The sequence below is a fragment of the Lineus longissimus genome, chromosome 1 (assembly GCF_910592395.1).
Source record: "Lineus longissimus chromosome 1, tnLinLong1.2, whole genome shotgun sequence".
In the NCBI taxonomy this organism is placed as follows: domain Eukaryota; kingdom Metazoa; phylum Nemertea; class Pilidiophora; order Heteronemertea; family Lineidae; genus Lineus; species Lineus longissimus.
The window spans coordinates 25,829,379-26,039,673 of record NC_088308.1 but is presented as its reverse complement, the minus strand read 5'-3'; the positions used below and the strand labels follow the sequence as shown (position 1 = coordinate 26,039,673).

The 210,295-nt window shown below is 41.3% G+C and overlaps 25 protein-coding genes and 1 long non-coding RNA gene across 54 annotated transcripts; 15 read left to right on the top strand and 11 right to left on the bottom strand.

The window, feature by feature from the left end:
* Nucleotides 1–22,046: 22,046 nt before the first annotated feature.
* On the bottom strand, nucleotides 22,047–24,158 carry LOC135489899 (uncharacterized). Its single transcript, XR_010447255.1, has 3 exons — nucleotides 24,063–24,158; nucleotides 23,756–23,800; nucleotides 22,047–22,090 (listed from the first exon to the last, which is right to left on the bottom strand). It is a non-coding gene; the product is annotated as an uncharacterized LOC135489899 (long non-coding RNA).
* A 4,180-nt stretch (nucleotides 24,159–28,338) lies between these two features.
* On the top strand, nucleotides 28,339–31,990 carry LOC135502870 (galactokinase-like). The gene is made up of 7 exons (XM_064796071.1): nucleotides 28,339–28,524; nucleotides 28,898–29,081; nucleotides 29,321–29,582; nucleotides 29,772–29,953; nucleotides 30,157–30,307; nucleotides 30,524–30,686; nucleotides 30,959–31,990. Exons 1-7 carry the CDS (start codon nucleotides 28,372–28,374, stop codon nucleotides 31,043–31,045), a joined length of 1,182 nt encoding a protein of 393 aa, XP_064652141.1. The 5' UTR covers nucleotides 28,339–28,371; the 3' UTR covers nucleotides 31,046–31,990.
* Nucleotides 31,991–33,196: 1,206 nt separating this feature from the next.
* On the bottom strand, nucleotides 33,197–34,862 carry LOC135502797 (uncharacterized). The gene is made up of 4 exons (XM_064795935.1): nucleotides 34,627–34,862; nucleotides 34,387–34,448; nucleotides 33,855–33,954; nucleotides 33,197–33,593 (listed from the first exon to the last, which is right to left on the bottom strand). Exons 1-4 carry the CDS (start codon nucleotides 34,776–34,778, stop codon nucleotides 33,539–33,541), a joined length of 369 nt encoding a protein of 122 aa, XP_064652005.1. The 5' UTR covers nucleotides 34,779–34,862; the 3' UTR covers nucleotides 33,197–33,538.
* Nucleotides 34,863–35,204: 342 nt separating this feature from the next.
* Nucleotides 35,205–49,030, bottom strand: LOC135494447 (prolyl 4-hydroxylase subunit alpha-1-like). 6 transcript variants are annotated; one of them, XM_064782448.1, is made up of 16 exons: nucleotides 48,985–49,030; nucleotides 45,117–45,404; nucleotides 44,025–44,179; nucleotides 43,565–43,738; nucleotides 42,811–42,977; nucleotides 42,025–42,076; nucleotides 41,626–41,816; nucleotides 41,135–41,302; nucleotides 40,791–40,861; nucleotides 40,481–40,580; nucleotides 40,190–40,243; nucleotides 39,714–39,776; nucleotides 39,050–39,121; nucleotides 37,883–37,951; nucleotides 37,527–37,623; nucleotides 35,205–37,083 (listed from the first exon to the last, which is right to left on the bottom strand). In XM_064782448.1, the coding sequence occupies exons 2-16, from the start codon at nucleotides 45,332–45,334 to the stop codon at nucleotides 37,013–37,015; spliced, it is 1,722 nt and encodes a 573-aa protein (XP_064638518.1). In that variant the 5' UTR covers nucleotides 45,335–45,404; nucleotides 48,985–49,030; the 3' UTR covers nucleotides 35,205–37,012. The 6 variants fall into 6 exon arrangements, with proteins under 6 accessions (XP_064638518.1, XP_064638508.1, XP_064638499.1 ...); XM_064782438.1 differs by having other exon boundaries at nucleotides 48,946–49,027; XM_064782429.1 differs by having other exon boundaries at nucleotides 48,912–49,011.
* Nucleotides 49,031–49,991: 961 nt separating this feature from the next.
* On the top strand, nucleotides 49,992–56,394 carry LOC135494429 (uncharacterized). The gene is made up of 7 exons (XM_064782383.1): nucleotides 49,992–50,213; nucleotides 52,031–52,136; nucleotides 52,360–52,540; nucleotides 52,856–53,040; nucleotides 53,496–53,532; nucleotides 53,858–53,918; nucleotides 54,194–56,394. Exons 1-7 carry the CDS (start codon nucleotides 50,144–50,146, stop codon nucleotides 55,696–55,698), a joined length of 2,145 nt encoding a protein of 714 aa, XP_064638453.1. The 5' UTR covers nucleotides 49,992–50,143; the 3' UTR covers nucleotides 55,699–56,394.
* A 430-nt stretch (nucleotides 56,395–56,824) lies between these two features.
* Nucleotides 56,825–60,007, top strand: LOC135494437 (transmembrane protein 26-like). 3 transcript variants are annotated; one of them, XM_064782397.1, is made up of 4 exons: nucleotides 56,825–56,912; nucleotides 57,815–58,378; nucleotides 58,742–58,892; nucleotides 59,096–60,007. In XM_064782397.1, exons 2-4 carry the CDS (start codon nucleotides 58,125–58,127, stop codon nucleotides 59,855–59,857), a joined length of 1,167 nt encoding a protein of 388 aa, XP_064638467.1. In that variant the 5' UTR covers nucleotides 56,825–56,912; nucleotides 57,815–58,124; the 3' UTR covers nucleotides 59,858–60,007. The 3 variants fall into 3 exon arrangements, with proteins under 3 accessions (XP_064638467.1, XP_064638487.1, XP_064638476.1); XM_064782417.1 differs by lacking the exon at nucleotides 56,825–56,912 and adding an exon at nucleotides 57,301–57,497; XM_064782406.1 differs by lacking the exon at nucleotides 56,825–56,912 and adding an exon at nucleotides 57,301–57,586.
* A 976-nt stretch (nucleotides 60,008–60,983) lies between these two features.
* LOC135488280 (uncharacterized) lies at nucleotides 60,984–65,449 on the top strand. The gene is made up of 3 exons (XM_064772862.1): nucleotides 60,984–61,174; nucleotides 63,045–63,237; nucleotides 63,578–65,449. The coding sequence occupies exons 1-3, from the start codon at nucleotides 60,984–60,986 to the stop codon at nucleotides 65,390–65,392; spliced, it is 2,199 nt and encodes a 732-aa protein (XP_064628932.1). The 3' UTR covers nucleotides 65,393–65,449.
* Nucleotides 65,450–66,679: 1,230 nt separating this feature from the next.
* LOC135494413 (juvenile hormone acid O-methyltransferase-like) lies at nucleotides 66,680–69,040 on the top strand. The gene is made up of 5 exons (XM_064782366.1): nucleotides 66,680–66,770; nucleotides 67,192–67,487; nucleotides 67,652–67,951; nucleotides 68,365–68,533; nucleotides 68,847–69,040. Exons 2-5 carry the CDS (start codon nucleotides 67,293–67,295, stop codon nucleotides 69,038–69,040), a joined length of 858 nt encoding a protein of 285 aa, XP_064638436.1. The 5' UTR covers nucleotides 66,680–66,770; nucleotides 67,192–67,292.
* Nucleotides 68,164–71,342, bottom strand: LOC135494424 (uncharacterized). The gene is made up of 3 exons (XM_064782377.1): nucleotides 71,224–71,342; nucleotides 70,158–70,378; nucleotides 68,164–69,665 (listed from the first exon to the last, which is right to left on the bottom strand). The coding sequence occupies exons 1-3, from the start codon at nucleotides 71,315–71,317 to the stop codon at nucleotides 69,252–69,254; spliced, it is 729 nt and encodes a 242-aa protein (XP_064638447.1). The 5' UTR covers nucleotides 71,318–71,342; the 3' UTR covers nucleotides 68,164–69,251.
* A 1,255-nt stretch (nucleotides 71,343–72,597) lies between these two features.
* On the top strand, nucleotides 72,598–75,871 carry LOC135502743 (kelch-like protein diablo). The gene is made up of 2 exons (XM_064795813.1): nucleotides 72,598–72,810; nucleotides 73,074–75,871. Exon 2 carries the CDS (start codon nucleotides 73,074–73,076, stop codon nucleotides 74,946–74,948), a length of 1,875 nt encoding a protein of 624 aa, XP_064651883.1. The 5' UTR covers nucleotides 72,598–72,810; the 3' UTR covers nucleotides 74,949–75,871.
* Nucleotides 75,872–78,113: 2,242 nt separating this feature from the next.
* On the bottom strand, nucleotides 78,114–86,714 carry LOC135494402 (AN1-type zinc finger protein 4-like). The gene is made up of 7 exons (XM_064782337.1): nucleotides 86,242–86,714; nucleotides 85,809–85,952; nucleotides 84,916–85,105; nucleotides 83,899–84,040; nucleotides 81,540–82,421; nucleotides 80,851–81,002; nucleotides 78,114–80,528 (listed from the first exon to the last, which is right to left on the bottom strand). Exons 1-7 carry the CDS (start codon nucleotides 86,345–86,347, stop codon nucleotides 80,393–80,395), a joined length of 1,752 nt encoding a protein of 583 aa, XP_064638407.1. The 5' UTR covers nucleotides 86,348–86,714; the 3' UTR covers nucleotides 78,114–80,392.
* Nucleotides 86,715–89,859: 3,145 nt separating this feature from the next.
* On the top strand, nucleotides 89,860–93,714 carry LOC135494410 (actin-1). Its single transcript, XM_064782351.1, has 2 exons — nucleotides 89,860–90,067; nucleotides 92,125–93,714. The coding sequence occupies exons 1-2, from the start codon at nucleotides 89,942–89,944 to the stop codon at nucleotides 93,127–93,129; spliced, it is 1,131 nt and encodes a 376-aa protein (XP_064638421.1). The 5' UTR covers nucleotides 89,860–89,941; the 3' UTR covers nucleotides 93,130–93,714.
* A 1,350-nt stretch (nucleotides 93,715–95,064) lies between these two features.
* On the bottom strand, nucleotides 95,065–102,082 carry LOC135488205 (uncharacterized). The gene is made up of 19 exons (XM_064772739.1): nucleotides 101,813–102,082; nucleotides 101,165–101,185; nucleotides 100,910–100,930; nucleotides 100,636–100,683; nucleotides 100,039–100,077; nucleotides 99,783–99,821; nucleotides 99,527–99,547; nucleotides 99,017–99,055; nucleotides 98,761–98,799; nucleotides 98,505–98,525; nucleotides 97,996–98,034; nucleotides 97,740–97,778; nucleotides 97,484–97,504; nucleotides 96,974–97,012; nucleotides 96,715–96,753; nucleotides 96,459–96,479; nucleotides 96,185–96,232; nucleotides 95,793–95,992; nucleotides 95,065–95,550 (listed from the first exon to the last, which is right to left on the bottom strand). Exons 1-19 carry the CDS (start codon nucleotides 101,877–101,879, stop codon nucleotides 95,065–95,067), a joined length of 1,287 nt encoding a protein of 428 aa, XP_064628809.1. The 5' UTR covers nucleotides 101,880–102,082.
* Nucleotides 102,083–104,081: 1,999 nt separating this feature from the next.
* On the bottom strand, nucleotides 104,082–111,457 carry LOC135494378 (transmembrane protein 104-like). 4 transcript variants are annotated; one of them, XM_064782301.1, is made up of 11 exons: nucleotides 111,280–111,457; nucleotides 110,716–110,837; nucleotides 110,291–110,375; nucleotides 109,868–109,982; nucleotides 108,712–108,762; nucleotides 107,818–107,876; nucleotides 107,369–107,399; nucleotides 106,884–106,983; nucleotides 106,462–106,579; nucleotides 106,164–106,257; nucleotides 104,082–105,969 (listed from the first exon to the last, which is right to left on the bottom strand). In XM_064782301.1, exons 1-11 carry the CDS (start codon nucleotides 111,322–111,324, stop codon nucleotides 105,200–105,202), a joined length of 1,590 nt encoding a protein of 529 aa, XP_064638371.1. In that variant the 5' UTR covers nucleotides 111,325–111,457; the 3' UTR covers nucleotides 104,082–105,199. The 4 variants fall into 4 exon arrangements, with proteins under 4 accessions (XP_064638371.1, XP_064638385.1, XP_064638379.1 ...); XM_064782315.1 differs by lacking the exon at nucleotides 109,868–109,982 and adding an exon at nucleotides 109,547–109,607; XM_064782309.1 differs by lacking the exon at nucleotides 108,712–108,762.
* Nucleotides 111,458–111,604: 147 nt separating this feature from the next.
* On the top strand, nucleotides 111,605–113,662 carry LOC135502632 (N-acetyltransferase 9-like protein). 2 transcript variants are annotated; one of them, XM_064795612.1, is made up of 6 exons: nucleotides 111,617–111,795; nucleotides 112,170–112,279; nucleotides 112,411–112,470; nucleotides 112,794–112,934; nucleotides 113,050–113,144; nucleotides 113,453–113,662. In XM_064795612.1, the coding sequence occupies exons 1-6, from the start codon at nucleotides 111,719–111,721 to the stop codon at nucleotides 113,588–113,590; spliced, it is 621 nt and encodes a 206-aa protein (XP_064651682.1). In that variant the 5' UTR covers nucleotides 111,617–111,718; the 3' UTR covers nucleotides 113,591–113,662. The 2 variants fall into 2 exon arrangements, with proteins under 2 accessions (XP_064651748.1, XP_064651682.1); XM_064795678.1 differs by lacking the exon at nucleotides 113,050–113,144 and having other exon boundaries at nucleotides 111,605–111,795; nucleotides 113,453–113,563.
* Nucleotides 113,663–114,501: 839 nt separating this feature from the next.
* On the bottom strand, nucleotides 114,502–122,722 carry LOC135494359 (arf-GAP with dual PH domain-containing protein 1-like). 3 transcript variants are annotated; one of them, XM_064782285.1, is made up of 11 exons: nucleotides 122,629–122,722; nucleotides 121,467–121,600; nucleotides 121,228–121,319; nucleotides 120,798–120,990; nucleotides 120,358–120,504; nucleotides 119,967–120,050; nucleotides 119,518–119,652; nucleotides 118,997–119,219; nucleotides 118,321–118,370; nucleotides 117,381–117,414; nucleotides 114,502–115,675 (listed from the first exon to the last, which is right to left on the bottom strand). In XM_064782285.1, the coding sequence occupies exons 1-10, from the start codon at nucleotides 122,696–122,698 to the stop codon at nucleotides 117,397–117,399; spliced, it is 1,146 nt and encodes a 381-aa protein (XP_064638355.1). In that variant the 5' UTR covers nucleotides 122,699–122,722; the 3' UTR covers nucleotides 114,502–115,675; nucleotides 117,381–117,396. The 3 variants fall into 3 exon arrangements, with proteins under 3 accessions (XP_064638355.1, XP_064638361.1, XP_064638348.1); XM_064782291.1 differs by lacking the exon at nucleotides 118,321–118,370; XM_064782278.1 differs by lacking the exons at nucleotides 117,381–117,414; nucleotides 118,321–118,370.
* Nucleotides 122,723–122,969: 247 nt separating this feature from the next.
* LOC135494346 (nuclear exosome regulator NRDE2-like) lies at nucleotides 122,970–129,514 on the top strand. Of its 2 annotated transcripts, none has more exons than XM_064782264.1 (10): nucleotides 122,970–123,145; nucleotides 123,392–123,506; nucleotides 123,689–123,759; nucleotides 124,250–124,634; nucleotides 124,938–125,983; nucleotides 126,236–126,493; nucleotides 126,779–128,305; nucleotides 128,514–128,635; nucleotides 128,859–128,930; nucleotides 129,038–129,514. In XM_064782264.1, the coding sequence occupies exons 1-10, from the start codon at nucleotides 123,052–123,054 to the stop codon at nucleotides 129,203–129,205; spliced, it is 3,858 nt and encodes a 1,285-aa protein (XP_064638334.1). In that variant the 5' UTR covers nucleotides 122,970–123,051; the 3' UTR covers nucleotides 129,206–129,514. The 2 variants fall into 2 exon arrangements, with proteins under 2 accessions (XP_064638334.1, XP_064638340.1); XM_064782270.1 differs by having other exon boundaries at nucleotides 128,866–128,930; nucleotides 129,038–129,184.
* A 15,564-nt stretch (nucleotides 129,515–145,078) lies between these two features.
* LOC135502543 (decapping and exoribonuclease protein-like) lies at nucleotides 145,079–148,309 on the top strand. The gene is made up of 7 exons (XM_064795523.1): nucleotides 145,079–145,567; nucleotides 145,870–146,093; nucleotides 146,304–146,402; nucleotides 146,704–146,812; nucleotides 147,100–147,235; nucleotides 147,625–147,722; nucleotides 147,984–148,309. The coding sequence occupies exons 1-7, from the start codon at nucleotides 145,164–145,166 to the stop codon at nucleotides 148,123–148,125; spliced, it is 1,212 nt and encodes a 403-aa protein (XP_064651593.1). The 5' UTR covers nucleotides 145,079–145,163; the 3' UTR covers nucleotides 148,126–148,309.
* Nucleotides 148,310–149,372: 1,063 nt separating this feature from the next.
* LOC135494336 (zinc finger CCCH domain-containing protein 13-like) lies at nucleotides 149,373–157,311 on the top strand. The gene is made up of 2 exons (XM_064782255.1): nucleotides 149,373–149,808; nucleotides 152,388–157,311. Exon 2 carries the CDS (start codon nucleotides 152,630–152,632, stop codon nucleotides 156,116–156,118), a length of 3,489 nt encoding a protein of 1,162 aa, XP_064638325.1. The 5' UTR covers nucleotides 149,373–149,808; nucleotides 152,388–152,629; the 3' UTR covers nucleotides 156,119–157,311.
* Nucleotides 157,312–157,730: 419 nt separating this feature from the next.
* Nucleotides 157,731–160,849, top strand: LOC135502443 (uncharacterized). Of its 2 annotated transcripts, none has more exons than XM_064795313.1 (2): nucleotides 157,731–157,813; nucleotides 158,754–160,849. In XM_064795313.1, the coding sequence occupies exon 2, from the start codon at nucleotides 158,949–158,951 to the stop codon at nucleotides 159,849–159,851; it is 903 nt and encodes a 300-aa protein (XP_064651383.1). In that variant the 5' UTR covers nucleotides 157,731–157,813; nucleotides 158,754–158,948; the 3' UTR covers nucleotides 159,852–160,849. The 2 variants fall into 2 exon arrangements, with proteins under 2 accessions (XP_064651383.1, XP_064651476.1); XM_064795406.1 differs by lacking the exon at nucleotides 157,731–157,813 and adding an exon at nucleotides 158,518–158,534.
* Nucleotides 160,850–161,410: 561 nt separating this feature from the next.
* On the bottom strand, nucleotides 161,411–163,610 carry LOC135494304 (small ribosomal subunit protein uS2-like). Its single transcript, XM_064782219.1, has 5 exons — nucleotides 163,526–163,610; nucleotides 162,922–163,088; nucleotides 162,314–162,678; nucleotides 162,060–162,188; nucleotides 161,411–161,816 (listed from the first exon to the last, which is right to left on the bottom strand). Exons 2-5 carry the CDS (start codon nucleotides 163,052–163,054, stop codon nucleotides 161,484–161,486), a joined length of 960 nt encoding a protein of 319 aa, XP_064638289.1. The 5' UTR covers nucleotides 163,055–163,088; nucleotides 163,526–163,610; the 3' UTR covers nucleotides 161,411–161,483.
* Nucleotides 163,611–163,619: 9 nt separating this feature from the next.
* LOC135494311 (protein N-terminal asparagine amidohydrolase-like) lies at nucleotides 163,620–166,838 on the top strand. 4 transcript variants are annotated; one of them, XM_064782231.1, is made up of 10 exons: nucleotides 163,620–163,647; nucleotides 164,001–164,142; nucleotides 164,357–164,459; nucleotides 164,745–164,916; nucleotides 165,181–165,254; nucleotides 165,594–165,647; nucleotides 165,811–165,864; nucleotides 166,112–166,212; nucleotides 166,398–166,511; nucleotides 166,671–166,838. In XM_064782231.1, exons 2-10 carry the CDS (start codon nucleotides 164,062–164,064, stop codon nucleotides 166,836–166,838), a joined length of 921 nt encoding a protein of 306 aa, XP_064638301.1. In that variant the 5' UTR covers nucleotides 163,620–163,647; nucleotides 164,001–164,061. The 4 variants fall into 4 exon arrangements, with proteins under 4 accessions (XP_064638301.1, XP_064638309.1, XP_064638316.1 ...); XM_064782239.1 differs by having other exon boundaries at nucleotides 163,641–163,685; XM_064782246.1 differs by lacking the exon at nucleotides 163,620–163,647 and adding an exon at nucleotides 163,692–163,709.
* A 314-nt stretch (nucleotides 166,839–167,152) lies between these two features.
* On the bottom strand, nucleotides 167,153–171,703 carry LOC135494287 (ethanolamine-phosphate phospho-lyase-like). Of its 2 annotated transcripts, XM_064782202.1 has the most exons (11): nucleotides 171,512–171,703; nucleotides 170,872–170,996; nucleotides 170,296–170,455; nucleotides 169,793–169,867; nucleotides 169,420–169,507; nucleotides 168,901–169,109; nucleotides 168,602–168,702; nucleotides 168,314–168,435; nucleotides 167,944–168,098; nucleotides 167,631–167,720; nucleotides 167,153–167,481 (listed from the first exon to the last, which is right to left on the bottom strand). In XM_064782202.1, the coding sequence occupies exons 1-11, from the start codon at nucleotides 171,562–171,564 to the stop codon at nucleotides 167,325–167,327; spliced, it is 1,335 nt and encodes a 444-aa protein (XP_064638272.1). In that variant the 5' UTR covers nucleotides 171,565–171,703; the 3' UTR covers nucleotides 167,153–167,324. The 2 variants fall into 2 exon arrangements, with proteins under 2 accessions (XP_064638272.1, XP_064638280.1); XM_064782210.1 differs by lacking the exons at nucleotides 170,296–170,455; nucleotides 170,872–170,996.
* A 919-nt stretch (nucleotides 171,704–172,622) lies between these two features.
* On the top strand, nucleotides 172,623–183,993 carry LOC135494274 (monocyte to macrophage differentiation factor 2-like). Of its 2 annotated transcripts, none has more exons than XM_064782189.1 (8): nucleotides 172,623–172,970; nucleotides 177,137–177,218; nucleotides 177,573–177,730; nucleotides 178,006–178,080; nucleotides 178,345–178,446; nucleotides 178,661–178,730; nucleotides 179,022–179,202; nucleotides 181,832–183,993. In XM_064782189.1, exons 1-8 carry the CDS (start codon nucleotides 172,819–172,821, stop codon nucleotides 181,879–181,881), a joined length of 870 nt encoding a protein of 289 aa, XP_064638259.1. In that variant the 5' UTR covers nucleotides 172,623–172,818; the 3' UTR covers nucleotides 181,882–183,993. The 2 variants fall into 2 exon arrangements, with proteins under 2 accessions (XP_064638259.1, XP_064638264.1); XM_064782194.1 differs by lacking the exon at nucleotides 172,623–172,970 and adding an exon at nucleotides 176,535–176,657.
* Nucleotides 183,994–184,477: 484 nt separating this feature from the next.
* On the bottom strand, nucleotides 184,478–196,058 carry LOC135494264 (meiosis-specific with OB domain-containing protein-like). 2 transcript variants are annotated; one of them, XM_064782168.1, is made up of 14 exons: nucleotides 195,929–196,057; nucleotides 188,840–189,098; nucleotides 188,557–188,614; nucleotides 188,216–188,347; nucleotides 187,722–187,797; nucleotides 187,121–187,313; nucleotides 186,860–186,960; nucleotides 186,581–186,633; nucleotides 186,329–186,424; nucleotides 186,027–186,122; nucleotides 185,722–185,875; nucleotides 185,279–185,486; nucleotides 185,106–185,192; nucleotides 184,478–184,964 (listed from the first exon to the last, which is right to left on the bottom strand). In XM_064782168.1, exons 2-14 carry the CDS (start codon nucleotides 189,023–189,025, stop codon nucleotides 184,857–184,859), a joined length of 1,548 nt encoding a protein of 515 aa, XP_064638238.1. In that variant the 5' UTR covers nucleotides 189,026–189,098; nucleotides 195,929–196,057; the 3' UTR covers nucleotides 184,478–184,856. The 2 variants fall into 2 exon arrangements, with proteins under 2 accessions (XP_064638238.1, XP_064638247.1); XM_064782177.1 differs by lacking the exon at nucleotides 186,329–186,424 and having other exon boundaries at nucleotides 195,929–196,058.
* LOC135494249 (uncharacterized) lies at nucleotides 189,813–209,968 on the top strand. 8 transcript variants are annotated; one of them, XM_064782124.1, is made up of 11 exons: nucleotides 189,819–189,890; nucleotides 191,790–191,819; nucleotides 197,151–199,390; nucleotides 201,503–201,683; nucleotides 202,289–202,336; nucleotides 203,028–203,201; nucleotides 203,455–203,544; nucleotides 203,889–203,954; nucleotides 204,241–204,317; nucleotides 206,471–206,519; nucleotides 206,732–209,968. In XM_064782124.1, the coding sequence occupies exons 3-11, from the start codon at nucleotides 197,187–197,189 to the stop codon at nucleotides 206,849–206,851; spliced, it is 3,009 nt and encodes a 1,002-aa protein (XP_064638194.1). In that variant the 5' UTR covers nucleotides 189,819–189,890; nucleotides 191,790–191,819; nucleotides 197,151–197,186; the 3' UTR covers nucleotides 206,852–209,968. The 8 variants fall into 8 exon arrangements, 4 of the variants coding, with proteins under 4 accessions (XP_064638206.1, XP_064638194.1, XP_064638174.1 ...); XR_010448367.1 differs by lacking the exons at nucleotides 189,819–189,890; nucleotides 191,790–191,819 and adding exons at nucleotides 196,113–196,445; nucleotides 205,214–205,258 and having other exon boundaries at nucleotides 206,732–206,810; XR_010448368.1 differs by lacking the exons at nucleotides 189,819–189,890; nucleotides 191,790–191,819 and adding exons at nucleotides 196,113–196,445; nucleotides 204,657–204,711 and having other exon boundaries at nucleotides 206,732–206,810.
* Nucleotides 209,969–210,295: the final 327 nt, after the last annotated feature.

Genomic DNA, 210,295 nt, shown 5'->3' with positions numbered 1-210,295 from the left:
ATGAGAAAAATTTAATCTGTTTTTCATGCAACATCACCAAAATGTGCAGAGAATCTAACACTCTTCTTATAGCGTTATTTACTTTTCATTTCGTGACGATGCTGCGACGAAATTACTGGCAAATATTATCCATCTGCAAGAAATTGAATTCTTCAATTAACTACGGTAATTCCTCGGCAAATCGTCAGACCACGTCGACACCTGAGAATGATATCAAATATTGTGTATGGATTCCCAAAACTGAGTCAGGATAAGTATATTTCTTGGCTGAAATAACTCATTTACAGAAGAGCACGTAGATTTTGAGGTAGCATATTTCTGTTTACCACAGATGACAGGTGACCTTTTCTTATCGCCCCCAGCGAAAATTATCTCCAACGAGAAAGTAACGCGGCTTGATGAGTGTTGACGCTTGATCATGACACCAAATATGTAATTTGAATTGATCCGCCTGCTCATCATGTTGAAACAACCTAAATGCTCATCACTTGGTTTAAGAGGGCTGGCGGATCCAGGAACTGGCACAAGAGGGAGCGTGCACTGCATTTCTCATCAAAATCCCTGGACAGGAGTATTCCAAAAGGTAATGGTCAATTTCAAAGATTCTACATGTATATCAATTAGGGGGCGTGCATCTAGAGCACACCCTTGGATCCGCGCCTGATAAACGTTCATTGGATGAAAAATGGAAACCATTTTCTTAAAAAACGAAAAAATAGATTCGCTAAGGGTTCGAATCTAATTCGAATCAGCGCCTGATTAACGCTCATGGATGCAAAATGGAAAGAAAACTTTTTAAAAAACGAAAAAAATAGATTCGCCGGGGTTCGAACTCGTGACCACCGACCAATCAATAGCGCAACGCTCTAACCGCTGAGCCACCAGGGCTTTACTGTTAGAACGGAGATTTTCTGCATTCTGAAGGCGAGCCCTCACTGGCCTTTAGGCTACGCGCCATGATTGTGACTAGGACACGCTGGCGGAAGAGTAATTGGGTGCAAATAGTTCCAGATAATCGTATAATTCAATATTTCTACAGGTTTTTCTCAATATATCGTATTTATATAGCTCGGTGATATAATAGAACACGTTCGCAGTTGATTTCAATGTTTGAATGGCTTTCTTAAAAATTTTTTTAGAAGCGAGGTCAACAGGTCAAAAGAAATAGTTTTTGGCGACAATGACGTCAGCATTGGCAGATTTGAATTGAGATTCGAGTCGATTCTCTTGGAATCGAGTTAAAGTCGGAAGTGCACATGCACAGGCAATCGCGATCGTATTTAGAAAGCTCAGTGCACGTGATTTAAAGGGACAATTTGAGTGTGGGATTTAGGTGACCTTGGAGGAAGATGATATGTAATTTGAATTGATCCGCCTGCTCATCACGTTGAAACAACCTAAATGCTCATCACTTGGTTTAAGAGGGCTGGCGGATCCAGGAACTGGCACAAGAGGGAGCGTGCACTGCATTTCTCATCAAAATTCCTGGACAGGAGTATTCCAAAAGGTAATGGTCAATTTCAAAGATTCTATATAAATTAGGGGGCGTGCATCATGTGAACAACCTTGGATCCGCGCCTGATAGACGTTCATGGATGAAAAATGGAAAGAAACCTTTTTTTTAAAACGAAAAAATAGATTCGCCAGGGTTCGAATCTAATTCGAATCAGCGCCTGATAAACGCTCATGGATGAAAAATGGAAAGAAAACTTTTTAAAAAACGAAAAAATAGATTCGCCGGGTTCGAACTCGTGACCACCGTCCGAATCAAAAGCGGAACGCTCTAACCGCTGAGCCACCAGGGCTTTACTGTTAGAACGGAGATTTTCTGCATTCTGAAGGCGAGCCCTCACTGGCCTTTAGGCTACGCGCCATGATTGTGACTAGGACACGCTGGCGGAAGAGTAATTGGTTGCAAATAGTTCCAGATAATCGTATAATTCAATATTTCTACAGGTTTTTCTCAATATATCGTATTTATATAGCTCGGTGATATAATAGAACACGTTCGCAGTTGATTTCAATGTTTGAATGGCTTTCTTAAAAATGTTTTTAGAAGCGAGGTCAACAGGTCAAAAGAAATAGTTTTTGGCGCCAATGACGTCAGCATTGGCAGATTTGAATTGAGATTCGAGTTGATTCTCTTGGAATCGAGTTAAAGTCGGAAGTGCACATGCACAGGCAATCGCGATCGTATTTAGAAAGCTCAGTGCACGTGATTTAAAGGGACAATTTGAGTGTGGGATTTAGGTGACCTTGGAGGAAGATGATATGTAATTTGAATTGATCCGCCTGCTCATCACGTTGAAACAACCTAAATGCTCATCACTTGGTTTAAGAGGGCTGGCGGATCCAGGAACTGGCACAAGAGGGAGCGTGCACTGCATTTCTCATCAAAATTCCTGGACAGGAGTATTCCAAAAGGTAATGGTCAATTTCAAAGATTCTATATAAATTAGGGGGCGTGCATCATGTGCACACCCTTGGATCCGCGCCTGATAGACGTTCATGGATGAAAAATGGAAAGAAACCTTTTTTTTTAAAACGAAAAAATAGATTCGCCAGGGTTCGAATCTAATTCGAATCAGCGCCTGATAAACGCTCATGGATGAAAAATGGAAAGAAAACTTTTTAAAAAACGAAAAAATAGATTCGCCGGGGTTCGAACTCGTGACCACCGTCCGAATCAAAAGCGGAACGCTCTAACCGCTGAGCCACCAGGGCTTTACTGTTAGAACGGAGATTTTCTGCATTCTGAAGGCGAGCCCTCACTGGCCTTTAGGCTACGCGCCATGATTGTGACTAGGACACGCTGGCGGAAGAGTAATTGGGTGCAAATAGTTCCAGATAATCGTATAATTCAATATTTCTACAGGTTTTTCTCAATATATCGTATTTATATAGGTCGGTGATATAATAGAACACGTTCGCAGTTGATTTCAATGTTTGAATGGCTTTCTTAAAAATGTTTTTAGAAGCGAGGTCAACAGGTCAAAAGAAATAGTTTTTGGCGCCAATGACGTCAGCATTGGCAGATTTGAATTGAGATTCGAGTCGATTCTCTTGGAATCGAGTTAAAGTCGGAAGTGCACATGCACAGGCAATCGCGATCGTATTTAGAAAGCTCAGTGCACGTGATTTAAAGGGACAATTTGAGTGTGGGATTTAGGTGACCTTGGAGGAAGATGATATGTAATTTGAATTGATCCGCCTGCTCATCACGTTGAAACAACCTAAATGCTCATCACTTGGTTTAAGAGGGCTGGCGGATCCAGGAACTGGCACAAGAGGGAGCGTGCACTGCATTTCTCATCAAAATTCCTGGACAGGAGTATTCCAAAAGGTAATGGTCAATTTCAAAGATTCTATATAAATTAGGGGGCGTGTATCTGGTGCACACCCTTGGATCCGCGCCTGATAGACGTTCATGGATGAAAAATGGAAAGAAACCTTTTTTTTTAAAACGAAAAAATAGATTCGCCAGGGTTCGAATCTAATTCGAATCAGCGCCTGATAAACGCTCATGGATGAAAAATGGAAAGAAAACTTTTTAAAAAACGAAAAAATAGATTAGCCGGGGTTCGAACTCGTGACCACCGTCCGAATCAAAAGCGAAACGCTCTAACCGCTGAGCCACCAGGGCTTTACTGTTAGCACGGAGATTTTCTGCATTCTGAAGGCGAGCCCTCACTGGCCTTTAGGCTACGCGCCATGATTGTGACTAGGACACGCTGGCGGAAGAGTAATTGGGTGCAAATAGTTCCAGATAATCGTATAATTCAATATTTCTACAGGTTTTTCTCAATATATCGTATTTATATAGCTCGGTGATATAATAGAACACGTTCGCAGTTGATTTCAATGTTTGAATGGCTTTCTTAAAAATGTTTTTAGAAGCGAGGTCAACAGGTCAAAAGAAATAGTTTTTGGCGCCAATGACGTCAGCATTGGCAGATTTGAATTGAGATTCGAGTCGATTCTCTTGGAATCGAGTTAAAGTCGGAAGTGCACATGCACAGGCAATCGCGATCGTATTTAGAAAGCTCAGTGCACGTGATTTAAAGGGACAATTTGAGTGTGGGATTTAGGTGACCTTGGAGGAAGATGATATGTAATTTGAATTGATCCGCCTGCTCATCACGTTGAAACAACCTAAATGCTCATCACTTGGTTTAAGAGGGCTGGCGGATCCAGGAACTGGCACAAGAGGGAGCGTGCACTGCATTTCTCATCAAAATTCCTGGACAGGAGTATTCCAAAAGGTAATGGTCAATTTCAAAGATTCTATATAAATTAGGGGGCGTGCATCTGGTGCACACCCTTGGATCCGCGCCTGATAGACGTTCATGGATGAAAAATGGAAAGAAACCTTTTTTTTTAAAACGAAAAAATAGATTCGCCAGGGTTCGAATCTAATTCGAATCAGCGCCTGATAAACGCTCATGGATGAAAAATGGAAAGAAAACTTTTTAAAAAACGAAAAAATAGATTCGCCGGGGTTCGAACTCGTGACCACCGTCCGAATCAAAAGCGAAACGCTCTAACCGCTGAGCCACCAGGGCTTTACTGTTAGCACGGAGATTTTCTGCATTCTGAAGGCGAGCCCTCACTGGCCTTTAGGCTACGCGCCATGATTGTGACTAGGACACGCTGGCGGAAGAGTAATTGGGTGCAAATAGTTCCAGATAATCGTATAATTCAATATTTCTACAGGTTTTTCTCAATATATCGTATTCATATAGCTCGGTGATATAATAGAACACGTTCGCAGTTGATTTCAATGTTTGAATGGCTTTCTTAAAAATGTTTTTAGAAGCGAGGTCAACAGGTCAAAAGAAATAGTTTTTGGCGCCAATGACGTCAGCATTGGCAGATTTGAATTGAGATTCGAGTCGATTCTCTTGGAATCGAGTTAAAGTCGGAAGTGCACATGCACAGGCAATCGCGATCGTATTTAGAAAGCTCAGTGCACGTGATTTAAAGGGACAATTTGAGTGTGGGATTTAGGTGACCTTGGAGGAAGATGATATGTAATTTGAATTGATCCGCCTGCTCATCACGTTGAAACAACCTAAATGCTCATCACTTGGTTTAAGAGGGCTGGCGGATCCAGGAACTGGCACAAGAGGGAGCGTGCACTGCATTTCTCATCAAAATTCCTGGACAGGAGTATTCCAAAAGGTAATGGTCAATTTCAAAGATTCTATATAAATTAGGGGGCGTGCATCATGTGAACAACCTTGGATCCGCGCCTGATAGACGTTCATGGATGAAAAATGGAAAGAAACCTTTTTTTTTAAAACGAAAAAATAGATTCGCCAGGGTTCGAATCTAATTCGAATCAGCGCCTGATAAACGCTCATGGGTGAAAAATGGAAAGAAAACTTTTTAAAAAACGAAAAAATAGATTCGCCGGGGTTCGAACTCGTGACCACCGTCCGAATCAAAAGCGGAACGCTCTAACCGCTGAGCCACCAGGGCTTTACTGTTAGAACGGAGATTTTCTGCATTCTGAAGGCGAGCCCTCACTGGCCTTTAGGCTACGCGCCATGATTGTGACTAGGACACGCTGGCGGAAGAGTAATTGGGTGCAAATAGTTCCAGATAATCGTATAATTCAATATTTCTACAGGTTTTTCTCAATATATCGTATTTATATAGCTCGGTGATATAATAGAACACGTTCGCAGTTGATTTCAATGTTTGAATGGCTTTCTTAAAAATGTTTTTAGAAGCGAGGTCAACAGGTCAAAAGAAATAGTTTTTGGCGCCAATGACGTCAGCATTGGCAGATTTGAATTGAGATTCGAGTCGATTCTCTTGGAATCGAGTTAAAGTCGGAAGTGCACATGCACAGGCAATCGCGATCGTATTTAGAAAGCTCAGTGCACGTGATTTAAAGGGACAATTTGAGTGTGGGATTTAGGTGACCTTGGAGGAAGATGATATGTAATTTGAATTGATCCGCCTGCTCATCACGTTGAAACAACCTAAATGCTCATCACTTGGTTTAAGAGGGCTGGCGGATCCAGGAACTGGCACAAGAGGGAGCGTGCACTGCATTTCTCATCAAAATTCCTGGACAGGAGTATTCCAAAAGGTAATGGTCAATTTCAAAGATTCTATATAAATTAGGGGGCGTGCATCTGGTGCACACCCTTGGATCCGCGCCTGATAGACGTTCATGGATGAAAAATGGAAAGAAACCTTTTTTTTTAAAACGAAAAAATAGATTCGCCAGGGTTCGAATCTAATTCGAATCAGCGCCTGATAAACGCTCATGGATGAAAAATGGAAAGAAAACTTTTTAAAAAACGAAAAAATAGATTCGCCGGGGTTCGAACTCGTGACCACCGTCCGAATCAAAAGCGGAACGCTCTAACCGCTGAGCCACCAGGGCTTTACTGTTAGAACGGAGATTTTCTGCATTCTGAAGGCGAGCCCTCACTGGCCTTTAGGCTACGCGCCATGATTGTGACTAGGACACGCTGGCGGAAGAGTAATTGGGTGCAAATAGTTCCAGATAATCGTATAATTCAATATTTCTACAGGTTTTTCTCAATATATCGTATTTATATAGCTCGGTGATATAATAGAACACGTTCGCAGTTGATTTCAATGTTTGAATGGCTTTCTTAAAAATGTTTTTAGAAGCGAGGTCAACAGGTCAAAAGAAATAGTTTTTGGCGCCAATGACGTCAGCATTGGCAGATTTGAATTGAGATTCGAGTCGATTCTCTTGGAATCGAGTTAAAGTCGGAAGTGCACATGCACAGGCAATCGCGATCGTATTTAGAAAGCTCAGTGCACGTGATTTAAAGGGACAATTTGAGTGTGGGATTTAGGTGACCTTGGAGGAAGATGATATGTAATTTGAATTGATCCGCCTGCTCATCACGTTGAAACAACCTAAATGCTCATCACTTGGTTTAAGAGGGCTGGCGGATCCAGGAACTGGCACAAGAGGGAGCGTGCACTGCATTTCTCATCAAAATTCCTGGACAGGAGTATTCCAAAAGGTAATGGTCAATTTCAAAGATTCTATATAAATTAGGGGGCGTGCATCTGGTGCACACCCTTGGATCCGCGCCTGATAGACGTTCATGGATGAAAAATGGAAAGAAACCTTTTTTTTAAAACGAAAAAATAGATTCGCCAGGGTTCGAATCTAATTCGAATCAGCGCCTGATAAACGCTCATGGATGAAAAATGGAAAGAAAACTTTTTAAAAAACGAAAAAATAGATTCGCCGGGGTTCGAACTCGTGACCACCGTCCGAATCAAAAGCGGAACGCTCTAACCGCTGAGCCACCAGGGCTTTACTGTTAGCACGGAGATTTTCTGCATTCTGAAGGCGAGCCCTCACTGGCCTTTAGGCTACGCGCCATGATTGTGACTAGGACACGCTGGCGGAAGAGTAATTGGGTGCAAATAGTTCCAGATAATCGTATAATTCAATATTTCTACAGGTTTTTCTCAATATATCGTATTTATATAGCTCGGTGATATAATAGAACACGTTCGCAGTTGATTTCAATGTTTGAATGGCTTTCTTAAAAATGTTTTTAGAAGCGAGGTCAACAGGTCAAAAGAAATAGTTTTTGGCGCCAATGACGTCAGCATTGGCAGATTTGAATTGAGATTCGAGTCGATTCTCTTGGAATCGAGTTAAAGTCGGAAGTGCACATGCACAGGCAATCGCGATCGTATTTAGAAAGCTCAGTGCACGTGATTTAAAGGGACAATTTGAGTGTGGGATTTAGGTGACCTTGGAGGAAGATGATATGTAATTTGAATTGATCCGCCTGCTCATCACGTTGAAACAACCTAAATGCTCATCACTTGGTTTAAGAGGGCTGGCGGATCCAGGAACTGGCACAAGAGGGAGCGTGCACTGCATTTCTCATCAAAATTCCTGGACAGGAGTATTCCAAAAGGTAATGGTCAATTTCAAAGATTCTATATAAATTAGGGGGCGTGTATCATGTGAACAACCTTGGATCCGCGCCTGATAGACGTTCATTGATGAAAAATGGAAAGAAACCTTTTTTTTAAAACGAAAAAATAGATTCGCCAGGGTTCGAATCTAATTCGAATCAGCGCCTGATAAACGCTCATGGGTGAAAAATGGAAAGAAAACTTTTTAAAAAACGAAAAAATAGATTCGCCGGGGTTCGAACTCGTGACCACCGTCCGAATCAAAAGCGGAACGCTCTAACCGCTGAGCCACCAGGGCTTTACTGTTAGAACGGAGATTTTCTGCATTCTGAAGGCAATCCCTCACTGGCCTTTAGGCTACGCGCCATGATTGTGACTAGGACACGCTGGCGGAAGAGTAATTGGGTGCAAATAGTTCCAGATAATCGTATAATTCAATATTTCTACAGGTTTTTCTCAATATATCGTATTTATATAGCTCGGTGATATAATAGAACACGTTCGCAGTTGATTTCAATGTTTGAATGGCTTTCTTAAAAATGTTTTTAGAAGCGAGGTCAACAGGTCAAAAGAAATAGTTTTTGGCGCCAATGACGTCAGCATTGGCAGATTTGAATTGAGATTCGAGTTGATTCTTTTGGAATCGAGTTAAAGTCGGAAGTGCACATGCACAGGCAATCGCGATCGTATTTAGAAAGCTCAGTGCACGTGATTTAAAGGGACAATTTGAGTGTGGGATTTAGGTGACCTTGGAGGAAGATGATATGTAATTTGAATTGATCCGCCTGCTCATCACGTTGAAACAACCTAAATGCTCATCACTTGGTTTAAGAGGGCTGGCGGATCCAGGAACTGGCACAAGAGGGAGCGTGCACTGCATTTCTCATCAAAATTCCTGGACAGGAGTATTCCAAAAGGTAATGGTCAATTTCAAAGATTCTATATAAATTAGGGGGCGTGCATCATGTGAACAACCTTGGATCCGCGCCTGATAGACGTTCATGGATGAAAAATGGAAAGAAACCTTTTTTTTTAAAACGAAAAAATAGATTCGCCAGGGTTCGAATCTAATTCGAATCAGCGCCTGATAAACGCTCATGGATGAAAAATGGAAAGAAAACTTTTTAAAAAACGAAAAAATAGATTCGCCGGGGTTCGAACTCGTGACCACCGTCCGAATCAAAAGCGGAACGCTCTAACCGCTGAGCCACCAGGGCTTTACTGTTAGAACGGAGATTTTCTGCATTCTGAAGGCGAGCCCTCACTGGCCTTTAGGCTACGCGCCATGATTGTGACTAGGACACGCTGGCGGAAGAGTAATTGGGTGCAAATAGTTCCAGATAATCGTATAATTCAATATTTCTACAGGTTTTTCTCAATATATCGTATTTATATAGCTCGGTGATATAATAGAACACGTTCGCAGTTGATTTCAATGTTTGAATGGCTTTCTTAAAAATGTTTTTAGAAGCGAGGTCAACAGGTCAAAAGAAATAGTTTTTGGCGCCAATGACGTCAGCATTGGCAGATTTGAATTGAGATTCGAGTCGATTCTCTTGGAATCGAGTTAAAGTCGGAAGTGCACATGCACAGGCAATCGCGATCGTATTTAGAAAGCTCAGTGCACGTGATTTAAAGGGACAATTTGAGTGTGGGATTTAGGTGACCTTGGAGGAAGATGATATGTAATTTGAATTGATCCGCCTGCTCATCACGTTGAAACAACCTAAATGCTCATCACTTGGTTTAAGAGGGCTGGCGGATCCAGGAACTGGCACAAGAGGGAGCGTGCACTGCATTTCTCATCAAAATTCCTGGACAGGAGTATTCCAAAAGGTAATGGTCAATTTCAAAGATTCTATATAAATTAGGGGGCGTGCATCTGGTGCACACCCTTGGATCCGCGCCTGATAGACGTTCATGGATGAAAAATGGAAAGAAACCTTTTTTTAAAAACGAAAAAATAGATTCGCCAGGGTTCGAATCTAATTCGAATCAGCGCCTGATAAACGCTCATGGATGAAAAATGGAAAGAAAACTTTTTAAAAAACGAAAAAATAGATTCGCCGGGGTTCGAACTCGTGACCACCGTCCGAATCAAAAGCGGAACGCTCTAACCGCTGAGCCACCAGGGCTTTACTGTTAGAACGGAGATTTTCTGCATTCTGAAGGCGAGCCCTCACTGGCCTTTAGGCTACGCGCCATGATTGTGACTAGGACACGCTGGCGGAAGAGTAATTGGGTGCAAATAGTTCCAGATAATCGTATAATTCAATATTTCTACAGGTTTTTCTCAATATATCGTATTTATATAGCTCGGTGATATAATAGAACACGTTCGCAGTTGATTTCAATGTTTGAATGGCTTTCTTAAAAATGTTTTTAGAAGCGAGGTCAACAGGTCAAAAGAAATAGTTTTTGGCGCCAATGACGTCAGCATTGGCAGATTTGAATTGAGATTCGAGTCGATTCTCTTGGAATCGAGTTAAAGTCGGAAGTGCACATGCACAGGCAATCGCGATCGTATTTAGAAAGCTCAGTGCACGTGATTTAAAGGGACAATTTGAGTGTGGGATTTAGGTGACCTTGGAGGAAGATGATATGTAATTTGAATTGATCCGCCTGCTCATCACGTTGAAACAACCTAAATGCTCATCACTTGGTTTAAGAGGGCTGGCGGATCCAGGAACTGGCACAAGAGGGAGCGTGCACTGCATTTCTCATCAAAATTCCTGGACAGGAGTATTCCAAAAGGTAATGGTCAATTTCAAAGATTCTATATAAATTAGGGGGCGTGCATCATGTGAACAACCTTGGATCCGCGCCTGATAGACGTTCATGGATGAAAAATGGAAAGAAACCTTTTTTTTTAAAACGAAAAAATAGATTCGCCAGGGTTCGAATCTAATTCGAATCAGCGCCTGATAAACGCTCATGGATGAAAAATGGAAAGAAAACTTTTTAAAAAACGAAAAAATAGATTCGCCGGGGTTCGAACTCGTGACCACCGTCCGAATCAAAAGCGGAACGCTCTAACCGCTGAGCCACCAGGGCTTTACTGTTAGAACGGAGATTTTCTGCATTCTGAAGGCGAGCCCTCACTGGCCTTTAGGCTACGCGCCATGATTGTGACTAGGACACGCTGGCGGAAGAGTAATTGGGTGCAAATAGTTCCAGATAATCGTATAATTCAATATTTCTACAGGTTTTTCTCAATATATCGTATTTATATAGCTCGGTGATATAATAGAACACGTTCGCAGTTGATTTCAATGTTTGAATGGCTTTCTTAAAAATGTTTTTAGAAGCGAGGTCAACAGGTCAAAAGAAATAGTTTTTGGCGCCAATGACGTCAGCATTGGCAGATTTGAATTGAGATTCGAGTCGATTCTCTTGGAATCGAGTTAAAGTCGGAAGTGCACATGCACAGGCAATCGCGATCGTATTTAGAAAGCTCAGTGCACGTGATTTAAAGGGACAATTTGAGTGTGGGATTTAGGTGACCTTGGAGGAAGATGATATGTAATTTGAATTGATCCGCCTGCTCATCACGTTGAAACAACCTAAATGCTCATCACTTGGTTTAAGAGGGCTGGCGGATCCAGGAACTGGCACAAGAGGGAGCGTGCACTGCATTTCTCATCAAAATTCCTGGACAGGAGTATTCCAAAAGGTAATGGTCAATTTCAAAGATTCTATATAAATTAGGGGGCGTGCATCTGGTGCACACCCTTGGATCCGCGCCTGATAGACGTTCATGGATGAAAAATGGAAAGAAACCTTTTTTTTTAAAACGAAAAAATAGATTCGCCAGGGTTCGAATCTAATTCGAATCAGCGCCTGATAAACGCTCATGGATGAAAAATGGAAAGAAAACTTTTTAAAAAACGAAAAAATAGATTCGCCGGGGTTCGAACTCGTGACCACCGTCCGAATCAAAAGCGGAACGCTCTAACCGCTGAGCCACCAGGGCTTTACTGTTAGCACGGAGATTTTCTGCATTCTGAAGGCGAGCCCTCACTGGCCTTTAGGCTACGCGCCATGATTGTGACTAGGACACGCTGGCGGAAGAGTAATTGGGTGCAAATAGTTCCAGATAATCGTATAATTCAATATTTCTACAGGTTTTTCTCAATATATCGTATTTATATAGCTCGGTGATATAATAGAACACGTTCGCAGTTGATTTCAATGTTTGAATGGCTTTCTTAAAAATGTTTTTAGAAGCGAGGTCAACAGGTCAAAAGAAATAGTTTTTGGCGCCAATGACGTCAGCATTGGCAGATTTGAATTGAGATTCGAGTCGATTCTCTTGGAATCGAGTTAAAGTCGGAAGTGCACATGCACAGGCAATCGCGATCGTATTTAGAAAGCTCAGTGCACGTGATTTAAAGGGACAATTTGAGTGTGGGATTTAGGTGACCTTGGAGGAAGATGATATGTAATTTGAATTGATCCGCCTGCTCATCACGTTGAAACAACCTAAATGCTCATCACTTGGTTTAAGAGGGCTGGCGGATCCAGGAACTGGCACAAGAGGGAGCGTGCACTGCATTTCTCATCAAAATTCCTGGACAGGAGTATTCCAAAAGGTAATGGTCAATTTCAAAGATTCTATATAAATTAGGGGGCGTGCATCATGTGAACAACCTTGGATCCGCGCCTGATAGACGTTCATTGATGAAAAATGGAAAGAAACCTTTTTTTTAAAACGAAAAAATAGATTCGCCAGGGTTCGAATCTAATTCGAATCAGCGCCTGATAAACGCTCACGGGTGAAAAATGGAAAGAAAACTTTTTAAAAAACGAAAAAATAGATTCGCCGGGGTTCGAACTCGTGACCACCGTCCGAATCAAAAGCGGAACGCTCTAACCGCTGAGCCACCAGGGCTTTACTGTTAGAACGGAGATTTTCTGCATTCTGAAGGCAATCCCTCACTGGCCTTTAGGCTACGCGCCATGATTGTGACTAGGACACGCTGGCGGAAGAGTAATTGGGTGCAAATAGTTCCAGATAATCGTATAATTCAATATTTCTACAGGTTTTTCTCAATATATCGTATTTATATAGCTCGGTGATATAATAGAACACGTTCGCAGTTGATTTCAATGTTTGAATGGCTTTCTTAAAAATGTTTTTAGAAGCGAGGTCAACAGGTCAAAAGAAATAGTTTTTGGCGCCAATGACGTCAGCATTGGCAGATTTGAATTGAGATTCGAGTCGATTCTCTTGGAATCGAGTTAAAGTCGGAAGTGCACATGCACAGGCAATCGCGATCGTATTTAGAAAGCTCAGTGCACGTGATTTAAAGGGACAATTTGAGTGTGGGATTTAGGTGACCTTGGAGGAAGATGATATGTAATTTGAATTGATCCGCCTGCTCATCACGTTGAAACAACCTAAATGCTCATCACTTGGTTTAAGAGGGCTGGCGGATCCAGGAACTGGCACAAGAGGGAGCGTGCACTGCATTTCTCATCAAAATTCCTGGACAGGAGTATTCCAAAAGGTAATGGTCAATTTCAAAGATTCTATATAAATTAGGGGGCGTGTATCATGTGAACAACCTTGGATCCGCGCCTGATAGACGTTCATTGATGAAAAATGGAAAGAAACCTTTTTTTTAAAACGAAAAAATAGATTCGCCAGGGTTCGAATCTAATTCGAATCAGCGCCTGATAAACGCTCATGGGTGAAAAATGGAAAGAAAACTTTTTAAAAAACGAAAAAATAGATTCGCCGGGGTTCGAACTCGTGACCACCGTCCGAATCAAAAGCGGAACGCTCTAACCGCTGAGCCACCAGGGCTTTACTGTTAGAACGGAGATTTTCTGCATTCTGAAGGCAATCCCTCACTGGCCTTTAGGCTACGCGCCATGATTGTGACTAGGACACGCTGGCGGAAGAGTAATTGGGTGCAAATAGTTCCAGATAATCGTATAATTCAATATTTCTACAGGTTTTTCTCAATATATCGTATTTATATAGCTCGGTGATATAATAGAACACGTTCGCAGTTGATTTCAATGTTTGAATGGCTTTCTTAAAAATGTTTTTAGAAGCGAGGTCAACAGGTCAAAAGAAATAGTTTTTGGCGCCAATGACGTCAGCATTGGCAGATTTGAATTGAGATTCGAGTTGATTCTTTTGGAATCGAGTTAAAGTCGGAAGTGCACATGCACAGGCAATCGCGATCGTATTTAGAAAGCTCAGTGCACGTGATTTAAAGGGACAATTTGAGTGTGGGATTTAGGTGACCTTGGAGGAAGATGATATGTAATTTGAATTGATCCGCCTGCTCATCACGTTGAAACAACCTAAATGCTCATCACTTGGTTTAAGAGGGCTGGCGGATCCAGGAACTGGCACAAGAGGGAGCGTGCACTGCATTTCTCATCAAAATTCCTGGACAGGAGTATTCCAAAAGGTAATGGTCAATTTCAAAGATTCTATATAAATTAGGGGGCGTGCATCTGGTGCACACCCTTGGATCCGCGCCTGATAGACGTTCATGGATGAAAAATGGAAAGAAACCTTTTTTTTAAAAACGAAAAAATAGATTCGCCAGGGTTCGAATCTAATTCGAATCAGCGCCTGATAAACGCTCATGGATGAAAAATGGAAAGAAAACTTTTTAAAAAACGAAAAAATAGATTCGCCGGGGTTCGAACTCGTGACCACCGTCCGAATCAAAAGCGGAACGCTCTAACCGCTGAGCCACCAGGGGTTTACTGTTAGAACGGAGATTTTCTGCATTCTGAAGGCGAGCCCTCACTGGCCTTTAGGCTACGCGCCATGATTGTGACTAGGACACGCTGGCGGAAGAGTAATTGGGTGCAAATAGTTCCAGATAATCGTATAATTCAATATTTCTACAGGTTTTTCTCAATATATCGTATTTATATAGCTCGGTGATATAATAGAACACGTTCGCAGTTGATTTCAATGTTTGAATGGCTTTCTTAAAAATGTTTTTAGAAGCGAGGTCAACAGGTCAAAAGAAATAGTTTTTGGCGCCAATGACGTCAGCATTGGCAGATTTGAATTGAGATTCGAGTCGATTCTCTTGGAATCGAGTTAAAGTCGGAAGTGCACATGCACAGGCAATCGCGATCGTATTTAGAAAGCTCAGTGCACGTGATTTAAAGGGACAATTTGAGTGTGGGATTTAGGTGACCTTGGAGGAAGATGATATGTAATTTGAATTGATCCGCCTGCTCATCACGTTGAAACAACCTAAATGCTCATCACTTGGTTTAAGAGGGCTGGCGGATCCAGGAACTGGCACAAGAGGGAGCGTGCACTGCATTTCTCATCAAAATTCCTGGACAGGAGTATTCCAAAAGGTAATGGTCAATTTCAAAGATTCTATATAAATTAGGGGGCGTGCATCATGTGAACAACCTTGGATCCGCGCCTGATAGACGTTCATGGATGAAAAATGGAAAGAAACCTTTTTTTTTAAAACGAAAAAATAGATTCGCCAGGGTTCGAATCTAATTCGAATCAGCGCCTGATAAACGCTCATGGATGAAAAATGGAAAGAAAACTTTTTAAAAAACGAAAAAATAGATTCGCCGGGGTTCGAACTCGTGACCACCGTCCGAATCAAAAGCGGAACGCTCTAACCGCTGAGCCACCAGGGCTTTACTGTTAGAACGGAGATTTTCTGCATTCTGAAGGCGAGCCCTCACTGGCCTTTAGGCTACGCGCCATGATTGTGACTAGGACACGCTGGCGGAAGAGTAATTGGGTGCAAATAGTTCCAGATAATCGTATAATTCAATATTTCTACAGGTTTTTCTCAATATATCGTATTTATATAGCTCGGTGATATAATAGAACACGTTCGCAGTTGATTTCAATGTTTGAATGGCTTTCTTAAAAATGTTTTTAGAAGCGAGGTCAACAGGTCAAAAGAAATAGTTTTTGGCGCCAATGACGTCAGCATTGGCAGATTTGAATTGAGATTCGAGTCGATTCTCTTGGAATCGAGTTAAAGTCGGAAGTGCACATGCACAGGCAATCGCGATCGTATTTAGAAAGCTCAGTGCACGTGATTTAAAGGGACAATTTGAGTGTGGGATTTAGGTGACCTTGGAGGAAGATGATATGTAATTTGAATTGATCCGCCTGCTCATCACGTTGAAACAACCTAAATGCTCATCACTTGGTTTAAGAGGGCTGGCGGATCCAGGAACTGGCACAAGAGGGAGCGTGCACTGCATTTCTCATCAAAATTCCTGGACAGGAGTATTCCAAAAGGTAATGGTCAATTTCAAAGATTCTATATAAATTAGGGGGCGTGCATCTGGTGCACACCCTTGGATCCGCGCCTGATAGACGTTCATGGATGAAAAATGGAAAGAAACCTTTTTTTTAAAAACGAAAAAATAGATTCGCCAGGGTTCGAATCTAATTCGAATCAGCGCCTGATAAACGCTCATGGATGAAAAATGGAAAGAAAACTTTTTAAAAAACGAAAAAATAGATTCGCCGGGGTTCGAACTCGTGACCACCGTCCGAATCAAAAGCGGAACGCTCTAACCGCTGAGCCACCAGGGCTTTACTGTTAGAACGGAGATTTTCTGCATTCTGAAGGCGAGCCCTCACTGGCCTTTAGGCTACGCGCCATGATTGTGACTAGGACACGCTGGCGGAAGAGTAATTGGGTGCAAATAGTTCCAGATAATCGTATAATTCAATATTTCTACAGGTTTTTCTCAATATATCGTATTTATATAGCTCGGTGATATAATAGAACACGTTCGCAGTTGATTTCAATGTTTGAATGGCTTTCTTAAAAATGTTTTTAGAAGCGAGGTCAACAGGTCAAAAGAAATAGTTTTTGGCGCCAATGACGTCAGCATTGGCAGATTTGAATTGAGATTCGAGTCGATTCTCTTGGAATCGAGTTAAAGTCGGAAGTGCACATGCACAGGCAATCGCGATCGTATTTAGAAAGCTCAGTGCACGTGATTTAAAGGGACAATTTGAGTGTGGGATTTAGGTGACCTTGGAGGAAGATGATATGTAATTTGAATTGATCCGCCTGCTCATCACGTTGAAACAACCTAAATGCTCATCACTTGGTTTAAGAGGGCTGGCGGATCCAGGAACTGGCACAAGAGGGAGCGTGCACTGCATTTCTCATCAAAATTCCTGGACAGGAGTATTCCAAAAGGTAATGGTCAATTTCAAAGATTCTATATAAATTAGGGGGCGTGCATCATGTGAACAACCTTGGATCCGCGCCTGATAGACGTTCATGGATGAAAAATGGAAAGAAACCTTTTTTTTTAAAACGAAAAAATAGATTCGCCAGGGTTCGAATCTAATTCGAATCAGCGCCTGATAAACGCTCATGGATGAAAAATGGAAAGAAAACTTTTTAAAAAACGAAAAAATAGATTCGCCGGGGTTCGAACTCGTGACCACCGTCCGAATCAAAAGCGGAACGCTCTAACCGCTGAGCCACCAGGGCTTTACTGTTAGAACGGAGATTTTCTGCATTCTGAAGGCGAGCCCTCACTGGCCTTTAGGCTACGCGCCATGATTGTGACTAGGACACGCTGGCGGAAGAGTAATTGGGTGCAAATAGTTCCAGATAATCGTATAATTCAATATTTCTACAGGTTTTTCTCAATATATCGTATTTATATAGCTCGGTGATATAATAGAACACGTTCGCAGTTGATTTCAATGTTTGAATGGCTTTCTTAAAAATGTTTTTAGAAGCGAGGTCAACAGGTCAAAAGAAATAGTTTTTGGCGCCAATGACGTCAGCATTGGCAGATTTGAATTGAGATTCGAGTCGATTCTCTTGGAATCGAGTTAAAGTCGGAAGTGCACATGCACAGGCAATCGCGATCGTATTTAGAAAGCTCAGTGCACGTGATTTAAAGGGACAATTTGAGTGTGGGATTTAGGTGACCTTGGAGGAAGATGATATGTAATTTGAATTGATCCGCCTGCTCATCACGTTGAAACAACCTAAATGCTCATCACTTGGTTTAAGAGGGCTGGCGGATCCAGGAACTGGCACAAGAGGGAGCGTGCACTGCATTTCTCATCAAAATTCCTGGACAGGAGTATTCCAAAAGGTAATGGTCAATTTCAAAGATTCTATATAAATTAGGGGGCGTGCATCTGGTGCACACCCTTGGATCCGCGCCTGATAGACGTTCATGGATGAAAAATGGAAAGAAACCTTTTTTTTTAAAACGAAAAAATAGATTCGCCAGGGTTCGAATCTAATTCGAATCAGCGCCTGATAAACGCTCATGGATGAAAAATGGAAAGAAAACTTTTTAAAAAACGAAAAAATAGATTCGCCGGGGTTCGAACTCGTGACCACCGTCCGAATCAAAAGCGGAACGCTCTAACCGCTGAGCCACCAGGGCTTTACTGTTAGCACGGAGATTTTCTGCATTCTGAAGGCGAGCCCTCACTGGCCTTTAGGCTACGCGCCATGATTGTGACTTGGACACGCTGGCGGAAGAGTAATTGGGTGCAAATAGTTCCAGATAATCGTATAATTCAATATTTCTACAGGTTTTTCTCAATATATCGTATTTATATAGCTCGGTGATATAATAGAACACGTTCGCAGTTGATTTCAATGTTTGAATGGCTTTCTTAAAAATGTTTTTAGAAGCGAGGTCAACAGGTCAAAAGAAATAGTTTTTGGCGCCAATGACGTCAGCATTGGCAGATTTGAATTGAGATTCGAGTCGATTCTCTTGGAATCGAGTTAAAGTCGGAAGTGCACATGCACAGGCAATCGCGATCGTATTTAGAAAGCTCAGTGCACGTGATTTAAAGGGACAATTTGAGTGTGGGATTTAGGTGACCTTGGAGGAAGATGATATGTAATTTGAATTGATCCGCCTGCTCATCACGTTGAAACAACCTAAATGCTCATCACTTGGTTTAAGAGGGCTGGCGGATCCAGGAACTGGCACAAGAGGGAGCGTGCACTGCATTTCTCATCAAAATTCCTGGACAGGAGTATTCCAAAAGGTAATGGTCAATTTCAAAGATTCTATATAAATTAGGGGGCGTGCATCATGTGAACAACCTTGGATCCGCGCCTGATAGACGTTCATGGATGAAAAATGGAAAGAAACCTTTTTTTTTAAAACGAAAAAATAGATTCGCCAGGGTTCGAATCTAATTCGAATCAGCGCCTGATAAACGCTCATGGGTGAAAAATGGAAAGAAAACTTTTTAAAAAACGAAAAAATAGATTCGCCGGGGTTCGAACTCGTGACCACCGTCCGAATCAAAAGCGGAACGCTCTAACCGCTGAGCCACCAGGGCTTTACTGTTAGAACGGAGATTTTCTGCATTCTGAAGGCGAGCCCTCACTGGCCTTTAGGCTACGCGCCATGATTGTGACTAGGACACGCTGGCGGAAGAGTAATTGGGTGCAAATAGTTCCAGATAATCGTATAATTCAATATTTCTACAGGTTTTTCTCAATATATCGTATTTATATAGCTCGGTGATATAATAGAACACGTTCGCAGTTGATTTCAATGTTTGAATGGCTTTCTTAAAAATGTTTTTAGAAGCGAGGTCAACAGGTCAAAAGAAATAGTTTTTGGCGCCAATGACGTCAGCATTGGCAGATTTGAATTGAGATTCGAGTCGATTCTCTTGGAATCGAGTTAAAGTCGGAAGTGCACATGCACAGGCAATCGCGATCGTATTTAGAAAGCTCAGTGCACGTGATTTAAAGGGACAATTTGAGTGTGGGATTTAGGTGACCTTGGAGGAAGATGATATGTAATTTGAATTGATCCGCCTGCTCATCACGTTGAAACAACCTAAATGCTCATCACTTGGTTTAAGAGGGCTGGCGGATCCAGGAACTGGCACAAGAGGGAGCGTGCACTGCATTTCTCATCAAAATTCCTGGACAGGAGTATTCCAAAAGGTAATGGTCAATTTCAAAGATTCTATATAAATTAGGGGGCGTGCATCTGGTGCACACCCTTGGATCCGCGCCTGATAGACGTTCATGGATGAAAAATGGAAAGAAACCTTTTTTTTAAAACGAAAAAATAGATTCGCCAGGGTTCGAATCTAATTCGAATCAGCGCCTGATAAACGCTCATGGATGAAAAATGGAAAGAAAACTTTTTAAAAAACGAAAAAATAGATTCGCCGGGGTTCGAACTCGTGACCACCGTCCGAATCAAAAGCGGAACGCTCTAACCGCTGAGCCACCAGGGCTTTACTGTTAGCACGGAGATTTTCTGCATTCTGAAGGCGAGCCCTCACTGGCCTTTAGGCTACGCGCCATGATTGTGACTAGGACACGCTGGCGGAAGAGTAATTGGGTGCAAATAGTTCCAGATAATCGTATAATTCAATATTTCTACAGGTTTTTCTCAATATATCGTATTTATATAGCTCGGTGATATAATAGAACACGTTCGCAGTTGATTTCAATGTTTGAATGGCTTTCTTAAAAATGTTTTTAGAAGCGAGGTCAACAGGTCAAAAGAAATAGTTTTTGGCGCCAATGACGTCAGCATTGGCAGATTTGAATTGAGATTCGAGTCGATTCTCTTGGAATCGAGTTAAAGTCGGAAGTGCACATGCACAGGCAATCGCGATCGTATTTAGAAAGCTCAGTGCACGTGATTTAAAGGGACAATTTGAGTGTGGGATTTAGGTGACCTTGGAGGAAGATGATATGTAATTTGAATTGATCCGCCTGCTCATCACGTTGAAACAACCTAAATGCTCATCACTTGGTTTAAGAGGGCTGGCGGATCCAGGAACTGGCACAAGAGGGAGCGTGCACTGCATTTCTCATCAAAATTCCTGGACAGGAGTATTCCAAAAGGTAATGGTCAATTTCAAAGATTCTATATAAATTAGGGGGCGTGTATCATGTGAACAACCTTGGATCCGCGCCTGATAGACGTTCATTGATGAAAAATGGAAAGAAACCTTTTTTTTAAAACGAAAAAATAGATTCGCCAGGGTTCGAATCTAATTCGAATCAGCGCCTGATAAACGCTCATGGGTGAAAAATGGAAAGAAAACTTTTTAAAAAACGAAAAAATAGATTCGCCGGGGTTCGAACTCGTGACCACCGTCCGAATCAAAAGCGGAACGCTCTAACCGCTGAGCCACCAGGGCTTTACTGTTAGAACGGAGATTTTCTGCATTCTGAAGGCAATCCCTCACTGGCCTTTAGGCTACGCGCCATGATTGTGACTAGGACACGCTGGCGGAAGAGTAATTGGGTGCAAATAGTTCCAGATAATCGTATAATTCAATATTTCTACAGGTTTTTCTCAATATATCGTATTTATATAGCTCGGTGATATAATAGAACACGTTCGCAGTTGATTTCAATGTTTGAATGGCTTTCTTAAAAATGTTTTTAGAAGCGAGGTCAACAGGTCAAAAGAAATAGTTTTTGGCGCCAATGACGTCAGCATTGGCAGATTTGAATTGAGATTCGAGTTGATTCTTTTGGAATCGAGTTAAAGTCGGAAGTGCACATGCACAGGCAATCGCGATCGTATTTAGAAAGCTCAGTGCACGTGATTTAAAGGGACAATTTGAGTGTGGGATTTAGGTGACCTTGGAGGAAGATGATATGTAATTTGAATTGATCCGCCTGCTCATCACGTTGAAACAACCTAAATGCTCATCACTTGGTTTAAGAGGGCTGGCGGATCCAGGAACTGGCACAAGAGGGAGCGTGCACTGCATTTCTCATCAAAATTCCTGGACAGGAGTATAACATGCTCATCTCTTTTTACAACCAACTCTTTTTACATGTGTCATGTGACAGGATTCATGTAATGGTCGGTGCGGGCCGAGCCATGAGCTTTGATATTGGAATGGGTTATGTCGCGGAGTATAAGGTGTTTAATCTCTCTAGAGAGAATGCTCGATCTGGTAACCCGGCTATACAACTCTCCAGCAGACGGCCAAGATGCATAATCCATCACAGACGGACACATATCGGATATCACCAACTATTCCGTGGTGAAATACCGACACTACTCACCTGTTGATCAAGCCGAAGTCTGGCACCCACACATCCACTGAGGGTACAACCAGGACGTGGATGCCGTCATAGTCAACTGGGTTCCAGTGGATGTTCTCATCTCGCCAGAACTGAAAAACAAGGGAAAGTAAAGTTTATAAGCGATCTGCCTCAAACAGATCGAGAAAATGCGAAGCATCTGTTCAGTCGACGAACCATATTTCTTTGTAGGTCTACCCATAACCTACAAGAACAAGGTTCATTCTGCTGGGGCATAAGCTGAAATATTGACAAGGAAGAAAATCACTTCAAAATCAGTGCCTTGCTGGTTTAATATCTTTTTTGTCCAGTTAGCCAATGTCAACGACGGAATACTTTCAGCAATATAGAAACCAAGAGATCAATACGTCATTACCGATGGATATCTGTTTACCTAATCCATCCGGATAAACAGGATACCGCAGAGATGATATAATATACATGTACATTTAAATGTGATCCTTATACGATATCATTTGAAACAGGATTACAGTAATTGGATCGTAAAGTGTTACAGACAGTGAAAAAGTTGCTCTTGTCGAGCCAATTTCTAACGTCTTGTATAGGGGTGGCCGGGTATAACAGAAGAATGCAAATCTCCAAAAGTCTTTTGGTTTTCCTATTCAGAAACTTTGATTATATTTTTGGTATTGCGGTTAGAAGTGTCACCCGTTTTCGCCAATCAGCATAGTTTTACGCCCTGGTCTTGGTTTGATTTATGGTAGAATCAATACCTCACAGAGTTGCTGTCCCAATATGTCAACATCAATAAACACCACATCAAGGTGACTCGCTTGACAGATCTCCTGGTGTCCCCTTCCAGTCGGATAACCATGCCAATATCACCATGTCACCCCCTCATCATATACCCCTCATTGCTCAGCATTAGATTAGACGCTGACAACAGAGGTATAGTCGATACCTGATAGCCGGGTGAGCCTGACCTCGGCGCTTATCTATGGTCAGTGTTAAATGATTCTGTAGCAAGAAGACAAAATTATACCCGGGATGTTGTTTAGAAGGTTGTTAGCTTACTGTTGACAGACAGGAAATCAGGGTTTGGTGTACAGCATATCGACATATAAGGACTAAATGCCTAAATCCAGGTATGCGGAGCGTTGACCAAAGCACCCGTATAAGGTCGACTTGTTTTGTCCTCCGTCAGTCTTATATCGGTGGTGAATATACGTGACATTTGATTGAAACATTGACGGGTGTCCTCCCTCGAGGGCTCCTGAAGGGCGGGTCTCAAGATCACCTTTGATCGATGAGATCATATGATCAAGGGCGACACGGGTGAGGTCACTTATTGAACGTATTGTCAACTATGAGAGTTATACTTTGCCTTAGGGTAAAACTAAGTTATACTGGACCAGCTTTGGCCAAATCCGATTTTAGGCCCGGGCGTTCCAATTCTCGTCTCATTTTCCAATATCATATTTCAACTTATGATCTGATCGACGTTCTTTTGCGTTGAGGAACACATAATTTCCAACTTGTAACAATGGCTTTCGATTCCCATGGGAAGTAACGACCGTGAAACAGACACTTGACGTAATATGAGACGGTGGTCGATAGCTTTTAGATGGTAGGTACCTAAGTAACTAATCGCGAGGGTGACACCACCTCTGGAGAGAAGGTGTATGACCTCCCTTCATTAGAGGCACTTATTCGCCTAATTGATGGAAGAACCAGATCTTAGTTAGTAAGGTGTCAACCCCTCGGGCAGCGCGGCGATAAAGGCATAAGAGACTTACCACATCAAGATAAGCTGCGACTGTCACTGTTTGATGACGATCATCCTGAAAATACGAATTTTATTTCATTTGGCGTTCTTTAATTTGCCCCTGAGCTAGCGGCGTCAAAAGCCATATTTACTCCATTAGTGGCTAAGATAAAAAAAACGAACGAAGAAGGTTCTTCATTCAGCCGCTGCCTCGAATTCTTTCCAGTAATTGAGCGCTTTTTGGCGATCGTTTACCAAGAGAGCGTGGCGATGTCAATCCTGATGGAGGGTGATGGTTGGGGAGACATGTCACCAAACTGTACTCTCATCTCACTTACCACGTCGATGATTTGGAACAGACTAAACGATACGTTGAGATCCAACGGTTTGGAAGCATTGCGAACTGGACGGGAGCGGTTCTCATAGTGGTTCTTACTCAGCAGTTTCTTGATGAGGCGACCCTCTGTCGATAACCTGCCTGCAACGATAAGAAAACTTACAGTGGAACCCCGGTCAGCGATCACCCCGGTAACGCGACCACCCCGCTATGACGACCAAGAATCGCCGTTCCCGAATGGTTTCCTCTCTAATTACCATTACAAGGCCCCCGGTAACACGACCACCCCGGTACCCAGACCACGACCACTGGATTGGGCGGTCCCAATGACCAAATTCACCCCTCTAACCGGACCAAAGGGCTTAACTGCCGTGAAAAGACGAATGCTGCCATGATTTCTGTTAAGAAATTGATTACGGCCAATTTATCATACTACAGATGAAAAAAACCTGTCTTGGTGATAAAAATTTGGAATGGGACATCTATCAATAGTTATTCTGTCATAACCAGCGGGTTTATTGCCAGTCTCAGCGCTTAGGGACGGAATTTCATGAAAATACAGCTTCTTAATGGCAAACAAAGAAAGAAAAAAACCATGTAATGCTAAAAAATGAAAAACCACGGACTTCTCTCGAACAGTTCGAAAAATCGCTTTCTATACATGACTATATCAGTTTCTGATCGGATTGACCCGTCAGAAGGTAAATCAGCCAGTGATTCTAACTGCCTGGACTGATTGATGGTAACGACTTTCGTTTTGAGGGAATTACACCATCAATCCATCAATCCATCCATCCATCCATCCATCCATCCATCCATCCATCTATATCACAAAAGCTGATGGTCACCCTTAATTCTCAGGATGGGACGGTGCCTTTTGTAACTCGACCCAGCAAACCATGATTAAAAGTTGCTTTTGGTGATGATGATCAATTGCTTTAAACGCAAGTACGCAGAGGTTGAAAGATATGACCAGAAGTTAATATTTTAGGGAAGACTTGCATTTTGAACGCAGTCAAGGCTTCAGCAAATAAAAGGACTGGTGCTGGTATGTATGACTTTTCCTCATGACTTCGAGTGTCTTGCAAGGCAGAACTTTCTGGGCATAAGTAGTCAACAGCGCGTATGTTTCGTACTCTTCAGAGTATATAAGGAGGACACGGCATTCGAGGGGTTCAACTCCCCTTTTGTCATTTTGGTAATGACGTTTTCTTGTCAGCAAGAAGGGCAACACTTCCGCTTCCATAGAGATAACAAGCCAAATGTATTTATCTTTCAGACTTTGTGATGAAGAGGATCATGTTAGTTAATCAAGTTAATTTGTCTCCCTGGGGAGGGATGTTCCCTCAAATGACGGCTGACACTCCATCACCATTGACCTTTGGAAATTTTGGCCAGATAATGACCGTTCTCAATGTTGCTCATGGCATCAGCTAAATGTTGAAGAGAAAAATTACTTGTATATAGATTGGGACGATGCTTTGTATATTTGTACCGGTACCGTATGTACTTATACATGGTACATACCATGGTTAGATCATCAGTATTCTCAAGAAGTCATTCAGCGAGTGGTAGGTTCTGACTTCTATACACCTGGCACGATGTGAGACAGATCCCGACCTCATGAATAATTTGATTGGCGAAACTGCAGGCCAAAAGATGTTGACTGCCAAATGGAATGGGCTACGTTAATAATGAAATTGCAGAGATTCTCAACCTGTAAGCCTCTTATGTATGGCATCTCTTCATCTTTGTTTGATTCATATGTTGTGACAATCTGACCACAGTTCATAGTAGGATCATAATAATTCGAATACTTTTAAGGTTTCATGTTGGTACGTGACTGTCACATTATGGCCGTCTCTACAGTCAACTTACCATCAGTACGCCCACAAACAGAAAATGGCGCATATCTATAAGTTCGTTCTCACCAGTAGTTCGATTTCTCCTTCGGTTTTATATAAAACAAAAAATAACCTTTAGTTGAGAATTAAAACGATTGTTAACAGTCGAATAGCTGCAAAAAAACTAATATCCTGATAAGCATAAATAACCCAAATTTTTACCGCAGAGCGAATACTGCTGGTTGTTCAGAATTGATTCAGTTAGTGTAGAATTGACTTTTAAAAGTCTATAATGCGGGTAAAATGATTGACAACGTAAGTTCAATAACCTATATATATTGATTCCTTATGGTGCAAGTGGCTGCGAAGATGTCGATTAACATTGGATTTTCAATCAACAGGTTGAATGTAATCACTTCATAAAGTCATCATTGATTTCTTCCAACCAAACACCTTCAATTTGTTTCTTCATTAATCCCTTTTGCTCGTCTCCCATATTCATGAACCAACTCAAGATTAAATCATCAATTGAATTAGCTATACCTACAAAGCACTTGAATTGTGTTTGTTCAATATGTCAGGAAGTTTCACTACTCGGGTAATTAAAGATCTAAGATAACTGCAAACCTTATTAAGAGTTCGATTAAGGTTCGTCAGCCAACTCTCAGATCGAGTGCTCGCGCAAAATGAAGGCAAAAACCTGGCTTTACAACTGTTTAACTGTTCAACTGTACAGCCAACTGTAAAAAAATGTTTCAAAAAATATATTTGGACACAAATGGACACCATGACCTGACCGGGAAGGTGTCTTGGCGTAGTTATCGATTTCAATTCAGGCTTGGAGCCATTTTTGAACACATTGAACCATTTCTCCACCCTTATACAAAAGGCGCAATCACGAAAGCTTGTGGTCGACTGGAGCTGACAAGTCGGTTTCGTCTCATTGATTATAACGTCTCGTAATTGCCACTGATGCTGATACTGCTATTGATATTGACTTATAGGGACATTGGAAGTAATGTGTTGATCGCACGGGTGATGCGGAATTCGGATAGATAAGGATTTGATTGGGGGTGTTATCTGTTTCTATTGGTAACCTTCGTACACGTAGTCATAGTGGGATGTTTGTGAGAGATTCGATAAGGCAGCGTTCGTGGATAACCAATTGGTGACAACGGAAGCACTTGAAGCCAGATAGCCATGCGGATGGATATCAAATTGATTAGTGTGTTATTGGAGGAGCATGGGCGCTAACCTGAAGGTACAAATGGAAGGTACTTGGCTAGTCAAGCCATCCTTTAGGCACTTTACACCTCATCATTATGCTACAGATGAAGTGTAGGCCCACACTCGAACATTTTGAATCGAATAAAATGGCGGGACCAATGGTTCCCTAAGGATAATGCAGCACCACTTGAGTAGCCTTATGAGCGCGGTTGCTCAATCGGTGGGAGCAACGATTTGGGTTAAGTCCTAACGTAAGTTACTTTATTATAAACGAAATTGACTTGAAGATATGGTATTATTTGAAAGACTCGTGTCGAACTAACGCTGGCTAGGCCTAATGCCGCGTATCGCGCAAAAGACCGTCTTTGTTTTTTTACACTGCATTGTCTCTGTGTGCAAGTTACGCGCGACGTTGAATGTGGAGGAAGGCCCTTAATTTGAAGGTTCTCAATGTTTGGGAAAGCCTACCTTGTTTTTCGTCTGAACTACCTGCGCGGAAAATCCTCGACAATAGTAATAAATGGATGAAAACAATCTCACAAGTAATCCAGGCATTCATTGCAGATAATAATACAATCCTTCGAGAAACGATCAAGAAGTAAGACTGAAAGAAGAATTATCTAAATCCGACCGTAACACCATCCCCTGCTCTTATGGACCTTTTTAGATCAACTGGCCGAAGTTCAACTGAGCGAATGCGGCGGATTGAACAGACTCTGTCTGACTCTGGCGTCATCTAGATGGAACCTCTTGAATCAAGTTGAGGTTGAATCGATAAGTTTAAATATTCCCTCCCAGCGCTCCTCAGTAATGAAACTGTTAAAGCGCTGTGGGATATCACATTATTACCCCGGTTTCCACAGATATCAATAAGGGGTTTCAAGGAGCAACCACAAGGCGCTCACTTGAACTCGACCAGTAGGGGAACTAAGAAGTGACTCGGCCGGGAGTCGAACCCACGCCCTCCTGATCATGAGGCCGACTCTCTTCCACTGCGCTACAGCTGCCAAAAAATGAGTTTTTGACCATTATTTTGGCCGAAAAATGTCCCTCCCGAACAGCAGAGAGCCTTTTGCCCCCTCCCCAGATAAAAAAGCTAGCTACGGGCCATGCAGTAAATTTAAATTTACCGCCATGAGGTTGCCACGCCTCTCTTCCTTAGTACTGGTGCACTACGAGTACAGTACGATTTAAAGTGCTGGAATTTACAGTGCAACTTCTGTAGCTGAGCAGACAATCATGAGCGGTTATCCGACAGAACTCGTCCAAAAGGCATCAAAGGCCTTCGAAGACCGTTTTAAAACTAAACCGGATCTTGCTGCTTTTGCCCCGGGACGCGTCAACCTTATTGGTGAACATACCGACTACAACGATGGCTTCGTTTTTCCAATGGTATGACAAGGTTGTGAAAGTCCTTGGGCATGGCACTTTACTCTATAGTCTATGCGGGACGTGGCAATTATAGGCACCAGTTCATGAGTTGGTAATGTTAATGTGCCAGTGGTATTGTTTTGTAACAGTTACTATGATACTCATTTTCATGACTATCAATTGTCATTGAGTCCTCGGGCAAGTCTCTGGTGTATGACCTTGGGCAAGTGACTTATACCATTTCTCCATTTAGTTAGGGATGGGCACACACAGTTGACAGTGGGCATGTCACTGTACTCTATTTTCTGTGGGTATGTGGCCGTTCATGGGCCCCAGTTCAGGAGTTGGTAGTGTGTCTGTGTTTATTATATCTCTCCTTCCATTCTATCTTCAGGCTTTGCCACTTGTGACAGTGCTTGTTGGCCGCAAGACGGACACCGGAATTTGTCGCATCGAGACTCTTTCCTTTGAGAAAGATTCCTACTCTGAATTCCCTGTGCCTACTGCAGAGAAGCCACTTCAAAAGGGACAACCTTTCTGGGCCAATTATGTCAAAGGGGTTGTGGCAAATTTCAAAGGTAAGACCAGCTTGGAGACTCCAGGAGAAGTTATGGGAGTAATATAAACCTTATATTTGTATGCATAGTGAGGTGAACGCAATAAGATGAGTTGTAAATGAAAACAAATTGATGGTTGGTTGACATTCTTTACCATTGAAATACCTGCGTGTGTTACCTTAAAATTTCATGCTTCTACCATGAAATTACATGCTAAACTGTCACATACAAAACGAAATGAAAATTTGTTCTTTTTTCAGTATCGGGTACCTTGTCATCATTTGATGCTGTCATAGCAAGCTCTGTACCCCTTGGTTCAGGCTTGTCAAGTTCTGCTGCACTTGAGGTGGCCACCTTTACATTCCTTGAGCAAGTACACCCAGAGGTTAAAATCAGCCTGAAGGACAAGGCACTGGCCTGTCAAAAGGCTGAACATGACTTCGCAGATATGCCATGCGGTATTATGGACCAGTTTATATCGGTCATGGGGCAAGCAAATCACGCTCTTTTGATTGATTGTAGGTGAGTAGGCAACTTTCTTGATGCTCATAGGTTTGTCTCTGTTACACTTTGGTGTTCACACTCAAGTAAGAGGCACTCTGACAGAATTATATCTCACAACTAACCTAATCTCGGTTGTGATGATTGCGACTTTGTTTCCAGAATTTCAAAGTAAACGGCCCTTACTCATGATCGTTCTTTGCCTTTCAGGTCGATGGAATCCAAACTTGTTCGAGCTAGTGATCCAGATGTGGCGATTCTAATCACCAACTCAAATGTAAAACATGAGCTGACAGGCAGTGAATACCCCACAAGGAAGAAACAGTGTATGGAGGCGGCTAAGATCTTAGGAAAACCAAGTTTGAGGACAGCATCAATGGAAGATCTTGATGGTAAAGTCATTTTACTTGTATTGGTTTCTACAGTATAACCAGTGAGGCAAGGATCCTTGTATGCCGAGGTGTTGCTACTTCTGACTATCATTGCTACTTTTCCCCTCCACCACTCATGTCCCAGTCATGTCTGCTGAAAAAAAGCTAGATTCTTGCGTTTCCCTTTGATATACCTCTTCCTCTAACTACTTCTTCCTTTGCAGGATCTAAGGATAAGATGGATGATGTAGTCTACCGCCGAGCCCGCCATGTGATTGGTGAAATCCAAAGAACGGAGGATTCAGTGCCGGCCCTAGAGAACAAGGACTATGTTTCATTTGGAAAGCTAATGACACAAAGTCATGACTCCCTCAGGTAATATTTCTGTTACATGTAGATGTAGAACTATTGTGAAAAAAGCTGTCTTGAAGTTACAGTCTTAGTTCTGTTACACTGCGCTGGTGACCTGGCATTCATTTTAAGTCCCAAAGGTGTCCTGAAGAGGTTCTTCTTTATGGTTCTGACAGCATGTTGTATCCTGTTAGACTGGAACCTTTAACTCTGCCTAATAACCATATCCTGTCCTTCCAGGGATGATTACGAAGTGTCCTGTAAGGAGCTAGACGTACTTGTGGAGGCTGCCATGGAGGTTGATGATGTGTATGGGTCCAGAATGACCGGCGGAGGCTTTGGAGGATGCACCGTCACCTTGGTCAAGAGAAAGAAGGTACAGCAATGCATGGACCATATTAAGGTGAGGAGAATAGACCAGATATTCATTTCAATATGTCTACTATGTCATGTTCTTCTGAGAGAAGTTTAAATAAGCCCAGCTGATGAGGAGAGCCCAATTAGTGGTGATCACGGGGTTGAAAACGTGACAAAATAGCCATCAACAAGGTATCAAACCCCGAAGATGAATAACTGATCCTGTTACAGTGTTAGAGATCCTCATCAACCAATTGTGAGCTGCGAAACAATATCTCATGAAACGATTCTTGAAATCATGCAATTGTTTTGTTTCAGGAGAAGTACACTCGTGTAACTAAGACTGACCCATGGTTCTTGGTTGTGGATGCAGCATTTTCTGGAGCAACTGGCATTTCCCTTTGAAGATCAACAGGCAGACTAGACGTATGTGCATTCCAAGTCTTTACAGATTTATTCTGCACAGATATGCGCTCAATGACTGTAACCAAGTCTTCCAAATGTAAACTAGGAAATTTTGTGGCCTTTGATCAAAGCACAGGCATAAACTGTGAAAATCAGCTTGTCTTATCAAGTTAAGATGTTGCCATAAGACAATGTTAGAAAGTCCAATCATTTGCAAAATTGTATTGAGGAGACTGTCCTACAATGTTCTGTTTGCAGATGAGACCTTTCTGGAATCGTTACAAAAATATTACTACATGTACTTAAAGGGTTCCCTGTCTCAATTTTGTACAGTTTCTACTAAAAATTGCTCAAATGGACAACTCTGTTTCTAACCTAGCAAGTTGAAACCAACCAAGTGAGGACTGAGTGTGTCTGTCTTGTGGTCAGTCAGTGGCTGAGAACACAGTGTCTGTCTAACAAACATTGCTAGCTGTTCAAACCTCACTGCATAACACGAAATTGTACTTCATAACTTATGAATGGATGATTTGCTAGGGTAGCTGTATCATTATCGTTCTTTGTATGTGTACAATGTAGGCCTACTTAAAAGTCAGAAACCTTGTCAAACTTCTTTCTATCAAATGTCTTTTGGATAATTGCGGGATGCTTCCTAATTTGAGCGTGTTGTATTATCTCTCCACATGATTATTTGTTATATTTGTACTTAGAAACCCGGTTAGTGCAACAGTAATACAACATTAATCAAATAGGAAGTGTCTGAGGGTAGTTTAGTTTTCAAAATGGCTTAAAAACTTACTGGCAGCTCAATGATAGTTCTCTTTTGAGTGCTTTCAGGACAAAAACCGTCCTTTCTCTGGATGTACATTTTTAATATGAAACATATACATCTATTCAATGGATCTGGAAGAATTGTATATGTGCACTGGTGGTGTAGGAAATACATTCATGTTATAACTATAAGCATTTGTTGTTATTGTTATATCTGCCTCTGGTGGTACCAGATGCCGCCCTCCTGAAGGACAGACCAAATACCATACTTGGACCCAAGTATACATACTTTGGACCCAAGTACTCCATACTTGAGGAGAGAGTCTTAAAAAACGCATCTAGACTTCTAGCTTGTCCTAGCTTCTGTACAAAGAACTCCAATTGGATTCATGCGCGGTAGTAAGTACCATACTCATCAGACCAAAGAACTTGTATGGTATGCTTATTTGTGTTGGTCTTCACGAGCACATTGAGACTCCAGCTCTATCCGTTGCGACGAGTTAGGTGCTGTCCTCCAGTGCTCGGTATCCTACTCAGAGAAGTGAACATCTGTCACAACCAGGCGGACCGATTGTGACAGCTTTTCTTGCCAGCAATGTGAAAGACATCACTCCTTGATGGTGGTCTATTGTTATATATAGTTTAGACCCTTCCATGAGGAGCCTCAGCGTTAGGACCCTCCGTCACGTGACCACGTGGAAGGAGGCCGATCTCCAGGTATAAACTGGGTCAAGCGATCAGAAGTGCGCGGACCTCCGTCTCTATAGGTCACGCGTTGCCCTATCTGTTGTCTATTGCTGGTCATCCGACTCTTGCCCTGATGTGGCTTCTTGTCTAGGACATTATAGTGAATAAACTTATAACATGATAAGAGGATATTCTTAGTCCATTCGAATTCTGTGGACGATCCCAACATGACACTATGCACAGCGACTTGAGAACTAACCATATTTTAAAAACATTCTGCTACTGATACATGTAGTGCTGCAGATTTTAGGAATGGTCCTGAACATCATGTTTGTCCATGATACATGTATGCACGCACACTGTGAGCAGTTTTCTGGGCATGGTCAAATCTCTCTAAACATTACTACGCAATCCAGTGTCTTCATCTACATAGGTTGATGTGACTCAAACAGTCCAAGGAAAACAGTTTCTCAGAGCACATGACCGAAGATTTTCTTTCTGATGAACAAAATAAGCACAGTAGAGGATATGTCTTGGAAAGTACGTTTATTCAAAGACCAAGCAGAATGCATGCGTAAACAAATGTCATCTATAAGATGAAAATACTAATAAGACCATCAGATCATGATCTTAGAAAATACAAATCAATAGCATCTGCTTTTTTTAGAGTGGAAATAGAAGTACTGGGACCGTATTCACAAAGCCCTCGCAACTTTACGCAGTGCGCAGTTTATTGTTAACTTGCGGTTGCCCTATTGTGTACTGTCTGTCAAACAAAAGGTTAGCGTCCTCGCAAAGTTACGAATGCTTCATGAATAAGCCCCCTGGATACTAGTAGTTTATGACTGGAACCTAACAAAAACCTACTTATTTTCACAAGCCTCATATTTTTGAATCCAATGGTACATTGGGATGGTCGTTCCTCCAGTAGCCTGAATAAGTAACAGTCTGACCTATAAGAGTTCTTGATGGTAAAGTATCCTGACAAACCGTTGTTCAGATTATGTATTTGTTGATACAGATGACATGATTTCTTTACTCTGCCGAGAGGACCTCAATTTCAAACTTCAGGGTTGCATTTGGAGTGATCGTGAATGGAGTTAAGGAAAACGAAGTTTGTTTTGCTGAAAGGGAAGGATATTCTTAACAGCTTAAAAAATGAGTGGATGTTCCCAATGGCAAGTACTTTATAAGGGAGACTATACAGGCAGTAGCCAGGTTGGTCAGACTAACGATCAAAAGTTGGCCAATAGGGGTCCCTCTCATGAAACAATTTGACCAAACATGACCAAACTTACAGAACTAAATACAAGTAAGATTATCATTGATGATGAAATCTAAAAAAGGATATCCCCAAGCTGGAAAGCCACTTTTCCCATAGCCTTTGTCTCCACGGACAGTGAGTACAGCTTTTTCACCAACTTTCATCGTCAAACATCCCACATCCCAGCCTGAAATTATAAAGCATAGCAACCCATGAATTAACTTCCCTTTTAGTTCAGCTGCTGCTGCGGAGCCGACTTGTTCACCCTCCTTGCGCCGGACTGGAACCTTATTTATTGATGGCGTTGTTCCGTCCCTGCTTGAAATTGGCGCCATTGTTGCTTCCAAATGGCCTTAACTGGGCCATTTCATCATAATGAAAACACTAGAACTTGTTTTAATGTTGGCACTGCTGGTACAGGCAGTTACTGCTGGTAGGCAAAAAGGAATGAGTTTACAATCCCCGATCACACCCCAAAAAAAGGTCATCGGTTGACTAACGAAGCACCACTGTTCAATGGATTTATAGTTGAATGCGATCAAACTACGTCATTTCCGATCGGGGATTGTAAATTTTAACCGGCAAAAAGTTGAAGCACTTGCACTTGTTTGGCACTTACCTCTGATGACCTTTCCTATTCCAACTTCAAATGTAAATGCTTTCTGTCCTGGATCTTTGGTACTGAAATAGAACAGTTTATTTATTGAAAGGGACATTGTAATGAATTTTAGTTTTTACCATGCAATTTTTGTAGAGAACGGATTTTGCCAAAATTCTGAGTGAGTAATGTCAGGCGGCTCTAAGGGAAGAACTTTTTTCGAGGGACACTGATTACTGTTACACCGGCATTATGCACTACCTCCAAAACTTCTTGTCTCCTGCTCCGTCTGCTCCTGCTAAAGACCCCGTGCAATGGACCGTGATAGTTTGTCCAATCTTAAGTTGGGCTGCACCTGCGCCGGCTTCTTGTATTATTTGTTTCGAAACACCATCTTCAACTTTAATCGACATTTTGGGAGATGTTATTCGATTGAAAAGGCAGGCGAATCCCGGTAGTGAATTACAATGTATGGACTGGATGCGATAAAATACCGTACGCTCAGCGACCTCATTATAATATTCGATTCTGCATACAGCGCCACTCTGAACATCAAGACAAACTACAAGTGCTTCAGGAAAACACTATGCCAATGCCATGAAGGCTGAATTGGGAGGCCTTAGCTGATCCATGTTATCTTTGAACTCCCCAGAAAGAAGCCCAGGTCAAGGGAAATGTGACTGTGAGCTTTGATAATTGAAGTCTTAGCATAAGATCCAAAGATTGATCCTCCCTGCCTTTCCTGCACAGACCATATTTTCTAAAGCTCCTCCTTTTGTGTGGTTGGGAGACCATTACCCATTTCAAACTTTTAATACAGGATGCTAAAGTCAAACATCTAAAACTATGATCTCACTTTATTTCAATACTAAAAAATTGGCTGTATACAATGTGATTTCAAATGATAAAGCATACTGGATAATAACAATGGTTGGAGGGAACTGCAGATCTCTAAAAAACTAATGAAACCAGTTTTGATTTCATATAAGCTGAATTCATTTTGTTCGTCTTGCAAAAAACCACTGAATTAGGTTAAAATTTAAAATTGAATCAAAATACAATCAGCATAAATTGACCAGAATGTTTACAATCTACATGTATTAGCCTACCAGTGATATGGTATATGGGTCTATTGGCATTGAAAAAGCTCTAACTATACAAAATGACATTGAGGTCTATTTCTGAATCCTGCGTTTTATTTTTTACCTTGCAACAGATAGCCCAGGCAGAAAACAACTTGTACAACGTCTGAGTCCTTCAAAGACAAAAATGTAGTCTTTCACATAGTCTTGAGTAACTAGAAGTAATAAAACCAAACGACCACAATCGACGAGTATTTTCAGGTTAGATTCTTTTTTGATCACTCGCCATCACAAAAAGACAATACTAAATGCAAAGGTTGTGTATCAAAATATCATAAAAGCAATATCCCAATGTATCTAATGAGTTTCGAGAAACCTACAAAATCAACTGCTAAACTTTTACATGTTTGACTAAAAACTTGTGACCGTTTAATAATCATTTCTATTGTCAAGCATGTCAAAGTCCTGAATGAAATTACAGGTCCTCTAACAAAGATGAAATGAAACTGTGATATACATTGCTCCCCCCATCATCCAATCTACAGTTCTGGCAAACCTCAAAGACATGCACTACTCACAGTACAGGGTTTCGTTGCAGGATATGTGTCATATTTCATTGGCAATGACAATAACAGGCACTTTATTTACAATGGAACCCACAATGGAATTGAAAGCTCTGAGAATACCGCATCTAAACTGGATAAAATTGGAGTTTCCAAAAGATGGACAGCTTAAAGGCAATTCCTATGCAAGGCATACAAAAAGACAACTGATGTTAAACACCAAGCACCAATATAATATAGAGAGTGTCACAAAAAGAACTTATCATAAGTTTTACCGAAAACATCAGTGATGGGGCCAAGGGGGCCTTACTTTGGCCATAAAATGTGCTAGTTCTTCTTGGGACACCCTGTATGTATTGTATAGTACACATATAAGCTTTACATTAAACTGAATCTGTCTAGCACCAACACTAATTTCACATGAAGGAAGGGGAGGAGTCCAGATGCCCTGGAGTACGAGGTTCTTTACAAGAATGCATTAAACAAGTACTGATTACAAATTTCTAAAGTAACAAAGTTTGCCTCACCCCAATCAAAATCAAACTGCTTCATGTTCTAGTATTATGCTACATACATGTATTCCTTGAAAGGGAAACGTGATCTTTGATGGCAACTTCTTGTGAAGATTTTAGACCATGATCTACAGCCCTCATCACAGAAATACACTGAATATCCTTTTCAAATTGATCAAATTTCAGTGGATTAAAAGCATATCGACTATTATACTGCCGCATGCAACTCAGGTTGAACAGCATACATGAATGCATGTTAAAGAATGGGAATAAAGTAGAGAAGAGAGTGCGATATCTTAAGTTAGCTGATCATATAACACATCCAGAATAACATTGATTATCAAACACACTTCCACCAAAACTAAACAAAGTAAAGGGGATTTTTCCCATTATTCGGAAGATGAATCTACTGTACATGAACTAATATGAGGTACGAAAACATGAACGCCATGGATGGATGTAAGCAGTCGATACGACCAAGACACCATTCTCATAGGTCTTTATTCGTGCTACATGGCCGACGGAATTCTTGTCCACGCTCATGAATCCATTTATTGGAAACTGAAAATAATCAAGAAAAAAGATTACATGTCGACAGTAGTTTGCTTTGGAGGATCACAGCTGTTACATTATCCTGTCCTTGAGCAGTAACTTCACCCTACTTGCTTCTTTTTACTGAGGAGTAAATGGGTACCGAGGTGGAAGAGATGGCAATATGAAAGTGTCCTGAGCATTGTGTAGCTGCAGCTCAAACCTGTAGTACTCTCAGAGTGTGGAGCTTGAGTCATGAATGTACAGACCAAAAGCTACATAGACACGGGGATTTGACACACGGGTCTATTTAGACACGGCAATTCATAGGTGTAAGCGCAAAAGACACGGGGATTTGATAGGTGGAAGTACGACTATAGTAGTATGTATGAGCGCTCTGAGTGACCGAAACCAGTTGGATTTAGAGCTATATAGATCTCATAATAACTATCATGCCTAGTTACTATTCTCACCCCATTTTATTCCAGCTAACACAGGACAGGCTGCATGTCTTGTCAGGAGATCACCCTCTCCACTTTTGTGCAGGTTATACCAGAACACACCCTTCCCCTGAAAACATAATAGATTACATGTGAAAGGCATGCAAAAGTCATCAATATAATGTACTTTTCTGACAAATGTATGACTGGAGAAGAAAAGATGTTTATGTACATGAAGTTGGCATGTTTCATAAATTCCCACAAGAGGTGTAGCTTGGAATTTGATCAACCAAATCTTCTAATGCAGAAAATATCCTGCGACACAAGACAGATTAAGCTACTCTTCCTTTCCATGAACTATAAACACCAATTCAACTGTGGATTATTACCTTCTCGGGGAAAACCTTTGCTCCAATATGTGGGAACACGGTTGCACCACCAGCTTCTACATCACTCATCTGAATTAGAAAATTTATTTGGCTTAGTTGTTGTATATTTATAGACAGGCATTGCCAGAATATTCACAACCAATTTGGAATATCTAAGATTATTTCATGGCAGTCGAATCTCATCATATCCAGAATTAGATTGGCCGAAACAAACTGACTGATGTTAGATTGGTCAGTGGAGAAAGTCGATATTTGAAACTTAAGTCAGTGCCCATCTCATGGTCGTGGGTTCGATCCCCAGTCAGACTGGAACATCTTGTGATCATGGTGATAGTAAAGATCACCATTGATAGCGAAGGTGACCTCTGCCATCTCCTGTACTACATACTTTTACAAAATGATTCATAGAGCTAATAATGTTCCGACTGCCACTCACCTCTCACCTCAATATTCAAACTAAGTAGACAAGGAATGGGAATATTAAGGATGGGCACACGTAGGAGGAAGATATGTCAACAACTTCAAGTTATCTGTACAATCAACACAATTGTTAATAATGAATAAGTATGGAGACGGTGAGGTCTATAACTTTACATGCTAGGGACGGTTTGGTAGTAGGATTAAAACCAAATGCCGACAGAAAGAACTGAATCATATCTTATTGTACTTTACCATGAACCAAACAAAGAGTACAAAGAGGTCAGTGCAAAATGAAACAAATCCATTTTGGGAAGAATGGGTTTGGAATTGGTTTCTAAAAATGGAATGTTTTTGACTTTTTTTGTCCTGTTTATGGCCTAATTGCTCCGAAATTTGAAGGACAAAGGCTACATATTAGCATTGCTATGGTGTGGTGGATTTTGCGAGTATTTTATTTTGTGATGAGACTCTTCAATCACAGATATCTACTTACTGTGACCCTAACAACATATTCATCAAGCGTAAAATAAATGAAAATGTACCTCATCATCAAAGAATGTAAAGTGAAGTGAAGTAAAGATGAAACCAAATATCAAAACAACCCATGTGTGCCAAACTGTGAAAGCAATGCGTCTAATTTTTAAGTGTAAAACAAAAATGTGTCTAGACTCAAACCTAGACTACCATTTTACACAAAACCAATACATTGGAATGACACCGATGCCAGTCGTCACAAACTTGACTTACATAGAACATCAAAGTGGCTATCCGGTTGCCTGTTCCGAGGCGTTTAAAAGGCTCTTTTCTGTACTCAGTTTTCTGAAGCAATAAGGTTGGAAAATAGGCTCTAGATGATTAGAGACAGAACATAAAAGAAAGATATTGAAAGCTTAACCAATTTAGACCTGAGCTCTTCGAGACCAAAGTTCAAAGTCAATATTGGACTATAAACCCACAACTCCTTTTTACCTTTGCTTTGTGTCTTTGTGAAAGGCCGCACATCTATGTAAAATATATAATCCAATTGGAAAGACAGCACCAAATAGTATGTAATAGTCTGATTTTCACAGGCAGTCTGTTCTTTCAGTGCTTTCTTCCACCAACCCGGTAAGAGCAAGAATAATTTGTGTTTCACAAGGAGCTCAAGAATAAAATGGCAAGCTTAACTTGGGTTAACCACATCTCAAATCACAGACAGTAAAGAGAAACAGTATTCCGCAAGCATGAACACAAGGTTTGAGTGACTGAAAGGACCAGGAAACAAGTGATTATTTTCAGTGCCATTTGATGAAAATAACTTGTCTAGCATTGATGATGCATTTAGCGTACCGTCACTCTTTCTACCCATGACCTGAGATGTCGTTTAGCACACAACTACAGTATATTCACACCTATAATCTCCTTGACTTACATAAAATAACATAGTTGCAACTCGATTTCCTATTTCTGGTTCAAAGGCACTTTTTTCCTCTTTCTGAAAAAGACTGAACGGTAGAAACCAAGACGCAACATACCGTACCACACTTAGCCATGGCAGGCCAATTGAAAGTGTCGAGTGGCATTAGACGAGCCTCGAACCCATGACCATCCAATCACAAGTCGGATGCTCTTGCACTGTGTCACAGAACTTCCAGGTTGCCATTAATAACAACAGCCCCAAGTTCAATTGCATTTGCTCAAGTGACCCCCCCCCCCCCTGGGCACCTTGAAACCAATCCTTGAAGCAGGTCAAAGAAAGGTGAGGGATTATACATTTATGTGCCCTGAAGTATTACTAAAGCTTCACACATGCATGCTATCCTGGAAGACAATCACGACAGGAGTCCCATCAGCTAATAGCAAAGCATTGCATGCACTTAGAAGATCTAAATTGACATGAAAACATACCCTCGCAAAGTCAAAATGGGGTTCATAATGGCCTCCAATTCCATAATTTGCCACCTGAAAAAGATTTAAGATAAAATTTTTTACTGGACAAGCAGGGATGCAGTAATGCTTGCATGGTGCACCACATGAGAGCAGTCTTAAAATTGTTAAAATCTACAGCACCCAAATGCCACAGTGTATCAAAACCCCCAGCAAAGTAAGATATCAATTCATAGAATTTGGCATATCAAGCCAATTGAAGTTTCTCTTCAAAATTCCTTGTAAGCATTTTGAAAGTTGTGAGGGCCATACCTGTAGTTCCTCAGCTGTAGACATGTCTAACCCAGTCAGGGCTTCAATTCTCTCACTGATGCGTCTGACCACTTTGTGCTCATGATTCTTCAACCATGCACTGCAATAAAGAAGATGAACTAAAAGTAAAACATGCTCCCAAAAAATCGTGACTCTTTTATTTTAATAGTCTTCTGAATCTTCCCTTTGAAATACGATTCACTACAACCAAGGCCATAAATCAACCAGATGACATGAACCCAGCTTTTCCGATGTTCAAAGACACCATTTTAGTTTCTCAAAGGATCAAAAAGAATTTTCACTAGATTACCTCTTGCTGATTCTATAGCTGGCTGTTTCCAGTACACCAGTTTGTGAATTCTGTACAGTAGCCCTGCCAAGCTGTAAGAAAATCAAAATGAACAATTGAGCCAATATCAATTGATAATGAAATTTCTTTTCGATTTTGTCAGATCCAATAGAAGACTTCATTGTTAATGATCAGAGTTTTTGGCAGGGAATTTGTGATTTGGTTTTAAGATGTATAATAGCTGAAGGAGGCTCCCATTGCGGTTCATGACTTGCCAGTGAGTTCAAATGACGAAAGCTTCCCAACATTTTTGTTGCCTCTCATTATGATGCCGAACTGCAATGTCTAAGTCCCATCACACTTACCCTTGGTCTGGCCAGCCTTTTCACCACCTCAATTTCACGATCGGACAGCATACCGTGATAGACGTCTATCCTCGGTTTGTCATGCATAGTTTCCTCCTTGAGCGGACTCAACCACAGCAGCGGATTCTTACGATGGACATAACGACATTTCAGTTTTTTGGGCGCAGGCTGAAAGAAGATACACAGTTTCTAAGTATGCTCAGAGCACACGGCCGCTCAAAGCAGCTAACTACAGCTGAGAACAAGATAGCACTTCCTGAAAATCCAGACTCTAAACTGGGCTTTGTGGAAATGATAAATGGGATCAGCACTCAGTTTCCATTTTGCAGGTGTGTGAGGTGGGGGGAGGGGGGGGGTGCTTCAGTGTGTTCGTATCTAGATCTACAGAGCCTGACCCCATAACTTGGCCAAATTTGGCCACTCCACTGTAAGAGGTGCTCATCAGGAAGGAGGCAAATTCCGATGACGAGTTTTCATAATCATCTACTTACGTGCGTGACCTCTCCCCTACACAGTTTTTCATAACCCAAGAACTCTTCCGTGTTTCTGAATTCATCTAAATACCGTGTATTGATAACACCATGAGATTCATCGGCCTCTCTCCCAGGATTTTTAGCTGCCTCTTGAGCTAAGAGCTTGTCATAGTATATTTTGTTGTTTTGTGCTCGTATATGACCTGGATCTGAAAAAAACATATCAATGGTTATCCCTGCATTCCTGTCGTGACTTTGTCTTTAACAGATCAATTTGGGAGAAATGTAAAATATCAATAAACACCACAGAATCCCTTTCCTTATACGACTTTCCATCTCAACAAAATTGTGCTCAGCTCTGCCTATTGTTGAAGGAACATTTCATATTGAAACCAATAAAATGTCACATTTTCCTACCTTCTTCTATCAATTCGTTGGTGAGCTTGAGGGCATACTTAATATTCCCTTGCTGAAAGAATAGCAAACAAAGAATGTAATTCATTTCAAAAGTATTACCCCAGAACAGTAAACAAACGTCATGACTTCGAAAGGGAGCTGTCAACATCACATTTCCACAGTCAAGATGGATCCCGTTATCTGATAAGACACTGTCCACGTTAAGCCAGGTCGGATCAAGTAGGACATCATCAGTAATTGACCAGGCATATCAAAATGCATAGTTCTTTGTTCCAAATTGACAGAAGACAATCGTTCATAATTTCCATTTTGATACACACACCATTTGTGAACCAAACTGTTGTGTCTGAGGGGGCTGGAGAGGGTCTAAAATTGAACCTAAAGCCACAGCTTCATGCACGAATGGCACTTACTTGGGCTGCAGTATATGATAGATAGTCCAAAACCTCCACAAGGCTGCTCGTCTTATTGACCTCATGGTGCCAACGGTCATATGCCTCTTGCATCCACATCAACGTATGGTAGTAGTCACTATCATAATAGGCCTGTTTGCCGATTTCAAAGCAATGTTGGGCTATGAACCAAAGAAGCCAGCACTTAGAATTTGATACTTGAGGATTAATTCAATAGAATATGTACACCATGCACAGATTTGTTGATGGGTACACAACATGCTTGAGTGAGTTTTCTCATGCTTCATGCTTGGATGTATGCATATTGGAATACATTTTTAAGGGATGTTGCTATTGCTGATGTAAGGAAAACATCTACTCTGGTTTAACAAACCTTAAAGGCAGCAAAAGCCAAATAATCGATGATTGAGACTTTTGATACACTTGAAGATTCATCATTTCCTAATCTGATTCTATCAAGCGCTTCCTCCATCCAGAGTATGGTGTGGTACCAATCATCATCATTGTAGGCTGTCTGGCCAAAGATGAAGCAGTCGCTGGCTGGAAAGAAACAAGGTTATCATGCAGCATGCAAGGGCAAGCAGAAAGCTTCAGTGAGATAGTGGGAGTTGGAAAAGGTTTGGATTCATTGGCACTTGACGTCCAGGCAGGCAAGGTCCTCCAGAAATCAAGCACTTCCTCAAAGCAAAATTGTCCAGTCTTTTTACAAAGTTAGGGAAGCATTAGATCATTACATCATTGCTAAAAATGCATAGTATTGCAGTATCAGTAGCTAGTATACAATGTACAATATGGATTATTACCATGCACAAGGAAAAAGTAAGTACATGTATATAATTTGCTGATGACAACTTAAAGTTCTAGCATCAACACAGCATTTTATTTTATCAGACACTGATCTCATCAAGCATGGATCAAACCATGCTACATGGCATGCATATTACTATATATGAGACTCATTTCTTGTGGATCTGTTGTAGACTACTTTTTAAGTCAGAGGTTAGGAACGTGACTCAGCTTAAAAAGTTGAAGAGGAAGTGGGAGGACGTAGCATCCTGTCTGATTACTGAAGATTCACTATCCTGAGTGTAAAGCCTGAACAACATGCAGTGTTATTTGGAACTAACCTGTTAATTCTGGTGAGATAAGTGTTGAGGCACTGTCGAGGAATTTACCACTTGCCATCTTGGCAGAAGGGATTTGATATGTGTCTTGGATACGAAGCAGAGCATTGATGGCACCACTGAGGTCATCACCACTTGGGAAACTTTTCTGCTTCCCTGCAAGTCGATCGAGAAAAGCTGGAAGCGACAAGGAGAAGAAATCATTATAATGACAAAGAATCCACCAAAGATCATTGTCTATAGATATTCAATCAGATTATCAATATCTACTGTTGGTTGTGTGATTCCAACTACATTCACATCATTTTTTGTTTCAATGACAAACCATGTTCGCTGTTTTAGAACTTGTGCAATTCACAAATAACAACAAGGCTTACTGGGTACACAAACAGTTTTGCCGAAACTCATCTTACATCAGGAATGGCAGAGAGTCAGCATGAATCATGTTACGAACTAAAATTACCTTTTGTGGTATCATTTGTGATGAATTTTGAGAGCACATCATCAAACTCCATCGTGAATCTTTTCACAAGCAGATAAAGATTGACTGGATTCCCAAGATATTTTTCTTTGTCCCTCAAGGCGTCGCTGCTGTGAGATTCGTAATCACTTACCACGCTGAAAAAATTAATCATAGAAATTTTTAAAAGTCTGTCGAAAATATCAGCAATAGCTCCATTTAGACTTGTTTTTAAAAACATTGATTTAGGTCGCTGCTTTTGGACTGCTCCACTCCAGCCAACTATGCCACAATGTAGAATTCATGCACATTCCAACCACTGAAAGAGTACCTTTATAAAATAAAAGTGTTAACAGTCATGACAGAGGATGCATGTAAGCCCATATAGAAGGTATAAAACTATCTCTGTATATGGCCTACATACAGGCTCCAGAAAGAAAGAGCAGTAAATTTAGTCTGGAATCCAGCCCACATGCTGCTTGATGCTTTATAAAGATAATAGACACACATCATTAGACTAGACAAGGCCATTTTAAACGTCTTTGAGCTTCAATCTAACACAAGGCAGAATGGGCTTAAAACATACATGTACTGAAGAAACTGGGTCCCAACACTGAGATTATTTGTTCTGGTTAGATTGGTTCCCAATCTCTAATAGAACCACTCATCACCACTTAAGACAATCCGCAAATTATCCGAGCAGGGATCACCACAGAATGAAGAGTGTACCAATATCAAATTATACTTAGATCAACGTACAGGCAAAATATATTTTTGTTTTAAGGAGAAAAGACCAGCAATGATAAAAATTTAGATGTGCCGTGGTTTTGTATGGGCGTCATTTTATGTACAACACAACGGGTCAAAGGATGTAGTGAAAGGGTTAAAAGTCCTCTGGAAAATCGATCGCTTACAGTAGTTGGAACAGTGAACTCGGGACCCCTGAAAATGCCAAGTCCATTTTTTTTTAAATTATGAAGATTCACATTATGAATGAAGCACCAAGTTTAATTCTGAATATAGTCAAATTTTGACTAAGGAACACCTTGTTTCATACTGTTCAAGTATAAAGAACGATGACAAAAAAACACTTACGCTCTTAATTTTTCGATCCGCTTTTCTTCTAATCTTATATAATCTCGGAGGTCAACAGCAATGTCTCTTTCTGCATATAATAGACGTTCCAGATCTGTCATTGCAGTGAACATTTCGCAATTCACCAAATAAATTGGCAAGTTGAGGACAGTCACCATACACAGGAGAGAAAATGTTCTGGAGGCCATGGACATCTTAGATGTGGATCCTGAAGACATCTTGGAGAGATTCTTTCAATAGCGGGACATCAGCTCAAATTACCAAATATTGATTATCACTCACAGTCCCCTGGAAGAAGAGATGCATTAAAAGCTTAAATTTAGAATTTCCAGAAAGTTTCTGTACTGGTAGGCCTACTGTTAAATGAATCTGCAGAAGGTCAGCTCAAGAACAGTTCTGGATAAACACAATGAAATAGGCCAGCTGTACATGTGGCAGTCTGAGTGAGAGAGAGGCTTTTTATGTCCTCCATCAACCTCGGTCCAATCAAAACAGGTAACCTAAATAACTGTAAAATAAAGACAATAGAAGAAAGGAGTATACTGAAGAAATGGGTCATTTGTCTTGCACTTCATGAGCGAGGTTAACTTGAAACAATAACAAGATATACACCTAAAGAAGTATTATTGCATCTTATACTTGTCTTATCAGTACACTAAAACACAAAAGTGTCTGCACTGTAGTTCAGGCCTACTAGTAGATAATATTGGTAAAGCCCTTTTAATCATAAAAGAAACAAGGATTTGATTAAAAGAAATGGTAAACAGTGTTTGATATGGTACAATACAATGATCTGTGTGCAGTAGATGAAAGATACTGATAAAAAGTAGCTGATTACAACAAAACTTTGAACACATGACATTTATTCATGTCTTGTTATACCATGGAGGTCTTATTTATACCTCCATGGTTATACTAGCTAAGTGTTGATGTAGAAACATCTTACATGATGAAGCCCCTCTTCAGCCGTGTCAGGGTCCCAAACAGCCAAAGAGAAGAGGGAGCATAGCTAGCAAGAAGTCTAACAGGACCACTGTGGATTCCTTCTCCTTCTTCTACCTTAACCCTTCATGGACACTTTTACAATATTTTAACCCCTTGCTAACCCTTGAGATTAGACGGCTATACAGTATACTATACTACGGTATCAGGCTGTTTCGCTGCATTGCCAGTTCGCTACCAGTCGTTTCGCTACATGTGGCGGTCGTTTCGTTACATGGTAGGTCGTTTCGCTACATGGGTGGAGTCGTTTCGCTACATGATGGGTACGGTCGTTTCGTTACATGGAGGGCGTTTCGCTACATGGGTGGAGTCGTTTCGCGACATGGATGTAGGTCATATCGCTACATCGTAGGTCGTTTCGCTATATGGGTGGAGTCATTATTTTTACTCTATTTTACCCTACTATAATTCCCGGTGGTGACTACAAATTTATTATCACCAATTTAGCATCACCTCTGACCTCCTGAGGGCAGCAGCAAGACGTGAGCAAATTCTCCTGCGCCGAAATGTCGGCCCGATTGCCGTACCGCCCCAAGGCTTTACTCCTATGTACCAAGAAAACGTACACGCTATCGACACAAACGCACAGCGTATCTTGGAGAAGAGTGGGGGAGTGCGAAACAGGCTACCTGTCAGCATTCCTGGTGATGGGGATTGTCTCTATCACGCGGTATCAGTAGCGCTCTGCGGAGATACGAGTCTCTCTAAAACCCCCGAGCTGCGCGTAAGAACGGCCATTGAGTTAATTCTTCACCGCGATTTCTACATCAAACAGAATTTTGATCCGGTATGGGACGCGCTCACCCAAAGTTTTGATGACGCCTGTTCTGACTGCCTCCGACGCAACGAATCTTCCGCGTGGTGTTTTCACGCTCTCGCCTCAGTGGTCGGCCGCTCGATTGTATCCATGTTTCCGCCAATGAATGGTCATATGGACCCTGCTGTACGCCGCCTCAGCACGACGTTTGTTCCGCGAACTTCAAAGAACAGGGGAACGAATGCTGCCATTCACATCCTCTGGTCCTCTGGAAGTGCTGCGTTTAATCGCGGAACATGGACTCCCAGCCATTTTGTGCCTCTCCTAAAAGTTGACAACAAGCGAAAAGGAACCTTGGTCCACGACGAACAGCCCAACAAGCGCAAGCGCAAAGTGATGACATCAAGTCCGACTACTGCTGACCCACCGGCACCGCCAACGATTGACATCTCCGCCGTCTCTGACCCCACCGCCGACGTCGTCACTAATCCTCTTCGCCAAAGTCCACCACCCATGATAGACGACTCACCTGACTCCACTGGCACCGCGGACGTCACTACGCCACGCGAAAATCCACCACCAATGATGGACATGGACGTCTCTACTACACTATGCGAAAGTCCATCGCCACCTATGCGGGAGATTTCCGCCGCCGCCTCACCTGACCCCACCGCCAACGTCAGTATGTACCTATTCCGGGACATAACTCCACCATCGCCTACGCATGCCTCCACACTGCTCGAAGACGAGACTTTACCACGCGGGGATCAGACATACAATTTTCGACCTGACGTACGAATTCCGGAGATAAATGAATCATCCATTGAGGAACCTAGTTCAATTTCGCCGGCCGCGGAAGACTTCGAATTGACGTTTCAAATCGTTGACGTCGGGACTAAACGGTCAAGAAACAAATTGATTGACAGCCACGGTTACACGTACAACGTTATGCGCCGTCGTAATAACAATATTACAACTGATTGGCAATGCACGATCCGGCCGAAGCATAATCCGTGTCGCGCTATGGTGACACAGAAGGGGGACCAATTTATTGTCGGGAGAAATGCGCATAACCATCAAGCACAACCAGGTGCAGCAGTCGTCTCCAAGATAACCGCGTCCATGAAAGAAAAAGCCGCCGAAAACGTGTACAAGTCAGCATCCGCTATTGTGACTGAAGTCCTTCTTGAGCACGTGAACTCAGGCCCATGTCCTTCGCTACCGAAAATGAGCTGCTTAACCAGAGCAACTAATCGCTTTCGCCAGAAGAATCGCCCGCAAGATCCCACAGACTTGGAATTTGAGCTCCAAGAGGACCGCGTCGCTGAAAATTTTTTTAAAGCTGACATCAATGTCCGAGATCGCCGGCATTTCATCTTCGCAACAGATGAACAAATCCACCTCCTGAGTAAAGCAAAGACCTGGTACGCTGATGCCACGTTTAAACTTTGCCGGTCGCCCTTCAAACAGCTTCAAACGGCAAAAATCAAATTTGGTTACTACGCCGTGAATAATGATGATGATAATGATGATGATGATGATGATGATGATGATAATGATGATTACCCGAAGACGAATCTGTAATTGTACTATACTCGAGCATTTTTTCCCTAAATTCACAACAGATATTTAGCCCGGAGTTTAGCACAAACTTAGGGAGTAATAGGGGAATAATGTAGCGAAACGACCTACATCCATGTCGCGAAATGACCTACATCCATGTCGCGAAACGACTCCACCCATGTAGCGAAACGCCCTCCATGTAACGAAACGACCGTACCCATCATGTAGCGAAACGACTCCACCCATGTAGCGAAACGACCTACCATGTAACGAAACGACCGCCACATGTAGCGAAACGACTGGTAGCGAACTGGCAATGTAGCGAAACGACAGTAAACCCTATACTACATAGGCCTTATACTATACTAGTACTAGGCTACGCAGATATTAAAACTACTCTCACAAAAAACCCGCAAATGACAGCAATTCAAAAAGAGGGCTACAAAGAATGTGGTGTGCAAATCGACCCTTACATTAAATACTTCAACAAGTGTAAACAAAACTAACCTTTGGGCAAAGTCAAGGGCTTAAAATAAGTATTTAAACCTCATTTCCCTGGGAAACTTCCCGATATTTTCATCTAATGGCCTTGCACACACACGAAATCGTATTCCATTACCGTGTACACTTACTTCGTTTCCTTTCCTGCGCACGACTACATAGCGATCACATTGCCATCTCCAGTTAGTATATAGAACTGAAAAACCTCTGAATGGGAGACATTGGAGCGAATGTCGTCATATGATGATTGTGATATGGCAGCAAGTCCTGTGATCAAGACCTGATTGTGACATTGCACTAAGTTCTCTGATAACTGGTCGAGGCAAGTCCACTGATAAATGATTGAGGCAATGCAAGTAAGTCCTCGGATGTACTCTTCGATAGCAAGCCCGGTCCTCGGGACGTTTTGCACTTTTGGAGTAAGACAAGAGGCAAATTTCGCAAACCCAACGAACGCCGACGAACAGTTACGATGTCAATTTTCAAAAGAGTTTAAAGCACAATGGGTGATATGAATAAAGAGTAGTAAATGCTTTTATCTAAAACTCCATGTACATTTACACTTGGCCTTTCTGTACAAAATTGAAGTAAAAGCGTTTGCTAGCCTTTATTCATATCACCCAATGTGTTATTTGTGACTACTTTGATGAGGACAGCTGCAAAATGTGGTCATATGATTCTTATCAATGACAATTTTCTTAAATGTCTTCCCAACTTTTTGAAAGCGGGTAGGCCTATATAATCAACCAATAGTGCTCCAAACCCTCGGATATAGTATAGGGACAAACATGACAAGACGCTTCCTCCTCATATCTCAATAGGCTAGTTCTATTTTATGATTGATGACCATGCAATGTCAATTCGGCAGCACTTTTATGTTGATATTTTAATGCTATGTCCCAGCTCCTTGGGCCGAGACGGACGGGCTTGGCCCTATTATTATCATCATTGAAAGTTCTGTTTGATATTATAATTTTATATGCCATCGGCTTTCTATATAATTTATATGCATAAAGGCAGTGCGAAACATATTTTTATTGTGGTGTTCACAAATCCATATTGATGCGAGGATAGAAAAGAAGCCTTGGGCTTTCAGAGGTACTAAGATATTCGCGGTTGGGTGTAACGCGACAAGCCTTGTATTTGTGTGAGAGATGAATAGTTGCCTTTTCAAGATGGAGTAGCGATATATGTCACATTCAACATGGAAGTGAGGGACGTTTTAAGAAATATTCAGTGGACTTGGCTGGTCTTGGTACCACTTTTTGGACAAGGTAAGAGTTATCTTCCAAGTGTTGCTGTAGTAGGCCTAAGGTTCCAGACCTTATGGCTACGTGTAAGACTCTCAAACAAATTTATGGGTTTCCAAATGTCCACTGCAGAATTTCGACGCAGTGTCGCCAAGACGGTTCAACTTCCGGGATAAAGGTGTTCGTTCTTGAAGCGTTAGTGGCCGTGGAGTGTTATAGGTTGTTGCTTAGTATTTTGCAACTTTCCTAGGTATCTTGGCCCTCAGCGTTCCTCACTGACATTGGAAAGGTATAGGAGTATAACACGCGGCGATTGGAAGACCATGATATGAACCTATATGAACATGAATGGTGCCGCGATACTGAACAACATTTAGATGGAGACAGCTTGAATATCAATATATCATTAAATAAAAGGCTCCGGATAATCATAAGAAAACACCAGCTCGTAAGGTTGTTGTAATCTAAGACCGCTTCATTGATAACTACAAAATCGAAACAAAGGCCAGGGTGACATGATGTCATGATGTGTCGCCTTCCCATTAGGGCCGTTCAGACCATACGGAGCTAGACCATACCAGACCACATCACATCACATCGCTCACGACACCATGAGTGACGTTAGTGTCGTTATATAACGTTCGTACATCGAACCAGACCGGACCAGTTGATCACACATTGGCGCGCATTTACACGGCAGACCAATATGGACCGATCTGTTTATCCAAATTGAAATCCTTTTTGATAAGCATCAAACGGGTTTGTACATAAAATCCCGCGAGAAACGGTCTTAGATAGGAGAAACTGGCGTACATATCATTTACAGGAAAAATGACTATGGTGGTATAAGTCTTTCATGATCAATAAACTGTCTTTGGACGACAGCTGTTGAGTCGGTTCAAAAAGAAAGCAAACGAAAAGGCCCCTGTTATCTTTGTACATATATATGTTATTAATTACAAATCGATACCAAGACCAATGATTGAATAATCAATCATCAGGTAGGAATAAGATGCGCACGGGTAATGTAAATGTATCTCAACTGGACATTCCTTATCCTGAGATAGGTTTTTGATACTCCTACCTCGTATTATTACACGAGAGGCGGAGTATATTGAAAATCGCTGGTTATGTCAGGATTGACATTCCTCAGGCCTGACCAGTCTCAAAGAAGGACAATTTGCCTGTTCTCTTAATCGAACTTCAATATGTCTTCCGGATTCAAACCGCGGTTTACGCCCTATATAGTTAATACCCCCCCCCCCCCCGGACAGTTTCTAGGCAGGCCTATGGGGATTTCTCTGACTCGAGTCTATATGTAATTCCATATCTGCAATTCAGAAATCATTTCGAAATTGGCACTCTATCCTATACCATGCAGGTCACCCATGAAGGGAACAGTTTTTCTTTGGAATGAAATATCTTGTTCATATATACTTGTACACTTTATTATGTTTTCATGAGTAAGGATGAGTGATAATAGTTTGTATTCAACATTAAGCTCAGGAATGTCGACATGGAGGCCTTTTGAAAACAACAAGGCACACTTTAATATCATAAAGGAATGAACACAGTCCGCCCACCACACCAAATAAGCCACCAGAAATGGTCCGGACATGGGGATAAAAAGCGTGCTATGTGCATTAATCCTTTTTTCACTTCAAATTCAATGCTCAAATTCTGAGTCAATTCAACTTGAAGATTTGTGTATATATGCTAAACGATTAACGTCATCACTTCGGAATATGTAGGAATTCCGAACTGAGTTGCACTATTTTTATGCTTATCCTTATCCTTTGCACAGGGAAAGTGTGCTGAAAGAAGTTCCCCTTTCTTTCCAGCAATGGCGTTGAGTAACACCGACCAGACTGCCCTCCTCGCTACTCTCATCCCAATCACCATAATCCTGTTAGTAGTGGCCACTATATTCATCATCAGATACTACAAGTAAGTCGAGAGGCTGCGTCCTTATATTAGGTAATAGCGTCCGAAAACCCATCTATAGCTGCAACGTAAATTATTTATCATACATGTACATCTAGACTTGGACAGAATCATTGATATTGCCGCTGTCTTCACCTTAATCATTCTCGTGTGTAAAAAAACAAGGCGTGGGCAATTTATCAGATTTGTATTATCAACGTCTGACATATAATCAACGTCTCTGCAGAAAACTAAAGGAAGTTCGAAAGAACAAAAAACGCAAAGATGCCAAGGAAATGATGATGATGAGGGACAATTATGCACACCGGTCACCCCACAGTGTCATTTCCTCTGCAACTGGTACGAGGATTCCAGACATCATGGTGAACGGTCAGCCCAAACCAGGGATGCAGCCAAAGCAAGGAAAGGTAAGACCCAGGCTTGATGAATAGGTAGCTCAAGCGAGAGATGCAGCCAAAGCAAGGAAAGGTAAGACCAGGCGTGAGGAATAGTCAGCCCAAGTCAGAGATGAAGCCAAAGCAAGGAAAGGTAAGACCCAGGATTGATGAATAGTTTATAGCTCAAGCGAGAGATGCAGCCAAGGCTTTTATGGTCCAGCTGTACTGGTGAACGGTCAGCCCACTCCAGAGATGTAGCCATGCTACGTGTGCGAAAGATGTCCAGACACGCCCCTGTGGAGGTAATGGCCTGTAAACCCATACATGTCCCATTTTTTTCTTCAGTCGGACTGGACGTGGACTCCAGAGAACGGCCAGGTCAAGCGCCCCACTCCAGCACTGCCAGGCGTCGTCCCTCAGAAACCATCGACAGGCGTGGCCAAGAAGGTCAGCAAGAAAAAGGGCGCCAAACAGCCAGAGAATGCCACACCACCGCTGCCTTACCCGCCGTTCAAACAGCAATTGTACGCGTAAGTAAACTTCCAATATTTTGATATTAAACGTGCAACAATTTTGGAAAATGTTGTAATTATTCTTGTGTAAACATAAAAATAACCGTTTGAGGATAAACTGAGTACTCTCGGGTGAATTCAGAGCGTTGTTCTCTTTGAGTTGTGACTGCGTCCCTGCAGGTTAGATAAGGCTATCAGATGGTGCTTACCCATGGTCTCTCCATTCCTCGGATGTTGCCTGCTCAAGGGATAGAGTTCCTGTCATTGTCACAGTAATTGTCATGTAACCTCGTGTTTGATGAACATCTGGCGCAACATGAAAGATAGACACGCTTTTCTAAGTGTCAAGACGCTGATAATTTTATGAAGCCAGTTGTATCCAAGTTTAGGAAAACGACCAGCTGCAACATTCAAACCAGTATTTTCTTTCAGGAAGAGCAACATAAGTGAACAAATTTCATTCTCCTTTTCAGAAAAAATACTTCACCGCCTCTGCCTTTCGAAGAGCAGGTGAGACTTTCGTTTAAAAACACGTACGATTCCAAGCAATTTTTGCGATCATCATTTCGAGGAGTCGGGCTAACCTTCTCCTCAGGGCTTTTCTGTTCAATGATATTAATGTCACAAGGAGCGTCCACTTCAACAACAAGAACATCAATGAGCGACTGCCACGCCCATGCAGTGCGGAGACAATGCAACATCGCAGTCTGCGGGCGAGTCTACAGGCCTGCTATAGTTGAGGTTGAGGTGTGCATGTATGTGTGAGACTATGCGTGTAAAACTGTAACCACCTCCAGCGTTCCTGATGCATCAACGACACTTTTCTGTTCTTCAGGTCATGTCCCTGGATATGGTCTCCGAGCTTGGTGACGTTGATGATCGAGGTTATGATAATGGTGAGTTTTCAACCTCCAGAGCCTTTGCTTCATCACTCCGGAGCATTTATTTCGATATTTTGGCTTCCTAAAGTGATAAACTTGCTGCTAAGGTGTCCGGCTGTCGATCTACAGGTCGTAGGTTCGAACCCAGTTCAGCCGCATCTTTGTCCTTCACAAGTCGAGCTAACACCCGGATTAGATCTTCCATGTCACATTCGATAAAAAAAACGTCCGAAGTTCTGAAAAGTACAAATAAAAGACACCTCCTCACCTGTTAAAGCGTTCACTTTCAGAGGTCTTCGAAGATGATGAAAAACCTGCGAGTCCCACCTGTGATAGAGAAGCCTTCATGATGCAACGAATAACTGACGAACTGAACTTACAAGATGTAAATGAAACGTCAAAGAGAGACAGCTTGAATCCTCATGTCAAGGTCGAGGTCGAGGACTTCGTAGGCCAGGTCAACGAGGATGATATCTATGCCGAGGTTTACCCAACGAAGACTATTCCGTCTGAAGTTTACTTCAGCGAGCGTTTGTATAATTCCGTCGAGAAACCGAAGCCAGAACCTAGTGCGCTGGCGTTGCCCGAAGCTGAGATTATCCTGGAGTTAGTTGAGATGATTGACTTCAGTTCTCTTGTGTATGCTAAGGACATTGAAGACGAGTACGTCCGGTTAGAGGAGGAGGAGAAGATGAAAACACCTAAATTAGTAAAGGCGGAGTCTGTCGGCGCCCTGTTCGAGACGCAGCAGAGTAAGGTGGTGCAGCAAGTGAACATACCACCTCCGCCCCTTGCTGCCAAAGAGGGGCAGCCATTCCTGGCACCACAGATGATGCAGCAACCCCAGCCAATGTATCCTATTCCAGCTCCAGTTGGCTTACCGATGGGAGGCCCACCTCCTCAACACTTTCAGGAGGTACAGAGAGAGCGACCGAAGAGCACCAAGAGTAACAAGAGCTGGAAATCCAACAAATCCAGCAAATCGAACAAATCGAACAAATCAAATAAATCTAAAATATCGAAGAAAATGGTCCCGAAACGCCAGGCCCAGAAATCTGATTTTGCTGGGCAGTGTCAACAGGACCATATCGCCCGAGAAACAGGGTTCGCGAGGAACCCGGATAATGATGATTACGCTGTAGTACAAAGACCTAAACAACCAGTGGTCCCACCCAAAAACTTCAAAGAGTCACCACAGGTAACACAGGCCAAAATGCAAAACCGGCAAGATGAGGACGAAGAGGAACTCTTGATTCCAGACATGGGTTTGTTCGACTTAGACGAAGGTGCCATGCGCAACCATCATGTTCGCTTGAAGAAACCTGCCGATAACCCACCTTACCGTGAGCGAAAGGACTCCGGCGACTCACTGAGTGATGACAATCGCCTCTCAGCCGACGCAGAAGTTAACGCTATCTTCGCTTCGATATTTCAAGATCATTCCCGCGGTGACACCAGCGAGGACGAGTTAGAGGGACCACGCACACCTCGCACACACGCACCACAGAGGGCACCGTCTCCGGCACCACCTGTGGCAGCGCCCATCACTCAGGAGCAGTTAATAAATGAACAGTTAGACAAGCAGGAATGCAGCAAAACACCCGAACCAGTTCCATCGACAAGCAAGATTGGCCCAAATATTGAGCCAGATAGGTTGCGTCACGACGAAGCCCATGATGTAGAGTCTGTAGAATCGAATCCAAAAAACGGTTCAGGAGGCCGCCCCATGGAGACTGACTATGAAAACAACTGGGGTAAACTGACGGATGATACCCTTCCGCGCCAGGATTACTAACTTGTACGGAGCTTCAAACTGAAGTACCAATTAAACAAATTGACATTAAGGTTGGACTGAAAGTGGCTTCAATTCTGAATGGGATTTGGCAGTGAGCTGTCGGCGAAGTCGTCAACACGGTTGCTAAAGGTATCGGTTTGCCCAGAGTCTTTCAAATATATTTGAAGGACTCTGGTTTGCTCTACTCTAAGGTTTGCCTAAGAAAAAGACGTGGTTACCTGGAGAGGAAATGACGACACAAAAGAAACATACAAAAGAGTAGTTCATTTTGAGGGGCGAGGCCCGCATTTCTTATTTTTATCCGATTGTACCCCTCCTCCAACACTGTGATGGAAGGGCCTTGTTTCTATTGATTTGCAAAGGTAAACCGATACCTTTACCACCGTGGTCAACTGGGAAGACAATATCATTGTTGGCATTCATGAATCTCCGGCATGGCCAGGCAACCATTTCAATGCAAGGGGTGCTGGTGGACCTCTCGACGATCCAGCGGTGGTTTCCATCGCCCAGAAAGGAACATGAGAGCCGTAAATCTTTTTAGAAGATAACGGATGCATGTATGCCGATTGTCACCTCGTTTTGTATCAGTGTGTACCAAAATGATATACTTATACATATGTATTATAGTTGTACGGCTAGATTCTGTGATTCAAAAAGTAAGAGATATCAATAAAATATGTAGTTTAGCAGTTTTCTTATACGTGAGTTGGTTTCGTTTTTGGGCGGCCGGCAAAATAATATATGACACTGATAGAATGATAATACTAGTATATACGTCTCGAAGTAACAGCGTGTCTGTAACTCTGTGCACCTGAATGTGTCGGGTGAAGTTGTATATCTGGTAATATTCATGACTGGTAAACTTCCTCTCTAGAGTTGTCAAGTTCATATAAATGTTGTTCCCAATTGTGAATATATTGTAGACCAGGCGGATTAGTATAGGGGATTATAATTGTAACACAAAGAATGTTAGGTCCATGGTCCCTGCATGCGTCATATGTCAGCAGGAGTTATTTGAGACTCAATAATAATACATAAGAAGAGGGGCTATTTTTATACTCACAAGAACATGTAACATTGAATGGCAATACCCAAGAATGGTATAAGTAAACTGTACTATGATTAGAGAGGTTGGTTAATGTTGTGATCTTTTGGAGTCGTGGCCAAAATGCGACGGACAAAGGACACATCAACCCTCATCAGTGACTAAATGGGTGAGTTTCCAAGTCTTTATTCTCGGTATATATCTTAATAAAAAGTCTGAGATCATGGAAGAAACTAACGATCAGCCGGTGAATTCGAGCTGTTTTTTACACTGCAGGGGGCATGAATTCTGACGGCAATTCTGAGGGCCTATAGAGTACTACTGCAATCTTTACACATTTAGCTGTCCAACCCAACTTCCTAGTTCAAAGTATAGACTTCATTGATCCCATTCATGAGGAGAAAGAAAATCCACTTTGGATAAATACACTTCATTCATATTGAATCCTTTCATGTGTATATCAGTATTGAGTGAGTGAATGAAGTTTATCATCACACACTACATTGTAAGAGACGAAATTCGAACCTTTCGACCTAGAATATCATTTACGTTGGGAACACTTTCACCATGCATTATAATATTCATTCGGGATTATAGTCCATGTAACGTAAGAAATAATATTCGACATTGACAAGAATCCAGATTTGATATTACAATATAACTACAGACAGGACCGAGACGAAGTTTGGTTAAGGATTTAGGTTTGATATTCGTCGACTTCAAATCAAGGGAAGAAGTCAATTCAAGGATTTAGGTTTGATATACTCTGTGACTCCAACCCTAAAAATAAGTTTAGTCAAGGATCTAAGTTTTATATTCTTTGACTGCAACTTCAGGGAATAAGTAAGTCTCGGATCTGGATTTGAAATTCTTTGGCATCAACTCCGGAGTAGAAGTATTCTCTATTTATAAATAGAGAGTCAAGTTTATAGGTTTGATATTCTCTGACTCCAACTACAGCGAAGAACTTAAATCAATCAATTGGTAGACTTTGCCTTTAACTCAACGGAATAGACTCAGTTCACTAAATTTGATAAGAATGTCCTTTTAACATATCTAATATTCTTTCAGCGACAAAGAAGAGTTTACTTAAACTTTGTTGAAGACCAAGCTTCTGTGACTCCAAAACTCCAGAGAAGGAACCTGTAATTACTTTGAAATGGACTAAGCTGCACTTTTCTGTGACTCCAACTTTGCTTCAGTCCAACTACCAACTTCAGTCCAACCAACTCCAACCAAAACTCCAACCAAAACTCTTGTGTCTCCAAGACTCCAGAGAAGAAGCCTGTAATTACTTTGACATTGACTAAGCTGCACTTTTCTGTGACTCCAACTTTGCTTCAGTCCAACCACCAACTATTACTAGCTGCAATCAGACAGAATGGTTTGTTGCCAACCCTGCGATGATTCCTACCAGAAGAAGCATATGGTTGCGTGTGACATCTTCTCGTCTCTTATCACGAGATTTCTATTCTTCCTCCAATGTTTCATTTCCATCTGGAGAGTCGTAGACGCCAAGGAGAGAAATGGTGACCCGAAATACAACATGTATTGGCTGCTGTGTGGCCTGATGATAGGTTTGGTTGTGGACTCGATCTACACCATTGGACATCGGAAGGGAAAGGAATACAAATGGTGAGTTTCCTCGGCGACATTGTCATCATCGTCGTCGTCGTCATCGCCTTCGTCATCGTCATTAGTTTGACGTCCTGACTGCATGGTGACCCTATGTTATGTTGTCACCAACAGCCACTTTCACAACAGTAGATAGAGGGCGGCCATGCTACCTAGATCGATTGGCTTCTGTTAAGCGAGAGCAATAAATCTTACATTGGCCGGGGGGAGGGGGGGGCAAAGTAGTTTTTTGGTGGGTTGGGGGGGGGGGGGGGGAATTGTGAGCATATTCCGATGCGGCCTTTTGGACAAGTTCAAATTGCTTCATGACTTAAGTTTGTGAGGATATTTCACTGATGGCCAGATGATCCTATATCATTTCAGGGCATCTTCCAGTTTTTTCTTCTTCCTTGTTGCCGCTGTTCCTCCCATTTGGATGTTGGAACTGGATCGCTGGGACCGCTACGAAGCAGCATCGAAAAATCTCAATGTCACATTGAAACAGGAAGCCGAGAAGCTGTCCGATTTTGCTGGGGTAAGTAAAGGGCGGCTGAGGAACGAAGTATCAAACATTGTATAGATTCCACATCTTGTGAACTCCGACAAATCACCTAACCGCAATTGAAACGCTTTCGGCTTGACGCGAAAGAGGAGGAAGTACTGTAACAGCGATGCTGAAACCTTACGGGTGGGATTTTCTGACTCTGCTTCTTCTCACCATGCGCGTTTATCTTGCAGATTGAGATCCCGCTGTACCTTCAACCAGACACCTGGGTGCAAGTCCTTGAACAGAGCCTCATCTTGCTTCTTGTCCCCACCAGGTGGATCCTACCAAGAGGAGCTATCACCAGGGAAAGACTCTCCCAAATTCTCTTGGTCTATGTCGCACTTGGCGCTGACATCATTGAACTTTTTGATCTTTTCGAATTAAAGGTAGTGATGCAGGACTTCAATATATTCCTTGCCATTCTTGGAGTCTGGTCCCTCAGTTTGCTTCAATTTACTTTACTGTTGGCCTCCTCCGGAGGTGGTCGAAAAGAAAGATTTGCTTTTATCAGCGAGTATTCGGACCCTAACCTTGAATCAAGAAAGGGCAGCAAGGGACGCAAATATGACCCGATAGAGGTCGCAGCATTATGTATGACCTTGGCTTTCCAGGATATTCCATTTCTTTGTGTTCGGTTGTATATCATGGTGAAATATCAGTTGATAACTAACACGCTGTTATTCTTCGCCTGCAAGAATATCTACGTCATCCTGCTGCAGATTTATCGCATTTTTGTAATCACGTGCCTACCACCTGAAGACAGTGTTTCGAAAGGTCGACGTAAGAGTAATCAAGATGTTCAGTCTGATGCAGAAACTGACCGGTTCGATAACATTGCAGAGGGTGTGGACGTAGACCCATCAGCGACACCTGCTGGCATTAACGGAAAGAATGGAATTCCACTGGATAAATCAGCTCACGATGGTGATTTGAGTTCGGCTCAGCTATACTAGATGAATCCCACTGGGTGCGCTGACTGTTAAATAGCCCATTACTGTCAAAACGACATCTAAACAAAAACGCGTATATATTCACTTTTTCGGATCCTATTAAGACGACCTATTGCTAGTTTCTACTCACAGCCGACTGGGTATGATGTTGCAGTCGACATTTAAAAGCATTTAACTACATGTATATATGTTATTTTTTTACTTTTTCAAATCTTATTCATTTAATCATCCACATCATATTTGCTGAGAATAAAAACGCTCAACAATTATCCCATATTTCCTTTTCTATCTGTTAAACTGAACAGTTGGCGCCACTGTGATGACTTTCCCACGCAATGGGATAGGCATACATCCAAGTTGGTCGTAACTTGTGCAGAGAGAAAGTATTCTTCCTCCAAATATAAAGATTGATTGGCTCTGCCTAGAATAGAAGGGTGTTGTAATTAACTATTTTGATAATCAACGCCGTCACAGTCATGAGCCAGAAAATTGGCCATCTGGTTATTTTTGGCTCCAATTTGCCTTTTTAGTACAAAAACGAAGACTGTCGTTGTGACGTTTCTCGTCTAGGCCTGAGGATGCCATTGGCGAAATCCGAATGTAAATTTTTACATCGGGTAGTCACTCATACCGCATACTTATCCCATTGCGGGGGGCAATTCTTCGTCGACGGTCTGCGATGTGATGGACGATGGTCGAGAAGAGGCTATTCATTATTTGGTCACATTGATTTTGAGGTTACATCTTTGGAGCCAGAGAATCTCGCCACGGGTATTCCACGGGTATTCAGATCAAACGCAGGATTAAAAGTCAATTACTGAAACTTTCTCTCCTCATTCTTATTTGCGGGAGACCACTTGGAGACAAAGCAGCCGCAGTGACGTTCCTCGTACAGATATCAAGGGAAGTGCAGGGACGAACATTTTATAAGTGGAACAGACGCTTTGGAGAAGGTTGTCCCGTTAAAGCACGGATTTTAATAATTTCGGATTACTCAATGACTGCTGTGAGACAATCTCGGGTTGAAACAATAAATAAGGCACTTAATACAGCAAATTTTGAGGGATGAAAGCACATTTAAATAATACTTGACAAAGAAGAAATCGAGTAGATTTTAGATATAATCAAAATGGGATGCATAACGATTATCAAAGCACTTCTCACGAGGATTCTGTTTGCTGGTCATAGCTTTATAACGATTTGGAGAGTGGTGGGACTATTGGACAATCCCTACTACTGGGGTTTGAGCGGTGGGCTGCTGCTTCTCATTATAGAGACCTTCTATACTTTGATCAAGAGAAAGGGCTATGACTATAAATGGTAAGTATATACTAGATGAACATCCCATAGCGGACACCTCTCTGTTAAGGACACCCTTTCTATTCAGACACTATGGTCCCAAATTGGTTCATTCTCATTTAGTTAGCATAACCTCTCTATTCAGTAGACCTCTCTTTTAAGGACAACAGTTGTCAGTCCCGAGGATATCTTTAACAAAAGGTTCTACTGATGAACGCTGATCATGCAGATGCAGTTCCTTTTTTATGATCCGGTCATCTCTGAATGTGGTGCCTGTGATAAGATTTAGAGCAGTGCTTCCATTTCGTATCTTCGCCAGCTTGGAGCAAAGGGTGTGTGTGTGGGGGGGGGGGGGGATGTCCCCAGATTTTTTAATGACATAATAGACATCAAAATCAATGTTAAACTGAATACATCACTCAGAGAAAGTTATATCTACGTAAAGTGACTTAACCGAAAATAACCCAGTTTTTTTAGATCGCGTCACCAAAACGATCAATTACTAGTTAAATGAATACAAATGAAGAATGTACGGACAAAAACTTAATAAATCTTCCCTAATATTTGAGCGATGGCTTGAAATTCTCTGAGTGATCTGATTGTTAGTTCTGTTGTCTGCGGGTTGTCTAGGCAACTTCAAAACATCCTCGAGAATGAGTACACTGGGCTATTAAATGCAATATTACCCCTAATTACTCTACTTTCGTTTATAGACCAAGCCCAGAATGGTTACTCATTGGCGCAAATAACACATTTTTTTTCCTACAGTCGCATAATGAACCCTTACTACTAAAGTACGACTCGGTTGACCAATACCGCAATTCCAAAACTAAATCCAGTTCCCTCTATGTCCTGCGTTTACTTGACGATTATTTATTTTTCTAATTCTCCATCAAAATAATAAATGCAATTTCATCACAGGCAGTAACATGTAGCGGCATTCGGTAAAATACGTAGCGACCTTTTAAAAAGATTGGAAGTGACTATTTGGCAAGCCCGGCTTACCAAACAGCGACTTTTTCTTGTCCTGAATGGAAAGCCGAACTCATTAATATTAAAGTAAAGTCTCCAGCTCGCCAAACAGGGTAGATTTTTACCTGTTTGGCAAGCCCGGCTCGCCGAACAGGGTGGCTTTTTAGTGCTGTTTGGCAAGCGGCTCTCCAAACAGGACAAAAAAAGATGCCTGTTCGGCGAGCGGCTTGCCAAATATACCCGGCCTTAAAGATGTTGGTTGTTCTTGCTGCGGAACAGTATTGTCCTCGTGAGGTCGATGATAACATGCGTTTAACCCACATTATTATGTATTCCGAATGAAGCGCTAGCTGTATAATTCAAAAGACTTAGCCCCGATTTATTGAAATCTGGAAAATAATTCATCATCAAAGTACAAAGTTACAACAGATGCATAAAGAATATTTTCTGCACATTGAATGTTAAAATATCACTTGCCGCATATGTCTACCATACTCACACTATTACCATGAATATCCTTGGGCAGAAGGAATTGGCAATATATTGAAATTTATTCAAAACCTATTTGCTAAAGTCGTGATTTATTTGTGGTTGTACTTATAACAATTCAATTTGCAGAGGAAATCAACTTTAGGATGCATCGTGCCATTTCTTTATAGACCATTACATATTTTGCCGAGAACATGCTTGCCCCAGTGACCTCATCCTGAGATCAGGTCAAAGTAAGGTCGAAAAGTAAGTCAAATTAAGAGGTCAAAGTGAGGTCGAATCGTCAGTCATTGATCGAGCCTGGCGGCGACACAGTTCACTATAAAGTGATGCAAGGGAGACTTACCCTCTCCCCAACCTAACAACTCTTAAGATATGACCTTCCTCAATACCGATGTTCATATAAGATGAACCCATTCTTTGATTTCAGGGTTAGTCCCGCCTTTTTCTTCTACTTGTGTTCGTCCGTGCCAGGGATCTGGTTCCTTGAGTTAGATCGGCTGACGAGGTACCAAAACGAAGTGAGCAACTTCACACCTTCAACATCAGCCCCGAGAGGAGGAAAAACGAATGGTACAGAAGATACGGGCAATCAGAATGTTGGTCTTGCATCACTTAATGGGGTAAGTGTATCTGTAGTTACTTACAGTACCCCCCCCCCCCAATGTTTTGACAAATCACAAAGCCTAACATCAGGAAAAAGGAGCAAATACAAAAGTCTCGTAGTCAGGCCGGGGATGTTGTCGATGATCCTTTAACCATCTGGATAACGCCGAGACCGTTATACGTTTATTACGCCACCGTCGAGGGTAGACATGCCAAACCAGGGCAGGTAGTTTTCCTGTCTGACCGAAGATCTTTAAAGCGATGATCATGATCATGCAGTCCAAAGCTTAAGGCCTCAGTTTTTTAACTACATTTTACATGTACTTCTAATTAATCGAATTTGTTTCCTCATTTCAGGCGACCATTCCCATCGAATTCAGTCCTGACATGTGGGTGCTCGTCATAGAACAATCATTGATGTTCTTGCTCGTGATTGGACGATGGCTGCTTCCGAAAGGTGACATAACACGTGACCAACTCTCACAACTCCTATTCGTCTACATCGGTTTGGCGTCGGATATCATGGAACTATTTGTTTTGTTCGACGAAAAGCAAGTACTGCTTCACCCCTTTCTTTCGTATATAATTCTAAGCATCTGGACAATTAGTTTGATGCAATTTGTACTGGTGTTGACTGCTACGAAAGCTAGGCGAAAGAAGATTGCGCTGATTCGCCCAACGGCGAATGAAGATGGAGATGGGGATGATGGAGAGTGCTCCGGCTGCTGTGGAGGTAAATGCTGCGAAAATGAGGTCTGGAGTATCCTTATCACAGTTCTCCTCCAAGATGCCCCATTCCTCTCCCTGAGGTTGTACGTAATGGTCACCTTCAATCTTTTCAATTACACCATCCTGTTTTTTACGGTCAAAAACGCGTTGGTGATTGTCCTGCAGTTTTACCGTTTGGTCGTAGTCACGTGTCTTAAGGAAGAAAATGTCAGCGATGATGACGAGGAAAGCGGAAGTGACGGCTTTGATAACAAGGCTTTTGATGATGATGGCGCTGAACTCATTGATGAAAAATCCTGGTCAAGGCAACCACCTCCCACTGGTGAATTAAAGCGAAGGTCACCAGTAGGAGCCGCAGCAGGAGTCAGTGCAGGGCATGATGGCACTGCTTGTGGAGAACGATTCCGCCAGGTTGATTCTCCAGCATTGTCCAAGGCTTCGAAGCAAAGCAGTAGTTTGTCGTCAATTTGTAGTCAACCATCTTTCCTTGGTTTGACGGATTCTGGGACGGCTACAGTCACAGCGGCTTCAGTGAAGGCAGGGCAACCTAATACACCTGGGTCAGTTCGACTGGTTAGGGTTGCATCTGCAAGGTCTAACGTCGTTGGACCGCAGGCTACACCTGCACCAGAAGGAGGAGAAAAAGACCACGTGGATATTTCAGGTGTGGCCAAAGCAAGTTTGCCACCGATACAGACACAACCTACACCAGCAAAAAGAAACGGCCGCGTGGGGAATCAAGTGGAGGGCAAACTAGAATTGTCACCGATGCAGACGCAGCCTCTGACCCTTGTCAAAGTGCAGCCTACTCCAAATGTGCCGCCTCGAGTTAAGAAACATGCTAGGTCTCCACCATCGTCGGCAAAGATTCAACCTTCTTCAACGATTATTTCACTAACGGGCGATCGTGGGACCACTGCTTCGCCGGACATCATCACAGGTGTATCAAATACGCCACCTCCAATCGATACGTCAAGCACTAAATTGAAGAAGACAAGTGCTCTTAAGCCGAATGCTGAAAATGACATGAGGTTATTAGATTACGAAGACACAGCTCTGGAAATAGAAGAAATTGAAGACATCATGAATACGATTGGCGCAGACGTGGCCCCACAGGAACCGGAAGTGAAGGCAACTAGCGGAAGTGATGTCGTGAAGTCTACAGGAAGTGGTGTAGTTGCGGAACACGACCAATCGCAGGCTTGTTTCATTGCGGATGTTGAACAATCAGAAACAGTCGGAGATGGTCATGAAGACGTAGTTGACAAAGAATTGGAAGAGTTGTTCGAGACGACGAAGGATGGAGAAGAAAACGAAATAGATAGCGATGGTGACGTAGATGTTGTCGAGGCAAGCGCCTCAGTTGTAGACGATAGGAAGGTTCAGACAGTGATTGAGTTAGATGCTGATGAGGGTATAGTTACTAAAGAGTCAGACACTTAGAAGTGAGTTTCCTCGGACTCTCGGCTTGCAATAAAGAGGCCCCTGGTTCGGATAATATGTGTTTTCACCAGCAACCCCTGGGCGAGATGAGTTGGGCACTCACCTCTCGGCGGGGTGTAAGGGGTAAACATCTGGAGTGAGCCTTAATGTTTCCATTGGCAAACCACCACCAGCAAATTGCGAAAGATTTTAGGATCTGATGTTTCTGTGATGTTTTATGCCCATGGTTTGCATTCTGAAACACTTGAATTCATTTTGAGTCTAGTATTCAGAATCAGTCAATTAACTTACACTTCCTTCGCACTTGTTTGGTTAATATTACCATTATCTTTATTTTCATTAATTGATTTTGAGCATAATGATTACAACGTAATTAATATACATGTAACATATAGTTGATCTGAACAATCAGCCCAGGTTGCCCAGGTTGCCCGGGCATGACATCCCATGTGATTGTGGGGCCCACATGCATGTGACACATGACAGTGAGCCCACGTCTGCCCACTTGGTCCCAATATGAAACCCATGCAAAATGTGCCTATATCTGCCTATACGTAACCCACATTGGACCCAAACATGGGACCTGTATTGCCCACACAAATACCCATAAGGCGCCAACATTCTTTGCTATCTGGGGAGGTTCTACACTGACGTCACATGATGACGTTTTGCACTGCCATATTGCCGTCACACGTGGTCACGACGTAAAGGAAATGCATTGGCAGGTGGCCGTCAAAACGTCACGTCGTGATGTCACGTGAGGAACCTCTATAGACTGTCCTCTGTAATGGACTGGTCTATTCTTTATAGAGAGGTATCCTTTGGACAGCCGTCTTTGTAGAGTTGTCCATTAAACACTCCCGTCTCCTGGGTAAAACCTTGGTGAGAAAAATGAGTGATCCTTAATCCAATCTTGCCAGAGTGAGCAGTCCTTCTCGATGGTTTAGGAAGCATCATGATAAACACACGTCATTTTATTCGATTTTTGCTTATCAACTGTACGGCGCCTGTTTTCTTGGCAAAATGATAACTTTCGCATTGCGGTAGACAATACAGACTGACGAATCGGATCGGAAAAACCCTCAACGATAACATAGAAAACGTGCATTGGAACGAGAATGAATAGGCAAAATGAGGTCACACATAACTCCGGAATAAATCGAGAACACAATTATAGATAACTATGCGAGATATCACGTGAAGTATGGTATACTTGATATTACAGAACGGTTTTCCCCAACGTGTTTTATTTTCGGCAGTGACGACATAGGAAACTTTATCTCTCCCTCGAAACATGTTGATTAGGCAATCCTTAAGAGTATTTAGTCTGGTTACTCTAAGAGCAATCTTACTGCTCGACGCCAAAAAGTGTGTTAAGGTAAGTAGCAAGGGCTGTGGCACGCTACGGGAAGTGACAGGTATATCCGAATGGTCTGGCCATGGATACATGTAGGCCTTTGCATTCGACTCGCCATGACTGCAAACATAGGCCCATGTGTAGTCAAGGAAGGATTGGACGGGTAAGGGGGTTATGTCCTGTAATCAGGAGGTCTACATGTTTTGCGAAGATGTGGTTGTTGCTGCTATGGAGACCGGCAGTTCGGCCGGCAATTCTCGTGACCCAGGCTGTCCTTTCAATTGTGAATATTGCATGTATTATCTCATGATTGTCGGATGATGCCAATTATGACAATGCTTCACCACCAATAGTAAATGTGAGATTTCATTAAATTGGTCCCAGGGCTATAATCAAGCTCATGCATTTATTTCTCGTTATTTCGTGTCTCGCTTTGTCGCAGATCTAGGAGCACCACCATACGAATTCCTTCTATTTCATCCTCTTGATAGGCAGGCAGTGACAATCGTTTGATAACTATAGTCTTTATCCTCATAAGCAAGGATGAATCCAGACCCTGCCCTGTACTCGCTCAACTGTGGGGCTCAAAAAAGTTGGGCCCACGAAATACTTGGAAAGACGTCTCTACTCCAAGAGTGCTACCCGAATGTGGTGGATATTGGATGCGGCACGGGAGAAGTGACCAACATCATAAGCGAAAAACTTCCTGGAGTCAAGAATATCATTGCATACGATAAGGTAAGAGCTATAGCCTACATTTTTAGAACCAAAAGGATATAATTAGAACCAAAAGGATATAAAGTGTCATCATATAGCTTTGATAAGGTCGAGCCCTTAAGGATGATTCAGTGTATACCTAATGTTTTTGGCTCACACTATTTCAAAATTTTGTCAAATTATAGGTTCCAGGTATGGTGGAATTTGCTCAAGCTCACAACCCAAATGAGCGCATTCACTACACAGTCGCAGACGCGGAAAAACCTGAGACAATGAAAGAGGAATGGACCGGACTTTTCAATATGGCCACATCATTCATAGTTCTTCACTGGATCAAGGACCAAACGATAGCTCTTGCTGAAATTCATAAAATTCTTGCGCCTGGTGGAGAATTTCTTCTAGTCCTCGGCCAAAGAGCACCGCCTGCCTTCGTGGAGATCGGACCGAAAATAACAGAGTATCCTCGATGGAATAAGTATCTCAAGGTCAGTACCATATAAAGAGAGTGGATCCACAGCCATCTAAAAAGGTGTCGTGGCGTACTGGGAATTTCGACTATGCCTATACATGTATTGGCCTACCAGAGTTATTATGGAGTCCGAAAAAATGACAGAAAACATTTGAACTGATGATATGACACGTGCATCCACTTTAAGTTTCCAGTTCATTCTGATTTCAAAAGACGCATTAACGCCGATTCTCAAATAACCATTTTCTTTCTTCAAAAGTACATGATGTGTATGATAATTGAAGAGACTTAACGAAGCTAGCTATCCCGGCCGGCTGGTCTCATATATACTTCTTCAATCTGTGGCTTTGGCTGTGGAAGTTGAAGCCATTCTTACGTATCATTCTTGTATCACAATTCTATTTAACAACTGCTTCCAACCTGTTTCAGGATTTCGTGCCGCCATGGAGACACACGCCAGGCTGGGAGAAACACAACAAATGGAGGAAACACCCGGTAGACGGTTACACCGACCTTGCCCTTCAAGCTGACCTTAAGGTCAAGGTGGTGAAATTAGTTGATTTGGACTACGTCTTTCCGAGTGATGAACGTTGTAGTGGTAGGTAATCCTTTCCCAATATTTTGTTACCGGTTATGAATACAAGACCCGGGGAATAGGACACTGTCTATCGTGGCTGAATATACTTAGGACAGCCACAGCAAAGCCACATCTGACGCCTGCCGACTTACCGGCGGTGAACATCAATCCTAAACAAAGTAAAATCTCCTCTTGTACGTTGATGGATGGATACGCACGCTAACTGTAGATCGGCATGCATCTGAGCTAACGTCAACTGCGCATTTTACACTGCACCATCGTTTTCCACGGCAGCTTAGCTAAATCACTCATATCTATATACTCACTATTTCAGGAATGATTGAGACATTGTTGCCGCACACCATGGCTATCCCAAAAGAACTCATGGCGGATTTCATGAAAGACGCACTGGCGATCTTCAAAGAGCATTGCCCCAAATCCTCAAATGGAAGGCCAATATGGTCAGCGGGCTTTTTATGGATTCACGGATGGAAACCCAAGAAAACATCATGGTGTCAGATAGTTTAGGTCTTGGGATACAGCACGTGTTTAGGTATCGGCCAAGTTATGTGGAACATTCAGCCCTTTGCTGTTTTTCTCTACAGCAGTGCGACATCTTTCTTTATCTATGGGTACAGACACTTTATCCGGGAAGATACGGATTCCCTTTGTGCCAGCTCAAAAGCGCCGAAAGGAAGGTCGGGTCTGTTGCGTGGCATCAATGAAGACCCCGCTTGGTCTAGACTCGAAATTTTCTCATGTTCAGATTGACGAGGTAGCGCCACAACACTTTCTCCGTATTCCGCTTTAGCTTCCTGACAGTTCCAGCTTCCTTCAACCCCCGCACAAACTTTCGGTCGGCGCCTCTGCCAACGTGGATGAAGAATAGCTTACTTCGAGAAGACTTCATGTCTTTGATAGCCATGCGTAAATCATCATCACCTTGGCTACTCCTCCCGCTACCAACAAACACAACGACCCGATCTGGTTGCGCGCCATCTTGATTTTTGGAAGGTTCAGGGAACTTCGACGCGAATCTTATCGCCCGGGCGGTGAGTGGGTGCTCTCTTTTGACTCGGACACGCCTCAGTTGGTTCAGGGCATCCTTCACAGACACACCTTTCTTTGGGTTGGGCCAAAATACCCCGAAGTCCTGAAATCATTAAAAAATGTTAGTCATGGAAGCTCGTTTTCGGGAATTGTAATAATGTCGAAGTTCCATGTACACATAATCTTTGCTTGCTGTTTGGACTTATAAGTGTCCCTGATGACTTTTAGAGGTGGTCATAGCCGATATATGATTAATTTTGACCACTGCAGGCGAAATATATCCGTTCCGATTTGAGAAAAAACGAGCAACGAGACAAGAGCGTGTATGGAAAAGGAGGCTCTTCAAATGTAGCTGCGCAGACTCTACACTGCATATGCGACTGTAGCGTCGTACGTATCTTGCTCACTGTAATTCCCAAAAAAGGTAATACTACTCGAAGGCACCACGGCGTAATAAACTAACAAAGGCCGGCGTTCGGCATCAAACGCTTTCGAAATCGCCCTTTTGGATATACATGTAGACCAATACTGGTTATCGTTTTGATAGTATATGCGTCTCTAACAAGGACACCATTACGTTCACGACGACACTTACCTTATCTCCATATGTAAATACCGCCAATCTAACGGTACTGTTGGCATGTGGCCTGGCAGCAACGTGGCGAATAATGTTGAGAGCAAAATTTCTTGCCAGGTTGAATCTCGCTTGGTCCATCCTTTCCACCATCACAATTACATCGAGGTCCATCTTCGAAAGACAATTTTCTGCCCATGGCGTTCTTTGGCAGTTATTGGTCTTCTTCCTGTTCGTGAAACCTGGAAGTATACACAGGTTTATTCGGCTCGTTCGATAACTGGGCGATTGTTGTAATGGGGAATGACAAAAAACTTATTGCAACGAGTCTGCCAGTCTCTGAGTGGAACCGTAGGACACGTCAAAGAATATATCTACGAGTAAAAACTCTGATGTAATGAGTTTTTGCTACTAGGATATGCCTTTTTAGTCTTGATGTACATGTACATGTAGAAACAGAAAATTGTACTTTTAGCAATAAATTCTAAAGTTGCTTAGAGCCAATTAATAGTGCATGTTCGGCGTCGAGAGAGGCTGGTGGTATAGTGTAATCATGCAGAAGTGCAGAGGAGCGCACTTAAGGATAATTATGTAACTGCATCGACCACGCATGGTTTCTGGCATTCCCAAGAGGCAACAATGTGCTCGATATCATATAAATACATGTAATGTCATACCATTGCGGAACTACCGGCCTAAATAGGATATTTAGTGAACCAGCAGCATGAGCTATTAACGTATAAATATTCATGACCTTCCGCGTATCATCAATCACAGAAATTCGATTAGTGTGACCTTAGCTGGTGTGTCATTAATCAAGGGCAATTCGATCAGCAGAAGTCTCTCTCTCCATGAGCTCATTATGCAACTGGTAATAACAAAGAACTGCAGAGCCTTCACTGAGCCATCCATCATTCATTCCCTGGTGAACCGATCTTCCGAATACTTTAAACCCGGAAATATTCACGCGCCTCTTGATTTTCGTGTTTTCGCGCGTTTACATACAATCACCAAAATGAAATCTTACAGAAATGACATTTGATTGTCAAGAAGCTAAATTAAGGAAGGTGGTGATCGTCGTACTTACAATGTCTGCTCTTGCCTCTTCGCCGGTTCGGTTTCGGCGCAACGACTGTTGCCAAGAGCGCAACCAATGCTATAACGAACACTATCTTTTTCATCGTTCTCTTATTTGTCGCCCGCCAATTTCAAGTCTTCTTACACAGTTATTGTATTATCCGCAAGATCAAAATAAAAAGATATCCGTCCAAAATGAAATTATGTACAAAAGAATGGTCCCTCATTAAACATTAATTGGTCCCTACTGCAATTTGTTATAAGGTCTCATCTATATCTGCTTTGCTTGGAAACCAAAATCCAAATGGCCCAGTCATGGATTGCGGTGATTTTTATCATGACGATACAACGGGCGAAAACACGTCATCTTACGCCGAATTCCGCTCCGCTTATGGTCTTCCTCTACTCGAACACGAAGTATCCCAAAGCAGATGAAAAATTGATGTAAAAAGAGAAGTTTATGAAAGTGGGAAGAGAAGAGAAGACGAACTACTCCAATGAAACGTATAAATCACTGTCTTGCTTTCCCACGATGAACCCTATACCAACTGAGCATGATTTTTCATTTCTGGCTACAGGCCCAGCAGGTTCTCCAAAGTAATTTCGCTCACAGTGATTGTCGTATATCCTGCTCGTTTTGACAATTAAGATGTAATAATGGTGGTATTATCGAAAATATTGTGTGCGGCCTCACGGCGTTCGTGTGTAGAGGCACAATAATTCACATCTCTATGCAGTTCTTATTACCACTCTGTGAGAATATCAAAACATTCAGATTGCCAAATTACCGCGAAGTTCGGCACATAACAGGTTCATTACAATTGCCATTCTTTATTATTAACGATAAAAGGAGGTCAAAGAGACACTTGTGTTGGCCAAATTTCAGATTCAACAAAAGATGGGGCGTTCATTGAGGACCATTCTCTGATGTGTATACGGTCACAACTACCCTTTTAGAATGCCCACGCGGCTTCCTGTTACAATTTGAACAGATACAGATGACGTACGGTCACGGCCCGGGTCCAACGCGAACAAACACATGGTAGCCTATTAAACAACGCTGACACGTTTAGAGAGTTGGGACGGCTCCTGGCCCGGTTTACAATTTGCAGCAATGGTGCTTCCTTTTCTGAGTGTTTCCTCAGTGTTCTCTGCTTAACCGACTTGAAAAGTCATGGTCAGTTCGCTCTATCTGCATATGGAAACACTGACAAATAGGGACAACCACCAAATGTAACGTTGGTGTGAATCAGGAAATCAGGTAACATTCTATTCTAGCGTGAAAGGGTGTCGTCGATGCTCGTCGATTGTCTTTGATGCCCGTGCCACGGCTGATGGGGAGAACAAGAAAAAAAATTCAGCGCTCCTGTGGTGATAATTAGAACTAGATTTACGACTTGTTTACTATTTTTCCTGTGTAAACACGGACGTTTTCTCGATGTCTTAAACGTTTAATGATACAAGACAAGTAGTTTCTTGTACGGTAGATGTACAGCGACTGACATATGGCGAGTGTTCGTTGATCGACTGTCAAGTTTGATCGAGAGCTGAATGAGTGAATTTGTCCGGATTTAGGAACTATCTGAAGGGAATTCAGGTACACATTCTTAAAATCGTTTGTCGGATTCGCCTCTTCCAGAAACTGTGCGGGTACACTGAACGTAATAGCTGTTTTGTTGTGGTCTTTAGGTTTAGTGAGTACCGACGTCACTTGCCAGTTCGTGCAATGTCAAGTCCAGTGCAGTTACCGAATGGGCTGAGGGCCGAGAGCCTCACAGCCTGAGTCCAGTAGTTCATCTGTCATCATCTCAACTTACTCAAGATTAGATTATCATATGTTTTCTTCCTTTGTATCTTCAGATGACGGATATGGCGGAGTTCCGAGGTGTTGGTAGAAGCCCTGAGGAGGAGCAACACTTCGGGGCAAAGGTAATGGAATCGCAAAACTACGCTGCGGCTATGTTATCAGGGCTTGAACGGCTTCATCAAGATGACCTCCTCTGTGACTTGACCCTCAAAGCGCAGGAAACTTCAGTGAGGGTGCATAAAGTTGTCCTCGTATCCAATAGCGACTACTTCTACACAATGCTCACAGGAAGTTTTCTAGAAACAGGCAAAGATGTGATCGAGTTGAAGGGTGTGAGTGGACGCAGCCTTGAAACTATTGTCAGTTTCTTGTACACAGGGAAGCTTAAACTCAGCAAGGAGAATATCATTGAGATCATTGCGGGTGCCAATCATATGCAGATATTAGAAGCACTGGATCTGTGTATGAGGTTCATTATGGAGAATCTTCGTCGGTCTAGTTACATCAGGGATCTGGAAATAGCAGACTTTTATTCTCTGGAAAAACTTCAGGACTACATCTGTGATGTTATGGCAAAGGAATTCAGGTTTTATATGACAGAATGTGTTACAGAATATCTCGAGCTTCCTGTGAAATACTTGCTAAAAATCATCGCACATGACAATTTATGGATTGAATCTGAATATAATCTGTTCATGCATGTTACCAAGTGGATTTGTCATGATTTCAAAACGCGTTCCCAATGGCTACCTCAATTGATGGAGAAAGTGCGCTTTCCGATCATGTCCCTGAAGGAAATTCATCATGCGTCTAAGAATGGCATCATACAGAAACACTCAAGATGCAAAGAGTTGATTGAAGAGGGTAAACACTATCATAAACCTTCTGAAGTCATCCGGCGACCTCTTCTTGCAAATGAGCGAACTAAAATTCGAAATCCTGAACTCAGTTTTATATTATATTCTCATGATACAGTAGAAGGCTATGAAATGCATCCATGTTTTACAAAAGGAAAGGTGACTTTGTTGGACGGGTTTGATGACTGGGGTTCAGCTATGCTGTGTGCACGTTCATTTCTTTACACATGTGGAGTAAAATTTGAACCAGATCCATCAGAAGAACCAGGACCAGTCCATGACAATTATATCCCATATTTCCTCAGGTATGACCCTTCCACAAAACAATGGGTGAATTTGGAACCAATGTCCCAAGTCAGATACTGGTGTGAGCTAGTGGAATTAAATCATTGTATCTATGCCATTGGTGGACAGGAGCATGGTCATCTACATGAAGGGATATGTCCAAGAGCTGTTGAGGTGTACTCAGTAGCTCAGAACATGTGGTCTGCAGTCAAGTGCTTGCCACCGCCAGCAGTCAGGGCAAAAGGACTGTGTGCGGCAGCTTGTGACAGCAAAATATTTGTTGCATTCTGGGAAAGAATGCCTGATACACATCCTAAAAATCGTATGTACAGTTACGATATACTGAAAGATGATTGGTTGGAGGTCACTGGTATTCCTCCTCATCATTTCGCCCGTGGGATGGTGGGAATTGGTAGTTTCATTTACAGGATTGCCAAGAATAAGGTCTACATGTATAATCCGAGGACAAACCTCTGGACCTCATGTACACCTGTCAGAGAGTTGAAAGACTACAATGCTGATCTCCAGCTATGCTCCCACCAAGGTCAGATGTACATCATTGCAAAAGAAACAATATCCGATCGTACTAATATGCATGACGTTTACGATGATTTTGATCGCAGTGATCGTACTGAGCGCGGTGTTGTTTGCCATATTGTTGCATATGACATTCACGAGAACAAAACAAAAACGATTCGTAAACTTGGCATCAATAAGCACCGCATAAAGAATCTCAATCATAGCTTGATGATGGACCTTCCGAGGTCCCTCTTTACCTTTCACTGAGTGTTTGTTAGGGACTTGGGTAAAAAATGTTAAGTTTAATTTGAAATAACTTCAGGATAAAGTCGGGATGATTTGATAAATGTTGGTAAAATCGTCATTTCAACGACCAGGACCAGGAGGGCACACAATGGTTCTGGACAACACTGATCCAAAGAGACATGGGGAGCAACACCGTCCTGCGTCGTTACTGTGAAATTTTACTTTGTGGGTCACTAATCAATTATCAATCATGTCAATAGAAAATTGAGTTTACAGGAGTGCTGGGCCTCTATTGAGTTGAAAAAATACTGAAGCCAACATTATAGAGAAGTAATATTTTTATATCAATAGATACATTCATATATATACATGCACTATTACTATTCTAAAATTTGTTAATTGTCTTTATTGACTACTTTCAATTGTCATGCCTGTATTACTATTATGTAGGTCAAGGTGCTTTGAGCAGAATGATAAGAAGGTTTTGGTGGAGAAAACCCATATGACAAATGACTGTCCTTGGACATGTTTTAGGACAGGTCAACAAGGTCAAATTGACTGAAACTGACGGATTTAGGTAGGACCAAAGTCAGTGTCCTTATTAGACTTGGTGTCCAATTTAAAGAGGCTATTGAGGGACGTTTAACTGTATGCTAGCAACTTTTAGCCCCGAAGACTATTTTGAATTATACAAAAGACCACACAATATTTTTTTCATTTTGAACTGCATTTAATCTGTCTAAGACCTTCATGTAATATACATGTACTAGTCATTGCAGATACATGTACATGCCTGTCTATCAGCGTCTGACAGACACGGCTGATGCATGTAAATCACATGTTGCAGATAATACTTGCTCAATACATCTGTACGTCTGTAATCATGTATAATTTGTCTCTTAAATGTAGATTATTTAGGTTAAAATAAAAAACAGAATACTTGATATCCTAACATCTTTAGCATGCCTTTCTTTAGATTCACCAAGGGAAGTTCCAAGCTAAGGCATTCCATGGAGAATGTCACACAGCCTATTGAGGCTTTAAAAAAACTTGTCTCCACTGTCTTCAGTATGGCCTGAGTAAATGTGGCCATCCATGGTTGATTGTGACATTCCTTGGGGAATACGCCTGGTACTTACATGTGCATGTTACTTGTTACTTCAAAAGTATGTGACATTCTCTATGGAATTCCTTTGGCTTTAGAACTTCTATGGCTGAATGTTACTCTCTCAACGGACTGCTTTAGTGGCTGAATGTGACCCTCTCAACGGACTGCCTAAGCTTGTTAATTGCGACGTTCTCACTGAAAAGCTAAAGCTTTGAACTTCTATGGCTAATTCTGATGTCCTCCATGGAAAACTCAAGCTCGGAACCTCGAACACTGCAGTGACTTTTCGTCATTGGAGCAAATGCCTGAGTTTAAAACAATCTTACTGTCAATGTCTTCAGCAAATGCATGCATGGCTGATTGAGACATTTTCCAAGGGTCTTACAAACTTACTCGTTGGAGCAGGTACTCTGAGGTGGGGAATATTGCCCTCCAACACACAGCACACATGGCACTAATCTGTCATCAAGATTGGTTGTTCCCCAAATACATGATCGCCCAGAGCTAGCACTGATCTGTCTCCAAGATGTGTTGCTCTTGGGACAAACCCTGTATAGATTGTGACTGAGGCTCCAGCATGATAACAAGACGTCAATCAATGCAAGCATCTTGATCTCCATGCTGCCCCATTAGAATTGTGCCCAGCAGAGCCCTTGAACTGATCTGTCTTCAAGATTGGTTGTTCCCCAAATACACAATCGCCCAGAACTAGCACTGATGCTTGTCTTCAAGATGGGTTGCTCTTGGGACAAACCCTGTATCCCATCTCTGGAGATACCCGATAAAGATGTTTCTGATTCTCCAGCATTACATCAAGACGTACACATTGCTCATGGAAACTGTCCTATGCTGACTGTCTTGAGTCTCCAAGCACTAACAAGCAGCCATTGATCACTGTAAGTGTCCTACACTGTCTATGATTGTCCCCCGGTACACCCTGTATAGATTGTGACTAAGTCTCCAGCATGACTCCAGCTTTATATCAAGCATCCAAGTGGACATAGTCATTGGAGGTCTCCCGTGGGACACCCTGTAAAGATTGTGACTGAGTCTCCAGCATGCCTCTAGCTTTATATCAAGCATCCAAGTGGACATAGTCATTGGAGGTCTCCCGTGGGACACCCTGTAAAGATTTTGACTGAGTCTCCAGCATGACTCTAGCTTTATATCAAGCATCCAAGTGGACATAGTCATTGGAGGTCTCCCGTGGGACACCCTGTAAAGATTTTGACTGAGTCTTCAGCATGACTCTAGCTTTATATCAAGCATCCAAGTGGACATAGTCATGGGAGGTCTCCCGTGGGACACCCTGTAAAGATTGTGACTGAGTCTCCAGCATGACTCTAGCTTTATATCAAGCATCCAAGTGGACATAGTCACTGGAGGTCTCCCGTGGGACACCCTGTAAAGATTGTGACTGAGTCTCCAGCATGACTTTAGCTTTATATCAAGCATCCAAGTGGACATAGTCACTGGAGGTCTCCCGTGGGACACCCTGTAAAGATTGTGACTGAGTCTCCAGCATGACTCTAGCTTTATATCAAGCATCCAAGTGGACATAGTCATTGGAGGTCTCCCGTGGGACACCCTGTAAAGATTGTGACTGAGTCTCCAGCATGACTTTAGCTTTATATCAAGCATCCAAGTGGACATAATCACTGGAGGTCTCTTGTGGGACACCCTGTATAGATTGTGACCGAGTCTCTTTCGTGACTCTTGCTGTGGGGCAATTTTGGTACTGGACGAGATCGAGCACAATAACCCTGTCGGAGACAACTTGAGACATGTCACATCGATACAGGATGTTCCTGGTCAAACACGTCCTCCCGGGATGTCACAGACATCCCGTTAGAGGCGAGGTTTCGAGGACTCCAGGAATCGAGAGTAGCAATCTGGAACAAGATACCAAAACCATGTAAAGCTGGGAACCCCATCTGAAGGAAGGAACTGTAACGAAGCAGTCTTCCAAGACCTTTGAAGCGGTCTTCAGTGACCAGAGTACATGTAGTTGTCCACTAAGCCTCTCTGGAGCTTGTGACAGTTTAAAACCAATATACAAATTACCAAACAACATGAAGTCATTTTTCAATTATTTTATTCAGTGTCACGGGTCGGCCATACTCGATGCCCCCTGAAAGCAGTTACAGTGATATACTTATTACACAAATGTACTCAATTTACAGAAATGATATCCAGATATGCAAGACATATGCAATCAGAGTGATGATTTAAAGGTTCAAATCGAGCAAAGTGACAAGGTCTTTTCGCCAATAAGGACCATAAGAAACCAAAGAAACTGCAAAGCTAGTATATCCTTATTTGTGTATCAAATCAAAGGGGTTGCTGTACAAAAGGCCTATTTTACATGTAACAGGCCTATGTCAACTGCCAGAGCAATTTACTAAGTGTTTGAAAAAAATTATCGATATAAGAACAGTGCCATAAGAATATCAGATCACAGACAAACAGGAAATGAATTTGTCATGAACAATATGATACACTTGGTTCTTTATTGTAGCTACAAGTCTGACACAATTAGCTACTGACTCAGAAGAACACCAAGTCACTATGTCATGTAATACTTAACATGTTCTTTGTGCGGTCTACACAGTATATCATGACTCAGCGTTATGAAATCACTTGTATGAACAGATTTATATGCTGTATTTCATACCCAACACCATAAGACTATTATGGGTTTTTTTATAACATGTATGCAGAAGTAAATTAAGTCGTGTATGTTGAAAAAAGTCTTAAACCAAACTTATGACTGTGCTAAGACTTATTTTTACAAAACACTCTAAAGCTATTTGTTTTTTAACCTGGGACTGACACTGTGTATCACAAATGGTCATGACAAAAACATGCTCGTTGCAAAACAGAAGTCATCAACAGTTATAAACAAGTTCATTCAGTAAACATCTAACATGTACAGGTTAATCTCCAGTATACTGTCGTTACATGTGCTTTACATACACAGTTTTTCAGAGCAGTGGAGGTACAGAAAGAGTTTATTGTGACATTTATCAGTTTTTTCGTTTAACATGTTAAAAGTGAGAGGAGCAACTTTACCTTATATTCAAAGGCATTACTGCTCCGCATATTTCTCTATGACAAACGTACAAATTATTTACAATCAAGCTAATCTGTGCAAGATGTATCACTTTACACACTACTATTTACAATCTATACAGACTCTGACCAAAGCATAAATGGTCAGTGTACAGTTTACATGTATTCTAAATGAGTCAGGCTGAAAGTGCTTCAGCAAAAACAGCAGTTATCTTGTGAATGGCCTGATTTTAGGGCCAATGGTAATGTACGGTTGTTGATATTATGCCCTGAATAACTTCTCATTATATTTTATAGCTTTTGGTAAAGGCACACTCAGTCAACAATACATTCATTCACCTAACTATATCTCCCATAAGTTGAAGTGACTATATTAGTGCCATTGGTTTGGTTTTTCTTCATTTTTTTTCTAACAAATCCACAACAGCAACAAAATTCATGAAACATCAAGCAAATCTTGTGTTAAAAACAAAGCAAAATTATCACATTCTCAAAAGAGTCATAAGAAAACAATACTCTTTTAAAAAGCCCACAGAATTTACTGTCTTCTCAAAATAAACTTCACAATGTAAGTTCCTTACACAACCAAGCAGTTAAAATCATGCATGAAGTCATTTAGAAACATACATACCAATTTTTGCTTTAGAGAAGGTTTGATACCAGAGGCACTGAAATCTTTATGTCCTCATAACAGATTGAAATCATGATTAACTACTAATGAAGAAAGTAACTTTGAATAGAAATTCTAATGGTAGTACCAATGATTCTACATTTTGAAATGTGACCAAGATTATAGTGAAAATGAAAACAGAATGAAGTGTTTAGATACTTTTAAAGTCATGCATGATTAGAGGGGAATAGCTATTTGAATACTTCGTGATCAGCAAATCAGCAAATACATCGGTATTTTAAAAGCAGAGATTTAAAAATTTGCAAGATACATTTTCATATTTCATCGTCAAAGTAAATGAGTCAACAGCAATAGGCACCAGAATAAATGTAAATAAACAGTGAAATAACAGGAATTACTTGTATTTTCTTACCCAAACAGGGCAGTCGTTGATTAAAAGAACAAGTGATCCACATTGAAAGACAGACTGTGCAGTTGCTCTTTCATAAGAACTATTCAACTCTCAGGTAATAGGAATGATGTTTTTTTCTGATGTTCAGGCGGGCACAGTGTTTGCAACATCTTTTCAAGTGAACATTCATATATCACTCTCAGCACATATTTTGATACAAGACAAATCACAACAGTACACGTTTAACTCTGGATGGATTCGACTTATATTTTAGGCAACTTTGGTGCACTAACAACTGGGTTACTCTGCTCAATGATCTTGCGTCCCTCTGTCTTGTAGTCAAATGTACAATTGTGCGCCTCAGCATAGCGGTGGGTAACACAGAAATTGTTGCCACATCTGAAAAAAGTTCAAGAAGAAAGATAGTTGTAATCAAAACAAACTAGACATGTCACCTTTGTTTATAACTTTTCACCAGTCAAAGCACACACTGGTAATGCTATTCAATGAAGTCCTTTGACAATGGCAATATGACTCTTCGAGATTTTCAGCCCAGATATTTAACGCTCACCTACAGTGTACATTGGTAACAAAGCTATTACCTAGTTCGATAAGATTTCTAGAGGCCAGAACATACCCAATGCTAGCACATCTATGATGGCAATATACAATAGATGGCAGTATTGCTTGTACTGCCTCAGGTACCAGATCCAACTCTTACCTGCACTGGTAACTTGTAGCTAAACCTGTTTTTTTTGCACAAAAGAAGCACCTCTTGTGTGGCTTCTTCTTTGTTTTAACTGGAGGTAGACGATGAGATGGCGACATAATACGACCGTCGCGACTCGCTGACAATCTTTGGAGTCTGGCAGACTGAAAATAATCAATGGAATATTGAGAACAGAAACTACAGAAGCCTAGTCCCTCACATGCTTAATGTGGTATCAAGCACGATGTCTTCTGAAGGTTTTGTTATGATAATAATTTCTCATGCCAATCAATAATTCTAATTCGAATCTCATCTCGAGGAAGAGAAAGTGTTAATGCCTATGTTTACATTGGAATTTATGCCATAAGGGATCCATGTCCAAGTGATTTTCATACAATAGTCGAGACGCGTGTGTTCATATCGATACATGCACAAATAGCTTATGATCAATGAAAATAAATGGGAGAGAGTGACGCCCGAGGACATGTGGACATTCACTCACATGACAACCAATGTAAATATGAGATATCAAGTTCAGGCATAAGTACATGTACACACTTTTGTGAATCCATTTTCGCCAAAATTCCTCCCAACTAGAGACCAATGCACCTGGCATTTATGAGAGAATAATCACATATGTAGCTTCGAGCTGATAAGAAAAAACTCCAGATTTCCTATTTCGAAATACATGCTTTACTTACCATTAATCTCCCCTCAGGTGTAGGTACCCGTCCTTCTTTAATTCCAGCACCACCAATAGGGTAACCCCCTAAACGAGACTTGCTAGCACTACCGCTGACAAAATTTCCTATCTTAGATGAGCCAAGTCGTTCTATGCTTGCCTGCCGTAGGAGACCTGACATGGCACGTGCCTCCTCCGAGCTGAGACTCTCAATCATGAACTCTTTCTTCCGTTCCTTATTTGCATATTTACTAGAGGTCGTAGGTCGTCCGAACGACTCCTTTAAACTTTCTAAAGTCACCTCTTTACGACTTGAGGAAGTTGTTGGGCCAATTGGATCGTAACCGAAGTCTTTTTTACGTTCAAATTTAGTGGATGGTGGCGGCTTCAGTGTTTCTTTCAAGGTTTCTAACGTCACATCTTTCTTCCGTGCGGACCCCGACCTAGGAATGTCTTTCTCACTCTTCAAACTGTCTCTTCTTTTAATAGAAGCAGCAGAGTCTTTCTTAGATAGCAATTTAGCAGTTTCAGATTCCTTGGTTTTTCTAGTGCCTGAGACCGGCCGGGAATTTGAAGCGAGATCCTCTTTTACACTAGACAAAGACCTTTTCAAAGTAGCACTATCAAGGGGACTAATTCTATCATGTTTACTCCGCCGACTGGCAGAATCCGTCAATGGAAGTTCTTTCTTCAAGTTCAAATCACTTTTCGGATCCTCTATGATTCTATTATAGCTAGTCTCTGTCGTATGAGAAGGAATGCTGTCTTTCACTAATGAATGTGAGTGACCAACTGGGGGTAGACATAGATTCTTGTTGAGGGACGACTTTGGAATGTGGCGAACACGTGACTTGTGACTCCCTGGTCTCCCTGCAGATGGTGGCCGTGGCTTTTTCTTCGGCTGAAATATTATAATGAAACCATGAACCAAAAAGTTTGCTGTTTTTTAACATCAACCAAGTTTTCCACAGACGGAAAAAACTTTGCTAAAAAAACCCAACTCAGATCCCTTCAACACATTGTTATGTACACATAGGTCTTAAGGAGCTCAAATTAAGCAGAGTAGAAATATTTTGCAAGGTGTAATTCAACAACAGTATGAGTTTGTGTATCATGTATGTTGGTAAATTGTAGACTATATTTCAATTTGATCTGCTTAATCAGACTTCCTGAATAAAGCGATCAGACAATACTCAAATAAGCCCGTAACATTCTAACAAAGGCCCTGGTCAGCAGAGCCGTCATAATAATAGCAATGACCTGGTCATATTACATTCATAGTGTATACACATTACAAAAGTTAGTAGGCCTAAAAAGGATTTTGTTTGAAATGTTTTTAAGAACTTTATCTTAACCACCTAATTATATGAATTCTGTCACTTGGACCTCCCAAGGTATTTTCTTTGATAACAAAAACCAGCAAAAATAAGTAGGATCAGCGAAAAATAACCAAACAATAACACAGGATACATCTTAAGAGGGAAAAGTGTCGTATTTGTTACTTTAAGTCAATAACCCCCCACCCCCCCCCGCCAGAACCATAGTCACCATCTCTACAAATGATCTGCAGTGTTTCATACAAGTCCTATCATTGCCTAGCTGCTTGTCAGTAAGACTGGCCCTCCAGGCTCCAGACAGATTCATTCAGATCTTACACTTACAGAGTTGGAGGTGCGTTACTGTTTCTTCACCTGTCTGAAGCAGGTACGATTTAAAGGGGAAGTATGGAACCAACTGCCTGACTGGCACTAACATAAAGTTAAGTTTTTGTACAGGATGTGTCAGAAAATTGATACACAAAAATTCTAAAACCTCTCGACGAATTTTAAATACATATCTGTTGTACTTTCTAGAGAGGTTCTCTCTCACAAATTTGCATTATTGTTTATAATAGCACTGGCCCTGGCTGCTGAAAGCCTTACTCCCACCAGCCCTACTCACATACATATAGTCGTAGGAGTATGAAATTTATTCTGAAGGAGCACCTCTTGGGAATAAGACCACAAATAGTAATCAGGCTACCTAATCACACATGCACTGAATGCTGTTCAGGTATGTTGCTAAACTTAGAGGTAGCATCTTCCAGCGATGAAGCGTGCCTTAGCCTCAGCAGCAATGCACATATAATGGCCAGGTGGAATGCGTGCATGGAGGGCAAATAAAGTATTCAATATAGCACGTCTAGTGGCTCATGCAGGATGCCCTATTAGTATAACAATCTTTCCCGAAGAACATTTGACCTCAAATATCACAGAATATGCAAAAGTTGCAAGACAAGATCAAAATAATGAAACTATTAGAACCCCTCTAAGAGGACAACCTCGAGACTGACAACTGCTCTTCTAGCAACTACATCTATGTGAAGAATAAAAGTCTACCTTCTTGGTAATGGTCATTGAGTCCATTTTATTCCTGAGCGAGACCAACTTTTCTTTCATTTTATCATTTTCTTCCAACTTCTCTTTTGTAGGAATCTCTTCTTCGTCTTCTTCATCATAGAGATTATACATAGAAGCACCACTGAAATCGACAGAGAAAACATGTCATGATATTTCATGCCAGTTATGATAGAATAGAACTAGCAGCCTAAAGCTGTTTGATGCATGACTACACTGAGTCTGACAGAAGAACTTTCAACATGTAAAATTTGGGGGCCATTTTGAGATTAGAGCTGAAGTTTTGAAATACTTCTCAAGCAAATTTAAGATAAAGAGAAGAGTTCTTTTCAATTTTCAAGAAAGACACTTCTTTGATGAAAGGGATATTTATCACAAGTGGTTATGTCTGCGTGACATAATCATAACAATATTCACACACAGTTTACAATTGAATGGTTCAAGTCACTCACTGGGTCATTAACACAGGTTCAACAGTGCCCCACTGGGAAATGATATTTCTTATTGAATATTCTAATATGCACCAAGCCAATAAACCACTTCGTTTTTTTCAGTGTTATCAATAGTCCCCTATGGAGAACTAGATTTTGGAAGTGGGGGCTGACTGGTCTGGGACCGGTAACTGTAAGGTTTGATTGAAATCCCGGTTTAGAACATAGAGTATTGATCAGCATTTTGTGTAACCAACTGTATAACAAGGTGCCTTTTAAGATCATAAACTTTGTGTTTTGTATTTGAGTTTAGAATAAAACACCCAAAATATGATGAAAATAATACAGCTTACAAAACTTAATATTTTGATCCTAGGATTTTCCAGGCACGTTGAGCTACAAAAGACACAAATATTTCCCAAGATTTCAATCAAGTTACTTTCTTCACAAACTAGTACAATACACCTTTCTTTTAAATTTTTAATGAACAAAAATTCAATCAGAAATATTTTTTTGAATGAACCAGGAAATTGTCAGTGATGGCTTTTTGAAAATAATTCTTACGTACCTTAGTGACTCAGATAGAGGGGTCAGCGTTCCATCACCCTTATCGACCACCCTGAAGAAATTTAGCTGGTCACCCTCGCGGAAGACTAGAAGAGTCACTTGACGATTCCCTGGCAATTTATCAAACAGCGAGTCCCTGTTTGCCTCCATGTACTCCGCCATTTCACGGAGCGCTGGGTCCTCCATTGGGACTGAAATGGGGAAAGGTGACATTTGTCATGTTTGTTACAAGACACAGAGATGGGGTCCATTCGATTTTTTAGAACCAGGATTTTTCACAACAATGTTCTTCTTAAATGCTCAAAATTTGTATTTTAAAAGTAAAATTGCGACTAGTAGTAGTAGCATATGGCAAGTTACAAGCAACTTTTTTACTTTCAGTTCACGACTCACCAAAAAAATACATGAACATGCAACAACAGTGTAGCTAAAAGTGTAGCTATTGCAACAATTTTCTTACAAGGATGGCAGTGAATCACAATCAAAGGCCTACTTCTGGGCACTGTAAATGTAGGGTATTGAGGGATTACCCCTCATGAAGTCAAACTATGTTATGAACTGTGCGTACCATTTGTGAACTGAGGTGTTAACGCAGATAATTTTTAGTGTTTTTCACAACAGAAATGTCATGTCACCAAAGTAAACTTGGGTCATCACACCCGAACAGCAAGTGCAAAACAGGGCCTCTATCTATGATGTCAAAGAAAAATTTCACTTTAGTTTTAAAGTAAGACTAAACCGTACAAGTAAGAGTGTTATGACCAGCAATCATTTTCAACACTGGAGGATGCAGTTTTCTCTGGATCTGAACATGGGTGAGCTGCGTTTCGTACCATCAATTAAATGCACATGCCAATTAACTACCTTGATCTAAATGTACATGCAAAGACTTACTCCGCCTCGTGTTGATTGGCCCTCCACGCATGGCTGTCACAAGTTTGAGTGTAGCACCATCGTTGATACTGTAGTCATGAAGACAGTAATCATCTTCAAGCTCAACTGACTGCCAGATTAAGTGCTGCTGAGAGATCGGAATGCCTGCAAGAATACAATAATACATCTACATGAAAGCATTTGGTCAGCTGAGTTAGTGACCCAAATCAATAGGTTTAGAGAGCTAATCAGGTCAAGTTAAATTCAGTTAAGTCACTGTACAGCATACTAGAGTCACTCAACGACACATGAAATCTGAGAAATAACATGGTACATGGCACCAAGTCAAGAACAACGGCTCCTTCACTCAGGAGTCCAACTAGCACAACGACAACTAGGGCCTAGTCTCACTATCAGTACTACTATCAGAGCAAAACCCGACAATATAACGCACCTTCCAAACGTTGAATCTTTGCTTTCACCGACATGATGGTCTCAAAGGGCGACACTCGAAGTTCGAATGCTGTCCCAGTAAGCGTCTCTACGAATAACTCCATCATGTTTGTATTGTTCTTGAGGCCAATGACCAGATAACAACAGGGAGGCAAAGTGCAGCCTTATTGTTTGTGTGTACTTGTTGGGGTGTGTCAGTGTGTCAGTCGTGAAACTGAATACATGCAGGCTGACACTGATGATGCACTGTAACACACAAACAGTCAACACAAAAAAAATCACAGCCGGGGCTCGCCAAGAAAACTCCTTTTCCTCCAGAGAACAGCACCCATTTTACAAAACAGGCTGTCTCTGGGATGAACAATGATTAAAAACAGGGTGCAAGCTTCGCATATTCGCGATCTTGCGTTTAGTCATCTTCCTTTTTGAAATAAATTTAAGTGTCAATAACTGAAGCAAAAATCAGGAAATGGATGTTCTAAATATTCAGTGACGTCACCAGTCATAGCCAGTACCCGGATGTAGTAGTCAACAACAATCATTTTCTCATGGGCGTGTGGTCTAATAAATTAATGCTTATTGGTATTTTTGTCCAATCACCAGTTCCATTGTTTCAGTTACAGTGTGGTCCGAATGGGGTGCCGGTCCTGGAACCACTGACTGTAGACTCCTGGGCAGCCCATTGCATCATCCTAATTTGGTCTCGTTATGAGGAATGAGGCTGGTCCACTGCGTCCGGAGTGTAACTGAGGATATTGCTTTTACCGGGGGGGGGGGGCACTGATGAGTTTGGGGACTGTACAATGAAATATTGAGGCCAACTGTTTCAAGGGGGCGAGGGGGGGGGGTCAGGGGAGATTCGGCCAAAGTCACGAAGTTTTAGGACAAAGTCACAACCAGAATGAAGTGCACTTTTATACAGCAAAACGTCCATTTTCTTGGTTGTTCGTTGATTAGATCATAGTAAAATATCATCATGAGGAAATCGGGGTTAATGTTTGCTCCTCCGGCCCAGCACAACCCTGATTTCCTCTGACAGGATGATAAAATATATGCTGCAGCTCATTAATTACATTGGTTCAGTCCCTGGTTGTTTCGCGACTGGACAACTGCAATATAGTCTGCTTGCTGGCGCAGATGCTAAACTCATCGACAAGCTGCAGATGGTCCAGAACCGAGCAGCCAGGTTGATTACAAGAACCCCTCGCCGAGAGCACATCACACCAGTCCTCAAATGTCTTCATTGGCTTCCGGTCAAGTACCGTATTGATTTTAAGGTCCTGGTACTGGCGTACAAATGTAGACATGGTACAGCACCAAGCTACCTGGTGGATCTCCTGCCGGCATATGTCCCTAGTCGAAGTCTGAGATCAGGGTGCCTTGGTCTCCTGCAAACTCCCAGTTTCCGGCTGGACACCTATGGCGGCAGGACTTTCACCGTCAGAGCATCCAGTTTGTGGAATGCTCTGTCCCTCGAGGTAAGGGAGGCGAAATCTCCCCATTTTTAGGAGACAACTGAAGACTGTGCTTTTCACCCGGGCATATGGGTCAATGATGTAAAGCGCATGTGAGCAGATCATTACGACCTGGAACGTGCGCTATATAAATGCATATTTACATTACATTACATTACATTACATTACATTACATTACATTCTCATTCAATTGCTCTTTCATTGGGAGACAGTGTCAGCAGTGCAAAAATGCATTTTCTTCATTCCTCTCATCCCATGGGAGTAATTAACGACCTTTGGCTTTATTCTTTCGACCTTAAATGGTGAGTTTCGTCCATTCATGCCCCCGATTCGAGCAAATTTTCCGCATATTTCTTTGGCGGCAATCAACGGTACAGGAGCTTATTTGCTGCCTTTGTTAGCAAGTGCAGTCTGCCTATAGCCAGTCGATACCTTGCGTTGAAGCGATGTTTTGACAGCCTTGTAGATAGTTGAGGAAAAGCGAAGTTAAGTTTCGTTTATCAGTTCGGAAGTATGACTAAGAACGTGGATGGGTGGATTTGCTTGCTTTAACACAGAAATGAAATCTCTTACAAATCTCAAATATTTTTGTCCGCATCTGAATAGGCTTTGTGGGCACAGCCCTGGACTGAATCTCAACGTGGGGGGGGGGGGGGGGGGAGCCTACAAGGTCCATGTATTTGTGACACATTATTTCCGGCATCTTTTGGACTAGACCAGTTTAAATGATATCCTAGGACAGGATGACGTCATCCAGCCAAAGTTGTCGGTTAATTACCGTTATAAGTAGGCTGTACTGAAAAGCTAGGGTTCCAAGCAAAATTAAAGTTTTCCTATAAGTTCATGCCCAGTTCCGGTACAAAATACGAAGCTGGTCAATTTCACCACCAGCAAATGGTTGAATTACAAAATATACTTATAGCAATGGTAGAAAGGATGACATTCATACGTGTGTCACGACTCAAGCGTCGCCGATGACGTCACATTTATGTGAGCCAGTCAGGTTCACTTGCCGAATCTTTTGGGTTTATCATTAGTTTCCTTAGTGATGTTCATGGTCTGTGGATTTATGTGTTTCGTTACTAGGAAGATTTGGAAATCAAATGGAACATTTTTTATATTGATTGACACTGCCTTTTTGCTGACTGTGACAGTAATCAAAGCATCTCTTGGTTTTGAAACTCCTATGTCTTTCGTGAGAGCAGTACTTTTGAATGGCCTATCTTGCTAACTTTTAGCGGGATTTTACAATGCAACGTTTATGCACCACGCGTTATACGCTGAAAGCAGTTCCATACAAGGCCGGATGATGAGCGCGCTGCCGCCGACTTCCCTGGTGAAGGCTTGGCAGCTATTTTGAACCAGCTATTCTGATTAGCCAGAATCTCAAAAAGAGAAATGTGTTGAGAGTTAACTTAGTCTGATAAGTATGCATGTCGTCAAGTAGATATTAGAAAAGAATGAATAACTCACAATAACCCCCAAATACGTGTCTTTTAAACCACTCTGTTGAGTGCGACCCTCCTAAGGCCATTTCCAAGGGCATGACTCTGTCACCAGTCTCTTCAATTCAATCATTGCCAACTTTGCGATCGAGGGTTGCTCTTGAAGTCAAGACCAACACGAACAGAATTTATCAAATTTGATCACATATATGAATGTAATAAAACGCCTTGTGCATATTACTGGTAAATCAGTTTTTACTCCAGTCCCCTTTGACTGATCTCCATGCAGTTAGTTACTCATTAGTCTTTGGTAGCATTTTACTGTCCACACAAAGGAGCCATGACGTTTAAACGGCGCAAACTCTTAGCAACCATTATGAATATTTTGTATCGCAAATAGTGCTTTTGGGGAAAAGTTTTCATTTTCAAAACGTTTTCGTGTTTGTGAATCACAGAAACGAAGCTGCCTTGGCCTCAGAAAGAGTGCACAGGTAGAATACCTGTGTAGCTTACAACAAACAAAACTTTTAGCCATCGTCTGCCTCATCGTCAGGCGCAGGCGCACGTCCGACACGCGCGGGCCCAGGGTCGGGACGCCAAATATGGCACCCTGGGCCCCATATATGGCTGCTTGTATAGGCCTTTGCTGTGGAGCGAGGAACTGGTGGCGCTGGCGAATGATAAAAGCGGTCTGCAGCTTCATTCCGCCGTCAGTTTTCTGAGCACTATCGGAACAGCAAGTCCCCTGTAATCCCGTGTTTAACGCTCATCATCCGACAACATGTGTGACGAGGATAATCCAGCTTTGGTAGTAGACAATGGCTCCGGCATGTGCAAGGCCGGTTTCGCCGGAGATGATGCTCCAAGAGCTGTCTTCCCATCCATCGTTGGTAGACCCCGTCACCAGGTAAGGACATTTCAAATTACTTATTTTGCCTCTTTTTTGTGGTTTTACAAAATTTGATCAACAGAATTGCCATTGCATACAAGGAGTTATATACGCACCCGTGCTGATGGTCCCGGGCCGTATCCGAGTCTTGGTATCTCTCAAACGTCCCCAAATGGCCCACAGATTCTCAATCGGCGTATTAGTCTGTTTATAACTGAATTTGACGACAATTCTCAACAGATATATTCCTTTTCGACTGTGTGCATCTGAGCCCAGGTTTTTTACTTTTTATGCAGTTTATTGATGAAGTTGCGGTTTTATGGGGACATAAAAATAAGTGGGCACCACTTAACCGGTGGACATTTTCTGTGGTATTTCGTACCCGTTAAATGAATCATTCAAATCTTGCTAAGACAAATCGGTCTCAATTATAAATGTCTCAATCCATTTTGCGGTCCTCTTACCTTTTGGCAATAGCATGAATTAAAGCTCCCTCCAAAATTGATGCTCAACTCAGCAATTTCTCAAACATTGCCTTGATTTTTCTTGCTGAATCGACATGGCCAAAACCAGCTAAATATTTCACTTAAAGAAGATGCTTTAGTTCATAACCTGAACTATTACCTGCAATTTAGACTAAAAAACAGAAATAAGGTACATGTACTCCGCATAGTTTATATATACAGAATAATTTTCAAGGTTTTTCCTCAGAAGTCGGACTTATGATGCAAGTGATCGACTCTCGTCAACTTGTTAATTGAGAGGGTCTGTTGCGAATGTTCGTGATATTGTGATAACGCGTCTTTAATAACGACGAGCGATGTTACTCTATAACTCTGAACATCGCAACACTTCAAACCTCTCTTTTGACGGGAACATGACGGGAGTCGGCTCGACGAAATTCCCAACTAAACTCCTTTGAACATTCCATTGGCAAGCAAAATCCAATCCAATCCTATGTGCATTTTCGAACTGACACCAATCGTTTACGTATTGCTGTTTTCGCTAATCAAGGCCATTGCTTAGACCATGTAAAAAGAGCGAAAAACCATTCTACCTCACCTACCATGGTCATTACGTATTTTTTTGAATATATTGATTTCAAATAAAATAATTAACAACAAGAAATTATACTTTTGTTAAAAATATGCAGTGGTATGAGAATTGCTCTGAATCCCCGCCTTGTTAGCCAATATCTTGAGCTGCGTTTGAACACCGAAAGTACAAGTATTCGGACAGTCGGCACCTGGCAGGGCTGGTGCCGCCTTAACTAAGCACTTCCATGAAGAATGCTAGCCAAGGTACATTACATTATGTATTGAATTCAATAATAGCCAAGCGCACTTATATATAAGTCGCAGACGCATAGTTCACCTGGGTAAAAATCATCACTACACCCACATATCTGGCCTAGATTTACCTGGCATGTTATTTTAGCTAGTTAAGATGGTACCACCACAACCGTGCAAGAATCATCCATCCATGATTGTACTTACGTTTCCATGATAACCGTCAGTTTAGCTTGAAACAAAAACTTGGCTGCGTCCCCTTCCTAAAATGGAGTGTGCGCGTGTACTGAGGCAGATCCGAGAAGTTCTAGGCAACATTCCATCGCCATGAAGCAAAAGCCATTACCTCCTTACCTGAGCTTACCATCAGCAACATCTGGTAAAACATCATGCAGATGTTAAACTTGAAAGAAGATGAAAGCAGTTGAAAAAAGCTTACACTCGCATGGATTGGACGGTCAATGTCCCACATCCATTGGCCTTAATCACTTAGCGTAACAGCAAAGGAATTAATCTTAAATGTACCACAAATTATTTAGCGATACCTTTATGGTTATTTTTTTATGATACATGGGTACCAGCTTCATTTCCTTTAAAAACTATGGTCAACCTTCAGTGAAATTTTCAGCATTTGTTAATGGAAGCAGATACAACAAAAGGCGAAATTCACTAGTAGTCTTACATTTTCTCTTCAATTCTTACCTTTCAGCAGTCTGTTTCATTACATACGTACATAGTCATGGTGAAAACACAATCTCATGGTCTTTTAACTTTATGTCTTTTTAGGGTGTCATGGTCGGTATGGGACAAAAAGACGCATACGTCGGAGATGAGGCCCAGAGCAAGAGAGGTATCCTGACCCTGAAGTACCCCATTGAGCACGGTATCGTCACAAACTGGGACGATATGGAGAAGATCTGGCATCACACCTTCTACAACGAGCTCCGTGTTGCCCCAGAGGAGCACCCAGTACTTCTGTCTGAAGCTCCCCTCAACCCCAAGGCCAACAGGGAAAAGATGACACAGATCATGTTCGAGACCTTTAACAGCCCCGCCATGTACGTCGCCATCCAGGCTGTCCTGTCTCTATACGCCTCCGGTCGTACCACTGGTATTGTGCTGGACATTGGTGATGGTGTCACCCATACCGTCCCAATCTACGAGGGTTACGCTCTCCCCCACGCCATCATCCGTATTGACTTGGCTGGTCGCGATCTTACTGATTACCTCATGAAGATCTTGACCGAGCGTGGTTACTCATTCACCACCACGGCCGAGAGAGAGATCGTTCGTGACATCAAGGAGAAGCTGTGCTACGTCGCCCTTGACTTCGAGCAGGAGATGGCCACCGCCGCTTCATCCAGCTCCCTGGAGAAGAGCTACGAGTTGCCCGACGGTCAGGTTATCACCATCGGTAACGAGAGGTTCAGGTGCCCAGAGTCTCTGTTCCAGCCCGCCTTCTTGGGTATGGAGTCTGCTGGTATCCACGAGTCAACATTCAACAGCATCATGAAGTGCGACGTCGACATCAGGAAGGACTTGTACGCCAACACCGTCATGTCTGGTGGCACCACCATGTACCCAGGTATTGCCGACCGTATGCAGAAGGAAATCACCGCCCTTGCCCCAAGCACAATGAAGATCAAGATCATTGCTCCACCAGAGAGGAAATACTCCGTATGGATCGGTGGCTCCATCCTTGCATCTCTGTCCACCTTCCAACAGATGTGGATCAGCAAGCAAGAATACGACGAATCTGGCCCATCCATCGTCCACAGGAAGTGCTTCTAAATGTTCAAACACGAACTTTGGGAAGAAGAGGAGGACCGTGTTATCGAGGACTTCGGGGTAAAACTCGGGTTTTTGGTAATTGAAGGTGCAATGACTCTGATGCCGAAGTGCTTGTATTATTTCGGGAAGTACAAGGATGATTATCCTTCGAACACTCTTTTAGGCTCTTAAAAGGCGTGGTCGTCATCTGATAATATTTTAAGTTCAATAACCTGTGATATTATGTTTCACAAAATTTCGCTTGCTCGGAAAACTCGAACCACTGTAGCAACTGACACGGGACATTAATTTGATGGTAGAGTACTAGTTTCTCGAATATTGAATTGATATAGGGGACAACGCTGTCGATTTTTTGATACTACTATCTTTTTACCATTATATAGATTATCCGAAAGTTGAACATGCTAAACGGATCAACTTACCTTTGTTTTCTCACTTCATGATGACGAAATTGTTTCATTCAGTTGGAAATAGTGATATCTTTGATAATAAAATTGATGTACCAACAGTACAAATTTGGTTGTAAATTGCATTCTTTAAGTAAAACAGGCAGAAATAATAAAATAAAGTCATCATTTTCCCAAATCTATATTCTCACTCTTTCTCCCCACATGCATGGAAGGGTCAGAGCCAATTCAAATTGTAATTCAAACTAGGGAGTTTTCGCAAAGGCCCCGATACGTCAACACGACCGCCATTCCCATTTTTCGACCTTTTACTGATCACGATGTTAAACAACGGGATGGGCGTTCGCGTTGGCGTTTCGGGGGCTTTGCGAACACTCTCTATTGACCGCGGTCGTGGTTGCGTACTCAGTAAGGACATTTCTTATGTTTTCTACACAAAACGAATTCACAAACTTTCGTATTTTCTTATACCAACTAGTTGCACCCTTTCTTGTTCTTCCAATACGAACATTGTGACAAACTTTCCTCTCTATACCAACCCGAAGACAAACTCTTTCTGATCTTAACAAATTATGTGACAGTACGTTTTTATGAAGTCTGCATCCATGTGTACGTGGATGCAGTACTATAAAAAGCTCTGACCCCTTCATTCTGATTAGTTCGTGTTTGCATGGGTCTTTTGCATGTCTTACTCTACTTAGTGGCTCTGTGGCGCCCGGAACATCTCCCTCAGCATCTGCGGACTGCCAAAAGGAAACAAGTTTTGTGACTGTTTTCTGTCGCAACATATGGCGGAAGCTAGTATCTCACAGCTGTCCGGCAGTTGCACCCTGTTTAGGCGTTCTTGGTGGTGTGCCCTGTGGGCGGCGAGCTATGGCACCCTCAGGCGAGCTTCGAAGCACACCTTGTTTTAAGAGTGTACCCTCTATCCCCAAACAAGTTAAGAAACGTTTTCCGGGCCCCTCGAACAGAACTATTTGAAGCAGCTCCAGTTGAAACATAATAAGGAATGGTTTCCTTGTCCTTTTGATTATCAAAAACGGTAAAAACGATTTAGCTTTTGCAATGAGCAGGATGCTTCAAGGGGACTAATGAAGGATGCAATGATTAATTTGTATATGATTTGCAGACGTTAGACTTTTTACATAATGTTTAAAAACAATGGGAAGAAGGAACTCATGTGGCGATATGCCTAGGTTACACATAATAACGACTGGCTTCTACACACAAAATAAAAGTTCACAATGCGTTATTTTATAGAGGGATGATTTTATTGAAAGGTGAGTAGAGATACAGGTCAAGATGTACGATACATGTACTGGTGATAGAATTCAAATTTAAACCATTGAGAGTAAGTGCTATCAACTCCTATCCTATATAGAACGGCATGTGTGTATTAAATCTCTCACGTAGCCAAATACATCCACATGGCACATTTGTAGGCCTATATGAAATAATTGTGATGTAAGAAAATCAAGAAAGTTATTTCTTCACAGCGTACGCTTGCTAAAGAAATGCTGCCCAACCATTATTTTATGTATTGTGGGAAAACAATGAAGTTTACTTTTTTCCATAGTGCCTCAACATCCTTCAGTTCGCTGGGCATAACCTTGACAACCTCTAGCCCAGGCGGGGCTCTCGTCGCTACAAGACTCATATCTTGGCCCCCTTCAACATCCCGCCGCTTGATGGGCGAAGTATTAGCCGTGCCCCCGATATCGAGATAGATAACGGTTACACCAAGACGCCTGGCCTTTTCCCTAGCTTTCACATACTCAGAAGCCTTCTCTTTCGGGTCCTGTCTACCACTTCCAATCATAAGCAGGATATGCCGACGATCTTTCTGGCCGCCAAAACGCTTCGCAATAGGGAACTCTGTGCCGAACAGGATAGCATATGCAACCCTCGGTACCTCAACGGCTGGGGGGTTTCTGGCTAGCTCGAGGAGCTCCGTGGCCACATCATCTTGGTTCTTATTGGTGCAACTGAACCATCCGCAGGGCAGCGCTTGGTCCTGGAATGTACACAGTCCTTTTGATAAAGATAAATTTTCAAAAAGATAAAAAGAACAGAAGCTATTATAAGTTTGGTATTTTGATGATTTTTTATTTTTCCTGATTGTGCAAAATAACGTTTCGATTATACGGAGAACATGCCTTAACAAATTAACATAGACTGGGACTGTTAAATCACCAGTGTATGTTTATGCAGTTCATTCAAGTTAGTTTCAAAACCTCTCAAAAATACCAAACTTACTGTCTGGCCGAAGGTAAGAAGAGAAACTGGCATTTGCTGTGATCTCGTTATTGAGAGAAAGATCCGAGCAAAACCCAGTGCCGGTTCGAAGAGTTTGGCTTCCATTCTTTCTACCATCAAGATGACTTCCATATTGTTGAGGCAGCCCAGGCTTGGGTGCAGAAGAGGGTTGGTTCTACACATCGCAAGTCGCGCCAACGCTGTAAGAATTAAGAAATCGTAGTGAATAAAAATAAAATGACGGACAATATTTTGGTCTCACGGATGGATGATTTCATCGGTGAAATCATTTGCGGAAACTCGGTAATGTTGATTACTAAACCTTATAGACCAAGAAGATTTCAGAACAATGATGCATGGAGTGATAAATGAAGGAAAATCATTTTACTTACGTGATGGACGCCTCACTGTTGACCTTTCGCTTGGAGTGGACGTTGGGCCTAGCAAAAGATAAAATAAAGTTAAACGATTTTGGTCCTTTTTCGGAATGCCAAGTCTCTTTAAATTTGCGACAATGAATGTGACATCGCAAACCTAATTAATGAGTTTCTCACTGTCAAATTAAGTCACGCACTTTGTAATACGGGGAGATTTACCTGACCGAGGTATTGGGTTTACTGTTCAAAACATTTTGTTAACAACGCAAAAGAAGGAAAGACATTTTACCGAAAAGATCCTCATAACTATCTGAAAAATGATTAATACTTAAAGATAAAAACGGAAAGGATGTAGTGTCCAGTGATAATTTCGTTAAGTAGGCTAGATGATGTTCTTATTTTGAGTATTAAGTTGATAATCCATTACTGACAACAGCAATACTTATGTACATTTAGTCTGCAGTTTTCTGTCAGTTGGGCCCTGGCTATCATAAGACAAACGATGAGTCGGAAGGTGCAGGGTGAGGCTTTATAAGGTTTCTTACCCCCGTGTGTACCGAAACCAAAAGTTGATGAAGGAGGAGCTGAAATAAGATGTCAATCGTTAGAACTCATTCACAAGGGTGCACCATCCTCGGAATCACATCGAAGCTTCAACAAAATAAGTGTTCATCATAATTCTGTCTTATTTCGATAAAACAGAGCCGCTTATCTTGCTGTGTTGGATTATAGATAATGTTGATAACTTCGCTTGATAAGCACCAAGTACCGATGTGCCATTTAGAGAATGGGTGATACACTTACGTGTCCTAAATCTAGATCTTCCCTTTGTAGAAGTAGGCCCTAGAAAGCGAAATTAAAGGTCTACGACTTTGGTGAATTTTCGAAAAGCAAAGTATCTTTAAATTGGCGATAATGAATGTGCATCAAGACCCTAATTAAGCATTACACTGTCAAATTCAGCCACACGCTTTATGGGCTGAACCCAAACTTTGAGGGGATCGGCATTTTTGCCATCGTGATCAAGTTTTAAGATATTTAAAAAAAGAATATCAGCTGAAACAGTACATTACTCAGTTCTATAATTGCCAGTGGTCTCCGTGGTGTAATGTAGTGTTAAATTACGGGAAGTTCATGATTTTAGGCAGCGTCCGTAGTCTAAAATTTATTACGGGAAGTTTTTGCTCGTAATGTTGGGCACTATGCGATTTCGTTTTTGATAATACTTGTGATCTCAGTATTACCTGACCGAGGTATTGAGTTTACCATTCAAAACATTTTGTTAACAACGCAAAAGAAGGAAAGATATTTTACCGAAAAGATCCTCATAACTATCTGAAAAAATGATTAATACTTAAAGATAAAAACGGAAAGGATGTAGTGTCCAGTGATAATTTCGTTTAGTAGTTGATGTTCTTATTTTGAGTATTAAGTTGATAATCCATTACTGACAACAGCACTATACGTATATGTACATTTAGCCTGCAGTTTTCTGTCAGTTGGGCCCTGGCTATCATAAGACGAACGATGAGTCGGAAGTTGCAGGAGGAGGCTTTGTAAGGTTTCTTACCCCCGTGTGCACCGAAACCAAAAGTTGATGAAGGAGGAGCTGAAATAAGATGTCAATCGCTAGAGCCCATTCACAAGCGTGCACCCTCGGAATCACATCGAAGCTTCAACAAAATAAGTGTTCATCACAACTCTGTCTTATTTCGGTAAAACAGAGCCGCTTATCTTGCTGTGTTGGATTATAGATAATGTTGATAACTTCGCTTGATAAGCACCAAGTACCGATGTGCCATTTAGAGAATGGGTGATACACTTACGTGTCCTAAATCTAGATCTTCCCTTTGTAGAAGTAGGCCCTAGAAAGCGAAATTAAAGGTCTACGACTTTGGTGAATTTTCGAAAAGCAAAGTATCTTTAAATTGGCGATAATGAATGTGCATCAAGACCCTAATTAAGCATTACACTGTCAAATTCAGCCACACGCTTTATGGGCTGAACCCAAACTTTGAGGGATCGGCATTTTTGCCATCGTGATCAAGTTTTAAGATATTTAAAAAAAGAATATCAGCTGAAACAGTACATTACTCAGTTCTATAATTGCCAGTGGTCTCCGTGGTGTAATGTAGTGTTAAATTACGGGAAGTTCATGATTTTAGGCAGCGTCCGTAGTCTAAAATTTATTACGGGAAGTTTTTGCTCGTAATGTTGGGCACTATGCGATTTCGTTTTTGATAGTACTTGTGATCTCAGTATTACCTGACCGAGGTATTGAGTTTACCATTCAAAACATTTTGTTAACAACGCAAAAGAAGGAAAGATATTTTACCGAAAAGATCCTCATAACTATCTGAAAAAATGATTAATACTTAAAGATAAAAACGGAAAGGATGTAGTGTCCAGTGATAATTTCGTTTAGTAGTTGATGTTCTTATTTTGAGTATTAAGTTGATAATCCATTACTGACAACAGCACTATACGTATATGTACATTTAGCCTGCAGTTTTCTGTCAGTTGGGCCCTGGCTATCATAAGACGAACGATGAGTCGGAAGTTGCAGGAGGAGGCTTTGTAAGGTTTCTTACCCCCGTGTGCACCGAAACCAAAAGTTGATGAAGGAGGAGCTGAAATAAGATGTCAATCGCTAGAGCCCATTCACAAGCGTGCACCCTCGGAATCACATCGAAGCTTCAACAAAATAAGTGTTCATCACAACTCTGTCTTATTTCGGTAAAACAGAGCCGCTTATCTTGCTGTGTTGGATTATAGATAATGTTGATAACTTCGCTTGATAAGCACCAAGTACCGATGTGCCATTTAGAGAATGGGTGATACACTTACGTGTCCTAAATCTAGATCTTCCCTTTGTAGAAGTAGGCCCTAGAAAGCGAAATTAAAGGTCTACGACTTTGGTGAATTTTCGAAAAGCAAAGTATCTTTAAATTGGCGATAATGAATGTGCATCAAGACCCTAATTAAGCATTACACTGTCAAATTCAGCCACACGCTTTATGGGCTGAACCCAAACTTTGAGGGGATCGGCATTTTTGCCATCGTGATCAAGTTTTAAGATATTTAAAAAAAGAATATCAGCTGAAACAGTACATTACTCAGTTCTATAATTGCCAGTGGTCTCCGTGGTGTAATGTAGTGTTAAATTACGGGAAGTTCATGATTTTAGGCAGCGTCCGTAGTCTAAAATTTATTACGGGAAGTTTTTGCTCGTAATGTTGGGCACTATGCGATTTCGTTTTTGATAGTACTTGTGATCTCAGTATTACCTGACCGAGGTATTGAGTTTACCATTCAAAACATTTTGTTAACAACGCAAAAGAAGGAAAGATATTTTACCGAAAAGATCCTCATAACTATCTGAAAAAATGATTAATACTTAAAGATAAAAACGGAAAGGATGTAGTGTCCAGTGATAATTTCGTTTAGTAGTTGATGTTCTTATTTTGAGTATTAAGTTGATAATCCATTACTGACAACAGCACTATACGTATATGTACATTTAGCCTGCAGTTTTCTGTCAGTTGGGCCCTGGCTATCATAAGACGAACGATGAGTCGGAAGTTGCAGGAGGAGGCTTTGTAAGGTTTCTTACCCCCGTGTGCACCGAAACCAAAAGTTGATGAAGGAGGAGCTGAAATAAGATGTCAATCGTTAGAGCCCATTCACAAGCGTGCACCCTCGGAATCACATCGAAGCTTCAACAAAATAAGTGTTCATCACAACTCTGTCTTATTTCGATAAAACAGAGCCGCTTATCTTGCTGTGTTGGATTATAGATAATGTTGATAACTTCGCTTGATAAGCACCAAGTACCGATGTGCCATTTAGAGAATGGGTGATACACTTACGTGTCCTAAATCTAGATCTTCCCTTTGTAGAAGTAGGCCCTAGAAAGCGAAATTAAAGGTCTACGACTTTGGTGAATTTTCGAAAAGCAAAGTATCTTTAAATTGGCGATAATGAATGTGCATAAAGACCCAAATTAAGCATTTCACTGTCAAATTCAGTCACACGCTTTATGGGCTGAACCCAAACTTTGAGGGATCGGCATTTTTGCCATCGTGATCAAGTTTTAAGATATTTAAAAAAAGAATATCAGCTGAAACAGTACATTACTCAGTTCTATAATTGCCAGTGGTCTCCGTGGTGTAATGTAGTATTAAACTACGGGAAGTTCATGATTTTAGGCAGCGTCCGTAGTCTAAAATTTATTACGGGAAGTTTTTGCTCGTAATGTTAGGCACTATGCGATTTCGTTTTTGATAATACTTGTGATCTCAGTATTACCTGACCGAGGTATTGAGTTTACCATTCAAAACATTTTGTTAACAACGCAAGGTGAAATCATTTGCGGAAACTCGGTAATATTGATTACTAACCTTATAGACCAAGAAGATTTCAGAACAATGATTGAGTGATAAATGAAGGAAAATCATTTTACTTACGTGATGGACGCCTCACTGTTGACCTTTCGCTTGGGGTGGACGTTGGGCCTAGCAAAAGCGAAAATAAAGTTAAACGATTTTGGTCCTTTTTCGGAATGCCAAGTCTCTTTAAATTTGCGACAATGAATGTGACATCGCAAACCTAATTAATGGGTTTCTCACTGTCAAATTAAGTCACGCACTTTGTAATACGGGGAGATTTACCTGACCGAGGTATTGGGTTTACTGTTCAAAACATTTTGTTAACAACGCAAAAGAAGGAAAGACATTTTACCGAAAAGATCCTCATAACTATCTGAAAAAATGATTAATACTTAAAGATAAAAACGGAAAGGATGTAGTGTCCAGTGATAATTTCGTTTAGTAGTTGATGTTCTTATTTTGAGTATTAAGTTGATAATCCATTACTGACAACAGCAATACGTATGTACATTTTGCCCGCAGTTTTCTGTCAGTTGGGCCCTGACTATACGCATAAGATGAACGATGAGTCGGAAGGTGCAGGAGGAGGCTCTGTAAGGTTTCTTACCAGCGTGTATACGTTGAGTTGCTGAAATAAGATGTCAATCATTGGAGCCCATCAACAATCGTGCACCATCCTCGGAATCACATCGAAGCCTCAACAAAAAAAGGGTTCATCAAAATTCTGTCTTATTTCGATAAAACAGAGCCGCTTATCTTGCTGTTTTGGATTAAGCATTACTCTGTCAAATTCAATCACACGCTTTATGGGGTGAACCCCAAACTTTGAGGCGATCATTTTTGTTATCGATATCAAGTTTTAAGATATTTATTAAAAAAAGAATATCAACCGAAACATTACATTTCTCAGTTCTATACACGTCATGACTGTTTGTTCGTCCGATGTGACTTAGAAAATCACACCCTTTTCGCTCTGGCTTTATATTGCCGTTACAAGTACATGTATAGCAATTTTTTTCGTTCAACGATAAGAATGATAATAATCGCTTGTTGCAGAGATATTTCTGTATCTAAGCAACCTTTCTAGTCGGCGACTTGTTGCCGATTTCAGGAAGCCAGATATTGTTTCTCGCGGTCTTCAACTGAGAGACAAATATCCTGTTTCATCATCAAACACTACGATTAAGAATAAGCCATAGCCCTGATGAAGCAAGTGCTTCCCCAATTCAGAAATACTGCTATAAGTTATACTCACACCTCCGACTGAAAGAGTTGGCGGCAGCCACCAGACTCAATAAAAGCAAAATACATGTGGTCTTCATCTCGGCGTTGACTTTGGGCAGCCGCACAACAACACGTCTAGATGCCGTCTGCAGCTGTGGCAATGAGTTCAAATAAAAATCCCAGCACACCCTAAAATTAAGTGGATATTACAGCAACGTTCTACTGCCCGATTTATAGTCAATACTCTAATGTTGCTTTTATAAGGTAAATCAAACACAAGAACATTCAGTAAGCTTTTAAGTTTCATTCAAAATATTGTGTTGTACTGAATTTAGTTTGATCTCCAATGATTCACATCCTTGGATCCACCTCACTGTTCCTTGTCTCCTAAGATAATACCTAAATTCCCAATGACCTTCAGCTCCTACATAACTGCCTTTAGAGTGAACCTCAGCCTGCAGAAAATTGTTTGGATAGTTTATATGAGTCATATGGTCAATGGCCACGAAAGAAAAGTACCGTCATCTGGTGAAGTGCTGCTAACATGTTGTAACCTTATGCAAACAATTTCAAGATCAATATCACCGAACAAAATGTGGAAATGTTTGATTTATAATTGAAGTTCGTTTAAATGATGGTCAATATCGTGTACTTTTAGTCTGAAATTTTTTAAAAACTATTTTTTAATGCTTCTATGAAGTTCGTTTAAATGATGGTCAATATCGTGTACATGTACTTCTAGTCTGAAATTTATAAAAAACTATTTTTTAATGCTTCTAATATTTTCTGATTATAGGGCAACCAAACGGCCCGACGTTGGCCAGAATATCCCCTGAACCTTAGCTGGAGTTTGGCAAAGAAACATATTCCTGCCGTATACTGGCATGATATTGGCCAAATGCCACCGGGCACCTTTGAGTGAAACTCTGGAGGGAAAGTGCCGAAATTGGCCCGATATCGGCCCAACATCGGCCGTTCCAGGCAGATTAGGTGTATCATCGCGCTGGGATGTACAACCCACGCTGTTCAGCCAAAGAGACTGTTCCAGGCAGACTGAACAGCACTGGGACGGTCAATCTATGGTTGTCCCAGGGAGACAGTGTTTATTAGGACTAGGATGGACAATCCAAGGTTGCCGTCCAAGTAAATGTGGAACAGGGCCGGGATGGATTATCAATTGTTGTTCCAGGCAGAGTGTGTATATCAGGACAAGGATGGATAGTCCAAGGCTGTTCCAGAGCGATTATATCAGGGCTGGGACAGACAACGAAAGGTTGTCCCAAAAGATGGGGTACGTCATAGGGCAGGACTGGGACAGACACCAAAGGTTGCTCCAACAAATGGGGTACGTCATAGGGCAGCAGGGCCGGGACGGACAATCAAAGGTTGTTCCAGGGAGACTGTGTATATCAGAACTGCCACGCACAATCTGAGGTTGTTCCAAACAGATAGTTTTTATAGAACTGGGACAGACAATCCGAGGTTGTGTCAGGCAGATTGTGTATGTCAGGACTGGGATGAACAATCCGAGGTTGTGTCAGGCAGATTGTGTATGTCACGACTGGGACGGACAATCCGAGGTTGTGTCAGGCAGATTGTGTATGTCAGGACTGGGACGGACAATCCGAGGTTGTGTCAGGCAGATTGTGTATGTCACGACTGGGATGAACAATCCGAGGTTGTGTCAGGCAGATTGTGTATGTCACGACTGGGATGGACAATCCGAGGTTGTGTCAGGCAGATTGTGTATGTCACGACTGGGATGGACAATCCGAGGTTGTGTCAAGCAGATTGTGTATGTCACGACTGGGATGGACAATCCGAGGTTGTGTCAGGCAGATTGTGTATGTCACGACTGGGATGGACAATCCGAGGTTGTGTCAGGCAGATTGTGTATGTCAGGAATGGAACGGACAATCCGAGGTTGTGTCAGGCAGATTGTGTATGTCAGGACTGGGACGGACAATCCGAGGTTGTGTCAGGCAGATTGTGTATGTCACGACTGGGATGGACAATCCAAGGTTGTGTCAGGCAGATTGTGTATGTCAGGAATGGGACGGATAATCCGAGGTTGTTCCAAACAGATGGTGTTTATAAGAACCGGGACGGACAATCCGAGGCTCTGCCAGGCCGTAACTTTGATGCCAGTTTCGAAATGAGGTAACTTTATCTTATAAGCCGTTGGATGCCCTTCAAATACATTTCACTCCTATCACTGCAGAAGAGGGCCTCGACAGTCGCCAATCAGGTTTTGAAGATGTAACACGAAGAAAATTGAATAAAACTAAAAGATGTATGACTCATTTTAAGAGAAATTTATACAACTTTGGCCGCTGCCACCATTTCATTATTACAAAATTATAAACATATAGGCTACCAAAAATTCGTAAAAACGAAGAAAATCTTCATGCATGTAGAATCAATTTAACGGAAATCACAGTAATTAGATCACAACTAGTTACATGTCAAACAGGTCAATTAGGAGACGATGTCACGAATACAACTGTAGTTTATACAAGTGTTGTTGAATGTTGAGACAAACCACCATGATCAAGGGTATCCCAAAAGGTTTTTACGATAATCTGCAACAGGACTCCTCAGTTTTCACGCCCAAAAGGCAATTCAAGGCGACTCTTTGTGATGGTTTGTCAGGATTAGCCATGGTTTAGCCCTTACCTCATGCATTATAATGTAGCCCTTACCCCAGGGAAAAACAATGTTAAATGCTCCTTTTTGTTTTTTTTTGGTAAAATCATGGAAGGTTGGGAAGCAGCCGACTCATGAGAGCAGATTTTAGGAAAGCCTATTTCACTGACCTAAATATAATGAACTCGACAGCAGTTTAATCTCGAGTTCGTACTTGTAAACTGAACTCTTCAATCAACTAGTCAATGACTGAATGACTGTTAAATCTCTATCCCCCAGTATTTGCTGATTTCTCTTCTGTATAAAGCCTTCTAGTGTTCGGTGAAATATAACTTTCTGATCAGACTCACAAAAGCACTGTAGCCAAGACATCACATGAAAACGAAAAGGTTTATGCCTACAGTACACAAGTGTTATGATACAAATCTCTTCCCTCAAGGAACATTACAGGTTTCTTGGTAATTCAGCAGCTCTTGATACATATATATCATACTGAATACAGGTATATGTAAGCGAGCCAACATTTACATATGAGATCACTTGGATTTAGGGATGACCCGGAAGTTCTGGAAACAAATGCAATGCAATACACAGACAAGCACCTCTCTTAGATAAATATCACATTATATTTTCGTTCTGCACATGCAATGAAGCCTGTACAGCAATTGAATAAACAGTACAATTCATGAGCATCACAACCTTGTTATGATATTATTCACTCCATTGAAACTGATTTCACCAACTTATGATAATATAAGTAATGACACCAGTATCAGGACTTGGTGATAATATGATTCACTGTAACCAACACCACAGCAGCAGTTGCCCATAAGAAAACGATCACCAGCCATGCAGTATGACGGAATGGTGAGGCGTGTTTATTTTTGACGCCATCAGAAAACCTAGCACTTGTGTCTTTCCTTGCACAGTACACCAAAAATAACGGAATGAAATATTGCACGCCAGCACCTGCATATGACCCTGTGATCGCAACCAGTTCGTCCAAGTCGGCTGTTGCTAGGGCAATTACAACTGGAGGTAATAGAGCAAGAAGTGGGAAGACAAATCGATCAACAGCCAAGGGGTATGGATGATCTTCCCGATAGAACAAGGTGCGAAGATTATTCCGTAATGTGACACCGATGATCGGGAAATTTGTACTGAGTGTGAAAACTGGGAATAAAGTAAGAATGTATTGTATAGGAACAACAGTAGTTATTGGGTCTATTATCGCCTCGCATCGATTGGGTTCAAAGTTCAGTGTGTATAAATCTTTTAGCTTATCAAATGCAAATATACCAGTGAAAGACAGAAGGGCATAGAAGCCAAGGATAAGGAGGTAGTCACCGCCGAAAAGAGTTGAGAGTCGTGATTTGTTTTTAATTGGTGTCACGAGTGACGGCAGTGAATGATGACACATGAAGGAGTAGATACAGATTCCAAACAAACTGGGAATGCCAGCAAAGTTTGCCACCACTGGACGACCTTGACCTTTTCCACTTGCCAATCTGATGACAGCCAAAGTGATCATTGTGATGAAGGCTGAAATACAAGCAAAGATGTTTATTAAGTGAAGTAGGAACAATAATGTCTTTACAATGTATCATGAAAATGTATTTAGAGTACTTTTTTAGATTGTCTTGCAAAACAAGTATACTATACATAGTACCATTATGTCGCTTAATGAAAATCAATTGGCATCAATCAGCATTTCTAGCACGTCCATTTCTACTCACCAAACCATCGCATCACTGTTGTGAAATATTGCAGATACTTGGTCTTCTGTACATTGAAGAAGAAAAAGGGTCCGAGCAGTAGACTAAATACAGCCTGAAAGATAGAATCATTTGATCAGTGAAAATATGCCACATGAGAACCCAGTCCCGACTACTAGCTTGGCCAACTGGCCTGGTTATGAGCATGGTGTCGCCTTTAGTTATGTCTACATGTACCCATATCATTGCCAGGGCTAATCTAACAATTCATTGGACATCTGCTTTCCCACTGAGTATTTTATTGGTGTCGTTAGCTCACCACAAATATCCTGTAGGCATTCATTCTGTCCACACTCTCCACACCTTCCCAACACAAATCACTGTCTTGCACCGTACGATTAGGATTACAGAAACTGTCATTCACTCCTTGGTAGGTACTGAAATGTTGAAATATTTATCAGAAGATCATGAAGTATATCACAGCAGAGACAAATGTTGAGATCTCTTTCATTTTCAAGTCTGGTTACCTGGTGTTGCTGTTTTTCTCAAGAAATGGATGTTACTGCGATAGACAACTTTCAGTTATAGTCCAAACAATCATGTGCTAGTTTATCAGAATTAGAATGAAAGAGTTTAGTCAAGTAATTCCCCAACAGTGACAACACTCAGCACTTTTCTTACAACTTTTTGGTACATTTAAAGAAACCATTGACAAATAAATCAATAACTTTGATAACTCACCAAACAGCATCCCTAAGCGACTTTGGCACTGCAGCAGCATAGATTGCAAGATCACCATACAGATAGATAGCCAGGCAGATGTAGAACAGATTGACACCAACTGCAAAATGTAAATTTAAACGAGATTCACTAATCATAATCATAATCACAAAAGGTCTAGATGTGGTAACTGCGTTAAAATTGACCTCTACAAGTATCTTCTATTTGAAAGTATTAAGAAAGACCATACAATGAAGGACACTGTTATCCTTGATACTGATCCTTCCACAGAGATCAAAACAGTGGTACAGCTCCGCCAAATGGACAGCCTCTACACCAAGGGACACTGATATTGGCCCCAAATTGGTCATTTCAATTTAACCTCCGTAGTAAGGTCAAATGCCTCTGAATTGAGGACCACCTCTGTCAACCAATTTCATGTCTTTTTAACAGAGAAACATGCATCGTGTAAGGGTTAATGACATGACCTAATGATGCATACATACCTTTATTGAAGAACAATGAGGCCATCTGACCCTGAAATGGTAGTGGGTTAATTAGGTCGATGTCACGCACATGCTCAAGAAGGAAAAATACAAACAGCTTGAGTAAACAATAAATATAGGCCTGGATCGAATTTATGCAGTGTTGTTTTGGGAACTGCATTTCTGCACATGTCTAGTCCACAGGCCTGGATCCAAATTATGCAGTGTTGCTTTGGGAACTGCACATCTGCACATCTCTTGTCCACAGGCATGGATCGAACTTATGCAGTATTGTTTTGGGAACTGCATTTCTGCACATGTCTAGTCTACACTAACTACCTAAAAACATACTGATTTTGGGCATGTTCCAAATTTCATTGAGTTTTTCATTATCGTGAGCGTGCCTCTTTTAAAAATGTATAGAGGCAACCCTCTTAGTCTTAGTCTCATACTCTGTTGTATGCACTCACCAACTCAACTCTGGCCGCAATGTCATAGTAATCTGTCTGGTAGACATCAGCAGCCCGAGCTAAAATAGTGAGAGAAAAAAAAAGAGAAAATGAACTTGAGAAAAGTGACGAAGCAGGTGAAACAATAATCTCCGCCTTTTTTGTCAGATTTGTTGTTACCTGTTAATGTTTGCAAAGTGCACCACCTACCACTTATAATTTCAGTACTGTATAGCCTCTACCTTTCTTCAAAATGTTATTTAAATGGCAGCCAAGTACTATACAAATCCCCTGAGGAAGGAATAATCTCTATAGTCTAAACTAGTTTGAAACTACTGTTATACTATTTTCTACTCGAAACTTTCCACCAGGGGTTATCCATAATTATCAACATTTTCAAAACAAAACAAAAAACATTGTATACCTTTTTTATGGTTGACTCCTGTAACTGTATAAAGCCATCAAAAGGAATGAATTCAGCAGAAGGGAGAATAAGATAATTTCAAAAAAAGCACACACTCTTTTCAACCAATAAACAATTACAATACAGAACACAATGAAGCTTTGTTGCTAAAGGTGATTGACAAGACTTTTTCTTTAGCACAGTTAATTTTTGTTTTTAAATTTGGTTCCGTAGTGGCCAGGAGGTCTTTGCATTTTGTCTCTATCAATTGTCGAAATTTGACACTCTGGACAACCCATAATTAATCATTTCTGTTACATCTGATAATGGAAATGCTCTGAATGAATATTGCAAAGACAGGTTTCCAAACACAGGGAATAATAATTTGAAGGAATTGTATGGCAGGGTGAAAAAGGAGTCGCAGTGGATCTGTCCCGTAAAGGAGTCCAATCAGAGGAGACCCTCAAGAGAATTTATACATACTTAACTGGATAAAATTAGATTAAACTTACTATTCACCGAAACAGGAGAGTTAAGAGTTCCTGACAGTGTGTCAATGCTATCTGTAGCAAAAATAATTAAGATTTGTCAGCATTTAGAATATTAATGGTCATCAAAAAAGCACAAACCATGGCCATATGCCCAACAAATCTGCCTCAAAAACAAAGGTTCCAATTCTAACTCAGAAAACTCATTTTTGAAGTAAAACCCTTCATGGCTTCAGCTGCATTGAGTGTGATTAGCAAACTAAAATGCAATAAGAATAGAGCAACGAGTGACAGGTTGAAAGCTTTGAATCAAAACTAAAATCTAAACGTTGACATCGACAGAAAGTATTCCACCCTGCACAAATTCCAAGGGGGCCACTCTCAATTACATGCGCAGAGCATACTTATACCATGAGTTCTGATAGACACCCGACAACAGGTACAACAATCTATAATCTCCTTCCCCTTTTGCTTGCATTTTTTTCACTTCCACCCCTATTGCTGGTACATTTGAACACACACAACCCCTTATACTAGCAATTATGTTCTCCCACCAGTCGCGTTTGGGGAGATTTGATTGGGTTAGGTACTATCTGAGGTTACAGGGAGTCATGAGTAAGGGGCCTACTACAGTTGGTAGGTACTCAATAAAGCATGATCCTGGGCTTGGTATTGTGGGGGTTGACTAAAAGATGGGGTTTGATTCGACCTGTGCGGTCATGCTTTGCCAACAACAAAAACCCTGTTACTACTTTTTTGTTACAACATGTACTTGTACAAGGATGCTCTATTCGAATCATGTCATCCGGAGTGACCCCCTGGGTGCACATAAGACGAGACTCAAGACTCGAAAGTTTACCTAACAATGGAGTCACTTCATTGCTTTGTCTGTCGGAAAAGGTATTATCTGTTGACGATTTCTGTAGAAAATAGAAATGGAGCAATCAAGCAAGGAAAGGCGTCCTAGTTTATACAGCATGCAAAAGCCAATAAAAGCATCAGATTATACCCAGTAGGTAAAACCTAATGCATGTAACCAGAAAATAAGGTCAATACATTTGACCCTTCTTGTGGTTACAATTTTTGCATAGCAAGGCCAAGGGCACAACAGGGGGTCAACATGTCACCCTTTGACTTGGGAAACCCAACACCCAAGATTCATGGAACTTCCATAACATACCATCCGATTGTATACTGCCATTACCACGGATACGGGTAGCACAAGTAAGAAGGGGCTGCCTTTCATAATCCTCAAGTGAGTCACATAAAAGACCCCCACCTTGGAGTAGTTGGTTCTGTCATGAGAGAAATTGTAGTCTGCAGACTTTCACCAGAGTTTGAATGAAGGAAGTGTGTCGATATATTGTAATTTTTAAGAGATAAGCACTTAACAAATTGTTTACTGAACAGACACACTGTTTGAAGTTGGGAGAGTTTTAAGAGCTTTCTGCAAAGGAGGCGGTTAAAAGGTGCATCAATTGCACACAAACATTGCAAAACAGCTTAGTTTTAACAACAGTGCTAGATATGTAGGAGGCCACCCTCTCAATTAAAGACACAATTTTCAGTGCCAAATCAGGGAAAATAAAAGGGCAGCACTTGCCTGCCTTATCTTTTCTGCAGCTCGATGCCTTAGAACAGCATTTGCAGCAGCCATGGTCTCTATCACAAAAGTCACAGTCATGTAACTGTAAGTAAAAGACTGACATGTCAATCAAACAAGAATACTTAAACTGTTACAAATGTAATTTCATGCAATATTCAATCAAGTGCTCATTCAAGTTGTAGCCAGTGTTGTATTTCAAAAAATTAGTCATTCATAAAAAGACTACAGCTCAATACTTTCCTATCATATTGGCTATATTGCCTCTTTGGATTAGGATAACAGCAATGTCAATGACAGCTGTCCCAGCCCATCCCATGGGTGTTCTGTGAAGAGTGATGACTACCAAAATGAATGGCTGACGCCTCAAGCTTAAAACCTGTCCTATTATATTTACAACAGTAGATCAGTATGACATTGCTTACCTCATGAAAGCTAGAGCAATCACAAATATCAAACTGAGCAACCATCCTGATTGACTGAAAGCGTACGGCATAGTCAAGGCTCCCGTGCCAACAATCAAGTTGAACACAAAGATAAGCCCAACCTGAAAAGTAAGAAAATTGAGACAAATAAATTCAATTCAGTCTAGGCCTATTATTGTTAAGAGAGTTTTAAGAGCTTTCTGCAAAGGAGGCATTTAAAAGGTGCATCAATTGCACACAAACATTGAAAGTTTCATTTAGGATATTTATTGTGATAAAGCCAAATAGAAATATGCATCCTAAATGACATGAATTGACATTATTCACATTAAATGTACATTCTGGATTCGTGTAATCAGCAGCAAATCCGGAACGAGGTATTTGGCTGATGGGTTGAGTTGCGCATTCGCGTCGCTGTAATTGGAGTGTTCTAGTCTTAAGCAAGGCTTTAAATGAGTCTATGTTTACTGTTTAATGTTCATATGTTAACATTGCAGCATTGTCAATGGACAATGTCATTCACCCAATATGATCATTATCAACACATCAAAACATGAAACTTACCCCTTGAGAATATGAAGCACCAGCCTCCGTGATATCACCTGCCATGACTTCGTCTCGTGAAGGCGATACTAAGTAATAGGAGGATTATGGATTAACTGGCACTAGGACAAATGAAACAGTCCAAAATGGGTTGATTTGAAGACATGGAAGCATTCGTACGAAAGAGTTTTTCCTCTTTTCCAATGCACGTGACGCTTAAGAAAATAACAATTTCGTCCTTTAAATATCGCAATAACTCCGTTAAATCGTATTTATCAATCTGTGTTATAACTTTTCAGAGTATAAATACCGTTTTTATTCCTGATATATCAACTAAACGCCCCAAATAGTCAACTTTTAGTTGTGTTTTATTATTGTTGTAAGCGATACCAGGAAGTGTTAAGAAGTATGCATTTTGCAAATTTGTGAACGATAAAAGATCGATTTTCTTGCAGTTGACATGAAGAAAAATAAAAACACAATAATACACGGAAGAAAAACTGTGTTAGTACCGTACAGGCGTGTCCACGTTAATAAGTATGTCAAGATTTAGCCTACTTTGAACTTTGTTTTCATCATCTGATCATCATGGTTTCTTCCCATTCCAATTTCTATTCGTCATGCATTCCCACTCGCCAGCTCACCTGATCTTCCTTGATAAATATTGACAATGAGTATTGTTGACAATGACTGCAATATACACGACAGTAGTCCTTGGCTTGTTGGCTACTGACTGTCATCACAGTAGGAGTACAGAGAAATAGCCATCATCGGTATGAGCACTGAGCAGGGTAGGATACACAAATAATTATAATAAATATTGAAAGAAACGGTAAGATCAGGAAAAAGAAATGACTTGAACTTTCAAAAAGGCAGAAAATTATGAAAACCATTATTTTCTTTCATTAAAGATACCATGGTTGGATGCAGTCTGAGGAACTACAGGAGCTGACAGCTTCTGAACCTCTCAGTTTGGAACAAGAATTTAGGATGCAGGAGTCCTGGTTAGACGATGAAGACAGTAAGTGTATTCCATTTGTTATTAAAAAAATCAACTCTGCCATCATCCAGTCAATTGCTAACCATTTTAATTTCTTAACCAATTTTAATTTGCCTAATTCTCACATCTCGAATCTACCCCATTACTTGCAGAATGTACCTTTGTAATCCTGGATAGAAATGTCTACTCACAAAGTAACAGTGATGAAATTGGTAAGACATGTTTAGTTTGATAAGCTTATAGACATTTGTTTGAAGAAATCTACAATGATGCACTTTTTTTCACCTGTCTCTGGTCTCTGAAGTGAACATGATAATTTCTAAATCAAGGCAAGCTACACTACTGACATTCTCTTCAGATAATCGAAATATAACCTCAATGAAGACATGGGGTTAGTTTGATTGATTTTCACTCTCTTTTGTTACTTAGTATAAGATGTGAGGTCATGGAATAACCCAAACTGAGCTTTGTCTTCAGATTTGATTGTTTGGGAACATCAAGTCATCTGTTATAAATAGTTGCTGCTACTTTCCAGCCTCCATGATTGGTGATGTCAATCTCTTCCTAAACGATATTGAGAATCGGCAGACAGCAGAGGTTGAAATCATGGTGGCAGAGTTGCATGCCAGAGGTCAGGGAATGGGCAAGGAGGCACTGCTTCTCATGATGAGATACGGTGAGCTGAAACTTTTTAAAGATTATTACTACATGTTTGGTTTCCAGAATGATATAAACATTTACTTACTTTACGAAATGGTGATCAAAGATGAACCCTGTGTTGTCTATTTCAGGAGTGGAGTACTTGGCATTGACTTCAATAACGGCTAAAATTGGTTTGGCCAATGAGAAAAGCTTGAATATGTTCAGGAAGATTGGATTTAAAGAGGTTAGGAGGACAACATGATACCATCACTAATGCTTTACCCTGGATACTCAGAATACACACACCCATCACTTGAAAGTTATTTGTAAATTATGATTTCCTGCTTCAACTGAGATTCTTTCAATTATACAGGAAAGACAACGGGAGAAAATGGATTGAAGAATTGCTGAATCTATCACATGTTAAAGTCAAATTCTCTTTATGCTGACCTAGTAGGCCCTAAGCTGGATGCACTTTCGCCTGGCTGCAGCACTATCAGGTTACATCAGTTGGGAATACTTGTACATATTTTTCTTCCGATTTCTTTTCAGATATCAAGGAGTGAAGTGTTCAAAGAAGTCACACTTGAATGGTTAGTGGATACAGACACAAAACAATGGTTGTGGAACGAAACAAAACATATAGACATTGTAATGGAGGAGGAATCAGAATCAGTACTATGTACATAGGATATCATGTATAGTTTTATAATAGAAGCTTTTGCTTCACGTATTGCATTTGTGAGAATAAATTCTTATTTCATCTAATAATTTTCAATTGATATTCCTATTTAACTGCCTGGAACATGGCAACAAATGATAATTGGTACATCTGTGTCTTGTGTGGGCGCTACATGCAGGGAGCTACCGCCCTCCCCAACAGGTGTCTCTGAAAAACGTGTTGGGATGAAAAGTGGTGTTCTGCCCCCTCCCCCACCAAAAAGTCAAATACAGCCCTGCAAGTGCACCTTTGGTAATGTCACAGTCGCATTCTGGCCATATATTAAGGTGTCAGGTTGATTGCAGTTTCAATGCCCAAATGCTCCTCGCGCAAAATGCATTCATGGTCACTTCGAGTGTCTGGTTGACTTGAGTTCCGAACCCCAAGCACCCTTAGGAGAGTGTCACATTCAGGATAGCGGGGGGGGGGGGGGCTACGCCGTTCTCCAGCTGTACTGTGGACTTTCCCAGAGCCCAAAGGCCAATGCTGTAATTCTGACCATATTCGATTGTGTCTGCTTGGCTGCAGTCATGAAGGCAAAATGCAGCAGGGACAATGTCATGTTCTGCCCATATCACACGGTCTACTTCTTGGAATGGAGCTTGCTGGAGTTAAGACACAGTCACTACACTCCTTAGTTAGTTGTAGCTTTAGTTTTTAAGGACATCAGAGGAACAAACCATGTCACATTGAGGTTGTTGAGGGCGACCACAGTGTAATTAGTTTACAATTCTCAAACTAATTTCTTCAAAGGTCACAATTTTTGCTTTGAGGGGTTTAATTTGCTGAGTGGATTGACGGTCTCGGAGACTGGTCTTGATAAACTCATCATTGGGTGGATCAAGACAGAAATCGACAAAAATTTAGATAACACATCATAGTCTTTTCTTTGGTTTTATTGAGTGAATATATCTCATTCTTTGCATATTACATGTAGATATTTTGTTATGGAACATAGTAAATTTCAGTTTACAAAAATATGGAATCGCTGGTTCTTGTAAGAATTGGTCTGTCTTCATTCTGGTTTCATACATACAAAAAGAGCACCTTTACATATTTCAGAATACATAAACTATTTCATATGGAAGAAGATCAGCCAGTGATGACTATAATAATATATTCATTCGACGATGAAATACAAGTGGAATGGAAGACATTCTTACAAGAAAGTATCAAAAGAACATTTAGTACAAAAGTTATATTTGTCGTAACTTATTACAGTTATCAGTTAACATAAATGGATAAAAACTGCATTTTGATTGGAAATGTCAAAAAAGAGTTCTCGCCAGGATTGAATCCAGCATAATAACAATACTTGCACCAGCACACAACACATGTTTTACCAATCTAATCGATTTCTACCTAGAATCATTGGGCATTCTAGTTATTACAGCCACAAGGGACAAGATATTTAGGTTGATTTTAGTAATCTCGCATTCCTGTAACAAAGTTCACTGTTCATTGTTTTGGTACGAACAGTCAGGATTTCAAACTACAGAGTAATGTTATGATCTATACAGTCATAATCTGATTGCCTAATTCATAAAAACACCCAAATAGACCCCTGTTATAATTCATACTGCACGGCACAGTTAAATTCTCTTAAGGACTGTTTACCAAAAAATATCATAAACTGACCTGCAATTATAATTGCTGCTGTGTGAGACCAAAATATCTCTTGTCTGTGGGTAAAACCGGTTATCGCTGGTTTGATACTGATCACAGGTCACTCCCATCACCAATTCATGTTGTGAGCGATTTTTGTCGCATGTGATCACAGTTGCTGGTTGAAGCAATCCAAATCGTTCATTTTCCAGGCGCTTGAGTGACAGTGTAGATTTAGTCAGTACACTGGGACTGCCTCACAGAAAAAGGGGCCATTTTTACTTTTGTTTTGACAGCTAGCTGCTGAAGTCAATTACTCATCCTGTTGATGTATGAAGAACACAAGAATTATTCCTCAGTAGCTGTGCCATACATAGTCTCTCACTTTATTTTCAACTGTACAAATCCTCCGAGGGAACTTGACCTCTTTTTTACCATGTTCACCGCAGCTGAAAGTAGAACAGAAACCAACTTTGAAACAACAGCAAATGATAAGTGCCAGTGTGTTCCAACACTTGGAACACCATGGAAACTCAGTTAGTCATCTTGCCAAGAAACAATGCTGAGCAGAAGAACTGTGGGACTCTGTAGGTTGGGAAGCTGATGTTTAGGCTGTACGGGGGTGTAATGAAATCAAAGATAAGTAATTCAACAACAAAGACATCCCTAATGTGAAATCTGGGTTAGAAGTAGTCTTTCACTTTAACATCTTAATCATTATCTTATCAAAGAACTTTTTTCTAGATTCAATATCAGACCCTACCAAAAAGTCAAACTTCTTCTGGAACAAGCACTTCAGAGCTCCTGGAATGGAATCTAAGTTAACTTTTGGTTGCCAATACAACGTCAAAGCACTATTTCTTGGTGTTATGGAGAAAATGTGACCGATGAAGGATAACCAGGTTAGAGTTCACCTGAAGGTTTTAACATACACCCCTAACCAACTTCACAGATTACATGGCCAAGCCAAGGGTTTAGTTACTCAAGCAATGTGACAGCAATTGTAAAACATATCTACGGTCTTCTAAAATGATGACCTTTTTGACAGTCCTTATGTTCTCTGGGAGTGCTGAACAACATAGTAAAATACTGTGGGTACTTGTTAAAGTCAGCAGACACCACTTGGCGCTGACACCACGGTTGAGATGTTCAATTAAACTAGTGTGGAGTGAATCCGAGTACAATGACAACAATGCAATAAACTTCACCTGGAGTAAATTCCAATCATAATCGTTCCTAAAGCAGCTGTCACAATCAGGAACTCCAACTCAACAACATGCAGCAGCTAGTGCAACATCCAAATTGGAAAACTTTGCAATCGGGACATTAATACAAGATGCAACAGTACTGCATCAAGAGGAGTTGTAACCATCAGGACATTGAGCAGTATTAAACTGCATCAACAATCAGAGACCATGGACAATATGCAGAAGTGAGGCATCGACAGGAGGTGTCACAATCAGTGGTTTGAGACAACATGCAGCAAAGTAGCATCCATAGAAGCCGTCACAATCAGGAGGGTAGCAAGATTTGGTCAAAAGTTCCAAATTTCCAAGCATTTCTTTTGAGATTGAACAATACAAGTGCAGAAAAGATGACTTCTCTAATTCCGGATTCTGATGCAGTGGTCATAAACTAAGGAAAGAAACAGATGCATTGAAGGATATCGACTGAAGTTAATCTGTACGACATGGAACTAATGGAGGTGAGAGGAGAGGAGGAGTGTTCTGATTGACTAGCTGTCTCACAGATGCAGAAAGGTGTCAACAAACTCAGGCATGTTTCACTTCTGAATATAAGGTTAAGAACGAAAGGCTGGGCATGATTGTTTTTAGTACTACCCAATCTGATTAAGAATAGAACTGTTAGGAGACCCTCTTTATAAAAACATAATGCCAGCAGGGTAGACTGACAAATAAATCATTTCTATTGATTACGATGACGTTTTTGTGTGGTTCAGATACGTTTAAATGCAATGACACGAGGAAAAATTTGTTGGTGAAACTGACTCTGCTCCTGCTCACAATGTACAATCGGTTATTTGTGAGGTAAAGCACTGCCTTTCTATATTATGTATACAAAATCAATCAAGCATGCACAGGTCTCGCATAGATTATGTTCCAAGCCATTCCTCTCCACCAACCCAGTACTCACCCCGCAGACTAGCGCTTCAAGTGCTGACAGTAGGCTGTATAAGTACGGAAGACAGAGGAGGAAGAGTAAATTGGGGCTCAAGTTATTTGGAGGCGAAAGAAGGAGAACATTCAGAATCAGCATGTTAATATTTCGGACTAAAATACCACATTTATTGATTTTAACTGCATTATTTTTGGAAGGGTGCAAAATCCCTTCCATAAATATGAAAATATCAGAAGGTTTCCTTGAGTGAGACTTTTTTTACAAAAAACAACTTCTTTGTTGTTTTTGATATAATCTACCTGCAAAGCCAATAATGAATGTGAGTATTGAAACATGCATTTATTAGTTAATCATTACGATTTAGGGAAACATCTTGGACAAGGTTAACGTGTCAAATAGTTAACTCATTATTATTACATGCACCCAAAGAACAAAAAGTGGTTAATTCATAGGTGCATTGGATCAAATCCTGAACCCTGAACCCAAGATATTTTCCAGTTAGGACAGCAGTTTTGAAACTGTACATTGTATCTTACAACTTCCCAAACGACTGACCGGCTGATTATATGATTTTACGCATTCCACTTGACGACTTGAGTAATTTTAACATAGGAAAGGTGTAATTCATTTGCCCAATGATATCTCTTTGAGGGAATGTTATAAATCTTTCTACATTACATGATATTAAATCACTCACGTTTCCACCAATTCAATAAGGATTATCTGCCTGTGGGATAGCTGTTTTGAACTCCAATTTCACTGGTGTTGTTATGGCCCTCTTATGCACGGTAAGTAACTCAACAATAAAAGAGCCTATTTTTACTCAAACACATGCATGTTTGAGAGATAATAAAGCCAAAGTTAGGCATGTGTCAGAAATATATGAAATGATATCCCCAGGTATGTTATTGGTTGCAATGAGTCAAGCAGAGGGGGAGGAGACCATTGTATTCACCTTAAGTATATGTCTCTTCCCCTGCCGTTTTGGCACCATGTTAACTTTATCTATGAGAAAAACAGAAAAGAAACATTGGCCGAAAGTTGTATGATTAAATTTGAGATGCTAAATGATAAGAGTTTCATGAACACATCAAGAGGCCCAGTTACTCAATTGCCGTAACAGACAAACCCCAGTGTTCGCTCAACTAAGCATCATCTCTTTCAGTAAATTTAGAATAGTAGCGTCAGGACTTAACGCTAACATTACTGCTAACACTGATTGAGCAACTGGGCAATGCTTTACAAAAGTTCATTTTGGAAGCAGATAAAGCAACAAAAGGAAGGAGAAAGCTTAGGTATGACATGTGTAATGAGGAAAAAATCGCATAGATAAGATCCAACTTACTTTATATTGTCCACCTTTTACAGCACAATACAGGGCAAAAGATTTGCCACAAATGCTTTTTTCCTTTGCAAGTGCAAAACTTTACCTTGCATTGAAAGGTCTGTAGAGTGTAACCATTTGTCCCACCCTTTATGCTCACTCTCTTTGTGTGGCCGATATTTCCGGCCAGTTGAATGGAACAAACTCCTCCAAACTGGCCATGGCTAGAATTATGCAGGGTTTTAAAAAGTGTCAATGACTAACTATAGCCGCACATCTCCAATTATAACAGCCATAAAAAACTTACCACTGCTATCCTGTGGGGACATTGGAGTATTGATAATACCCGACAATGCATTTATCCAACCCTCCTGCCCTGTCTCATTTTCAGCACTAAAGATAAAGTCTCGCTCTGGAGTTTTGAGGGTGAAGCTAAAACCAGTCACATGACGCCCAGGGGGTGTCTCACGTCGAACAGCAAACTCATTATTCTTGTAGCCAATGAAGATTTCTCCTTTTGCAAATGCATCCTGAAAGAAAGAAATCATTATCAGAGTGGTCAGATTTGTTGAGAATTAGTTAAAAGAGGCAGACACACAAAATCTAAAACTTCCTGGTTGGTTCTGTGGGCACAACAGGCACTAATTGACGATTAAATTACTCAAACTCCTCGCCCACTCAGAGATATAATTAGTCTGACCTCACATGGATTGCTCTGGCCTGGGTTTTTCTTGAAAGACACATGGAATAATTTAGAGTTTCTGGGTCCACGATCTACCTGAGACAATCGAACACCAAGCCATCTTGACTGGGATAAGTTTGACTTACTAAAGGATCTTCATAGTACATCAGCTTCCTCTTACAAAGAGTAAACCATCTACTCCTGAAGGCATCGCTGGGCCTTGGTCCCGCTTTACGTAGCCATCCTTCAATGGTGAAATCGGCGGTGAGCAGTTTCACAAGCTGTAAGAAAGATCGTCACAGCAACACAGAGGTATGGGAAATTACAATTACATTGACAAGGAGACCTATCCATTCCTCATCTGCTGCCCTGACTCCGAGTTATATCAATATCATATTTAGGTACAATATATAATTTTGATCTGCTGCAGGAACATTCTTTATTCAACTGCAAGAAAACTGACTCTGCATATACTCATGAGTTATGCGAGACCCTCAGCACATAACTCATCCTGCAGTTTCAGTCAAATACATTAGGAAGTTCTTTCCCTGGAATGCAATCATGTTAACCAGGGCTACACCACAGTTCATCTTACCTCTTCTTCTTCTCTTAAAGGAAAAGCTATTTTCAGGCGATTTAACTTTGCTGACCTGATGCTCGTGTACCATTCAATGATATCCTGAAGAAGAAAATGAGAAATACTCTATTTTGAATTCGGTTTGTGGCTTTGCACATGTGTTTTCTCCTCAAAAGGGTTAATGACAAAGAATTAGAGACAATGGCTTTTGAAGGGAGCAATAGATAATCAGCAGAAGCTCAACAGCAAGATATTTTGTCCAAACATTTTTTTGAGATTGAGCAAATTCACAAATTCTTTGAGTAAAGAATACATCATGCTGAGAGAAAATGAATTTGGTCCCTGAATGATGAATTTATATTACCTAAAGAGAGCGAACTAAAACCCCCAGTGATATGCAACTCCTCACCTTGCCTTCCTCAGTGTGAACAAATATATTTCTCGTTGAGCCATCCTTGAGGTAGGTGATCTGCATTCCGTTCATGTTGCCAATTTTATCAGGCACAAAGGTTGCATTTAGGTCATCCAAACATATTGATGCCTTTGGTAATTTTGCCTAGAACGGGAAGAGAATCAGTATCAGTCACACAGGAAACAAGCATTTTTCCACACCACTAGGGCAGTGTCACCCTAACATCATAAACACCAAGGTTGCGATGCACATGATAAAGCACAGGCACTCCTTTGACATTGCCAGTGTGGCATATATGACGATCAATGATAAACAGGTCATGGTGTACTCCTAGGTGTCGCCACAAACCACATGGACTGGAGACCAATTCAGAGAATACAGTACTAGTTTTCATGAATGATAGCTTTTGGATTAAAAGATTATGAATTAAGTCTTACATCCTCTTTCTTAAAATATTTCAAGTTGTTATCGGTTGCGGACAAGACAAACTTTCGGCTCAGATATTTGTTGTCATCCTTGCCCTTCTTCCACAGGAAGCCTTCTTTATAATTTGCTAAATATGTCTGCTTAGATTCATCCTTGAATTCTTGGCGTTCATACTTCGCTCGGATCCACTGCTCTTTCAATACCCTGAAAATTATCAAACAAGTTGAAGAAGTTTTTTACATTGATAAGACACATGTACAGAGCAAATAACATATAATTTTTCACTTGAATGTTTTTCGTAGTACATGTGAAAATCCACCCATAATTTTGGTTGCTCTGTAGAGTAAATCTCATCATAATTTCATGACATGGAATGTACTACAAGTTGAAAACTAGAAAAGTACAAATTTTATCAAAGATAGAAATAAGTGTTTCACTCACATTACATCATTTTTTGTTGGTCTCCTATAGCAAGCAGGCACACTTTGTTCATATTCAGCCTTCACTTTTAAGTTGCCATTGGTTTCCATAACCTGAAGATGAGAATGTGAAATTCAACATTTTAAGGAAAGTAAAAGCAAGCTGAAAGGCCAACTTGGAATAATTACTGGTATTTTCCATTTGTTGTTTCAACTAGTTAGGTTAGATTTGTTAATTTCCATATAATACCATGTTCATACCTCAAGTTGTTCTTGATCCCATACATCAAGATAGATCGATTTCACTTTGCTGATGTGAGTCCCCAGGCCACGATGGACTCCACAACATTCTTGACAGATGAAGATTCCAAGATTGTGAGAGGCCCATTCTGGCTCTGAAAGTGAAATGAGATATAGAATTTTTAGGACCCAAGGTACACAAACACATGTAAGTATATATATAATTATAGAGGTAATACTGGGTTTTTCACAAACACTTGACCCAAATTCATCTAGGCCGAAAGACACTTATATTTCCATTCACAGAATTAATTAGCCTTCAGTGACTCGACTTATCTCGAGGAAATTATGACCATATATGCAGTTCTTCCAAATGACTGACTCATCTATTCGGTCTATAGTAAGGATACAACCAGTAAGGCAATAATGTTTAACCTCATCCGAAGTCTGTTTCAAAGTATCATACTTTAAGTGTGGAGTCTTTGAAACAAAAACAGATGACAATAAAATGTCAGAAATATACATAGTTTCATGCATTTACATACTACACAAATTTGATACCAATGAAGCATTTTGCTGAGGAAAAAGCATGAGAAAGGACAGACACCTTACAATTCTTCAATGTTCAAAGGAAGTGCTATAATCATATAATGATGTTCGATTGTCAACAAGAAAGAGCTGGAGAAAACACTTTCCTTAATTTGCTTTTATTAAGATTCGTTTTGGCTCTAAATGCCACAGCCTCATAAGTTCAAGTGGTACAATGTCAGCTATTGTTAGATAAGACACCGCAAACAACATTCATTTCACAAGACATGAGATGAGTGACAATGACTAATGAGAGATTGTGCGAGAGAAAATGAATCGTCATCACAATCAATCACTGACCATTATCATTGAGCCGTCAAAATCTTGCGCATCTTCAACCTGACTGAAAGACTCTGCTGCACCCAAGTCAGATCTGTCAGTGAATTATGCCTGCAGTGCTGTGTATGCAGGCCATGCATACATAGATGGATGGTGTGGCTACTCTCCCCTATACTCAATACTGTATGCATGCATGTATGTATTGTAAGTAATGAGAGAAAAATTACCCGATATTATGGTATTCAACCTGAAAATTACCAATAAACCATGTAATCAATTGGTGGACAACAATATAATAAACACATATTATAATTACTTGAAGCTCCACAATCAACACAAACATCGTTCCCCGGCTTTTCGAGGAGTTTCTTCAGAAAAGCTGCCATGTTGAAAACACTTCCGGGTTGGGTTTCGGGCAAGTGTCAACCTCGAATGTAGGAGTCTGAGGATTACATGCAGATGCCTCCTGTATAAACGTTTCCGAGTTTTATATACTGATGCAAATACATAAGAGTGTGACTAAGATCATGTTCATCAACTTTGCTTGATATAAAGTTTCTGTAATACTTTAAAAGATGCGCAAAACGTGATTTAAAATAAATCTATTTTTCCTGGAAACGAGGTATTCTTCAATTGCGGAGGTTGGAAAAACCAGAGTAAAAAGATTGCAGGAAAAAATAACATATTCACAACACAAAACTTATTGGTGTCAGAAAGCCACAAATGAACTGCTGAAACTATGTCTTGTTTGTTTCCTGCCTATGTATCCACCAATAAACAGCAGCAAAAAACTGGAGATGAGTCGGTATTCGGCAGAGAACATGCGCCTTCCGGTGGGTTAATAGGTTATTACTTTTACACACTACACAGGGTCCCCCAAAAAGAAAGCTGTGATTTTGTTAGGATTGGGGTGAAAAACCTTATAATTGCGGCGAAGTGTCCTAATCTTAGACCCATACTAAAATATACTTTAATTAAGTTGATTGATCTCAATCACTGGATAATCCCAAAATAGCTGCCCCTACTTATAATGCTTTTAATGGACATAAATCAATATTCTTTTTTTCCTTTTTTTTCAGCTGTTTGTGTAACCAACGATGTTACTCCCCAGTGGTTGGAAAATCGAAGTTTCAAAAGTGATGATGCCCTTCTTTTACATCAGAGACACCTGGGCCAGAATCAAAGGAATAAAAGGTAACAGTTGAAATTATTAACTATGTCTATGCGTCTTGCAGTTTCATGAGCTTTTGTTGGAGCTTTGACTAAAATATTCTTCGGTGATATTGCCAGGACTGCTCAGGAACAGTTTTGACAGAACCTCTGTACATAGCCCTTCAGCAGCAAACCCTTTTTTGCATTTATTTATTTATTTGCAGTGAGGATTCAAATGGAGAACCAAAGCAGGAGGACACACAGACGACAGTAGTTTGTGATGTCAAAATAGAAGGTGAGTACAGTGGAACCTCCCTTAGCAGACACCTCTCTAATAAGGACAACCTCTCTGTTAAGGACACCTGTCTTGGTCCCAAATTGATTATTTCCATTCAATTTGACCTCTCTAATCAGGACACCTCTCTATTAAGGACAGCACTTGTCAGTTCCATGGGTGTCCTTAATAGAGAGGTTCTACTGTATTAACAAAAAAAGGACGATAAGACCTGAACCAAAGGTCTGTGTTCCACAATAGTCTAACCTGTTCAGTATTGTACTCTATAAAAGGTTTGGAGCTAAAGCTTGTTCATTGCAAGCTTGTTCATTGCTTACAATAATAGTAACTTACATGCAAGGATTTGCACCATGCTGATGCAGATGTGATTATGATGTGGTTATCAACCAGATAGTTAAATGCCTCTTTCATTCTGATGTTGCGCCGACTACCATCATTAGGAACCTTTTTCATTTAATTTTGTCATTTCTAATTTCATATCAAATTTTAGAAGAAGAAAAAGTAAAGGATTGTTTAGAAAGTCGTGATGGCAAGATTCACAAGAAGAAACATAAACGGCGCCACCTCTCTGAGAGTCCCAGTAGGAAGGACTATCGAAAAAAACACAAGTCACATCATTTTTCTGGTACAACTGACAGTGAAGCCAAGAAGAAACAACATAGGAGACTTCCCTCTCCAAGCCTTGGGAAAGATTATCACAAGAAAAAACAGGAAGAGGATCAGGAAAAAAAGAGCATGAAAGAGAGCAGAGAATCTGGTGATAGAAGCCAACACAAGCACAAACACAAGCATAGGCACAGACGTGACAGACGTGATGAAGATAGGACAAAAAGGAGAGAGGAAGATAAAAAGCAGGAAAAAGAATCACACAATGTGTAAGTTTGTCCGAGTGTAAAATGTCTTCTATCGTGTGATGCTTCTCTTTACCTGACTTAAAAAAGGAAAAAACCTTGGCCAACTTTTTATAAGATTTAAAACCTCTTCCCATTAGTATATTTTTTGGATTGGACTTGTTCATAGGAAAGACGCTATATTGCCACATCTATTATGCAATAAATCACTCAATAGCTTCCTGTTTCAGCCTTAATCGAAATGGAATGCTTCTGTTCAGAATCTGCAAAAACCTAACAAAGAAACTCCGGCGGTACTCAGTACTAATAGATAATTTTCCATTTCAGTAAGCCTAATGCAAAGAAGATGGTTGTTATTCCACCTGGGAAGGTTTTCATTGATGACATCAAGGACCTATCACCAGAGAATGCCTTTCGAGTGGACCGCAAACCTGACAAAGTTAATGCAGAATTCGAATCCATCTACAAAATGAATGTGGCAAAATACAGATGTCCAAAATATTGCCTTGGGCAAAGTAGTAGTCAGCTCTTCATATCCAAAGGTGATAAAAAGTCTAAATCTGACTGCGTGTTGGATCGTTATTTCTCTAAAAACAAGCTGAAACTGATTTATGATGATCAAAATGTGCTCGATTTAAACATTGATAAGAGTTCTAAAAATTCTGAGAAATTTAGAAAGCCAAAATCTGAATCCTCAGATTTCTTAGAAATTACCAAGACAAAGCCAGAGAATTCAGAATACAATCCTTTGGGTGTGTATGATCAGAAAACTGCAATGTACATTCAAGGGGTTGGTGGGGTCGCAGCGAAAGATGTTGATCCTCCTGCTGAAAGTTCAGTTGAGGGTAATTTCAAGGAGACCGTGTCAGAGAGCATGAAAAGACGAACTGAGGATTTCTCGCGTTGCTTGAGAGAGAAACCATATGATATTCAAATGTGGCTAGAATTTGTCAAGTTCCAGGACGAGGTTTTGGAGTGTGAAATGGCAGCCGAACGGGACTCTGGTGCCAAATCCAACAAAGGAAAGAAACAGGTTTTCCTTGTGGAGAAAAAACAAGCTGTGATTGATAAAGCTCTTCAGAAAAACCCTAACAATGTCAAGTTACAGTTAACTAAATTGGAGTTGCATTCTAATGTTTGGGATTCAGATACAATGATGAAGGAATGGGAAACTCTTGTCCTCAGTCATATTGGTGATGTGACATTGTGGAAGGAGTTCCTCCTGTTTGTGCAATCATCGTTCTCAAGGTTTTCAGTTTCAAAGGTCATCAAACAGTACACGATGTGTATGAGGACACTGAGAGATTTGCAGTTGAGGAAGCCAAAATACCAACATGTTGCAGTGCCAAAGGACATAGATCAACACATTTTAGGTGAGAGGTGAAATCTTCTTATCTTGACATCATAATACTAGTATCTAATAATCATTGATAGATTCACTTTGATGTATGGGATTCTTTACCTTATTCTGGGCACAGACACCAAGTTCAAAGAAGAGCTGCTGGCCTGTTGGTGTATGTTGTGGAAGATGCCAAAGTTCGTTATGTTGAGTTTCCATATTATTGGGCAAAAAACAAAGAATAATAGACAAATCTTCTCCTAAATTGTTCATCTGTTATTTTCAGGTATTTTCCTTCAGTTCTGCTATTTCCTGAAGCAAGCTGGTTTTGCTGAGAAAAGTATTGCCCTCTTCCAAGCCATGATCGAGTTCAATCATTTCATGCCTGCAGTGCTACACCAAGCTCCGAGGGAGGAACAGGTTGCATTGTTTGAACCATTCTGGGATAGCTGCGTGCCAAGGTTTGGGGATGAAGGGGCTATCGGTTGGTCAACATGGATACTGGACAAGTCAACAAATTTCCCGCCTCCATTGGTGTCTGCAGGTAGGTCATCTGGCTTCGTAGTTGAATTTGAGAAGACGAGAAGTCAGGTGACAATTATTGTCATTCCATCGAAACGGTGTCTAATAAATGTGATACGATTTGAATCAGTGAAAGTCATTTTTTCTGGCCGCAGAGAGTTTTGTCTCTCATAATCCATGCTGATTGCCTTGTATACATGTACATGTAGCTCTAGCCTTTGGCCTCTTATGTCATTTTAGAAAGCACTACATGTGCTCCCATAGGATGTTATTGCAATCTCTAATCTCTGATATTTTCTCTTTTTAGTGGATGAAGATGATGATGACATCCTTGACAAGACACTGCCCCGAAATCAAAATTGGCTAGCCGTTGAGAAGCATCGTGAAGGAACATTTTGGTTGCCATGGAGACCAGATATCACAAAAGGTCAAGGTCAACAGGACTGTGAGGATCCAGATAGACTTGTTCTCATTGATGACATCACAGATTTCCTTGTGACCTTTTCTGAAGAAGTGAAAGCAAAACTAGTGCTCAGTTTTCTCTCATTTTTGGGTGTTTCCAATCATCGGGTGAAGGATTCAGTTGGAAAAATGGCCGTTATTCACAAACCCATCCAAGATCTTCCCAATCAGATGTCCTGTCCAAAATCTTCAGAATCGTTGGACTTTTATCAGACTTTGAATTCTTTCCCATCCTCTGATGATTCAATACTCCAAAGCTTTGCAACAGAACTCTTCAAGCAAGTCTGTAAACTTCTTCCTACCGAGACAAGGCAGGATGTGACTGTAGCGTGGATGACATCTGAGATCAATAGGATGAAAAATTGTGCTGGTTCTGAAAAGAAAGTAAAGAAGCATCTTTACAAAGAAGTGAAAAAGTTTTGCAAAACAATCCTGCAGGAACAATCCAATCGGAGTTGTTTAGAATTGTGGGAGTTGTATGGCAGGTTTGAATGGTGCTACGGCAGTGTCGTGGATGCCAGTAAAGTGTTCGATATGGCCATTGGTATGCACTGCAAAGATGTTGTGAATTTGAGCGGTTCACAGCAGCTTCAAGCTGTCAAACTGTGTTTCAGTTACTGTGAGTTGATCCTAGGACTTCATGAACCCAGACTTGTCCTTTCGAAAAAGATTGGGTTGCGTGAGTCGCAGGTGGCGCATGTCCTTTACATACTAACATGTTTGATTGGTGCTGCTGAGTTTGCTGTGCCGTCTGCTGTGAAAAACACAACTCCGCCACAGATGCTCAAAGCAAAGAAACATTTCGTTGACTTTTTGAAAACGACTTTGGATAATTTCCTCAGTGCTCTTCAGCAAAATCAGGAGTTCCAAACACTTGGTGAACTTGCAATGACATGGACTGAGTGTTATGCTCTTTACCAGTATTTAGGTCTAGGAATAAAAGCTGCAGCGGTCGTGATGGAAGAAACCATTGACAAGATCAAGCCTTTCACTATTACAAAGTATACTCCACTGAGCACAAGTGGCGTTATGAAATCGGACATTTCGACGTACTTTGAGAAACTTCATGTCTCTTATATCAAGCTTCTTACATTCCACTTGAGTACGACCTATGCCCCTCTCAGCATCCTGCGCAGTCCCCTGATGAGGGGCCTGCAGCTGTTCCCTGATAATCCATGCCTACTATCCACATTCATCGAGATGGAGGCCAGCTCACATATCGCTGGTAGGGTCAGGAAGTACTTCGATCACAGTGCTAGGTCTGGGTCCATCACAAATTGGTTCTTTGCTATCCATGCTGAACTTCTGAGGAAGCAGTCGCTGTTGGAGTCATTGGCAAATGGAGATCAAGTCCTCGAAAGGAAATATTCAGGTGAGTAAAGAATTGACCCCTTCAAAATGGAAGTCATACTTGAACCATCTAAATCTACTTACTGAACCATCTGAAATCTACTTACTGAACCAGAAGACATCTCGTATGACAATGGCGGGTTGCAAAGAAAATGATCATGCTTGTATTGTTTGATAAAACAGATGTTTGTGTCATTTGGTCACACTTTTTCAAATTGTTTAACTTTCAGGAAAAGAAGCCAATCCTGACTTGGGCATTGCCAACAGGATACGGTCATTGTTTGAGAAAGCAACAGCGTCACAAGGTGGGAAAACATCTATTCTTCTGTGGAGGATGTTTGTACACTTTGAGGTAAGATAATCCAGTCCTCCACCACAGGGAGTGGGTAGCAGTTGGATAAGATATGAATGAAACTGTAATAGCTTTGAGTCCTGAGATGGCAGCTTTGGTTTTTGAATATAGCTGAGTACAACACTAGTAAACCATACCTTTGTTCTATCAACCAGAGACCAGTCCTCTTTCAAGTTGGGGGTGTTTTTAGTTCATTTCTTTTCTTAACATATGGTTTTTTTAGGTTTCAGAAGGCGACCAGTCCAGAGCAAGAGCTGTCTTCTATAGAGCCCTGCAACATTGCCCATGGGCTAAGGTAAGGTTATAATGAATATCAAACCTAGCAATTTCTGGTTTTATCTGCAGACGTGAGATCGTTTTGTGGTATTTCCTCCCTCTAAATGTGAATATTTTATCTTCCAGAGCCTGTACATGGATGGTGTGAGTTACTTCCCAGATGACTTCCAGGATGTGACTGACTTGATGACAGAGAAGGAGGTTCGAGTGCGCTGCCTGCCGGAGGAGCTGGATATTCTGCTCGAGGACGGAGAGGACCAAATAGAGGGAGAGCCCGCTGGTGATGGGTCATGATGATGCCAAACCTAATCAGAAGACATTCTTGCAACTTGGTGACTGTTCAGAGTGGGGAGCCGATTCAAAGACATTTTTTGAATCAGTTGTTGTGAATATAACTTAGACAGATAAAGATTGATGAAGCAAGGTCATAATCAAATGATGATTGAAAAGAGGGGATATATAATTGCTGGTAAATTTCAGGGCCCAGTTGTTCAAAATGGTTCTATTTGATAGACGTTTACTTGAATGATGCTCAGAAGCCATTTGACAAGATTATAAGGACCTGTGTTCATGGTTAAAAGGTAGAGCATTTCAATAAAGACTTAGGAGTAAACCTCATGTATTGTTATCTTTTTTATTGAGACAGGGCTGGACTGGTAGCCCACGTGTATCCTCTGCCAGTCTTAGATCGGCAAGCCTATCCCTCTACAGCCGATTGGAGCCTAATTCATGCAGTCTGTGAAACAAAAAAGGATACCTGATTCCTGTTAGCCAAGGAAAAGATTGTAACATTTCATCAACTGGGGCATTCTGACTATAGTGCTGCAGTTGAACCTGGTCGCAGACATCGATGTTATCTCAATCATAGATTGTGACCACTACCAATGAATTCAGGTATAATACAAGTGCATCTGTTCATGACCTATATCACCGTATCGAGACTGTACTCGTTAGGGAGAGGCCACAGCCAAATCAGGCCCGCGAACAGGCAGAGAAGAGGCATGACACCCTGTATATAGATACATTGTACTTGGCACATCCAGCTGAGACATGGAACTACCTGTGTGGAGAGAAGGCACATCCGGAGGAGACATTTTACACCCTGTAGACGCACACCCTGTAGAAACATGGTGCACTCTGTCGGGAGAAGGCACATCGAGAAGAGAAAGAGCACACCCGGCAGTATGAGAGACATGGCACATCCAGCAGAGACATGGTATACCCTGTAGAAACATAGTGTGTCCTAATGACGTATTGATAAATGTCAAATAAGCTCCAATGCATCGGATATTCTTAATCGTTGACAGTAGCAGTACACTGTTGGATACTGTCTTAGCTCAGCATCGGTCTGGCGGCAGTTAAGCAGTGAAAAACTCACAAACGGCGTATTATAGCTGGTTGTGACTGTGTCTGCAGCAGATTTAGCCCAATAAGTTATATGAGGCTGTGTCTCGCGGTACTGTCCAACAAGATCATGGCGACAATCCATAGCTTAAATTGTGACGATGCAACTGATACGGTTGATGCGACCAGGCCTCGCTATTATCATCCCCTGATAGAATGTGACATGCCGGCTGGATGATCGGAGCATAAAACACGCCGAGATCAGACTCTCGTTATGATCTGGATAAGATACCAAAACGTCCTCCCCTAAATTATCTCCACAAAGTATTTTACGAGGATATAATCTGGTGTATCATGTCACTTTCCATATTGGTCAGTAATTTTATAATGCCTCATGGGTGTGCCCCAGTGTCCTATAGTGGGGACATAATCTGGCTGTGTTGGGCTGGCAAGTGTCTTCTCTCAGTTGTACGTCATTCATACTGTCAAACCTGTCCTAGATGGTCGTTTCGTCCCCTATAGTCTTGTTCCACACAAATCTTCTCTCAGTTGTACAAACGCGTATCGAGTAAATGTTTCATTTCTGGACAACTGACCAGCGGTGAGTCGGAAAGTACCTAAGTATAACCCAAGCTAGGCGGACAACGCCCTAGCATGTCCTCGTTTGTCGATACATCGGGACCGAGGCTTGTTTACCGACTACTATATGGTATCTTGGCATCTAGGCCAACCATAATTGTTTTATTTGTCTAAATTTGAATTTGAGGTCAAATGGCCAAGTCTCTTTACTGAGCAGTCCTTTCGCTTCATTCGGTGACTCAGTACACCCACAAAGTACTTGATATACAATCGTTTCCAATTTCAAGAGGACATGTCATCAGGTTTCCTCTTGAGAAAGCAAGTTCGTACCTGCTAAATGTGTAGCTGGCTTGACGAATACTTTCATTCTTGTCAAGCCCAACAACATCCTGAGAAAATCCGGGAGACATGATTTTCTCAGGATTTTCCAACAAGTAACCGAACACAACGCGTCGACTGATCATGTTACTGACTGGTTGCTTTATATTCATGAAATACACGAAATAATGACGATTCCTACAGGTATTTGAATCGAGCCCCTCGGCTACATGCGAACTTGAAAGGAGACAGGAGGAAGTCTTAAACCGGTAATGCCCGGGCAAATGTGTCGATATCACGCAGATCACGACGGCCAATGCACGAAATCAGTACATCCTGGATTAGGGACACGACGAAACGTTATCTGTGGCCATAGTGGTCCTCGCATACCATGCGGGGTCAGTTTCATGCTCCTAGTCCCCTCACCCGCACTGGTGAAAATCCCTGAAGCTCAGGATGGACCATATCATTGTCAGCACCAACGGTTCAGTTCGAAACGTACCCTACCAAAGAGCGATGGCGACGCTCAAACGCCAGTCTTTTATCATATAGAAGTACAGTTAACTTCTGGACTTATCTTTCGACTGCTGCCAAAAATATATAAGCGAGCCTTATATATTTTTGTTGCTGCGTAGGAACCGCATGTTTTAGAACACACCATAACATCCAATAATATTGAGTTAATTGTTCGCTCTAAGTCTGATTGCTGCTTGGAAGTGATGAAAGTGCACTGTGGTATAGCATAGCTGTCTAGTACCTGAAAATTTCAATGCTGCTTTTGCCACATTCCGTTGTTTCGAAAATCTGGGTATAGCTTCATTGTCTCGGACGCGTTTATGAACGACATTACAAAAGCACAAGTATTTATTTGGAAGTTCTTGACCCTTGGAGCAAACCACTCAAACTTCGCTGTCAGTGTGGAGGCAATTGACATCAATCTTTTATCGATTTCAAAATCATATAATCACACCACTAACAATGACCAAACTGGCACCCCTACATGCGGTTAGTTAAGTACACATGCTCTACATGTTCTAGGATCTCATCAAATCTAATCGTGTTGCCATCAGACCACACCCATGTGGAACCGCCGTTACCACTAGCTTCAGACACTCCATGTTTTGCCGGTGCAGGAGTAGAAACGTTCCCCTGGACAATTTGTCCGGCCCTCAGAGTGTTGTATTCTGGTATATGGTTCAAAAGAGGTCATGACCGTCGGTAATGTCCCAGACAGCCATACATGCACTATCCCGAGAGTAATAGATTGCAAGAAACAATCTAAATAGGTCAGTAATAAACTAAAGTCAACTATGTCGGCAAAAGCTTATTGTTTTCTAAATAAGATAAGATTGACTAGAAATTGCCTCTTCTTTTATTAATGACATAAACAACATAATTGGAATACGAGGAATTGTTATGTGCTGTACACTATATGTCAACAGAAAAAGAGCTGATATATGTAGGTTTCCGTGAGTGTATACATAACACTCATAGTCATACCGGTAGCTAGATGATCCCCGACTGCTTAGGTTCAGGAAGGGCACGCCAAGAAAAGACGATTTAAAAACCATGAAAGAAAGGAGTAACCATGAAGGAAATCAATGGTGAAGGAAAGGCAAAGGAAAGAAGAGAAGGTAAGCAATAGTGGACCCGAAGGAAAGGAGTGTAACCAAAGGAAAGAAGAAAAGCAACGGTGGGACCACTGAGGAAAGCAATGGTGAAGGAAAGCAAAGGAAAGAAGAGAAGAGAAGCATGAAGGGAAGCAATGGTGGAATCATGAATGAAAGCTGGAAAGCTGCTGTACCATAGGCCTCTCGATGAGTCATCGAGAGGCGGAGTATATTGAAAAGCACTGGTGCCAGGATGCACCATAGGATGATGGCAATAGGCAGCGGAATCATGCAACGGTATGGAATAGGCAACATGGGAACCATTAGGAAGATTTATAGACGTCATTATATGGGTTGCACGATAGCTGTCTGTGGGACGGATACTGGCTGTTGGAGAAGCGATGCATTTTATATGTGTTCTTCAGGTAGAGCCTCATTCTCCAGGTGGAGACAAGGCGAAGAAAGCAAGATGGCTTCCCGTCGTTTATACAGCCATAGCGGCGCTATTTCCAGCAACCGGAGAGATGTGTGTAGACTGGAATATAGAGAGGTTCAGAACGACCTCGATACCGGTACCGTTTTTCCTGGCAGTATCTAAAACCACATACCACATACCACATACCCACATGCCAATTTTTTCCAGGTGGGGCAATCCAATGACGGTTGAAGCTTTTTCTTAACAACTATTGTTAAAGGAAAATCTGTCGATCTTTCGACCTTAGAGGGCGCCACCCTCTAAGACCCTTTGAGAGGACGGAACGCCGTCTAATAAAGTGTCATTCCATAACTTTATGATGGGCCAATCAAATTGGCGACGTCAAGGGTCACCGAGGAGAAGAGGATGACAAATATCACGAACTTGTTTTTAATATCTTTATTGAACAATAAATTATCAGAGTAGAATTTACAACTTTTTTCTGGGAGTTTCTACAGCCGGGGATAGAATGTCCGGGAACCAAGCATTCTATCACTCATTTTAATCTGGAGCTATTGGCGGTCATGGCATCTAGTACAGAACCATTTATAGCAATATCCGACAGAATACAATAAGCCCGGACACTTTTCCAGGGGAAATTTTCTGCTTTTACACCAGAGTTTTTCCCACGACTTCCTTGAAGTATTATATATATCGGCGACCTGTGACCTGATAAAGACATCATCAACGGGCTAATGCAATTTGAACGACCAGCACAGGAAGGCTTAAACTGGGCACTGCCACCTCGTCATTCTGAAGACTGGCACTCTTCATTCTCGCTTTCACACCTCATGGGCCAAGGGGTCAGTCACCTCTGAAATCATGAAACAGATCAAGTCAATGGTCAAATTCAGAAACACATGTAAAGATCAAGATTTCCTTCCAATAAAATTTCAGCAAGACTTTTGCCTTTCACTTGGACAGTCGCAACGTGAATTAAGACTATGAGACCTGCCACTTTAGTATTCCTGGCAATATGGTCCATCAGAATTGCACCAGGTAGCATACTAATGCTGTCTTAATAATACCTTTAAAGGCACAATGGCAAAATTCCATCTCCAATCACATCAAAGTATGTTGGATAAAACACCCACACAGGGTCTCCTAATTATCATGATCATATACATTATCAAATAATAACATATCGCCTTCTTTTCGGCGAAACCGAGACTGAATTATTCACATTGTGTTCAACTGCGTTCATTTCGCAGTCAATTCATTAGTTACCAACGTATGCCTTAGAGGGGGCAGAATGGCACTGTTTAGACAAGAAGCCTCTCCAACAGCCCCAGGAATATTGGATAGAACGGCACTGTACTGGGTCCCAATAATAAATATTGCCATAAAGACATATGATATTGTTTTGGGACTTATGTAAGATTAGTTCTCTCCGCCAAACCCAAGTCTGAAGGATTAAAATCTTGTGTTTATAGGCTAACAAATGCAAACAATTCCAAGTGAACCCCCTACAAGAGAAGAGTGGCTCTTCTTCTCTCCGACTTTGACACCCTACTGCGAACATATCAATAGATCAGCCAGCGGTCCTTGGTGTCGCCGCGTGGGTTACGTCCAGTGAAATTGTTTGCGAAGGTCAGGGAACCACGATCTGACATCCATAACCAGCGTATCCCTTTTCATGCCAGTTATAGTCGGGTGCTACACCACAGTCGGGATAGTGGCCGCCAAATGAATGGTGGTTGTTGAATTTAAAACTGTTAACTGTTTACGTCAATTTACATATAATTAGACAAACCTTCATGAATTCAGTGGAGATTTCCACATCACAGGATAGAACAGCAGTGATCATGGCATCTCGCAGATTTAACATGATCACTTCCATCTTCCCCATCATGACTTGGACGTGCGCCTTAAGTTTCTTTGAGCAAATGGTATTTGATTAGGGATGGCAATTAAAATTGCCGTTGAACATGTACATGAAGTACAGTGTTGTACATAATTCACACATGTCTGGCTTGAAATTTCAAACTGCGCAGTTCATTCCTGCCTTGATTGTATGACTATTTCTACAATAAAAACCCTTTGAAACCAACCCATACCTTCATCAGGAATAGATACTGTGCCTTACCTTCTGCTGCAGCCGTTTTGATTTGTTTCGAAAAATTTGAAGGCATTTTTACGTTTGAAATCGGAGAAAGTGTTCCCGCGATGTTCTCCGCACCTCACACACCAACCGACTGGCGTTCAAATCAACCGCGACCGATCATGACCAAAGACAATACATTTGACGTTAGAGCATCCGGGCACCCCCTTAAACCTCGCCGGCTAGCAGTTATCTGCTCAAGAGAGGCCTTTGTTCTGTCAATGATCAATATGACCGGCATTGTTAAAATGTGGGATTGGCTTTAGCATACATACTTGTACAGTCATGTACATTTGCTGAGCTGTGGAAATGCATTAGGCAGGTTCCGCAAAGCCAAAAGACGATGTAAATGCATTTTATCGACGATTTTTTTTTTAATCATTCCCCAATTCCTCATACAACCAAGTGTAAAAGATGGTTCAGTGTCGTGTAAATCAATTAGCAGACAGAGGACTTGATGACTCGACAGACATTCGTACTTTGTAGTTCGTCGTTCGTAGGGCGCTCAGTTTCGAAACCTGCAATTACAATCGACAACTTTGATAGCATGATATCAATTTTGATTCGGTCGGGTCACTTAATGGGTTGTCCATTAAACACTCCTGTCTCCTGGGTAAAACTTGGTGAGAAAAAGGAGTGATCAAATCTTGTCAGGCTTATTATAAACCGCGAGATGTAAAATCGCGAAATCGCGAGATGAGTAATCATTATGCCACAAGATTTTCTACTTCCCTGGACAATGACAATCACCATTTCTGATGCTGTGGTCCACTTCTCCATTCAATGATAGTAGGGCCGAAGACAATACAAAGGCTACACGCAACTGCATGTTCATCTTGACCACAAGACCGCAGGACACCCTCTCTATTGAGGACACTGATTTGGGTCCCCAACTTTTCCATATTTCCTCTTTCAATTTGACCTCTGTAATAACTCCAGGACAGCTCTGTAATATACATCATCCTTACGTTACAACAAACTGGAGCTATCACGCTATCAAATTACAATGTACATCAGACACCAGTAGTTATGACGTCTACAAAAAAATGACATAACATTATTGAAGCATGCATTTTGTTGTCCCCTCCTAGTGTTCTTGCTGCACGAAGTCAAGATGATTATAAGATCTGAATAACAGGCGGTATTTGTTTCATTGGTTACCATAAACAAGGTGTGTCTTGTGGTGATTCATCCCATGGATCAACAGTAATATCTTTTCTATAGTACGATGTCAGCTGTTGCGGCTCTGGTCTTGATGATATCCTTGGGGGAAAAGTATATGCCATATAAAGCCGACTGATTTGGGTTCCTTGTCCAGGGGTTCGCGTCAAGCTTGGGATTGATTTGTGTGGTATCGAGATTGTCATCGTGGTGGCAAGCTTCGTTGGGAAAGCAATATCATTGTTGGCGGTATGTGATGGGCCATATACAGACCATATTCACATAATTGGGCAATCGATTTGTAATTTCAAGGTCGATAAACACAATAACAGACGGGACTTTCTGATAAACGGCTGTCGAACTCATCTTCCCGTCAGTCGTGGTTCTGCCGGGAGGTGAAAATGGGGGGGACCTTTTTGCAACACATGCACGGAAGCTGCACTAGTTTCCCTGTAAACGCCTATCATATACTTGGATTGTTCTCCTATGCGCGTCGGCCATAAGTGCAGGCACCGCCAAGAGCTAAGTTGGCCATGGTTCCATACTTGAAGTGAAGTTGGAATGACATGGCGAAGAACTCTAGGGAAATAATACTGAGTCAAAGTATGCAGTGAGGGTGGGTTTTCTTGTCATCCTTGCCATACAGCGTGTATCAAAGTAATCAAATGATGGTGTCCATTTTTGTACTTGTAATATTTTGGCGTCCTCGACTCCAGTAGTTTCATCCCTATACGACCAAAATTATACATGAAGACTTTGATGCGGCCATAATCTCATATGGACGACCATCCGCTAGAGGTGGACACTCTATCTTTGCATCTTGGGATAAGGACTAAAGGCTGCAAGACAACAACTCTCATGTATAATCCCAAACATCTTGACAAAAATAACGACCTCGCAAAAATGATTCTTAAAGACATTTTTTTATTTACCTTTAGAAATAATCTTCATACATTTTATTAGAAGCATTGAAATTAAAATTAAAATTAAAATTTCATACCTCTCTCTGTATGCTTATAATTGTAAAGACATGATCCTCACTTAATAATGTCAAAAGCGCACCCGAGACCAGGATTGGAGAATCAATAAAATACGACTATTTGTAACTAAATATATTGTAGTTCTTCCGCGCAATAAACGAGCCGGGGTACCAATCCCATAGAGTATTGGATGGACTAATTCCATGTCATGTCATGTTCTCCTGGTAAAAGGCCCCGACGCGGCTCGCTTAGAGCGGCCACAATTATAATACTTATTATTGCATAATTGATGCATCAGCGTCCAATCCCCAACATACTAAACACATTCAACGACACAAAATCCGTCTTCTCAGTTCATTTACTGTGGCTGATACAGACGCTGAGCACAAATTATCTAAAAAAGCAAAAAGTCAAACTTGGCTCTTTTTCACAATTTGGTTCCCATTGATTGAAATGACTTCCCTTCGCAGCAAAGGACCAATGGCTGAAGGTCGTTAACTGGGAAAACTTTGAAGATGCTTGCTTTTGGTGATACAACACAATATACAATATCCAGTTTCCTCGATTTACAGCGATGATTTAGGACGGGAATTGCCCACATCGTGAAAAGAGCGTTGTTTGACGTTATCAGCTATAGTGTACTTATAGCAAAATACTTATCAGCAAATATTTCTTTATGATTAAAATAAAATATAAAACTACTTTCAGCCCCCGATTCATTAATCTGAAATGTAAAACCAGGAGGCTGATTTCTCCTCAGTATAGATGGTATACGCATATATTTCACGGCATCAATTATCCAAAAGACTGCCTGAGTTAAAATAGCTCACTCGGCGGCTCAAGCGAAATGGATACTACATTTATATACATGTACACGACGCAGACGACACAATCATATCTCCTGACCCCAGGATAGAAATAAATGAACAGTTTTGTATTTGCGATAGAAGCGATATTTTGATAGGAGCGTTATTTTGGACGGAGAAGTCCTCATACAGGCAAAGAAATAGTTAAAGTGGTATTAAACTCATCTCATGTTCTATCATAAAATAAGTACAACCTGATTTGCATTAATACATGTACGTATACTGAAGCTGCCGCCACAAGACGCGAAAAGTGATGAGCAAAAGACCCGTGGTAGCGAAAGTTCATGGTAAAGCGCACTGGACGTATTTGAGATAGTTTGCATAATTTGAAATATCTTTGCGTGTCATGAATAATGGACTTACAATGCAATGTGGTATCTTCAAGAACTTAAGCAAGGGTAACACTGTGGAACAGAGAAACCAAAACGCTAAGCGTGCCGTACATGGATAAAACATTTAGTTTAAAATTGTCTCTACGACAATATCCTTTATTTTTGGCCCGGCATAATTGTCGTTAGCGATAGCCACTCTATAAATAAATAGCCAGATGCTGGCCATCCTAACATAACCAGTGGTTTTAAGTATACTCCGCCTCTCGATATTTTGTATACGAGGAAGGAGTAGTATCAAAAATCTGATCTCAGGATGGATGCTGGCATACGCGGCCCATTTATATTGGGTATCCATAGCAACCGTCGAAATCCTTCCAACGTCCGCCAATCGCGTTGAGTGTTTACCTGGCCTGGATCTGGTGCCACTCTAGCATTGCCAACTTGGAGTTATGTTCCCGCCGAGGAATTCCAAGCCCTTGAGCCAGCGCAGTGCATGATTGCAGCAGAGCAAGGAGAAGCTTTAGTGCGCGATCGTTAATTGACTCGTACCCTGAATCACTTCATAGAGCGTATCATGTGCATGATGGTATGAGTAACCGATGGAATTCCTTTATAAACCTTAAAAAGCAGGCCCGTTAATGTTAACGTTAGCCGGCCTGTTGCCCTTCAAACCAAACTTCTAGTTGAATATTTTATGTGCCTATAGTTCGGTTGCTAGGCAACGCCTACTTCCTTTACACTCGAAAACGAAAATGGTGGTAGTCGTTACTCTACAACCGGACCATCCTGAGATTCAGGTTTTTGATACTCCTACCTCGCACACGAAATATCGAGAGGCGGAGTATTGAAAACCACTGGTGCCAGGATGCTCTACAGCCCATTTTATGCGAAACTATGCCCAACTTAAGGCAACAAGGCAAACGTGACGGATTTTAATTCCGGTCAGTACTATAAGATCTTTTCCGGTTTATATATACTTTATATCATATAGAATCTCGTGGGTTTTGCATAGAAATAGCTGTATTCTGATTTGAGGTGCCGTAAGCTACCGGTACGTTTTCCATTAAGTATCGGAAAGGCTTTTAGTGGTTTTTTGCTAGTGAAAAAATCACCAAAGGCGAGCTCGCCTCATACATGATTTGATTGATGATATATGAATACATAACCAAAACGTGTTTGATTAACAAGAAGATAACAATGAAAAACGCGAACCCCATCCCTGATGTATCACTCTTGGGACAAACATATACAGAGATGTTCCACAACATTGTTTAGAGTAACTTGATTAGGTATAAACAAGTCAGCAATTGTATTTCTGCTCTTCCTAAAATAATCTCCCGTCAAGCTGGCAAAGAATAATTGGAAGGATTTCCATTCCCGCAGGATGTGCTCCATTGGATTCCGGACATGAGAATCGTATAAATATATGTAGATGGATATGCAAAATCACTATTCAAATCCGTCGATTCAACAAAGTAGCTGTTGGTCAAAGACAAACATGGCCATCTGATATTGAGTCTCATTCTTTGCAAATACTGCAGGTGTACAGGATGTGTCAAAATAGCAGAGTATACACCATCTTTCAGAATTGAGAGCGTTAAATGAATGATGGCAGGTAGCATTGCTACAGAACTTGTGGCAATGTTTTTTTCACTGATGATGGTTTCAGATAGAACCAGGCTTTCCGCAAACTTTCAGGCTGCGATTTTCGACACATCCTGTTAGTGCACATTGGACATGTCCTCGTGACATGCTTGGTCATGTACTCGACGAGGACATGTCTAACAAAGATCGCCCACTATATTACAAACGCTACTCGAATGCACCTGGATGAAAAAATATGGCCTTTGAATCACGCGACTGCCAGAGGATGTGGATCTAATTCAACCTCATGTTATGTTTTTAGCATTCATTGCAGGCCCTAAAACATCCTGGCATAGGCTATAATTGCAATTACATTTTTGTATGACTTTCACATTTTTCAAACCTTCAAACAGTTTTAACATTCGGTGAGGTAGAACAAAATTATATGCATCCGCATGGCGCGAAGGCCCAGTCCGGTGTTGTCTGATGACCGAAATCAAAGTTTTAGATTTTAAGTACGATTATCGCTTTCATGGTTGTATCGAAATACATGTGATCAGATACTGGCCAAGTTTTAGGCGACACGACGGCGAATTGCACAGTGGGTACGTGACCCTGCGAGCAAACTGCACGCTGCGTTTCAAGTGCTGCCCAGAAAATAGATAAATACATGCATATATACCGACGGACTGGACCTTCAAATAGTTTGTAAAAGACGCCCAGCTACAACCATATGGAGCTACATTGGGCTGCGCGCAGATTTATGTAAATTCTTAACAGAGTCTAATGAAGTCAACATGTACAGCAGCTGAACACGATACTTCACCAACTGTGCTTTGTTTGTGATTATATTTATGAACCAGGCTTTGGAAGCAGATGGCTGAAGCAGTAGGCAACGTGTTCAAAAAATCAATGAAACGATAAGTTCCTGAAGTGCAATATCCATAGAGAATTCGAAAATACAGTCCATGATGATGAATAGTTGGTGCTAGATAAGTTGGATGGAAGCTTGGATTGTTCGACAGAGGCAAAGGTAACTTCAAAACAATGCAAAATCGTGTTGGCGACTACGAGTGTAGAGGAGAACGTTGATGAACGAGTCAAGAATGAATCCACATGTTGACATTCCCTAGTTGATACTTTGGATGGGCTGCATCTAGGTTGGCTATGATGCATGACAAGTTCCTTTTGTTTTGTCATTTGACCTTAACTTGCAAAAAATCCATCTGCGAATTACCAATGAAGAAAGCAGTAAAGTTACAGAAAGTCGCCATAACTATATCATAGATTTGCCACGGTGGATGTATGCATCTTCGAATATCCTCCTGTGCATGAATTTTAAAGCGTTAGTTAGTCCGTATTCCCCATTTATGATGTTCCATCCATTCAGACAAGGTCTTTTTCATATAAACGCAATATTTGGACCAACAAATGAAAAATACCGTTGATCCAGTACCATGATTGACTATAGGCAGTGAAATGTCGATCGATTCGGAACGCACCGTAGACTCAAGGTTGGGGCGTTTCCTCAAGGGAATTTTCCTCAGTCTGTTTTCCAAATCTACGAGGTTATGGCAATCGGGTAAGGGTAGTGCCGAGTGAAATAATCAGTTGTTAAGGATGCCTTAAGTTTATACTGAAACAGTTCAAAAGGTTGTCCAGCCCTTGGTCAGATAATTGCAACGGCTGTTCGCTGGCAACGCCGCGCCTATTCCCTCGCAATCGATTGCGGGCTCATGGTCTGTACTTCTTGTGCCTCTTGGACTAAGGCGCATATTGGACAACAACACCAGAGCAACAAGTCCTTTATAAAAGATCCCTCGATTGATTGCTTGTCCCTTATCTTACCTCGGATACTGGCAGCCAGGAAGAGATCCACGACAGGGATTAGGAAGAGGAGGCCGCAAAGAATACAGCTTTCTCCGGCAGCTTCCGCATTCTTACCGAACTGGTAACAAGGCACGAAATAGGAAATCAAACAGAGCGTGCAGTTGTCGAAGCAACCGAATAATCCGTGTTGAAATTCACCTGCCATTTTTGAAATAATTTTAGGTTTCCGCAGCGGCAAGACTTGATATCCGTTCTCGGCTGTCTCGGAGCAGAATGCGCGCGATCCATATGGTGAGCCCCGGTGTTCTTGCAGGCTGCCCCACCTGGTTTTACCGCCGCAGCCAATAGCATTCGAGGTTAAAAGTTGAATACATGTGCATATCACTGAAGTCTATTTCTGAGGCAGAATCAGGCCATCGCTCTTGATTTCTTGTTGACTCCGGTCAATTTGGTAAACAATTGACATAATTTGCATAATTTTCATATGTAGTGACCTTATACAAGTGTTGAGAGTGTACTGCATTGTATGACATGATTATGTATATGTTATGGCATCCATACTATATTCTAATATTAATAAGAATGGCGCATTGTTGAATTGATCAACTGATTTCAAATACATTGTATAGCAAGATCATTTAATTGTCAATGTGATGCACAAAAATGTAATTCCAACAATCCAACTGATGCGGTCCCTTTCCCGAAAACGACCTCCTTAAAGAGCAATCGCTTCAACAGTTCGGGCAGTCAGCATCCTGAGGAAATCAGGGGTAACATTAACCATCTCCCACCATCTGCAGGGTCTCATTGAGAGTCTTGCGGAGAAGAAAGAAAGGGTAACCTAACCGGATCATCTAAATGAAATAATGTCAGACCAAATTCCAGAGCGGCCCTGCAGTCTCCAGGCCTTGGCACAACTTGGCCGATGTCGGGCCGATAATTTCCGAGTCTAAATATTTTTTTCACTTGTTTTTTTCTGCTCAAAATGAAGAAACATCATCAGCCAAAAAATGTTAGGCTTTGAAAAATTTTCAGAATTTTGAACTTATGAATAAGTTCAACAATTTTCGCGGGAAAACCTAATCATGCATTTTGTCCCCGGATTTTCAGCTTTACTAACGCGACCACCCCGGTAACGCGACCATTCAACCTCGGTCCCATGAGTGGTCGTGTTACCGGTGTTCCACTGTAGTCCGATTTTTCATGAAAAGTTAATTAAGCCCCAGAGTTCTTCGAAGTTGAATAGAAATTGGTCGACCGCGCACATGCGGCCGAGTATTTAGATATAACTATCACTTCTGTTATACTTGCCCTTTAAAATAATATTGGCATGAAAATAGCTTTGCTAAAAATAATAATAACGTTGGGATATTCGGGGTATACAATGTATAACTCAAATAATAAGTCATTCGCCTGATATCATTAAACAAACATTGAATATGTTTGAAAAACAGTCAAACAATAAAGGGGGTGAAAGGATTTGCAATAACTAACTTGAAAAATGGCTTTCCAGCGGTTAAGACAGTTTTCTACATTGGTCTTAGTTTGTGCCGTCTTCCTCACCATTTCCTTCTTTCTATGGATGAGACAATCATTTGAGCCACACGATAGTGTTGACTTCTCTGTTTCGGACATGTTGACAGTTTCTAATAAGGTAGAACGTGGCATATTAGATATGGGGAAGGAGACGCATCGGTTCGAGAAGGAAGGTTATTGTAACGTTATCAAAGGCTCAGTCGGAAGGAAGGATGACTTTAACTGCGTTACTCTTGCTGCTATTCGTGGAATTGCCATCATTTGTGTTTACAAACCTGCAGTGGACAGAGTCTCCCTCAGCATAGTCAAACACAGCTTATGGGACCCGGAATACGTGAATGAAATCCAGCATCTTCTCTCTCGGAATAAGAACATTCAGTTTATCGACATTGGTGCTGGATTGGGAGTTTATACAATAGTGGCTTGTCTTTGGGGTAACCGTGTCCTGGCTGTGGAAGGATATCTAGGCAATGTGATCCTTCTGAAAGAATCGGCGGAGAGATCCAAATGCCCTTCGGAAGTTATCGTTCTTCACAATCTTGTCTCGGAATCCCGAGAAACTACAACCTTGTTTGTGAATCCTCGTGACGTCACAGACGGCGGGCACTTGCAATCAGACGACAGCAATCTTCTTTCAATGACGTCATCAAAGGTGGAGTCAATTCTTCTAAATGACTTGGAGCGTTTTATCACATCCTACCAACTGATCGTCCGCTGGCAATTTCCTTCAAATTCTAACATTCTTCAGACCCTTTCGAATTCTCGGGATTTCTTCACGAACAATTTTGTTTCACACGTCATCATGGATTGGATGTGGGTAAAGCATTTCTACAATAGACGACTTGTAACAGATTTCTTTAAAACTTTGAAGTACCACCCATACCGGTCGGCGAGAGAAAGGGTTCCATTGTATGGCGATGAGCTAAAGTGGCCGGAGAAAATCGTTTTGATACATCAAAGCGTATACAGCAGATGGTGACTTCCAACATATTTGACTGACACCCGTGAAGGCATACCATCGGTATAACCTTTGGACTTTTCTCGGCCAACAGAGTGCGGTGGCAACTTTCCACATAGCAAGTGGCGTTTTGAAATTTTGCCACACGCAGATCATGTTCTCTTTTTTTTGCCGTGTGATGAATAATAACGATGAAGAAAAGCCCAGTGTTGCCATTATTAGTATTTCCTTGATGAGTTTGCCGATGTGGAGACACTCCGGAGAAGTTAACCCAGGCTGATTTCCTCAGATGTGAGGAGACCAGTCGAATCAGTGGCATAATCGAGCGCTTATCGTCCGATACTATAGGAGAAACGCCCCACGTGGTTATGAATCGTCGAGGGAGCCCCCTATATGCAAACGGCCGAATTGTGTCGCCAACAGAAAAAGGGAACAACGGGCATTGTGGAATTTGTCTGCAAAGGTTATATCAAGAAACAATCCTTACGCGAAATCAAAAATTATGATGTTTTTTCATATTTTATGTCGCAAACTTTGAATGATTCTCACGATGTGCAGGCATATTTTAGTTCGAAATTATGAAAAGACGTTCCTCCCCTCCCAGGGACACCCGAAATAAGGTTCCTCGCCTCGAGGGTTTAGTGGAACCAGTTCCAAAATTCCTATCAAACAATGCCAACAATTTTAGCCAAAATTTCCCTTTCTTCAGAGAACCAAGGGAAGTGGGCTGTTTCTGCCTAGATGAGTCGAGACAATATCACAATGACAACCATCTGTTAAAGTTCTATCGCCCTCCCTCAAACACGAAAAACCTACACCTTGATCTGCGTCTTGGTTATGACACTTTTATAAAGCAAGACGATGCTGGTAAGATCAGTAGTCCAATCGATGATTTACTGCGCTGGATTCGGGATCACCCAAACAAGTTTCTCCCACCAACAATTACGGATGCTGCTTCTCCTGATGCCAGAAACCGTGGAAAGTATGTCTGCTTAAACTTAAGTCAATTTAAATATAGCTTCCAGGATCCTCTCATTCGTAGCTTAAGCCGATAAGGGCCTTTATGAAGCTTTATCCCCCCCCCCCCCCCCCCCCCCCCCCGAGTAGCTTACTGTAAACTAGTCCAATAAGCTTCCGTTTTCAGTGGTCGTGCAGACTGGTCTCTTCAGTCCTACGAATTGTCTCTTATCCCATGAATTCAATAACCATCAGTGTACTCCATTAGATTAGTAATGTGTGTCAGGGGAGGAACATGCAACTGACTCTGAACTTTTTTCTCTTCAGGATCTTCACAGATTTCATATGCTGGCGTGGCCTGTTGACCAAGTTACTTTGCACTCCATTTGAAGAAAGAGAAGGATGGATTGTGTCTGTGGTCAAGTTTCACGATACCTACTACATGTGCGAGTACGAAACACAGGAGAGAATTGACGAGCGGAATAATACGTCTCAAAGACAGGAGGAGATGTCATATTGGGGCTACAAGTTTGAGCAGTATGTAGTGGCTTGTAAGTTGTTAAAACTGTTTTAGCGCAGTGACACTTGTACCATTAAAGTGTATTTTGCTGCCATATGCCACTTGTGATGAGCCTGTTAAAATATTTTAATGACTATAGATTTAGATGGCTAACCAGTTGAAGAACTGACTAGAAGCTTATCTTGCAATCAGTAGTGAGATTTCTTGCCTTATTTTGAACCTACGGTACTCTTCTTTTCAGCCAAGCCACATGGACAGCCAGAGAATGCCAGTACTCCTGTGAATAGCAACCCAGGGTACAATGTGGTGGTGAGATCCAGACTGGAGTCTCATTCATTAGGTAGGTGAAGGGCTGTCTGAAGGAAGCAGCCTCTCAGTTTATGGATAACAATATTGAGGACCAAGGAAAGAAGGTTCCAACTGAAAACAAAGCAAATACGAGGGACAGTTACATTGCACATGAATGGAAACATTTGCTGCTGTCGAATATCTCAATACGAGTCCAATTAACAAGCTCTGCTTAGGTTGGAACGGCAGTTGCCTTCAAATATGATAAGATTGTGTTCATTTTTCAGTTTAAAAGTGATAACTGTTGTAAATGGGGTTCTGTCCTCAAATCTAGGGTTGACTCTCTGTTTCAGTTTTTGCTGGTGAAGTAGACTGTTGTGATCCAGATAATCCTAAGACTATGGTTGAACTTAAAACAAGCAGACTGCTCACTCATCCAAGACAAGAAAGTTCATTCATGAGGTAAGAATGTTAAAATTGCAAATCTCATGCCGGTGCCACAGGGTCAATATAGTTGGCACTTTTGGAAAGGTAGATTTTGCCTTCTGCTGTACATTGTTCAAGTCACCCAAGTGAAATTGTATTTGAAGATTGGCTCCTATCTACAGATTGTTTTATATGTGATTTCATGAAATCTCAGAGGTACAGAACACTTGGTGTATAAAGATACCCTTATCTTGCAAATAAAACTTTACAAAACAGCGGAAATCATTTTGATGCGTGGTATGGTTTGGCTATTCTTCTTGCAGATTCAAGCTGAAGAAGTGGTGGGCCCAGTCATTCCTGGTTGGTATCCCCAAGATCATATGTGGCTTCAGAGATGATGATGGAATTGTCAGGGAACTTAAAACGTACAGGACTATGGAGATACCAAATATGGTCAGAGTAAGTCGAAAGCTTTTAATTTGAAGTTCACCTCTTCCCTTTCTCATGGAGAGGTAAGAGAGGTAAAAGAGGCCCTTGCTCAAAGCACTTGTTGGTGGCCGATCATCTCACAGATGGCAGCACAGAGGGCAAATTAGATGATCCGCTTCATGGAATCCAATGAAGCAAGAGGTATGAAAGCGTGAGAGATCTATAACACAAGCTCGTAATCTCTGTGTTATGTCATCCAGAGTTCAATTTTTTAGGATCTCTGACAGTAATTTACACATCTTGGAGAGCATATTATAAACTCAGTTAAAGAAGAAACTTGAGAATTAAATAAAAAGATACGAACATGTATGACAGGGTCTCTTGTGGTGATTCTTTCCATTGTTCGTTTTCTTTTGCAGGACAAACCCAACATGTGGAATGCAGGAATCTGTTTCAACTTTCTCAATGCTTTCCTCTCATTTGTGAAGAAAGTCATGGTAATGGATAACAGTACCAGGTATGTGTAGAAAAAATGAGCCCGAAGTGGGGAGGTAGAACTGAAATGTCGGAGATATGTACATACGTACTTGATAATTGGCCCCATTAGAGTCACCTCTCTTGAAGATTAAAGCTAAGTTGAGTCAGCTTATATCTGCTTAACATCTCCTTCTCAGTTTAATTTCCCCTTTAACCTGCATTGTCAAGGCAGGTTAAACCCTTATTATTCAGTCCTCGTGAAATAGGTATAGCATTTTCCAAATGTATGTCTTCATTTCAGGTCTCCATATGTATTCCGCTATAAGCCAAAAGTTTCCAGAGACAAAGTGGTATGGGAGTGCCACCCTCCTGATTCGATGTATTCATTTCTACCTGATTGGTATGTGCAGGATGATGCTGAACTTGCAGATTGTTCCAAATGATGAAGGACATGATGGAATGAATAGTGGGTTCTGTACTAGAACTTGAGAATACAATGGAGATGTTGTACATTAACATGTAAGGAATGGTAATGAAATTATAGCATCTGTGTACATTATTGCGTATTGCCAGCTGTTTTCTACTCTGTACATGTAGAGGCTGTAATTGTTTTAATAAAATACTTGCTCTACAAGCTTGGGATTGTTTGTGTTATTCACAGGGAGTAGATGGAAGTTCTATTCAACATTCTGAGTGAAATTCCATAATATTTTTGGGTGGAGTTTCATAACATGATATCCCCTGCGAAAATTATTGGATGGTTCACCATTCAACATTTCTTTGGACATAATTATCTTCAATTGTTTTGGTCTAGTTCCTCTTCCATGTTCCCTGGATGGTTTATTGGGAAAAATATCAAATTAGTATGCTCAACTACTGCTGCAACTTGATAATTTACGGTTGTACATTAAAATACCATAGAGAAGAGTTGCTGAAGATGTTTTCGATAAGGCTGTCACGTTTCTAAAGAAACCCTGTCGTTTGTGGTCCAAAATAAGACCCGTGTAGGACTGACCGTGGCATAGCTGACGTTAGTGAAGCCATGAACGGAGACTATGATGGAAAGGGCCGGTGTAGAAGTTCAAAATGTCCCCCTGGAAAAAGTGTCCGGCCCGCCGGGTCCCTATTGTATATGGATGATTTATACGTTTGAATTGAAGTCCGATTTGCGACGAAAGCTACAACCAATCGGGCAACAGGTGTGTATTTTGTATTCTGACAGATTACAAGACAGATACCATTGCCGTTTGCCAACCAACAAGACCACCCGAAAACGGTAACGGGTTAAAAATCAGTTCAGTGTTGGGTGATACCAGTAGACAAGCCTACCGGCCTGTAAGCTCACAACTATCTTCAGTCGCGTCTTCGATTTGAGCGTACCAGTAAAACGCTCGCTTTATGAAAATATTTTGCGAGTAGTAAACAGGTGAAATGGTTCACTATTGACTCTTTGGGACATAATCATATATGTTTGACCCAGTGTAGTCGTTCCTTCATTGTCAATCTTGAAAAGAGTGGCTGTTATTTGTCTTTACCATCTCTAATGTATGATCTATCTAATACGAAAGTGAAAGACCTTTTTATACCCATGATAAAAGAACCAGAATAGCTGAGCGGTCGTTCGTTTGATTTCCAATATTGATTTTGTCCAGCAAAGTTTATAAAGCTGAAGTCGATTTAAAGAGGCAACAAAAGATCAAGCAACGAAAAGCAATCACGACTACACATTTCCGCGCGCGATGACCAAATGATTCACTCTCTGGAATTATTCAATTGGATTTAGCTTTACTTACACAAGGACAGCGTGCCTCTCCAAATGGCGAAGTGTATAGGCATTTAAGCTTTTTATCTCCACACGGCTATTAGTTGGATTTTAAATGCGAGATAACTTGAATCAATGATAGAATAATCCTTTTGTGCTTTAACTGAAATGACATTGTCATCGTGTGCGGATCTCCCAAAGGACAGCACAAAGCTAACATTGAACTGCCGAAGCGTTTATAGGCTAAGGCCTATACTTTGGCGGGGATTCCATGGGCTATGCCCTCGGGATGTAAATCAGTGCAAGGGGAACGAACTATAGAAAGGAATTGGAAAAAAATCATCTCAATATGGATCAAAAGAAGGTAAGAACCTACATCTACTATGTGTATCCCTGTCAAGTCCATTTGTTTTCTCCTTCCATTTCGCTATGCATTTGATAAGAGGCATATTAGATGACGACAAAGAGAAGCGGATGCTGGGATTACAAAGTCACCTTGAAAACGTATTACGGGGCAAGACATCTCAAAGACTTTGGCCAGGTGTATACAATCATGTTTCTCCAGGCTAAATTCTACGGGAAGCATAAATTAAGGTATCATTGTTTTGTCTGATGACAATGATTATATTATATATATCTCAGTGTCCTTGGAGTTTTGATATGTGAGACTGAAAAACTATGGATTGTACATATTTCTCCAAAGCTAAGGGAACCAGGCCAGGATAGTTCGTTTCCCCTGCTCGGAGATTTCAGCGCATCAGAGATTTGGCACCGAGGGGATCGGGGGCGCTTCCGACTGCATAAGGGCATTGGGTGGGGAGCAGAAGATGGATGTTATAATCGGACCAGGAACAATCTGTGATTAGTTCTAGCTGTAGGTGTACAACCAATCAATCATTGTACATCTAATCTGGCTTAAATGTTTCTATGTGTGGACTCCATCGATCGTTCATGTCTGTCATGACAAACTGACCTCGCGACTGGTGCTGCCGTACTTCCTACCACGTATTGATCAGCGATTTGCATTTCGTCCACTAACGTCCATCATTCATAATATCCGTTCAATGTCACTTCATGTCACATCTAATGGAAGGTAAAACGTTCGATACTGTTGCAATTGCAATGTTCCGCCATTGCTCCTGACCAAGCGGTGGGCTGTATATTGCTTGTCCAACTCAACGTGTGACTACATTGATGCTCACCTCCTTCTCTCGTTCGTGCAACTTTATGTGTGACTGCATTCGACCTCTCCTCCTCCTCCACCTCCTCTTGGCGTCGATTCCTCCACTTCCGTTACCATCTCTATTATTTGGTTTTCATCTCCTTTCGCGTCTCCGGACGCTGTGGACAGGCCTCGTCCCTCACCCTCACATCCATAAGGAGATCCAACTTGGATGACGCGATGGACTGCCCCGGGAGTCTAGGAAATTCCCAGGGGGTTGACAGTTCGCATTGCTAGTAATTTTCATTCAAACCCTTGACTAAATTAATCTTTCTTTAAATCTATTGCCACTCGTGCTATTGCACATGAAAATATTGACCAAAAGCCAACGGTGTAAACTTCATTGCGTGGCACACTTCATAATTTGGTGTCGACTTAAATATATAATCCAGCAATGCTATATTTCGATTGCGCTCAGGTATGTAGAGATACCATCTACAGTCGAACAGACTTGTATCCGATATGAAGCCGTTGGAAATACCGCTAAAGAAACCACGGAACTTAAATTTGCATTTGTGCTCATTTTGATTGGAAATCTGTCAACAGGAATATTTATTACTTCGGGTATGTTTTTCTGTGTCAAGTCTTGGACTTATTTAGTACTGTAACATTCCCAATCTAGTATATATTGTAAAAGCAATTGTGGATCCATTCGATTGTTGCCTATACATGTCTTTATATAGTGCTAGATGAACAACATGCTGAACTTCCAGCGGTATGGCCCATAGCTCCGCGTTGTACCAATGTCAATCGCATCGAGGGTCAAGATGGATGAGGAATAGTCTTGGCTGCACTAAACGCACGGCTTTCATGCTGCATCTTCCTTTAATTTACTTGCTCATCTTCATATTGTGCCCTTAATTGAGTTGAAGGATGGTCATTCAAATTTTTATTTCCATTTAGCAAATACTGATGAATACAACTCGGCCACCAGATCATTATGGTACACGTATGCATTGCTTTTAAATCAACGCGCTCACTCACGTCTGCCTTTTGACAACAAGGCAAACCAATGGGGTTACCGAAACCATGGTGGGAATCATAGTCATTCCATATTCATTTGAAAAACTAAGGAATGATAAACTACCCCATTTGCGTACTGATATTTTGGTTGTCTTGCACAATGGTTCAAAAGCTTTGCAGTACATTTGGACCATGTTGATATACTTTCATAGGTCAGTGATGTAGATGCTTAAATGAAGGCCAGGTCATACACTTTCACCCCGCTGTCGTCTGAGCATTAGGCCATCACAAATTCGACTTTATATCAGAATAGAAAAACGGTGTTGGCAATGCCATTCATGAACACAATGATGTTGATAAATGAGTTATATTTTCTGATACTTGTCACATACACTGCGACGAGACACATCCATAGACGTATCATGGGTCAATCAATGGTCACAGTAATGTGCACACTATAATGTACTTCCAAGTTCTCTATAAATATCAAGTTTATTGAAAGTAAAGTCAAGATCATTATGAATCGATTTGAATACTCAATGAGAATACATTGATTTGCGGCATGCTTGAAAATACGAAGCTATGCATTGTTGATGACATTCATATTGATTAGCTTAAATTTACATTTCATTGACAGCTATAGGCTCTCATGATTGACTCTCATGTCATATTTGATAAATGTGAACCGCTTAGTTACAGTGTACATGTATGTGTAACGATCTGACAACACTGCATTTCAAGTGCGTCTCTCATTTCAGACTGTCTGTTTGGCTGTGACTTGGCGGAGGAGCCCACGAACGTGCTGTGATCATCGGACAACGAGCTGTGCATCTCCAGATATAAATCAATCCTCGGATGGTATTCCGATCAGCGGCTCTGGGACGTCACTATCTATAGCTACTGACGGTCAATACATCCTGAAAGACAACGCACATGGATACAGCAAACATGACAGCGAGTTCGTTTTTCGTGCTTCTTTTTGAAGCGGTAGTGACTTGAAATGGCAGCTGCTGAGACTTTGGCACCTGTGAAATCAAAAGATCCTAAGTTTAGTAGCTCTTCCAAGGGGAGTGTGTCTTCCCTTGGACGAGAGGACACGTTTCCTGTGGACAAACCTGCAGAAAAGGAGAGCACGTTCACGGTTGATTCAACGGAGAAGACGAAGGAGAAAACTAAAGTTCTTGAAGAACGCAGACGTTCTCAGTTCAACAGTAATTTAGCAGACGACAGTAAAAATATTCAATCAAAAATGGCAAAAGGAAAGGATAAGGACAAGGGTAAGAAAGGCAAAGATGGCGACAAAAAAGGAAGTGACGCACAGAAACCTGGATCTGCTGGGAAAGATCCGCCAAAGGATAATAGCTCAAAGGATAATGGTAAAGATAAACAAGACGTTAAAAAGACAAATAGTGAAAATGAAAAACCTGACGCTTCAACCGCGGGCGATTCAGAAAAGCAAACAGACTCTAAAACAAATGACGATACTCCGCCTGAAAACAAAGGTGAGAAAGATGATCCGGCAAAGAAACCTGACGCTGGTGACGATCAAGGATCGGCAATGGGCAACACGGCCTCAACAGAAGACGATAAAAAACAAATGTCTTCATCGCAGGTATCATTGGGTAGCAAATCACGCCGGAACTCTTTTCTAAATGCCAAGCATGTTACGAGCGTTTCGTTGAAGAAGGACGCTAATGACGCAGACGGGTCGAGGCGAGGCAGTGCGGTGTCCGGCAAAGATGGTAAAGATAATCCAGATAGTCATAAAGATGATGAAGGAGAGAAACCGGCCGAAACTGATACCAAGGAGCCAGATACGGTCATAGAGTCACCAAAAGGTGGTCCGACGTTGGATGAGGATAAAGGGGAAGAAAAGGCTGCTGATGAACCAAAACCGGAGGAAAAAGAAAGAACTGATGCAGATAGCGATAGGAAAGGAAAAGCTGGCAATGGTGATAAAAATAGTGATGAAAACAAAACGAATACTGAGGATTCTGATAAGAAAGACGAAAAGGACGTAGGTGATGGTGATAAGAAAGAACCAGAGAAGAGTGCAAGTCCCGAAGTGTCCTCTGAAAAGCAGAAGGAAACAGGGGAGGAAGTGAAAGAAGAGGTGAAGGGTGATCCTAAAGCACCGGTAATAACTAAGGAGAAAGAAGAGGAGAAACCACCAACCCCAAAACCGAAGACTCCGGCACCAGAACCAAAACAAGAGCCTAAACCTGAGAAAGAGGAAACGAAAAAGAAGGACGAAAATGATGATAAGCCGAATGTCGCAAAGGAAAAGAAAGAGGAATCTGATAGAACTCGGGAGAAGGATCGGGAGGCCGAGAAATCGTCAGAGAGAGCACAAGAAAAGGAACCAGAAGCCCCATCAAAAGATACAACCAGAGAAGCAGATGGCACTAAGCCGGATAGTTTTGAAAATAATGGGAATGCTGAAGAAGATGGCAAGGACGTCGAAAAGGAACGAACGAGGACAATGGAGGATGACAATGCTGATCGAACAGATGGTGCGCCTCACGAATCAAATAGTGATGATCAGGTTGATAATGCACAGAGTAGAGAAAATACTGATATTGAAGGAGTGGAGGAGTCTGATGGTGAAGAAGAGGATCGAAGGAAAGAACTTGCAGAGGACGAGAAAGTGAGGGAGCCAACTCCACGGAAGCGACCGACGCCAACTCCAAGGACTCCGAAATCAAAAGAAAGGAATGTCCCAAATCACCCAAGTTCTCGGCCTACACAGAGAGAACCAAGCGAACCGATAATGAGAGAAAGGACTCCTGCCAGGGAACCTCCAAGGCATGGGAGGGGTAAAGACTATCCAGGCAAGCCTACTCGCGTTGAAAACCCTCCGAGGAAGGGACCAAATAAAAATACACCAAGAGAAGAAAATGAACCTCCGCCGGATAACACAAAGTATAAGCCAAATAGGAAAATAAGTGACATGTCCGACTCTGATACGAATCAGGGTAGGAGCAACCGTGGGGGTAATTGGGGAGAAAGGGGTGCCAATAAGCCGTTTGGAAGAAGTTCGCAAATGGGTCCAGCTAAGAAGCGTCAAAGCTATTCCGATGATCCCAACAGTGACTTGGAAATGCGAACACCGCGTTCAAAACCTAAGCGGGGTCCGCAACCGTATACTACTGGTAACAGCCCCAGGTACGAAGGATCTAAGGCCAGTCCAAGGTATGAGAAAAGTCCACGGTATGAAGTGCCTAAAAAAAGTCCGCGTTATAAACCGCAGTCGCCAGAACTAGAGGACAGTGATTCTAGTGATCCCTTTTTGAAATTTGATCGGAACTCTGAAAACCTGGCTGACCTTGAAAAGGACACTATGAATGTTCTGGAAGTTATTCGGAACATGCAGGATGAGAATAGGCGAGCAATGTCTGAGAATTCAAAATTGCGGGAGAAAAATATCAAACTACATCAGACTGTTGGTGAACTGAGGGGGGAAATGGATGAGTTGTACGAGGAGAAAGAGGATGCTCAGAGACGTTTAGCGGAGGAGGGTAAAAAGGAAAACTACGTCAGGAAACTTGAGAAGGATATGATGAATGCGGAACACGACAGGCAGAAGTACTTGGCTAAGATCCAGGTTTTGGAGGATGAATCGAGGAAACAACAAAGGAGAATCGCGGATAAAGATACTGAGATATCTGTTGCTATTGGTGAATTGCAGCAACTGCAGCGAGAGAATGAGAAGCTGTTGAGAGAACGGGTGGCGCTGTCCTCGCGAAGTCCTCGTCAGCAGCGGCATCGCGTTGCTGTGACTGAGGTCAGCGATGCCGGGACTCAAACATTCCACAGTGAAATGGATACTGATGGGGATGTGGGAATGGCCGATATTCTGAAGCAGGAGGTAAAGTCTTTGAAAGATTACAATTCACACTTACAAAAATCACTACGAGAGGAAATGTCAAGGCGGGAATTGGTGCAGAGTCTTCTTGATGACGTCATGACCACGAATGAGGGATTTCGGAAACACGTGGTCAAAATTGCGGATAGTAACAGTGAAGTGGATTCACTGACCACACAGTTGCGTGAGATGGAGGTATCACAGCGCAAAATGATGACGGAGAACACACAATTGAAGGCGTCCTTGACTTTGTTAGAAGCTCAGAAACAGAAGGACGACGCTATTGAGGAAATTCTCACAGGGCGTTCGTCAATGCGGGACAGGAGTTTAGAGAAACGCTTGGAGGAAATGGAACAAAAACTGCGCCTTTCTGAGCACCGTGTGGTCGACCTTGAGGGGTATTTAGATCAGATTTACAACAATGACGATGTGAAAATCGTGATAAGGTCAGATCAAAGGTCAAATGTTACAGACACCAGTCTTCCCAATGGTCTTCCTGCCCTCATGCCCAGTGTTTATCCGGACAGAAGTCAACCTTCAGCGTTCACAAAAGTAGACTTGAACGCATACAACAGCTATGCGCGCCTGGCTAAGAACAAGACTAGATTTACCAAGCGATTTTAGAAACTTGCCTATGGCTTGTGCTTTGCAAGTTGAATCTGTTAAAATACGTCACTTAGGTAATGTATGATGCGCGGTATGAGAGTCTCTGTATATAAGTATCTGTTTCTTGGATGGATTACTAAAATACCTTTTTGGCAGGCAGTATGGTATAGAGTGGGTTTTGTCCGAAATAATCTGGTGCCATAATTGGTATAGGAGAAACTATGATCAGTATCACCAGTGTCTTTGATATTTCAGTTAAATTCAAACTTGGACGCAGTTGCATGCGGGTAGCAATGCGTTTCTTTAGGGTATGCAATGGAAGTATTTCAGGCACCAGCCTGACTGGTGGTTTTTGTATTGAATGATTAACGTACAGGACCGCCGTAATCTCTGCAGTGATTGGAGTCGGGCGTTGCTTAGAAACCACCAAGCAATAATGTAAAGTATCACATTCTCAGCATTATACGGCGAAGGAAACTAAAATGACACTGAAGTATAGATTATTCAAAGCTGGTTCCGTCTCTGTTGCGGTGTCTATGACAGGAATAGCGTATTAGATGCATTAGAACATATACATGTAGGAATAGCCGTGATTTCTAGGGCCCCGGCGGGTTCTAGGGACATTAATCATGAACCGAACTGAAATATAGCATCCCCGCATCACTATAGAGGGCTGCACGGTGCGTCAACGCGGGATCTGGCAAAAATCGTGACTTTTCTCCCAGATTCCAGACAATACCACTGTCTCATCTGGTTGGTCTCAAGCTATATAGGCCTACCCGTTCTGCATATAAGAAAAGGACAGTATTCAGAGACACTGTGATAATTCTCGTAAAACTGGAGGTTCTTTGGTACTTTGCGTGCTACTGCATGGGATAAAATCTGTAGGCCGAATCAGAGTGTGCGTTATTGAAATGAATACGAATAAAATGCAATGATGCACAGATCCTGGCTATGGTGCTACGTAGCATATTACTGTGATAATAATAACCAGTCTCTGCAAGAATGATCATTATTTGGAACATAAATGTACTTGACCGCCTCGATCAGGAATGTCAGTCTTCAACTGTTTCATCAGCTTCGATTCATGATTATATAGATAAGACCAGAAATCAAGTATCAATAGTGTTACAACAATGTAGGTCATTCATTTTCATAGTAAAACAAGCGGAATTTATACGAAATAAAGTTTTATTGTTAATAATGCTCAAGTTTTTTGTTCTCGATGGCGTCTGCGAAAGCCCTATCCTTGGAAAAAGTATAGTGGCCGCGATTGTAAACGCTGATACTAAAAGACAGTGATCCAGACACGCCCCACGACAAAAATTCCTTGATCCTGCTGATTCATCTTCGGTCATGTTACACCATAAATCCTTCATCTGATCTTCGACCAGGAACCGTCCAGCCTATACTCGCCGATAAAGCTTCTCTCGTAACGTCTCCTGACCAGTTTTGCATTAAGTCAACCTAAGATGGCGGCCATTCGCTAATCCTTATCCACTAAAGCCAATGTTCATTGTGATCTCTCCGTTGCCAATGGCGCCACCACAACAAAGATAGTACTCCGTGTTGACTCATGGGGGACATTTAATTCATGATTTCCATAATAATAGAATACCAACAGCATATCAGTCACGCTTTGATTAGGAGGCCATCATGGCGGACATCGAGAATTAATCAATATAGCACTACCATCGGATATCAGTGATACAGGTAAGTTATATCAGTGAGGAAGAATGTTCCCTTTTAACTGGTCTTGTTGTGTATCAAAGACACATTGTTATGGGATAAACATGACGGACCTCTAACGATATCAGATACCCGTCGAAATGCGTCCACTGCAGGTGGAACTTCATGTGAGTATACTTTTTCCCTCGCGTAGAAAGCAAGATCGATACAATGCTTAGGCCTATACCATATATACATTTATGCCAAAACTATACAGATAATCCGTCCACAACATGCATGTAGTTATTATAAGCATAGCATGCTTAGGCCTATGTCGCATCTAAAGAGCCGCGCAAACGCGTGATGGATATACGCACAACGCCCGGCCCGGTAAATCGGCATGCCATTTTATATCCAGACCAAGACCAATTTTATACCTTGTGGAAGGTCCACGTAATTGATATTTATTTACCTCTCTTTGGTGATATCAAATTCCATTAAGTATAACGCATAACGCGCCGCAATATGAATTGTGGCTATTTGATCGATGACATTTGCAGACGAAACCGCCACAAATAACTCATTATCCTATTGCAATTTATATTACTATTGGACACCGCCGTGGTCAGTCCATTCATATGTATAGGCTGCAACCGACGGGTGGCGTATCCCCACGACAGCAGATCCTAAATGCGCGGTTGATGTGATCTCCTATCAAGAGCTTCCCGACCTGAAACCAGCTGCACTCCTACAGAGGGTTAAAAGGGTAATGTCCTTGATGTGCATGCTCGGCCTAATCATTAAAAAAACATCTCTGATGAGCAGTGCGGATCTGGTTGGTAAGTCAGTGAACGGCTGCCGCACCGCTCGTGGTTGTCTCCAGCAAACCGCGGGTCAGCTCTATCCTTATCGTAGGTTGGGTTGACAGATTTGTTTATATTGTGAACATTTTCAAAACTTATACTGACCTATCTTCTCTTTCCAGTGCAGCCGATGTACACTCCTGAGGCAGTCCGTGGTCATCCTAAACATAGCCAGTCTTCATCAGTCTTGGAAGGAACAGATCAACTTCATCCCGAGTTTAAGCTGATGCAGCATGGGGTGAAGATTGGGATTGTATAAAGATTGAGACGACAGCGCAATATGAAACCATTCACGGAAAAGTAAACAACTGAGAAAAATGTCGCCTCCCAGTGCACCTTCGGGGATTCCTGGGACGAAAATGGAGCTAGTCACGAGGCCAGTTGTTGGTGCGGGTTCGAGACCCCCTCAGTCAGAAACATTAGAGTCACCATACAACTCTGGGGGTCGTTGTGCCCATTTCTATCAGGAATCATGTCTTCTCCTTCTGGCCTTGTTTTTATTATTCATCGGTTTGTCCTTGACAGTCGTGGCCGCCTACTTTAATGTCTGGGACCTCTATATTCTAGGACCACCGATGTTGATCATAGGATTCGTCATGTTTCTTGTCGGGACAGTATATGTGGTCAAAAAGATTAAATTACGAGCTAGAGTTGCAGCAGCAAATCGTCAAGAGGAAGAGGCAAAACAGTTCACCAGTTTTCATCCACTGCCTCGAGCGCCGAAACAACCAAATATGCCCAGTATGCCAAACGGACACGTAGCGGAGCGGAAACCGACGGAGTCTGATTTGTATGGGAATAACAACACTGAGAAACTGCCTATCGATATGGACATCCAGAAAGTGATAGTGGAAGACCTAGCTCATTATGTAGCCCCCGTGGGCAGTAAGCCAGAGGACAGTGTACCAAGGGTGTGCTTTCCGAAAAGTCCGACCGATGGAACAATCGATACGAGAGACTCCATTTACACGACGCCGTTAGCCCGGCTGCATGAATCGCCGGAAAAGACATTAACGGACCCTACCTCAGATATTGTGCCAAGTTTAGAAAGTAGAGACTCTACAAAAGTTAGTTTTGCTTCCGAACCTGTTGTGATAGCTGCACCATCCCCTGAGGAACATGGACTGGTTGTCCCAGACGCAGTTAGCTACACACCCATCTCATTAACTAAGGTAGAAATAGAGGACTATGCGAAATATGGAGGTTCTGCAATAACCTAGTAGCCATCCTACAGATTCTTTGTATTTACCACTCATAATTTTAGATATCTTTATTTTTTTAAGAGGTTATTGCCTCCTTTTTTGTACATGTGTGTTTATCGAATCAGATCGTTTTACACAGTACGAACTGATACAAATGGACAAATTGTGATTTTGACAATAGTACGGGTGAAGAGGATCCTTCTATGAAGATTTGTCCGTTCTGGGGGCATAATCAGTAAGTATGCGCGCTGGTCGCGTAAGCAATATATCACTTCACACACGAGTTGAAGACCTCAATTAAGGAACTACACTACACTATGACGACGAGGATAATACGTGCGTCTTAAATTAAGTTAATCTGTTTTATTTTGTACATTACACTTATCACTGTCCATTCTTGTGAAGACTATTAGAATTGTTGTGATTGATCATCATGTCCTATCTACGTATCTGTGCCATGTAACGCGCTTGGCACATGGAGTTGGCTTCAAGCGAAAGACTGTGAGTGCGTGGCTGTCCGCATCTAGCATAAGGGACAACCGGACACGGATATTACTCTTTGATGTGTCAACATGATCATGTGATTTCGTCATCTGTCCTGACGATCACATCCAAGGCACCTTGGTTGTGAATGTTTACAAAGTCATTTGCTTTTTTGTTGGTTGACTATCGGACAAGTGCGACCAAAATAAAGGTACAGTAATTAGTAGTAAGTTCGACGTCACATCCAGTAAACCCTAACTGGAAAGATTAGAAGCTATAAGTCCAAGCCTGGGGTCACAACACGCGACACAGCGATATAATAGATCTATATAACGAAAGGTGTGTTCACTTCAAGTCCAATGTGTAAATGTTTACTTGCTCCATTAGACAAATAGTTCGAACCGAAGCCCCATGTAACAGTGTGTTAGGTTTGCGATAGCAGTACTATATTCAGACTTCACACAAAAAAAACGTGTCTGACCAAACAACTGTCATCATGGATCTCTTCCTCAATAAAGGTATAGTTAAGTTTATAGGTGACGGTTTCTTTTAACTAATTTACTGTAAACTCAACTCGAGTCCGTCCCTTGTTCAGCCCAACAAATGTGGTCCAATAAAACATGTACGAGTACCCACAAGTTGGTCCTTTGAAGACAAAGTCACAACCAGTCATAGTCACTCAAATGAACCGAGTTCCGACTTTACCAACGAAGCCACCTTAGTCCTGCCAGTACTGTGATCAGAGGGATGGCCATGAACGGGCCCAAATGCACAGCGCAAGACGGCTCCTGGCCGATTTAACAGTACATGCACAAGCCAAGAGACGTCTAGTGGGCAAACCGGCATCGGCCAGTCGCGCCCAATAAAGGGCCATTTGTTTTGGTATCAAGGAACGGTTTTCGAGTCCGACAAACTTGCAGGAAACAGCAGACGACAAGCAGAAGTTCGTCGTTTACAGCAAGTCAGGAAGGCTGGGTTTAGATTTGCCATGAAGCACCATTTTGTTTGCAGCAGTCCTCGAGTTGCTATCAAGGACAGGCAGCAGCAAGGGCTGGAGAAGTACATGCTGATGAATGACTATAACAAGATAAGAATTGGCCTGTTTTTCTTTCTTTTATTTGTTCATAACTGAACAACTTGGGCTTCAGTTACATTCTGATAAAGTGTCTATCCCCAGGTCTCACCGGCACCACCACCCCATGATTCAGTTTGAGCAGGAGGAGCCACAGGGACACTTGGAACCGCAGCGGCACCAGCGGCTGGGACAGCAGACGTGCCCCAGTCGGTTTCAGTTGCTCCCCAATCTTCAGTGGCAGATGGTGCTCCAAATGCTGATCCTCCAATAGCAACTGGGGCAACAGCTTGAGCATCGCTAGCCCAGTCACCAACTTCAGTTGGACCTGCTGTTGGGATTGGATCAGGGGCCCAGTTCTCCTGGCCGTAGTCAGCTTCCTTCACAGCCGTCTTCTCCACCTGAGCAGCTTGCTCTTCCTTTTCAGCCTGAAGAGGAAAACAAAGCTCATACAGCTCCATGTTTACATGAAAGAAAATTTAACACAGTTCATACAATCAGAGCCAGCTAGTCCAACTCTGGTTACTACAGTGTGAAAGAAACACACCAAAACTCTGAGGAACATCGGACCACCATTCCAGATGATCATAAAACCGGTTGGGAAACTATTGACAGGCACCAACATAACGAAGTTTACACAGACTGTAATATAGGTATTCTGTGAAGCATACCTCTTCAGGATCCCTGTAAAAGTATAAATCGACCATGACGTCCCATGGAACTTCTCTGCTGATGGAACCACGTAGGCGAAGAACCTCACGGGCAAGCATCCACCACATGAGACCAATGGAGTGGGGACCCTGAAAAATAGACAGGTTATATAAATCATCACTACTCATGTTCATGTGTCGCACAGGTTGTACACTAGCAGTTCAATTTTGTCTACATCAATACAACTTCTATGTCGTCACATGCGAGTGCCTACCTTGTTGTTGCATGGGATGGCGATGTCCACATACTTCAATGGCGAGTCAGTGTTGCACAGAGCAATTACAGGGATGTTGACGTAAGATGCCTCCTGTACGGGCTGGTGGTCAGTACGGGGATCGGTCACAACCAGGAGACGAGGCTCACGGAAAGCAGCCTGGATCTGATTGGTGAATGTACCAGGGGTGAATCGACCAGCAATTGGAGTGGCTCCAGTGGCAGAGGCAAACTTGAGGACAGCTCGCTGACCGTACGGCCTGGCTGAGATGACACAGACATCAGCAGGGTTCTCAATGGCTGCAATGGCACGGGCAGCTAAGAGGAGCTTCTCCCAAGTCTTGCGCAAGTTGATGATGTTAACACCTGCAATGGGAGAAAAAAGGGAAGTGCCTTGCATGAATGGCAGGTCACACCATGAAACTCTTCAAGTCACTTAGTGAGGGAGGTCTTTTACATCAGAGTTTGTCTGGCACTTCGCAAACATTTCAAGAACAATCTTCGTTTTCCTAATACCCCCCAATTCTTGATAGGGAGACCAACTGTCTTAGTACGGACTTCTTGGTTACCTATTCATCAGGTTCAAGAACAAAGGCCGTTTTCCCTTACCATCACTCTTGCACTTGTAAACGTAGGCGTCCATCTGAAAATCAGATGTGTTTGCACCCAGATGGGTTGAACAGGCTAAGAATTTGGTTACATCCTCTTCTTTGAGGGCGAGTACGTCTAAACCTCCAGACATCTTTGTGTTGATCTAGTGAGTAACGGTGATCAACCTGAAAACGACAGGAACACATAATGATGATCTTGGTTTTTAGGGTGAAGTCAATGTAAAGGAGGTGGCTATTGCCGCCATCACCAGCCTCAAGACAGGTCAAGTACAACAAACCAGCTGCCCTTGCGATGGTGGCTTTCAACGCGCAACACATCGACATAATCACACACTTCAACCAGATTATAGGCCAAGTCATCATCATCAGCATCATGATCTAAGCTTCCATCAGTTCTCATTCTTCACGCTAGGGGCGCAAAACGAAAGCATGGGACAAATTTTCTTTGATAAATGTCAGTTTTACACTATAAGGAAATCAATTCATCGTACTTTAAGTGATTCTAATGGTTCTTTTATACATATTTTTTTCTCTGAATAAAAATCATTAGATTATTTCTAAAGATAATTCGGAAAATCTGTATTTTGAATCGCAAAACTCACGATCAGGTAATGCCAACAGAGAGTGCAACGTAGAGAGGGCGCTGCAGGAGTTCGGGGTTTCCTAAATCAGTTGAACGGAGTTCCTTGCCTCTGCGCATACCCGGAAATAGTCGCCTGCTAGTGTAAAGAAATACACTGTTTATCAAATATTTTGTGATCAGTAGTTATTCATTTGGCAGCTCCTGTAACATGCCCAGATGATGCATATGAGACCTTACAGATATTTTAACCCGCACCCGCACCCCCCTCCCATGCACGCATAGGCCTACCCTAGACTCCCTAGGCAGCCCATTGCCTATTGCGTTATCCTAATAACATGAATAATGATGAACGACGAGGCCGGTCCACTGCCATGACATCGTAAGGCAGGTGAGGTTTGGCAATCTGTAGGCCTACTAATGTCGATGGCGAAGGTCTGTGCTAATTCATTTATATGTGACAATCGTTAATCGTCTTTCATACTTTAAAATTGTAGGAAAAATCGGAGCAGGCCTCACTCCAGTGGTGAACAAACCATACCACTCTTCCCACCCATCATGCCACTGCTGCACAGTGACGTGAAACTTGCCATTGCAGGATCCCTGGACCAGTTTTTCAAGGACCATGAACACTACAAGGTAAATGAAGGGGCAACTGAATTACTGCGCTATCACCTGTCTTCATTCGTCCAGTCACATCCGGCCACTTTTATTTTAAGCGCTAGATCTTAGATTGTCCCTCCTGCTAAATCTGTCTAGGGGACAAGATACGAGCAACTAAGTCAAAGTGGAAGAGAATTGTGAAAAAGAGTCAAGCTACATTGTTCCCTCATATCAATGTGTACTCTTGCAGGATTCTTCCCAAACATTGAAAGACCAGACCATCCGAAGTGTAGGACCAGAAGGTCTCCTCTATGTCAACCAGAGAGAAATTGCTGGAACAACACCAGAAGATGGTAATGTGATTGTTGGGGTCATTATCTATCATGATGTCTTTAGTTGCTTCAAGCTTAAATGTTAAAAGTAGCCCACAAGCACCTGTGCCAGAAGTGGCCAGGTTGTAGTTAGTCATCAGAAGGAAACATATGTCATATATGTAAGGAACAATTAAAGCGAGGTAGCTCTTCTTATGTTTTGAAGGCAAACTTTTTCAAGGCTTGGAATTGTTTCTTCATTCTTGGCCCTCATCCTTGAAGATGACTACTGTAGCGTCTCTTAATTTCAACTGTCAATTTCTTCAGGTGTAATAAAATATCTTGGAACGGAGGATGCGACAACTTGCCATATTCTTGTCTTGAGACACTCGGGATCTGGTGCTGTAGTTTTGAGCCACTTTGATGGGACCAATACAGAAGAGGGTGTCAAAGTTGTCATGACGTTAATCAAGGAGTTATCTCAAGGCATAGAGGGAAGGTAGGCCAATATTATGATGCCCTCTTGATGTCAATGGTTGGAAACAATAATATGAAAACTTTTATAGCAAATTGTATTTTTTGTTTTAACTTTGTCCTCAGAACAGAGGTAGCAATATGTGTTTTATCTGGATTCAAGCAATAGCTTGCTAAATATGTAAGATCATATTAGGATGAGTAAGTTGTCTTCATGATTGTGACTTTGTCCTCCGAGAAGATAATGGCATATTTTCAAAGTCTTCTGATTGATTGATGACTTTTTCAGAATGGAGCTTCATCTGGCTGGTGGTTTCTGTGATGATAGACATATGTCTGTAAAACTCTCCTTAGATATACTTAGTAAGTGCTGTATTGAATAAGCCAAAGACCTGCTTCTAGTCTAGTCTAAGATATTGGATGAATTCTTGTTAATGGCATACTTTAGAATGAATTATAACTAGTTCATCTCGTCAGACTAATATGAATTAGGTTTGGAAATCAATGTAGGCCTTATGAGCTTTAAAGTTGTTTGGGCGATGACGTACAAGCGCTATATAAGAACTTACATCTCATTTTTTGTTCCTCAATTCAGTTTCAGTATCTCTTCATCATTTGACGTCTTCTGTGAGCGGCATTGCGCTTAGCATATTTCTGACCATTGTTCTTTCTTGCACCTATAAGTCTTGTATTTGTTTTCAGATGCTTTTAGCACCTTCGAAGAAAATGTCCATCTCCTCACTGCGTGTATAACAGGTATGGTTATTTCCTCTCCCAGTTTTCTTTCATATATGGCTTCATTTTGAAAAAGTGATATCAGAAATGTACAATTTATCCGAAAGAAAGTCAGTCGGGACTAAATGGATGATTGAGCTGACTCTTAGCTGTTCTTGGCTATACTTAACTTCTTCTTTTCCAGATTTGAACAATGTCAAGAAGAATGGGGTCGACTTTCCTGTGATATATGGATTAGGTGAGTCATTTCTTCAACAATCTGAACACAAGTCATGGCCCTCTCGCCAAAGGCCAAAATGTGATCTGGAAAAAGGTAGCAGATAACTGTTTGAGAGTCATGAGCTGAACATAGGGTTTAGACGTGGGTGTTTCTACTCTTCACTTTACTTTGATTGGATTGTCTTTTGGATGAGACATTAAACTTAAATTCCTTGAGTCCAAAAAAACTGACAGGAGTTTTTTAGTTTCTTTCTTCATGATTTCAGCTGTTGATGTGAAAACAGGAGATATATTTCAGGCAAATTTTCCCGAAAAAGGACCTGACATGGACATACGGAGTGCAAGAAATTTCACTGGCGGACATGAGGTGAGCATTAGTTATTATCATGAAATAAGATTCATGACCGAGAGAATTGAGAAGGACCATGTTATGACCATAATACACCTATTGCCAAACGGTTAGGCAATACTTGTACAGGTAATCTATAAGTATTCGAAGTATAACTGAGAAAAATGAATAATACAAGACGTCCGTTTCCGTTTCCGTTTCAGCTTGTAAATATATATGACCATAAAACCAACCTGATGACAATCGGACCTTTTTCATATGAACCGTTAAGTTACCTTGACTTCTGGATGAAACAGCCTGATGACTTCCTGCTTCAGGTAAGATGTCGTCATGAATTAATGAAGAGTAGTCTTTATCTTTATGTCATGTTATTCCCTCGCCAATCAGTGAAAGTCATAGCATTGAGAACTGTTCAAAATTTTGATTACCGGTAAGTTATTTATCTTACTTCTCACTCCTAATTCTCTTCTTTCCAGAATCTCTCCACCTCCCCAGAGCAAGAACCACCTGGCTTCATTCAACATATAAAAGAAACATTAGCAGTGATGAAAAAACATCCTCGTCCGAAGCAAACTGTTTTTCCAGGAAATAAGGGACACGAGTACAAGAAAGAACAAAATGGCAGCTGGACTCTTCTCAAGTGAAAGAAGATATTACCTGTAGTTTAGTTTATTAGAGTTAAAGCTAGTGTTTTCTTGGCTCGAGGCAAGCGAGTCTCTCTTGAGTGTAATCTCTAGAGGTTTTGATACTTAAGGACACATTTCATTAATTGTGCTTAGAGTTGGGAGATATCTCATGCAGCTTGCTTCACAAACTTTTGTATAGGCAGTTGTCATGACGAAGCCCTTGGGGCCATTCCCCCTTACTTTGACAATTTTTTTTTAGAACACGGGAAAATAAAACATCATGACAATGGATGATACATTAGCCCTTAATAGAAGGTTCAAAATGTCGGTACTTATTTTGTTAAGTTTTTATTTTTAATCGCTTCGATTATGGCAGTGTCTGTGATCTCAATCTGAATAAAATATCAGATTCAACACAAATTTCTGTCTTCTTTTATCCCTCCTCTACTCTGAGTGAGACTCCAGCCTGTCAACAAGATTTTTTCAACAAGAGTTGATGCATCTCTAGTTGGTCCATGAAGATGTAATCTCGGAGAAGATCATGTCAAATTTGTTGATAATGTAGTCGATGTCTTCTTGTGTGATACACATGGGTGGTTTGAATTTCAGCACGTTCTCATGTTCTCCATCTCGGCTGAATATTATCTTCTCTTCATACAACCTGGTCAACATGAAAATAAAGGAGACGAATAAGTGACAGGACCTCCCTTAACGGACGCCTCTCTTTTAAGGACAGCACTTGTCAGTTTCGAGAGTGTCCTTGATAGAGAGGTTCTGTAGTATTCACTGTATTCCCTTTAGAATACCAACCTGTTGACTATTTGCTTGGCTTCCTCAGTGGCAGGTTCTCGTGTTGTCTGGTCCTTTACTAGGTCTACCCCAACCATGAGCCCCATACCTCTGCAATCAGATAACGTAAACATTAGATTCGGTTAGGCATCGTTCAGGGACAAGCATATGAGAGAAGACGAAATTAGTTTTTCAAATGATCTACTCTATCATTGATCCAAATAGGTTTATCTGCTTGATTCAATATAGTCCAAAGGTTCTATTATCACAAGCAAAGTTCCAAAATTACTTTTCTTTCCCTAATGTATAGGGGTAACTGGCTTTGTTCTCGTACCTTATGTCACCAATGATGGGTTGTTTCTTCTGTAGATCTTGTAGTCTACCCTTGAAATAAGCTCCAAGTGTTGTTGCATGTTCCATGAGCTTTTCTTTCTCAATGGCATCCATGACTGCAAGGCCGATAGCGCAGGACACTGGGTTGCCCCCAAACTGAAAAAGAAAGCAATTACAATGCATTAGGAATGGGGGTTCCACACACCATCATTGGGAATGGAGTTTTTCAAACCATGATTGGTAATGGAGTTCTTCACACACTACGATTGAAAATGAGATTCTTCATTCAAATGGTGTGTTTTTTTCCTGAATCTGAGTTATATGCAAAAGGAAGGGGTTGTCCCAAATGGAGATTCCACTGGCACTCTTACCGTGGTGAAGTATGCCCGTCCTTCAGACAGAGCACCTCCAATCTCCTGTGTGGTCACCAGTCCTGCCACTGGATGGCCATTACCCATTGGTTTACCCATTGTCACAATATCAGGCGTAACACCTGCAAGAATATAGATGGTATGTCACACAAAATGTTGTCTTCACCTGAATATCATCAATAATAAAAGACCTGGAATTCTTAAGTCCCTCAACAAAGGTGGGACTATTTCTCCAGAGAGGCTGAACTTTATTTCACACCAGTAATCAAATTACAGCTTTATTCTCACCTTCCCCATCAATCTGGAACGCCCACCAATGCTCCCCAATTCGACCAAAACCACTCTGTACCTCATCCGCTATGAAAAGAGCACCATATTTCTTGGTGATACTGCAATAGAATGATATGAAATAATGGCAAGGATAAGAGCTTATTCTGCTAAGGAGATAAAAATAGTGTTTTCGAACCGGTCCGCATAAGTGTTAGGTCGGCCATCGGTGCCAGCATCATGTAGCCTATATTCGCAGATCTCAAGAATACTATCTAGACGGTGGACCCTAAAATGGGCGTGTCGAGCTGGGCACTTACTTGTAAGCTTTGGTAAGGAACCCCTTTGGAGGGACCAACTGTCCGCCGACACACTGGATGGACTCGATGAGGAATCCAGCAATGTCTCTTCCCTGTTCGTGCGCACGTTTGAAAGTTTCTTCCACTTCTCCAGCATACTTCTCAGCCAATTCCTCTTCAGTGTAGTCACAATTGCGATACTTTCCCCGATAGACATCTGGACTAGGAATCTGGAAGTGACAAAACCTCCGTACGCTGTGGATTCAATCGCTCAAGGGTTGACCTACTCCTTGTCATGAGCCTTCTCCTCATCAGGCATATGGCTGCCTCATGAGCGTAAGTGGAGCTGGCTGTCTCACTAGGGAGGTTTATAACAGCAACTTCTCAATGAACCTTATACGTATTCGGATATAAGCCTAAAGCTAAAAAGTAAGAAAGAGGACGAATTTGCAATTGAGTACATTTCTATCTGTTTACGTATAAGGATCCGTCCCCATGATCTTAACCTCCCAATTCTTACCACAGTCGACCAATTCTTACCATATGAACATGAGGAATGTCCTCCTTGTTGTCTCTGCGATCTTTTGGTCTCAATTCGTTAAGTACGAAGGTTTGTCCATGGTAGGCACTGCCAAGAAAAAAATTCATGAAGAATAGCCGCTCCTTCAGTATACAAGAGAGCATCTATATGCGGTTCCTTAGTTTGTGCTTATCACTAATATTCCGTAATAGGAGCATAACTTCTAGGGAGAAAGAATTGGGAGGAGGGGGTCATTAGGTCTAATAATTAAGCTGTTATTGTTCGATTAGTCATGGAAATGAAATTATTCACACGATTCTGATGTGGTCATTACTAAAAGAGCTGATATATTCGTGATATCAGAGTAACATGATATAGTGAACCTTCCCTTACTTGTTTAATACTGCAAGGTCAAACCTCTTGGTCACCTTCCTTGCCAGTCGAATGGCCAGGTCGTTTGCTTCAGACCTGAAAGAAAGCAAATTATCAGCACAACTAGGCCCAGGGTAAAGTCCATTATGTTTACCCAGGGTGAACTCCTTATTAAGGTATAACTTCTTTTGATGTTTCCCCGTGAACTGATAGGCAAAGAACAGTACAAGAACTCAGACTGGTCTAACAGTCCTCATTAAGTGAAGTCGGTGGATCACTTCGACCTTCTCTTCAATAGCTCCACTAATAACTGCCATCATTTTGGCTTGCACCCATATAGAATAATGATAACACGCCTGCTGTAAACTTGACCAGGAGCCGTCGCATATCTGAATGTAATGCTTCCATCTTGCCACTGTCTGACAAGCTCGTCGATGTGGCTCGTAACTGATTTTGCAGTAATACCCCATGATGAACATTACCCCCAACTAGATCATGTCCACATGATGAAAACGCCATCCTACCCCGAATTTACTAGAAAGCAGGCAGTCAGTTTTTCTGGCATGGTGGCGACTAGTCTCTTTGCATACGTCGGTAGCTCGTCATAGAGAAACCTGTGATTGGTGTTCAGGACTGGCATCTGTTTTATTCCGGCTTGGACCACACCTGGGTGGCAATGACCAACTGCGGAGAATCATTCAAATATATTAAAGTTGGCAGGGGTTATGAGGGATAAACTACTGACCAGTTGCAGGAGTCTGATCTGACAATCCATTTTCTCACTATAGAGCCAGTTTGTCGTTTTCAATGTTCGTCGTGCTGCTGTAAGTACTCGGTAACCACTTAGAGTAACCAGCATAATCTAAGGGCTGGTTACTCTAACCAGCATAATCTAAGGGCTGGTTACTCTAAGGTAACCATCGTCATTTGGTAGCGACACCCCCAGTTGGCATGAATCATGGCGTGTCGCGTAATTTCATTTAAGTTACTACGGGGTCCTCGCCCTCTTCTAGAATGAACGGGCCCGAAAGGCGTATAGTGACTGGTGCGATTGATTGGTCAAGATGAGTTACTCCACCCAACCAAATCCCATTCCTTACCATGGCTAACATTGTTGATGCAGTCCAGATATCTTGTACCATTTTCATCAAACATGTACTGTCCAGATGCTCTGACTATCCTGAGGGGATCATGGCGGTACCACATGTGACAGTTGAGAGACTCCCTGGTGAAAAAAGTAAAGTTTGTGCCCAACCTAACCTTAGAGTAACGACCCACAATCAAAAAGCAACTCCCCGGCGGCGACGTCGCGACTTCTACTCTCATTAGTGTTGCCTCATCTGCCTGTAATCCCGTGAGTCAGGAATCCCCACCTTAGCTGGCAGGATGCGATCTCGGGGCCTTGGGTGCCACGAGATGTTCGACCCCAAACCAGGAGGGAGTATGCGATGTTAGATCGTGGTCCCACAAGACGGATCTCTGGTGCTCCGGTGCTAGATAGTGTCCCAGGCCTTGGAATATTACCCTAGGACTCAACCTGTGGATCAGTGTGCATTGACAAATACTGATACTCATCTTAGAGTAACCAGACTGGTTTGTCTGGTTACTCTAAGTACTCATCGACAGACTGCGTGTCGCTGTATACTATCACAAAATACTAACATTCGACTTGATTCCTGAACGCGAGATCAGGCCTACTAATTGATGGTGGAGATGCAGATTGTTGCCATGTTTACCTACCCGACATGTTTCTCCCTGAGCTGCCGACATTCTTCTTTAGAGAGCGATTCCATGTTTTAGACGATGTTGCCTGCCGTTCTGTTAGAAAAATAGCCAGTTAATATATTGCGATTATATTCATACAGGCCTTCCTATTTGCACGGACAAGCTGTTTCGATCGGCCTATTACCTATATACATGTAGGCATGTGGCAAACTGCAGCCTATAGCGTATATATACATAGGCCTTCAAGATCCATGATATCAAATGACCTAATGGCCGGGATTCTTTTCGCTCAATATCACCATTGTGCCATGATAACTGGACGACTTGAAGACATGAAGACATGAAGACCATAGGCCTATGAGCGCGAGTGATCCTTCAGCTTTTAAACCACCCCGAGATATCGTGACAATTGAAAAAGGCGATTTCGTTCTAAAATATTCTCATCTATGGTTTATGTACATTTACATGTATTTTGCTACAAGATCATATTGGATATCTACCTTTTTTCAGATTGAAAGTGATACTGAGCAATGTGGACCATTCGAAAATATCTTGAAAAAAGTGTTTTTTAAACTGTTATTTCGAAGTAATATAAATGAGGCTGGTGATGCAAAACGACGAAACAAACGGAATCGGTCTAATCGATGTGATGCCGTTTTCTTGGCGTTTGTTGTTTGTTTAACTCGGTCTTCATCCAGCTGATTAATTCTCGGGACAAAGGTCCAACACCTGCCCCTCTCCTTGCTGTGGTAACTCCAGGACACTAGCTCAGATTGCGTAAATCTAAAACTTGATAATCCATCCCACCCCTCCCCTTTGCGCGTTAACTACTCCAATACCGAGTCAGTCGTATGCTCCTCTCCCCTCACAATAAATGTCTGCTGGCTCAATCAGTGCTAGCACTATACTCCCCCATTCGACGTCAGATGTCACTGCGGAATGCTATATTGGCTGTAACTATAGGATATAGCTCTGCTAACATCAACAAGCTCCATCTCTGCTGCCGACAGTAATGCGCGCGCGCGGCAAAAATCGATGAACGTTGTGTGCTTGCTTGTCAGACGTCGGAGCTTTGGCAGCAGTGATTGGCTAGCAACGTCAGTAAAGCTTGTATACTCACCATGCTTGGGTTGTATGCTTAACAACACTGGAATATTCACAGAATTTTCCGTTAAGAGGCGGCTGGACCGCTTAAGAAAACGGATACATGTATATCATTTTTGTGATTTCATAATGTATATAGCACAACAAGAAACAAGGAAGAACGAAAAATTCAAGTTCAGTTCACGATGTAATGAAAGTGACCAATTTTTACTGTTACAATGGAATTGAAGAACGAGGGGATGGCTTCCAACAGCAGCGCCGATGGAGAGTCGGCGGCTTGTAGGAGCCGAAATGTTGCCAATGGCGTGAAGACCCCAGATAAGACTACATGTTCCATGCGGTTTATTCCGCAGCTGCCGCCCAAGTCAAGGTGAGTGCGCCCTCCGCGTCTGCTGTACTGTTAACAAAATGATGATGTTTCTTCCTTCCCGGGCAGTCTGTTCCATTGTTCCGTGCAGATTTCTTGGCGAGCTTGCATGGGTACTGACAAGTGACATGCATCAAGAAGCAGGTTTGAGGTTTTTCCTCGATTCAACCTCTCTGAAACTGTGCTAAAGGGCACCGTAGTCCGTATAACTCGTCAGGTCGCGTGTCTTATGTAGTAGTGTTCCCATCATATCTCAGTGTTTCCATATACACATGCAACTGACGGCTAGAGCTAGAGACACCCACTGAAAAAAGGCCGGCTCTTGTTTTCTAGCGTTCCCTAAACGATGGGGGAAACAGTCGGCACGAAACCGCTCAAAAAAATGATACGCTCCTTCGGCAGTGCCGATTGTTCAGCTGTCGTCTATAGACTGTCCTTGCTGTGCCGCCTCGGGCGTTGCGTAGACTTCATTGGAGAGTTTTTCAATCGTAATGCCACCAGCTTCGTATCAAAATCAATACAAATCTATTTGAAGAGAACGGTGATATATGAGAGCTATACGTTTGTATTGCAATCAATGTCCAATTCAATGGGGTTTTTTTCTCTTGCATCCACCAGCCATCTCTATCGGTGGCATTTCGAGATACATACAGCTGCAACACGCTGACATCAGACACATCCCGCTATTCTGTCATTCATTTTTAGCTCACCTCTTAGCAGAGGTGAGCTTATCCCATACCGTGGCGTCCGTCGTCCGTCGTCGTCGTCGTCGTCGTCGTCGTCGTCGTCGTCGTCGTCGTCGTCGTCGTCGTCGTCGTCGTCGTCGTCCGTCGTCCGTTAGCAGGGCACGTTTCGTAACTGTTAGAGCTATTGAGTTGAAACTTGGTACACATGTACCCTTATGTAATGACACCTTGGAGACCAAGTTTCGGTCCGATTCGTTTCATAGTTTGGCCACCAGGGGGCCAAACGTTAAAAGTGAAAATATGCAATATCTCCCTTAATAGTAGTCGGGAAATTTTTAAAAAAATATGGTAGGTACTTCTAGCAAAGGTGCATCATATATCCTCCGGGTTTTTGATTTGACCTCCTTTTCAAGGTCACAGAGGTCAAATGGTGTAAATTGGCCGTTAGGATGTAACGATGGCACGTTTCTAAACTGCAATGACTATTGATACCAAATTTGGTACACATTTACCCCTTAGTCAGGTGATCTCAGGGACCGAAGTTTGGTCCAATATGATATACCACTTGACCACCAGGGGGCAAAATCCAAAAACCTTAAAAATGTGATTATTCCTTAACTTCTTGCCCGATTGCCACCAATTTGATATCATTGGTACATCTAACCACCATACAGTATATGTCACACAGGTTTTTAATTTGACCTTCTTGTCAAGGTCACAGAGGTCAAATGGCGTAAATTTGCCGTCAGGCCGTAACAATGGCACGTTTCTTAACTGCAATGACTATTGATCACAAATTAAGTACACATGTACCCCTTGGTCAGGTGATCTTAGGTACCGAAGTTTGGTGCGATCTGATTTGCCGTTTGGCCTCCAGGGAGGGGGCCAAATCCTAAATTCTTCAAAATGCCATTATTCCTAGTAATGACTTGCCCGTTTGGCACCAATTTTATATCATAGGTACATCTAATTCTAACAACCATTCAATGTGTCACCCGGGTCTTCTTTGATTTGACCTACTTTTCAAGGTCACAGAGGTCGAATGTACTGTAAATTTGCCATTTTGGGGAAATTGTAATTGCTTGGACCTACATCAAACCTAACACTACATGACACAATACCATGCTCTTTATCCATCTTTCCTCCACATGAGGTGAGCACAATGGCCCTGGCCATTTTTACGACTTCATTTCATTTCTTATCTCGTCTTCCGATGTTGTCTTTCTTCGAACGTTGATATCCCAATACCGCAAAAAAATAATCGAGTGAGCTTTCGGGGGATCTTGGAACCAAGAGGTATACTCGTGATATTTGCTCCGCACGTAAGCAACGTCTAAGCAATTAAGTGAAGTAAAGCATATCGCGAGAGGAATTCTGATTTTATCCATGAATCTGTTAGAAACGGTTGATCACCAGGTAAACCCTTGATAAACCTAAGGTACTATCTGATATCATGATCATGGAGGTTGTGAAGAAGCCACACGCTCGCAGGTACAGGCAATAGTATATTTATATACCCTGTGACTTACTGTGAAACGGCTCTGAGGCGTCTTTACCATACATTTGCCAGTGTAGAACCTTACTTCTTCATGAGTGGTATTCATTTTAGCGTTGCCAACATTCGGTCTGAGCTGCGGATGCGCATGAGTCGGATAGTATACAGTTCGGGATGCCTATAACGCTCGGAGAGCCGAACAGCTTGTCCTATGTCGCATTGCCATGGAAACCATTATAAGTGTCAACCTTTTCTGCGAAAGAAACGATTTTCCATTGTTTTGTACATGTCAATGGTGTGGATGGATTGTCGCTTTTGTGCAATACTAAGTTAGGTTACATGTACGTTACATCCCGAGGAAATCGGGGGGGGGGGGTAAATGTCCGGGGCCAGCTTGTTGTAAGAGGGAATCCGTTCCCGGGACTATTGTTCCTTTCACCTCACTTGCATCATATTGGCCAATAAATACAGCGGCGACCACCCCAGTAACGCGACCACCCCGCTATGACGACCAAGAATCGGAGAAGCGAAATGTAGCCTCGTCTTTTACGCATAGGCAAAGACAAAATGACTCGGCACAATGACCGAGCTCGTGCAGTAACTTGTGCGAGGGGTGAGCATACGGCCGACTCTGCATGGTATATTCGAGGATGGTGATAATCATTATGGTGAAGGATCGGTGTAATGTAATAAAGTTAATGTAAAATTACGTAGGATGGTTTAAGGGGTAATTACCTGATCGCTATCCTGCTATAAATATTTTAGGTGAAATATGCTTCAGAAATCTCTATGTCAGGTTGATATGATATAACAGGCAGAGGTAGATTTTAAAACGGTAAGAAATATAGAGCCATGAAACATTATCTATACGGGGAAATAGATTACAAGGTGCTCATAATATTGGGTCCCCGATCATACTGAGATCCATAGAGTCAGTCATCCTCCTCCCCTCCCACACGTTAGGCTACTGATAAGCAGACATATAGTGCCGAGTGTTGAGTGTTGGCCTGAGCTTCAGGATGCCTGAGATCACTAGGCTTTTTTACTCCTGCGTCATATTGACAGGCGGAGTATACTGCTCCTTCTGGAGGTCAGTGTCCTAAAGTTTCCAACGTCGTCGTCAGCTACCGCCCTCGATGAGATTTTCTTTGTGCTTCCCTACCAGTTGCTATCGAGTGTATCAGACTGAATTTGGTCTCGCAGGCTGCCCTCCTCTCTGCACCTGTGTTCTCACCATTGGTGAATAATTCCTCCCGCAGAACTACCGTAGAATTCAGTGTAGCTGTCTCATTAGCCCATTGAAATAGGCTGAAGACCACTTTATGGAGGCCGGGTCGGAAAAAGTGTAACGACAACCACAACCGTGTGTCAAAGTAAATTAAAAAAAGAAACAGTCAACAAAAGCCAGTCAAAAGTCAATAACTTTTGACCGATTTACGGCCACATGCCCAGTTATTCGCCCGAATTTCCAAGGCAGAGTCATAAAACTATAGTTCAAGATTTAATACAGTGGGTTTTCAAGTTTTTATAACTTCTATTTAAGCTGTATGTTGTGAACAAAAAAGTTGTTTTGGTAGTCTACTCCATCGATCCAATACAGGGAGTCCCAAAAAAGTACTCACATTTTACCCATATTTTGTCATTGTTGATTGTGAGCCAATCTGTTTGGGCCAACACATCAGAAGCACCTCTGGATGTGACAAAAAAGACACTGATATCGTTATTCTAGCATTAGCGTTTTATTTCTACTGCCCCTAGGGCCTGGCGTTTGACTATTATCCCGACTTGTCATTATGTATGAGATTGGTAGACATATGTAATCAAAGTATCTGCTGAAATCCCCTCAACTGATTTATTGCTTTGATATACTCTCAAAATAAATGTCTAAAGTCTGATCAGTCTAATGGTCATTGTGCATGTATACATGTAGGTCAAGTATGTTGTGATATATTCTAATTGTCAATAAATGTGCTCATTCATTTTTTCAGACTGATGAATGGCCGGGCGAAAACTGGGCAGGCCTACGAGCCCACAGATGTTGAACACATCGCCAATGTTGTTACGCATGGGGTATGTGCTTTAAACTATTATTCCGACCTTTTCTAGAGAAGAAACCTTATTGAGCACATGCAGTTTGTTCTAAAACCACAATCAAAACTGTAGAAGGTTCCCAAAACTATAACAATACAAAGCTAGCTTATTCTTTCTTCAATTGATGTAAAATCAAAGAGATTTTATAATTGAGGCTTGCACCTGATGTTATGACTCAGACTGTCATTATTTTTTACCTTGACTCAGTGGTCTAAATTTTAAATCAAAGGCATTTAATAGTAGAAAGGTTGGGTGGAACTTTATCATTATGTGAAGTGGCAAGAATTAGAAATTAATTGTAGACAAAGAAAAATTCTCGAAATTTTCTTTCAGTTGTGGATAGTTCCAAGCCTTGCTGGCTTAGTCTACATGCAGCTTCTCTCAGACAACACCCGAGAGGTGCTGATAGCAGGAATCTATGGGTTAGCGGTTTTGACACTTTTTACTGTCTCAACGGTGTTCCATACAATCTCATACATTGGAAGATTCAGGTGAGTTATCAGTATGTAATAAATTCCATGGGACTTGATTGATGAGGGTTCCTCCATTGTCAGTCTGAATATTTTCTCTGCAAATTAGAGAATAAGAACGCTTATATCCATGCTGGGTTTCTGCCAGCGGGGGGACGGGGATACAAAACCACTCCTCGGTTTAGAGTTCCAATTGAAAGGAGTAAATTTGACCGCTTTCATCTGCATGAAAAAAGCCCACTGTTTACAATATATCGCTTGATCTAAGATTAGAATGTGTTCTTGTTTCCTTACAGACAACTGAAAAACTTTTTCCATATCGGCGATAGGGCTGTGATATATTTATTTATTGCTGCATCATATACTCCATGGTAAGCTGTTCCCAAGTGGATAACCCTTAACTTTCATCCGGGCAAGTGATTTTGGTTGCAGTAACCTGTGATTATAATCGCCACTCTGTGCGATAAAAGGATATCTCGTATGCATGTAAACCGGTAATCGCTGGATAATTACAAAAATGAGTTTTGCAGACATCAATAAAAGTTTAGAATCCCAGAAATTTATAGTGAAAATGATTAGTTTGTGTTATTTTGTTATGGGTAGATTACATGAAATCCTTGACTTCTTTGTTTCAGGCTGACCCTCCGTGACCTTGAACATTGGGGTTACCACTGCCTTTGGATTGTCTGGGTCATGGCAGTGATAGGCATTTGGTATCAGTACACATACCATGAACAGTAAGTTCTCATCTTTAAAATGGGTTGTCAGCATTAAGAGATGATCAACCTGCCCTAATATGATGAGGGTCTGTTGATTTCCAAACAAAATATTCTGGAATGTTGAAGTTTGAAATTGCCTCTATGTGACCAGAATCAGAAATTGATAGGCCGAGTAAATGATGCAAGCTCTCTACTTCTTTATACCTTACCTAACACTGTATTTTTTCTGCAGATATAAATGGTTAGAGACGCTATTTTATTTCATAATAGGAGTGTGTCCTGCAATCTCTTGGTTTGCTATGGTGAGTTGGAAAGAGACAGAAAAATGATATGACAGAGCTTGTCCAGGAAGGCTGCAAGTGGTGTAGATGACTTACTTCTTGGCTGGTTTTGTGAATGCAGTCTTATGCTAAACACCAGCTGAACAACACAGTAGATTTTATGATACCTTAGTAGATGACTAACTATCGGTTGATATAAAGGAAAGGAAAGGCAAATTTTCATCATTTTGGTCGTGCAGTTCATCTCATTTCTGATTCGCTGATGATCATTGCACAAAACCAAGTTCTCAAGATCAGCGTCTTCTATTTCAGAAAGAGACATCAGGCACCTTTGAACTTGTTACCGGAGGGATAGTCTACATCAGTGGTGTTGTGTTCTTCAAGTGTGATGGTCTAGTCCCCTTCGCTCATGCCATATGGCATTGCTTTGTGTTTGTTGGAGCCATATTTCATTACATTGCTGTGTGCCGATACCTCTTGGGGCCCGAAAGTGGTAAGCAATTAGCCCTTCAGGGGGCGCATTGATGATGAGAGATTATTAAGTATGTTTGTTAGAGCTATTCAAAAAAATTTATCACAATATGGCCATTGGATGATTTGGACCAATCCCAGATTGAAGCAAAGAGATTTCATGTATTTTCTACGCAATTTGGTGGAAAAGTTATGAGGGGCAGTGTTAAATGGTCTATACTTTACAGGCAATTTTATTGATATGAAGCTTTTTTTGTCAAAATGGGTAGAATCAAGAATTGGTAACAAACTAGTCTTTATTAATTCTTGGTAGAATATTATCCTAAGAAGACTAGTGTGCCATATTGGCACTGCCCTTAATCAATTTGTGACTTGTCTATTTCTGATCATTTCCCCATCCTAAGAAGAATTTTACAAAATGTATACTTATACAATCAGCAAGTGCGGTAATTGATGTGGTGCCATCTTTCATCGGGTGGCTGAATCGGCCATCAGGTAATATTTTCATGAAGTGCGAATATAATGAATCAAAAATATGTACATGTACGTCAGAATGTATCTATCTGAAAAAATGCAATCGGTGTGAAGATAACTCAAGGCGTATACTTACGGTAATATCATAGTCAGAAATAATATTTTGAACCTCCTTTAAATCAAACTATTATGGTGCCTTGCCTAACAAATGAGAAGTATTTGAGAAGTTAATTTAAACATACTATTTTTCTATCAAAAGAGGTATGAATCTGCAAGTGGTTTATACATAAAAGTACTTAGATCTTCTTTTGTGTATCAAAACTGAACAAGATTACTATCCTTGTGAAAGTGTGAACAAGATAACTGCACTTCTTTCATACTTAACTGGGTTTATTTCTACAAATCCTGATGTTGCTAAATCAATTGCGGGTGGGCCAATGTGATATTTGTTGAGAGGGATGATGTGGAGAAAAGTAGCATTCATTTCAAGGGTTTGTACCAATACAGGGATCAAAGCCCAAATTATATACTGCAAGCTTAAATACCATGACAAATAGTGTGCAATTAGAACGAATTCTGTGTTTTGAATTTTCTAGGCACTAGTGTTAGATAAGTAGTTAGTGGGTTTTCTGTCTGAAATTTTTGTTTCACACCAGCACCGGGCTATACTGCCAAGTTTACTCTTGATTACAATCAGGTTCTTCCCTTGTGGAGATGCCTGTCAGTGTACCATTTAGATTAGAACATTCCTATTTTAGATTATATCATACCTGTTATATACATTTACACTCATAAATTTCAGTTTACCAGATTCATCAGTGTCCCTATGATGTTAAAAAAAGGTCATAGGCAGGAGCTAAGGGGACCAATTGGTCGTTTTCAGATGTACAATTAGTGAATTTGGTCTGGTTTTACATTGTGATTAAGATTTTTCTTTGTGGAAGCTTGAACAGAGCCGATGACTAAGAGATGGTTCTAGAAGATACACCTATCAGCGACTTCAAGTATCTTAATCTAGCTCCTGCCTATAGTCTCCCTTTAATCTAGTCTTGTTTAATTGATCCCAGGATCTCTGCAGTTTGACTTGGTACCAAAAAAAGCACCTGACCTGATAATTTGTCCACAACTCTCATCATGGTCAGATCAGATAAATCAGAAATGCAAGTTCCAGGTATAAATGAAGAGATTCTGGAGGTATCTTTGCATAATGAGTGATACATGAGGTCCCTGTAGATAATATTGATCAGTCAACAGTCTTGCATGTATTTTCTAAATTTTCATCCCAAAGCATCCGCCAAAATGTATATAATGCAGTGGTTATGGTAAATCTTGGCTTTACAAGATGCCTTCTTCCATTGCTTGCTCCTATGCTTGGCTTGTTTCAGTGCCAGGCGCACTATTTCTTCATTTAGTGTTGAGTACTTTAGGACTCATATCTTCATGTTCTCTGTATGTGATGATTGCCCCAGGGTATTTTTAACAGTTAACTCAGTACTTATCTATGTTCTATTCAGTCAAAAAGATAATCATCAATTTACTAGTTGTCGACACTGTTAACTGAAGAACATGTATTAACTATGTGTTTTACTCATTGAGTAAATCCAAGAGTTGGTTGTAACTTCATGACAAATCTGACAGCTTATGCTATCAAATTCTAACCAGATCACAGATATATTGCTCATTTGCCATTTGATTGTTTACAAATAGAAAACATTGACAATCATAACATGAATGGACAGAGGAAATGAGGTGGATAAACAAGCTAATATGCTACTCTCCACTCCTATCCCTCTCCAGCCCTAAACTCAACAACCTCTTACTTCCTAAGGTCACTACAGCAGGGTAAGTGGGAAATTGCACAGCTTTCGCAGGCATTGGTTAATAATTTCAATGCCATTAATTGTCTCAGCTATTGCAAGTGACCACAAAGCATCTCAAAGCGCAAAACCACTGTTGTTTTTATAAACTGCTGTTGTGGAATCAGACCTTAACTGTAACCTTCTTTCTTAAACTCTGCTTGAAAATATTGCTCTCTTCTATTCATTCTAAATTCTGCCTTTCATGCTCAGCTTCAGAGCTTCCGAAATAGCCTACGCTTGCCCATGAATATATCTGTTGCAGGCTGGTGAGGGTGAATCTCTCTTTCATGTGACTATCAATCTCCTCAATATTTCCAGATCAAGCACTAGTGATGGTGAGGGCTGTCAAGATGCCTTTGAAGGTCTGAACAACTCTTGGAAGTTACATCAGAAGAATAATGGAGTTTATTATGTTATCTGACTGATCCCTATGACTATTCTCCAGCATTGCAATTACACATTCCCTTGAAGTGTGTTTTCATCGATTTTCAATGAGAGCTTTTCTGATCATTCAGTAGTTGTTTCTGAATACAGCTGTATTCAGTTGTCTTTCCTGATTTAAGTTATGTTTGATCTCATTTGTAACTCATGGCTTATGTAAACCTATGCCAGCGAGTGCTAACAATAGGAAGAAGAAGATATTTGAAGCCAACGTGTGCAATATGTCATGACAATAATATTCTCTATATCCTCAGACTATCAATGAATATCCTTAGACTATCAATGAACTCTTTAATTTAAGAATGAGTCCAGTACTTATGATAACTTACCGTCAAAATCATCTTGAGACAATCAATTGAAGATGTTGAATACTAGAACTATAGATTGCATTGTCGATGACATGCTTTGCCCAGTTCTGAGTTTAAGATTGACAAATAGATGTATTATCTATGTGCAGGCTGGTTGACATATCTATTTAGTCTAGTATTGATCTTCAAATTCCTTGGTTACAATATTGGAAGGTAGACTTTCGCTTTGTAGACATTTTGCTATTTATGTGCATATTACCGGTTAAAATGCTGGGTGGTCGATAATAGTCGCTAGAATGTGCTCTAAGTCAAATATGTGTGATGAAGTGGTGACAGCAATCAGAGTGCAGGAATCGGGGTAAACTTCATCACTTAAAAGCCAAAGAAATGTGCCATTGCCCTAGCTTATTTATTTCTATGTACAATGTTGTATATGGAGTTTTACAATATCACTGTGTTTGTTTGTTTTACATTGTGTGTGTGCTTGTTTACTTTGTTGAAGTATAGCTTAGATTTCCAACTTACTCAACTTTCCTTGTTGGTCTCAGAGATGGATTTCTGTATGTAAAGTACAATGACGATGTACATGTATAGCATGTATTGGTACTCAGAATTACACCCAAAACGTCAGGGGGATAAATTTTCCAATATTCAATCAGAGATGAAAAAGCAGTTTAGCTAAAAACTTATAACAAGACAGGCATGAGAATGGAACCGTCCAAATTGTTTAGGGAGAGAAACTTCCTTAGTATGTTCACAGATGAGATTAGCTTGTTTCCAAGGGAACAATCACATTTACACATTGCATCACGTGTCACAACAGGACACTTTTCCAGTCTAGATAACTAGTCACACAAGGTATGATCATCACCCTAAGTCGGTCAATTTTTGGCTTGAACATTAGAATGCTCGTGTAAACCCATGACATATTTTTGGTAGTGATGCACAAGTAGATATTGAGATTAGGTTTTTGATCACTTCATATCATATAGCTTTTTGTTCTTCCAGACAAGGGAGCTCCAAGTAGCACATGTAGTGTAATGCGTTGATACTTGGTACATATGACCCCCTATTGGGTAGTACCCAGCCACTCCCTTTCTTTGATTTGCACTCCATTTCCTTACCATGTTTGTAAGATGTCTATTCATGCGTCAGTGCTCTACATACAGAAATTTATCCATCTTACTGTGTTCTAATATATTACCTCAGAGCTAGGTTTATAGTTTTTTCCTAGTTTACTTAATCTAATTTATTACTCTTGTGTACCGGTTATTTCCTTGAAACATCTGTCTCATTGTTCATCTGAAGCTATTTTGCTGTTCACCATGTGTAATTTGTGAGGAGCTGGGAAGGTGAACACAAAAATTTTTTGATATTTTTCAGGTATTTTCTTATCAATCTAATCTTGGCAATAAATACGTAATCTGATGTACCGGTATTTTTAACATATCACTAAAAATGGGTATTTGTGACACTGATTTAACGATCACAAACATAATTTCCTTGAAAAAGGAAATAATGTGCATTTACTTAATATCAAAACCCATTACTTCAGCCCCTTTTAATAGTAAATACCTCCTTCATGTGACTTACTCTTCTTTCCAAAACATGCGCGATGTCAGATGCCAGTGTATGAACAGTTACGTGTTGTTGGAATTTGTACCAGACAACTAGTTAGGATGTGTTGTGATAGTTGAGATATATCAATAAAGTTAATGTTGGTATTTTAAAGATTTCGTTCCCTTTTTCTGTTGTCATCATTTGAAGTGTTTTGGTCCAGGTGACTGCATGGTGAGAGAAGGGTGAGCAAGACCCTGTCGGCACTCGGATGGCCATCTTCCCTGGCAAATTGTTCGAATGGCAATTCATTGTGTCTCCGGCTTCTGTGAATAGGTACTTAGCCTCATAAGAGTTTAAGTTCTTATTGGCCCTTGAGGACTAAACTCTTCTCAAGTATATTCTTGGTCAACTTTTAGAAGGCCATTATGACTGGAGCCCTTGTTTCAATTACAGCCAATGCTAGTGTGCTGAATTTGTTTACAATTTGGCTCTTCAAGTAGATAAAGGCTTTTTTCAATCTTAGGACTGTCTCCGTGAAGATTGACTCCAAGCATGTTAGAATAGACCATAAGAGTACTATCTCATCCCGAAATGAATGGATAAACAGAAGCTTTCTCAAAGAATTTATTGAAAAAGTTAAAAATATTAACAGTATCAAATAAATAACATAAATTCAACACTGTATGTCAGGACGGCACTCCTTTGACAACAAGTTTGTACAAAACAATAACACTGACAGTGTCCAACCTATATGCACTACCAAACATCAGTTTGGTCTTCAACCTCTCCCATGAGTAGGTGGACTATAGATTAGCTTTGGGACATGTTTGATTATTTCAAAATGTTGACACTTCGAATAAGCTCACAACTACTTTCGATATAGTCAGCATGGTCCAATACACTATTCACTGTCAACTGAGTTCAAATTTATCATTTTGAATGGAACTGACATCAAACTGTCCCTCCAAACACTACTATTTCCACAACCATAGCAGTTTGAAATGTTTAGTCTGTCACATGAACCACTGATGCATTCATATCTCTGAGTCTCTGATATTTCTTGCTGCCTCCATTGGATCAGCTATGGCAAGGGACATGACCCTCACCATCGCTTTGGCCCGCATCATCGATGGCAGGAAGACCTGGAAGAACCAAAAACTCTCATGTTATTCACAGACGTCATAATCTGCACTTTCTTAAACCTTTCAGTCTTCTTGAAACATAATCGGCCCCCTCCTCCTGATTTGCAAAAGAGTATCTAAATTCTGCCACAAGACACTCACCTTGACATATATCTTGCACTTCTCCAGTAGTAATTTCCACTTGAGGTCCGTCTTCTTTTCCTCAGATAACCTCATGTATTCATCAACCTGCAGATAGGAAAAGCCAGAGGATATTTTTGAACAGCCCTTGAGAAAGATAAAGAAGATGGCTTCTCAATCAAATAAGAACTTACAGAACAACCTAGGCTTTTCTCTGCATAAGGAGTATCTAAATGACATGCTGCGAGTGTCCCAGTATGATCAGAGATGGAGACGAGGATGTTGAATTCCAGTTTGAAATCTTGTGGACCATCACCAAGGCCATCACCAAAACCACCATTCGGGCATGTGAGATTTGAACAAATCTTGGTCTTCAGATCCATGCGTTTCTTGCAGTGATTGCTGAAAAAGAACACTTGTATGAGTTCAGAATGTCTTGGCACAAACAAAACGTGAGAGACAAGCTGTATTGAGTCAGAGCACCAGACTCATGAACACCATGGCTTGAATTCCAAACTTCCAAAGGTCAACAGCTAGGATGCCATCGCAATCATTTGTAAGATATGGCACTGATATGACTATGTCAAGAAGATCACACAACCGGAAAAACACACTAGCGCCTAACCTCTAATCTTACCATCTTGCAGCGATACACCAGAAGCTTTCTGTATCCAAATTCAAGCTGGAGAGATAAGCGAAGACAATGCCGTATTCCACCTCCTTGTTCTCTACTCCGTCACGACATAAGGACTTCAGCTTTTCAACAGAATAAACTGTCTTCACCTTGTTCACTGGAAAGAGAACTCACAGTAACCACATGTGTCTGATTACCATTGTACATCTCTAAAGTCAGGACATTTAATGTGGTAAAAGCTTTTTTAATGCTTGTGTAGATCTGTTGGCAAGGTTGACATGACATCGTTTTTACCTGTGATAACTTACTGTCAAAGGCTTGATCCTCTGTGCCAAAGGAATAGTTATCTGTACTGAAGTCCACAGTCTGTGCATATTGGTACAGGGAATAGGCTTCTTTGGTATCTGTAATGACAACAGTTGGCAGTTTTATGAAAATGACTACAACAGAATAGCCATCCTATGTTCTCATCAGCCAGGGATATCACTTCCCTGTCTAGTTCTGGTGATTAGACATTGGCCACTGAACAAAATATCTAGTTTCGAGACAGTCACATCCTGAAAGATATTTAGGAGCTACACTGCAACATGGCTAAGTTTGACATATTTACCTGGGTTAATGGTAAAGATTGTCTGAGATGAAGTTGATGCCACCATCTTCTTTCTGAAAGTGTCATAGGAGACTCGGACATCAGCAGCAAAAAGAACTGAAATAAGAAATTAAGTTTATCTCCAAATAGATAGGCTTACTGTCGCATTGAGGAAGAAAGACAGACAAGGTCCTACCAAGAGGAGAAAGGGTAAAAGTGTTTTTGCCAGATCCCATCTAATAAATAGTTTAGATAAGATTTAAATGTTCTTACTGTGTTCTTTTGGTATCCACCCCTGGGCAGCATTTGCAAGTTCTTCATTCCATCTGTAAGACAAAGTCACAACCTTAAGACAAGATCGCACCTCGGGAAGAGTATTTACATAGACTGGAGAAGAAACAACCAATGGCCTCCATTAGCTAATATGAATGAATAGAATAGTAAAGGCTGTCACAGTAATACTATCAGTCATAGAGTTGACTAGGAACCAAAAAAACAGTAGGCTACTCAGTCAATCATTGAATGGCAGGCATATCAGAGTGTGTTTCTTACAGTGTCATGAGAAAGCTTGTACAAGTTTCATCAAAAAGAAAGACTTCGCATTTCTTAACTGTTCTTCCATTTTTGCAGAGGACATCCCTTAAGGCCCCAACCTGAAGAATGAAACAATAGATAATGGTAATGACGAATAAATCTGAGAATGCCATAGTAACTTCAGTTGGAAGTTTCCAGAGCAGAGCTGATAGTAAGCTGATGAAACATGTAAAATGGGATGTGTTTAGAGAATAAAACGTAAAAAATATTTGGCCTCACCTTCCTGACTCCAGCAAGGATGCTGATTGTTTCGCCGCTGATGTTCTGACCATTGGCCAAGATGTCTCCAAGAGTGTAGAAGTCGTCAGAAGCTTTGACTGGGATGTTATGCAGTTTGTTGAAGTCCTCCACATCACTGCCTTCGTATAATTTCACTGTGGAGTGGTTCTCACTTATGTTCAGTGAAAAAGGACTAAAAGAGAAATAAGAATTGGGTAAAAAGAGTAACAGAAGTATGGATATTAATACTTGACAGAATAACAACTGAAGAGTGATTGGGACCTCACAAGCTCCACCACTGTCCATGCGATAGTGAGGTTGTTGGAAGACCTCCATGTGAGACACATCTAGTCTGGAGACAGTCACAACTCTAAGGGAGATCTCAATGTGAGATACAATGTGTATAGTTTGGAGACAGTCACAACTCTAAAGGAGATCATATGTGGGACACATCTATAGTTTTGAGACAGTCACACAGTCCTGGAGGACATCTCCATGCAGGACACACCTATAGTTTAGAGACAGTCACAACCATAGAGGAGAAAAACCACAAACAAAGGCTTGTATTTCGAAATACGTCTTCTGGGAAACAGTAACTAACCCGGGAGTAATAGCCCTGAATTTTTCGTCTCTCCCATCATTTGGTTTACTCTGAACCTGTGGATTGGCAATCTCAACTGAAAAGAACAACGGTGCATGCCAAGTAATATTGCAATATCATAATGATATTCTTTATGAGACTGTGTCATATAAGAATTTTCTGTTCCAAGCTATTCACAGTCAGGTGCAGTCCAGATCGTCCTTGTATGTTCAATTGCTGGGGCCTTGCCCAATCCAGTCAAAATATCAATCTACGCAGATGCTGTTAGATTTCAAAGATGACATTTTTTGTCAGGAGGGGAGCACAAACCTTGGTGAGACACCACACAAACTATTTGCCAAATACCAGCAAAAGTATAAAATCCCATAACAACAATATGTCAGCTGGAATTAGCTTAAAGTCACACTGATAGATATGGGACCTGCAGACTTTTGTTTCCGACCACAGCTTACCTCACAAGATAGATTAGCCGTTGGTGGTGGTGTCATACTTACCGATATCTCCAATGTGGAACAGCCCAGCCAAAATCTGAATATATTCCTTGCTTCCCCAGCAAGTAGCATTAATGAAATCATAGGGAGAATCTCGAATCGTAAAGTTTAGGAGGTAACGTTCGCTCCCGGGATCTGAGGAAGAAAAAGAATGAATCAGGGAGACGGCACATCCATTGCAGGGGAGAGACAGACAGACACTATCATAATGCCACCATTGCAATACAGTGGAACCCTGGTAACACGACAACTCATGGGACCGAGGTTGAATGGTTGCATTACTGGGATGGTCGCGTTAGTGAAGTTGAAAACCCGGGGACAAAATGCATGATCCCAATGCTTACTCTTTTTTGACATGATGTTCTTTGGTTCTTCCTTTGCCAGCACAACACCACATATAACCTGAAAAACAAAGGGGTTTCATCAAAATACATTTCAACAGTTCTTTACTGGAGACTAGATTCAACCAAATTAGATTTAAATGCTGACTCAGCTCAATGAAGTGATCAGAAGTTGCTTCAGATACATGAGGTGTGGGATTATTTTTCATATAGCCTTGGAGAGGCTCTATTTAAAGATGGTGCAAGTGACATGCTGAATAGTAATTTAACTTAAAAACAAACTTACCACATTGGCAAGACCAGCAGACAAAGATGTGATAGGTTGTATTTTAGTCATGTTCATGGTCATACTTGTAGCACTCGTGGACGTTCCTTGGTAACGTGTAGGCTTAGTCTTGGGCAGCATAAACATTGGCCTCCTGGCATCACTCCCCTCCCATGCAGACATATCAAAGTTTCCTGACCAGGCCATTAGGTCATGTGTACTGTGTAAGGACTAGTTTAAGTAACTGGTAGGCTACCCTCTCTAAGCTGTTGCCTGGCATCTGCAATGACAAGGAACTGAGATGAGAACAACAATAACTGACAAATACACTAGGCCTAGAGCAGTCGGCCACGTGACAAGGTGCTACCATTGGGCATTGTCAACTGTCTGGGAAACTGACAAGTGACAATGTCACTGACAGACATATTGAGTTGACTTGAGGCTCAAGATGAGGAAGATGAGGTTCATGGCATTGGCATTGACATGTCATTGTCATGTCTGATGTTGAGGAGTGGGTGGTCGGTTGAGTTGAGCAGTGGAGGAGGTGCAGTGTCAGTGGCCAGCTGAGCAGCACAGAAGTGCCATTCATTTTGCGACCAAATAGGTATATATTTCTATTCACTTAGATCACTGCATATTCTTGTGTCCATACTCGACTTATGATCGCGTGTTTGCTTTGAGCAGCGATTAAATCTTAAATTTGAATTTCCCTCCACACAAACTTTTTTAGTTGTTGTTGTCGTTTTGTAGTATTGTACTTCATGTACTTCACACTGCCCTAATGAGCCGAAGACAGAAGATGATGACAAAATAATCTGTATTGCAATAGTACGATAAGAGATTGATTAGAATAATGATTACTTTGTGGAATATTATTTTGGACAATACTGTGGTTCTCGGCCTAAAAAACGCGCATATGTATATGCAGCTAGTGCAGAATCAATTCTGAAAGGTCACGGCGACAACCACAACTGATTTAGTAAACGGCCTTGACCTTGGATATAAAAATAAAAATTTTCAGAGATTGTGATGTCGTGACATATCGTTTCCAAAATCATCATTTTCGCTAGAGGTAAGGCAAAAAAGTTATATGTTGTTCTATTTGAATGACCTAACAGTTATTGGTAGATGTGAGCAGGATCACGTTGTACCACCAAATTGTTCGTAAATCGTCATTTCATGGTAGAAAATCTCTTCACTTTCAGAAAATTTTCTTCTCTTTTCTTCAAGCAGGTAGTTCAAGTTCTGTCTGTCATTCTGTCCGTCTATGTCTCACACTCATGTCATGATGTCATGGTCTGTCAATCTACAACTTGCATTATGTCACGACAGTGCATTTCCATTGCGGATTATTGATGAACTTGATCAGTCATCTGCTTGAACATGTTGATGAACACTGGCTGCTATCCTCGACCCGGCCTAGGCACCAGCATTCGCTGCATGTGTGTGTGTTGTAGTAGGTTCAGGAGTCGTGGTATTCTCCCTTGACTTGCTAAACGAACAACAACACAGTGCATGGACAGCTGTCGTGACATTGTCGATTTGCCAAATTGGTATCGCTAGGGATACTAGCGATTGTATTCTGGATTTAAAGGGAGCACATGTATACTATGACCATGAGGGTCAGGATGTGCCATCTGGTGGATGATATGTCATAATACTGGCTTGGATTGGGAAGAGGCTTGTTACATGTACATGTGTATACATAACCAGCCACAGTATTTAAGTAACAATTGCAAAGTTCTATCCATTAATCCAATATTGATCAGCTTGAGTCGACAGGTGGGGCAGAAGTATGATTATGATATCGGCTGAGTGGTCGCAACAAGTATTGTATGTAGGCCATGTTCAGGTACATGTAGCCTGCAATTCATAACTCACATTTTACTCAAGATGAAATTATCAGGGAATTTCATGCTTTTAGCTCAGGCAGTTTTTCTGGGTTGGTACTGTCTTGACTAGATCTGATCTAGATTGTTGCTTGCAACGTCCCTTGCAGGATCTGCCAAATAGGCCAGACTTTATGTCATGTCTGTAAAGTTGTCTTGAAGATTAATTTTGTCCACATGTTTCATTATCATTTGTTGTGAGTCATGTCTCTGATAAGATTTCATGTCAGACGTGTCGGACTCGGTCATTGGCACTTTCAATCAAGTACCTGTACTTACATCAATCGAGTTGGTCTGCTTCTCATTTTGGGTCGACATTTTGTACTTGTTGGATTGTCAATTGTACTTGGAGTAAAATATACCATCTGTCTTGATGGGACTGGGAATTTCATGTTCGGTAAGTTGTGCTGCGACTATTTCTTGACAGTGGTTTCATGAAAATTGAATTTGAAACAAACTATCTTTGTGGTGAGGATGATTTATTGCATGTGGTGTTCTATTTGGTTATTGACTTTTAAAAAGTTGTCGGAGTTTTACGATGCAGTGAACAGCCATGGCATGCATGGAGCCCTTCTAAGTTGCAACCCAGGTTCGAAGAAAAGGGAGGGGTCCATGGATGTTCACTGCAATGACAGATCAGCATGTACATATACTGACACTATTTGATATTCCCATCATTTGCATTGTCTCTTGTCTCATGTCAGGTGAGCAATCAGGCCTTTTGATTGAAGTGCATGTCGATAACATGAAACCAGTGCCAGTCTATCACATTGTACTTAAATCCATAAATGGTGACTTGATTGTTTCCTCAATTATGGCATTGTATACCCTAATAATATTGAAAAGTAAGAGGGTCATTAGGTTGAGTGTTGTTATTGTTGTTTTTAATGTGTGGTAAGAAAGTAAATCATAGTGCTAGTAGTAGTGTGCTCCAAGTACCTCTCATAGAAAATGATAGAATCTCGAACATGTATGGTGTACATGTATGGTGTACGTTTTCTTCCAGCAATCTCTCACTTTGACACAGTTGGTGCTCAGTAATTTTCACCATGTTCACTCACATTCCCTTCTTCTCTATCTAGTGATTTGTGTGACACCAAACATTTAAATGGGTAAGTCACCGTATTCTGTCTGGCATGCAACCTCCACCACCCAAGTTCATATTATATCAAGATGAGGGCAAGCATTGCAATTGGCCTGCAGTGGCAAGCCAGGGAAATTCAGTAGACTTTCAGGAATAGTCATAATGGTAGAAATATTGAGTGGGGAAAAGGTACATGTTCTTAGGACTGAAAGTAAAGGATGAACTTGAGGTGAACTATATCAACTCCAGCTCTGTCGTTAATTTTTTTTCTGAGCATGTTGTCTGAAATTATAAGTTTTTTTCTATTTTGTATGTTTTCTCTTTACCCTAGTGTAATCCCAGTCTGCCTCTTGCCAGTATCTGTGTACATCTCAAATATTGAATGTCATTTGCAATTCTGTTCTTCCTTGTTTGTTGTTTGCAGTTTTGTCACTCAGTCATGTAAGTTGGTCATGTTGTTGACTGTTACAATGTACATGTAGCATAGATTTTCCTAACTTCTTTTTTTTTAAATTTCAAGTAGCATTATCTGCATATCTATTCACCTGCTTCCTGAATGACATTTCTTCCTGGTGACTAGTCTCATGTGTCCGTAGACTTTCCTGTTTGCATGTTGCATACTTTTATACCCAGAGCTCACTGGCTACAGTGGGCAATTTAAAGTTTTTCTTTGGACAAGTTTGCCAATCGTCCAACCTGCCAAGTACATGGAGTAGAGACTGGCCATTCTTCTTCACAAACCAGTAGTCCTCCTATGAACCTTTTGGAAATGGTACTGAAGTATCTGGTTGGCAAGTAGGGAAACCTCACTTTCAAAGAGGTTGCTCGCCTTCAAATTCGGTAGCCATGAAAATCAAGCCCAAGAGCCTTCATGTACTGGTCTGTTCATTGCTTACCCTTGCTGGGCCCAGTGCTAGTGGTCATCAGACAAGGAATTCAGTGCCTTCAGATACAGCAAGTCTATAGATGTCTATCAATGTCTGATCATGCTGCTAAATGTTTTACATGAGATGCACATGTGCGATGTTGGTATGGAACGACATCATGCTAATTTGATGTTCAAATCATGTTGGAATGAATAGTGTTTGAAGAGTGGATTGCAGGCATTGAAAAAGCACCTGTTGTCATGATCCTCAAAGATAATGGATGATGATTTTAAAATGAGTCATACTGAACCCTAGACACACATCATGTGCCATGCTAAGCTTTTTCGTATTCCTGAAATATTCACCCAGCAGACTTCTATGCAGACTGATCATTTTTGTGTTGGCTTTACAAAACATATTGAAATAAGGTACAGTATTCTATGTGATGTATGATATGTCATGCATATTCCCTGTAGATGTGGTGTCGGCAAAACTAATGAAAATGTCCGTGGTCACGAGGCCACGGCCAGCTCATGTCAATAACGGATGAGCCAATCTTACTGCACACTCTGACATGTGTGGCTCTAGGAAAATTCGTCCCCGGATAATTCGTCCCCGGAAAACTCGTCCCCGGAAAATTCGTCCCCTAGGAAAATTTGTCCCTGGAGAATTCGTCCCCGAGGAAAATTCGTCCCTGGAAAATTCGTCCCCAGATAATTCGCCCCCGCGGATAATTCGTCCCTGGAAAATTCGTCCCTGAGGAAAATTCGTCCCCGGAATATACGTCCCCGAGGATAATTCGTCCCCGGAAAATTTAACAAAAGTTGAAAGTTTCTGACATTACTTTCTAGTAATAACTACGACCTACTCCTTTCGACTTTTCTCATTCAGTGTTATATCTCTATTTACTACCATACTAGCTAGTTACCTACTCCACTTTTTTCATAGTAGGTAGAGGTAGGCAGGCGAAATAATTTTTTTTTTCTTCAAATAAGTATTTTTACTGGTCAGAATGAAAGAAAATCTCTAAATTCTTCAATAAAATATTTTGCCTGCCTACCTCTACCTACTATAAAAATAGTGGGGTAGGTAACTAGTAAAGAGTAATTAGTAAAGAGAGATGTTACATTGAATGAGAAAAATCGAAAGTAGTAGTTATTACTACAGTCCATTCGACAAGACTTAAGGGTCTTAGAAAGTAAAGTCAGAAACTTTCAACTTTGTAAAATTTTCTGGGGACGAATTATTCTCGGGGACAAATTTTCCTAGGGGACGAATTATCCTCGGGGACGAATTATCCGGGGACGAATTTTCCTTGGGGACGAATTATCCTCGGGGACGAATTATCCGGGGACGAATTTTCCTAGGGGACGAATTATCCGGGGACGAATTTTCCTTGGGGACGAATTATCCGGGGACGAATTTGCGGGGACGAATTTTCCGGGGACGAATTATCCGGGGACGAATTTTCCTGTAACCGACATGTGTATTGATTGGTGCAACCGAAATTAAGAGATGCTGGCAGACATCAAATTCATCCTTGCACTGAGCAGGAAAGAGTCGGTGATGTAAACAGCATACTTGTACTATAAGGTTGTATCAGTACCATGATATTCAATAATGATGTTGAATATGCTGAATGTCTTGCATGCAACAGAGTTCGGTGTCCCGATTTGTACAGATTTGCTCCGCGATGATTGATCCAGTTAAAGAATCAATATGTATCGCTTGCTCTTAGTGGTGTGTTTTCTAGGCTTTAGAGACCCTGGGGATTGACAGTCTGGCAAGTATGACGTGGTTGACACAGATTTTCGTTTACGTGGGTGAGTCCAAATCCAATAACTGGAGTGAAACAGGCACTTCCTGGATGAAAGTTTAAAAATTGTGATATGATGATCTGATAAAATGACCTCACATTGCCACATTGTCCTTCTACCATATCATGGACTCCAGTTAATGATTAATCCCGATAGCATCTCCAACATCAGCCCTTAGCCTGTACATTCTCAATCCTGCTATTGGCCTTGAGGAATAATCAATAAACTCAGTGTATCATGATCTGTGTCTCGTAATGGAGGCTCCGATGGCAAGTTACATCAAATATTTGTGGAACAAAATTGCTCTGTATTGATGTGAATTTGATGCTGAATATGTAAATGATGCTGTAGATTCTTGGTTGTTCTTTTGTCACAATATTTCCTTGGTCTTCCGTTTGTGACCTCTGCTAGTCACTTTTCCATGGAATAAGAACTGAGATTCCGTCTATTTCTACCTGAGGTCTGATATCTCCGGTTGGATGTGGCAAAAGTGGTATGCTATGAATACATTACAATGTAGCTCTATCGACAGAGCAGCAGTTTAAAAAAGTGTCACGGATGTCTACAAAGTATCTAATGCTACTCTCTTCGACTTTGCCAGAATCCATTGAAACCAAAGACCAGCATGTGAAGCTAAATGCAGAAAAATTTTCACAGCCATTTTTGGCTTTCTTCCCGTGCAGTGCCATTACATGTTACATGTCTTGTGAAATGAGTATTAGATAAACGCTTATAGAAGATTCTTGAAGTGACAATATGGTGCACTGCATAGTAAATAGATGGCAGCACCTCAAGAGTATAGTGCCTGGTATTCAGGTTGATGACCCCTTTCACTGAAATACAATACCTGAGAGCTGTAAAGTATGTTTCAGATGTTTACATATAATATAATAATAAATATTGATGGTAGTTTAGGATTATATATCTAACCCACTTGTCATCATTTTGACCTGTGGAGGACACCCCGTAGAATGTGAATTGGAACTGAGCCCCAATACATCATTCAATATGAACATGCAATTTCACAAATCGGCAAAGTCAAATGGCTGCGACGTGTCAAAAAAATGTCTAAATCGAACGACAATTATCTGTTATCATAATAGTTCATTTCACGTGATATCATTGTGGAGTTAACAGTTTGTGCCAGATTTGGTTTCTATACAGACAGATGGCTTGACAGTTGTGTTTGTCCGGGCAGTTTTTTGTTGGATTTTCATGTATATTTTTATACTACATGTATGTGAACATCATTCTTTAAGCCATGTCTATAAAATTGATAGGCATTACCCCGTTCCTGTAGCTTTCTCATTGGAAGTGGGAAGAAGACCACCTGTCCATGAGGTATGCCATGACATGGCAAGGTTCAACCATACTCGACCCCTGATGGGTTGTTAAGTACCAAAGTAACAAATTGAGAAACTTGAGTTGAGCTAACTTCAAATAATTGCTCTTACCTTGGAATTCAGCGGCATGGGATCAGCTGGGGTTCAAAATGCAGCCTATTAGGCTCAGGATTAATAATACAGTATGATGAGCTAGCCATGGCCAGTAGCACTACTTGGGCTACTTGGCACCATGTCCATAAAAGAAGGCTTCTCTTTCGGGTGGTATTTTAGTCTATAGGTTCTCGGCTGTGGTTCAGGTTGGGAAGGTCATAATACGTGAATTTGAAGGTTCGGTGCTTCTGAATGGCTGGACGGGCGCAATGGTGGTTAAAATTAGTCTTGTCAATACCATGACGTAGCCACATAGACTGTCAGCAGTGTGTGTCAATAGAAGACTTCATTCGTCATCCTGGGACACTCCAGGACACCGAACTTTTGTTGTTATTTCGTGGTCGGGATATAATTACGTGGATACTGAAACTTCATTTGAAGTGTTGGAAGTCTTTGGTGGTGGTATTGGAACCAAGACTTCAAAATCATGGCGTCTTCACCAAAACTGTCAGATGATGTGTCAGGGGAAAGTGTAGTAAGTAGGGTTTGTGGCTGTTTCATGCAAACTGTCAAGTATCAAGACTGTCATAATTGTGTACATAAGCTTCTTTAACACTAGCATTTGTGTTCAAGGTGTAGATTTCTTAAAGGAATCGCCTTTGGGTAATTGACAGTGATTGAAATGTCATACTGCTTCCTGTTGAAGCCACTCTGTGCTGAACCCTTCATGAGTGAATGAACTTAGATATTTAGAATTCTTGGCAAGAAGACAGATTTTTCAAACCCTGGGCATAACCTTTTCTACATGTTCTACTATGTATTTAGTTGGTGTATTAAGGCAAGATTCACATTCCTTTGCTATTATATATATGGGCATTAAAGGCCTTATTGCTTCTAAGTACCTAACCATTAAAGTAAATGAGAGGGGCGGTCATTTGGAAAGATTCCTGCATGTCCCTTAAAAGAAATCCAGGAGTAAATGTTATAAACCTGTCCTTTAAGTTGTTGACTGTTGGTTTGTATTTTAAGGGCCATGTTTCTTCTAAACAATTTGAAAGGATGACTACATGATGTGCCATGAAGGGGGTCCTTAGTCCTGTGACATGTACTATGTAGTATTAGACGATGTACTTTTGCTTTGCAGCTGCCAACAAGTGGTCGCCATGGTTAAAAAAAGTAATTTACCGTGAAATTGGCTGCTTAAAATGTTGTCTAACTGTGTGTGTGTTTGTCATTGTAGGTGCGGTTGAGTGGAGAAGGCAAAGCACAGCACTTCATGGGGTCATGTTACTCCAGCAAGACCAAGGACGGCAACGATAATTCTGCAACTAATATGCCTGGTCCACGTCCTAAGTCTTATGCCTATCAAACCAAAGGCCAAAGATACCCTGGATCTGCGACTAAAGATCGGAGCAGTGCTAGTCTAGAAGAAATCACGCCAATGGTGAACGCCAATTTACGCCGCTCAAAAAGCAGTGTATCAAAATTGAGTTCAAGTTCGCAGTCGTTAGATAATAAAAATGCCAACAAAGAAACAAATATTGCTTCGACGTCTGCTGCTGGTAAGACTGTACCGGAAAGTAAACTCAAGGCCCGGTTCGGGTTCGGGATGTTGCGACGGAAAGACGATGAAAACAGTAATAAAACTTCATCACAGACTAGTCTCAATAGTCAAAGCAGTCGTCATGGAGGAAGTGTGGAAAAAATAAGTAAACCGGAGAAGGGGTCGAAATCGTCACCGTTAGTCGAATGTAAGAATAGAAACAATTTAGATAATACCAAAAATGACGCTTTGTCCAAGTCGACAAAGTCACCAGTTATACATCGTTCAAGTCCTGCCGCAGCAAAACGTCCTGTTTCTGCCGAATATAGAGTGGAGAGTAAAGCATTAAGATCGGACAAAAGTAGAGACGTTCAAAGTGCAAAGAGTGGTGCCATATCTAGTCAGTCCTCGAGCCGCTTACCTGTTGGTGGGAGGGGACCCCTTTTATCGAAGCTACAGGTACCCAAATCCAAGGCACTGTCCCATACTGATCACTTCGCTGCCAAGAACATCAGCCCCTATCCATCTCCAAAAACCACACGGAACCTTTCCTCGAAGAGTTTACTGAAGCCAGCTGTGAGCCGTCCGCCGAGTAAAGTTCACAATGCCAACGTGGAATCTACCTATAATAAAGCAGATGCTAACAAGGAGAGTGAAAAAGCTGCACCAAGTGTTCAGGAGAATGGGGAAGAAAATGGGAACTATGTATGTGAAGAAGCTGACAAGAACTCAAAGTCAGTGGTATCTTCAGAACTGACGGAAGAACCAGGTATCAGTTCAGTTAAACTTTATGAGTCTCAGCAAGATAATGCTAGCACGACTAGCAGTGTTCGAAGCTTGATCGCCCAGGCTAAGCGCGTGTCGCTAACTCTGAATGGATCAGAGCGATTCACACCCGATTCTTTACCGGATACGCCGTACAACAAGCGTGCGCCATTGGCAACGTTTGATAGTTCTGTAGAGGGGAGTTCGTTTAGTCTGTTGTCTGACGATTTGATGTTGGATTATGACGAACTGGAAGATGAAGAGTTAGAAAAGACGTTGTGTAAGTCGTTATCAGCTGCGAGCACGCCAGCAGAGGAGAAGTCCATACTGCAACAATTTGCTATGGCGCAGCGGAAATCCCCTGGGGACGAGAGATCTGTTTTACAACAGTTTGCGTTAATGAATCGGAAGATGAAGCCACGTAGTAAATCGGTGGAAGCATTACGGAAGAAATCTATTGGGAAGTCGCCACTTACGATAGATAGTACTGGGACTGTGAAGAATGGCCACTCGGACCTGAATGATTCGAAGCAGGGTGGGGTTGAAGTGGGCGAGGTGGATTTGGAGGTTAAAGCTGGAGAGATTGAGGGGGAGGAAGCATCTCAGGACGAGGAGGTCTGTGTTTCTACAGGTACCGTTGCTTTAGAAAGTACTCCAGTCATCGAGGAAGAAGTCCTTGCGACTGTCCATGCGACGGTAGAAAATCGGCCTACGACACTGCTGTTAGGCTTGCCCAAGAAAGTGTCTGAAGCATCAAAACTGAAAGATATTGAAGCTGAGAAAAAGGCAGAATCAAAATTATCGGCTCCAAAAACTGTGAAGGAGTCGAAACTGCAGAAAAAGTCTGGACTAGTCCATCCTTCTTCTGTGAAGTCAGGTTTAGTACAACCTGGCATTAAATCGGGAATTACGCAATCTGCCACTAAATCAGTGGAAAAATCAGAAAAGACTGAAAAAGTATCAGAAAAGACTGAGGGGGTAAAAGTATTGTTAAAGACAGATAAAGTCATCGGGAAACCCCCGACTGCTGGTGCCAGTGGCGGACTGACGAAGAAGGTCTATGGTGAAAAGAAGGCTCCTTTGGTCCGTAGTGCGACTGACAACCCAACAAGGCCACGATCACAAACTCTCAGTGAGCTGAATCAACTCATGCAGGACACCACACCTACGAAGTAAGTAGAGATCATTTTTAGTTATCTTTAGCCTTTCGATTCCATTCACCGTATTTTTTATTGATTGGGGTCAGTTTCCTTCACAATGATGCTATACTATAGACCTTCCTGTTTACTTTAAACATATGAACTTAGCTGTTTCAATTTGAAACTTGGAAGTGCAAGCTGTTTTGTATCCACCATGGGAGTGAATTGCACACCTCAACTGATCTGTACCTTATGGTTATCGTCATTCAGTAAGATCATCTCTCACCACAGTACTATGCCTGTCAGATTGATAGAGGATACCAGTCTTTCAGAGGTCATTAGCTCAGGAGCCAGGTGTGTTGGGTTCGTAAAGAGCTCATTCCATTGGCCTCTCCTTTCCGATGGTTTTGCCCTTTTCTGGTCAGTTGTTTTGTAATCTTGTGCAAAGCACTTGACCTGTGGTTTTAGGAGATCATTTCTCCGCAAGAATTAGGCAAGATTCCAAGTGGTTTTGAATTCCTTCTTTAGCACCCCATGCTGACAAACACCTGGGCTGGCGATGTTTTAGATAAACTGCTAGCTCTCCATTTAGGATGGTAACTCAAACCAGCTTCTCATTGAAGATGCCTTGATAAAGCTAACGTTCATACACTGGGCCATTTGCTTGGCCTCGGACTAGATCAGCTCATTTCCCTATAAAAGAAATGTACAAACTCTCCTTTGTTTACTTCCTGCATAGGCGTATTTTTAAACTCATTTGTAATTCTAGTTCGGTCTGTTCTTATATTGAACTTTATACATGTGACCAGTGTGAATTGTGATGTGAAGATGGTCATTTTGTGTTCACAGGAGACGAAGAACTGAGTAGTTGCAGTCTTGTGATTTATGCATATCTGGGTATAAGCTGTCTCATATTGGAGACTGAGTTTCAACCAGGAGGTCACTATTTGTGGACTCTCGTTCCAGTGGGTTGATTAACATCCCTGATGATCGCTATGGTCTATTTCTTTCCTGGTTGTAATTGACAATGTTGCCAATTTCATTTACCAGTTCCTGCAGTTGTTAGTGTTCCCATGCCAGCAAATCGAAGTAAAATGGATTGAAATGATATTGCTTTGCATTTATCCGTGATTCTGTCACGCCTACAATGTAAAGTGCTCATCAGCTATTCTATCAATAATCAATCAGGTAACGACATGATGTATACCGTGTTAGAGCATTTCATTTGACTGTGTAGCATTAGATACGTAGTTGAATGGGACATGTAGCAGGACGTGACTGTGCATCGCTGCACCCCTTCTCTGTAATTGCCGTTGTTGCCACTTGGCAAGAAGCGTAGCTTGCCATCATGACTGCTGTGCAACATTCAATGATGGAGTATGTCGATTTCATTGGCACCCTTTTGCTGTCTTTGACTTACTTCTCGTTCTGAGACTGGAGAAATCGGCATACCGTTTAGTTTCTCCAGTCACCAAATCGTCAAGCCTTTCCTCTTTCTTCCCGGGTCATGTTGCTTTCAAATGCCACTGTGTCTGATGGCACCACCGAAGGTTTTCGTGCTTCTCTGGTTAGCTTTGGTCATCAGTCACAGGCCTAATGGGTTAAGCCAAGATGTATGATACTTACATGATGATATATGACACTTACATAGGTTTGATGTCATAGTCATGGTGTAGCTGACAGACTTCATGAGGAAATAGAACATGCTGTCTTAATAGACCAGACATAAATCATACTTCTATGACATCATCCACTTTATTATCTCTGTCAAGTAGGCCTATTTCTCTAGTGTTTTAGAATACATGTACTCAGACATTGACCAACCAGATCATCTTTATCAGCACATCCCAGTTCATTTCATCCATTTCTAGTAATACTTCAAAGTTTGCTATCATTCAAGGACTTCACATCTTATTCATAACGACCCGACCCATTCTCATTGGAATTGGCTGCTGAACATGTATGTTATGCACATGTAGGTAACATTTTCACATTGATTTTAACTCGGTTCTTGACTGCTAAATAATGAATATTGCATTGTAATGTGAGCATACCAATGCACGGTGTTAGTGTAGATGGGATATACCCAACCCCACCATGCATAAAACTGCACTCTTTATCACAGTGTGCCTCTCTTGATTCCAGGGCTCCTCATCTCCGAACTCGTTCCCAGTCCAGTCCTCTGAAGCCACCACGGCCGCGGTCCGTCTCATCCATCGATGAAGAGGACTACGTCCAGATGGACGGCTACAACTATCGCCACATCATGCAGGATGTGACGACTTTCAAGACGATGCTTCACAAACTGAAGCGTCAGCTGCAGGATGTAAGTTGCATGATATACTTATTCTTTGTAAATTATCGTTCTTTGTAAATTCTCATTCTTTATAAAGTTCTCATTTGTCATAAAAAACCATAACTGAGCAGAGGTGACGTCCTTTGGCTGCAGCACGCAGCATTCATGCAACAACATTCACTGGCATTGTAGGTCTTGGTTTGTTGATCCTGACTTTAAACAGCCAAAATCAGTCTGTGACTTAATCTCGCAATGATGTGATTGTATATAGGAAATAATGCAATGTTGTGTACTGCAGAGGATGTTACTTTTGGACATCATACTAAATAAACTTTCTTTGCATTCTAAATACTTATACTCGCTATTCTGAGCATGTTGATTTCCTCCAGGTGTAAAAACTAACAACTGTTGTCAAAATTAATTTTCCATTTCCTTCTGATATGTCTGAGAAGTAGCATGTTTAACTGTCGTGGCCTTATCAATTGAATGATAGCTGTATCAATGATAACATTGTTCAGTTCATTTTAACCAAGGGATCAAAACAGTTACAAAAAAACTTACCAAGCTTTATTTGCATCTTTGCTTTGACATTCCTTTTGATTGCTTCTGCATGACATCAATTTCTTTCTGCATAGGATGAGTTGAGCAGTCCATTTGAAGTTGAATCATATGGTCGGTTACCGGTAAGCATCTATTACTGTGTTGTAGTTGCTTTTTAGAAAAGGAGGTGCCTTGTAGAGGAGCTTACTGTAGCAAGAACTGTGTAAGACTGCCTCAGCTAAACTAGTGAGATCACAAAATGGCCTGTCTGTTGTTGTTTTGACATTCCATGTAGCATGCCATCTTGGTACACCTGATTCCAGTATTGAACGTTTTGGCGATGTAAGTGCAAGTCTTGCCAGATGACTGATGTGACAAATATATATCACAAATTTGCATGCTCATCCAATCCATCAACATTTTCATTTTGCTAAAATGATGCATTCTATAATATGACTATTCTAATTTTATGAAAAATCCAACTAACGTGTTTAATACTGACAGCCTATGGTTTCTTCTTGCTAACTGTTGTTGTACAAATGCCAACTTTCTGCTCAGGTTCGATTCTTGGGAGAACCCAGGATTGTATTTTGGGATGAACTGGCATCGCTTTCATTGGCTAAAATTCCTGCCGCTTCATAGTCTTTCAAATGAGACATTAACCACAGTTCCTTCCTTGCACCTAGTAGGATGAGCAAGCAAAATACCCCAAATGTGTGAGTACGATAGAAGAACGTTTTATGAGAGAAGAGATGTGTAACATATGAAGTAATGGAGTTTGTTAAATTGTACATTGTAATATGAATTTGATTTTATGTGATTTCTTTTTGGCAGGGTGGTGGTTATCGTGGTTCATCATTTGGTAGTGACACGTCTGCTCCGGGTGTAGGTGCTGTGTCGATATCAGATGCAGGCTCCCTCAAGAGGCAACGGTACCGGGATTCTACCGGTAGTTACGGCACGTCCATGTCATCAGTGGCATCTGTAGGAGTGGATGAATTGTCTGAGGTATGCCTGTCATGAACTTATCGCTATGATTGTCTCCTTCCATTATGCAATCTTGACGTTGCAGACCGCAGATGAGATCATTCATAGCAGCTCAGTCTCAGATCGCACATTCTAAGATGATCAGATCTGGTTATGACCTACAGTGTACTTGAAATGTCTTGACAAAGTACTAATCAAAACAATACACCCCCCAGTCTGTCGTAAGTACCTCCACCCATCTTTGAGTTTTGTAACGATTTTTTCTGTCATTCAGGAGAACACTACGCTGCGACATCAAGTTGCTGTTCTACAGCGACAGCTGGAAGAGAAAGAAAGAACAATAAAGCTATTACAGCAACAAATGGTGAGTACATGTTCTTGTAGCATGGATGGATTTCTGTTGACGGTTCAGGAAGCTGATTTTCAGTCATTTGAGTTGGACTGCTGACCAATATTTCAACAGGTGAGTCGGACACTCAAACAAGATCATCCCTACAGTCACCACCACACATTGTATACCTAACACTTGAGTCTTTAATGCTGGGTTTAAATAGAATCTGCCCAAAAACATCAAATCACATGTCATAACTTCAGAAATTTGATTGGCATTTGAAAGTATATGACAAAGAATAATGTAGATGTGCCAAATCAATGATTGGCTTGACTGTTTGGATACAGCGCAGTTAAATTTGTTGTCTTGAATTCCAGACAAAGTATACGGGTATAGACTTAGAGAATCCCAGCTGCCTGAGTGCCGCCACACAGACTGATGAGGTGAGTTGCATGGTCATGATTTCATGGAGAAAGCATGTCTTGAGCTAGTTGTTCAATTGTCAGTCAGTTATAACGTCCTTAAACCTTGTTATGGCCCCCTGAAATAGGACAAGGTGTCTGCTGTCAGTCTGCACTTCAGCCAATCTGGATGAATGAATCAAACTGATGAGACCCCATCTCCTTAGCCATCCAAGTCGTGGTCTTAAGTTAAATCTCTGACGGGGATTCATGAATTCATTCCCCTGATCTCTTGTGGAAATCTCAATCCATATTATCGTAATTCCAGGATGTCCAAGACAACAAGACCAACTCTAAAAAGTTACAGAAGGGAACAATACCTCAGAAAGGACAAATTCCACAGAAGTAAGTATGCATCAGGGGCTAATTTTATCACTCTTCTTCTCATAGTGACTGCTGGATTTGAGTCACCTATATAGGATATCCCCTTACATGCCACTTATACCCAACTCCATTGAGTTTCGTTGGTACTTCCATTGTTCTGAGTTCTTCTGGTTACTGACACCAGTTGAGGACCAGTCTTGAAATAGGCTCAATTAGTGTGCTAAATAACTGTGCCAAGAATCACCCCATATCCAATTTGTTATAGCACTGCACAAGAAAGTATCCCCAGTCGTAAGTTTCCCTCAGCTTGTTATTTCTCAAACAACCCTTTATACTCTTTTGTCATCTATTTCTAAACAGTCTTGAAATGGCGTTTACCGGATAACCCTAACATAATCTTAGTATGAATACAGTAGTAAGTACTAACAGAGTATCCATCAGTGTGACATGCTTTCAGTTTGAAGGAGTGGATTCTAGCTTTACTTGGAGTCGTTTTCAGATCAGATCTGAACTTGCTACCCTTGTATTGTATATTCCCTCACCTCGTTTCATCCATGAGTGTGTGCATTCACCAAGATTCTCACTGTTTTTGACACAAGTTTATTTCGAATGCAGCTTTCGCACATGAAATTGAGCATCTGTTTACGAAGGCAAAAATTGCACCATTTTCAATCTGCTGTAGAAATTTCTGAGGCGATGTTGGCAAAGTGCATAGATAACCACTCCAAATTGAGAATTTCATTCTCCGCTCTGATGAAACTTGGATGAAATTTTCATCAAACCTGATTGCATTGTGTATGTTGGTGATTCAGAACCCCCGGAATGGTTTTCTAACCGAGGATCATCCTAATCATTTGATGGTCCAAGTTGTGATACCCTCAGATTACCTATCACTATGCATGTTTCCTCTTTCCCAGTGATGTGTGGAAGAGGCTGTCACTCGACTGATCTATAGGCCTACAGTGAGTGTTCTGATTTATTTGGAGGGGATAGCATGGTGTGGCCAGATTGCTCTTCTCTTGTTTGATGCTTTGGGAGATTTGTTACAATGTACTGTTTTGCACAAGCTTACTGCGGTTTCAGACACCAGGATTTTCACTTGGCATTATGCTTTGACACCGCATTTCGGCTGCCATTGTGTTTTATATACTAACTGTCTGCTCCACTGAGTGCTGTAGGAGTCTGATTTGTTTGTAATACATTGAAATAGAAAAACATCTTAGAGATTAATTGAATGTGAAATAACCGGATTCGTGTTGAATTCATTTTGAATAAAGTTGCTGTTTTTAAGAGAAAAATATCATAAGTCATGTTCTATTGCCACTATCACTGTGAAAATCCTGGACAACTATATTGTAAGCTCATCCATGTCCAGATTGTCTTTGAATTTGGCAGCTAACATTTCATATTTTTTCTCTCCAATTGCTGCTTCCAGAAAGGTAAAGGGTTGATGTTTTCACTGTTTTATGCATTAGAATTGTACTGTTCTGTTTTTCCCTTGTTTTATTCCTCAAAACAGCGACTGCTTTCAGCTGCTATTAAAATCACATCCATCTTTAAGTTTGAGACACTTTTCTTTGCACGTCTTCTTTCATTCTTGTTTTTGGTTACATAGGATTCACGGTGTCACATTTCAAGTGTCACAATGCCACGTTTCATGTGTCACATGAAGCTTGTCTCAAGCATGTTTAATAGTTTATTGACTCCGACTTGAAAACATGACAGGATTGTGACAATCTCAATTAAATCTAAACTCAATCATTGCCATCTGTGTTCTGTCACTATCCCACTGTCTGCACGAAAGTCCCCATTCTTGGTGAAGGGAGGTAATGATAGATTTTCAGGATCGAATGATTAAAGTAACTTTCCACATGACTTAGGTACCAATGGTCATTTTGATAAAAAGACTGACACACATCATGGAAACCAGTATGAGTATTGAGTCAGATGGTCAAGTGACCTTTGGCACCAGCCATTTCTAAAACCCTGTGGTATTTAGGAAATAGATTTTGTTTCATTGCTTCGTAATTGTCTTTAAACGGCTGTCGACCAATGAACCTCATTGTCAGAGGCTAGCACATTAATAGACATGTTTTTCATGTGAATGAAATTAACAGGCCTCATGAATGTTGAGTAATGCTGGTTATGCTTCATTCTTTGCGTACGTTTTTCAGAACACTCGTCAACGATATCCTGGACGAGGTTACTCGAAGATCCAATGAGGTGAGATATGGCTTTATTTCTGCCCTGTTGTGTATTGGTATAAGACGGTGTGTAAGATTCACTGTACTATAAAAACTATGCAGTCAGAGTAGAATCATTGTGTCTATTTGAAAAGACATAAAGTTGATGTAGTGGCTTTTTGCACCTGAATTACTCAATCTTCAAAGCTATAGAAGCTAGTAGATGTCATATGTCTCTCTTGGTTTTTTCAGGGCGCAGAGAATTTCCGAAACCAGCTGAATGCTGTTGAGGACACTTTCACTAACATGACGGGGAATCTGAGGAATGCGCATAGGAGTTTTAGTCAGACGTCTCTGAATAAGGTGAAGTGATGCCAGGTCATCTGTGACTATGATAAGATGGATGTAGATTCCTGGAAAGACTTGGATGAATACTGGTGGTTATGGTGCATGGATTAGTCAAGTTTTCTGGATTGGACGTTATAAGCAGTTGGATTTTATTTGCTCTTTTGCATGGCCAACTCTATGGATATTGAGTGACTTGATTTTGGAGATTGTGATTCAGTATGAAGTGGTGTTCAGTCGGATAATGCAATAAGTGTTAGCATAATGCAGTGGATCACTGGTATAGAGCGTCAAGGGATTCAGATTATTTTCAGCTCCTAAAAACGGGGACTGTAAGGGAGGGAGGCGAAAGCTAAATGCTGTGTACTGTTTGTAGTATTGTCATGATATCGGACCACAATAAGACCAGTAATAGAAGACCCGTCCAGAGTCTGTGCTACCACAAAAATGGGGGATTCACGGCACTGCTATCTGATAAGGGTATGATCAGTCTGATCACACCCTGTCAAGTACTTTAATAAGTAGCGCTTTATGCTTGGTCATGCTATTCATGTCTGTATGTGATGTATGTGATGTGCCCTGTTAACAGGCATGTGCCAAAAGCTAAATGTTTAGCTTCTAGGTTGTGCTGCCATCTATAATCATGGATCTGATTGTATTCTAACTGTGTTGTCAGTGTAAAACCCCTACTCCACTAATATGGGGTGTATCAGTGTCAAAATCTGGGCAAACCTTTTTTCTACTCACTGATATGAAAAAAAAGGATGAAGATTACCTTCAGCTTTTTAATGGGAGTTCCTTACAACCAGTAAAAACATTTGGAAAGAGGTCTGTTGTTGCTTTTCCTTTTCAAATTATCTGTTAATTTTCCGTGGTTCAGATTTTTTAACAAAATTTATTTAGAATGCTCGAATGAGTTATTTCAATATCAATCAATTTTGTATTGGGGACGGTTATTATTTTTGTTGAAAGACACCGTAAAAAGATTTTGTTTTTAAAGTTTACTTCCAGTGTTTTAATGTAAGTTTTGTTATCACTCGTTGGTTGAAAATGGTAAGGCATCTCATTAAGGGTCAACTCGTTTGAAGTATGAGACTGCTGCATCATGGGAAATGAATGTGTGGCAGGAAAGTCGGCGTTAATTCTCAATGTGATTTTATTTTATTATTTTCTTTCTTGGAGTTGGGGCTAATTTTTATGGGAGAAAATATGTGAAGCCTTCCAGGTTGCTTTATAAAAAGGCCCAAAATCTATACCATGTGGCTTTTTCAGTTGTCCAAGTTTAGTAGTGTACTGTTTTAACTTAAAATTGATGTTCAAACTGAGTATAGATATTTATAATGAGTGTCAATGATGATTAAAGCATTCATGCTTGCATTTGATGCCAGGGTCTGAAGGAGAATGATCTCTTAGTTTAGTTTATAGAGTGTTTAGATTTCAGTACTAAATTGTCATTGGATAGATATAGCAGATTGGGCTGTCCTTCTCGCAGCACAAGTAGCATGCTAATGACTTGGAAGGTTTACCCATAATAGCAGCTAATTGGGCAATAGCATGTACTGCATCAGGGGCTTTTCTGCTTGTAGACAAAGATCAACTGTGATCTGCTGTTGTTTTGACATTCTGTGCTGAAATCTTTAAACAATTCTATGTATCTGTCATTCCGTTTAAGTACCACATTCCAGGCTTCTAGTCATAAAAAATGGTCAGTAATTACATGTGAGGAATGTGTCTTCCAATATGTAACGTCAAGTATGCATTATGTATACTTGATTACGTTAGCTAGGAGCTATATGTATTCAACCTTCTGTCAAAAAACATTTTTCTTGTGATATAATCCTTGAAGTTGGTATGGCTCCTGATGGAGTTGACAGTAATGATAAGTTATACCTAAACCTTTTGAACAGAATAGGTTGCAGCTCTGTTCAATCTTTGTTTGATGCGCTCAGAGAGAAAGAGTAAGCGAGAGCAAGTAAAAGCAGCAGTGAGGAAATACCAGGGATCCCCTGAATAACAGCAATATTCATCTGACACAATTCCCATGGCATGCATGGAGGATTTCATATTCATGGAGTTTACTAACATTGTGGAAATTCTGATCGATGAACTCAGCAGTTAGAAACAGGTGGTGCTCCTCAGTCTCAAGAGCTGTGGAGACAATGCTCATGTCTGAAACTTTTGGAGTAGTGCGGAGTCCTTACTTCATTGACCATCTAGAACGTACATGTGTTATATTGATTATGGAATATGTCGCAAATGTCACTCTCTGTTAATAAATGAATGAATGAAGTGATTTCCTTTTGTGTGTAATGCTAATAGGGTGCTAACAATGACTATCTAGAATGATCAAGTGTTACACCAATTCTGATTTTGGCTAATATGTGTTAATGAGTGAGTGGGTGTCAAAGGGCTAGTCTAATGGTCACACTGGTTTTATGAATCCGCTCATGGAATCAGACCGCTCTGACATCCTAAAGTGGGAAACGGACCATACCACACAATTGTGGATGGACGCCTTGAAAAAAGAATAATGGACGGTCTTTTGAGCAACCACACTCACTCTACAGCCCTTACCGGTACTTTTGAAAAACTACTTATAAAGTTACTTTTCCATCATAATATGTAAGCTTAAATGTGCCATCTACTTGTTTGTACAAACTGTAATAATTGTTGTAAATTATTTATTGAGGTAAGGTACATGTACTGTCATCTTTCATTTATCATTTATCAGTAACCAAGCAATCTGAATATCACTTAAAACCTTTCTTTACATTTGCTGATGAAATTTAACCGTATGGCTGTTTCGTAAATTACTTGATGTCATCATATACATGTAAAAGAACCTCTGTAACAGATGGGATCAGAACAAATCTACTTGTTAGAAGAACAGTTAAAAGATACATGTAGGATACATTTTACCAACAGTTGAAGTAATTTTAATTATCTTGGAATCTTTATAAACTGGGTTGCTTGTTTGGCTTTCAACTTGAAGTTTAATCTTTGATATCACAGGGGTGGGCGTCAGTAAATGTGCAATTTTCGTGAGTTTCATTCCATTTTCTTCATCTGCTGTGATGAGAACTGTAAGACATGACACTTCAGTAAAAGGTGTAAAAATGTTGTAAAAATAAAACATTGAAATTTTCAAAACCTGGCTCTTTTCATCTTTCTTCTCTACAATACGTACTTCGAGTAAAAACAGCCTCACTCAAGCACAGCATACCCTCCGCGATCCCAATCCCCGGCTTTAGTGATGAGCGATTTCCTCATCAGAGCACACAGACTGGACTGACAGGCTCGGCTTTACCCATCTCGATCACACAGGACACTGACCCTGAAGCATATCAACGGTTGTCGGCATAAGCTCAAAATACCCAAGTTCTCCAGTAAGTTATCAGAAGGCATTGGAGACTGGCTATTCAAAAGACTATGGAACAACCCTGCCAGCTGGTTATCTGATCATGTTGGCTG

Coding starts and splice junctions, on each gene's coding strand:
- LOC135502797 (XM_064795935.1), bottom strand. CDS start 34,778: ATGTCGATTAAAGTTGAAGATGGTGTTTCGAAACAAATAATACAAGAA. Junction 33,955..34,386: donor AATAGGAAAGGTCATCAGAG/GTAAGTGCCAAA, acceptor TTATAATTTCAG/GCTGGGATGTGGGATGTTTG. Junction 33,594..33,854: donor AGTGGCTTTCCAGCTTGGGG/ATATCCTTTTTT, acceptor AACTCCATTCAC/GATCACTCCAAATGCAACCC.
- LOC135494346 (XM_064782264.1), top strand. CDS start 123,052: ATGTCTTGTTTGTTTCCTGCCTATGTATCCACCAATAAACAGCAGCAA. Junction 128,636..128,858: donor GGATGTTTGTACACTTTGAG/GTAAGATAATCC, acceptor TGGTTTTTTTAG/GTTTCAGAAGGCGACCAGTC. Junction 128,931..129,037: donor AACATTGCCCATGGGCTAAG/GTAAGGTTATAA, acceptor TTTATCTTCCAG/AGCCTGTACATGGATGGTGT.
- LOC135494249 (XM_064782104.1), top strand. CDS start 196,398: ATGGCGTCTTCACCAAAACTGTCAGATGATGTGTCAGGGGAAAGTGTA. Junction 202,337..203,027: donor AATCATATGGTCGGTTACCG/GTAAGCATCTAT, acceptor TCTTTTTGGCAG/GGTGGTGGTTATCGTGGTTC. Junction 203,202..203,454: donor GAGTGGATGAATTGTCTGAG/GTATGCCTGTCA, acceptor TCTGTCATTCAG/GAGAACACTACGCTGCGACA.
- LOC135494359 (XM_064782285.1), bottom strand. CDS start 122,698: ATGGCAGCTTTTCTGAAGAAACTCCTCGAAAAGCCGGGGAACGATGTT. Junction 121,320..121,466: donor GGGATCAAGAACAACTTGAG/GTATGAACATGG, acceptor TCTCATCTTCAG/GTTATGGAAACCAATGGCAA. Junction 120,505..120,797: donor AATATTTTAAGAAAGAGGAT/GTAAGACTTAAT, acceptor TTCCCGTTCTAG/GCAAAATTACCAAAGGCATC.
- LOC135502632 (XM_064795612.1), top strand. CDS start 111,719: ATGAAGAAAAATAAAAACACAATAATACACGGAAGAAAAACTGTGTTA. Junction 112,280..112,410: donor CTGGTTAGACGATGAAGACA/GTAAGTGTATTC, acceptor CATTACTTGCAG/AATGTACCTTTGTAATCCTG. Junction 112,935..113,049: donor GCTTCTCATGATGAGATACG/GTGAGCTGAAAC, acceptor TGTCTATTTCAG/GAGTGGAGTACTTGGCATTG.
- LOC135494304 (XM_064782219.1), bottom strand. CDS start 163,054: ATGTCTGGAGGTTTAGACGTACTCGCCCTCAAAGAAGAGGATGTAACC. Junction 162,189..162,313: donor CCATCCCATGCAACAACAAG/GTAGGCACTCGC, acceptor TCTATTTTTCAG/GGTCCCCACTCCATTGGTCT. Junction 161,817..162,059: donor TTTACAGGGATCCTGAAGAG/GTATGCTTCACA, acceptor TTTCCTCTTCAG/GCTGAAAAGGAAGAGCAAGC.
- LOC135494429 (XM_064782383.1), top strand. CDS start 50,144: ATGGAAGTGAGGGACGTTTTAAGAAATATTCAGTGGACTTGGCTGGTC. Junction 52,137..52,359: donor TTCATCATCAGATACTACAA/GTAAGTCGAGAG, acceptor ACGTCTCTGCAG/AAAACTAAAGGAAGTTCGAA. Junction 53,919..54,193: donor TGATCGAGGTTATGATAATG/GTGAGTTTTCAA, acceptor GTTCACTTTCAG/AGGTCTTCGAAGATGATGAA.
- LOC135494287 (XM_064782202.1), bottom strand. CDS start 171,564: ATGGAATCGCTCTCTAAAGAAGAATGTCGGCAGCTCAGGGAGAAACAT. Junction 167,721..167,943: donor CCCATCATTGGTGACATAAG/GTACGAGAACAA, acceptor ATCTGATTGCAG/AGGTATGGGGCTCATGGTTG. Junction 167,482..167,630: donor GCCAAGCAAATAGTCAACAG/GTTGGTATTCTA, acceptor CATGTTGACCAG/GTTGTATGAAGAGAAGATAA.
- LOC135502443 (XM_064795313.1), top strand. CDS start 158,949: ATGTCGCCTCCCAGTGCACCTTCGGGGATTCCTGGGACGAAAATGGAG.
- LOC135494413 (XM_064782366.1), top strand. CDS start 67,293: ATGAATCCAGACCCTGCCCTGTACTCGCTCAACTGTGGGGCTCAAAAA. Junction 67,488..67,651: donor ATATCATTGCATACGATAAG/GTAAGAGCTATA, acceptor GTCAAATTATAG/GTTCCAGGTATGGTGGAATT. Junction 67,952..68,364: donor GATGGAATAAGTATCTCAAG/GTCAGTACCATA, acceptor AACCTGTTTCAG/GATTTCGTGCCGCCATGGAG.
- LOC135502743 (XM_064795813.1), top strand. CDS start 73,074: ATGACGGATATGGCGGAGTTCCGAGGTGTTGGTAGAAGCCCTGAGGAG.
- LOC135494264 (XM_064782168.1), bottom strand. CDS start 189,025: ATGGCCTGGTCAGGAAACTTTGATATGTCTGCATGGGAGGGGAGTGAT. Junction 186,425..186,580: donor GTGGATACCAAAAGAACACA/GTAAGAACATTT, acceptor TTCTTATTTCAG/TTCTTTTTGCTGCTGATGTC. Junction 185,487..185,721: donor TGGTGTATCGCTGCAAGATG/GTAAGATTAGAG, acceptor GTTCTTTTTCAG/CAATCACTGCAAGAAACGCA.
- LOC135494274 (XM_064782189.1), top strand. CDS start 172,819: ATGGAATTGAAGAACGAGGGGATGGCTTCCAACAGCAGCGCCGATGGA. Junction 178,081..178,344: donor GCTGCATCATATACTCCATG/GTAAGCTGTTCC, acceptor TCTTTGTTTCAG/GCTGACCCTCCGTGACCTTG. Junction 178,731..179,021: donor CAATCTCTTGGTTTGCTATG/GTGAGTTGGAAA, acceptor CTTCTATTTCAG/AAAGAGACATCAGGCACCTT.
- LOC135488205 (XM_064772739.1), bottom strand. CDS start 101,879: ATGAAGACCACATGTATTTTGCTTTTATTGAGTCTGGTGGCTGCCGCC. Junction 100,684..100,909: donor TAGTTATGAGGATCTTTTCG/GTAAAATGTCTT, acceptor CGCTTTTGCTAG/GCCCAACGTCCACCCCAAGC. Junction 99,548..99,782: donor TGGTTTCGGTGCACACGGGG/GTAAGAAACCTT, acceptor TCATTTTTTCAG/ATAGTTATGAGGATCTTTTC.
- LOC135494424 (XM_064782377.1), bottom strand. CDS start 71,317: ATGAAAAAGATAGTGTTCGTTATAGCATTGGTTGCGCTCTTGGCAACA. Junction 70,379..71,223: donor AAGAGGCAAGAGCAGACATT/GTAAGTACGACG, acceptor GTATACTTCCAG/GTTTCACGAACAGGAAGAAG. Junction 69,666..70,157: donor TATTTACATATGGAGATAAG/GTAAGTGTCGTC, acceptor TAATGATTTCAG/GACTTCGGGGTATTTTGGCC.
- LOC135494378 (XM_064782301.1), bottom strand. CDS start 111,324: ATGGCAGGTGATATCACGGAGGCTGGTGCTTCATATTCTCAAGGG. Junction 108,763..109,867: donor TGGCAGTATACAATCGGATG/GTATGTTATGGA, acceptor TTTTTGCTACAG/ATAGCATTGACACACTGTCA. Junction 106,258..106,461: donor ATGCCTACAGGATATTTGTG/GTGAGCTAACGA, acceptor TCTATCTTTCAG/GCTGTATTTAGTCTACTGCT.
- LOC135488280 (XM_064772862.1), top strand. CDS start 60,984: ATGGGATGCATAACGATTATCAAAGCACTTCTCACGAGGATTCTGTTT. Junction 61,175..63,044: donor AAGGGCTATGACTATAAATG/GTAAGTATATAC, acceptor CTTTGATTTCAG/GGTTAGTCCCGCCTTTTTCT. Junction 63,238..63,577: donor GTCTTGCATCACTTAATGGG/GTAAGTGTATCT, acceptor TCCTCATTTCAG/GCGACCATTCCCATCGAATT.
- LOC135494447 (XM_064782448.1), bottom strand. CDS start 45,334: ATGTCTTCAGGATCCACATCTAAGATGTCCATGGCCTCCAGAACATTT. Junction 41,303..41,625: donor GTAGGGGAGAGGTCACGCAC/GTAAGTAGATGA, acceptor ATCTTCTTTCAG/CCTGCGCCCAAAAAACTGAA. Junction 39,777..40,189: donor CCCATTTTGACTTTGCGAGG/GTATGTTTTCAT, acceptor AGTCTTTTTCAG/AAAGAGGAAAAAAGTGCCTT.
- LOC135494402 (XM_064782337.1), bottom strand. CDS start 86,347: ATGATGGAGTTATTCGTAGAGACGCTTACTGGGACAGCATTCGAACTT. Junction 85,953..86,241: donor AAAGATTCAACGTTTGGAAG/GTGCGTTATATT, acceptor GTATTCTTGCAG/GCATTCCGATCTCTCAGCAG. Junction 80,529..80,850: donor GCTACAAGTTACCAGTGCAG/GTAAGAGTTGGA, acceptor AACTTTTTTCAG/ATGTGGCAACAATTTCTGTG.
- LOC135494410 (XM_064782351.1), top strand. CDS start 89,942: ATGTGTGACGAGGATAATCCAGCTTTGGTAGTAGACAATGGCTCCGGC. Junction 90,068..92,124: donor TTGGTAGACCCCGTCACCAG/GTAAGGACATTT, acceptor ATGTCTTTTTAG/GGTGTCATGGTCGGTATGGG.
- LOC135494437 (XM_064782397.1), top strand. CDS start 58,125: ATGGTTTGTTGCCAACCCTGCGATGATTCCTACCAGAAGAAGCATATG. Junction 58,379..58,741: donor AAGGGAAAGGAATACAAATG/GTGAGTTTCCTC, acceptor ATATCATTTCAG/GGCATCTTCCAGTTTTTTCT. Junction 58,893..59,095: donor AGCTGTCCGATTTTGCTGGG/GTAAGTAAAGGG, acceptor TTTATCTTGCAG/ATTGAGATCCCGCTGTACCT.
- LOC135502870 (XM_064796071.1), top strand. CDS start 28,372: ATGAGCGGTTATCCGACAGAACTCGTCCAAAAGGCATCAAAGGCCTTC. Junction 28,525..28,897: donor ATGGCTTCGTTTTTCCAATG/GTATGACAAGGT, acceptor TTCTATCTTCAG/GCTTTGCCACTTGTGACAGT. Junction 29,082..29,320: donor GGTTGTGGCAAATTTCAAAG/GTAAGACCAGCT, acceptor TTCTTTTTTCAG/TATCGGGTACCTTGTCATCA.
- LOC135502543 (XM_064795523.1), top strand. CDS start 145,164: ATGAAAAGACGTTCCTCCCCTCCCAGGGACACCCGAAATAAGGTTCCT. Junction 145,568..145,869: donor GATGCCAGAAACCGTGGAAA/GTATGTCTGCTT, acceptor TTTTCTCTTCAG/GATCTTCACAGATTTCATAT. Junction 147,723..147,983: donor GTAATGGATAACAGTACCAG/GTATGTGTAGAA, acceptor TCTTCATTTCAG/GTCTCCATATGTATTCCGCT.
- LOC135494336 (XM_064782255.1), top strand. CDS start 152,630: ATGGCAGCTGCTGAGACTTTGGCACCTGTGAAATCAAAAGATCCTAAG.
- LOC135494311 (XM_064782231.1), top strand. CDS start 164,062: ATGCCACTGCTGCACAGTGACGTGAAACTTGCCATTGCAGGATCCCTG. Junction 164,460..164,744: donor TGGAACAACACCAGAAGATG/GTAATGTGATTG, acceptor CAATTTCTTCAG/GTGTAATAAAATATCTTGGA. Junction 165,648..165,810: donor CCTCACTGCGTGTATAACAG/GTATGGTTATTT, acceptor CTTCTTTTCCAG/ATTTGAACAATGTCAAGAAG.